General features: G+C 48.1%; 4 protein-coding genes and 1 long non-coding RNA gene across 10 annotated transcripts; 2 read left to right on the forward strand and 3 right to left on the reverse strand.

The window, feature by feature from the left end:
- The first annotated feature begins 2755 nt into the window (after positions 1 to 2755).
- ADAMTSL2 (ADAMTS like 2) lies at positions 2756 to 104268 on the forward strand. Of its 3 annotated transcripts, XM_039507080.1 has the most exons (19): positions 2756 to 2842; positions 59913 to 60027; positions 62681 to 62823; positions 63983 to 64058; positions 64796 to 64898; positions 67304 to 67449; positions 67552 to 67675; positions 69685 to 69765; positions 71173 to 71348; positions 72941 to 73283; positions 74705 to 75086; positions 81941 to 82044; positions 84372 to 84498; positions 87409 to 87622; positions 91206 to 91361; positions 96975 to 97145; positions 97678 to 97854; positions 100891 to 101035; positions 103381 to 104268. In XM_039507080.1, the coding sequence occupies exons 2-19, from the start codon at positions 59914 to 59916 to the stop codon at positions 103497 to 103499; spliced, it is 2901 nt and encodes a 966-aa protein (XP_039363014.1). In that variant the 5' UTR covers positions 2756 to 2842; position 59913; the 3' UTR covers positions 103500 to 104268. The 3 variants fall into 3 exon arrangements, with proteins under 3 accessions (XP_039363014.1, XP_039363012.1, XP_039363013.1); XM_039507078.1 differs by lacking the exons at positions 81941 to 82044; positions 84372 to 84498; XM_039507079.1 differs by lacking the exons at positions 81941 to 82044; positions 84372 to 84498 and having other exon boundaries at positions 63986 to 64058.
- On the reverse strand, positions 32652 to 44085 carry MYMK (myomaker, myoblast fusion factor). Its single transcript, XM_039507081.1, has 5 exons — positions 43951 to 44085; positions 41090 to 41204; positions 36800 to 36948; positions 34729 to 34845; positions 32652 to 32798 (listed from the first exon to the last, which is right to left on the reverse strand). Exons 1-5 carry the CDS (start codon positions 44083 to 44085, stop codon positions 32652 to 32654), a joined length of 663 nt encoding a protein of 220 aa, XP_039363015.1.
- A 700-nt stretch (positions 104269 to 104968) lies between the features above and the next one.
- On the reverse strand, positions 104969 to 168376 carry FAM163B (family with sequence similarity 163 member B). Of its 4 annotated transcripts, none has more exons than XM_039507084.1 (5): positions 168358 to 168376; positions 152949 to 153068; positions 108496 to 108611; positions 107289 to 107730; positions 104969 to 105100 (listed from the first exon to the last, which is right to left on the reverse strand). In XM_039507084.1, the coding sequence occupies exons 3-4, from the start codon at positions 108586 to 108588 to the stop codon at positions 107338 to 107340; spliced, it is 486 nt and encodes a 161-aa protein (XP_039363018.1). In that variant the 5' UTR covers positions 108589 to 108611; positions 152949 to 153068; positions 168358 to 168376; the 3' UTR covers positions 104969 to 105100; positions 107289 to 107337. The 4 variants fall into 4 exon arrangements, with proteins under 4 accessions (XP_039363018.1, XP_039363017.1, XP_039363016.1 ...); XM_039507083.1 differs by lacking the exon at positions 168358 to 168376 and adding an exon at positions 164308 to 164448 and having other exon boundaries at positions 104969 to 105097; XM_039507082.1 differs by lacking the exon at positions 168358 to 168376 and adding an exon at positions 164308 to 164448.
- Positions 168377 to 183841: 15465 nt separating this feature from the next.
- DBH (dopamine beta-hydroxylase) lies at positions 183842 to 208330 on the forward strand. The gene is made up of 12 exons (XM_039506737.1): positions 183842 to 184183; positions 185375 to 185521; positions 188258 to 188515; positions 189332 to 189508; positions 190467 to 190569; positions 197255 to 197421; positions 199276 to 199419; positions 199635 to 199673; positions 201168 to 201227; positions 202390 to 202517; positions 203335 to 203494; positions 208196 to 208330. Exons 1-12 carry the CDS (start codon positions 183842 to 183844, stop codon positions 208328 to 208330), a joined length of 1860 nt encoding a protein of 619 aa, XP_039362671.1.
- Positions 207016 to 218765, reverse strand: LOC120386833. Its single transcript, XR_005589935.1, has 3 exons — positions 218350 to 218765; positions 208170 to 208306; positions 207016 to 207940 (listed from the first exon to the last, which is right to left on the reverse strand). It is a non-coding gene; the product is annotated as an uncharacterized LOC120386833 (long non-coding RNA).
- Positions 218766 to 221403: the final 2638 nt, after the last annotated feature.

Here is a 221403-nt window from a genome sequence, read left to right on the forward strand (position 1 = left end):
AACCAAGATTAGGGCCCGCTTGGGCTAGACATTGTGTGAACACAGGAAGAGTCCCTGCCCTGGAGAGTTTTTGAGAGGACTGCTATCTTCACTGACACACTGGTGATAGCACTGGAGGTCCCCAGTTCAAATGGCAGGAATTTCTACAGCTTGAGCCTGCTCTTGTCTGGAGGGGAACATTTAACACTACTGGGTAAGTGGACGACACTTACAATCTAAGTAACCGAGCCCTGCAGGAAGCAGAATGCTGCAAGAGTAACTTCATTGTCCCAGTGGAAGCACTGGGTGGGTTCATGCCCCAAGGACACACAATGCCGTTTGGAGGGGCGAATGCTCGCTGCTATCCCCACTTTAGTAACTGCAGCATCCCACTTCTTTGCAGCCAGCCCGGCTGGCCAATGGGATATGGAGGGTGGAGCCATATCTCTGCCTCCTCCTCCCTTTCCCCGGGGATGTTAATAGCGACTGAAATTGTGGCCCTGCATAGCCCAGGTTGTTCAAAGGCCCGTGAGAACCTTCGGGTGCCCTTGCACATACAGAGGCTGCTCAACCTTTCGGCTGGTATAAGCTGCACGACTGGTTTGGAGAGTGGTTGCTGGGGTTGGAAATCCTCCCAGCCAGTTCTGCTCCAGCAAACAAACAAACAGTGTCTCAGAATAGGTACGGGCAGCGTTGCTTGCTGTGGTGGGCACAGCCCTGCGGCAGACTGTGTGTCTGCCCGCTTCCAGCGAGCTCCATCCTAATGAGACACTATTTACTGGAAAAACAGAGCAAACGACAAAGCCCATCCTGACACTGAGATGGAATTGTTCCCTGTGGGGTGATGGAGATGCTGAGCCAGACGCTCCCTGCTCAAACTCCAGCTTGGAGGGCTTCGAGCCGCCATAGTTAAGAGGCACGTGGTCTGGGTTTGCAATGACTGGGAATGTTTTCGGTGGCTGTTTTTATCTCATCACCTATGCGAATCTAGCCTTTGGCCATTCAATCCCTTTGCTGAGTTGCCTTTGTTTAACTTAGAATGTGTCCCCAACATGCATCTCCATTGAATAGCCTACAAAGATCTGACCCACGAAGCCCTACATGATCTGGGGCCTTGTTTCCTATAACAACGCCTCTCTCTATGGGACTTGTGTCAGCTCTGACCCTTGGGCTGGAGCGCCCTCAGGATAAAAGCGAAGGTGCCGCTGGCAAGGTGTTCTCGGCAACTTCCGCCCCACATCTTGGTCCTCCAGAGTCCAGATTTGTTAACCTGCTGGGCAAAGGTCACTTTTTTCTCTCTGCACTCAGGGTGTTGAGGAGGGGGTTGGGTAGTTTTTATAGGCAGTTCTCTGTCTGCTCTATGATTTTTTTTTTAATTGGTAGGGTGGTGCCCAGAGTGCAGGATGGGCACCTACAATCACTTTTTAGAAATCTGAATAAATCGTAATAGAACAAATTTCTAGAGTCTTGAGCTGAAATTTGGACCACACTGCAAGTTTTGCCTCATGCGTCTTCGAACTGTCCATCTGTATCAGAAACCATTGCATCCTTCGGCACGACCATCTCTGTCTGCTTTGGAGACTGGAATAACTGGGGTCTTTAAAGTCAAGATTGCGGTGGAAAGGTAGAGTTGCATGATGACCCAGGACTAGGAGAGCAGAGATGTTGCAGGTTTGGATGCAGGTGCATTGACAGAGCCACCTGTACTTGTGTGTGTGTGTGTGTGTGTGTGTGTGTGTGTGTGTGTGTGTGTGTGTGTGTGTGTGTGTGTGTGTGTGTCTTGGATAGTGCCTGCTCTCAGCCTGCCTGGGCTGTTAGTAGGAGAGATTTGACAATGGGACTGTCATTCAGGAACTCCAGCTATAGTGCCCACTCAGCCTTTGACTCCCTTTGAAACCTGCTCATTTAGTGTCACTCCACTTCACTTCCCCCTGCTTTGAAATGGAGATAATTATATTTACCAGCCTCTCTCCTGGGATGTTGGAAGAAAAAGCCTTTGAACATGAAAAATGCTATGCAAATGTTAACTATTATATAGGAATGAGCAGGCTAATGTGTGTTTGTATCACTGCCCCCTGCTGGATAGAATCAGAGCTCCTCAACTGTGTGTCATAGGCCATATACTGCTAACATATAATGCAGATTCTCCTATAATTCAAGTGTCAGGGGCCTAGGCTTTTAAATTCAGAGGGCTTACATGCTATCTCCACTGTCTCCATAAAGTTCAAATCAGCCATGGCATGTATGACCTAGTGACAGCTGTGACGGCCACCAGTTTGTTACAGTATCATTATTGTTGCATGGCCATGATTGATTAAAAATTCACCCAGATCCCCCCCAAGGTGGATGATATAAAAGAGCTCCAACCTCTCTGCAACATGCCACAAACTCTGGGGAGGCTACTCAGCAGATGGCTCAGCATTAAAACCGGTCACTGCTGGACCTGTGAGGTTCTTGCCCCGACCCCTTTGAACAACACTGGAGAGAGGGTGGAACGCACGGGAGAATTTGGCTGTGAAATCCCCAGATGCACCAGAAGGTGTTAGAGAGGATCCTGATGTCTTATTCTATTCATACCATATAAAAGAGCTCTGCTGTGGTGTCTGACTGCTTGAGCCTGTAACCACTGCACACGCAAGTCATGCTGACTTGCACAAGCAGTCTCATACGCTCCTAGGGGATTACTCATGTGAGTAAGGCTTCCAGGCTTGGGTCCTTATTATTTCTTCTTCCTCACTCCACCTTCAAACAAATCCATCTCTCTGCAGAGTCAACCCAAAATACCATCGAGGCCAACGGCTGTGTAAACAAACAGGGGTGCTGGGCAGCCTCCCGAAAGGAAAACAGAACAACAGAAAAGGCTGTGAGTAAATATTATCTGAATATAAAGGAACGCTGTGTTTCTTCGTATGGGTCTAGAATTTCTGCCTTTTAACAGCTAACCTTGACTCAGCCAATATCCACAACATGCAGCCTAGGCCAAAATATTTCTGTGCCTTAAAGTACCACAGCAGCTGTTTTTCTTGCTAAAATGTGACATAAAATTTTTTTTGGATGTTTTCTTAATGAAAGTGGACAAAGGGGCTAGTTCCCCTCCCCACTCCTTCTTTCTTTTCCCTTTCTCCTTCTGCGAGCGGTGATAAAACTCGGCCTTTTTCAGACATATCATAAATACAGACCACAAGAGCGCCTGTAAACGGCCGAGGGGCGCTTCCCTTGTGCTGGAACGCTGGCTGCAACATGAGAAATGGGCTGCTGTTTGTTTAACATTCTCCCTTGTTATTCTTGGAACCCGCCTGCGCCCTGACGGAATCAACGCCAGAAGCAATTATAGGGCTGACATCTTGTTTTGCGGATGGTTTGTAGTATGTAAAAAATGTTCCACCGTTAAAGCGAGGGCACCGAAGAGGAGTGAGATTGGGGGGGAAGACAGGGCGAGGGGAAACCTAGTACTGCAGGACAGGAGAGAGGGCTTGGGGTTCAGTCAAATGTTACCTTGTGGCTTTGAGCATTTGCCTTTCCATGCCTGCAGCAGGTAACGTTCGCCTAATGAGAGAGAGCCTCTTTGTGGGTATCCTCAGGTGCTGATTGGTCCATTGGTGGGTTTCGCACTTGAATCATGTCTTCCTTTAAAGGCACCACAGGATGTTTCAGGCTGATTTTATAGTGACCTGTGATTTTTTAGAGTTCCTGCCGTCTACTATACCCACTGCAGCCTATGCTTTGCGGTAAGATGTGAATTTTTGGGGCAGGACAGTCTTGTCTAGTGCTTAGAGTTAGCCCTCTGCCACTGACTCCCTGGGAAAGTCACTTCACCCTCCTCTCTCTCTCTCTTCCTCTCTCTGTAAAGCAACGGGAGTAATAACTCGAGACGGACCCGGGTCCGAGTTCCCAGCTTACACCTATCTCTACAGCTGCCCAATCTATAATTTTATGGGAACCAGATTCAGAACCCAAATCTCACGTCCCTGAACTTTTGGGAATGTTTGGCTCCAGGGTCTGGATCTGGGATTTTAGCTTGGGCTGGTCTCTAATAATAATAATTAATAAAATGTAACCACCTTGGTAAGTGACTTTGAAAAGCTCTATAAAAATACCATGTGTCATGGTTGGCATTAAAAAACTTGCCAGCGTTATATAAATATTGAACATAAGATCTACTTGTGTAAATAGATACAGCTACCCCACTCTGTGCCATATGCCCTGTACTTACTATAGGACATGCCTTAGGCATACTGCTGATGTTTAGGTAACATTTAGGGTAAGGTTTTCAAAGCATGCTAAGGGAATTCACCACTCAAATCCCTTAAGCCCCTTTGCAAGTTCCAGCCTTAGTCACTCAACTGGCACCTGTTTAAGGGCGACCACGCAGTTATTAAGCAGTAGGTTCCCTAATATTGTTCTGTTGAAGATGAGGAAAGAAAAAGCACTTAACTCTGTGTGAAATGGCTGGTAAACAAAGCAATGTGAGTGCTCATCTCTGTCCTAGCAAGACTGCCAGCTTCCATAGCCAGCTCTCTCGCCATGCTCCTTTTTGCACTCAAGATCCCGTAAGCGTTTGAGGGAGCGGAATGGATGTAGCACCAGCATATCCAGGCGGCAATGTACCTGCTAGTTTACAGAGGGACCAGGGGCTTACCATACATGGTATGGTATTTATTGCCGGTTTATGGGCAATGCCGTGTGTGCGCTTTTAATTTAGTAATGGCACCTTAATATCATGGTGATGGGACTGAGGCCTCTAACACATCCTTACAATGATCATAATTAGTGACTAATGGACGTTGGCTATATGTTATTGAGTGCAATGTCAGATAGCTTAATAAAGAGAAGGTTAAGGGGCGACATGATTGCAATTGATAAGTACCTCCAAGGGGAACAAATATTTTAATAGTGGGCTCTTCAATGTAGCAGAGAAACGTATAATCCAACCCAATAGCTGGAAGTTGAAGCTAGACTGGAAATGAGGTGTAAAGTTTTGACTGTGAGAGTAATTAACCACTGGAATAATTTACTAAGGGCCGTGGTGGATTCTCCATCACTGACAATTTTAAAATCAAGATTGGGTTTGTTTCTAAAATTCCTGCTGCAGGAATTATATGGGGGAAGATCTACGGCCTGTGTTATACAGGAGGTCAGGCTAGATGGTCCCAGAGGTCCCTTCTGGCCTTGGGATCTATGGATCGATATAAAGGGTTATCGCTGCTCCATGGGCTCTTTCTACTCCCTATATTCTCTTTGGCTGCATCCCCCAGAAATCCCCCATTGATTGTTAGTGAGACTTTTAAACAGACCTTCTGAAATCCTTTTTGGGGTTGTGACTCCAGGGGAGATGGGGGGGACGTGGTTCCTGTATCGTATGTGTGTTGTGTAATGAGCAAAAGACACAAAACCCCGTTTATCGGTTGGCTAAATTCTTGTAGGTGTCCTGGCAGCAGTAGGGAGAATAGTAGCCTTGAACACTAGCCCGGTGAGGGGCATACAGGGTAGCGTGGAGATGATCACTGGAGAAGCTGATGAAAGGCTTAGCAAGGCTGGCGTCCCTGGCAGAACGGAAGGGGTGGGGAATGATGCGGGAAGGGATGAGAGCGGAAAAGGAGGGATAGGGCAGAATTATGCAGCATCTTGAAGGGGAGGACAAGAGGCTTCAGCTGGACTCGTATTCCTTGCATGTTAACGGGTAGGAGAAACGCTCTCAGTCTGAGTCCTGAGGGACTCCTGGCTGCATACGGCATTCAGTTAGTTAGGGACTAGGCAGGATTTACCATTTTCAAAGCGGTCTTTAATGGAACAGTTAAGAAATTAATTAAACCAAATCGGTGTCTGAGGGCTGCAGCTGGATACAAGCCAGCTCTTTTCTATATCTTTAGTGCTCACGCAAGAGAAGGCCTTATAGCACTGACTAGACCCTGGCCTAATGAGGACAAGTGCTGTTCATACCTCTGCATGAAGCTCTGCCAGTGCACCCCAGTCCTGACCCATCAGATCTCTGCTACTCCAGTCCTGGGCTCTCCCACAGCTCTGCCAATGCACCTCCACCATGACGTGCTGCCCCCTCTACTGAACAGAGATGGCCCAGTTCTGCAAAGATGGTTTTGTTGTGTGCAAGGAAGGGAATAGGAAGGGACCACCAAGCCTGTTTTCACTGGGGGGAACAGACTTTTTCTTTCTTTCTTTCTTTCTTTCTTTCTTTCTTTCTTTCTTTCTTTCTTTCTTTCTTTCTTTCTTTCTTTCGACTATAAAGTGGGCTTTTCAGAAGTGCTCACTTTTGGTGTAATGCTCTTCCTTTTGAAATTAATAGTAAAACTGCCATTGAAGTCAGTGGGAACAGACTTAGGCCAATGCTGAGTGCTTCTGAAAATCTCATCCTTAATAGGCAGCAGGTTTAAAAAAACAAAAGGAAGTATTTCTTCATATAATGCACAGTCAACCCTTGGAACTCTTTGCCAGAGGATGTTGTGAAGGCCAAGACTATAACAGGGTTCAAAAAAGAACTAGATAAGTTCATGGAGGATCGGTCCATCAATGGCTATAAGCCAGGATGGGCAGGGATGGTGTCCCTAGCCTCTGTTTGCCAGAAGCTGGGAATGGGCGACAGGAGAAGGATCACTTGATGATAACCTGTTCTGTTCATTCCCTCTGGGTCATCTGGCATTGGCCACTGTTGGCAGACAGGATACTGGCTAGATGGATCTTTGCTCTGACCCAGTATGGCCGTTCTTATTATTTCGTGGACTAGGGCCTCATTGTGCTAGGCACTGACAAAACACAGAACTAAAAGACGGTCCATGCCCCAAGGAGCTTACAATCTAAGTATAAGGCAAGAGACCATAGATGGATACAGACAGACGGGAGAGTACAAAGAAACAACCTTGACGTGTGCTTGTCCTCTGAAAAACGATCTTTGGTTGCTCCTCATTTGAGTGAACGGGAAGGTTCAGCTTCTGTCAACCAGGATCTGCAGGCCACTGTACTTAGTAGATGAACCTAAGGTTTGGTTTGGTTTGGTTTTCTTTTCTTTTCTCATTGCTAACATTTTAAATGAACTCAACTCTTATTAACACTTTGTACCTTCTCCTCCAAGGATCTCAACATTTTTTAAATGACTTTGCAGGGCAGTTTGCCTGAGCAAACACCAAATAAGGAGAGTGCCAGGATTTGAAGGGCCTGGTCACTTGTCAATGTCAGCAGGCCAGGTGTTGCACATTTGCAGTAATCACTTGCTCTGCCCAAAGATCCATCTACTAGAGCGTTGTCACGTGCATCCTTCATTACTGCAATTTCTCTCTGTTGTTTGCAAGGGTCGTGTTTTTGAGACCAAGCAGCCAGCTGCAGCAAAGGCAGACCAATGTGGGAGTGATGCTGGTACCACTGGTGGATTGGTGGATGTAGGGGTTCAGAGGCCAGGATGGAGAGCTAGGAAGTGAGGCAGAGATTTAAAAAGGTGCGGACAAGAAGCTTGAACCTGATCTGGTAGGAAAGAGGGGAGTGACATCATCAGAGTGAGAAGCCAGGGAGATGATCACAGCAGCTCTGTTTTGCATGGACTGGAGGAAGCTCAGAGAGAAGTGGGGGTGGCAGTGATCAACATGGGGGGCAACAAGGACCCAGAGGAGAGTTTTAGCTGGGTGGACAGAAAGAAAAGGCTGGGTCTTAGAAATGTTATGGAAGGAGACGTGGGAAGATTTGGACACTGCTGCTGTCCGTGCTGTATGTGTTCCATGGATAAACAGAGACCTATGGACCCAGGCCCTGTCAATGCAACACTTTGCACCTTGAAATTCTATCTATCTATCTATCTATCTATCTATCTATCTATCTATCTATCTATCTATCTATCTATCATCTTGAGAACATAACAACGACCATACTGGGTCAGACCAATGATCCATCTAGCCCAGTAGCCTGTCTTGCAATGCCAGGTGCCCCACAGGGAATGAACAGAACAGGCAATCATCAAGTGATCCATCCCCTGTCGTCAGTCCCAGAGTCTGGCAGTCAGAGGCTTAGGGAGACCCCGAGCATGGGGTTTCATCCCTGACCATGTTGGCTAATCGCCATTGATGGACCTACCCTCCATGAATGTATCTAACTCTCATTTGAATCCAGTTATGGTTTTGCCCTTCACAGCATCCCCTGGCAATGAGTTCCACAGGTTGACTGCGTTGTGTGAATGGTCCCCATTCCTGAAACTCGTGGAGCACCTCACAATCTTTTTATCCACCCAATACCCCTGTGAGGCAGGGCAGGGCTATCACCCCCATTTTACAGATGGGGAACTGAGGTACAGAGAGGCTAACACAGGACATCTGTGGCAGAGCAGGGACCTGAATGCAGCTCATCCACACCTCGGCTATGTCCTTAACCACTGGACCATCCTCCCCCCCCCAAGAGCTGAATTTCTCCCATAAATCTTAATATCTCAGTTTTTTGGACTTCACCATCTAGGTAAACAAAAACAAAGGCAGTTTTAGCACCTCTTCTTTATATATATATAATCTTTTTTTTTTTTTAAAAACAGGAGACAGACACAATTTAAAAGGCACCCCCCTCACACACACACGGAACAGATTTTCATTGCCCAAAACCTCTTGAGTGTGTTTATTTTGACTGGGGCCTGACATTTCATGGGTCGAAAAACTGAAAGTGACGGAGAGGCGCTCTGTCGACATAGAGAGATGATATCATCAAAACTCTCCGGGGTCAGGCTTGGGGGTGCTCCAAGCATTACTAGAGGTCTGGATCCCCATCCAAACGAGACCATTATTCATCATTCCTGCTATTTTCTTAACAATTTTGCTTAAGTACCTTATTTCTACCAAAAATGTTTTTTTGCCAAGCAGTTGGCTTGGCCTCTTGTATATGCATATCTATACATGCTCATTATATATCTATCCATCCCTGTGTGTGTATATAGATATGTAATGTGTGTGTGTGTATGATATATGTATTCCCCTCTCCCTGGACAGCTACCATGTGTTTGGAATTAGTGCAGTGATTACAGTGGGGAGAAGTCAGCTGGGTTTCTCCTGAACATTTCAATGCTTAATCTCTGAAGAATGCAGAATGTCTGTCTGGGCATCCGGGCCAAGATCAACTCCGCGGCACGGGGAGGCCAATATAAACGTTCGTGTTTTGTGTCACAGAGATTTCATTAGCTATTTTTTATGTAATTGCATAAGGAGAACTACTGTGATGAAAATGCCACAGCAAGCAAATGAGAGGAATCGCAAAATCTCTTTCGAAGAGACATGGGCCTCATCCAGACGACGCGCATCCAACTTCTGCATATTCCAGCTCAGTTGTGACCTTTTCGGATAAATAATGGGCTGTCTTTCCCACCCCGCTTCTTTCTTATACAAATGGTCTGACGTCATGGGGAAGTTTGAATCTCTTTGGGGGGGGAGGGGGAGTCTCGTTAGTGCAATGGCTTTAATATGCTGACCGGTCACCTCTGGTGGCCTAAGTTTGAATCTTCATCCTCAGTGCCTTACCCATCCACAGCTCCGAGCCTGGCAATCTGAGCTCTGGAGAGGCCCAGGGCTGGAGAAGCAGAGGTATGTTTTGCTGCTCAGGATGGTTGAGGTGCATTGGCAGAGTCCTGTGAGGTCTGAGGATGGGAGTAACAAAGGGTGGTGCAGGTCAGGATTAACGTACTTTGGCTAGGCGTTGTGGAGGGAAAGCTTGTCTCACTATGCCTGGTTCCAGCCAGAGCTATCAGCCTGTCACTGAAATTCAGGGGGAAAGGCGACGGGGGAAGGGGGGGAAGAAAAATCTCCTTTTTTTTTTGGCTGTCCACAGTACAAGTGCTTTTCAGCATCTGAATGATATCATTGTGCTCTTTGTTCCTAGCTTAGCTCTTTGATGGGGCTGAGGGTGGACAGAGATGTATTCCAAACTCACTACCACATGCCACAGGCTTAGTAAGGGACTTGGAGTTGATTTACAATCTGTAGCAGAGCTTCTCCATGTCCCTGATCACTACCCACCGACCCTGCCACTGATTTAGAACGACATGGTTAAAGTGTCACTTAAAAGGCCTGGCGGATGTCACCAATTATACAGATTAACGTGCATTTAATTAGGTCTGAATCACTGGCTGCTCATTTAAAATGAACACAGATTCCCAGGCGACCGATAATTCTGTGGTTCGGTCGCTGCATGGCTCATCCCTGTGTCAGTTAAGCTTTTTGCAGCCAATCACAGGAGACGACTATGGTCCCTGAGCTCCTTTGCCCTGACACCTGCTGGATTCCCCAGCCGAGCGACTGTATAAATTGCAATTTAATAATGAGCCATCACATGTAAACGTAAGCAAATAAAATGACTGGGCACAAGAGCCAGTGGAGTGGGTGGCTCCAGCGTCATATACTTGCTCGTGAATGAGGCCAGCGATGTCTCTGTTAGAGCCTTCTCTGGTCCTGCATAGAGAGCCTGTGTAATATCCTTGTTAGGAACTCTCCCTGCAGGGCCCCCAAGATGACAGTCCGTTGTCTAGTGTCACTTGTATAACCGGACACCCCGAGTCTGGCCCTGTCCCAGTCATCAGCTCCTGATGTCAAGCAGCTTCTGTGAGCTGATTAGGAATGTTCACCTCCCCAGCCCCACCTCGCCCCAAGACACAGCTGGTGGGTGGGGACAGCGTGGAATTTGGGATATTGTTTTTCTCCCAGGCAGTGGCGGGTGCCAGAAGCCTGATAAATTAATCACCTCTGACGTGGGTCAGCTGAGGCTCTGGCATGTGACCCACCCAGGCCCCTGAACCACGCAGAGGAGATATGTTGTTGCAACTTTACCTTGGGCATGGAAGTGTGTTGTGAAATAACAAACTGGAAGCAGTAGCTTGTGGAGAGCTTTTAGTTTCACAAGCTCTTGGATGGCGAATCTTGCTTATAGGGGGAGAGTGTTCTGGCCTGAGTCACTGTTATCTGCATATCTAGTTTACTTAGATGGCGGGCTTATCTACACAGGGAAATTGACCGGTGGAGCTATTGAGGAGCAAGCTATTTTGCAAACCACTCTGGATGATTTTATGCCTGAATAATGACTCTGTTTTGGAAGCACACTAATTATTCCGGAATAAAGTGATTTTTATTTCAGAATAGAGTGTCGACATGGGGAGCTCTCCCACCACAGCTGTGCTGGTCAGTTTCCCCGTGTAGACAAATTCAAGCTCTTTTGAGTTTTTTTGTTCTGTGTGCGTACACGGCCTAGTCCAGTGGAATCCTGCTGCATGACGGGCTGTTAGGTGATACTGGAATGCTAATAATAAATCATCATAATATCATTGGGATGTGCAGGTGGGTTTGAGGGGCGGAGAGTGGGCCCGTAGCTGGGGATTGGAAGAGGACGGTAGTATGCTAACGTGTCTCAGCTTCTGAGAAACGGGCTCAATTCCTAATATCTAATCTCTATCTCCCTTGCTGCATATTAAGCCCATTACGTCCTGTTCTACCTTCAGTCGACATAACCCTTCTCTGTATAACAGCCCTTAACATATTTGGAGGCTATTGTCAAGTCCCCCCACTCAATCTTCTTTTCTCCAGAATAAACACGTCCAGTTTTTTTAACTGTTTCTTATCGGTCAGGTTTCCTAAACCTTCATCATTTTTGTTGTTCTCCTCTGGACTCTCTCCAATTTGCTAAATCTTTTCTAAAGTGTGACACCCAGAACTGGACACAGTTTTCCAGCTGAGGCCTCACCAGTGCTGAGTAAAGTAGAACAGTTTCCTCCCATGTCTTGCATATAATCTTGTTAATACACCCCAGAATATTAACCTTTTTTGCAGCTGAGTCACATTGACTCATGTTCAATTTGTGACCCACTATACCACCCCCAATCCTTTTCAGCAGTACCACCACCTAGCCAGTTATTCCCCATTTTGTGGTTGTGCATTTGATTTTTTCCATCCTAAGTGAAGTACTTTGCACTTGTCTTTATTTCTCCAATTTGTTAAGGTTGTTTTGAATTCTAATCCAGTCCTTCAAAGTGCTTGCAACTACTCCCAGCTTGGTGTCATACGCAAATTGGATAAGCGCACTCTCCGCTCCATTATACAAGTCATTCATGAAAATCCTGAGTAGGACTAGACTCAGGGCTGACCCCTGTGGGATGCCACTAGATACACTCTCCGAGTTTGACAGCAAACCACTGATACCTACTCCTTTGAGTGCTGTCTTTCACCAGTTGTGCCCCATCTTATAGTAATTCCATTTAGACCACATTTCCTTAAAGCCTTACTAAGATCGAGATACATCCCATATACTGCTTCCCCTCTATCTACTAGGCCAGTGACCGTGTCGAGAGAAGGAAATTAGGTGAGTTTGGCATAATTTGTTCTTTACAAATACGTGCTGGCTATTCCTTATAAACCTATTATCCTCCGGGTGCTTACAAATTGATCGTTTAATAATTTGTTCCAATATCTTTCCAGGTATTGAAGTTAGGCTGACTGGTCTATAATTCCCCACATCCTGTTGTGCTGGCTCTCACCCAGAGGGAGCTGAGCACCAGCCAGTGTGTACGTATTGCCAGATGCGGAAGGTCTCCTCTGAACTCAGGGACCAAGAGGTCCTGGTGCCCAGGGCCGCCCAGAGGATTCAGGGGGCCTGGGGCAAAGCAGAGGAGCTGCGGTGCTTGTACTCACCCGGCGGCGGTCCGGGTCTTTGGCGGCGGGGGGCCCTTCAGTCACTCCGCATCTTCGGCAGCACTGAAGGGCCCCCTGCCGCCGAAATGCCGCCGAAGACCCGGACCACTGCTGGGCCCGGGCTCGCGGGGCCCCTGTGGGGCCCGGGGCCTGGGGCAAATTGCCCCACTGGGCGGCCCTGCTGGTGCCCCAGAGTTCCTGCCTTCAGCAGGTGTGAGTGAATGGCTATTGGATATTGTGTTAGACATTAACTCCACTCTCTTGTGGAGTAGAGCAAAGAAAATGGTCTCTCTTTCTCCTGCTGACTGTGTAAAAATTAAGCATTGCCCTAGCTGGAACAAGGGGTCTTCACAACCACGTGGAGAGTCTTGCTATCAGATCCCAGGCCTGACCCCTTGTTCAATGGTCTGGCAGGGTTGGAGGAAAGCAAACTGAACCCATGTCGCACCACAGCTGCCTAGTAGATTAATAAGGTGGCCCATCACCATTGTATCTCAGTCCATTAGCAAATGGAGGCACCGAGGTTAAGTGATGTGGCGGCAGAGCGCGGAGTAGAATCCAGGAGTTTTTTCTCTCAGTTCCTTCCGTATACAACATCCCCACCTTTTGGTACTCTTCATTGTTCCTGTCTCTGCTTCACCTGCATCTGAAATGCATACAGTGAAAGGGCACCAAAGAACCATTGCAGTGACTCCATTCGCTGCAAAGAAATGAGATTTTTTTTTAATGAATTCACATACCTTCCCCCCAACCTTTATTTTTCTCTTTACAATTGACTTTTACTCAGATTCCTCAACAACTCCCAGTATTTGCCATCCTGTCAGGAATAGTATTTGTTTTATCTTTTTCCAGGCTTTCTTGGGACTTTTGTGTTGATAAGAAAAGGGGGAGGAGGGAAAAACTCCGAAGAAAGATTCCCATTAGCGTCCTTGAAAACATTACGGACTCTGTGTGCATCTTTATTATCGCCAGCTGAATTGCTCTGCAGACTGGCTTATATTGATAGGATGCTTCTGCTAAGCTGAGTTACATTGTTCTGTGTTTCATAAGTGGTTTAGAGCAGTAGGTGTTAAGATACAAGACATACATCTATAATCTTCATTTTGTAGCTGGGCAATTATCAGAATTATGCGTAAATTTCTTTCTGTCTGTCTGTCTGTCCGTCCAGATATAATTAATGTAAACCAAATGCTCCGAGCAGAGATCCTGGCATCCTGAAATAATCTTGTGTATGATCTTTCCTTTAGCCTGAACAGAGATGGAGCAAACATTGTCTCTGATCTGCTTGGGTAGAAACTAGCATCTACTGCACAATAGGCACCATTAATCTCCACCTTCCACTAGTGGAATGGAGTTATTCGGGGGCTAGGCAAATTGGTTTGGATAAAATAATCCAACTGTCTAGAACCTTCATCCTCCAAAATCCAGCCAAACCCAAATGGGACTTTTTCAGAAAATTTGCGTAACTGAAAATCCAAATGTCTTTCTAGTTTTCATGGCTGCCTCTGGCACTTCCTGGTTCTATCCAGAGCTGGAAGCTAAAGTACCAAAGCTATTGCAAGGAAGGATTTCCTTGCAGAGTTTCTGGCATCGCTGGAAGTGTGAACTAATGGAAATCTCACAATGCAGTTTGTTCTTGTAATTTTTCTAGTTGAAGGACCAAATTCTGATCACCTTTCTCGCTTCAAATTTCCACAGAAATTAAACGATGTTTTGCATGGAGAAAACAAGCAGGATCTGGCCATCATTTTTCGGTTTCTAAAGGTCTGAGCAGCTGAATCTCTGACACATCTTGGAGGTTTTTCTGACAATGGTTTGTATGAGACAGGCTCAGCGCTGCTCCCATTTACTGCAGTGCCAACCCAAATGAACTCTGTTGATTTCAAGTTGGCTGGGTGTCAGACTGGAGTGACTCCATTGACTTTTGTGAAGTCACTTTGCATTGATGAGTGCAACTCAGAGTAGAATTTGGTCCAAAGCAGAAGATGAAAAGGAGAAGCAACAGTCATTCCAAGCCTGTGTTAGATGGTTTTTCCACAACTCATTGGTCCAAAATAGTCATTTAAAATTCAGCACAGCTTCTGGGATAAGCAGCTCAAGAAAGAAGGAAATTTGCAGATTGCTCTGTTCATCTTAGAATCATGGAAATGTAGGGCTGGAAGGCACCTCCAGAGGTCATCTTAGTCCATCCCCCTGCACCGAGGCAGGATTAAGTATACTAGAACATCTCTTACAGGGGTTGGTCTAACCTGTTTTTAGAAACCTGCAGTGACAGGGATTCCACAACCTCCCTAGGTAACCAGTTCCAGAGCTTAAATATCCTTGTATTAGAAAGTTTTTTGTAATATCTAACCCAAATCTCCCTTGCTGCAAACTACACCAATTACCTCTAGTGCTTTGAGATCTTTGATAGAAGGCACTAAATACTAGTCAACACCTTGCCTTTATAGAGTCTTTTGTCTAAAGATCTTAAACATGGGGAATTATCCCCATTTAGTAGATGATGAAACGGCAGCACCCACAAAGCAACTGACCCGGCTGGCGCCATGCAGTGAGTCAGTGGCTGAACATGTTGCAGACAGTTTCACAACGTGAGTTCCTCTGACTGGCGTGGTATGGAATTGCTAAGGATTCCAGGGTGATTAAGATACAACAGATGCCTAAGAAACAAGATAGAGGGAGGTTTATTTATATTACACTGGATGCTACAGAATATAACCTCTCTGAGTTGTTCACCTTCACAGTAGTGAGGGAGAGAGTAAATAACGTTTGACTATTGAAAGGAAATACACAACCTGAAGGTCTCAACTATACCCACACGAGAGAAATCACTGAAGCATGTTTATTCCAAGGGGAAGTAGGTGAGACACCAGAAGGGTTGGCAGCCGGATCAAAGACAAAGTCCTGGTCCCATTGCAATCAAAATTGGAGTTTTGCCATTGACTTCAGTGGGGCCAGGATTTTGCCCCAAATTTCCAAGTGATCGTTAGGTTGAATCTGTCAAGTTTTGAAGCAGATCATTTGATTTTCAGATCTCTCCTGGGGAACTCTACCTTCCCTCTTGTTGTGACTGTGGTTCAGGGGTCTGGCAGTGCAGCCTACCCCCCCGACCCAATCTGATTGAGGACAACAGTGATTTACAATCTGATGGCTGTTCAGTGACTGAAAGGAATGGGTTTGAGGTTCTCAGTCCAGCCTCTGAAGGACAGAAATCTTCATCACAAAACCCGTCCTTATAAAAAGCATCCTTGTGTATGGTCTGGACAATGAGGCCGAGCACTGAGTAAGCATAGAAACCAAGCTGTCTTGTTATGTGTACTGATGACTCCCTCCAGGGAAGGGTTGAGGCTAGAGTTGTTCAAAACATGGCCTTTTTTTCATGGGAAATTTAGACTTTTTGATGAATAATCAAAAACAGATATATATTTTGACTAACAATAGAAATATTTTGCTTTGGAAATGCTGCCATGGTTCCTCATGAGACTTGTAGTTCAGGTGCCTCGTGCCCACATTTTCCTCGATAGGTGGTGCTTCCTGGTTGGACTACATTTCCCATGGTGCACTCTGATTTTCTCTCATGGTGATGGGAGGTGGTTGCATCATGAGCACCTGTAACCATGATGCACTATGGGAGATGTAGTATGTGGAAGAAGCCTGTCCCAAAGAGGAGAACAGAGACTTGAGGAAATTAAACTACAACACCCATGAGACACCACAGTGAGCTATCCAAAGTGAAAGATTTCAGTTTTCAGGTGTTTGGGGGTTTTTTGGACAAAAAAACAGGCACTTTTTGAGAAAAATTTCATTTAGTTGAAACCCCAATCTTCCATAAACAAAAAATGTATTGATGGGAAATTTTCAACCAGCCTTGTTAAGGTACACTTTGAGAAGAGCGTGAGCTGCCTGGTAAAGCTGCTGTCTGTTCTTCTGCTTATCTGTGCCTAGTTGGATGACAACATCCTGGGGCACTGTATTTATGAAGAAATGAAAACCCTCTCTCCAAAAACTACCAAGCCAAGCATCAATGTACTTTTGCTCACTGACCGGGAAATAGACTGTGATGCTGCACCAGAAAAACAGTTGTCTAAACAGACTGCCCCACAGCTCCCAGGTGATGACAATTTTAAATGAATGAGAGGTTGAAAAATGGCAAGTGAGATTTTTTTTGTTTAAAGGTTTCCTTGGCAAAGGCAGCCAAATTCTTCTTTGTGAGACTGAGATGCTTTAAGAGCTGCCTTAAAATTAATCCCAAACATGAGTCTAGCTCCAAATGAGTGGGACTTGGCAGGTCTGCTGCATACATTATCTTGAAATACAGGCAGGAGTCATGTGGTGATCGTGGTTTTTCTGGTCAATTCTGATTCTCCCACCCCCATCCCTCTGTCTTTATTAATGTTTCTTTCAAGCTTTAGCCTGTTGTATTGTATGTGGAGGTGAAAATGCCTAAAGTCAGGCATGCACAAAGAGGCATGACTTGCAGTGTTGTAATATTTTGCTTGCTAAAGTACATTTCTTTTTTAAAACAAGGTGTTTGCGTGTGAGGGGTTTGGAGGATTGTTAATGGGGTGTAGAGTCTTTCCCCCTCAGGTCACTTTTTCAAGTCCAGCAGTGGCTGATGGCTGTTTCATAGACTGCGGTAGATTTTCAAAGGCACAAATGGTAGCTGGCAGCTTACTAAGCAGGTTAAGTCCCATCTTCCAAAATGTCTTAGCCCAAATTTTGTTGTAAGTCAAAACTTGGGCTAAGACACTTTGGAAGACGGGACTTAACCTGCAAATCGTACCCTAAGCTCTGGGGCAAAAACTGTCTTTCTCTGTGTCTTACACAGCTAGGTCTGAGTACATTCTCAGCACTTAACAAATAATAATGGTAACCAGAAGCCTAGCTATGACCCTCCCCCACCCCCATGAACTTTGTGTGTGTGGATCAGCTGCACCTGGGACCCCTCTTTCATCATGATACTTTGCCCTTAGTAGTGTCTTTCCGAAGAGGATCTCAAATAACCTTACAAACATTCAGGAATTATGCTTCAAAAGGCACCTGGTAGGATGGTATTTTTGTCCTCACTTCACAGATGGGTGAACTCAAGTAGAAAAATGAAGACATTTGTTCAGAATCATAGAATATCAGGGTTGGAAGGGACCTCAGGAGGTCATCTAGTCCAACCCCCTGCTCAAAGCAAGACCAACCCCAACTAAATCATCCCAGCCAGGGTTTTGTCAGGCCTGACCTTAAAAACCTCTAAGGAGCCGCTCAGTGCTGATTGCCTGTCCCCTGCTTTAACAATTATCCTGTGCCCCTTCTCCTCATTAGCCCAGTGTGGGGGCTGGTCTCACAGGGAATGTTTGACTCATGAACCACACCCACACCAGCTAAGGGAATGGAGTTTGTGCTTGTGATGGCCAGGAGTACGACAAGGCAGGGCAGGAACATGAGCTGCAGGTAACATTCTTCCTACCGCTAGCTGTTATGGGCATATAAGGAACGGAGGATAAGGTGCATAGTGACTGTGGATTTGCAAGCATCTCTTGTCGTTGTATACTGTCGCTGTGCCGGGTGGGTATTATGGATGGCCGGGTCTCCGTACAGTAGTACAAATAAAATATAATAGGTCATGAGGTGGTGAGTGTGGAACTGGAGATGCACAGGGTTAGAGTGAAGAATATCTCTATGGAACGGTGATCATATCTCTAGAAGGAAGCTTGGTTCTGGGCACAGGAACATTATGATTGTTGTTCTGATTTAATATTTGTATTGCAGTTGTGTGCCCAGGAGCGCCAGGCATGGCCCACAACCCCTGGTGCAAGGCCCCTTGCAAACAGAACAAAAAGGCACGGCCCAAAGAGTTTATAGTCTAAGTAGCCAGCAAAGTGCCTGGGAGCTCCAGCAGGACGAGAAAAAAGATCATTGTTAAGGAGCGTGTGGTTTTTCAACAAAGGACCACAACCACCAGGGGCCTGTCATTGATCTGTAGCCACAATCCAGAAGTAATGATCTCCTCAGTGAACCAGATCAGCCCTTGGAGCAGAGAGGATTTTAGGAGGCCAGCATAGCAAAAGGCTCAGAGAGATGTTGTAGAATTGAAAACTAGGACATGGAGGGGTGATCTCAGCTTGCTAAAGCAAGTAGAGTGCTATTTCCAGGACAGTGACTGCTGAGGCTCAGGAAAGGGCACTAGGAGCGCAGGCTATGCTGAAAAATATAGGACTGTTATCTGGCTCTGGTAATGGTGGGATAGGGTGCTGCTTTATGTCTAAGACCTTGTCTGCACTATTTTTCAGACCTGTAATTCTCTACAGGTGCATCACTAGTGGTGGTAGCACTAGTAGAAACTAGTACAGATTAGGTTCCAGCATTTTAACAGCTGTGCTGTCTAGCGCTGCTCCGAGCAGGGTTAGGAGGGATGGCGCTACAGACCTCTCAGCCATGTTTAAACTAGAGTCTCCCCCAGTGGAGCTGGGAATTTATAGTCCCCAAAATCTCTAGTGTAGACACAGCCCGAGAGAGCTGATCATGAACTGCTGACATGTCTAGGCAGTGAAGACTATAGATCCTAACCAAGCAGGGGAGAGGGAGCCAGCCCACTGGCCAGATGTTGAAGAGTAACTTTGGGCAAGTTCTTCTTTGTTTACTTTCATTCTGAACTGAGACCTAAACCTCAGCCATGAGTGCCCAGGCAAATCCCCACTGCATGGTGTGTGTGTTAGTAATTTGAAAGGGTTTAGCAATACGGTAACACCAGAATGGGTATATCAACATGTTCTAGCAAACACAGCTTCCTATTGACTTGTTAAAACATTTGCTGTTTATCAGATTTTGCTTTTAAACTGTCTGTAACAGTCTGGGAGAACGTCTGTCAAAATCCCTTCCAGATGTGAAGGTGCTACCCGATACTTTGGCTATAACCTGGGCCCTCGCTCTTGCTCAGATCAGATTAGCTGAACTATTGTGAAGATAAAAATACCAATAAAGACATGCAAACATATATGCATATAACATTTTCCCCCAAACATTCCTGTCTACCTTCAAAATGAGTTCTTATTTAATGATCAAACTCACAACCTCTTTATAAATGTTTGCTACATTAGAAAAACCCAGGTAGCAAAAGGACAGGCGGTATATGGTTAATACAGTGCCAGAAGCAGCATGCCTGTGGTTTTCTTAGTGTTACTAACTTTTCCCCCATTTTTCTAATGCTCCTTAGAGTATGGTGCTTCCAGACACATTCGCACTTTTTAAGAAATTCAGATTATGTGCACAATTTTAGGTCAGAATTCGTTCCCTAGCATTAAAAGCATGTGTCTCAGATAAAGATGATTAGTTAAATACTTATTGAAAGACTGTTATAGGTTTGGGGCTGTTTCTAATGGCATGTAATATACAGACATGCTACCTTGTTAGCCTCCAAATGAAGCTTCAGTTTCACAAAATATTCTAGGATTAAAAAAGAAAAAATCATCTAGCTCAGTGATGTCGGTCAGATCATATACAATCTGATCCAGCCCCCATTGTAGTCAGTAAGGGGTTTACCACTGACTTTCAGTAGAGCTGGATCTATAATCTTTGTGAAGTGCACGAAGCACTCCTTGATGAGTGAATCTCTGTGAGATGTGCCGCCCTAAACCAAGACACTGGATCTGAATACTCTAGTATTTGGTTTTGGGAGGGGTGGCTGGGTGGGCCGGAGGGATGGGGTCGGTTTAATAAATGGAACCTGGATTTGGGTCAGAATTTTGCAGCTGCTCTAGTATCTCTGTAATGGGCCAAATGAGAAATGAGGTCAAATAAACACTCTTGAATGAAGAGGATTCCAAATTTGATTTTGCAGCTTGGACGTGGCTCTAATCAAAATCTAACGAGCAAGCTCTGCTACTTGTATGCTGTGGTATTTGTGCACCTCACCATCTTTAACGTGTTTAGCTGCGTAACACCCCTGTGGCACAGCAAGTATAAGTGACTTGCCCATGGTCACACAGGAAATCTGGGGCCGAGCAGGGAATTGAACCTGGGTTTCCTAAATCCAGGCTGGTGCCTTTACTCCTGAACCATCCTCCTTCTCGAAAAGTCTCCATTGTTGCAGTCATCTGGGCTAATCACTACAACTAGCTTTATGAATGGATTTGATCCTCCTTCCTGGAAAAAATTAGAAGAAAATGTAGCTGTTAAAGGAACAACTTGTAGTATTTTGACTTTCGTTTGGTTTTTAATACTGCGCGTGAAGATCGGTTTCCCTCGGAGTAGGATGCCGGACTGGTGGGGATTCTTTGGATTGTCTTTGGATCCCCGTGCAGGAAGATGGTCCGTGTCCAAGGTGGTAGCATGGGAATGCGGTGCAGGTACTCAATGAACGCACTCAGCTTCTGAGATAAAGGACCACAGCAGCAAATCTGTGCCCGTGTTGATATTGTCACGAGTGTTGTGATTTGGGGCCCCTGTTGTGGGCACCTGGTGAGAAAAAGCTCGGCTCCCCGGGAATTTGGGCAGAGCCGTCAGCAGCTGTGCTGCTCATACCACAGGCGGTTATACCAGCAGCCACAGCCTGCCACCCCAAGTTGCCTCTGAGCAGGGCAGAGCTTTTGAGCAGGTGCAGGACAGGGGAGTACAACTGTGGGTAGTGGAGGGGAGAGCCCAGGGGAAAGCCCTCCCTTGCAGGCTGCAGACAGAGAGCAGCTGCTGGAACCTGCCAAGGGCCTGGAGGCTAGAGCAGTGGGACGGCTGTAGGACCTTGCAGGAGAAGCCTGCCCAGGGGTGAGCGGAGGCTAGCGGATTGGGGAGGTATGGGAGCCTGCCAGCAAGGAGCTGGGCCACAGAGAGGGCCCTGGGAGCTGGGGCCTGCATTTTTGTACATGTACATTTCATATGCATTGAAGGTTGAATTTTCAACCTGTGTCACGCACACATTGGGAATGGACACAGGGAGTTACAAAGCAATAGAAAACAGACCGAAAGATTGTCTATTCTTTTCAAACAAATCTCCTCATTTTTAGCTCAATCTTAAGATTTTTTTTCCCCGATTCTGACTCATGATTTTTACACTCAGGGGGACTGGCAGGGCCCATGGTACATCTAGTACCATTTTTGAGGATCGGCTCAAAAACGGTACTAGATGTAAATGGCTCAGTCACTGAGATTTACGGGCAGTTTACACAGTTCAATAACAAAATTAGAAGCATTGGCAAACTTGGTAAGTGAATTATCATATGTGCTTCCATTGGAATTCCAATTCTGTAGTCAGTCCAACTCATGCAACACTAAATTTAAAGGGCTACTGGGAATTGCTACCAACAGGTAAAGATGATCCAATCTTGCAGACTGTATAGAATGTTTTGGATATTAGATTACCAGCCTACCTGTATGCTGCAATATCTAATTCTCAGTCCAAACTCCAGGACGCTACACACATGCTCCCAAATTGCGGGAAATTGGTAATCTCATCTAGATCAATATCAAGAGGGCAATAAACATTTGGACAGGGAGTCAACTGCTAGGGGGTATGTGCCTCCTGCATCCCATTTTATGCTTCCTCTTAATTTTACTGCTTGTTGCATGTGTTTTTTTTAAAAAAAACCCTGATGTCAAAATCAGACTCAATCCTATCTGGATGTCACTGTAGCTAAATCTGGAAGCATTAGAGACTAGCAAACCAATACTGGATTGGTATCACTTTTCAGAACAATGTAGTAACATCTGTTCTAAATCCAGCCCCTACGCTGCTCCATGTATTTTTACAGATAGTGGGACCTTTTATTCTTATACTTAAAACCGTCTATTTGAAAGCTTTTATTATTTCTGTATCGCTGCACAGTATATAGCGAATCCAGTCCTGCATGCTGTATGCACCCAAAACTCCCACTGAAGCCACTAAGACTCTTGGGTGAACCAGGAATGCACAATCAGGCACCATTATATATGGTTTCCAGTAGTGATGGGCAGCGTGGCTGAAATGCACGAGAAACAACAGCGGAGGGGTGTGAGGTGTGAGGTGCTGCTCAGTGGTTTGTGGGGCTGGTGGTGAGGTTTAGTGCATAGGCCTGGAAGGGAAGGCCACGTGTCAGGAATTGGGGTGTACTGACAGAGGTCTGAGCGAGCCCCTCATGTGGTGCTTCTCACGGTGTCCTGGCTGTCTCTGCTTCTCTCAGTCGCTCAGTTCCTTGAGGACTCACATTCACGCTTGAATTTTGAGGGAATTAAAAGCAGGATTTCTCTAGCCTTGCACTGGAGAGAGCAACCTTTCCTCAAGTGTCCTGTTCCATGCATAACCTTGGGTTGTTCTGTCACTGTTCATTACAAGCTTGTATGTCACTGCTCAGAGTGATGGACCTTGGAGGATACCGTGGTTTAGAGGATACAAAAAAAAAAAGTTAGGAAAAAAAATAGACCCTGCTGTCTGTGAAATAATGCAGTGGATTTGGCTGGGTGTCTGCTGCACAGAGAGAGGGGTGGGGAACGATGTGTGGAAAAAACCAAGCCAATCTTTCAAAGCCCACATGCTGATAAGACATTTTATGGAGAGCCCAATATATCTGGCAGCAGAGACTGAGATTATATGTCTTCACCTGGCTAGTCCTGCTTCACGCACCCACAGGGACCTTTGGAAGATAACTGGGGGGGGGGGGGCGATCTCACTCCCATTGCCCGCTGGGAGCGGGATCAGGTCCTCATTGCACTTCCAAATGACACCTCTCACCGCTGAGTTTGTGGCCTCAGTGACCGCAGAGCATTGGCAGTCGCTGCACTAACCTGTGCAGTGAGAACCCATTTTACATAACGGAGGAAGGGCTAATAATTGAACTAGGGCGGGACCTGGGGTCTGGCCAGGGGGGTTGCTGTGTCCTCAGGACCTTCCCACTGATTCTGAAGCTCCACAGCCCCTGCCTCCTTCCCTCCCACTTCCCAACTGCTGTCCACATCTCTACCCCCGAGTGCCTCTCGGTCTCCTTCTCCCTCTCCCGACTGGAATCCTCTCTTTCCTGGTGCCTAGCCCATGGGCTTGGAGCAGGCTCCCCGTCCCTCTCTGCCAAACGCTCTCCCTCTCCAGCTTCAGAGCATTTTGAAGAGCCCTTTTGTTCCACAATGCCTGCCAGCCGCTCCCTGGCTGTGCTGTACCTCGCTGGGCCATTAGGTTGAATCCTGCCAGGTGCTGAGCATGGATTTGAAGGGGATGTTGAGAATGGCCAGCACCTAGCACGCTCAGGCTCTTAGACTTAAACTCTTCAGGATAGAGACTTTTTGTGATCGCCCGGGAAGGGTGGGGTCTCGTGCTCTGCATAAAGGTCTGGGGGCCAGGAACTCCTGGCTTCCAATCCACACTCGGACACTGACTTCATCTGAAGCTTGGGGCCAGTCCCTCCCCATCCCTGTGCATCAGTTTCCCTCTCCTTAGAATGTGGCTAATGACGTGGACAGAAGTTTGTGAAGGGCTTTGAGATCCACCACGAACCAGTGCTGCACAAGTGAAACGCGTTATTATTTGTATCGCCGCCAGGGGCGGCTCTAGACATTTCGCCGCCCCAAGCACGGCGTCATGCTGCGGGGGGCGCTCTGCCGGTTGCCAGTCCCACGGCTCCGGTGGACCTCCCGCAGGCGTGCCTGCGGAGGGTCCGCTGGTCCCGCGGCTTCGGCGGAGCCGTGGGACCAGTGGACCCTCCGCAGGCATGCGCCGAAGGCTGCCTGCCTGCCACCCTCCCGGCGACCGGCAGAGCACCCCCCGCGGCATGCCGCCCCAAGCACGCGCTTGGCGAGCTGGGGCCTGGAGCCACCCCATATCGCCTAGGGGCCAGAGCCCCATTGTGCTGGGCCCATTACCCTGTAAAATGGAGCTAATACATAGTCCCGTCACAGGGGTGGCGTGAGGCATGGGAGAATGGAGGGTGCCCTGGATGCTAAGCATTATTGACCGCACTATGTACTGCAAAGCACCATGTCTACCTGCTGTGCCGGATAAACATAACACCGAACACGTTTTTCTCTGGCAATAGTATGAGCTGAGCTGACGCTCTCAGCTGGGAGGGTTGGTTCTAAGGGATCTCTCAGGTTCTGTCTCCGTCCCAGCTGAACTGAGTTCTGGGCGTTTCCTGCTCCAAGGGTGTGACTGAAACCGCATTCAGTAATGAATACAAAGCCCTTTAAAAACTGCATCGGAGACTCCAACTCTGCCTCCCCTTGCAGGAAATGAACTTGCATCCCTCTCGATAGCTTCTTGGGGAAAATGCTTTGTGGTGCCCCCAGAAGGTCAATGAATCCAGTCTCTTGGGGGGCCAGTGGCGCTGACGAGTTGTAGAGAGGCGTGTGCCCTGTCATGAGCCCGTCCCATTTAATTCTGTGGGCGGGTGTCTCTAACTCCTCTGCCTGAGGAGCCAGGACCCAAGCTGTACCGAGCTGGATTGTGCTCAGTCCCTGCTCAAGTGCCTGGCAGGGGAGGTGGTTTCTTCGCCTTGCACACCTGTGCTCAGGAGAGTGTAGAAATTGCTCCTTCCTACCGCTGACGGGGTGCCACACCACTCCAAAAGGGAGGCGCAGAGGAAACGGGGGAACAGGGCCGTAGCCTCTTCTCACCTGTCAGCAGAGGTGGCCAGAAGCAAAGCAGTGAAGCCTCCTGAGCAATGAAGCCTTCACATTCCTGAAGCTCAATCTGTTCCAGAGCTCCATCTGCCCTCAGTGTGGGGACGTGTAGATGCTCCAGCCCCTAGAGCTTTGTAAGTCGAACACCAACGGCTGGGAAGGAAGCAGAAGCCAGTGGAGACCGTGGAGCCTCGATTGGATTGTAAATTCTGTGGGGCAGGTGGCCATCTTTGTTTGTTCTCAGAGTAGCAGCCGTGTTAGTCTGTAGCCACAAAAAGAACAGGAGTCCTTGAGGCACCTTAGAGACGAACAAATTTATTTGAGCATAAGCTTTCGTGGGCTACAGCCCACTTCATCGGATGCATGCAGTGGAAAATACAGTAGAAAGGAGTATATATATATATATATATATATATATATATATATATATATATACACAGAGAACATGAAACAATGGGTGTTATCATACACACTCTAACATATATTACATTCAAAAACCCAGTCGGAGAACACTTCAATCTCCCCGGTCACTCGATTACAGACCTAAAAGTCGCAATATTACAACAAAAAAAAATCAGAAACAGACTCCAGCGAGATCTGCTGAATTGGAATTAATTTGCAAACTGGACACCATTAAATTAGGCTTGAATAAAGACTGGGAGTGGATGGGTCATTACACAAAGTAAAACTATTTCCCCATGTTTATTCCCTTCCCCTACTGTTCCTCACAACTTCTTGTCAACTGCTGCAAATGGACCATTTTGATTACCACTACAAAAGGTTTTTTTCTCTCCTGCTGGTAATAGCTCACCTTAACTGATCACTCTCATTAGAGTATGGATGGTAACATCCATTGTTTCATGTTCTCTGTGTAAATATATATCTTCCGACTGTATTTTCCACTGCATGCATCTGATGAAATGGGCTGTAGCCCACGAAAGCTTATGCTCAAGTAAATTTGTTAGTCTCTAAGGTGCCACAAGTACTCCTGTTCTTTTAGTTTGTTCTGTGTGTCAGGTGTGTGTGTGGGAATCTGTGTTTGTCCAGCGCCTCGCATGGCGGGGTCCTGGTCTGGGACTAGAGCTCCTAGACTCTACTGCAGTGCAGATAACAGGGAAAGACACTCCCTGCCGGAAGCACCCCTCAGCAGAGAAATCGTGGCATTATGCACCAGCTGTAGTGCCTCCATGCACCTGAGCAGTAGCCGAGAGGCGTGATAGTGGCATGCTGCACATCTGATAAGGGCAAATAGGAAAAGAGGAACCCTTTAAAACCATCACTCTGCTGAGCCAGGCTGTGGGTTTTACACAATTTAAAAGACAGGGCGGTGCCTCTCCCCGCACCTTATTTATCCCTGGATGGGCTCTGCACCCCATCCACATACGGAGCAGTACATGTCTGCACGAATGAGAAGCTAACTCCGCACGAGTAAAGCTTGCAGAATCTTCCCCTGTATCAGCCACACATGGTGCCTGTGCCCTGTACACAGACACAGAAGCTCTATTAAATTAAAATGCAGAATCTCTCCCATCTAATTTCTTTTTCCTTATCCGCTCCCCCCCTTAAAAAGCCCAGGCAGTTTGGGCTGTGAAACCCAAATGCCTTTTGCAGCGCCAAGCACGGATCCCATAAGTAATATCCCAGTGTTGGAGAATAAGACATTATATGAAGTAGACGGGGAGCTATAAAGACGCTTTAAAAGGGGCAATAAAAGTTTTGGGTTTCATATCGTCTTACCGAAGAGGAGAATAACAGAGAGGCAGGAAATTTCAGTAGCAGACATGACAAAGGTCACAGCACTCAGACTGCACCTTAGACAAAAACACCTACTCTTATGAAAACAGCAAGAATTTTTGGCAGAGGCTCAAGAACTGTTACAGGCAAAGCTCTCCACCGCGCTAAAAGGTTACAAGAGACTGTTTTGTCTACGTTGCTGTAAATGTTTATAATATTTCTCTGCGTTTGTATTGCATGGGATATCCTGCCTCCGAGATACAGAATTCGGCTATTGTGCCTCTCATAAGAAAGCCTGGGCTTTGCTTGGTAAAGAGGGGAGCGGGTTTGCTTTGTTCTGTTATCTGTTTATAGGAAATATTGGCCCCCGTGTTAGGGGGATGGCACCATGGGTATTGTACTGCATGTCAGCAATGTATGTGGGGCCTGATCCTGCGCCATTTAAACCAGTGGGAGTTTTGCCTTGATTTCAGTGAGATTGGGATCAAGCCCTTATGGCTGAGTCCTACAGTCCCAGCTCTGCCCTGGCATGGGCACATCTCCCTTGACATCAGTGGGGTCGTATTCTGCTCTCTCGGCTACCTTGGGGCAATTCCACTGCCGTCAGTAGAGTTGCACTGGCACAACCAAGACCAGAATTTGGCTGGGTGAGGATTGCAGAAAGCAGCTGCTTGTGTGGGCTGGGGGGAGGGGAAGCTCCCAGAGACATTGGGGGAGATCCTCAGCGGCTGAAATGGCCGGTGAGCACCTTGCTGTCCCCAAGAAGCAGACAGGGCCACCTCGCTGCCATCTGTGCCTTTGAAAATCTCCCCCCTAGTTTTAAAGCTCAGCGGCCGTATTTTTGAAAGCGGCCTCTGCTTCCGGCTGCCTCGGTTTTTGGCTGTCCAACCTTGAGACCGATTTTTGGAGGTGCTGAGCTCCCACTGGCTTTAACCAGACTAGGCACCCATTAAAATCAGGCCCAGGATGTCTCCCGTTGGGCATCCAGAAGTGGAGATGTGCAGAATTAGTGGGCTCTTTTGAAAATGCCCATGCTTGTGCTTAAACTGGCTGAGGCCCCAGGCCCTGCTGCAGCAGTTCAGATCCCCAGGGATGCCCCTGCTGTGCGTTCCGAAGACGGGCAGCGGGGTTTTCTCTCTGGGGCCCCAGACTTCAGGCCCCTGAACGCTGGATGTTTTGCCATGTTTTTTTGTTTTGCTTTGTTTGCCAAAGTCCTCTGTGCATCGGCAAACCAGGGACAGCCTGGGCAGCAGCAGAGCCAGCTCCCCCCATGCCGTCCTGCCAACATAGAGGGCTGCTTTTAAGGCCAAGAAGGTCCCACACTGTCCCCCTCACAGCATTTCCCCTTTAGCAACAACAGCATGGAGGGTGGGTGGGTGGCTGGAACAGACAGAGATGGAATTGAAGAGTAGTTTGTGCAGAGTGGTTTGCAATGTCCCAAGCAGTGGGACATCTGCTCCTTCCCTGGGGTGAATTATCCCACACTCTTTGAGAGCTCCCTGCTGGGGAATGTCCCCGGATGGTCAATGTAAATTTCCCTTTCTGCTCATTGTTCCTGGCTGACTCTCTCCACGGCGCCACCCTCGATAATTCTTCCGCCTCCTTTGTGTTTTAAACTGGCGTAGGGTTAGTCCAGCCCCCTTTGATGCCGCTGCACCGAGCTTGCATGTTTGCATGAAGCTTTCCAAAGGCACAAATGGGAGGTGGGGTGGGGGTGTGATTTCCAGATGCAACAAAGTGATTTAGGAGCACTGGTGTCCTTGACTTTCACTGCGCTCCTAAATCACCTTGGTGCTGTTGAAAGTCTCACTCAAGACTCCCAGCTCCCACTGATTTTCAATGGCAGCTGGACTCCTTATCTGTCCTTTGTGTCTTTTGAAAATCTCCCCCTGAGCTCCTTTAGCCTCTTTAAATCTTTATCTCCTAATCGTTTTGAATAAAGGGTCAGGTTTTTATAACCTTCTGCTCCTCTGTGTCCCTTTTAAGGAGGCAGTTGCTATTCCAAGCCCCCCTTGCCATATATTACAGCAGTTGCTAGGGTAAGTGCTTTTTTTTCTTTTTTTTGGAGGTTTGCACAGTCAGTGCAGATCCCTGTTGCATCAGCACAAGGGGGAAAAAGTCCCTTGCCTGGTATTTTATTAGTATGCAATAGACCAGTTAACTTTTTTTAATATAACACCTAAATACAGGGCAGGTGTGAGCAGGGCAGGCGTGAGCGGAGCAGCAGCTCGGTCGGCTCATGCAGCTCTGCCGTGCTTTCGCTTATTTGCCCTGAGTTTGCCAAACTGCTTGTTTGTTTGTTTGAAATACAGAACATATTTTGAAAGCATGTCTGAATCCTCTGCTTTTATGGATCCATTTGTTTCCTCGCATTCAGGAATCATAATACATTGCATTTATGTAACAACTCTTAGCAAGGGCATTAGAGTGTTTTGCGCACGTTCTGTCCAAATAATTGGCCGTCTCAACCGTATGTATACAGAGCACCTAGCAGAGGGTGGCCCCTCAGGCCTACCTTAAGAAGAGTACTGTGTCTGTATTTAAGTGATAAATGTCTGTATTTGGAACTCTTTCATTGGCTCCAGTTGATAGACTCAGTAATATGTGTTGTTTTCCCCTAAAAAATGTGGCCTACATTTTTTTGAAAGGGACTAGTGATTTTGGGGGCCTAACTTGAGACCGTGTAAAGGGGCCTGATGTACAGAAAATACTGAGCACCCGCCCCTGGAAAATCAGACTTCTTTAAAGTGTCTCAAAAATCCCGAAAATCACTAGTGACTTTTGAAAATGGAGGTCTGTAGAAGGCACATGCTGTTTGGTCCAAATGGTCCATAATACACGTTTAGTAGAAAACTTTAATTAGGTAGGAACTAGTCTACTTCCTTGTGCTACAAGTACATGTTTTAAAGCCTTCCATAAAAGGTTTTCCTCCCCACCCCCCTTAAAAAACACAATTGCAGAATGGGCAAGGTAAATGCATGCAAATGGTTACTTTGAAATTATTTTTCTGCAGCCTGCTCATAAATCCAGCAAATTAAACTACAGCTGATGCTCTGCCCAGAGCTCATGCTTATGGTGACGCTGATTGTTCATACTGCAGAAGCATCTAGGGTCCCCAGTCAGGGTTCAGGGACTCTTTGTGCTAGGTGCCAGAACAATGGCAATCTGTGCTTCAGAGAGCTCACAATCTATGGTTAGGACCAGGTGCAGCAGGTGAGTAAAGCGACAGTATCCGGATCTGAACAGGGGTTGGGAAGTCTTATCGTCCCACTTCTACAGATGAGGAGCTGCGCCAGAGAGAGACCGAGTCACTTGCCGGTGGCAGACCGCAGAGCACCTGCTTTCCAATCCAGCAGCGTAGCCACAAGATCATCCATTTCCTAAGCAGGAGGCTGCGGTCCCTCATGCATGGGAAATATATTCTGTTTGGGTGCAGTCTTCTGTTTGTTCATTGGCTACGGACGTTTGCATCTGACACAGATTCCTGCGGGCTGAGCAGTGTTCCTTCGCAGAATGCTCCTTCGGATGCTAGGCAGGAATGCTTATAGTGTGCTGCGGGTAAGAGCCCTCCTCTCCCTCGAATAACCTTGAGACCTCCATGTGCTCTAACAAAGACATCTGAGCCATCGAATGGGCACGCCAAGCAAGCTCTCGATGGGAAAGGATCACTTCAAAAACCATGCTTGCAAGGGACAAAATGTGAATGCCCGGTGAGCATGTCTGCAACCCAGAGGCCATACAGCACGGGGCAACCAGGGGACCCACCATGCTCATCTCTTTGGAAAACCACTTGTATAGGTGTCTGCTTGAGTGATAAGCTGGGAAATGTAGCCCTGCATGTGCCCCTTGCTGTAGGCACAAGACGATGGGATGTCTGTGTGTACCTGGAGGCAACAGCAGCATTGGCGGTACCTTGGCAGCACCAGTCTCTCAGTGGCGGCTGGGCCCGTTGTGCTTTTTCATTTCTTTGTGTTTTTATTGGAAGCACATTCATGTTTGGTTGTCGCCCTGCAAGCAGGAGGCTGCTCTGATGAATGACCCCCATGGAGTTCTGTTCCCAAGGCACCTAGGCTGAAGGCAGGCCTTCAATGGACATTACTGTATATCAATACTACTCTAATTGTCCATGACATATAGTCTTGGCTTTTCTCCCAGACAGTCTAAATTAATCATACACTTCTGCTAGAGTAAATAGTCTATTCGATGGGATGTTATAGGGTTACAGCTCTTCCCCGCCCTTCCAGGAGCTTCTTTCTGTGCCTCTAATTTTCCATGTCGTTTACATACTAATGAGCTTCTGTGCAAGCGCACCTGGTGGCTGTGTGAGCCAAACGGGTTCGCAAGCACAAAGTGCCCAGTGTTGCCGCTCACTCGGAGGCGGAGTGGATTTGGCAGAGGAGAGGATGTAGCCGGGGGCCAAACCCTTCAACTTCTCATTCGCTTGGGCAAAACTGCCATTGACTTTGCCGAGCAGTTTGGCTGAGTGAGGAGTGAGTCTGAGTGAAGCCAGAGCATTGGGGGTTTGCTCAGTATTTGCAAGAGCTCCAGGGACCCACTGAGAGAGTAGACGGGAGAGCAAAGACCTGGAGGCTCTGTGCACCAGAGTTCCGAGCTAGGCTACCCGTGCCCCCCACCCAACCCTGCCAGTGCCCCCGCAGGACCTGCAGAGCAGCAGGCTGGATTCAGATCCACCAGCTAAGGTGTATATAGCCTCAGCTTTCAGCCAGCCTCCTCGGTCATTCAGGGCCATGGCCTTTGGGCCAATAGTCATGCTGCTTTTTACACCTGGGACAGTCTCCGTCCTCTCTCCTCCTTCACATTCCTCCTCAGTCAATTCCTCACAAACCTTCCCCTCACCCCTTCTGCACAGTTGTCTTCTCCTGTGTTTGTCTTGCCTTATTTAGGCTGTAAGGTCTCAAGGGCAGGGATCCTGTCTCCTCAATCTGTGTAAGGTGCCCTGTACATTCGTGGCTCTCTCTAAACGTCTAATAATGACATTAAGGCTCTGGTATCTGTACCCAAATCACAGTGTTAAAGGTTCAGTTGGGCCATACTTACAAAAATCAACATGTTAAACATATAATGTTAAAAGAAGCTGTAAATAAAATAGTAAATTTCTAGCAAAAATACAGGCTCTGTTATTTCAGTGTTACAAAAAGCAAAAACCCACTCAGGCTTAGCAAACTCACACTTGCAAGTGTGCAAAGTGCAACATTAACGCTCATTTCCAAAGGCAAACGAAATGTGATGCCCCATAGCGAAATGTGGCCCACTGAACTCTCTGCGGGAGGCAAAGACCTGCTAGATTTACTCAGTAGCCAATGGACAGGATCACTTGCCAGCCAGAACTTCTCTAAGGTGGACAAAAGTTTCTCTTTGGGGAATATACACACAGTTACGGAGAAAGTTATCAGCTGGCTACATGGACACATGGAAGCTTCTGGTATGAATGATGGCCAAGAGACAAGGCCTTTCAGGTTGAATAGGACCAGTTTTGTTCATCAGCAAATTAAAAATTTGTAACAACCTGCATTTTGGTGTGGGGAGTGGCAGTGTAATTCTTTTCCATCATAGGAAAAAAAGCTTCACAGCTGGCAACTTGTTTCTGGTCATGATCCCGACTGGAATAAAGAGTGAGGGCTGCATAACTTTTGTATGGTCCTTCAAGGTGGTGAACAGGTGTCTGTTGAGATACAGATGCCCCAGTCTCCAGGCAGGGGGAGAATCTTATCACACGCAGCAGCAGAGAGTGGAGCAGTCCAGTTTGGCTGGGTTTCCTGCATTCCCTGCCTTCTTGTTCACCTTGGGCAGCAACAGGACAAAGGACATGGCCAAAGCACAATGGTAGAAGCTATGCACGTAGGTGTAATCCCACTCCTGCAACCAAAGAGACCGTCAGTGAGAGTTTCTACTGCTGGAGGATTTGGGTCCTCTCTGGGTTCAAGATTTTCACATCTCTGAAATTTTAGTATATTTCATATACACCCAGGACAGATTTAATCCCATGGTTCTCTGCCCTGTGACCCCATTCAGCCTTTTTTCCTTCACTTAGTGCTTTGCTATTTGAAATTCAAGCTGTGCTGCTTAGTTGTGATTGGTCAAATAAATCACATGGTATTATTTCTGTTCCCTGACTGGATGAGCAATGCTCTTATAGGGCCTGATCCATTGAAGTCAGCAGCAGTCTTTCCATTGACTTCAGTGGACTTTGGATCAGACCCATCAGCAGATTTCTGGTGTGAATGCCTGCTGCAGAAACCAGATTTAAAACGAGTTCTCTGCCACTGAACTACCTTTAGCTTTCTGCTGATGCTTGGATGTGCGTGCTGAAAGGCTGCACTCTGAGGGCCACTCATGCTAGTAAAGACCAGTCACATGGATGCTCACAGAAAGGGAAAACGAAAGGGAGGTGGACTGTTTGTGTCACTTTTTGCTGAGCTCTGGCTGGCTGTTGCTGCTTGAGCTGGTCTCTGGTGTAATTTCACCCTTATGGTGTGAACATATTTGCTACTCGTGGTCTCCCACAAAGGAGCTGTGTCCAAATAGGCTCACAACTACCTGACCCAGTGTGGTTTGCCTCTGCAACAAGACCAAGTTTCCAAAAGAGAGTGGCTTCTATTTTGGCCAGGATGAATGCAGAGGACTCCTGAAAATGGGACCTTTATTCAGGTGCCTCAAGGGGAGCACTGAGCTCTTTGGAAAATCTCACCCTTCGAGGAGCATCACTGAGAAATGCTCGGTGTACACGGTCTACCCATCCCCTCTTCTTTCACCATGTTACAGGCCATCTGGGCAATACTGGCCATGCCCACCAGCTCAGGAATGAGATCCTGAGACCTCTGCCTCCCCTCAGTGTTGAAAAAGGGCTTCCAGCCTTAAACAGGCAACGGTGGAAAAGTAAAGTGGATTTAACACCGGCAGATTTGCACATTTCCCTGCTCTTGAATGAAGTGTTTCATTACGCTGCTTAGGAGAAGCTCAAGCAGAAGGAAGGAGGAGATTGTGGATGGGAGGGAGGGGAATTTGTGCCAAGTGACACTTTTACATTCTGCTAGAAGTTGCAATTACTTAAAGCTTTGAAAAATAATCTTCTGGCATCCCTGTGAAGTCGTATCGATTTGCTCCCAATGCACAAAATGGCAGTAACACAACAGCTGAACACATGCTCAGCTAGAGGCTGTGTCGGGAGTGTTATCTCATTCCTCTCCCCTTTCCTTCATGGACATTGGTGACGTAGGTCCAGGTGAACACTCTAATGGCTGAGTGGTGGCCCCACCCCTTCCTCCTCCAGCAGGATTTCATATGGGGCCCAATCCATTATGTGGCCTCTGCATATGTTTACTGGATCAGGCCCCACACATGATGTAGGCAGATGAATACCCGGCTTCCCCTGGTTCATGAGTTGCTCTGGGGCTTAGGCGGGAGATAGGTCTCCAGACGCTTAGGCTGAGGCAGCCACACGCACGTTCAGAGGCAGTAACATGGGCACCGAGGGAGCCTTCACCTGACACTGAGGTGCAGAGTGACTTAGGCGCCTACAGGGTTTGGTGGGAGTCTTGGGGATTGCAGGGAGCCAGAACAGCCAACACCACTACTCAGCACAGTGTCGCTCAGGTGAGCCTCTGGCAGTGGTTTTTCTGTGTGAACTGGACACCTGTCCGCTGGCACCTGGACTAAGACCCACTGACTAGGCAATCATTTTAGATGAATTCTGGCCTGGGCTGGATTCGAGCTAGAGATCCTCTTACCCTGGGAATATCCTTCACACCCTGTCATTATCACCGTAATTTATTGTGCAAACAGGTACCTCAAAAAAGAATCTCAGCATGAGTGCTAACGCCCCAAAGCAGAAGCCTGGGCCTATCTGTTGCGTGTAGACGCTCTTCTCTGGGTACAGGCCTCTCTTCTCTTTCATCTTCTGCAGCTGGAAGGGAACAGAAAGCATGTGAAGCCCTTTCACCCCACGTTCTGTCTCGCCGTTCAGCTTCTGAAAGATCCCATGCAATTAAAAAGCAAACCAAGCAAAACCTCTGATAGTGACTGGCTGGTGGGTTCCTCTCTTTGATCCTAAAGCTCTTAATGCCTGGAACCAGACCACAGGTTCACTTGAGCAGAGACTATGCTGGATAGTGGACAAAAATGTCCTCTGATTAAAACACCCATCCACGTATTCATTTGTGATCGAAAACTGGAGTTTAAAGCCAGCTCTTTGGAGCTGAGAGGTCCCCAGTGCCCTGGAGATTTCTGCCAGAGGCACTGACTATAATTTGGGCTTTAGAAAGTGAACAGGATAACTGAAAAGCAGGCAGTTTAACTGTGGGCATCCCATCCTTGTATGCAACTGCCCACAGGAGTGCCATATATTATTCTAATGCCAGGATATTCTTCATCATTCTCTTTTCATGGGTCTTTCACTGCCAGGCAGGTGTGTAAGCAGACTCCATATGTCCATGTCCCATCTTCATGGTGGCCAATCCACTGAATGGCTTCCCGCCATGAAGATTGGACAAGGACATATGGAGTCTGCTGACATACCTGCCCAGCAGTGAAAGACCTATGAAAAGAGAAAAATGAAGAATATCCTACATGGCACCGGTAAGAGAGACGTGTTTGGTTTGAAGTTTTCACAGGACCATGGGGAATGAGGCAGTCTGGGTGAAGGGCCATCTTTATCTCGAAGGTATGTTGGTTTTTCAGGATTGGGGTGTGAGGCCTCTAAAATGTGCATGGAGAACAGTACGCTGGGGATGGGTGAGCCATGAGACTTCTATGGGTTGGGCAGGAGGCTGGTCTTGTGTTTAAGGCAGTGGACGGGGATTCAGGAGCTCTAGGTTGAATTCCCATCTCTGTCACAGACTCCCTGTATGACCTTGGGCCAGTTACTTAGTCCTCTCTGTGCTTCAATTCCCATCTGCAAAATGGGGCTGGCTGCTGCATGTCTAGTTGTAAGTCTTTGGGCCAGGGACTATGTGTTTGCATTGTACAGTACCTAGTACAATGCGACTCTGATCTTTGTTGTGGCTTCCAGGGGCTCTGCAGTAATACAATACATACGAATAAAGGCGTATTAACTCTCTGCAGGGCTTTAGGTGAAGGTTAGTGACATTATTAACTTGGGACTTGGCTCACTGAATTTCCCATGATGCTTGGTGCTTACACAATCTATGTTCTATCAACTTTACACACACACACTCACTCTCATAACTCTGACACTCTCTCTAATAAATCTGACCTGTGGCAACCTATGTTTTGCGGCATAATATACCCTTTGGAAGGCCACTGTTTTCTTGTCATCCCCAGAAGTTGGAAACCACGTTGTGTAGCCTTAAAACAGAATCAGGCCTGTGTTTGTTCAACCAGAATTATGGCTCTGCTGTACCACCTGTTTTTATGCAAATCTTCCATTGATTTCAGGGCAATTTATCAGACCACACTACCTCCTGGTTATTGTAAAAACTCCATAAATATATTCTTGATGACTAGAAACATAAGAACATGAGATCCATTAGAGTGGCTCAGACCAATCAAATCTGGCAATTATCACAAAAGCTTTTTGTTATTTGCTCGCTTTCCGTTTTCATTGAACAAGAAAGGCTATTTATTCTTCTCATAGAATAACCCCATTTCCCTTCTGAATCCAGCCCCAGTGTCATAATGCACAGCAGACTTTGGTTTAGAAAAGAAAATTATTCCCCCTGCAGTGTCTTCTCTGTAGCTTGAAAGCTTTACTGGGAAATTCCCAATCTGTTTTTTGATGGTAGCCTGAGAGGTGGGTACAAGCAGACCTCAGGGCTTACGTGGGACTGATGTGGTGGATAGAACTCGGCAGCTTCTCTGTCCAGAAGTGACTTTTAGCCCATGTAAAGTGGCCGGCTTACCCATTTCACGGTTATCACAAGGATGGCCGTCCCGATTGGTCCCGAGTAGACGCCATATCCCCACCGATCATGGTAAATCCTCACTGCTATAGTGAGCACGCCGAACATCACAAAGGTCGACCTTTTAGGCTCATCGAACTCTGCCAGAGCTGGAAGGCACAAACCAAAGTGAGGATCAGAGCATCTAATCTTCCATTGCTTTGATTTTGCTCCAGATACTTGGTGTTTCTGCAGCACCTTCCATCCAAGGGTTCACTTTGGGCTAAACATGGCTGACAGAAGCCCTGAGAATTTGACCCTAACCCCACCGCACCTTTATTAGGTCGGTATTATTATACAGTGCATGGGGAAAGTGAACTATAGAGAGGCAAAGTGGCTTGCCCAAGGGTGGGCAGGAAATCTCTGGCAGAGTTGTGAGTAGACCCCAAATCTCCTGACTCCCAGGCTCTCTGACGGGGAAAAAAAGGTAATTTAATGTTTCATGAAAATGTTCTACCCAGCAGGTTAAAATCGCATCGAAGAGTACTGAGATCACCAGAGCTACTTGCCTCCAGGCAAGCAGGGGTTAAGGGGAGGTTAGCAGAACACCTGCCGGAGACGCTGCAAAGCTTTTGCACAGAGAGTGAGAGTCTAGCTGCAGACAGGGCTTTGGTGCACATTTTGGCGCAATGGGGACATACTGAGATTCCTAAACGTGTCTTACACAGGGGACACCAACTGCTGTCCAAGAGGATGGTGATCGATTGTTCTCCACGTCCCTTGAAGATAGGACGAGAAGTAATGGGCTTAATTTGCAGCAGGGGAGATTTAGGTTAGATAGTAGGAAAAACTCTCTAACTCTAAGGGTAGCTAAGCTCTGGAAGAGGCTTCCAAGGGAGGTGGTAGAATCGCTGCCATCGTAGGTACAATGGAGCGATCTAAGACCAGGTAGTTCTAAAGCACCTGGCCCTCTGCACGCAGAACAAACAGGGCTAGGAATATTCATCCAGGCTGATGGCCCACTCAATGCTTTATAATATTTCACGTGGCAGCTTTCCCAGCTGACAAACTGCCCAGGAGCAGATCAGTTAGCACTGTGTAGCTGGCTACCTCCTTCCCCTAAGTCATCAATTACAGACCGAGAGACGCAGTAGGAAGCTGGACTCTGACATTTTCTGCTTGTCTGTCAAAACAATTAAGGTTTGGAACGGCACAAGACTGCATTGTATTGTACTGGGCAGTGGCACAAAGGGGGTATTTCCCATTGTCCCACATGGTGGCCTGACATAATTGTGATTATTATTATTTGTGTTACTGTGCTGCCTAGGGGCCTGAGTCATAAGCTAGGACCTTATTGTGCAAGGGGCTGTACAAACACAGGCACACTAACAATATTAGCCACGACGATCATTTCTTCCCAATAAAGTGCTATGAGGAGATCCAACTGCAGAAACCTTGTTAATAGTTTAGGCAGAACTTAGGCCCTCTAGTTCTTTAGTACCCTAGCGTGAGACAGGACTTGCTGTGTTATCTGTAGGGAATATAAACTGCACGATTATTTCAGACCCACGGCTGTGCAGACAAGCGCTCACATGGCTCAGAGGTCTCGTGTGTGTGGCTTTCCAAGGTACCTCTGCAGAAAGAGACAAAGGGTGAAACTTTTCAAGTGTCTCCGAGATTTAGGAACCTAAGTTCCATTTTCATAAGTGACGCAGGCACTCAGGAGCCTGCATCTCATTGAAAGTCAAAGGGATTGAGGCTCTTAAGGGACTCAGTCCCTTTTGAAAATGGAAATGAAGCTTCTAAATCAATTAGACCAGGAGTGGCCAAATTTACTGACCCTCCGAGACACCTACAATAATCTTCAGAAGTTCAAGAGCCACAAGACACACACAACCAGCCCCAGGGGGTGGCACCTGCCGGGGCCTGGGGCTTCTGCCCCAATGGCCACCTGCGGGGCTAAAGCTCTTAGACACCTCTCCCTGCAGGGCAGAAGCCCCGAGCCTCCCCCCCCCCCCGTCTGGTAGGCAGAGAATGGGGGTGTGTGGAGTGGGAGCTCCGGGAGCCGCACTTTAACTGTAAAAGAGCTGCATGGGGCTCACATGACTTAGACACTTCTGAAAGGTTAAGATTTCCAACGATGATGGGGAATTTAGCCACACCGCTCCCATTAATTCCAGTGGGACGTGTGTCGCTAAATTCCCCTAGTTCAATTTGCAAGCGCCAACCAAACTCCAGAGGTTTTCAGGGGGTGGTGATTGAATTCACTTTCCCAGGAGATCCTGGGGAGCGACGTAATATTCAGTTTTCCAGGACAGGCCAAGGCACTCGAGACAACTGAGCCAGTGGTTCAGGCATGGTAGGATCTCTAGCTTCCTCCTTATTCTCTTCACTTTGAGTCCTCCGCCCTAACGACTTTGCACCATCTTCTACATGGGATCCTATAGGGCTATTCTGGCCCTGTCCACCCTAAGATCTGAATCCTGCTAACTAGCTCTGGATGCAGCATAAGCTGCACAGACACCTGCTTGAAGTTTGGAACCTTGAAGTCGCCAATGCAAGTAAATTATTAGAGGCTTTTGTTTAGCACAGAATCAGGTAATAACTGATTAAAAGTTATGGATCCCAGTGGGCTTCATGCTTTTCCAGCTTACCCAGCTGTGTTATGGCTGTCCTGGATTTGCATTCCAGGAAACTTGCCCAAGGGTCTGTACGTACGCACACGTGTGTTCAATCTTTACAAGCAACATGGTGAAAAGCTATCCCGCATTTCAGTCACCACACCTGCTATGTCCTTGGATCACATTTTTAAAGGGATAAATGTCCGCATTTTAATTTGTTTCCCTGCTGGTCAATAGTTTAAACCTCTTAGTTCTGATTTTTTATTTTTTGTACAATTCAATAATAAAGCAATCAAGTTCAACCTAGCTGCAGCCAGCCAAGATATATAGATTAAATCTCACTTCCCTTGAAATTGCTATAGTCTAGTGGAGAATGGCCCTGGAATCTTATTTGCCTATTTTTTTAAAGTCATCACTAAGGAGAGTACAAACACGATGGATAGATTAGGAACCAGTTGAACCCTGCCCTTGCTACTCTAACTGTTGTTGAGTTGAGCTCAACCATATTTGTGAATAACTTTTCTCACACTCATTTTAACATACGGAAGGTTTATCATGTTCCTTGTTGTGGGGTGAAGTATTCCTGTCCCCCTCTTCTGTGTTAATGCTGCATATGGAAAGCAAAGATTGACCAAGTCATCCTTCCATCAAAAGAGACCAGAGAGGTGGGGATAAAATGGTCTCAAGGCATGTTGGGAATGTGACTGTGTAAACTCTCACTTGAGCCTTGGGAAGGTTGGTAGAGTTGAGTGATTTGTCAGTCTTTCATGTGACTCAAGGTAGAGAGTATCTATTCTAGAGCTGGTTGGAATTTTTTGAATGAAACTTTTTTTGTTAAAAACTGGCCTTTTTGCCAAAATGAGAAATTCTTGTGAAAAAGTTTTTTCAAAGAATGTGTGGACAGTTTCGGAAAGGGAAATTTTTGTCTTTTGTTTTTCTTCATCTTTTGTTCTTTTTTTTTTTTGCCCTTTCTTTTCCCTTTATGGAAAAAGGAAAAATAAAGGAGGGAAATTGGAAACATGGGGGGGAGGGACGGGGAGGAGAAAATGAAAACGCTCAAAACCCACAGATTTTAAATAAAAAAGGATAACGATATTTTTTCCATTTCCCAACTCGCTCTGATATTTCCTCACAGCCAAAATCAGGCCCTGACAAACCAGGGGGATTTATTTGTTAGAAGAAATAAGTTTTGATTTGCTTATGTATGTTTGCCAGAGTTTGAAGAAATGAGCCCTGGCATAAAAAGATGTGCTTAGGAGTTGATAATGGTGGTGGACATCCATCTGTGGGCTTCTTGGCTTCCAGGGCGAGGAGTGTGGTACAAATACCTAAACAGACCTGTCAAGAATCAGTGCTTGTCTCCAGATCCAGAGCTTTTCCAGCCATTCTTTAGGAAAGGTACTGTCTATTTGTTCTGAGTTTGTACAGCACCTAGCACAATGGGACCCTGACCTGTGATAATAGGCCTGAGGCCCTAGCACAATTCAAATCATAGGAATCCACAGCTTGGGTTGGGTTCCGTAAGGGAACATTTCAAGTTGGCTCTGATAGTTGCGGGTCAGAGGAGACAGCATCTCTCTCATGACTGAAGCACACTAACCAGTGTGACACAGACACCAACAAGTCCTGTACCTAAAACACCAACCCACAAATACGGCAACATGTTAAGAACCGATAGACTCATGCTTACCCATCAGTGATACCCAAATGGACAAAGCCGTCCCGTAGATGCTGAAATACTCCAGGATATCATATCGCATGAAACACAGCACTGACAAACCAGGTCCATCACATGCATGGTAAATCTATTAAAAAGGATAATTCAAAGGCACGTTACAAATGAAAACATGACCATGAAATTTGTTAGTTTCCATTGTATCTTTGCTCCTTATCAAGCCATAAAGTCTTGAGTCAAAGCCCACTGAAGAAAAAGGAGGCTCCCTTTGATTTCAGTAGGCACTGGATCAACCCTAAGGGTATGTCTGACACTGCAACTAGAGGTGTGGCTGCAGTATGTGTAGACATACCTGAACTAGCTAACTCGAATAACAATAGTAATGAAGCCAGCTAGCTGCTCAGATACATAGCCAGGATCCTGGGCAGGCTTGAACAGCCCAGATCAAATGGATACACGTGTTGCAGTCACATCTCTGATTACAAAGTAGACAGACAGTAAGTCAGCGGCCCAGTCAGGACCAGAACCCAGGAGTCCTGATTACAGCTGGGTGATTAATTCAATAATTGATTCAAGAAATGTTGCCTTTATTCCTGTTTGCGAGTTGCCCGTAGACAAGCATCCTTTTTGCTAATGAATTCATTGTGCAAAATCATTTGCTGAACGTCTTGGACTGTGACCAGTTCATTGCCGGAACCTGTGAGTGATGACCAAAGTGTTTTGAACAGAGACACAGATTACACGGTGAGCTTCCTTTCCCTAACTCTCGGGATCAGGTTTCCGGTGTGAATGAATTTTCTGGGTGAAATTCTTCCGCAGGCAGGGGTCAGCCCACAGCTGATTTACACTGTGTCCTAGGCCTTTGTGCTGTTTCTCCGTATAAGGGCGAGTTTCAACCTCTGCAGCATTCCCTTAAAACTCACTGGTTCAGTGGACGTTCCTGCCCGTAAACTCATTCGCTACAATATTTGCAAAATGTTTTCCTGCCCAATGCCCAATGGGTATGAGCACAGGCAAAGGAAATTCACTGGAAAAATCCAAGGCATATTTGTGGGAATTCTTTTGTCGTAAGTGTTTGCCCAGCTCTGGGTTTCTTCCTCTAACAATTAGACTCCACTAGGTCCCCTCTGCTAGCAGCGAGATGCTTCTCAGTTCCTGATTTGGTCTCTTACCCATTTGGCAACAAATGGACCTTAAGGCATGTTTGCTGGCGTTTCTCTCTGGGGATCCCAATATTGTTTATGGTGAGAATTGCTGCAAGTTCTTCAGCCCATTCTCTTTTCTATGGCAGCTTTTGCCATTGAGATAACTTTCCCCCCTGCTTGGTGCTGGGCTTTGAGATAGGGAGGGGAGAGCTGGAGAGAGCATTTCTGGCTGAAGTAGAAGCACTTGTCTAAGATGGACAGATGCTTTCACTGGTCTGAAGAATTTCCTGTGGGGGAGTCCGAGTGGGACTATACAATGCTGCAGCAGCTGCAACACTGCGTTGCTCGTCCTGACATACTCTGACAGCCCTGGCAGCTGTCTCCCTTTTCTTACATTTTAATATTTTGCATCTTCAGATTATTCTCCCAATCCACCTCCTATTGAAGTCCTTGGCAAGTTTTCTATTGGCTTCAGTGGGACTTGTAATAGGTCCTAAAATGGTGCCGAATGTGTTTACGTGGCATGGGACAATTTTATTAGCCTGTCTGGTAGGTTTTTAGATGCTAGTAGGATTTTTTCCCCCTGTTAACAAGGCTGGTCTTTATAGTGAGGGATGAGCATGATCCTGTGGATGGAGCATTGGACTGTGCATCTGGAGACATATGTGCTACTCCTAGCTCTGCCACCGATGTACTTTAATGATGCTGGGTATGTCACTTAGCCTTCCTGTGCCTGCGTTTCCCTACATCTGTAACATGGGCGTAACGATTCTTATTTGCCATTATAAAGTGCTTTAAAATCTATGATTAAAAAGGCTAAATATTATATTAGTTCAGTTATTGGGCATGGTGGACGAAATCCAGTTCTGTTCAGGTTCTCATACCATGCTCATCCCCATGGTTTCTTAAAGGTAACTATGTTGATGATGCGAATTCTGTTCTGTATAGTTAAGCAGTGTGTGTATATAATAACAGAGTGAACAGTTGTGCAAAGTCCTACTCACCTGCATGACTAGAGCAAGTGAATTCATTATTTCCGTGTGCGCATGTGAACAAAATAGCTTTCCTACCCCCATTATTATCATGGGAAGGGACAGCAAATAGGTTTTCAGTCTAGGCTGGTACAATTTCAAGACTGTTCTGCCAGACTGGGAAGGTTGATAATCATCTTCCTTGATAATTCTGTGGCATCTCCCTCAATCTTTCCTCTGCTACTCATAAATCCCCCCCTTTCCAGCATTAATTTACACCATAATTCAGCTACTGTAAAATCAGTAATTCCACCACATGCTTTTGTCTAAAATTACAAAACATCAGCTTACTTTAAATACAGTTTAAAACCAAAAGACAGGATGGCCCCTTACTAATTGTAATAGAGAAATGGACAGACACTACCACACCCTAAATGTACAATTACGAGAAAGGATTCAAATATATTTCCCTATGATCACTGCTCTGGGTTACCATAAACTGAAGAATCTCATTCAGGACACTCAGGGCAATACCCAGTGGGAAACGCATCCAATAGTGGATATTTTTCAGCTACGTGATACGGTATGTTCCCTCCCAGTGTATGGTGTTTTCATCAGACTCCCATTAGTATTTCATAAGATTCCTGTTTGTTTGTTTTTAAATCTTCCAGCCACTCGTATGTTTATTTCCCTATGGAGCCTCTGCAGAAAAGGGGTAAATTAGCACATTGCCCACAAAACAAACAGAAGGAATTCTTACCGCAACAAAGAACATAGTGAAGAAATAAACCATGGCTTCCATGTGGAATCTTCGCTTGGCTGCAATACTGATCGTCGGGAGGAAGACCAGGCTGCTGATCGTTGGGAGAAGAAGCTTGGCAACTAAGGAACCCATTGGGGGATGGGTGAAAAATGACAGGAAAACCCGGAGGAATATTATTATTCAGAGGAATAAAACCTTTAAAAAAAACCCAGTAACAAAGCTGGTTAGAGAGGACTCGGAAGGACAGCATGGAGCAGCCCTAAGTGGGACTACAGAGTGTTGTGAAAACAGCTGTGGCAAGTGTGCTTTAAAATTTAAATGCCCTGATGCTGGGTTCGTTCTAGGTGATGTCAGCGGATGACACGTGCCAGCAGCTGAAGGGGACGATGGCACAGCTGCTGATGGCTTGCCCTTTAAATGGTCTTCACATTCTCTCTCTCTCTTTTTTTTTTTTTAAACATTCCTGAAACGCATTGGCGCTCAATGGGGACAAATGCCCTGTACCGCCAAGCAAAACACCCTTTGACACGTCTCACTCTTGCCCAGCATTTTTGTAAACAGGCTGTTATGGTGTCAAGAGAGAAGCAACATATATGGGTCAAGTTTTTAGTTCCCACTGAAAATAGCAGAGTGTACATATGTGTATTGGAAAGGAGAATAGGCCTCATTTGGACACAGATTACATGCTGGCACAAGGGGGTATAGGAATTCGGTTGTACCCACGCATGGACCTTGAATCCAGGAGCCCAGAAGTAAGCAGACTGCAGGCTTGCTTTTCTCCACCACCTCCCAGTTTGGCCGGGAATGGATGGATTAGCTCCACTTCCTCAACTCATTGGCCAGGCAGAGGTGTCAGCCTATGTGTATGTGCTGCTGGGATAGCCCAAGAGTAATTTACTCCCCACTGCAGCTAGGAGGAAGCAAGGGAAGACCTCTGACTCAGAGGGGTGACAGGGAGTCACAGCGCCCCCCAGGGTTACTCTTGTTCATTGTCACTTTGTGGATTTTTTAGGTTTGCCATCATTTTTCAGTCAGTGAAAACCAAAAAAACATTATTTTTGGTTTTCAAATAAATAAACCAATTTTTTTTGACAAAAATGAAAAGTTTGGTGAGAAAATTTCCATTAGCTCAAAAAGCCATTTTTCCATTAAAAAAAAGTTTTAAAGAAAAAATTGGGACCAGCTCTGGGAGGTGCGGTTTACATGCCACCCCTGCTCTAGCCCGTTGTATGTTAACATTCTGAGTACTTTTCCATGGAAACCACTTACTTTAAAAGTATGGGTCACTTTACTCAATCTTAGTAGTAATTGCTTTCAGCTGAAATCATTGGACTGCTCTTGGAGTCAGGTAGAGCTTGACAGAAGAAAGAGTGCCCAAACTTGGCCCTATGAGATGGCAACAGACCAGCTGTTTGTAATGGTGCTATCTGGCCTTAAAATCTATGAACCTTAAATGGACGTGGTCCGTGGAAAAACGATACACATGAGAGTTTTTGTTGCTGATCTGCAGCTTGTGTCCTTTTACTTGTCTGAAGCTATTTAAGTTCTAGACTTAACAGTGACCATGAGGGTGTGATGGTCCACCACCTAGAAAAGAACGTACCAGCTGCAAAGTCTCCTTCATTATTTTCCTGCAACAAGCAGAGACCTAGGACTGGCTGTAATCCTTCCATAATTTCTCAGGTAGGGTGTTAAGGCACACTAGTCATTCAATGGGTGAAAACCACACAGGAGTCCAGCAGGTAACAATCCGTTACATGTTCTTATTTTGTCATGTGTGTGTTCTGACACAGTTAAAATTCATCCTATTTCTTAGTAATGCCCTAAAGCTTTGCACCGTGGACCATATAGCATCTTAACTGCTGGAGATCTGTCTGAAATAGCGGAGCAGTAGAACTTTTCTGAAGGTAAAGGACTTCCCCGGATCCCGGTGTGTTGAATAAAGCTGTATGAAAGGAATCCAAAAGCCAAGCAAACGTTGTGCTGCTAATCTACTCAGTGGCCTCTCTCGTTTATTATGGCTTTTTATTATAGCCCTGTGGCTCCCCTCCTAGCTTAATATCTTTTCCTTGGAACCTTGGAGAGATTCTCAGCATCTTTTCAGTCCAGCTGTTCTTGTGAAGCAGGGAATAGGAATGTAATGCTTGAGCAATAGTCCTGTGGTTGTGGGCTCAAGTAGAAGATTGTGGGTCATGCTATGAGCTACCGTCTGTTTCTTGTACTGATAGGACAGGCTCGTTATCTCCCTGGAAGAGATCTCGCTGAAAGGGATGCTTGGAATGAGAGTCTTCTCTCTAAAACAATGTAGCCATGGTGGAAGCGGAGAGCTCGTCAGTTTGGTGGATTAATGCATTTGCCTGCCCGCTTTGGAGGTCTGTGTCCAAATCTTTTCTTAGGTTACAAGTGGAATGAGTTTGCTGGGTTTCATCCCAGTCTCCTCTTTGTTTGCATCACAGTAACCAGCACCCAGCTTATCCTGACTGGCCATTTCTGTTCTGGAAAGGTGTTGGAGTGGCAGAGCAGCAGGCAATGCAGTCTGGGACTGATGTGCATTTGCAGGGCTGTGTGGGGCCGCAGACTAGCATGGCAAGGGGTGTTGTGGTCAGGTTTGAAGTGCATTGGGGGCCCAGGGAATGCTTTGGCAGACCTGTTTTCAGGAAGCTTGTTCAAAGTCTGCCCACACAATGCATGTGAATCCCCTGCTTTTATAAGTAATAAACTCACCACAAGCATTTTAAAACTTACTAAATCTTCTCCAGGGTTCTCCTACCAGCCAACAAGGCAAAGCTGTAGGGTCGCACAAGCCACGTGGTTTTTCTGTTCCCTGAGATAGATGAGCATAATCCTGATAATCCTCTATCTAATCTCTCCATCCTGTTGTCATCACCATAGTTCCTGGGTTGGAATGGTGTGAACACTCCCAGAAAATGAATTTCACCACAAGGATGAATTTTTGCCACGAGTATTTGGGCGTGCCAGCTACAGTCGTGTTCTCCACAAACATTTGTACTAGTGCCATCACACGAATGTTTGTGGGAAGCAAATTGTGCACCTGGCCAAAGTGAATTTGTTTAAAAATACGGCTGAATATTTGTAGAATTATTTTTCTTTGCCCAAGCTCTACTTGGAACCTTTTGGAAAGGAAACCCAGTTGGCTGATGGATGCTGTAGGTGCCAGCCATGGAAAGTGTTCTACTGAGCAATAAAAAGTACTATAGTTCTCAGAAGCAAGAAAACATTCCACAGGTTGTTGAATTTTTTTTTTTTCACAGCTGCAAACCCCGGGCCTGGTGTTTGGTTTGAAGCCAGTGCTTTAGGCACCAATGGGGAAAAAAACACATCAGGTTGCACATGTGTTCCAGCGATTAACAAAAAACCCCCCAAAAAATACACCAAAGAAAACAGCAGGGCTGGGAAGGGCAGGTGGCTGGGTAACATCAGTAGTTGTAGCCCTGGGACTGCTGTTAAAAGACCTTTGTTCAAACTGCAGCCAATTTAAGACAATGTGTTGGACACACAGGCCTTTCAAATGTTGATGGGAAATGTTCCACATGACAGAGGCTACATTTTTTCTCTTTCTTAAACAAGTAGGAAATCTCAATGGATAAGCAAGTTTTCAGCTCATACACTTGATACTCATGGAAAGCAAATTTTAGATTCATTTTCTGTGAGCATTTGCACCACTTAAACTCAGATACTAAGGTGACGAAAGCAAGATGGAGTGATAGACCCTTAGATAACATGGCATAGGCATGAGAATAAAATAGGGCAGTGGTTTTCCACCTGTGGTCTGTGGACCCCTGGGGGCCTCTTCACCTCCATTTGAAAATTTTTAGGGGGTCCACCACTGAAAAAAGGTTGAAAACCACTGGAATAGAGGATAATTCCTGTGCAGGAAAGGCCTCAAACTCAGCTTGGGACCAAAATATTTATTTAGCTCAGCGATACTCAGAGGCTTAAGAGCAGTAAGTGGTTCTTTAATGTGCCTCCTGTGGCTCTTTGCAGCACATGATATTAAAACATGGGGTGATTTAATTATTAACCAGTCTACGTTATTAACCTATCAGGAGGCGTTTACTATGTTATCAAACAATTGTCGTTGATAAAATAATAATACTTGGTCAGTCATTTTGCTGTAAAAATTATATACACCTCTACCTCGATATAACGCTGTCCTTGGGAGCCAAAAAATCTTACTGCGTTATAGGTGAAACCGCGTTATATCGAACTTGCTTTGATCCACTGGAGTGCGCAGCCCCGCCTCCTTGGAGCACTGCTTTACTGCGTTATAGCCGAATTCGTGTTATATCGGGTTGCATTATATTGAGGTAGAGGTGTATATATATAATATATAATGAATTCACACTGCTGTGGCTCTGGCTTCTGAACCAGGGAGGGCTGAGTATCACTGACTTAGATTGTAAATTCATTGTGGCAGGGATTATGTATATAGAATAGCATCCTGGTTTTGGTTGGAGTCTCTAGACCCTACCATGCTGCAAATAATTTAATATGTTGATGATGATGATAATGAGAGAACCATAGAGGGGCCTTCGTTGTAGAGCGTTCATCTAGATTTTGAACACCTCTACAATAGGGGATGTTGGGATCTGAATTGTAGTTCAGCCCAGATTTGGACACAGTTGTTCACATTCCAAACTCTCCCCAACATTTCCGGGCGTTTGAGTTCTGGAGTCTGGGCTCAGGCCCATCTATTAAGAACTACAATGTAACCATCCATGGGGCCAGTTGCTCAAACTGGCTAATAACCCACCCCACTGGATTCCATGGGACTCCACATGTAATTGCATGGGAGTATGGTGCTTTCGGCGAGGCCCTTAGTAACTTGCCCCGCATAGCAGAATCTAGCACACACCATTGCAAGGTTTTATTAAGCCTTGTTGTTGCTCAATGTATTCTGCCAAACATAAATAACTAACTTTGGGCTGGTTGGTGCAGGTCCTCAGAGCAGAAGTGAACAGCTACCCTTCCACCAGTAGGTGGGGCTCTAGGCAACAGGAATTACTGTGGGTGATTCCTTTTGGTCTGCTACAGAGAACCATGTAGCAGCTGAATGCTTTGTGTTGAGATGCAATCCTTCTGTACTGCATGGACTCAACCACATTTTGGGTTTATTTTGCCGTGTCTTTGTTTCCAGTACATCTTTCTTCTGTGTCCCCCCCGTGTCAATCAGGCAGAAGATCAATGTTATTTTGCAATATGGGTAGATACGTTTGGAATTTCTCTAGACTTTCCTCTGTCTTTGCAAGACAGTTGTCTGGCTTTTCCATTTCTTCTCAACTCCAGCTGTCACATCTGTTTTCTTGGAATTTTGAAGCTTTGGTGTTCCAGTGAAATTGAATCTCCGGTTGTTCCTTAGGGAATGGAGCTCACTCTCATTCTGCTTCTGTTGTTATGTGTATCACATCTTCATAAACAAAGCATTGAGGTTTATTGGGCTTGCATCGTCAATCAGAAGTATTTCCACTCAGCCAATCAGCTAAGTAGTAATTTTCTCTTTGGCTTTAACTTATATTAGAAAATAATCTTTTCCTGCCTCCCTGGAGAGGGGAACATAACAGTATCTGATTAAAAAAATCTCTCATTACATACATGGCTCTTCAGGGCTCAGAGCCATTGCAAGCACCCGAGGTGTTTGTGGTACTTAATAAAAATATAATTTACATGCATGCTCCAGCACAAGGATCACCAGAAATACACAAGCTGACAGGTGTGCCTACAATGCATTCAGAGATCCTTTTTGCAGGCACAACTGTGAGCTAATGAACCTTGACTTCTGCTCTTGCCAGTTTCCCTTACATAGCTCTGCCAATGCACCTGTGTCCTTCTTTTTTTTATTAGTGGAATAAATTGCCACTTAAAAACCTACATACCCTGGAAGGTCTGGCCTCACTCTAGGTAGCTGTAGCTGAATATCTGCCCTTTAAATCCTCCCTCTCCCCAATTCAATAAGCCTATTATGCAGTCTGCTTTGTTTCCCCTTCTTAGGCACAGACCTTTTCCACGGTTCACTTTCCCCCACCCCATTCAGTGTCCTTTGTAACCATGGCAATTTGTCCAGGGGAGAGGGTTTTTTTGAGTCACAAAAGTTTTCTGTCGTTCAGACACAGAGTCCTTGGAACGTCCTACCCCCCCTCCCCCCAGCAAACATCATTAAACAAAAATACTCAGTGCAAACAGTACTCCCCACCTTAATAATGGTTCCACGTCATCCCCCAGATTTCCACATCCTTTGGCCATTGTTCAATACGCTTGACAGCCACTGCTCAGGACAGACCGGCGCTGGGAAAGCAGAGGTGCAGCATCACAGTTATGCGAGGATCCAGGAATAGGATAGGGCAGGAGACAGGAGTGAGGTGAAAGGGCAGAGCTGGGTTGCTGGGGGTGATTGGAAGGCAAGATGCATTTGCAGAGCTGTGAAAGGGTGATCGGGACTGGGTTGCAAAGGGTATTAATAGATTAGGATTACCTACCCATGCTATTAATCACTCATTTTCAGGAGCCCCAAATCTACCCCACAATCCCCAGGGTTAAACTGTTCGTTAGCGTGCCTACATGTTCCTGTCAGAGCCCTACATAGGGTGACTAGACAGCAAATGTGAAAAATCAGGACAGGGGTGGGGGGGTAATAGGAGCCTATATAAGAAAAAGACCCAAAAATCGGGACTGTCCCTATAAAATCGGGACATCTGGTCACCCTACATGTACAAACCACTTCCTCACGAGGCTGAAGCCACCATCATTTTAGATTGAACTCACCATCCAGGGCCCATCGGCACTGCTTCTCTGTCAGCTGCAGGGGCACGGGACCCTCACACACAGGTTAGGGATCCAGCTCCTGCAGAGAACAAAAGATCAGAAGCACAAATGTCTATTGTGTTATGACCCCTTTGGCACTGTTGTGCCACCCCTCCCCTGTCCTCCTTTTGAAACCCTTGTCAGGGCACCATTGCATCCTGTCTGTTCCCAGCTGCCAGAGCAGCTCATCGTGAGAGACCCTGAGGCTGCCCGGGGTAACACCACAGGCCCAGAATAGGGGAGGAGCAAAGGTGGCAGTTGAAAGTCCCCTGAACAGTGACACGAGAGTCAAGTCCCTCTGACAAGCCTATTACAAAGGCTTAGCATCTAGGTAGCCCATTCCATCCTCAAAACACCTCTCATGCATTAACTCATCAACTCTTTCAGACACCCCCGTGGTGAGGGAAGGATCATGAACCCCATTTTACAGACAGGGAAACGGAGGCACCCAAAAGCCACAGATTGAGTCAGTGCCAGAGCTGAGGAGCTGGGGCTTTCAGGTGGGTAGGCCTTTGCTATCATTCCCTTTGCTTTGCATGGTGGAGGGAGGGATACTGTCGCCCATGACGGTGTGGCTGGTAGACACTCTTCCTGCCTGGGTCTGGGTTATGGGATGCTGCCTCTCCTGAGATAGGTAAATTCACTCAAGCCAAGAGTAACGCTTGCCAGCTGTCCACATGCCCAACACTGTGGCTGATACATCATGCTTGTTCCTGTGCTCTCGCTAGTTATTCATAGCCACAGGTAATGATCTAACATGGGGCTAATTTGACCATGCGTGGCCATTGTTCAGGAGCCTGAGTCTGTGAAGATGGAGGGATGTCTGGGCTGAGGGAGGTTGGCCGCCTCCCCGCTGGACACTGAATCTGTATGAAAAGGTGTGTTTCCAAAGCACATATGCCAATGAGGTTGGTCTTGCTCTTGCCGAATTTGCGGAGTTTTGCAGATGAAAGTCTGTTTGTGGTCTCCTCAGAGTGGGTTTATAAGCACTTGGGCGCATGCGCTCGCTCCCTCACGTGCGCTCACACACACTTCTGTCCTCTCTCACGCACTCGCACGCTCTTTCCCCGCTCTGCTCTAGGCCACTCAAAGGTAGGTGACCCAGGCCAGCGCAGTGACCGAAGGCCACATCTTACTTTTAGTTACATTTATAGCGGAAGGGTGCATTGGCCATGCTGGAGAGCTACCTATACCAGACCTTTTCTTAAGGTCCTGTGGTTTGATTTTAAGCCTATAATTACCTTGACAGTGTCCCATTGGTCCTGTACAAATGAGGGTCAAGGCTGACCTGCGAGTGCCTTATTCATGTTATCCAAGAAGATCTTTTTTTGTCACTAGGTTTCTGTTATTTGTACCCTTCTGGACATTGCAGCTCCTTTGAGTGTCATCTTAGCTGCTAGATTCTGAGGTTCTCTTAGCACAGAACCTGTAAAAAGAGAGAGCTGACACTAGCATTTGAGAAAGGGAGATAGGTGGGCGGAAGCTGGCCTTGTCGGGGTGGCCTGGATCCTTCAGAAGAAAGACCCTCCAGTCTCCTGAAAATGCATCTCTCTCTCCTCTCTTTGCCTCACTGGTAACAGTTAAGAGCAGGTTCCTATACTGAGATATAGACAAGTCAGCTTTGCCCAGGGCTCCTTGGGATAATCCAGGGTAGGTCTGAAACAGCGTCCCCCAAAAGAAAGTGTGAACCTTGTAATAGCCCCTTAGCCTCTTTGCTAACGAAGGTGCTGAAGGTAGAAAATAATGAAGGATCCTACACTGGGACCCAGGGGCCTAGCTTTAGCCTCTACCTGCCTCAGCAAAGATGAGAGCTCCTATCCCCATTGTCACTTTCATCCGAGCCCTTAAGCCTTTCATACCGATGGCAGGTGGTATCTCACTGTGTAGATTGAGGGCTTCTGGTGTTCTCTGCTAATCTCTTATTAGCCCCTGCTTGCCTGGTGGTGAGCCCCCATGTCAGTCTCTGGGCTAGTTAGACACCACCTGACATCTGGCACTTGTGGATGCTGCATATATGTTACCAGTGTGCCATCCTGCCCTGTTTCATTAAAAGAAAAGGCCGGGCACTTTTTCATTTTCACAGCTATAAGACAACCCCGAGCAAACTATGATTCACAAGGGAGTTCCTCTCAATTTTGTGTAGGAATATGTAATATTTGGGAGCAAGTAAAATGAACCAGAAGAATCTGCCATAGAAAAGTGGCCTTTAAAGCCAATGGAAATATGTGGACATGCCTATAGTATACACCAGAGATCAGGGTGGCCAACTTGTGGCTTTTGATGTGTTCAGAGATGCTTTTAATATAAGGCTTATGATGATAGCAACTTAGTTGCACTGGCTTATTTAATTTGACTAAGCACATTGCAAACTTTAATGACTAAAAGTATCATACGAATGTGAGGTAGGTTACTATTGTCCCCACTTTACAGACAAATAAACTGAGGCACATAGTGATTGGGACAGTGGCAGAACTGGAAAGAGTATCTAGTGTTTTGACACTTAGGGTTTAGTTAAAACATTACTATTTATTATTTGTATTGAAGTAGTAGCAAGGAGCCTGAGTCATAGACCAGGACCCTAATGTGCTTGGTGCTGTACAGATATAGAACAACAAGACAGTCCCTGTCCCAAAACCTCACTCTGTCTTGATTGAGGCGTGAGTGTGTAGACCAGCTCGACAAAGAATGTTTTTAGGGAGCACACTGATCTTCCATCCCATCTCTCTCCTTTGGAGCATTAAGTACATCATGGCTCAGATTCTGGGGAGCCCGGTACTGGTTATTAACAAAGGACACAACCACAGACAATGAGAAAGGTAGAGTTTGTTTCTAGAGCCCTTTGTTATGCTGATTTCATCTCATCCCATCTTAAGTCCCTGGGCAGTATGTTCTCTGTATCAGAAACAGGAGCTGCACGACGAGTCAAAGCTTCCTGGGAAGTGGATGAGTTATTATGAACACCTGTACAGACTGAGCATCTTGGTCACCCCTGTAGATGTGCCTTTTTTTTTTTAAACCTTCAATCTTCAAATGCCCAGCTGAGCAGGAAGCTGCCATGTGGTTCTGAGCTGGCAGAATCCATTGCATAACCCTGCTTTTCTGCAATACTACGTGCCTACTGCTGGGCTAAAGCCAGCATTGTATCATGGGCCACTTATCACATCCTGGAAACCAAAACCAATGCCTAAGTCAGATGTGTGTTAGGGATGGTCCTGAGTCATGGACTTCAAATCCGAATTGACCTTCCTCCAAGCTCAGGGGTGCTTGGATCTTGAATTCAGCTTGAATATAGGGACTGACCCGAGACACAGCATTTGGTTCTAGCGGGCAGCTCTCCAGAGTTCACTGGGTATGTTCCAATTCTGTGTCTTGATCAGAGCTGATAGCTGCTCTGTGTGCGTCAAAGTCACAGGGAGATGGGATGCTAAGGGCTCGATTCAGCCCCTTGACATATGCAGAGCACCTTACTCCTTGGGTAGTGTGACTGTGTGTTACAGAGCTGGAACCAGTCCCTAAGGGTCTGTCTACACAGCAACTAGACACCCGCTGCTGGCCTGTGCCAGCTGACTCAGGCGTGCAGGCCTCGGGCTGCCGGGCCATTTCATTGCTGTGTAGACTTCCGGGCTCAGGCTGGAGCCCAAGCTCTGGGACCCTCCCACCTTGCAGGGTCCTAGAACTCAGGCGCCAGCGGGTGTTTAGTTGCTGTGTAGACATCCTCTAAATGACCAAAGTGCTGAGCACCCCCGCCCATTGCTGAGTGCCCTCAACTCACATTGAGCATAGAGGATGCTCAATTCAAGTCCTTAGTGGGGTTAACTTCAGTTAAGGCATTTTTAAACCCATTGCCTCTGCCGGCTGCTCCCTGGCAATACACACAGTTGTCTTTTGCTCTCATTAGGCAGGATAGGAGATGATTTCTTAGTGTCTGCCTTTGCCTTTGTTTGCATTCTAATTATGCACAGCACCGTTTTGGAATGGAAATGCTGACAGGCTGTATAATGTACAATTCCAGAATTTTCCCTCAGAGCCGTAGTCAGGATAAATGCTGTTATTAATATTGATGTGACGGGCTCGTATTGCTGCGGAGACATGACATCATGTTGACAGCTATGTGGCTTGTTTACAATATGGGAAGGTAACCAGCAGACTGTCAGAGATGGCTTGTTTAAGGAGACTTACTAATAGTCACTTAAAAAACTCAGTAAGTGTCAGGCCATGAGCTGGAAGCTACGCATTGCAGTAGGTCGGGAGGCTACATACCTGCTTATTCTCTTGTTAGGGTCTCCCCAGGTTGTGAATTTTTCTCCATGTGATAGAATCAAGTTGCATAATCTTGATTTGGATTTCAAACATGGAAAGAACCCATCACCTTGGGATACTACAGGGGACTGATTCCTAGACCTTCAGAGCTAAGAGTATGAGTTGCTACAGCTTCACCTAAAGGCTGGTTGGGACTGGTAGTTGGCTTATATCTGTGTGGACCGTGTGCAGAGGGGGAGCCTAACTCATACTGAACAACGGGGTACATCCATCCAAAACTGAAGGTGTTTGGAGTTGGTTCATTATGCAGGTGCAGGCCATTGTCAGAATTAGAATCTGGATCCAGGTTCACCAGGTGGAACTTCTTCCCTGGTGCCTGGGGTACTTGGATAGAGGTTCTAAGTTCTGACACCACTCTGGAGTGCCCGTCATAGGAAACCACCACTCAATTTGTTCTCCCCTACTGAGATGCTAAGAGTTCCATGGGCTTTCATAGAGGTGACTTGAAGTTCATTGGTGACAGGCCAAGGGAGCTTGGCCTGCCACTGTCTGTGCCGTGCATGTCCAGTGGATACAGAGAGGATTCCAGTCTCGAGAGCTATCAACCCGACACTTTTCAGAAGCCCTATATTTACTTTCAAAGTAAAACAACAACAAACACACACCCTCCAAACATGTATGCATCAGAAAATCTGTCACTATTTCGTACAGCTGCATCTTTGTCTCAGTTTGAGCACTGCATTTACTATACTCTCTCTAGTGGTAAATAGCATCTGGTGCTTTTGTTCAAGCCCCAATCAATGGAGTTTTGCAGATTTATAACAACTGAGAATCTGGCCGTGGTATATCATTAAACCCATTATTAATTCATATTAAAAGGATTATATGTTTGGGTTTTTCTTGCACCCACACAGAAAGCTAATGGACCATCTCTATTCTCCACCAATACACAACAGTCACAAACAGCCCCAGCGTGATAGAGAAAAGTCTGAGATCCTCAGCCTACGTAGATCTGTTTAGCTCCCTTTGAGGATCTGGTCTTTCATGTCTGTGAATGAAAGTTTCTTCCACTTTAATAAAAATAATTATCAAGGTTTGGGCTACACACAGATTTTGTAGGATTTCAGCTAGGAGGATGATTTTTTTTATCAATATACTTCTACCCGTAAAACCCCTAGTGTGGAGGCAGTTATACTGGTATAAAGTCACCGTACATTTTGTCTTTATGGGGAAATTGACTGGCATAGCATAGTTGAACAACTTTTCTGCCATAGCTATTCTGGAATAACGTACACACTGTATTTCAAAATGAAACTGACTTTATTCTGGAATAATCACTCCACTTAGGAGGCAGAGGAAATATTCTGGAATGAAAGTGATTTTATTCTGGAATAGAGGGCACTCGCTGGAGGTGTGGGCTCTGGGATGGGGTGAGGATGAGGGTTTGGGATGCAGGATTGGGCTCAGGACTGGGGGTTGAGGTGCAGGAGGGGGTTTCGGGTGCGGGGTCCCAGCGGCATTTTCTGCAGCTCCCGGAAGCCGCCAGGCCCCTCCATCCCCTAGGTGCATGGGCGGCCAGGGAGACTCTGCACGCTGCCCTTGCATCTGCAGGTGCCGTCCCCGCAGCCCCCACTGATTGCAGTTCCCAGCCAATGGGAGCTGCAGAGCAGGCACTAGGGGCGGGAGCAACGCGCGGAGCCTCCCTGGCCGCCCATGCGCCTAGGGGCTGCTAGGACCTGGCTGCCACTTCTGGGATTGGCGCAGAGCTAGGGTAGGCAGGGAGCCTGCCTTAGCCCCAGCCCCCACTGCGCCGCCAACCGGACTTTTAATGGCCCGGTTGGTGGTGCCCATTTGACTGGGCGTAAAGCAGCTCAGCTTCTGTGCGTAGACAAGGCCTCGGATCCTTCCTTGACACGGTAGGAAGGCTTGCGTGTTCCAGTGACCCTGAAAGCAGTGCCGGCGAGTGACTGAACTCCTAGTAGGGCCACCCAAGCTGGACTGGTCAAGGGGCTGTAAGCAGGCGAAGAGCAGTCCACTGGCCTGCTGGGCTGGGGGCTGAGCGACAGGCCAATGGCCGATCCTCATGACAAAGCTGAGTTAGAGCAACCCAGCCCGGTGTCCATTCCGGGACGGCAGAGCCTTGTTCGTGTCCTGAGTGACGTCTGACGGCTCGGGGAAGGATTCATATTCCGACGGCCTCAGATGCCCTTTGCTTCCCTCTGGCTGTGCTATAAATCTGCGCGCCTGGCTGTGTGTCTTGCGTCGAGAGAAGAATGTGGCTGTGCTCTCGGACAGCGTCGCCCGGCCGGCCCTCTCTTGGAGGTGGTGGGGCCGTTATTGTAGAATAGCGTAGTCCTTTCTGTCGGCCCCACCGGCAAGCCTGTGCGGCTGTCTCGCTCGGCCTGGCCTGGCCTGGCCTGCCTTCTTCCCCGCTAGACTCCAGGGGCGAACGCTTGGCTCTGCTGGCTCTGTGTATGTGTGTGTCTGTCTCTCTCTTGGTGAGGAGAAACGCATGCGTACAGCTCCCCTCTCCACTCCTCCACCAGCCTCACTGCAGGAAACCAGCTGGCTGCTGCTGGCCTGCATCAGGGGAGCTGAGCGGGTTAAACCCTGGGCTTGGGGGGGGAGAGACATCTCAGGGTGAGAAGTGTGAATTCCTCACAGTCTGTCTGACAGCTATAAAACCGACTAAAGCTGACTTGGGAAAGCCACTAGGCAGCTCCTCCTCGCTGGAAACCCAGGCTCTTTGGCTGCCCTTTGAAGTTTGAGGAGAGAGAGAGAGAGAGAGGGAGGGAGAGAGAGAGAGTTTGTGTGTCTGCAGCTCCTGCTCCTCCTTTTGCTGCTGCTGCTACTCACTCTTCCCCCCACACACAAGCCTTTGCACCTGGTGTCTGGAGCATCTTCAGCCTTAAAACAAACCCCTTGCACCTTGCTGGCACTTCCCAGGTTTTCAAGGTATGGCTTATTTATTGTACTTTCATGGCAATGATACACAAGTTTTTAAATATATTGATTTAGAGGAAGAAGAAGAAAAAAAAAGAAACCAAAATATGAAAAGACAACCCTCTTCCCCCTCAAACCAAGCAAAAACTTGTTGAAGTGCCAGAAAAGTAACCAGCCCCTTTAGGTTCAGAGAGGCTGGTTTCCCCACCTGGATTCCTCGCTTTGGAGCTAGGTTAGACTTTGTTGGAGTCATGTTATGTGTCAGGAGACAGTTATATAACCTTGTAGAATTATTGGATGGGAAAGATGTTAAATCTGTCTCTCTCTGCTTTGCCATCAGGACACTGGATTTCTCGCCTGTCCATAGAATCATTGATTGCCCTTCAGTTTTTGATAGGTTTTTATTTTAGCTGGGGTTTTCTCTCCTACTCTGCTCCCCTAAAGATTCGGTTTATTTTTTTGACTGAACAAAGGATAACCCCATAGCAAGTTGTTGTATTGGCTTTGGACCAGCAGTGTCTGGAAGTCTTAATGAAAACCAAGTGTAAGGCAAATCTCAGCCACCTGTCCCCAGGACACACAGCCAAGAACTCTGGGCTTCAATTAATCAGTGGACTCAGCTTTGGAAACCATCTTCAGAATATTAAGTCAATACATAGGGGTGGGGGGAGGAGGAAGAAGAAAACTAACTGATGATCCTGTTAAATCAGCCACCAGCCAAATTTGTGGTGACTTTACCCCTAGGGCCACCTTCCCAAAACTGCTACAAAAGCTCAGGTGAGGAAATGGGGAGAGTATTCAAGGAGTGGCAGAGATACTTTTATGCTCCAGACCTGATTGCAATCTTCCACCCCCCTCCATGGGCAGTCTGGGTCTCACTTACCTTCCCACTTTATTGAATATTTACTTTTTAAGGGAAGTCTAGTGTAGGAGAGAGGTTTTTCCTTTTGAACATGTGGTGCTTTGATTGCCTTGAAACATAATTTCCTGAACTTGCTCATCTCTGTCTCCCACAGTGGGGGTTCCACTTCACTCTAAAATGGAATAGGGTATTGCACTGCATTTTCTTTAAAGTCATGTCATTCTGGGTTGCTGGGTTTTCTTTTACTCTTCCTTCCAGAGATGCTGTAGGGGACAGAAAGGAAAGGCTGACATTTGTGATTTTAACTTTGGAGGATTTCTTTGCTATAGGAACAGCCTTTTCCATCCGCAGGAACTAGCGTAGAACAAGAGGAACTGCTACTGAAAAAAGGAAAAATAAGGGCTGTCAATTGTAATCCCTTTTTCATTTTAATTACTGAGTGACAATAGCAGAAAATATTCAGATGATCTTGCTTTTTAAATGTCCAGCCATTTCTTCTCCTTCAATGTTTCCTGCACAGCATTTGCAACTTTTAAAAGCACCGACATGCTCTACATTTTGGCTAATTCTCTTGCTGTCAAGTGCTTTCATGCAATTCTTTCAGAGCCAGATCCTCAGCTGGTATAAATCGATGTGACTCCATTGTCTTCAATGGACACAAGCTGGTGATGGAGGGACCAAGAAGTGAAAATCAATTAGACTGACTGCCACACTGAGGGGAAACATTGATCTCAAATGGAGCTACGTTGATTTACGCCCATTCAACATCTGCCCCTATATTTTCTTTTAATTAATTAACTGTATAGCAGTTATGGCCATTGTAAAAGTCCATCAGTCCTTTTTACAAGGTAGTGGTTCTTGCTAGTAAACAAATCCTTATTCTTGTTTATGATCACGGTTATTTTGCCTTTTGGTGATGACGCAATAAAACAGGATAGCTGATGCTGTGCCTTCTATCTATCCCAAAGGGCAGTGGCTCTGACACTGTAGTATGGATCTCATCTCTAAAAATCTGCTGCTAATGAAATTACTCCCGCGTTTTGAATGGCATACATTTGGGCCTGTTGCTTTACAGAATGAAAATAATCAAATGGCGTTGGAGCAGCATCTTCATCTGTGAAAGTTCTCACCTGAAGGGGACCCTGGCCATTGTCCTCTTTGTAGGAAACATTGCCTTTGTGATATCTCAGGTAAGTGTACCAACTTGGCAGGTAAAATGCTGGTGCTGAAAGGATAGCTCCGTGTTTACCTGGCAGACTGGTTTCTGAGCTCACAAAGGGGAATAGGCATGTCCCATGAGCCCAGGTATTCTCCAGCACACACATCTTATTTTGACGCTGCGTTTTAGAATCTGCAAGCAAAGACTCTTGAACATATGCGTTAGTTATTCCATTGGCAGGTTTTCCTTCTGCAACTTGGATCTCATTAAGAGGGAATCTCACCTTATCCACAGCGTTTACATAAAATGATACATCATTTTGCATGTTCGTTAGGTGGAACAAGTTCATTCTCCCTGGTTCTTGGTCAGTTGCCAGATTTTTGGATTCCTTTTCATAGAACTTCCTTTTCCTTTCTCAAGAAAAACAGAATTTATCGAGCTCTGTAGCCAGGAGAGTGGATAGAAACATAACCCCCCAATGAAAAATTAATCTTCTAGCCCCACGGAGATGATAAATCCTATGTTTATTGAGAAAGACACTTGCTATGCATGTGTGGGTGCAGAGTGGCAATCCATTAAGATCCCTGAGCCAGCATATGGATGAGTGTGGATGAGCGGGAATGGTGGCAGAGCCATAGATAGCATTCCCTACTGCTGCTCCCCGATGGAAGCAGTGTGCATCACCCCTGCACCTGTTAACAGCAGTGTCATCAAAGGAAAGCTGGGGCCTGGGAACATCTCCAGAGTGTCAGGCCATGCACCGAAACAGGATGCATTAAGTGTACCCACAGCCTTTGTAGCATCCAGGGAGATGGTTGGGAAGAGATTTTCTGTTCTCTCTTCCACTTCACCACCCATGCGTCCACACAAGGCAGATGAGGGTTTTGCTTTGGGTTTGAGAGATGCTGTTTCCATTGCTTTTGTAATTAAACCGAAGAACTGCTATATTGGGTCAGACCAATGGTCCAGCTAGCTCAGTACCTTGTCCCCGACAGGGGCCAGTACCGGAACATCACGGGGAGTGTACACAACAGGCCAGTTGGAGTGATCCACCCCTGCCTTCCACTCACAGCTTCTGGTAATCAGAGGTTTAGGGTTGCCTTGGAGCATAGGGTCCCATCCTTATCATCTTAGCTAATAGCCATTGGTGGACCTATCCTCCATGAACTTACCTATTCTTTTTTGAACCCAGTTATACTTTTGAACTTCACCACATCCCATGGCAATGAGTTCCACAGGTTAGTTGTGCATTGTGTGAAAAAGTACTTCCTCTTGTTTATATTATACCTGCTGCCTATTCATGTCATTGGGTGACCCCTGGTTTTTATATTGTGGGAAAGAGTAAATAAAGAGTAAATAACACTGCTCTCTCACATCATTCATGATTTTGTAGATCTCTGGCATATCCCCCCTTAGTGGTCTCTTTTCAAAGATGAACACCCCTAATCCTTTTAGTCTCTCCTCAACATCCTGCATTTGAATTCAGTATGGCCCAAGGATCAGAATGTACTGAAGAGTTAAGGGTACTGTCTTCATCTGGGAGGTTTTGGGGCCCCTCCTGACTCCATCATACCTCCCATTTTAAGTTAATGGGAATTCTGACTGAGTGAGGACTGAAGGGGAAAACCTAGGCCTCTGGGAAGTGTAGAAGTTGCATAAGGCCCTGGATTAGAGCTGGTTGAAAATTTTCTGACAGAACAGTTTTCCATTGGAAAATGCTGATTCCACAAAAATGTTTTGCAGGAATGCGTCCATTTCATAGAATCATAGAATATCAGGGTTGGAAGGGACCTCAGGAGGTATCTAGTCCAACCCCCTGCTTAAAGCAGGACCAATTCCCAACTAAATCAACGAAATTTCATTTAAAAAAAAATCAAAATGATTAATTTTAATGGGGTCAAAACATTTAATTTCAATCTTACTGAAATGTTTCATTTTGATTTTTTGTTTCAAAATTACTTTTGCATTCTGAAATGTATATTATATTATATTATATTATAAAGTAAAAATCAAAATGAAATGGTTAGACTGACCTGAAACATATTTTTTCAGAAAATAGCATGACACGGGAGTTTCTGAATGTTGACGTTTCGTTCCAATTTGGAACAAAAACACATTTTGAAATTGTGGAATTTCCCATGAGACGGCACTTCCAGTTCCTGCACAGCTCTACCCCAAGTGTAGAGGGAAATGCTGTGTCTCTTCTGTGTATAGGGGCCCATGCCATGGAGAAGCCACTCAGGTAGACTCCTCATCCCCTCTGCGCTGTGATTCTGTGCACGAGTGTGCCGCATGGGGCAGGTTGAGGAGAACATGGCCTGTGAGCTGCATGGATCCACCACGGCAGGCTGCAGTTATGGCTACCATTATGCTTGGATACTTTGGTGATGGGTGCTATAGAAAACCCCAAGATAGGGAAGTTCTACAGGCAGATTGTTCAGGGTCTCCATGCCCTGTTCCGCAGTTGGAGGGTGATCCCGTTCCCCTAATACGCTCACCTTTCCCACACTCAAAGCCCTCTCGCTTGGGCTTTGCCCCAGAGGATCCGGTTTTGGCCCTGAGTGGGGTCTGCTGTCTTGGGGCCTGGTATCTCTGAGTGCAGAACTCCTAGTCATGCTAACTTGGCAGTGTAAATGTTTAACGCCTCTTCTCTTCTGAACATGAATGCCCGGCATTGTGAATAGGACAACGCGCAGACGTCAAACAGCCTCGAAGAAGGAGCAGATGTCACGGCACACTGGTGGGGGGAGTGGACCAAATGGACAGCATGCACCAGAACCTGTGGGGGAGGTGTCAAATCCCAGGAGCGGCACTGTCTCCGGCAGAGGTACTGTCAGGATCATTAAGTGACACACGTGTACTCCATGGGCAGAAAATTGTAACACTAGCTACCTGACCTATTAGGCAAACTGCACAAAATTCTGCTCTCGGTCACATTCTGGCAACCCCACTGAAATCTATGGACATTAGCCTTCGTATCCCAGAGGTGAATTTGGTCCAGTAAATTACACCATAGTAAATGTGTCATTGGTGAAATGTGCTGGATTGAAAGCCCTGGAGAATGAACATCTATGTCTGTCCATAGGACAGGCACACACAAGCTTGCTGTCGTGCTCCAGTCCTGAGCAGGAAGGGCCCCCTCCGAGGGTGAGAAGGCTGTCACCTTGGTCTTTCCATTCAATGAACCTGCGGCCTTTCTGCTCATGCAAACAAACAGAGTGTCTGTCAGGGCCAGTGAGACTGGATGTTTTTATGAGGCGAATGTTTGTCTTCTAGGAGCTGGGCTAAAACCACCATCTCATTCCTCTCAAGCCACTAAATTAATAGAGCCATAAATTTTAGAGCCATAAGTGACCATTAGATCATCTAATCTCACCCCCTGTATAACATAAGTCATGGAATTTCATGAAGTTATTCCTGTATTTGCTCAATAACTTGTGATTGACTAAAGCATATAATCCTGAAAAAGATCTATCTATCTATCTATCTATCTATCTATCTATCTATCTATCTATCTATCTATCTATCTATCTATCTATCTATCACATTTCATGTCTAAATAGAGTAATTAACAAAAGTTCTGTGAAAAGAACAGGAGTACTTGTGGCACCTTAGAGACTAACAAGTACGCCTGTTCTTTTGGCGGATACAGACTAACACGGCTGCTACTCTGAAACCTGTCAAAAATTCTGTGGTGGCTTGAACTGTAACTTAGCAGTTAAATAGAAGCCTGCTCCCGCAGCCCCTGAACTAGATTGCCTTTGGGGCAAGGACTGGCTGTCTTATGTTCATAGCACCTAGCACAGTGGGGCCCTAGCAGACTGGAGCCTCTGGGTGCTACCGTAATAAACTTAATAAGCAATGATAGTAATTGAAATAAATGGCATCAAGTTTAAGGCATTGCCACTATTTACGGGAACCCCTACAAAAGACAGGGAATGTGGATTTTATTTGTCAAAGATTCTAACCATCATTTCTTTATTCAGAAGAAAGTCAGTGAGTGGGCTTGCTAACAAAACTTGCACTGGGACATCCAAAAGATACCAGCTCTGCAAAGTACAAGTAAGAATATTCTTTTCTCATGGGAAATGTTCCAAATAATGTATTTTTAATCCGGATCCCTTAATACAACAGTATTTCTGGGTAGCTGGGAAACTGACAGGCATTTATCTTGTCACATGTCCAAAACCAAGTGACTGTATTTTGATTCTTGGCTTTTCGATGGCTCCCATCACTGCAGTATTTGAACACCTCACAGGACCCCTTTGTGGTAGGGAAGCGGCATTGTCCTCCAGTTGACAGATAAGGGATTGAGGCACAGAAAGATGAAGTGACTTGGCCTCATTTGCAGAGTAAGCCTGTAGACGAGCTGGAAACAGAACCCAGCTCAGCATCTTAGCCAGTTATAGCTCATGGTTGGAGGTAGCAGCTGCACCCCGTAAGTGAGGATTTTGGTTGGCGGAACTGCCTCTTTCCTTGTCCCCGGGTTGTGGGACCACAGCGAAAGTTTCAAGCAGTGCCTGCACAGCCTCCCAACTCCCCCGCAGCAGAACTGCCCCAGCACCGCCGTGTGTCAGGTGCTCTGATGACGACTCCGGTGGGAGCAGAAGGAGCGGAGCTACCTTGCAGAAGGCACTCAGCACTTTGCAGAACTAGGCCCTTTAAGACATAGGTAGCAGCCAGGCTCCATGGACTGGAGCAGGCCATGACATGCTAATTGTGGAAGCGGCCAGTTGAGGTGTGCCAGAAACCTTTCCTGCGTTTTGTTTTCATCAGGATATTAATGTATCCCATTCTAGGAGTGCCCTCCTACCGGAAGGAGCTTTCGAGAGGAACAGTGTTCATCATTTAACTCCCATGTGTATAACGGAAGAACGTATCAATGGAAACCTTTATATCCTGGTAACAAGACATTCTTTGTGTGTTCTATAACACTTAGCCAAAATATTTTGATAGTTACAATGCTATATCCTTCAGGAAGACTCAGGGACACCACCTGCCCAGGCTCAAAGGAGCATTCTGCAGCTACAAAGCACTTTAAAAAAAATTACAAATTAGCTCAAAGGCTGGATCTTGCAGTCCTTTCTCGGGCAACACTCCCATTGACTTCGGTGACTCTGGACTTGCAGCTTGAGTGTTAAAGATCTAATAGACAAGAGAACATGGGGAGATTGACTGTTTCAGCAATTAGAAGCTGGTTTGCCCAAGCAAAATGTCCAGTGAAGAGTTCAGTGTGGCCACGGAACTGACTCATTTCATTTCAGTGACATTTGGTCACACACACACACATTACCGCTGTAAATAGCTCTCTGGTTTATCCAGTGTCACTGAAATGAAATGAGTCAATTCAATGGTTACATAGGATAAAACTTTTTAAATTGCCTATGTGACCTTGGAGCCTACATCCCATAATCAGAAATGACTCAGGCACTTAGCTATAGATTTTTCCATCAGACTTTGGCTCCTAAGGACCAGATTTTTAAAGGTATTTAGGCACCTAGAGATGCAGATAGGACTGAGTGGGATTTTCAAAAGCATCTAGGCATTACCTCCCATTGACTTCAATGAGAGTTAGGCACTTCTGAAAATTCCACAAAGGACCTATCTGCATCTTTAGTTGCCTGGATAGCTTTGAAAATGATCTTTGACAATCTGGCCCTGAGTGCCTAAGGCTCAGATTTTTAAAGGTATTTAGTTGTTGTTGCACTCAGCATTGCAATGCCCAACTGATTTAGGAGTCTAAACCTCATTTTCAAAATAAGAGTTAGGCTCCTAAATCAGTGAGGCATTGCAACACTGAACACTGCAAAACCTAAATACCTTTAACAACCTGGGTCTAAGTCTCTTTTGAAAATGGGAGTTTATATCCCAAGGTGCTTTTGAAAATTTTACCCATCATGACTGGCCCTTGTCTGGGGGTGACAGGAGAACCCTTATGTCACCTTGTGCAAGAGCCAGGGACATTCAGGGGAGCATTGGGAGCGCTTGCATCACCCTAACGGGGGCAGGGAGGAGGTGGAGCCAGGAACCTGCCATTCCTTTTACATTAAGAGTGGAGCAAGATGCACCATCCAAAAAGAAGGTGCTGCCTGCGGACCTGTATATATCAGGGAGCACTTGTGCCTCATGCCTTCTCTTTGTCCCTCCTGCAGTGATACAAGTCCATGGAGCACCCCAACCCCTGTCCAGGTCAGGCCTGTCTGGTAGAATGTGGCCCATAATATGAAGGTGGATAAATGATTCATAATCAATAATTTCTTTGGCCAATTTTGCCTCTTTTCTGTGGCCAGGTAGAAATTTCCACAAATATATTCACTATTGGAAATTATTCACTGGAGGGTTTCAGTGAATAATTCTTGATCTGTAGCTGGCATGTGAGATTCTGAAAAAGGCTATTTTGAAATTCATGCTGTTTTAATGGGATGTATAGGTCAGCTGGTATATTTCTGTTCCCTGACTAGTTGAATGTAACTCTTAGAATCAGGTTTCTGGAGCAAACATGAATTTGCAATTTGCTTTCTGTGAATATTCTTCAATAGTCACTTAAAATTCACTGTTTCAGTGAATGTTCCTGCCAGTGGATTTAGCCACCTGAATATCTGTGGAAAGCAAATGCAGTTGGGGGAAGGGAGAGAGGGTGCACACAGCCCAAATGAGTTAATTAACAAATTCAAATTAAAACGTGTCGGAGAGTTTGCAGTGCTTGTCCATATACAGCTGTAAATCTTATTTTATCTCTGTGTTAGTCTACCTATTTAATCTCCATAGATATAAAAGTATATATTAATATATATAGTTATTAGATATATAACATTGTGTATACATATGACCGAGCTATATATCATGTATATTTAAGCACACATTTGTATTATACTGCAATCCCTTACACAGGTGAGTAGTCTTTACTCCTGCAAGTAATCCCATGGATTGCTGTTAGCACTATAGTTTATAAATACACAGATTTTTCAAAGCTGCCTTGGAGATGCCCATCCGCTAAGCAGCTTTGAAAATTCTCAGACATAATGTGTATATAATTGATGACATTCGTGCATGGTATGATTTGCAGGAGGTAAGGACCACTTCCCAGTGCAAGGATTTGCAATACTGGGCCTGTCATGCTATCAGAACTGCAATCCCTAATCTGGCTTCCAAACTCTGGCGGTGGGAGCTCCTGAAATGTGGCTAACCGTGCAGTTCATCGTACCATTGATGTTGTTATCTCGCTTAGCAGACATTAGTTGACATTGGTAGGATGAATGATTGTGTTTCTCCTGTTTTGAATCTATGTTTATATCCTTTCCCCTTAGATGACTATGTTCACATTTCTAGCAAGCCCTGTGACCTCCATTGCACCACTGTGGATGGTCAGAGACAGTTAATGGTTCAGGCTCGGGATGGAACATCCTGCAAATACACTGATTTCCGAGGGGTTTGCGTGTCTGGAAAATGTGAGGTTGTTAAACATTATAGCAAAAATATTGTCAGTAGCATTCAGAAAATTACAATGGGTGCAATATTTGCCTGGCCCTCAATACTCTATTTACCGTTTTTCTAGCCAATTGGATGCGATGGGATTCTATTTTCCACCCACATGTTGGATAAATGTGGGGTTTGCCAAGGGGATGGGAGTAGCTGCACTCATGTAACTGGGAGTTACAGAAAAGGAAATTCTCATCTCGGTAAGACTTTACATTACCCTTTCCCATATTTATAGCTTTTTTGGTACATTAGTTTCAGTTTCAAAATACTACCAAATGCCCTGTTGTTTTCTGGGTTTCTTTCCTTTTTTCATGTTCTGTCTTTTTTTAAGACGGTCACTCTTATGTTTTAGGACAGGGGAAACCCTTCTTTTAAAGGATACAGGTACCCTAGCAAGGATTGAGAATTACACTGATCCAAAATCTGAGCCTCATTACACTGAATCTTGGAGTTATGCAGCAGAGTTATATAATGGACCAATCTTAGTTTTAAGGTTTTATTTCTAGCTACCACTAAAACTAGGAATAAATGCTTTACAACAATGGGAAGCTAGGATATCTGTGAAAAACTAGGATTCCCAGAGTTAGTACAGCATAAAGCATTAGAGCCTAATTCTTCTTTCACTTACGCTGGTGCAAATTAGGAATAACTCCATTAAAATCAATGGTTGACATCCTCAGCACAGCTCTATTGGCTTCAGTGGAGCTACACCAATTTACACCTGCTGAGGATGTGGTCCGGTAGTTACACTGGTATCAAATCAATGTAAGAGAGAGGAGAATCAGGCTTGTCATCCCAAACAATGGTGGCTCCTGAGTGACCAGCCAAGAAATGCACCAATGTCCAACTATGCTGTAGCTAATAAAAGTTTTCAAATAGCCCTTCTTACAGCAGTTCATTGTATTTGATCTGCAACTTACAGACTTTAGATGCAGTTATGAAGATCTCAAACCCTCATATATTATCCTTAATACTTTTGAGGCTTTCCGCCTTCTAATCTACCTTCTCCTCCTTGTCCTTCTCCACATCGCAGGGTAGCAGTTCTGTACTTCTGAGGCCGTTTTCAAGATCATATTTCAGACTATTTCAAGAAAATAATTCTAGGAACCTAGGATTTTTTCCATACTGGATCCGATAACTGGTTCATTTAGCCCAATATCCTGATTTCAGTAGTGCTCAGCAGAGGTCAGAAGAATTCTGGAGGGTCGTAAAGTTGTGTTAGCGTGGAGAACTTTACATGGGGTTGTATTTTCGCTTGGAAAGTCAGTGCGGGAGGGTGGAACATACAGATTTATGAAAAGTCTGGGGTGGTACAAACCAAGGTCTGTGGGGGCAACTGCTGCCCTAACCCCACAGCAAATGGCAGCCCTAATGATCAGTACTTGATGCTTCTAAATAAGGTATAATCCCTCCACCCCCATAATATTCATAGACAAGTGTGCCTGGATCTATATGGAAAAATAATTTCTTCCTGCCCAATATGAGGATCATTTTACATGTTGATGAATGTGATTTGATTTTCCTTTTCTTAGTGTGTATAACTGTAAATCTTATTATTGGTCATAACATTATTCTGATTTAATTGCATGAGAAATATAAATGGGGTGAACAGTAGGACACAAACTATGGGTTCAGAAATACTGTTAGTATTTTTCTTAGTGCAGTCAGCACAACTGAAGCTACATTATAAGGCAAACTGATGCTGGTTTACAAACAGTTTTCAAGATCAGTCTCAGTGTGCGAAGGTCCAGTAAAATGTGCCTTTGGGTCTGTCTCCACTGCAGCTATGTCTTCATTGCTATTGTTATTCAAGCTAACTAGACCAAAGATAGCTTGCATGTGTGTACATGTGCTGCAGTCGCATCTCTGATTGCAGCGGAGACAGACTCTTAGTCAGAGATTATAGGCGAGATCCTCAACTGGTGCAAACTGATGTCGCTCTGTTGAAGTTGATGAAGTAACGTCAGCTTACTGCTATGGAGGGTTTCACCCCTGGAAAAAGAAGCAGTAAAGCTACCTTATATGGATGGATGTTATGAATAATATGATGGTTATTAACGTCTATCATTTAAAAAAATGTAATTGGGAAGGATCAAATGTTCAGAAAGCCATCTTTCCTGAAAAGTGACCAGTCTTGATTCTTGAACTCATCTTTGTTCATATTATCGGTTACAAGGTTTTCCTTTCATTAATGTATAGTTTTCCATAGGCTATTCTCTGGTAACGCACATTCCTGCTGGAGCCAGAGATATCCAGATAGTAGAACGGAAAAAATCGGCAGATGTTTTGGGTGCGTATAACCTCTTAGTACTTAGCTAAAAATTGTGCGTGTGTGTGTGTATTCATTTTTTCTTTGCAAGTAAACACATTTGTTGAGAATACATTTGCAGATATGGACCAAATCCTCAACTGGTGTAACTTGTCATAGCTCTGTTGAAGTTAATAGAGCTTCACTGATTTACACCTGCTGAGAATCTGACCCAGGCAGTTGCTTTAACTCTGAACCGTTGAACAATTTATATTACTGTTGTTGCAGAGAATTGTAACAGATGCACTTTCTTGATCTCAAATAATTGCCGTGCATCTTCATTTCTTTCTTGATCCCATGGAACTTCTGCATTTCAGTGAAAGTACATTGACTAAAACATGCACTCAGTAAAAAGCAAATATGACTTAGATGTTTGCCTTGTTGATATTGTGGTGGAAGGTGGCTAATGCCCATGACTAAATGCGGGTTTCAGATAGGTACAGGAATTGGATGGTGTGGACAAATTGACTCTGCTCAAGTGACTCACACATATGCTTCAGCTAGTGTCAAGTTCTGATGCTGCCTTCAAGCTCCATGGTTATTAGAACCATGGCTTAGGTGGCAAGATTTCCATGTGCCGAGAGAAGGATAATCTGTTTCATTGTCTAAAAAATGGAACTCCTGGGGCACAGAGTCATGAAACACCACCAGTTTGTCTACAGCATGTGAAACCTTTATTATTTTAACATGTATATTGGGGCCAAAAGGCTACATTCAGGTTGGGCCCCATTGAGCGAGGCCCTGTACAAACATGCAATAAATGATTGTCCCTGCTTTTTACAGTCTTGCACACATGTGCACAAAATACTGATGTGGAAATAAAGTAACAATGGCAATAAACGTATTATGATATTAATGATACTGACCTTTGTAAAGCACTTTGAGGTCTATGGATGAAAAGCACTTTATATGAGATAGGTATTATTATTACTTATTATTATAAAATAAATGGTCATTATGATATTAATGATGTTTTAGGATATTATTATAAAACAGATATAATAACCTAAGTAAATGTCAGATATTATCATCATCCAGGAAATAAAGATACTTGAACTTTGTATGAGAAGCAAATAGCAATGATTAAGACATAATCAGCTTAATCTGAAGCAAGGGAGATTTAGGTTAGATAGTAGGAAAAACTTTCTAACTATAAAGATAGTTAAGTACTGGAAATAGGTTACAACGGAGGTTGTAGAATCCCTGTCCTTGGGAAGTTTTTAAGAACAGGTTAGACAAACACCCATCAGGGATTATCTAGGTACACTTGGTCCGCAGGGGACTGGACTAGATGACCTCTTGAGGTCCTTTCCAACCCAACATTTCTGTGATTGCATATTTCTTTTTCATTAGATGAAGCTGATTACCTGCTCTCTCTGTCCTTTTAAGCTGTTGCAGATGAAGCTGGATACTATTTTTTCAATGGGAATTACAAAGTCGACAGCCCAAAGAACTTCAACATTGCAGGCACGGTGTTCAAGTACAGGAGGCCTATGGATGTTTATGAGACTGGCATAGAATATATCGTCGCTCAGGGGCCGACTAATCAAGGCTTGAATATAATGGTGTGCTCTGGCTTTTTATATTTGCAGGGATAGGAATTACAGGAAGAGAACAGTTGAATCCTACTGATTTTTTCCCTCTTGTGTGTTTCTTAACCACATTCGTACCGGTGGTCAAATCCTCTGGATGCAGCCCCAGTAGCTGAACTAAATGCTGGGGATCTTTACAGGTGGTGCTTGAATTACAGGTGGGAGCGGGAAGCGCCCTTACTTCTCACAAATGTTGAAATTAAAGCAAGCCACTTGGCAGTCAAGGCCCTCCTATGCATTGATTCGGTGGCTCCCTGGGGCAGCCCCCTAAGGTATTTGTAAACACCCCGCTCAGTAAACTTACTCCCCACAGGGAAAGAGGATCTTGGGGGTGAGCCTGGCCCCGTGTTGCTGACTAACACATTGTTTTACTGGCATCACCAGTTCAGAGAGAACACGGGAGCCTTTCAGAGGCAGATCTGGCTTGAATGAATGCTGGTTCATTAAATTATCATTTTGGATGGATGACAAGCCTGGGCGGTGGGGGTGGGGGTGGGGGTTGTCTATTCTTCTCCTTGGCATTAGTATCTCAGTCAACTGGAAAGGGGAAGACAATTGGGTCATCAAACAAAAAACTGCCCAAATCTTAAAACACAATATTACTGTTATTATGGGTTCCACTGCAACGAAAGGAAAGAAATTCATCCCTATGCAGGGAACCTGCACACCGGCCATCCAGCCCTTAAATAGTGCATGGGCCTCTTTATGGGGTGAATTTCACCCTCTGAGCCAAATTCTGTCCTGGGTTCCCTATACATGGCTTGCATTGAAGACACTGGAAGCCCCTTTATATCTCAGGGAAATGATTAGCAAATAGCCATGGGACTGCTGGTGCCTTGAGAATTTTCTCCAGCACTGCATTACCAGATATTTCTTTTCTTTTCTTTTTTTCCAGAAGGGATGAGGGTAATAGTAATAATGGATTTCAAGGTCTGTGCAGCTTTTTATTCAGCCCTTCAGGGTTTAAGTGAGACTTAAATGATGCACTGCCTTTGTACCAGCCCTCTGCACAGGGGTGAATTCCCCCCACCTCCGTGGGTTTTACAATGATCAGAATGGCTGGATGACTAATTCATAGCACCTAATTCATCGGGCAAACTGAGCTTTGTTTTCTGTTGGCCAATTGTCTGTGGGCAGCTGACGATTTTTTCAGAATGATTCATTATTACCAAAGTCTTTCCGTACACCTTTCATGCAAAGATCTCCAAGCAAAGTATCATTATCCTCAGACTGGATGAATGAGGCACAGAGGGGATAAGTGGCTTGGCCAAGTTCTTACGGTCAGTCGGTGGAAGAGCTAGGACTAGGACCTAGATTTCCCAATCTAGTGCTGTATCCTCTGGGCAACACTGCCAAATAATTTATGATAACTTTCTGTGGTGCCAGTTACAATAGATATATGATATGAACTCATTCCCTAATGATATGGCAAAAGGCACATTAAAAACGGATAAATAGATACTAACCAGCAGCCATTTTGAGACAATAAGGTAAAATGTAGAATTCTATGCCAAAAATACATTACATCTTGGTTAATTAACAGTAATTTAATTTGCGTTGTTTAGGTATGGAACCAAAATGGCAAGAACCCATCCATAACATTTGAATATACTCTTCTAAGGAAGCCACATTCAAAAATTATTCAGCCTATTTATTACACCTTTTCTGACTCCGAGAGCGAGGAAAGCAGAGAGTTTGATGGAGAAGTGCCGTTGGGGTTTAGCCAGCGCAATGCAAGCTACTTCGGGAAACTCTCCAGGGAAAGGATAGATCTGGCGAACCAGGTGTTTGGGAGGCAGGACACTGAGGAAGACCTGAACTTGAGCAAAGGTCAGGAAACCAATGAAGTTTATGAAAGATCAGAAGCAATTGACTGTGAACCAAAACTGAAGGGCAAACAACCCAAAGGTAAGGAGGAGACCTGGAGCTTGCAATGCTGCTTTTCCGAGTTTTTGATGAGACAAATTCTGCTTCCTTGGTTAATTTTTTTGGAATCCTGGGAGAGCTCATACAAATATTTCTGGTTATCCATCCTCTTTGCCTGGAGGGGTCTGGTTTCTGGCTGGGCTGTAGGGATGGCTGCAGTTGCACATCCCAGCCGCAGGGGGCCATGGCAGTGTTTGCTTTGCGCCCTACCCCCACCCAGCATCCAAACCTCCTCCATTCAACCCAGCACCTCCCTACGTCCACCCAACCCAGGACTCCTCATCCCCCATCCAATCCGCCCCCACCCAGCACCTCCTACACTCACCCAACACAGCACCCATCACCTCCCACTCAACTCACCTGCCCCAGCACCCCCTACGCCCTACTACCCTCCTACACCCACCCAGAACCCCCCTACATCCAACCAACACAGCATCCCTCACCTCCCACCCAACTCACCCACACACAGAGCGCCCTACCCCCACCCAGCACCCAAACCTCCTCCATTCAACCCAGCACCTCCTTACATCCACCCAACCTAGCACCCCTCACCTCCAACTCAACTCACCTGCCCCAGCACCCCCTACACTCTAGTACCCTCCTTCACCCACCCAGAACCCCCCTACACCCAACCAACACAGCACCCCTCACCTCCCACTCAACTCAGCTGCCCCAGAACCCCCTACCCCCAGCCTCCCTACACCCACCCAACCCAACACCCCTTACCTCCCACCCAACTCACCTCCACACAGAACCCCCTACCCTCACCCAGCACCCAAACCTCTTCCACTCAACCCAGCACCTTCCTACACCCATCCAACCCAGCATTCCTCATCCCCCATTCAAACTGCCCCCACCCAGCACCCTACTACACCCACCCAACCCAGCAGCCCCCATCCAGCACCTACATTCACCCCTGCCTGGCATCCCCCATCCCTACCCAACCCGCCTCCACCCAGCTCCCCTCTACACCCTCCCAGCCTGCCCCCACCGAACCCAGCACCGTCTCCCGGCATTCCCGCTACCCCAGCGCCTCACCCAACCCAGCCCCCAGCCCCTGGTTGTGGTAGGACAGGGAGAGCTGTGGCTTATTCTGTGTTCTCAGTGCTGGATAGAACGTCTGCAGTAGTGGGGAGTGGAGCAAAACCACGATTTTCCCTTAACAAAAGCTTGCTCCTGTGACACATGTAACTGAAGAAGCTCTTCAGAACCTGGCAGCTATGAACTCCCAGTCCTCCAGTGTGAGTAAGTGTGATCCACAGGGCCTAACTGCCTGCAAACTACTCCCACGGTCCCTTGATGCAGCTGCACAGACCCATCGCCTGTACTTTCTGCTTCTCCCATCTCCTGTGTTGAGTTTATTTTGTGGTTGTTGTTCTGTCCCCCACTTTGCTCCAATCCAGATTCAAACGCAACCAGGTCTGCTTACCTGACAGAGAGAGATGACAGAGACTTTGACTCGCGATTCACCTCCAAGGAGTTCCTGTCAGAAAACGCAATCACCGACAAGCTTCTGGACAAAACCTCGGACTCGAAAGAATTAGTCCGGAACATGACCACGAACAGCATCTTTGCCCAAGGGGACCCAATCAACTCTGTGGGGTCGCACATAGACAGCCTTTACGTCGACTACGAAGACAACGAAGGGGCTGTGATGTACAGCATCAACGGCACCTACATGGAGCTGAGCAGCGACAAAATAATCAACACTTCATCGGAGACTCCGTTTTCGAATGCTACCATTACCCTGACAAGCCCCCAAGGGAACAGAACCCACAAAGCAAGGTAGGGGACACGTTTTTAATAATATTCAATCCCACTGATTTCTGTGCTGTTCTCTTACATGCATTGCACGTAGGGCAGTCCAGGTTACCCATTTCGATCTATAAGGTAAGTGGGATGAAGACATCATAAAAGGTTTCTGCTAGAGGTTAATTTGCAAAGAAAATTCAAAAATGCTGTCCGGGGAGGGAAAAGAATTGACCCCTTAACAAGATAAAAAAATCACTATCCTCATTAAAGGGACATTGGCCAGTGTATTTTTATAGCTTATTGCTCTCTGTCCATTGTAGCATTTCATTAGAGGACTGAATATAATAAAACCTCTTTTTCTACTAATTTTGAGTGCTCTTATTTGACCCCACACTTATTTTCCCCTGCTCCCCATTTCTAATGCAGCAGAAGTTGGTATGGCTCCTTTTTGTGTACTTGTGGTCGATTGTCATCCACCAGCATTGTCATTGATGTCAGCAGGGATGTGCATACAGTAGCTTCGGGGAATAACCTCTGTTAGTTAACGATTGCTTGAGAGCCGGGAGGGGGAGGGGGGAGGGTAACAGCTTTTGTGCAGGTCCTACAAAAATAGGTTGGTTTGTTTCTTTTATTTAATTTATTGCTGAAGAAGCACTGGTGTTAGTTGATATTTATTAAGAATCCGAAAACACTCCCTACCGGCTGCTTGTTTTGAGCTGGGTCAAATATGGGGCATGTACTACAAAGCCCCTTGACTTGGTGTTTCCTATTGACTCTGCTGTGAAATGTTACTGGTTTTTAAACAAGGCATAGAGTGTATTTAACAATTATATGTACAGACAGGCAGGGCATGGATTAAGGGGCATTTAGGGACACACGGTTCCCCCTGTTAAGTAGTTTACTAAGAGAGGAATTCCCCGTAAGGACTAAATTATCAGCTAGTTCTCTTTGGGGCTAACAATACAGAGAAACAGTACAATTTACTGTAAAACTGGCCCCAGTCTTAGTGAGCACAGTGCCTTTTTTACAGTTACTTTATGGGCTGGGAGATCTGGCGGCAGATGCTGTCCCCTGCCGGAGGGGGGCATTGGGGCTGGAACTGTAGAGCAAGGGGCCAAAGGGGTGAATTCCTTGATCACAAGGACACCATAAGGCACTCCTAAGAGGTCCTGCATTCTCCCTCACAACCACTGGTGCAGGGGCTGCTGGGGGTAGGATCAGGGACGCAAGAGGGTATGTTGGAACAGGAGAGGGTGTCTGCAGCATACGCAGCTAGGGAGATTCTGGGCTATTCTGGACTGCAAAGCAGCCGATAGGCAGCGCTCAGGATGCTGCCATCAATTAGAGCACCTCCAGGACAGTTCAGATTTATCCCAGAGACTGTTTCGGCTCCTGGAGCAGTCCAGAATCCCCAGGGCAAGAAGTGGATTCAAACGACCTTTGCCTGCCCTCCTCCTCAATTGTGCCGTCTGTGCTGCGCCCTCGGGAGACACAGGGTACAGTCGGTCTGGGTGTCTGTTCTTGGTTCGGCCACTGATTTACTGTGTGGCTTTGGGCAAGTCACTTCATCTCTCTCTGCCTCGGTTTCCCCACCTGTAAATTGGGGCTAGTGATGCTGACCTTTCGAAGTGGCTGTAGGTCTGTGGATTGAAGGCACAGTTGAAGTGCTCTGTGGAATTGCAATCTTCATGTCAATATGTTTAGGCCCAAGAAATAACCATTAAAACAAACACACATGCCAGCGAGCTCCCTGCTAAGAGCTTTACAACACTGCTGAGGTACATTAGGTGTTAAGTCTATCAGCTTTATTCAGTCCTTCGCGTAGGAAAGGCTTCGCAAGGACTTTCTCTTGCGCTGCCTAGGAAAACGCTGTGTGTTTCGGGAGCACTTTCTGCAAAACCGGACTAGCGTCACTTAGCGTCAGTGGCCTATAATTTAAAGATGAACGATTTGGAGCGAGCGGATGGCCCAGTGGTTATGGTGCACGTCTGCAACTTGAGAGATCAGGTGCCGTTCCCCGGTCTACTGATGACTTTTTGTGTGACCTGGGGCCAGTCTCTTAGTCTCTCTGTGCCTCAGTTCCCCATCTGTAAAATGGGGATGATAGCCCTGCCTGGCCCTCACAAGGGTGCTGTGAATTTTAAACGCATTTAGATAGGGGGCCATATAGGCACCTAAAATAAAGAATTCTGCATATCAGCTGTGAAAGCCCCCAGTGACCTGTGGAACTTAAAACACGCTGTCTGTTCTCCCCTCCCCGTCCCAAAGACAGCGTTAGTAAGGGTTAATCCTGTTGAACAGGGCGCCCCACATCACTGTTCTCCTAGAAGCTCCTTTATTAATGTTCCCTTTTCCCCCACTCCCACTGAACTGAAGCAAAATGCTAATTTTCAGATCAAAATAGTTACTGATGGTTTACATGAGTTATTGTTTTCTCAGACTGAGTGTTTATACCTGGGCGTTGAAAGGCTCGGATTCTGGGTGGCGGCTGAACTGGGCTCGGCACATGCTGGGAGTGTAGAAAGTTGTCATTCGCACCCGCCCCGCTAATCATTGTCTGGCTCTGCACTGGGCTCTGCCAGTTACCCGTGGTCCCCTAGGGCCATTCTGACAGCCATAGATTGTCAGGGCACAGGGATGGCACAGCCATGCCAAATGTTCCCCAGCCACACCGTGTGCTGGCAGCGAGGGGTGGCTTAGGAGTGCCACAGAGGCCCAGCTAGGCCAGAGGTAGGGCAGCTTTGTGCCACCAGGGCAGTGCAGAGCTGAATACACACAGCTAGGCTCTGGCCTCAAGCACTCTCCTTAGGAAGCAGGCAGTGGAAAAAAAAGTGTGTGCTTCATGTAAAAAATATTTTCACACACTTCACTGAAACATCGTTCTTCAGCATGGTTGTTCAAAGGGTACTTATGACATAATCGGCAACTTGTTCTTCCAACTATAGCGTGTGTGTGTGCGTGTGTGTGTGTGTGTGTGTGTGTGTGCGCGCGTACCCGAGCGAGCTCTGCCAGAAAAGGCCAGACCACACTCCAGTGCATCTCGGCACATCATGTACTGCATAAATCCACTGTCCAGAGGACGGTGGATTGAACAGATAAAGAGTATGATTTATGGGGACAGTTTCTGGAGATGCTAAGGAAAGCTGGCAGAAGGCAAATTGGAATTTTGTTGTTGTAAAACTGCTGGAGCCTTGAAAGCTTTGCCTCACTTGGGTACAGACTGGAGCAGAATGTGGAGGGATTGGCCCCAAACCTGCCGTGGATGGAGATCAACAGCTATGCTGGAGAGTCACTGGCAATTGGGAGCCACTCCCCAGGGCTCCACAGTAGAGGACAGTGACAAGAGGAAGCGGGAAGCAGTGACTCTCTGCATCCTGCTCCCTTCAGATCCAGGCAGAATTGTAGTCAGTTGACCCAGTACTGACTACTCCTTAGGGGGAGTTGGGATCCCTGGATTGCATGATGTCATGGCTTGCTTAGGAAGGGTGCAGCTATAGGGGAGGAAGGGAACAACTGTGTTCTGTGTTTGTCCTGAGATCTTGGTTCAGCTGCAGGCTCAGGGGATGGAGACCTCTGCCAATTCCATGTGGGTTAGGAAATTCACTCTCCCGATAGAGCAAAGCAGAGGGAACTCTGTGGCCATGCCTACACTCAGAGAAAAAGTGTATTTTTAACATGTTCACTAGACCACATGTTCACATATAGACCAGACAACTGTAGTTTTAATAGGTGTTGCTGGTCCAGGTAAACCCAGGCTCCCTCTGGTGTTGACCTCCACCAGTTAATGTGTTAAACTACAACTGCCTTATTTGCATGAGGGTTTTAACACATGTTAAAACCACACTTCTTTCCTAGTGAAGTCTGCAAGTGAAAACACAGGTTATTGGCAAACCTTATGTGGATTTTCCCAGGGGCAATTTATGTCCCTCTGCACTGAATTCTGCTCTCTGCTGAAGCTGAAAGGGTTACGCAGTTGGAACTGAGAACAGAATTTGGTCAGTTACTGTTCTGATTTTCTTTTGGAAGAGAAGGTAAAAAAATATGGACCTAATCCATATTATTCCATTAGTACCCATAAAATATACAGGTATCTGATCCTCAATGAGCCCTATTTCATTAACTTCAGTGGCAGCAGGATCAGACCCATATCTGCTGGCTGATAACATCTTGGGCCTGAATCCCCACTGATCTGCTTCTTGTACAGTCAAGTTCACAAGTGCAAAGTAGGTGCAAAATGCTGTTAATTCGGAATGGTTAATCTACTTCACACTCACTTTGCACTGGTGTAAAAATCTGGACTAGAAAGCAAAAAATATGAGTCCGAATTCTTTGAATATTAAGCCTCTGCATTCCCTTGTAGTTGTGGGGGGTTATTCTTCTGCTGCAGAGACCCCTGCTTGAATCCGGCAGCCAAAACAATAACAGATTCCAGGATGGTAATTTCTGCCAGAAAGAGATGTTTGCCTCTGTGGCCTCAGGAAAGCAGCTCAGATGGGTGCGCCTGGCCTGTTGCAGAAAGGGGGTGGTGCTAATTTTTGTGGTTGTTGCTTGCTTCAGAAACATGGACACAAAAGCTCCGAGGGGGAGGAAAATGGGTGACCTTAGCGCAACCCATAATAATCATCATAATTTAGAAAAAACACCAGCCTGGTTGTATAACGACTCACTGCTGTTGGCATTTAGAAGAAAACAAAACAATAGTTATGTCTGTGCTCTAAATGGGAAGAGAATTAACTGGTACCACATGACAAACTGTCGAATTTATCTAGAAGTTGTTTCTGCAACATCGTTACTTGTAGAAGAAGCTCTTTGAGTTCCGATCACATACATTAAAGGGACACTGTTGAGGGGGGTTCTAATCTCCAGATGTGATACCAGCCTATTTTGTGCGTGTGTGTGTGTAGGAGGAAGACGGGAGTAATGCCATACATATTCCAAAGGTCAGATTCTGCACTCAGTTATTCCAGTTTCAGTCTAGAGCAGCGGTTCTCAAACTGTGGGGTGGGACCCTGTTTTAATGGGGTCACCAGGGCTGGCATTAAACTTGCTGGGGCTTGGGGCGGCAGGCAAAGCCTGAGGGCTTCAGCCTTGTGTGGCGGGGCTCAGGTGACAGGCCCCCTTCCTGGGGCTGAAGCTCTCGGGCTATGGCTTTGGCTTCCCCGCCCGGAGCGGTGGGGCTCCACCTTCACCCCCCTCGCCTCCGCTGCCCAAGGCAGCAGGGCTCAGGTGGGCTCAGGATTCAGTCTTCCCTCCTGGGGTCGTGTCATCATTTTTGTTGTCAGAAAAGGGTCGCAGCGCAATAACATTTGAGAACTGCTGGTCGGGGAACCCTTTTGAAGTCCATGAATTCAGCGACACGGGTGAAAATCCAAAGGGATCCCCAGTCACTGGAGTTATTTTGGAATCGCATTGGTGTGACCGAGAAAAGAATATGGCCTGAAGTATATAGGCGGTGCTCTCTTTCTCCAGATACATTTTAAAAACGTAAAAGAACAGACACTGACCACCATTTTTATGGGTCCTACCGAAAATCATCAGTTTATGCTCCCTCCCCGTCCTCCCCCACCCCTGCGGCTGGCTCAACAGCAGTAGTTAGTGAGAAGACAGTTGTTGGGACTGCGTTGACATCAATGGGTGATGCTGGTCGGCAATAAAAGCTGTTTGGGCCAGATAAAGCATTATTTATAGAAAGCCAAGGTTGTGATTTTTAAACAAAAATAGCCATGTTAATTTCAGCTCCATTTCAAACACAGGAAGTGACTGTTTGCCAAAATGACAGAGGCAAAATCAATGGGGAAAATGAGATTGTTTTTAATTCTTCTAAGAGGTCATTACTAACAATGAAAGGAGGGTACGTCTAAAAGGGAGACTATAAAAATACTCAACAGTGTCCTTTTAAAGCTTTTATGTGACAGAATGAACATGAACTTTTCTCATGAATGCATAAATAAGGCAATTTCAGAGCTTCTGCTGCCTAGAAATCACACAAGCTGCATATCTTGCTAGGCCCGAGACAGCTGGAGATCAGGATATAACCGTATATACAATTTTAAAACACGCTAGCAATTTCAAGGGTTTAAACAAAGTTATGAGTGCAGTATTTAAGATTTGATTGTTGTAAAGGTGCAGTATCCCTGATGCATTATAATGTTACATTATATACCTATGCAATGAGGTTGTGATTCTTGGTTTTGTAAATGCTTGTATGTATACCAGGAGAAATTCATAATTCCTTTACCAATGACATTACATTTGTGCATATCGTGTCCTAAGAGATGTACATTATATAAATAATCGAGCAAGAGCGACATAGAGGCAAATCGGAGCTTGGAATGCCTGTATGTTTAACAACCAAGGTTTGTTTTGAAAAGCAGTCTGAGCGAAGTACTATTCAGCATGTAGGTTTCTGAAAACAGTAAATTTATGGGATTTGAAAATCTCAAGTCTCTATAGGGAATGTTTGTGGTACCATATCTGAGCAGTAGCAATGAGCATGGCATAGTTGTGTTTCATGCCGATATCACCAGGAAGGCGATACTGCACCTTTAATTACTGTATATTTAGGGTCAGGTGTATTTGAGCAGAAAATGCAAAACTTTGTTAAATTCTGAACTGTTTCTACTTGTGGGTATTTTTATCCCATTCTCTCTATTTCTAGACAGTGGAAGCTCTGCCTCTAACCAGGCTGGGGATTCTACTTGGGGATCAGGACAGGTATGTTGTAAAAAAACAAAAAAATAACCAACCAAACCAAACCAAACCGAAACAAAATCCCCCCAAACCCAACCAAACCGCAACCGAATCAGTTTGAGTGTTTGATGTGACATATCGAGGCCTCCTTGTAAATGCTTTTTTTTTTTTTTTTTTTTTTTTTTGCTTATTGCTAGAAACAGATTGAAGTTGTTAAGGAAGGGCCAAGGGGTGAGTGCTGCTGACATGTACAGGTGGAAGCTTTCCTCCCACGAACCCTGCAGCTCTACATGCACCACAGGTAGTTATCAGAAGCAGCCAAATTCAACCTCTGCAGAAGTACTGAGATCACCCGCCGAGTGAGTCGCTTTTGTGTTTGTTAGAGATGGGGAGAATCTGGTAATGTTTAGGGGCCTGATCCGAGGCCCGCTGGAGTGAATGGCCTTTGGATCAGACCTCAGGTGACGTTGTCCTGATCCGCTAAAGCCCAGACCCTGCAATCAGATCTGTGCAGAGGAACCCCGTGTCCACGGGGAGCCGCTTTCTGACTTGATAGTACTTTTAGTTCACTCTGCACAGGTGTAAATGCAGGGGAGAGGAAAATCAGGCCCTGTCAGGAACCAGCAGGCAACATTTTCAAAAGAGCATCGGTGACTTAGGAGCCTAATTCGCATTGGCACCTAGGCTTCTGAGTCATTTAGGGATTTTTGAAAATAGTACCCATCTCCACTCCACTGTCAGCTCATTCCTTGCAATGTGTCACTTTAAAACCAGTCCTACCAATGTGCTTTTAACACTTCTAAATAGATACAGGCAGAGCCCGCACAGCACGTTTGATATGAAACATTTGTATGATTGTTTTAAAAGTTCCCTTTCACGTACTGATTAACGTTTTCTTAGTTTACTAGCCCAGCAGGGCTACACTGCGGAGTATGGTGCCCTGCAGGATCATAAAGCTTGCATCAAGTTTTAGCATACTGGTTTCTTGAACTGAGCCACTCTGCCAGTGGAATGATTGAAACCCATGTGCCTGGCTTTTTTTTTATTTCTTTTTAAACCGTAAGGCTCCTTTTCTTTCTGACAGAGAAACTGTACAGCTGTGGCAGAAAACAACGTAGCAGTTGTTGTTTGAGTTTGTTTTGTTTCTCTCTTTCCTGTCCTGGAGTCTGATCTCAGTTACATGGGTGGAATCTGGAGTAATTCCATTGATATCAATGAGTTCAAAATCTAGCCGCCATCTTTCCCCCTATTTCCCTCTCAAGGCACAGTTTCAAATTACCAGATCTCCACATTTCATTGATTAGAGGGGTGGAGAGTAACATTGCTAATAGATCTGGCCTGTGACCAATCCATGACTTGCCTTGAAATATGCATATAGGTAGAATGATCATCTGATAGTGGGGTTTGCCTGTATCATTTCATACATATCACAGTAATTAAAATAATCTGGATACTTCATTGCTTCTGAATGGAAAAAAAAAGAGGGGAATAAAATCTTAGGAGGGAGATTTTTAAGGGAATGAATGCACAGATCTTTTTGTAAGCATGCCAGAGCGGTTGGCTATGGCCCTACTATGAAATGTATAGGGACCAGGAACGTGGACAATGGTTCCTCAGTTCAAAATCCTGGAACCCACAAAGCTCAAGTATATCCTTGAGCTCTGTGAGTGCTGCTGAACAGCCGTCTCCTAGCTGAGGCAGGCTTTCGACCCGACCCAACCTGTCGCCAGTGGGGAGTGTCCTATCCGAACCACTCCTTGAACCTCACCTTTTCCTGTTGACGTGTTGCAGAGGAGTGCTGCAGTGTCAGGAGTTGGTAGGTTTCTTTTAGTTTCATGCAACTTTGTGTTTCAGAAACCTGGCTGGAAGAGCTGGAATTCTTGGTACCTGTAGTCAGATTAGTTTCTTGATCCCAAGCCATGTCCCAGAAAGGACTGAACAATATTTATTCTGGCTAACAAGGCTGGAAGGGAAAAAGTCCCAGCATGATGACATTCTGCTTTCTGTGCTTAAACGGGGAGGAGGGTGGATTCCTCTTTTAATAATCATGTAAGAACCAATACTAGGCCAAGTGCACTATGTATCTCCTGCAGGCAGTCAGGTGCAATTGTGGCACGAATTGTGTCGATGTACTGGGTGGAGGGAGGGAGGGAGATGGGAACCTCTTCCCCAGCCCTTGGTGCACCCACACAAGAACTGGACAGAATAAGAATCTCAAACTCTTTTGAAAGCCAGAGGGAGGGACCCTGCTAGCATGCCTGCAGGCCTTTGGCAGCATGGTGAGACCCCCCTGAACATCTTGCACCTATGCTAGCATTGGTCGCAAGTCCTGGTTGGGGTGTCATGCTGTTCCGCCTTGGAACAGCACTAAGGAGAACTTGAAAGTGTGCTACCCCCGGCATCCCCAGGGCCGCCCTGCTCTGTACAGGCAGGAAGAACTCTCCATTGTTCCACTCCCCCAGTCCCATCCTCTTTTCTGCCACTGGCATCCCTGATGACTGTTAGCTCAGGTCATGACCCTTCACTTTTAATTTGGAAAGACATTTTGGAACATGCAGCTCACAAACAGTTTGGGTGTAAAAATCACCAAGCATGCATTTTGTGTGTGTGTATTTTTTTTAAAAATAGGAGTGATGTCTACGTATGCAATGTGTGTTCGTTATGATGGGATCGAAGTGGATGATACGTACTGTGATGCCATGACCCGTCCCGAGCCTGTCCATGAGTTCTGTGCTGGAAGAGAATGCCAGCCAAGGTACTATATCAGTAAGGAGCTCTTCATGGGGCCGTACATTTTGTCTTCCTTAGAATTATTTGGAGCTGGTGGGGATTCTCTTCTAGGTTCTAAGCAGTGATGGGCCCAAGCCACCAAGTTCGGAACTTCCCCAAAGTTCCCGGGGTGTTTGGATCTGGGATTTGGGTTTGGGCCCATCTCTAATTACAAGGGCTGTCTCCTTCCCAGGCCAGCACAGCAAGGGGGAGAAGAACTCTTTGCTCAAAGCCAGATTCTTCACAGTGAGTTAGGCTGAAACATGCTTTATTGATCCTTGAATGTTTGCGTCAGTCAGGGGTGGGACAACCCTCTTGCACCACAGGCCTTGCTCCTGTGGTGACATGGTGGATAGGCTGGGGAAATTAGAGCTCTTTGGAGCACTGTGTAAGGCCCTTGCCTGGCTGATGGTGTAAAGGGAGGAGGCTTCCTGATCCCTTTTCCCCTCCTGCACCTTTCCCAGTAGTGACTCGCATGGCAGGACTCAACCTTGCTCCCAAACAACAGCTCCTGTTGATGTAGAACCTAGACCAGTTTCATTCTCCACCCTTGTAAGGGGAAGCAGAATCAGCCAACACGTGTTACATTCCCAGAGCTTTGCTAGCATCAGCGATCATGTTAGTGCACAATGAGACGCATCAGCAACAGTGTTGGGTCTAAGTGAGAACCCTGGGTTTGATTCCCCCAAACTCTGGGACAGTTCAGACTCTGACCCAGTTCCTGATATGAACTGCATGGTTCGGATCCGTCTCTACAATGGAACCCCAAATCCAAAGATCTTTTTGTTTCAGGGAAGTTGAGCTTCCAATCCAGATTCAAACGTTATGGCTTAGGTCCATCTCTAATTACATTTTTTAAAGGGTTTGTTCTTTTCAAGGTTTGCTAGAAACGCAAGTTATGGGTGGGATAGATCAATGCCTGCCAAAGGGAAAAGGACTAAAACAGGCAGGGAAAGGAATGTTACTTGTTGTACTATAGGCGGCACAAAGTGAAAAGAAGCAAAACTGTACGATGCACGTCCTGTAATAGTGCCTTGTTGCTGAAATAACGCAAAACTAGGCAAGAGCCGTGTCAGAGCTCTGCATAAACCTGCAAACGCATGGAACGGGGAAGTTTAGCATTTTGGCAATTGATGCCGGGTTTATTGCATTGGAAAGGTGTGTGTGTTTGGGAGTGTGCGGGTACACTCCCCTTTTCCAATGGCAAAATCTCGCTGGACCCAGGATATTGAGGCTGGCCACGTTCACCCACCCCACTGTGCCCATGTCTGGTTTAGTGTCTCCTCTGAATGTAAGTGGCACTTCTATGTGTGCAGTGTCTTTTTAGAGCTGCCCCGCTCATGGCGCTGGGGCTTACACCCCGAAGCAAACGTGTGACCCCTGGAGTGCGTACCAAGCACAGTGACCTTTTTGCTTGGAGACGTTAATGCTCTAGAACCATGTTGCTTGACCTTTTCAGGTTGGCCACGCTTCTTGGAAGTCAAAACTTTTTACGACCCCCATCTATATTTACTATAAAAGCCAGGGTAAAAATGTCTCAGTGGTAAGCCTAGATAACTGCTTTGGACTATCTATATAAGCCAGGACTATCTTAGCATTGTTCTTAAAACCAACCCCCCGTGGGGCCCTGCTGGTGCAAGCAATGTGTGATTCGTGTGTGATTCAAGAGGTTGATGGAGAATTCTTTACCTTGAGGGATAATGGTGGGGAGCTCGCGGGGTGGGGGGCGGGGAAGAGCGAGAGTTTCGCAACACCATGCGACCTCCTGATTGCCTTCGTGACCCCCTGCTCTGGACATCATGACCCATCAGCTGAAAACCGCTGCTCAAGAACCACTTCTTTTCCCCTCACTTTCCTAATGGGACGATTTTTACATTCAAAACAAAGCATGTTTCATCAAAATACCTGCAGCATCATAGCGGTGCTTATCCTCATGGATTGATACAGCGCTGTCCTATGCATGTGTTTGTAGAACCAATCATACAGATTAGCTTAGCACTGACTTCTGATGTCAGTGGAGTTAAACCTGGGGTAAATGTGGCACATTTGGCCTACTGTAGTTTTTGAAAGCTGTGCGGGTTCTCTCTGGTGTTGGGTCAGGGAGCACGTAACCTAGGCAGCTCTTTCAAGTGTACCCCAGGGCAAAATATGAGAGTCCAGTTCTTGGAGATTCTGTGGTATCCCCACCTCCTATTGACTTCCAGGGATAAATCCCAAAGCTTGTTTAATAATGAGCTGGGTGATACGTTTATTTCTCCCGTTTTAGACATTTTTTAAAGTATTCTCTTTAAACTAGGGGCAAATCTTGGTGCTTTTGAAGGTCTGGGATATGACATCGATACCGGGTGTAGGTGGGCAATGCACACGCGTCCCTTCACCGTCCAGACATGGATGCTTGGGTCAGCAACAGTAATGCATTGATCTCAAACCTTCTGAAGTGAATCAGCCAACTGTGTGGAAATGTGCTCTGCACGTCTGTCCTTTTAGAGCTAGGCTGAGACCACAAAGGTCATTTTCACATGGAACTATCTGGCTCTCTCGCTCAGGGTTTTGTTCTGGCGTCTGTTATGGTAGTGTCTGTGCATCTTACAGTTCATGTGAACTCAGGTCTCCAGGGTGAAATATTAGAAGATTGACGCACAGCAACACCTAATCCTACCTTGTATGGATATATCTGAGGCATTTACAGCCCTGTTACAGAATGTGCCTATTGCAACAATCTCCGTAGGAGAGTTACCATTTACAGGGTCACTGACAGCCTCAAAGAACCATTGCTGAGCTCCGATAACCTTCACAGAATACTGTTTTCCTAATCCACTATTACGCTCATATCTACCGCACGTCTCCCATTCAGATTGTGAATACTCCAGTTAGAATCTTTCTCGCTTCCTTGCAGGTGGGAGACGAGTAGCTGGAGCGAGTGTTCCCGCACCTGCGGGGAAGGATACCAGTTTCGCATCGTCCGATGCTGGAAGATGATCTCCCCTGGTTTTGACAGCTCTGTCTATAGCGATCTGTGCGAATCTGCTGATATTACCCGGCCGGACGAACGCAAAATCTGCAAGAACCCAGCATGTGGGCCTCAGTGGGAAATGTCTGAGTGGTCAGAGGTAAATCCCCAGAAAAGTGTTGGCAGCCTGTGGGGAGACAGCAGGCAGCAATGACTAGGGATCAGCCCCCATGTGCTATGTAGATGGTTGCCTTGCTTCGAGATCCCAGAAGAAGGGGCTGCAGAGCTGAAAACTGAGATGCGAATCCACTGGCTTCCACACAGAGCCACATAAGCCAGGACTGTCTTAGCATTGTTCTTAAAGCCAACCTCTGGTGGGGCCCTGCTGGTGCTAGCAATGGCAAGAGCATTCCGTGGAGCAGCCCCTAGTGTTTTAACTACTGTCTCCCAGACCTGCTCCCAGCGTTCCCATTTGAATGAGGCCATGATGCAAATGGGGTCTTGGGGTGGAGATGTTTCCCCAGTGCCTCTCTGCACCTCACAGGACATGGCTTGCGTAAATCCCCACAAGCCTCCTTTAGTTCACTGATGGAGATGATTATGTCTCTCCTTTGCAAACCTCTAGCCAGGGATGACCTCAGACCAGGTCTCCAGACCTCTGAACCCCTTGAACTCCAGGGACTTTGGGTCAAGCCTGAGAGCATCTCTGCTCCTAGCCAGAGTTTTAGATTTTGAGTCTGGTTCTTAAGCAGGAGGACTTTCCTCCCACAGGAACCGTGTTCAGCTGCACAGTGGCTGTGGGATATAAGAACGGCCTTACTGGGTCAGGCCAGAACCTTAGCGTGACTGACACCTGTCTTTTCTTCATCTTTCCTGACTTTCCTGTGTGCTGACTATTGAAAAGGGTGGTGATGTCTGATTCTGCATTTGCTCATGCCACTCCCTGCCTATCCTCTTCCACTAGGAGAACAACTCCTGCGAATCCCGCTTCTTATCTGGCACAGTGAAATCTGAAAAACACTTGTGCCTCATACATTTCTGAGTGCCTGAAAAATAACAATAAACATATGGAGAGGAGGCTGCATCTCATAAACAATGATATTTTCTTATAGACGTCTCTTCTTCCCGTCAGATTTCACTGCACCATGCAGAACATTAAATGTTGATAGTTCTGCTGTAAGCACATTGCTAAACCACTTGGAAGATGTTTCTGTGATATGTCTAATGTGGAACAGTTATTCTCTCATCTTAGTTTGTCAGTTTACATGTAAAAACCTTTGCGACATGGCAGAGGCATTCTGGAATGTTTTTAGCTGCGAAGTCATTCCCAAGATGGGTCAGTCTCTAGGCTTCATAGATCCTTTTCTCTCTCCTCCAGCAGAGATCTTTTGAATTAATTTACAACCACTCCATCCTGTTGTGTGCCAGAGAATATCTGCCAGCATTCCAGTATTTAACTTCCTAACATAAAACTCTTTAAATGATAAAACCAGTGTCCTTTCTTCGGGGGCCCAGGGCCAGATTTTGGTCTCAGGGTAAATCTGGAATAACTGCATTGACTTCAGTGGAGTTGTCATGGATTTACACCCAAGTAATAGAGAGCGGGCTCTCGCATGGATTTTCAGTAAATGTGTAAAACACACATGCAAGAGTGCAGTCATGCTCACACACACACTGATGGAAAATAATCCCTAACTCTTAAGGGTTTTTTTTTTTCAATTTTTAAATCTTGACGTCACAGTACTGGTCCCTCTGCACAGGAGTGAAAAACAGCAAAGCCAAATTGCTCAAGGATCCTAAGGAAACACAGGAGTTTACCCTTCCAGCTCAGACAGCTGATAAGTGAGTCAGATATCCTGCCTTGCTCAGTGGCTGATAACTCATGTGTCAGAGGATGTCTAAGCAGCCCTATAACACAGCTGACAATGATGCACTGCTGCACATGGGGAGGGGAATAATTTCCTGCCTGACCTGGGGGCTGATTAGTTTGTGCCCTGAAGTATGAGTTTTGGCTTTCCTTAAGCACAGATACATTATTGCTGACAAATCAATCCAGGCCCCTTTCTAAGCAAGAACAAGCACAGATCCGGGCCAAAGTCTCTGCTGGTGCAAATGGCCCAGCTCCACTGACTTCAATGGAGCTGCATCAGTTTACACCAACAGATAATTTGACCTCTTTTCTCCCAGGAGACACTTGAAATGCCTCTTGCTGATATTTTAAAGGCCATCTTCACACTGAATGCCAGTGGTAAGTAGCTTTTTCTCCGCAGTGGAAAGTCTGGTGGGCTCTTTTATTTTGTAGGCTGTTTTGACTTTTCCAGTTCAATAGAGAAAAGCTCCCCAAGCACGTGCTGATGCTGTCGTTTGACTGGCTTAGCAAACCGAAGTGGCCTGTGTTATAGAATTCCATCTACTCCTCCAGCATGTGCTGGGGACAGATTGCTGAGACATCCCCCAGAGTAGCTCTTCTGGAGCCAGCAGCAATGCTAATCTAATTTGGATCAGCATCTGAAGCTGGGTGCCAAATTGGCTTGGATGATAGCTTGAGAGATAAAAAAGCACATTTCAGAGATCTGAGGATGAACGTATCAGAGCATGTGTGTGAGCACTGGGCTGTTGACACTTTTGCCTGCTTCGTGTTGCGTATTGAGCAAATTTGTATATGTGACACTGCTGTCATTCAAATCCACTTCTAAATAATGTCGCTGGTTGGATGTTGCCAGATTTACTCACGTTATAAAAATCCCAGTCGCTGCGGTTTGGAGACAACACTTTCAAAGACATGGAACCTAGCAAGCCAGTTCTTTTTAGAAAGCGAGCGAGTGAGCAAGTGAGAGAGATTACACACCAGTTGTAGACCACAGCCACACTTTCAGCTGTAGCCATAGCTTCTGGGCATCTTGGTTTTTGGACCTGCAGGCTCCAGATGGACGTGTGAGTGCACAGCCTCTCTGAAAGTCAGGCCCAAAGCATCCCCACTGGGCTCCTAAAAAACGGAGGCGCTTGCACCCCATGGCCACTTCTGGACAATGTTGGCCTTCAGGCCAAATCTTGCTCTCAGCTACATGTGCATTAATAGGAAGGGAGCCACATGAGTATACGTGGGATGAGGTTGCACTGATGGAGCTGAGAGCAGAATTGGCCACCCTGAGTGGGAGCAGGATATTAAGACTGGGCAGAGGGAGGTATTTTAGCGCATTCTTTGCTGCCCCCCTGAACAAGAGCAAAGTGCTTCCTGAACTGCAGCCAGCTAGTGGACTGGCTGGCTGGCCGTGCCCTCTAACCCAAACACCTTGCCCCCCTGAAGATACTTTGCACGGGGCCAGTAAGTTAGGTGACAGCTGTCTGAGAACTCTCGAGCACTCTGGAGAGTATGTGTGTACCGTGGAGAGGAGACGTGCCACTTGCAGCCCTGCCTGTGCTTAGCACGAAGGCAGGATGTAACCCTTCCTGTACATTCGAACTTGTCTGCCCATGCAGCACAGGGCTCGTTTTGCCATCTAATATTTTACAAGCAGAATAATACAAATGTTTTCCCTGCATTTTTGGAAAGTTTCATATTAAGAAATAAAAAAAGGCCAACATAAATCACACCTTAAACCAGATGCTTTGGCTGCTGCCTGGGCCGCGTGTGCCTCCTCCTCCATGTCAGGAGGGCGAGAGCGGAAAACAGCTGTGTTGCATGGCCAGGGCCGTACATGGACTCTGCTGACCCTGTACCGTTTCATTCTGTGCCCCGCTAGTGTTCGGCCAGGTGCGGCGAGAGGAGCGTGGTGACCAGGGATATCCGGTGCTCGGAAGATGAGAAGCTGTGTGATGTGAACACCAAGCCGCCGGCTGAGAAGAACTGCACTGGGCCCCCCTGCGACCGGCAATGGACCGTGTCTGACTGGGGACCGGTGAGTGACCTCTGAAGGGGGAGGGTTGGGAAGGAAGGGAGCAGTGGATCCTAGTTCATTGATTGTATTAGCTGTTTGTGAGCAGCTTGAGGAGAGAAGGAGACCATTGTAGGCCATGCTCGATTGGGTCATTTACAGTTCACAGGCCAAATTCTGCTCTCAGCTGCACGGCCAATCCCAGTGACCTCCGTGAAGCTGCGTGGGGACAGAGTTTCCTCTTCCCACCCCTATTATCCTGACAAGAGTTGTGGGGTCTGATGGTTACAACAGGAGAGCAGGAATCTGGACCCCTGGGGTCTATTACCAGTGCAGTCAGTGACCTTCTATGTCAGGGGTGACCAACCTGAGCCTGAGAAGGAGCCAGAATTTACCAATGTACATTGCCAAAGAGCCACAGTAATACGTCAGCAGCCCCTGACTGGGAAGGGGTGGAGTGGGGGCAGGGCCTGTGGCAGAACCAGGGGTTGAGCAGTGAGCACCCCCGGCACATTGGAAAGTTGGCGCCTGTAGCTCCAGCCCCGGAGTCGGTGCCTGTACAAGGAGCCGCATATTAACTTCTGGAGCCACAGGTTGGCCACCCCTGTTCTATGCGACCTTGGGCTAGTCATCAGGGGAGTGACAGCAGGGCTACAGCTTTCCTTCCGTGCCCGTTTCCCTGACGGTAGGAGGCACTTGCCATCTAGGGCCCCAAAGCACTTTGCAAGGGCTCAGGCATCATTAGCTACATTTTACAGATGAGGAACCCGAGGTACATGGTGGCAAAGTGATGTGCTGTGACCAAAGCAGAACAAAAGCCCTGGTCTCCTGAGTCCAAATCCTCTCCTCTAACCACTAGACTATGCTGCCTCTGAGCAGTAATACACTGCCAGTGTCAGACTTTCCTCCCCGGCGTGCTGGGAGGATTAGTGTCATGAGGATGGGAAGCACTCAGCCCTGGGAATGCATCTCCTGCCGCCACCCTTCCGGCTGGGGAGGGCCGGGGACAAGCATTCCGAACCCATCGGTGACGGAGGAGTCACTTGTAAGGGGCATGATCCAAACCTCTCCAGCCAGTGGCTGAGCATCCCTTCCTTTGAAGTGCTCCTCCTAGCCCCAAGAGAGAGGGAAGGGGGGCAGTGGGGGCACGCACAGCGTGTTAAGGGCATGGACAGCAGCAGCGAGCCGGAGGAGAACAGTCCCTCCCCGTTTGGTAGCACACATTGAAATTATTGAAGTGGTGCAGCTCCAAATATAGTCGTGTCCCGAGCAGCAAGACAGTCGTGAATCAGGGCAATAAACTTCCCGAGTGCCGAGAAGCAGCGTCTACAGCATTAGCAGAGGAAAAAGGCGAGGGCTCCGAAACCCAAATGCTCCTTTTGTGTCAGGGTCTGTGAATTAGTGGGGCGGCAGCAAATATTCTTGCCACCTGAAAACTCTTAGTTAAGCTGACCTGGCACATGGCTTCCCACTGTCTGGGGATTAGATTGAACTTGTTATAGTTCGGAGATCTGGCCTTGGCAGAGACTTCAGGCTTTCCAGTAACACCCTCATCTCCAGCATGAGCAAAATACTGGCTGCAGAGTTCTCGCACCATCTCCGGTGAGCCAGTCCATTAAAGGGAGATGGCGTGTGTCAAGGGAGGTGATTACGCCTGTCATCACAGTCCTGGGCTTGGGGGAGGAAAAGCTGCCCGCTCAAATTTGGCAATCCACAAGTGATTTGTTTAGACCCCAGGAGCCCTGTGTGGAAGTGCAGGTCCCAAGGCCAACAGACTGGCCCACATTCCCAGCCTCTTCCTGCCTTTGTTAGGTCCATGGGGCTGAACGATTTCCAGGTCTGTTGAGGCCCTTATTTACAACACTTCCCACTAACGGCAACTACACTGACACCTGCTGTTATCGGCTGCTGTTCAGAGGATGAGAGGCAGCCAGTGGGCTCAGAGCCACTGTGGGGTGGGTGGAAAGCTCTATCCATCTCCCTGTCCCGCAGTGTCTTGCTTGAATAAACAGCTGAGCGGCTCTGTTCCAAAAACCAAAGGAATTTATGAGCCCTTTATGTGGCTCTTGTGCAGACTCACTCCTAGAGGGGGCAGGTCCGCCAAGGGAAGGGGGAGAGTGTGCACCCAGTGCATTTCCTTCGGGGGTGGTGAATGGCAGACGGTTTTGCCTGCCCCTGAGATGTGCCAAAGCTGGAAGGACGAGCAGTCACCACACAAGATATTTTTTTTCCTCTGCTGGCTCAAATGTACAAAACTAACAAACCGCACATGAAAACCAAACCCCTGCAGCAGCCGAACCGAGTGATTTTTTTCATGGAAACCCCTTGACGATGAATACGGGGCCTTCACTTTATCCTGCCTTTCCTTCGGCCTCCTCCCTTCCCTGAACGTGCAGCAGTCAAGAGCCAGGCAAACGATTCTTCAGTGATGCCAGCCTCCTTTCTTTGCAAACTTTGCAGACTTTGTTCCAAATTCTAACCTCTGTTCCACAAGGGTCCTCCCATCGACCTGCGTAACTGAGAGCAGAACGCAGCCCTGGGAGATGAACAGGTGTGTGTGTTATTTATCGTGGTTCAGTTTGGGCAAACCTATTTCAGCCTATGGGTTGCTCACAATAAGCTGTTTGCCCTGTGTGATTGGCTGGCACCCAAGTCACCTGGTGCAGTTTCTGCTCTCCAGTTAGTTGACTCTGAAACCCACTCAGTCCTTTGCAGATGGCGGTGCAGATGCTCCAGATGTGAAATTTTATGTGGCCATGCATTTGCACAAGTGGCAGTGAAGTGGCCTCATTCTTCTGACCAAAAACTAGCTCACAGTGGAGCTCAATCAAAGGGCTTACAGATATCAGCAAAGAGAATTCACCATTTTCAGTCCAATCAATACATTTTTTGTGGGGTAGTATTCACCCTGGTACTATTCAATCAGGCGGTCAAGTGACAGAGAGATGATTTTGTAGTAATAATCTCCAGTTCTTCCCAGAATGACTGCCCTTTAAGAGCAGTGGTGAGCAGTGTTTATCGTACATGGTTTGGTCTGTCGTATTTAGGCGAGCTAGCTGTGTTCTCACCCTCTCTCTGTCTCGGGCGTATCTGAGTGAGTGAGAACCTGTCAAGCTCCGAGCTCAGATCTATTGTTTAGATTCCGCTTCAACTTGAAGTAACAGAGGAATTAATTGGGGAGGGTTTTGGAAGGAGAGGAGCATCTTTGCTGCTGTTTCTTTAGACTGGTCTCTTGCTCGGCGTGAGTGGAAAAGGAGTGTGTCACTACCTACACCCAGGCTGGTCTGTTTGTGAGACTGACCAGAGGAAGTGATGTGGTGAACATAGCTGAAATCATGTGGAGTGTGAGAGAGATGACGCAATAGACCAGGTTTTCCATCCCAATCATTGAGAGCTCCTGGGTGTCTTACAACTCATAGATCAATGATCATTTAAGGGAAGTGGCTTGCTCGCTTAATCAATAGATCCAGGGGCAGTAGGGTGACTATTTAAGTGACACAGACGTATTGCCTCCCCACCTGGCAGCCAACATAGCTCCTCTGCTCAGTCTTACATTGGTGAGGCTCTTAGTTGGGAGATCTCTCATGCCACATGAGGCCTCCCCAGCACACAAGCCCTGGGGTGCAGGAATCTCCGGTGTACAAGGGCAGAAAAGCATGGCACTCTTTTGAGTTTACAGTCAGTTGGGTGTGCAAAAGTGGACGTGCAAACTTGGAGCGTGGCTTGTAGCCAGCTGAAAATTTGATCCACAGATTCAAGGCTCATTGTGCCTGTTTTTGCTTTATCTCCCCCCCAGACCTTTCCATAGCTTTGATGTGATTTTTCCAGTTAAGTGAGGGGTGCACCGCCGCCTTCATGCACAAGTGAAGCCCGTCGTTAAAATTGTAGATGGTCCCGCTCTAAAGTTCTGATTCAGATCTGGATCCAGCACCAAACTTCCTCTTAGTTTAGGAGTGTTTTGATGCAGGGTTCAGGTTAAAGAGCATCTCTAAGGATCACACCCTTGTTTTCCCAGCTGCAGCACAAAGGTCTCCCCGTGCAGGTGGGTCTGATCCTGAAATCCCTGCTCAGTTCTTCCTCAGGCAAAATTCCCTGTGACTTGACTATTAGAAGACTTTAGCATTTTCCATCTGCTACATGAAGGTGATGGGGTGTCTTATCCCTGGCTCAATCACCTCTAGGTATAATCTTTGCTTGACATTGGCAAAGTTCTTACATTTCAAAACAATCCTGCACCCTAGCCCTCGGAAAAAAACATTCTTAACGAAAAAAGGTGCTGTGTGGTTGTGTCACATGGACCTTGTTCCCGAGCTATTTTTATACAGATTTTGATTCATTGGCATTGTCTAAAAATAAGTGGTCTCCATGGCGACAGCTGCACTGTGAGATGTAGCGCATCTCCTTAAAGAACCGCAACAAAAGCACATGGGAACTCTCGGTGTTTAAAATATAGCTCAAGACAATACCTGTGTGGGGTTCCTTTTATTTAAATGCAGGGGATATATTTATAACCATTTACCTTATTTTTCATGCTCTCTTTGAAAGCTGCCACCTGTTTCCTCTAATGCAGGCAAAACACTTGGCTTTCTATATTCCCCTTATATCCTCTCCCCTGCCAGTGAGACTTGAGTTTAGGGGTGACCAAACTCCACATCCTTCATTTTGTGCTGTACTCCTGATTAGTCCCATTTTGTGCTGCTCAGTGAGCGTGGGTGGCAGGGGCGGCTCTAGACATTTCGCCGCCCCAAGCACAGCGGCACGCCGCGGGGGGCACTCTGCCAGTTGCCGGTCCCGTGGCTCCAGCGGACCCTCCGCAGGCACGCCTGCAGGAGGTCCACCGGAGCCGCCTGCTGCCCTCCCGGCGACCGGCAGAGCGCCCCCCCATGGCATGCCGCCCCAAGCACGCGCTTGGCATGCTGGGGTCTGGAGCCGCCCCGATGGGTGGCAGGGTCCAACCCCTCGTGGTCATATGCCATCAATGTCCTTACGTTTTAAAAATAAATGGTTACCACCATAATATTTGGGGGCTTCTAACTGAGGGGCAGACGTTGTTTCTTGGCTGAGATCACCAGCAAGCAATGCAGGGGCTTGGTTTCATAAGGAAGGAGAGTCTTGTGGTTAAGGCTCTGGGCTGGGATTCTGGGGCCAATAGCCAGCTCTGTGTGACTGGGGGCAAGTCACTTAAACTCTTTGGCCAAGATTTTGTGATTTTTTTTTTGGGGTGCCCAACTTGAGACACCTTAAAGGGTCACTGACATTCAGAACGCGCTGGGGGAACGAAGACTGTGACTCTTTGCCAGGCTTAGTAAAACTCCAGGGTTGGATCAGTTCCTAGTTAGCCTGGGGTAACTCGTTCCATATTGTTGAGAGCTGCCCATAAGGCAGCTGATTTTGCCCAGTCAAAAATGTACACACACGGTCCCCACCCCAAGGGACTTGCACCTGAGGTCAGATTGAGACACACAGGAATCCCGCCCACTCTGCTATGGCCCTGTCGAGATGACGGTCTTGGGGAAGGCTTCCCAACAGCCATGTGTTTGAAAAAGGGATCGGGGAGGAGTGGGGCTGCTCCCAGGAATGTGGGGTATTTGTACCCTCCCATTACTCACCAGCACCTCTCTGCTCTTTTTGTTTCAGTGCAGTGGCAGCTGCGGGCAGGGGAGGATGATCAGGCACGTGTACTGTAAAACCAGCGATGGCCGTGTGGTGCCAGAGTCCCAGTGCAACCTGGAGACCAAGCCGCTTGCTATCCACCCCTGTGGGGACAAGAACTGTCCTTCCCATTGGCTGGCACAGGACTGGGAACGGGTAAGAACCAACCCACCTCGAGGAGTGCCTGTTCCAACCGATGGGTGCGGCCGTCCCATCCATATGAGGGAACGAGCCTCGGGGGGGGAGGGTGCTGAAGGGGTCTTGACTCCTGGGTCTGTTCCCCACTTTGGCCTGCTATGAAGCATGTCTCCTGTCTTGGCCTCAGGCTCCCCAAGGGGGGATAATGCTAGAGCTCTCAACTGCCCCAAATGGCCTCATTGCTAGGACTTTGGGAGGTCACTGGTGTGATTCCACCCCATGCTCCCCTGTGGTGTTGGCAGTGGGTGGTGGAGGGCCTGCGTGGGATCCTGGGCAGCCTGGTGGCCGTTTGGGTGTGTGTTCCTCTCAGCTGTGGGGAATATGCCTGTGGAGCAGCACTCGGAGAAATCGTTCACTTGGAGGCCAGGAGTAAGCCCAGGCTGGGAGTGCACTGAGATCCAGGCTCTTCTGCCTGAGGTCACACTACATTGGACGTCACTCCAACGCTTCATTTTGGTCTCTCTCTCTGTCTGGCTTCTGTCCTTGGCAGTGCAACACCACGTGCGGCCGGGGGGTGAAGAAGAGGATAGTGCTGTGCCTGGAGATCGTCAACGGGAAAATCAAAACACGGAACCCCACCGACTGTGACGTCACCAAGAAACCCATAGAAGAAACCACTTGCTTTGAGCGGCCTTGTTTCAAGTGGTACACGACTCCCTGGTCTGAGGTAAGGTGCAGCCTGTAGGAACTGGAATTGCTGAGGTCTAGGGTGTATTCTGGGGCAGCCGCGGAGCTGATTAGAGCAGGGGACTAATGGATGGGAGGCAGCAGCATCCTGGTGAGAAGTAGGAGAGTGCAGTGGATAGGGCACCAGATTATGAGCCACAAGACGTGGGTTCTGTTCCTGTCTCTACCGCGTTAGCTTAGACAGGTTATTTCCTCATTCTGTGCCTCAGTTTCCCTTTCAGTAAAATGAGGATAATGGCACTTGTGCACTTTTGTAAAGCACCCTGAGCTCTGCTGCTGGGAAGCAGTAGCCAAGTGCTCAGTAACATTGCTGATGGGCACTTTGGCGGGAACCCTCAGCAGAGCCCAGCGGCTTACCTCACCCGGGGACAGAGGCAATCGTGTGGCCCTTCCTGTGCTGAGCACGTGGAAACGGCTCTTTCTGGAGCTGTAAAACGTTTTCAAATGCTCACTCTGCTGACGGCTCAGTGGGGTTCATCACATGCCTGTTATGTTCATAGGACGCCAATCTCCAGGGTGGTCAATCTAGAGCCGTTCATGGGTGCTACATCCACCCTTTTGCTAAAGATGCGGGGGAGGGGGGAGTCCCATTCCTTTGCAAGACTGTTTGAATATGTGCACTGTGAATGAGTGACACCTGCTCATCAACACAGCAATCCTTGGAAAACGTGCCCCCCTCTCCCAGCCCTACCCCCACTACGAAAGAGCCAGATCCTTTCCCTGCTATGTCTGGCATGGCGAAGCCTGCACACCTTAGGAAGACGGTGCACAAAATGAACGGTTCCAGTTTAGCTCACATGGCACGGCCGGCGATGGATCAGCCAGAGAGGCGTGGCGCGATTGCCAAGACTGATTAGGAGTCGGCTACTGGTGCCAAGGCAGCCTTTTGCTGTCTTAGCAGCTCGGGGCGGAGTGCAGGCCCTGCCAGGATGTAATCAGTCCTTGCTGTGCTTTTGGAGAACAGCAATGAAAAGAAGTGTTTGGGTTTGGGTTATTTTATTTTTGCAATTGCTTGTAGGAGTCTGGCTTAGTCTGCAGGGGCAGCTGTAGTAATTGTGTAATGGGACAGAGGGAGGAGCTGTAAAAGGGAGCGGGGAGATATTGGCAGAAAGTGGGGCTGGGAGAATTGGGGTCAGCACATGGTGCTCAGAGCAGGAAAACACTTCCCGGTGTGCACTCTGCCGATGGATCAGTGGAATAGGCAAAGCTTTCCCTATGTGGTACTGGGGAAAGCATTGCTGGTTTTGCTTGTAGCATTGTTGCAGTGATGCTGGTCCCAGGAGATGAGAGAGAGAAGGTGGGTGAGGTAATATCTCTAATTGGACCAACTTCTCTTGGAGGAAGGAACGAGCTTTCGAGCTTCACAGGGAAAGGGACCAACTTCCACCAATGGTAGTTGGTCCAATAAAAAATATGATCTCACCCACCTTGTCTCTTTGTCGATAGTTTTGGGGCAGTTCCCAGTGGGGAGCCATCTGTGTCCCCATGTTGCTACTGCTAGTATGAATCCCCCCTCACCTCTCTGCAAAGAGCGAGCACAGCCTGAATGGTGCATGGAGGAGGAGCCGACCTCTCGTGCCTAAAGATGGTCCCTGCCGAGCAGGGTTGAGGCACATTGGTAGGGGTCACTGCTGAGAAGCCTTGCCCTGCTACAGTCTGTCCTGTGGTGAATGAGAGTGAACCAGTCACCGGGGCTATTTCTCGGGCATGACATGTATGAAATCCCTAAATATATCCCAGGAAATCGTGTAACAAGTCAGCTCCCTAACCATGTGAAAACTCAACACTGGACCGGACTCTGGTTCCGCCCGCGTGTCAGGCGCAGCTGTAGGGCAACTCGTGTTTTGCAGTCGGTGGCCAGAATCCAGACCCCAAAAGCTGGGTCTGGCTGTGGGGGTTCCTGGCCCAACGGCTGCAGATGAGCCTCTGTCCTGCCTCGCAAGATGTGTTTGTGGTTATCATTATTTACACAGCACAATAGCTGTGCGTGGTGCTTCAAAGGCAAATCAATAACCGCAGGTCCCTGTCATTATAGTACAGCCCGTTCCTTCAGAGGGCCAGACAGCTTGTTGAGTTTAGTTTTTAAAACCAGTCATTGGTGTGGTCTGGAATCAACACAGCAGCTCCCACTGCAATTCCAGCGTGACAATGCAGCCAAACATCAGTAAACAGAAACAGGCCCTACTCAGGGTGGCGTTGGCTTAGCCCAGGGGCGGCTCCAGGCCCCAGCACGCCAAGTGCGTGCTTGGGGCGGCACGCCATGGGAGGCGCTCTGTCGGTCGCCGGGAGGGCGGCAGGCGGCTCCGGTGGACCTCCCGCAGGTGTGCCTGCGGAGGGTCCACTGGTCCTGCGGCTTTGGTGGAGCAGCCGCAGACACGCCTGCGGGAGGTCCACCGGAGCCGCGGGACCAGCGGACCCTCCACAGGCACGTCTGCGGGAGGTCCACCGGCGCTGTGGGACCGGCGACTGGCAGAGCGCCCGCCCCCTGGCGGCGTGCCACCGTGCTTGGGGGGGCAGCGAAATGGCTAGAGCCGCCCCTGGCTTTGCCACATCTGAACGAGGCCCACAAGCCACAGGCCCTGTTTCGTCTGGCATCCCAAAAACTGAGGGGACTGGGACGTTGGTGCTGGGTGTCGCCCAGCGTGCTGTGCTGCGCCCCTTGGCTACATCAGCCCCAGGAGTGAAACCCGCCCCTATGCAGAGGGTCAAAGCAAGGCCTAGATGCTGCGGCTGTGGGATGTGAGTGGTGCCCGGCTCTGCACGGCAGGGGGATGGCTGTGCTGTGCTGAGGGAAGTCGGGCAGGTTTTTGGATTGGTTTCACAGCCACCAAAGATTTGATTCAAAAGAAAACTGTTGCACTAAGACGGGGTTACTTGATTCTTTCTGAAAGGGGAGCAGTGAGTCGCTGTGCACCCCAAAAACAGGGCTCCTCAGTTTCTAGTTGAGGTTTTCAGTGCACAGCCCTTGGAGGCCTGCTGCCTCTGCCAACAATCTCTGTCGCGCTCTGTTCCCCAGTGCACCAAAACCTGCGGCGTTGGCGTGAGAATGCGAGATGTGAAGTGCTACCAGGGCCCAGATATTGTTCGTGGCTGTGACCCGCTTGTGAAGCCTGTTGGTAAACAAACCTGTGACCTGCTGCCCTGCCCCACTGAGCCACCAGGTGAGGAGAAAGAATCCAGATTGTCTTGCCAAGACAGGGCTGGGGCTGTGTTTTCAATGCAAGCCAGTAAGGAACAGGAGCTAGACTAAGGCCTTGTCTACATGGGAAAGTTTTTAACCATTTATACAGACTAAACCAATATGGTTACACAGGTATCGTTATACCGGTATAACCCCTGTGGGGACACAGTCTGCTATAGGAGTGGCTTGTATTGGTTCACTTATATTGCGTGGGAAGGGGCTTAAAGCTAAACTGGAATAAGCCATTTTCACATTACTACTTCTCAGGTGCATTGATCTTCCGAGGTGCTGAGCACCCTCCATGCCACTCCTGTGCCATTTTTCGTAAGAGCCGAAATCTGGCCGACACGTTACTTCCCCTCGTTGTTACACAGTGCTCGGGGCACTTGTTATATACCTCGTAGCTGCCCTCCACCCCAGAGATGGCTGCTTTTCAGTGGCAATGTGTGTGTATTGTTTGTACAGTGATTTGGGACCTACGCATGTATCCTTATTCATAAGGAACACTAGCTACTGTGCAATAAGCTGTAGCAGAGGCAGTTTGGCTTTTTGGACAGAGCACAGGACTGGGACCCACGTCACTTGGGTTCTATTCTTGGCTCTGCACTGGGCTGCTGGGTGATGTTGGGCAAGTCACAGCAATGCTCTGTGCCTCAGTTTCCCTACCTTTAAAATGTGGATAATGATACTGACCTTGGTAAAGTGCTTTGAAATTTACTGATGAATGATGCTGTTTACAGGGTTTTTCTGGATTTATTAATTTAAATTTTGGGGGTTGTTTTAGCTATTTTTGAGTGTACTTACCTAGCAATAATCGGGGGGGGGGGTTCGGGGGTTTCTGTTTGTATATACACATAGTACTGTTTCAAACCACACTACATTAAAGTGCACTAGGTCACATTCAGTGCACACCAGCAGGGTCTACACGGACCGATTAATGGATCACACATTAGCACACTTTAGAAATCACACTTTGGAACTCCTCCTCCTGTAGACACCATTACTGCTGCCTGTGGCCAAGCCCTTCGATACAAGCTAGGGTGCAGAGACAGCCCCTTTATAAACAAACTGCAAGGGAAAAGGGGTGAAGTCAACACAAACTGAGTCTCTCTTTCCAGTGGTTTTCTGGTGTTTATTGGTTAAATACCAGTTTCAATTTTTTTGTAGTAGGGGTGTTTTATAGAGATTGATCAGTTACATCAGAAGCCCAAGTTATATATGAGTAGTATTATTATATTGTATTTTTTCCAACTGAAAAAAAAAATCTGCATTCAGCGCAGCAAACGCGTAATGGTGTCAGGTGCCCATCGGTGTCCGGCTAAGTTGGCCTCACACATGCTGTTCCTGCAGACAGCCATGTTAAGTTAAGGGGCGTCTCTCAAAGGAATAAAACTGTGGCCTGAAGCCAAGAGCTAACTGTGCGCAAGCTAACTTTGGTAGCGTGCGTCTCTGTGAATTCCCACTAACTTCGAGTAAGTTTCAGCTGTGCCATTATTTTCATGAGTTTGGTCTCCTAGTGTACTCGGGGATTTGTAACGATCTCATTATCTGAGTGCAGTCTGGTGGTTCAAAGAAACCATGAGCGTTAGTGAGCATTTAGTTCTAATGCACTAATAGGATTTGGGAATTAGAATAGTCCTGCAGCTAAAGCACAAACCTGGGAGTCATATTTGAGTTCTGTGCCTGACTCTGCCATGGCCTTGCCGTGTCACCTCTGGTAACCCAGCTCCCCCACGTGTCACCCAGGGAAAGTGATGCCTGCTTGCCGTTGTGAGGTTTACAAGGTGCTCGCAAGGGGCAAGGGGTTTGGTGGGGCAAAGTATTGCTAAAAAACCCAGCAATTAGGTGGGATGCTTGTGCACCAGCAAGTCCTTCCGGCCGTCTGAGTGATGGGTCCTGGCTCCGCTCAGCAGCCTCATTGTGGGAGGAAGGTTTCCCATTCATTTGTCCACTCTCCCACCTGCTCCAAGCTTCCTCACAGCTCCCTTCATTGGGAGCGAATGTCTGCTCCGCCCGGATGGAACTGGATCGGGCCTCCTCCCGCCGTTCAGCTGGTCTCTCCCGCTGATTTTTTACCATCATACTGCTGCACTCCTGATCATTTCAAATGTGTATTATGACACGTACATTACTGGCCCTATGTTACGTGTCTGTACAGCACCAGACATGCTGGGGTCTTGGTTGTAGAGCAATAAAACCTCCAAGGAGGCAAGGAGTTAAATAGCGTGGGAAGAAATGAGCTCATACCATAGACTGTAACTTTTTTCATACTGTTGCCTTCTGACCTCACTCATATGAGTGCCAATATGTGTTTCTCTTCTCTAGATGACAGCTGTCAGGACCAAGCTGGAACGAACTGTGCTTTGGCAATCAAAGTGAATCTCTGCAGCCACTGGTATTACAGCAAAGCCTGCTGCAGGTCCTGCAGGGCTCCCCACTCCTAGTGGAGAGATTAGACTAATTACTGCAGCACTTGGAGACGGAGGGAATTAAGAGTAGACTCATTTTGAGCATCCAGCATTTGGCAGAAGTAACATACACCAGGGTGATGCTCCCGGGTTAGACGTAACCACTTACCGATAGCTCATCATACCGGCATTATTAAGCGTTAAATGTGCCGCAAACTTGGGGTAAGGATGTTTTCTTCCACCACTGCACAACTGCTATTCTGATTCCTCACAGCGGAGGGAAATGGCACCAACATTTTGTTTCGAAGCTGACACGAAAGCTTCGTTACTACTGTACATTGGTAGCATGTGATTATCAAAAGCTGTACATAGAATCTTGTATATTTGATTCACTCTTAATTCCAAACAGTCACTTGTTTTAAAAGGCCTGTTCTTTGTTTTCTGCACGAGTTTCAAATTGAGAACGTCAAAGTGTCAGTCGTGAAATTAAAGCACCATTATGTTTGCCTTAGCAGAGGCTCCTATAACTTGTTTTCTAATTCATCCCACAAACCTGCTTTCTAGCCTTAATTTCCTTTATGTTTGGGAGCTGAATTTCATCTCCTAAATGAGCGCAAGCCAAAGCCTTTTGTAATATGTAGGTGTATACTTTTTCAGAGAATTTTATCTTATAATCAAACTTTAGTTTCATAGGCCTTATAAAAATCATAATGCTGACATATTGTATATAATAATGAAACATAACTGCACTTTATATCACACAAAAGACGTGCTCTTTTTAATATATTTGTTTACAAACAGTGAACTTTATCCCTATAATCATTAATTTGTACTCGTATGTATATTTTAATAAAATTGTCATATTTATGGTGGTATCTAGTTTTATTCTTGAATTTTTAGCGTGTCTGTCCCTGGATATTGGCGCTGATGAAGAGGTATTGGATAGGCGTCACTGTAAACGTAGGGCCTGATCCTGCAAACAAGCATCCCTTACTTTACTACAGGAGGAGACCTATTGAAGTCAATGGGATGTAAGCTCTTCGGGGCAGGGACTCTGTTCACACAGCACCATGCCATGACCAGGGCTCCTAGACATTATGGTAAATACAACTAGTAAGTAATAATCATATGACTCTGTGGATAAGTTGCCCCCATGGTGCACCTTCCAGGATTGGGGCAGTACTTTGTACCTAACTCATTGAATAAATGAAGGGCACGATTTTATGAATGGCCTCCTGTCACTTCTTGCCAGCCATAAATTTGCAAAGATAAATGTTTGCTAAGCTATAGGAAGAGGGGAGGGTTTCCAAAATAGCTGCGTGTTGGCTTCACTTTGCTTCCATTGCCATCAATGGCGACGACTCCCACTGACATCGACAGGGAGCAGAGGGGCCAATCCTGAGCACGTCTGGAAAAACCCCTCCTCTAGGAGACAACATGGCAATGTGATTCCAAACACCGCCAATAAAAAAAAGCTGAGCCTCAAATCATGGCAAAGAGTCGTTTATTTTTTTTATTTGCTTTTTTTTTTCCTCAGTGAGTCCAGAAGTCCTGTACAACAGTTCACCCTGTACAACAGTTCACCATGTGAAGGTTAGTGAAACAGATGACATTGCTTGCTTAGTTTCAAAGATCTACTGGAAAAAAAGAGGAAAGATGAGATATAAGAATAGCTACCGGAAATGCAAAGAATCCAAAGCGTAAATGCATCTGAAACAAACTCGAATAAGACTCGCACAATGGAAGAGACCTGTAGAAGCAGCCGCTGTTACATCAGATCACTTAGAAGACGGAACATTCCCAATGAGCACATTTACAGCAATGCGTCCCCAGTTAGGGAGCTCAGTAAGGAATAAATCCAGCATATTTAACTTGTTACAAACCAAGACAAAAAAACCCAAGATGGTCTAAGCTATTAAGTCCTAAAGAATGACGAGTACTTTAGAAGGTCTCCCAGGGAATTAAAAAAGCTCAGGGTCAAAAGTATAAATTTCCAGTTTGGCTGCATACAGTGGTTATAAACAACCGCTTTCCTCGCCGAGAGCATGTCTGTGATGAAGAAACCTGAACCAGAGCATGGTACCGAGATCATCAGAGTCTATTTGCAGCCAGTCCATGCTCTGTAGCTGAACGAGTCGTTCTGCAATTACAGAGCACTGCTGTTAGCCTGAATAATGTACAGTGCCATTACAAAGGAGATGGTTCATAGAACAAATTGTATACACCAGAAAAACAAGCCTCGAGAGAGTGAGTTGCAAAGGACCTTTCGGTAAGCTTCTGTCACTGCTGGTTACTTCTTCTGCTAAAGAAATTGTAGATGGTTTGTTATTTAAATGAATAAAATGATCCCTGTTGTGCTTTAGCCAGGGAAGTGCCTTACTACATCAGAATAGCAGTCAACTGCCCTCTAAAGCTTCCAGAGAATTTGGTGATTATGGATTTGCAGCATCCAGAAATTACAAGCCTGAGCCTAATTTCAGTGCACGCAGGCAGCAGTTCACCTCCTCCTCGTGTTAAACTACCTAAACCAGGCTATAGATTGTGTTTAGACCTGCTGGGGGTCTAGCTCTCTGGCTGCTAGCATTCCAACAATCTGGCAGGGTTTGAACTGTTATCAAAACAAAGGAAACCAATGGTGCATTTTTACTCTTTGCAGCGAGCATGACCTTGAAACCTCAGACAAAGCCTCTTCCAGAGCAATCCCTGTGCAAAGCCCCATAAGGAGAAGGGAATGGGAAAACAGCTAATCGAGGCCGTGCCCTGGCCATTAATGACTGCACAGCAGCCCTGTTCTGGGCCATACGTGGCCTTGGCTACTGCTGCAAATTAGTAATCCTAGTTAGCTGAGCGCCTATCAGTGACTGTAGTTGAGAATGTGACTGTTGCTTTGTTTTGAGTCTTAAATGTGACAAATTTCCAGATGGAAAAAAATAAAATGTCCTCTTTAATTTTGTTTAGCCCTCATTTCCCTAGCTTAGAAAGACCGTGTGGCATTGCTGGGGTTTTTTGGTAATATTTGCAAAACCTAAACTGCTCAGTGCACCGTTCTCCCGTTACATAAAAACCTGAAAGTTCTTGCATGTGCTATTTAAAAAAATACTTTCCATAGATTCCAGATGCCTGACACATTTCAGCTCTGGAGACCTCCACTGAAGGAAGAGACTTTACAATAGTTGTGCATCCTTCACCTCAAGGCACTTCCCTTCAGCACTTGTGACCAAAAAGAGGGAGACAGAGAAAGCTCATGGAAAACCGTTAGGATTTACTAACCAATAAATTAAGCTGATTTATGAAATTCACCCCAATCTCGAGCGAGACTGCACAAGACTCTGCATGACAAAATCCCAGTTGGGCCTGCTTTGAGGCCATCAGTGGTGCAGAGACCTGGTGGCAGGTCCCCTGTGGGGGGTGAATTTCATCCACAAAGAGAGGCTGTCGAGTCCTATTTACCTGTGCAGTGCTCGTCCGCTTTGTGAGCCATTGCAGGAAACCTGCCTTTAAGATTGCGAACTACCCCATAGCAGTTGTCGATGATGGGTATGGAGGGGCCTTTTTAGGTGTAGGAAAGGATGCACAATATCAAAATCTCCTCAGTATAAAAAGAAAACATTTTCAATGTACAACGCTAGAAAACCTGCCACATACAAGCTGCAACCTCTGCAACCATCTCTCTCTCTGGTATTTTTTGCTTACCCTTTACCTAGTGATTTAATATATTTATATGCCTATCTAATGTATCAATACATTCATCATTTTAAAACACTTCCATGGATTTTAAAAGTTTCACCGCTGTTAAAAGCCACAACGGCATAGAAAAAGCCTCACGCTGAGGGGTCATTTGCTGGGCAGCCCACTGGCGTGGGGCTTCAGCCACTCAGACGTCGGTGCTTATGCTCCGACTGCGCGAGAAAGCTTCTCGCATGGCTGACAGCCGGTTGGGGTTCAGAGCCTGCAGGCCGGTCACGTTCACCGGCAGTTCAATATCTTCCTGGCTGATGGTCTTGTAGCTGACCCGGTCGCCTCCATTGTGGATCTCCTCGGGTTGCTGCAGAAAGAAGGTGGGTGGCTCATAGTGGGTACAAGTGGGGCAGACAGTCCTGCACTGGGAGTGCTGGTTGCTGAAGGGTGAGGAGGAGGAGGAGTAGAGCGAAGGCCCATTGGTCAGCACTACATTGCGGTTGCTGTGAAGCGGAGGGATGTGGGAATGCACGGCAAAATCCGGCTCCTCCTCATCCTCTTCAGATTCCTCCTTCTTGCAGCAGTAATACTGAAAAGCCAAGGAAACCATCGATTACTTAAAAGGGACTCGCACCTACAGCCGTGTCAGTCTAAACAGTAATGGATTTGCACATGGATTTGGAACCTACCAACGTTTTCAGGGCAGCTTTGGTTCAACCTATGAGAAAAAGATGGGCCACCCTATGCTGGATTGGAGTTGGGCTTTTGGACATTCCCAAAGTTCAGGGTCGTTCAGGCCCAGGCCCCATGTCTCACTCCGTATTCTGGATAAAACACTATTAACTGCGCTGTGGGGCACAACCCGCACGGGTGGGACCAGAGAGGGCTGAACAGGACTTCCCAGCGCCAGGCTCCATCCGCCTCAGAACCTGAGCCCCTCCCCCCACCATGACATAACGTTTGAGCCAGAAGGGCCAGAACGTAAAGGGCTGAGAGCCTGACTCACAAGGGTCAATAAACACTTCAACCCACATTCGTTCCTGCTGTGCTTGGCCCGTCAGCTCCCTGGAGCAGGGACCTGTCTGTGTTCATGGGTCATAGATAGTTTTGCAAGGGAACCTGCACAGGTGCTGCACCTTATGTCGCTCCAAACACTTCAGTGACTGGTGTTCATCGGGAAGGAACTTCTCCCCATTCCCCCTTCAGAAGCAGTTCCTGTCCCCTCTCACCAAAAGCCCCTTTGATCTCATTTCCCTTCTCCCGCCCCTCACTTTTCAGCTGCCCTTGGACCAACTAGTCTCTGTCACGCTGAAACAAAGCAGCATGGGCTGATGTGCAGCCCCGCGAGGCGTACCTGAAGCCTACAATAGCAGAGAACTGCTATAATGCAAAGCAAAATGACAGTCGCTAATATTCCACCTGTGATGACCACGGTCCCGGCTGTCATTCGACCTCTTCTCCATTAACACCCTGGAAGACAGAAGGGGCGTTCAAACACAGGGTAAATGGGCAGTAGCCTCATACAAATTTCTACTGCAGCTAACCAAAAACCGGGGAGAGGGGCAGCTCAGCACCTACCAGCACACACTGGGCCCCAGGGGCATGCAGGGGGCTGAGCCCGACTGAAACCCCAGCTCTGGTGGGTTATGCCCTTCTTTGGGGCAGGAGCCCAGCATTCAGCACCACCCCACTCTATGTGAGCGCGCCAGTGGGGCAGGCTGAGTGGTGGCCATTCGCCCCGTGAGCATTGCCCAGTCTGCCCATGCTGAGGCTGCTTAATACTGAATTTGCTAGTGGTTTTGTTTTTTTTAAAGCCATGTGGCTGCTGGGCCACTAGGGACTGCAGCAAGCTGGCATGGTGCCAGCTAGAACTTCCTGGAGCAGGCGCCATCATGGCTGTGACTTAAGGGCCAAGGCAAGGCTCCCGTGTGGGAAGGGGGACTGGGCTCTCTCCCCCTGACCTATAGGCCAGAGGCGAGCCCCTTGAACTATGGCTCATGTGACCTCTGGCTTTGTGAGCCAGGTGGAGTGTGGGTGGCCATGGAGCAAGGCTGTGCTTTTGGCCAAGGGATCTCTGAGCTGCAGTCCCATGGGGATGGGCTACAGGGGACCCACATGTCTCCTGTGCCTGTGGCCCCTGATTACCTTAACCCAGCCCAGTGTAACGGGATAAGCACCTAGATTTCCTGCAATAAGAAATTCAAATGCCAGCAGAGAGAACGGCCCCATCTGAAGCATCTGGACCAAGTTCTGTACAGTTTCCTGTGCGCGCGCCTTTGACACAAGCCCATCAAGCCATTGACCATGCATGCGCTAACTGGCGATTCAAGCTAGCAAGGGATCGCCAGCGTGGCCATGATGAGTCTTCCACTTTGCCCACTCTTGTGCAGCCAGCTGGTTTTCTGTCTGGTCCCTACTGTCCATGCGTGTGGTAGGAAGGCATATTAACAAAGAAGTGGATTGCCCACTGCTTATTTGTGTTCTGGCTGACAGTACACACACCAGGCTTAATCCTGCTGTCCCTTAAGTACACACAGCTCGGTAGAGCAAATCCTGAAGCCTTTCCTCCAGCAAAACGCCCAGCTAAGTTAATGGACCTGCAAGATTTGGCCACACGCCTTCTCTGGGGTTGGTGGGTGGGCCTCAGGATCAGGCCCATTATCAGGGTTGTGGGGCAGGCCGGCAGGCTGCTTTTCCTGACGTCAAACAAAGGCCTGTAAAATCCATCTGGAACCAATCTGTGCATATCTACTTGCTTCACTGGGATGTTGTCTTGGCAGCAGCTAGCAGGCTGAACACGATGGAGCTGGTATCACCCATCACCCTGAGTCCAGCCAAGTGCCACCTGGCGGCTGTATGAAGGGAGGATGGAAAAAGTAACCACACAGTAGATGTAAGATTTAATGTGTGTCCCGGCAGCCAACAGGTAGGAAAAAAATGTCTATGACTTGGAGCCTAGGGAAAATTTTAATGAGTCTCTGGGCTGGTTAACTCCATATAAAAAAATCGTCTAATGAGACAATGAGCAAAAGTCTCTGCTCAGTGATGCCCTTGATGGTTGTGCAGCTAAGAGACTTTGTTGCAGTGTCTTACAATAGAAACCTCACTAGAAACACATTGGAAGCTTCCCGTGCATGTGGTGCTGCTGAACAAAATGCAGGGCCTGTGTATTTGCCTCACTCCGTCGCAGCAGAGTATGCGCCTCATTTGCAAAGGAAGCACAAAATATATTTTAGGTTCATGGAGGATTTGGTCCAGGCTAATCTATTTTAATTGTCCTCTAAGTCTAATGTGTTTTAAAAGTGGCCCCTCATGAATTATGGCTCAGAAAAAGAGCTGGCTCGCTGCTAATTTCAACAGGCCTACTCAAGTGCATAAGGGTGCGTCAATGTAACCATTGCACAGTCTAGCCTGATAACACTGGGGAGTACATTGTTGACCGTTACACAGAGGCGATGGGGGGATCATGTGCCCCTCCAGATTTCCTGAGCATGCTCAGTAACACTGCTGAAGCTGGCTGGCCTTACGCTGCCCTCCCCCCACTATCGGCAGGCATGGGGCGGCTCTGCTTTACAGATAAGCTGGTGTATTAATAAAACAAAATAATGCTTATACATCCAAACCTTGATCACTTGCACTAATAACTGGGGGGGCGCCACTGCAAATTATGGAGCTTTGAGAAGCCCCAAGAAAGACTCTAACAAACCACCTCTCAAGCTTGCAATAAAGCACCGACCAGCAGCCAACACAAAACGGAGGAGACCCGTGAGCAACTTGAGTGACACCGAGAAAAATGCCAAAGGAAGCTGTGCCCTGATTCAGGAGCCGAGGCTGCAAACTCTTAGCCACAAGTAGTGCTAGTTTGACATCAGTGGCACTACTTGGCTGACAAAGGGTTACAGGACTGGGTTGTTTCCCTATGGAGCGTAAAACACACTGACAGGAAAGTAAGTTAAGCTGATGCAGGGCATCGTGACGCACATGAGAAAGTTAACATGTCAATGGGTTGGCCTGGTGGCCCAGGGGAGAAGACATCCATGTGGCCACCATTTATGGAGCCAAATGAATGGCACCTGCAAGAGGGCAGCCAACGAATGACTGGCTTGCCGGCAGTTACAGCTCACAGCTAGGCTGAGTCATGCTTGTCCGCTGATCCCATCACAATCTCTTCCCCATATGGTGGAGCAGCTGAGCAAGCAATGGTGGTGACGAACCATAGTTGCATAATGTATAATATGATTATATTTACATTACACAAAAGGGGGATATATTTTTGAGACTCACCCTTAGCCAAACCCTCAAAGAAAGGCCCTGATCCTGCAGGGTGCGGCACACTTTCAAACATCAATGAGCGCTATTCAACATCCCAGAAGACGGGACCCATGGGAAGGAGAAGAAAAAAAAAGACCTTCTGTCTTGTAATTAGACCAATGTGGTCTCAGCAGGACATCATAGACAAGTCACATTCTGTCCTGTGTACCCATCACAGTGACAGCAATATTACCTAGCGTGACGGGCTCTCGCTTGCACTAAGATTTATAGCTTCAATTATAGAGAGAGCGGAAGAGCTTTATACAGTAAAGAATTTGACTCGTGTCAGTTTGCCTTTGAGCCTGTGATCTATTTTCCATATGAAAATAATGTGGATTTTAATTTGGAATAACTGGAACTACTAAATCTTCTCCTGTGATGAACTCAGGAATAGCCCTGTTCATTTGCAGAGCTTCAGTTTGCAAAAATAGATGCATTAAATTATGTAACTCATGCCTTTGTATGAACAATGCGTAAATGTGTGTGCATGCACGCCCGTGTGCTGTTCATATAATATAAAAGTTTACCTTTGTATGAGTAGAGGGAACACAGAGAGAGAGAGAGAGAGAGAGAGAGGAGAACAGTTAGCAGTGCCAGCGAGTCCAGATTCCAATACCATGTTGTTTCAGGCCTGGGGATAGATTCAAGCCCCCGTTCTAGGGAGCAGCTTTGCCTCAAGAAATGATGCCGAGACGTGGTGTCCCGGGCTGGGGGTGGGGGTGGGGAGAGGCAAGCTGCGCCCCCCCCCCTCGCCCCCCCGGGGCCATTTCCTAGTTTGCTGTGGTGAAAATGAACATATTGTTCAAAGCTCTTTGGAACCGTTTTTGCCAAGCCAGGCCCTGGTGCCATGCCTATGATGGCTTGCATTTTGAATAATGGAAAGACTGTAATTTAGCCTGGGCCTGGCACCTGCCTGCATATTTGCCTGACATCAGTATATCACCAATTTCCTTTGACTACTCTTTTTTCCGTCGCTCGTTGGTGTGTGGTTGTTGTTTTTTTTTCAAAAAGTTTCCACACAAATCCTTTCTAATGATGATTCGCTCTCTCGCTTTGCGAAGGTATCTGCGTCCTGCAATGGTTTAGGGCTGGCATAATGAGACGGTAAAATACAGAGGAAGCTACTGAGCTCTAAGCTACCAGGTCAGGCTTTATACACATATCACAATCTTGTGAGTCCAGTGCCAGGTGAGAGCAGGTCAGGAACATCCATTTCTTCCACTAGGCTACTCACTAGCCTCCCACAAAGTGTCCCTTGTAAGATGACTTGGAAACTAGAGTGAGCAGAATGGTCACGGAACAGGGGCTCAGTGTTTCCTCTGTTTGGGTGACGAGGAACGCTGCTCCTGATTCCCTTCCTCTCTCTCAAAGCAACAGGGAGAGCGAGAGAAAACTCCAGGGACAAGAAATGCAACATGTCAGTTCTGTTCCGTGAGAGCCTAGGTGGGTGAGGGAATATCTTTTACAGGACCATCTTCTGGGGGTGGAAGGTGCAGGCTTTCGAGCTACACAGAGCTCTACTTCAGGTCTGGAGAAGGCAATCAGAGTGTCTGAGGTCAGTTACATAACAGTCATTGGGGCCCCTCCTGTTCCCACTGATGTCAATGAATCATAGAATCATAGAATATCAGGGTTGGACGGGACCTCAGGAGGTCATCTAGTCCAACCCCCTGCTCAAAGCAGGACCAATCCCCAACTGATCCCCTATGTATGCATGGCTGGGTGCATAGGCGCCGACGCTGTGGCTGGCTGGATGCATAGGCGCTGACACTGTGCATGGCTGGATGCATAGGGGCCGATGCTGTGGCTGGCTGGATGCATAGGTGCCGACACGATCCACCCAAGTCAGTGAGATGCCTTTGCCTCATTGACTTTAACGGGAATTGGCCTGGACTTTACCTATTGGAAACTATATTAGGTGCTTACACATGGGAGCATCTGTCTTGACCTAAAGGCGATGGTAGATGCCCAACCAATAACCCATGGAAAAAAATAGGGGTTACTCAGCACCCACCAGCCACAGCAGTGCTGGAGCCCCAGGGCTGGCTGCTGCTCAGTGAGCAGCTGGTGGGAGGCATTCGGGGGAGAGGGTTTGCACAGGTGTGAGCAGCAGGCGGGTGGGATGGGGGGGGCTCAGGTGAGGGGGCAGAGTTGGGTGGGAAGAGGCAGAGTGAGGGCAGAGCATCAGGGCAGAGTTAGGGTAGAGCACCCAGCGGGAACAGGAAAAGTCAGCGCCTGCGGCTGGATGTGGCCTTTAGCTTATAACACCGGTAAGTGGGGCGCTTAGATTGGCAACGTGTGTGCAGCTATTAGTGGTTCCAATGGACCCCCACTGCCCCAGAGGGTGTTTCAGTCTGTGATGTACCGGGGTGTAATCCAGCCCACTGGATTGGGGTGCCTTGCAGTGACTAGCTGTTGTAGTTTCCAACCTGGACTGCTCACAACCTGCCACCACCATGCAGGCCGCTCCCACATGTGCTTGCCAGTCACACTCTGGTTTTCACCAGCCTTGCTTATACCGCAGGGTGACCCTCAATACACTCCCAGTCCAGGACCTTCTCCCCAGAACTGTACGTCCTGCACTGTCCAGCCCTCTCCCAGACAGCCCAGAAAGAGTCAGTTCATTATTGTGTTAAAGAAATAAATATACACCAGCTTAGCATGAGAATTGAAGTTACCCAGACACTTTAACCTAAACACGCCAGATTAGGTGACGCAATAAAACAAGTTTATTAATTACAAAGGGAGATTTTGAGTACAAATAATGAGGCACACAAGTCAGAAATGGTTACAAGCAAAATAAAGATAAAATAGTGCCTGACTTAACAAACTGTATTAGATTCAAGCAAAATTTCTCACCACATGCTTCCTGACCAAATGCTTCAGGTCACGCCCCCTCCCCAAGTCCAGCTGCCATTCCCTTTGTCTTCTGAGGTGCAGGGAATGTGATGGGCAAGCAGAGAGAGGGAGTTTCAGTCCCCCTCTTGAAACAACATTTCCAGCTGGGAACTAGGAGAAAAGAATCTGTGTGGACGGTTGTTCCCTGCTGGTATTTTTTCCCCCTGTTTGAGCTGCCTTTGTGTTCCCTTCCGGCTGGTCAGGTCTCCCCACTCAGCTGTGTACAAAGATTATTACAATCGTGCATCGGGTGTGAATACCGGGGTGCATTCTGTCACACGCACCATGGAGGGCTCTGCTGGAAAACCTCAGGCTCACTGTGGAGTTGGTGGGGGCAACGCTGCCCAGGGCGGGGGCAGCCTCTCTCTGCTCCTGCCCCAGTCCTCCCCCTTGCCATTGACCCACTCCTTCCCCTGCTTCACAAAGAGCCACATGTGGATCTGGGGGGGGTCAAAATTAGGGCCTATGGGTCTGATCCGAAGTCCAGTAAGTTGATGGAAAGACACCCACTATCTCCACTGGGCTATGGAGCTGGATCTTATGTTTATAATGTGGGGGTTGGGTCAGCAACTTCTGAAGCAGGTTTAAGGCCAGGCAGGATATTGGGGTGAATACCAACGACCGGCTTGGAGACAGCAACTCCAGTGTCTGTGAGCTAACAGCATCTCTCCTTCGTTCTGCTCATTCGGGTGCCCTGCTAAATATTTTCCTGTTACCTAGACAAATCATCTTGGTTAAGGTGGGACTCAGGCCTGTCCTGGCAGCTGTGACAGGCTCGGACACGCCACAGGAGTGCTGGTGCTGCCAATCTCCATTTCTGAGCCCGCCTGAACCCTAAGTCAGCTCTCCCCACAGCGGGACTGAAAAGCTGTGAGAAGAAAGTAAGGGTTTGTTTGGTTTGGATGCGAACCTCCCTAGCATCACAGACACAGGCTGGTACATTCACACACACACGCGCGCACACACACCTCCCGCCCGCCCCCCCCAGAGTTCTGGACAGCCTCCCACCCACGCCTCCAGCTCGACGCACAGTGCCAGCTGGCTGCACCTTGGAACGGCTGCCTGCACGTGAGGAATGAAAGCGCTACTCAGCCTTCAGGTACCTGGAGCCTCTGGGAGAATTAAGCAAGCTGCATGCGGGGAGAGAGTGGGGAGGCCTGCCCCGCTGACAAGAGCCCTGGCCAAACCAGCTTCATGCTCCTCGTGTATAAACCATCATAATGAACCTGTCCTGTGGTTTTTCTTTCCCCTCCCCAGGAATGGCAGCCCCCCCCCCCCTCCAGAATGAGCAATTGACCAAACAGACCCATGTAGCTGGGCCAGAGTCAAAAAAAGGCCGACAGGTCTGAGTTTATTACACGAGCCTGCTTGGGCTTTGACGTGTGAGAGCGACGGAGATGCATACGCTACAGCATCAGCTGGCAACAGAGAAGCCAAGGCGTGGAGAATTTCAGCACAGGCTCCAGGCCTGGGCTTGCTTACCCAGGGCCCTGCTCAGAAGAATGCCACAGCCCAGTTTGTAACAGCCCCCCCAAGGGTAATCATTGGCTCAAACAAAACCAAAAAGCCAGCTGGCTCAGTGTCTCAATCCTGCTGTCCCAGCGGAGACCGATCAGGAGGGAATCAAAGCATCCCTGTGGGAACTCCATGCAGCGCAGCCGAGCCACTTCATCTCCCATCATTGCTCTGGCCATCTCCCCATGCCAGGCTTGCAGGCAGATCAGCAGAAACCTGGGGCTGAAAGCTGCTGACAGATACAGCAGCATTAACATGGATCTTTGACCTCTCTCCCCAAAGCTGAGCTCATCACCCATCAATGGTCCCGGAGTCCTAGCCAGGTTTGAACCCCAGCTGGAAGAATCAAGTGCTATGATACCACTGGAAGTCAAGCACTGGTGGATAACACTTGCCACCAGTTCCTCCGTCATCTTACCAGCTGTTCGGTGAAATTCTCTGCTGGTGTAAACTGATGCAGCTCTGTTGGAGACAATGGAACTGTGGTAATTGACATCAGCAGAGAATCTGTCACCTCCCTCCTGTATCATACATTTATCTAATCTATAGCTGTATAAATGGAATAAAAATACTTCTGCAAGCTTTACCATAGGTGGTGTTCCACCTATACCATACTCCGGCTGGCGCTGGTGTAGCTGCATTGCCATCTTCGGGGTGGCAGAGGCGTTACTGAGAGCGGCCCCCAGTGTTTGCATGCATACCAGCCAGAACATGAACAGCTCTGTCAGCCCACTCGCCTGCAAGAACATCGGCGCTGTTATAATTATAAATCTCTAGCAGCCCTCTAGTGCTGCGAGCATAGGACAGGGCCCAGGGTGAACTACGTAAATTACCCAGAGCACACCTGTTCTGAACACCTCCTTCAGAAGTGCTTTAACGCAGCTGGCCTGCAGCAGGTTAACACAAAACCACCCCCTGCCCCCAAATTACTACAGCGCCAGAGGAAAATCAGCCTTATCTGTTCAGGATTTGTTTGGATTCCAAAGAAAATAAACCGACGGTGCATCTGCAGTCCTGCTAACGTTGGTAAGTACTGGCTGGCGAAAGCAGTCTCATATTTTATGCTGGTGCTGAATTGGGCTGTAGGAGAGAGTGTAATTTATAGTGCGGCTCTGCAGGCCTTCTGGCATGATGCTTCCACAGGGTGAGCGCTGGGCCAGCTCCTGACATCCCGCACTGGCGTGAATGGGCGTCTTACCTGAACACAGCCTGAGGGGGACATGGTCCAAAGCACCCAAGTGACTTAGGAGCCTAAATCCCATAGTCAGCTGTGATGCGCCCACACAGGAGTCTAGTGCCACTGAAAAAATCAGTGACCCTTCGGGTATGGCACAGTGGAAAGCTGCATGTTGGGTTAGGAGCCGTGAGCTCCATTCCCTGCTCCTGAGGCTGCCTTCAGTGCCAGAATGCTGGGCCAAAGGCATCCCTACTGCAAGTCTAGTGAAATAAAGGGAATTACACCAGGGATGAAATTGGTCCATGGTCTTTATAGCCTAATGGCAGAAAATGTCCATTGCATGGAGTAAATCGGGGTGCGCCAGCTGTTCCACATCGCCAGCCCCCTCCAATCTAGCTGGGATGCCCCTCCCCTTCTCCAGCAATATGGGCAGAGCATGATGGTTGCAACCTCCCAGCACCTGTCCATGTATCCCCTTGTGGAGTAAGCAGGAGGCTGCGGCAGTCTGTCTGCCTGTCTCCTTGGCTTTCCAGCAGGGGAGTGGAGGTTCCATGACCCAAGCCAGGCCAATCTGATGTGGATTGCATGTCACTGGTAATTTCACCCTCTGGACCATGCTCACTTTAAAAGCTTTCCCCAGGGTTTTCCCTTACAAGTGGGGAATGTCCAACTGGAGCAGCAGTTCCTCAGCCCTAGCCCGATGGAAAGGCATGGTCGAACCTCTACGCACCGTGCCCAGGGAACGCAGTGCTTTCAGCAAAATACACAACAGGGGAGAATGCTGACAAGCACCTGGCCCCCGACCACATGCCGCTGGGTGTGCCTGTATGCATAGAATCAAAGAATATCAGGGTTGGAAGGGACCTCAGGAGGTCATCTAGTCCAACCCCCTGCTCAAAGCAGGACCAATCCCCCACTAAATCATCCCAGCCAGGGCTTTGTCAAGCCTGACCTTAAAAACCTCTAAGGAAGGAGATTCCACCACCTCCCTAGGTAACCCATTCCAGTGCTTCACCACCCTCCTAGTGAAAAAGGTTTTCCTAATATGCAACCTAAACCTCCCCCACTGCAACTTGAGACCATTGCTTCTTGTTCTGTCGTCTGGTACCACTGAGAACAGTCTAGATCCATCCTCTTTGGAACCCCTTTTCAGGTAGTTGAAAGCAGCTATCAAATCCCCTCTCTTTCTTCTCTTCTGCAGACTAAATAATCCCAGTTCCCTCAGCCTCTCCTCATAAGTCATGTGCTCCAGCCTCCTGATCATTTTTGTTGCCCTCCGCTGGACTCTTTCCAATTTTTCCACATCCTTCTTGTAGTGTGGGGCCCAAAACTGGACACAGTACTCCAGATGAGGCCTCACCAATGCCAAATAGAGGGGAATGATCACATCCTTTGATCTGCTGGCAATGCTCCTACTTATACAGCCCAAAATGATGTTAGCCTTCTTGGCAACAAGGGCACACTGTTGACTCATATTCAGCTTTTCGTCCACTGTAACCCCTTGGTCCTTTTCTGCAGAACTGCTGCCCAGCCATTCGGTCCCTAGTCTGTAGCAGTGCATGGGATTCTTCCGTCCTAAGTGCAGGACTCTGTTCTACCAGCACTGGGAAAGGAGGGGCCATCAGCGCCCCTGCTGCCCCGCACCATGGGCAGCTAGGACGGCTTAGCTCAGATACGCGCAGATTCACATAGCTGCCCAGGCACTCTGAGCAGTAAAGGGGCCAGCCTAGATTTTACACACACCCGTTCAGTGCCAGCCCATCTTGTCTGGGGCGGGGGCAGGCCTGCAGATCCCACTGGCTGAGCTGGTGTAGTGCAGTGGCAAGTTAGGGGTGCACAGACTAACATCTCCCCAATAGGGCCTGGATGCCCTGCACCTCCCACCTGGAACAGTCACAGGCCCAACCTCCAGGGTCTAGCACCTATGTGGATGCGAGAGAGGAGAAGGGGGAATGGGGACAGTAGGAGGTCAGGGCTCCCCATCCTGGCAGTGTGGCTGTATTACAGCCTCCCTGACAGGGACACCCCCCCTCAGTGAGTGTACTGGTTGTATTACATTTTCTCGGGTACACTCTGCACAGCTGGCTGTGGCACAGAGCATCTCCTCTGCCCACCTCTGGGCCCCTGTCTGCCCAGTCCTCACTCGCTCTCCACTGGGGATCCATCAGACCCACAAACAGGCTTCCAGCTCCTTGGGGTCCTGGGGTCCAAATTCAGTTCTTGATTCATCGGAGTCCGGGATGTTCAGGGAACACAGAAACATGGTGCCCCAACGGGGGCAATCTGCAGAGATCCAATTTGGGGATGAGAACGAGTGAGGGGCAGATCCCAGCAATGCAGTGACATGCCGGAAGATTCCATAGACTCGTTTCATCTCCTGTGCATATATATATATAGATATATTGATTGCTTCCTTTCAGGTCTGATGCAGCTTGTGTCACCCAACAGCCTCTCTTCCCATAAGGAGGTATGAGAAATAATCATGGGGCTCTGTAAGGATCACAGAATCCCTAAACTCAGCATACCCTAGGCTTGATTCTTCTCTCACCAATTTCAAGCTGGTCTTTCTCCACTGACTTCCTGACTGACACTGGTGGAGGGGGAAGGAGAGTCAGACCTTTGGGGTCATCCTGCCCCAAATAATTGTCTTGTGATGGCCAACCTGCCAGACCATCCTCCTCATTTTACCCCTTCCCTGCCAGTTCACTCCATCGCCCTGCCCGGGAAGCCTGTGCCCTTGTGCTCTCACAGGATGGGCTTTGCAATGAACACTCTCTCCTGGAAGGAAAGGTAACTGATTAATTAGGGATGGTCACATATCATCCACTCACGAAAGGACATCTATGTCCTGTGACTGACGCAAAGGGATCAGGAGTCCCGAGGTCTGGAGTCTATCACATGACTCTGCTGCTGACTCCCTGGGTGACTTCAGGCCAGGCACTTCACCTGGACCTCAGTTTCCCCATCTTTAAAAGGGGGATAAAGTTATCAACCCGTCATTGTAAAGTGCTTTGAGATTCCCCAAATACAAGTAGATTCTATGTATTTTGATGCTGATGCTGATTCGCTTTCTTTCACTTCTGATTAATTAAACGACCATTCCCTCCCTCGTGGCACCAATAATGAAGGATAGCACATGGGCCTGCTTCCCCTATGTCCTGGGCTTTCAAACACAAAGCCACACGCAGCCAGCCATGTATACAACATAGCTAGGAAAATCCCACGTCAGGCGCTTTGGAATTCTTAGGCACCCCTGAGTTATAACTGGGGCCATTTGGAGTTTGCCGTTTTTTAAAACATATTGTCTCATGAACAGCACATACCTGGAAGCTTTAAACTCTCCAGTGCGTGAGGGGGAAAAAAAGAACAGAAAAGCGCAGCATATGGAGGCCCACAAGCAGAACAGTTCCTGTCTAGACCGCCTTTACATTTGTTCCTAATTTCACGCTCCACAGGCTCCCAGATTCATATATCTAGTAATAAACACACTGGTAAAAGGAAGTGCTGTGCTGCTCTGCTGTGGTCTTGAAGCCCTGGTATGAGGAACACAGGCGCTGTGAGGTACCGCTCACAGTGTAACTCCATATGGCTCCTTCCTCCTCATTATGTTCTATTAGGAGCCCCAGAACTACTGTGGATGCCTGAAGACGCTCCCTGTCCAAATTCATTCCCCCACCCAGCGCATTTTCTTTTATTGCCAAGAGTGAGGAAAGGCCTGCAGCCGAATGTTAACTCCGCATGGCCTGAGGTGGACTCAGGGGTTCTCTATCACCCCCCAACCCCAAATTCCCATCTGCTCCCCTTGCTATCGGCCTACGCGACAATCTGTCCTCAATGCAGCCACTCTGTCCAGTTTGTCGGGGCTCCCCCAGGCGCTGTTTCTATTTGGCAAGCCTGTCTCCACCCAGGCTCGGGGCTCGGCTCTGGCACTGATCAGAGCCTGACGTAAAGGAAAGCCCTGGCCTGGTCCATGGCTGTGAGGTAGGAACAGCTACCAAGAGTGAGTTAAGGGATTGTGACACTGTCCCACGGCTGGTGTGAAGAGATCTCTGCTTCTGGGCTGTACCTTGGAGCTTCACAGCAACAGCCGGGATAGAACTTCCCGATCCCTGTTCCAGAAATACAGGTGTCACGGAGTGTGGGGAAGTCAGGGCCCTGCACCCCTCTTCCTGAGATTCACCGTGACTCTCAGCCAGCCAGTAAAACAGAAGGTTTATTAGATGACAGGAACAGAGTCCCAAGCGGAGCGTGTAGGTACAACCAGAACCCCTCAATCAAGTCCCTCTGTGGGGTTCAGGGAGCTTAGACCCCAGCTTGGGGTTCCCTACGTTGCACCACCCAGCCCAAGACTGAAAACCAAAAACCCCTCCAGCAGCTCTCTTCCCCCTCCCCCCAGCTCCTCCTCTCCTTTGTTCAGTCTCAGGGCCAGACGGTGTCACTTTTCCCAACCCCCGTCCTGGCTCAGGTTACAGCTCAGGTAGCTTCCTTCAAGGGAAGTCCCCCATCCCTAATGTAACTCCCCTGCAACATTCCCAGGTCAAATCTGCCCTGCTTCCTGCTCCGTCACAACAGGCCACAGAGCAATTGTGCAGTAGGAGAATCTCCTGTAGCTAGTAACCATAGAGAATGTAATGACACACAGTAACTGCTCTGCCTCTGGCCCAGCTACATGGGTCTGTTTGGTCAGTTGCTCATTCTGGAGAGAGAGGGGGCCCGGCTGCCATTCAACCAGAAACCAACTCCAGACAGAGGCCATGTGAGCTCCCCGCCCCCAGAAGACACCTTCCCTTGTTCCCTCTCATCCTGGCACATTTTGAGAGTGGCTCCAGTGAAGAGGAAGAAAAGAAACTAATGGATCTGCAAATGGAAGAAAACGTCTTTTCCCTCAACAAACAATGCTCGGCTGCTGAAATTGGGGCAGATGTTATTTCAGTCTCAGGTGTATAAAACACTCCGGAAAAACCCTGCCTGCTGAGAGAATATGAGAGAGACAAGGTGGGTGAGATCAGATCTTTTATTGGACCAACTCCTATTGATGGAAGGTGCCACAGAGCTTCACAAAGCTCTTCAAGCCTGCGGGAGGAAATCAGTGTGTCTGAGCTCAAGACGACTTGGGAGAGATTGTTAGAATTGATTTCCTTCTCCTGTGAAGCTCGAAAGCTTGTACCTTCCACCAACACAAACTAATCCAATAAAATATATTACCTCACCCACCCACCTGGTCTGCCTCAGATCCTAGGACCAACACCACTGCAAAGAGAGAATATAACACAGTTCAAAACGTCAGAGATCACACAGTGCCTGCATCTCAGCTCGTTAGATGGCTAGCTACTAATATTTGCATAATATTCAGTGTAGGAACAATTATGCACTAGCAAAAACTGAGGCTGGGTTAAGAACCAGCTGAAAGAATCGGACCGTAAGCAGGGGCGGCTCTAGCTTTTTGGCCGCCCCAAGCAGTCATCTTGTGGGGAGCGCGCCGGGCGGAGCAGCGGCGACGACCCGGCATGACTGCTGGTCCCGCGGCTCGGCGGCTGGACCCGCAGCTGCGGCGGCGCTCGCCGGTCCCGGGGCGGGCTGAGCTGCGCAGTCATGCCCTCGGAGAGGTCCCACCCAGCCGCGGCGGGGCCGCCCCCCGCAGTCATGCCTGCGGCCAGGTCAGTCGTCCCGTTCCGGGGACCTCCCCGCAGCATGCGCGCGGCAGGACGGGCCGCCCCGCCCGCTGCCCCCCCCGCGCCCCCCGGCCCGCCCCCGCCCCGCCTAGATGACCAGCTTGTTTTGCTGGTGCCTAGAGCTGCCCCTGACCGTAAGGTCACTGCAGAGTGAGGACTGGAGTTAGAACTAGAATCCAGGAAGCTTACAGACACTGGAGCACATTTTCCTCCTTGTACCCCCACAGACCTGCCTTCTTGCTGGGTCCCCCTGAATAACCCAGGAGTAGCAGGAAATTTTCTGAGCCACTATTAACAGAAAACAATTATTTTAAAAAAATTGAACTTCTAAAGCAAAGTCCCAGCTCCTCACTAAGACTCTGCAGAGACTGCTGAAAAACCACCACCATAACAATGCTAATGCACAACACGTCTCCGAACATCTGCGTGAAAAACACCGAAATTACCCCAGGCACAAAGAAAACAGCATCAGAACAAAAAAGAGAGCACAGCGTCAGAGGAGGAAAATGGCTCCTCGGAACCATTAGGTGCCAAAGGGCTGGATTAAAGACAAACTCATTTAGAGCCCATTGACGTCAGTGGGAGTTTTGCCATTGACCCCAATGAGCATTGGACCGGGTCCTTCAGTTCTGAACAGGGACTGAGTGGGAAAGAAGGGGGAGAATTCAGAAAGCAGGGCTTGGGCAAAGGGCGAGTGGGAGAGGCCGGGGCTTTCACAACCACTGATGCCAGTTAACGCCGAGCTTGTGGACAGCAAGACCCAGGAAGGCAACAGCAGCTACTTAAGCCTCCTCCTCCTCCTCTTGGATGTCACTGAAGTAGGTGCCTGGACAGGGCCATCCAGAGGATTCAGGGGGCCTGGGGCAAAGCGGGGGAGCTGCGGCGCTTGTACTCACCCGGCAGCAGTCCAGTCTTTGGTGGCGGGTGGGGGGAGGCCTTCAGTCGCTCCACATCTTCAGCAGCACTGAAGGGCTCCTCACCGCCGAAATGCCGCCGAAGACCCGGAGCGACTGAAAGGCCCCCTGTTGCCGAAATGCCGCTGAAGACCCGGACCGCCGGCGGGCCAGGGCTCGCGGGGCCCCTGCAGGACCCGGGGCAAATTGCCCCACTTGCCCCCTCCTCTGGGCAGCCCTGTGCCTGGAGTCAAGTTTTGCCATCAGTCTCAGCCAGGCAGTCTGGCTGTGGTCAACGGGGCGACTCAGGTGTGAGTCTGAGCAGCATCCAGCCAAAAGCAAGGAGTATGTTTCACAGCTACTGTTCATTACTGACACAGTTGCTTGGCTTTGTTTGGTGAGTGGGCGGGGGGGCGGGTTGCTGCTTCTGCCCAACTGGCTGAGATTCCTCTGTGGTTGGGTGCAAAAAAACCAAAAAAATGTTCCGTTTCCAACAACCACCTGAACAATGTGGTGTGGAAAAATTTAGAAGGAAAATGAAGCTTTTTTCATTGTTGTCAAAAAATAATTTTGGGGGGAGGGGAGCACTCCAGCTCTCATCCCGCCCTCCAACATATAAAACCAAACTGTGCCGAGTGTGAAGTCCATGGAGACAGGAGTTGTGACAGAAAACACCACTGCACTGGCATGACCTGGCCGGGCTATCAGGTTTCGATGCTACAGTCCCCAAAGACTTGTGCTTGGCTAGCCTGTCGCACTGCATGATGGGACAGGTTCTGCTCTCCCCACAAAAGCCAGGCTCCCATTCACTTCAAGGTGGGGTTTTGTTCTTATAGGGGTTCCTGGAATCTGCCCTGACTTGCAACCCAGGCAGCCCCCCGCTCCCCCAAGCGTTAGCCTCAGTGCCTTTATTCTGCACCAGATGAAGCGGGGACGAAGCCAACGTCAAGCTTTAGAAACAGCAGGATGAAGTGTGATGGGCTCTCTGAGCCTCCGTAGGGGAGGCCCACCGGCACGGAGCTGTTGGCTGCTGCATGCAGGTATTCGCTGTTGATGGATTCCAGCCGCCTGGAGCGTGGACACCCAATGGGCCAGCCCCAAGCGTGACCGACTGACTGGCTGAAAACAAGCATCTGAATTTACAGTGCCACAAAATGCTGAACTGCTCCATTGATTTTTGTCCCGAGTCATGATGTGGTGTCTTTCATTACCAGTCCGACACCCAGCCAGCTGTTCCTTGACAGCATCGCTGGCTTACGCAGGTGTCTGCACGCAGCTCATTTCCAATGGGCAGATGAGCTCAATGCTAACACACCGGCTTGAGGCCATTTACTATCACCATTGTGCTGGGCTGCTTGGAAGAAGGTTGTGTCTGGTTCATAACCCTTCCCGTGAAGGCCCAGGAAGGGAGGATTTACATTTTTTTGTTGAGGGTGGGGAAGGGGAGTGGAGAAAGAATTGCAAAAAAGCCTGAAAGAAAACATGCTCTGTGAACAGTTTGGAAATATCTGAATACCTGCTGCCTAAAACCTGATTGTTCCTGTCTTCATGTTTCGCATCAGTTCTTTCTTTCTGCTTATATGTCTAATTCTCAAGGTATCCGGTATCCGAGAACCTGAGTAGTCTGCAAACTTTAACAGTCTAGCCTTGGCGCACCCTCCTTGATGTTATCTCCGCTGTCCCAAATGGGGAAACTGAGGCACGGATCGATTTTGTTTTAAGGCCACAATTTTCAGACGTGGCCGGTGTTTTTGGGGTGCCCTAACTGAGACTCCTTGGGCCTGATTTTCAGAAGTGCTCAGGGTCTGTTTGTTATTATTATAGTTTTAACCCATAAATATAGCTGAGGCGTGCATGCTACGTGGGTTAGGAATGAAAGCCGTGCTTAACCATCAGCATGCTGAGCTCTTAACATCCGGACTAGAAGAGCTGTGGGGCTAACCCCCACTGCAAATCTGGCTGAAAGGTGTATCAGAACAGACGTGCCCTCAATCACTAGGCACTTCTGAAACTTGGGCTGCCAGCGTCTTGTCCAAGGGTCACTCTGGAAGTCTTTGGCAAAGGTAGGAGTTATACCTGTACCCCCGATTCATAAGCCTGGGTACTAACCACTAGACAACACTGGCTTGTGCTGATGGAGACAATTCTTTTGCTCAGTTCCCTGAGTGATGGCTTATTTGGCTCAGGGTGGGGTTGTCTGGAAGGAAGGGGGATTTCTACAAACTGTATAGCAATGTGGGAGATGTGGGTTTAAAAAGGGCCAGTTATGTAATTTAGATGCCTAACTTTAAATAACTCCGATGTTATGTATTCTCCCAATGAATATCCTTATGATCACACCCACAGGTTGTTCTGCGTTACTGATTATTCCAGCTCCGAGCTTATTTTATTTTAAATGTAAAATAACCCACCACCAGCAGCAATAACAACCTACCACACTTATTATGTCATTTAACCCATAAACATAGCTGTGATATGGATGCCATGTGGGCTAGGAGTTATTATGTAGCTTCAACCCATAAACAAGCGGTTGTCTGCATGCCACGAAGGGTAGGAATGAAAGTAGTGCCTGATACTCAGAGCACTGGGAACAAATAACCAAGCTACTGCATGTGCCAAAATGTATTTTTCGGTACGAAGTGGCATTATGCACAAAAGCTCTGGACTGTGGTGTAACTGTGAGGTCAGAAGTCTGGAACGCAGAATGGCTGGGTCCTCTGCTCACCAGGTGACCCTCGTCTGCCTATACTCTGTCTTGCTCTATTAGAAAGAAGTGCAGCTATTTCCTGAGTGCAACCTCGTTCTATTGTCCAACACGTTCTTCAATTCAATTAAGTACCAGAATACCCCCCTGCCCCAAATCCCCACCCCTCCCTGGAAGCTAAGAGCCAAATGCCGTAACTTCCATGAAAACCAGACCAACATGACTTTTCCCTCATAAAGGGAAGTTGGCTGCCTGCTACGCAAGTCACAGTTCAGACCTGGGATATGAACGTGGCAGGCCAGCATAAATCACGAGTGCTTTTCTAATTGGGAAGGCTGCTTTCAACCAAAGCAGCCCACAGGGCCAGGTCTCCCATCCAGAGTCCTGCTGAAGCGGGGGAAAGAGGCAGCTTTCCAACAGGTAACAGAAAACAGACCCTCACCAAACTGCATGCGAAAGTCAGAAAGGAAAAACAACAGGAGCACAAGTGAACTCCACAGGCCTAGTGGCCGGGCCTGATTTCCAAAGCAACAGAGCACCCATAATCCCCATTCACTCCCGCTGGATTTGTGGGTGTGCCGCACCTCTGCAGTATTAGACTTTACAGGCCAGGTTTTCAAAGCAGCTCAGTCTGTTGGCCACAGCTGTCCCCATGGCAGCTGCCGGGGGCTGAGCACCTTTGAATGTCTGGCCCCAAATGTGGGTGCCAGGCTGTTGAAAATCTGGCTGTCACTGAGAAGGGGGGGGATGAGCTGCTCGCAAACACCTCTTTCACAACAGAGTGGATACTCACTGCACCCCATTATTTATGTGGCCTTGACACAGCTGTCTTCCTTTACCTTGTGTATCTGGCCTCCCTTTTTCTAGCGATCTTGTGAGGAAAAAATAACTGGGGTGTCAACAACTCTCTCTCACTTTCACTTAAAAATGACTCGCTAGGCTGTCAAGTATCAGAGGGGTAGCCGTGTTAGTCTGGTTCTGTAGAAGCAGCAAAGAATCCTGTGGCACCTTATAGACTAACAGATGTTTTGCAGCATGAAATTTCCAGGGGCAGGTGTGTATATATAAGCAAGCAAGAAGCAGGAAACACTGTAACCTAGAATAATTTTACACCATTCATTCCAGTGCCTTTCCAAGGCTAAAAATATTCCTGCTTATCTTGAGGAGTAGGGAGAGCGTCTGGCCCACCTTCACTACAGGTAATATCACATCTCCTGCCTGGCAATGCGTATCCCCAGGCAAAGAAAGCCCCGAGCGACAATGATGCTAATGCAGTTTGAGTGGCACCAAAGCTATCTGCCTTTCCTGGGCACCACACACAACGTGCGCCGCTCTGGACGGCAGCTGAGGCCTCATCTCGACTGAGGAAAAGTCTGAATATAACTCCGGCTCAGCTCATGTGATCTAGCTAAGCCCAACCCAAACCCGATCATGTTTCCTAGGAGACATGCGCCTGTCTAGGCACGAACTTTGCTAGCCTTGGGTAAGCATGGGCAGGTACACGTGGCTGGAACAGGCACGTCTGTCTTCCATGCCCTCTGTGGGAAGTGCTCTGGCCAGCCAGGTGATGCCATCAAAAGACATTGTCTGGATACAAGACATTGCAGAGCCAGAATTCAGGGCTGATTCTTGGCAGTAGCACCGCGAACTCCAGCCTGCATTATCCAGTCCACTTTCAGCCTGAATTATTCCATAAGATTCAGGGCCAATATTCCTCAAAATCTCAGGCTGTGGACCTACAGTTCCGTGCCACATGAACAGGCAGCAAGGAAACTGAAACCGACAAGTTTCAAGCGCTCTAGCAGGAATCATGTCATTTGCGATTCCTTGCTGGCTCACAACAGCACGGCTGGTGGGGGGACCGGAGAGGTGGCTCAGGATCAACAGTTGTTATTCGTGCACTGTTAGAGGCAAGCCAGGTGTTTAATGAATAGGAGGGAGAAGACAGAATGGAAGGCAAGTCTCACTGGATTGGCGTTCGCTGATCCGGTCCCGCACATGCCTACCTGGGCCACCTCGCCACCAGTTGGGGATGCTGATGCCTGGGAGTTTGGAGTGTTGCTAATTAGAGCTTTGATGTGCATCTGCGGTTCTGCCGATATCTCAATCGTAGTGACTGGCTCCCGAGCCTGGGGCTGCCTTCTCAGCTCCATTAAGGCACCACCGTACACACAGGCCCTCCTATTGCGCACAAACGCCGGGGGTGGCAGGGGCTGCAGGGACGGTTGTGCTCAACAGTGGGGAGAGGAGTGGGAGGACTGGGGGTGAGGGGAGGAGGAGGAAGCAGGGGAGGGGGCATATGGGGGGGAGAGGGAAGCTGTGGCAGCAGGTGAATGGCACAGGAAGTCGTGTGTGTGGAGATAGGGGGATGCCAAAGGCGTCTCCCTCCCTACTTTGGGAGCGCACTGCTCTCTCCACGCCGCCTGGGGGTGCGCACTATGCACATGGGGGGAAGCGGGGGCAGGGTCATGGCTTTTCCATCTGCAACACCTCGCAGCATGAAGCAGGCTGCCCTAGCCTAACCCCCTTGTGTACCAGGTCCCCATGCAAGCCAGGGCCCACATCGGTGACCTTAACACACTGGTCTTCTCTGTCCTGGGCACCTCAGCCCTGCATCACTGGGCATTTCGAAGGACAGAGCGGTGCCCCAGAGAGACCCGGGGAATGCTTCCCTGCTGTGCTTCAAGCTCTGTAAAGCGAGGCACAAAGCTCTGGCTAGTCCTGACGGCATCACCACTGACACTGGTCCCCAAAGAAAAGCGTAAATGACAAGCAAATCCTGTTCCTTTCAAACTCCATCAGCGAGCAATGAAGTGCCCAGCCCAAGAGAACCAGGACAGGGCTGGCAGGGAAAGGAAACATATTCTCCAGCTTCTAAGAGGGGATCAGTGACAAGGGGGGGGAGAAAATGCTTCCCCTGAGTGCGGGGCCGCGCTCAACATGCACTCACAGCGACAGCTGTAAAGACTCCTTCAGCTGATCCACTGGGCTCCTTGGGAGAGCCGCGCCGAGAACCAGCAACGCTGTAAAGAACACGAGGGCTCAGCCTGGGTCCTGGGAGAGAGGAATGAGCCTGGGTGGGCAGGTCTAAGAACCCAGCACGAAGCACGGCTCCCGGTCTGAGCCGTGGAGCCTTGTGGTTTCAGAGCTCCGTTCAGGGTTTGAGTGGACTCTTGCCAAGAACAGCTGTGCTGGAGGTTGGGATTTTTAGCAGTGCTTAGGAGCTCGAGGCATCCAAATTCAATGGGGCTGGGTGTTTTAACTCCTCTAGGCTCTCCTGCCTGGGACAGGAAGAGGCTGATGTTTGAGGTGCAGTGGGGAGGGAGCTGTCGATGATTCCAACACATGGGTCCAGCAGTGCAGATACCTGCCAGGCATCCCCAGGGCTTCTATGCAGCAAAGTCTGCTGATTCAGCCAAACTATGGGCAAAACACGGGGCCACGCTGACACCCCCAAACTCAGGGCCTGGGCAGGGTTTCCAGAGTGGCCAGGTTAATAATCAGTAGCTCAGTGGTTCTCTAGTTTTTAATCTGTGGATCACCAGAGCTCCTCAGAACCCCCACTGCTTTCCTAGGGAAGAAAGTTTGAGACTTAAGCAGCAGAGCTGCAGGACAGCATCTCTCTTTCAAAGGCATCCACAGAGTGAAAAGCTAAGTCATGGCTCCACCACGCCCCCCTTACAAGCAGATTGTCATTGTGCAAATAAAATACCACACTCACAGTATTAATTTGATTGGAGACGTACGAACTAAGCAGCAGAACAGGTGACAGGTAGGAGCCTGAGTGCATGGCATAGGCGTACTGCAAGTTGCATGAAAATCAGAGCCAGCTCCCATGGCACAGAGCCTGACACCTGTCGCAGGGCCCTCTTCTAGCTTGGACACCAGTCCAGAAGCTCTGCAACAGCCTGGATGGCAAAACGAGAACACACAACTCTAGATCAAAGATGGCTATTGGACTTGAAACAGGAATTAATACAGGCCTGTGTTATGCAGGAGGTCAGACTAGAGGATAGAGTGGCCCCTTGTGGCCTTAAAAATTTATGACACAGTGAAAAAATACTAAACAGGTGATGGACAACCTGGAAGAGACTTAAACAACCTCCGTATCTGGCATTTTGCTCCTACAGCAAAGGATGTATTTGAAAATACCACAGATAGCATAAGGGGCTAGCAGCAGAAACCTGAGGCCAGATCCTCAGCTAGATGTGGCTTCATTGACTTCAGGTGAGCTACACGGATTTGTTCCAGTGGAAGGTCTGGCCCATTGACTTCAGCGGAACTATATGTCAGTTTAAGAACACAAGAACAGCCAAACTGGGTCAGACCAATAGTCCATCTAGCCCAGTATCCTGGCTCTGAGAGTGGCCAGTGCCAGAGCTTCAGGGGAGTGTACAGGACAGGGCAGTTGGAGTGATCCACCTCTGCCTGCTGCTCTTGGCTTCACCCACCAGGTGAAGGTAATTATCTACAAAGCATTGGTACTGTGCTTTATGAGGTGCATCCTTGAAATAAGATACAGTACTTGCCTCCAAGTGCTTCGTTCAAACGCAGACAAAACCACTCGTGTAATACATACATCACGCTCAAGATGGCAAAGAATCTTGGGAGTCTTGCAGGTCATCCTTAAAAGGCTTTGCAGAAGGAGTGTGTGCTTCAACCTACAGTAGCTTAAAAAAGCCTTTGCCGTGCCTCAGTTTACCTTTAAAATGAGCCTTACAACGGGCAGGACGCTTCTCTCCTGAGTCAGGCAATAGTCTCACTGAGATAAATAAGATTTTTGCCTGAGTAAGGAGTGCAGGGTCAGGCCTGGTGCTTTGCCTATTCTACAAAATGCTGTAACACTTAACTGAGGTCTGTGCATTGCTTTGAGGTTGGGTATGACAAGGACAATGTACGAGCCCAGTATTATAATTATAATATAGGTGAGATCCTTTCAGGATTGTTGAAGCAATAGAAAAGCTCACAGGTAAATGACTAAGTCTCTCCATGTCAGAACTCAAGAGACCAGGCCACTGATTCCCCTCCCCCCCATTAAAAGAAGGAAAAGAAAAGAATCAGAGGAGAAAAGGAAAGCCCTCCAACCCCTCAGTGCCCTTGTGAACATACTTGCAGCTAGGATGGTCTGAACTGAAATCCTGGACCTACGCACTTCTTCCCTCCCGTCTCCATAATGCGCTGGTACAAATACAGATCATAAAGCAGGCCCCCAAAATCATGAGATTTTTTTTTTAAAGACCTCATGATTTTTAAGCCATTCTGGATTTTTTTTAATTTGCCTTCTTGTTTTCAATCTTCTTCTCCGCAACCATGAGTTACAGAAATGTACTTTTAAAAAAAATGAATGTGATTCTCACTTGACTCCGGGAGCAGGGGCTTTAGAGAAAAAGCACCAACCATTGAGAGCGTTCTGATAAAATCAGGAGAGTTGGCAGTGCTCTGATCTGCACATCGTTGAACCTTGGCAAAGCTTGGAGTGGGGTCCAAATTTCCTGGCTCCAAAAATCGGTAACTGAACACCCCTAACTTTGGGGAAGTTTGATCCACCTTGGAACTGCTGCAGCTCAAACCTTTTTCTGCTTACTATATGCCCCGGTGCTCATGCATGCGAGGAAGGGAGATGCAGCTCCTCCTTGGTCCGCATGAAAAAAAGAAGGGAGCAAAGTGCTTTGACAGTGACCTATTGAGGCCAGCACTGTGTCCTGAACTAATGCCATCGTGCCTTGGTTTGGCACCACTGTGCACTCGTACATCACAGCCCATGCCATGTGCTTGGCATATATTAATACTACTGCCTCGCTGAGTGGGTGTCCTCCCATCCCAGCTAGAAATGGCTCCTGGATTGGAATGCAAAAGAAGAGGAAATACGAAGTGGCAGCATGTTCCTCCTATGAACATTGGAAACAGGGAGGCGGGGAAGGGGGCTTCTCATGGGGCATAGCCAAGGCCATTTGTATTCACTTCTAAGGAGCCCACTTGGCTGGCAAATCCGCAGCATCCCCCTGCTACAATAAGGATCCTCATCTGGAGCTAGCTGTTCCCCAGGTGCCTTCTGTAAGTGACCAGGATACAGCTTGTAACTGGAAGCTGACCTCATCACCTTCTTCTCTTACAATGCGGGGAAGCAGTCGATGTGGGTATCTGCTGATGGACTGGGGAGAATTTCCAAAGGGACACTGTTCTTCAGGGCAGGGCAAGAATTTAGGCCTGATGACATCTATTGATCCCCTTGTGTATCTGGAAGGAGTCTGCCGGGGGGAGGTCAGGCCGTAGAGGAAAAGAGGCAGGACTGAGGAGAAAAGAGGAGGTGGGGCGAAGGTCTGACAGTCTGCAAATGCTAATGGGCAGGAAACAGATGACTCTGGTAGCATAAAGTACCTTGGTCCACAATCTGCATTTCTTGTGCAGCCAGTTTTGGTTGCATAAGGATAATAGGCTCAGGCGTCTTATGTTAAACTTTGGTGGGGGGGTCTGAGGGCTGTTTTTTAATTGCAAAGAAGTGCCAATCTTTGCTGAATATCCTGGCATTTGTCAGCTTGCCTTAACGCCCTTAATGTTAGTTAAACAGAATCTTTTGTCACTAATGTATTATTATAAACCAGATATAGCACAGAAATGAATATCTGACAAGCGTCTCATTTCTCCAGCAGCACCAAGCAGCTTTACCATCTAGTGAAAGCACTTATCCATTTGTTTTATAAATAGATGCAACTTTATTCTGAACCAATTCACTTTCCAGCGTGCGAGGGGAAGGGCCGCATTGGGTTCTGTGCACAATTCACTTCTTTAATGCGTGTGAAGATCTGCAGGTCACTGACCATGCAGCAATTCCATCTTCTGTGTAGGACAGTTGCGGGGCATGGCCTGTTCCTCGGGCCAGGTGACTCTCACAGGTTAAAGGCACCAACCTGCTCTTTGCCTGTCTGGAAATACATTGCCACTGACCAGGATACCGGCTGCCTCAATTCTTGCAGTAAGCAGCGACACTCAGAAATCCAAGACCCAGCAGCAGAGGGTGGAGAAGCCCTGGCAGGAATTCAAAAGGCTGCAGAACTGCGGCTGAAGACAGTGTCATCGCTTCAGAGATGGGGATTGGATTAGCAGCGCAATCTGTGTTACTGGAGGCTTGCAAGCTGCAGGCACGGCCTCTGGAGTTCCTGGACCGACAGGTGCCTTTGCTAAGGGACGGTGTTGTTAGGAAAGGCTGCCCCCTAGAGCGAGCAGAAATCATGACCAGAATGGGAAAACGAACGCCGGCTCTTTCCCCAGTAGAGCAGCATCCGGCATGGGCTGTGTGTCACTGCCGCTGCTCAGCTAACACGAGTATGTTCAGCAAAGGATTGATTGCACTTGCAAATCAGGGCATCAGTTCCAGACAAACTTAATTCTGTGTCTGGTTTATTCCCCACCAAATTAATAGACAAGTGAAAAGCCTGCTTCTTCCAGGAAACGTCACCGTAGGCTTTGTGCCACTTCTGAACTGCTGTCTACCTGCGTAGGTGTTCACAATGCACTTAACACCACGGTCCCTAGCTGATCTCCTCCTCTGCCCCTCTTCCTATTGATCACGAGGAGCGCTGTGAACACTGATGGCCAGTGAGGCATAAAGAAACAAGCAGAAATGATGAGACACATTTCCTAGGGGTATAACCACAGTCTATCCTATTTGTCCACCTATGGTATTTCAAAGGCAATTATCACTGTCGTATCTGAGGGCCAATCTCCACTGAGGGGTTTTAGCCAGCGGGGTAGCTTCACTGACGTAGCAGTATCATTGCAATACCCTAGCATACATATATCACCCCACGGTGGTTTTTGCTGGTTTACACTGGTGCAGTAGCTAAAAGCTGCAATGTTAATTGCCTGTCCCATCTATTAAGGAATGCGAGCAGTGAAAATTGCAACTGACTTTTTATTTTATTAACCTCACCTCTAAAAGTCCCGTCAAAGTCCCATTCGTCTCTGTGACGGACTGGGACGGAGGTGGAATTTTTCCTCTCAGATTTGAAGTAGACCGGCCAGGCTATACTTTCTAATCTGAGTCTGACAGCTCATGCACATCTGGATTTCCTGCCCTTTTAATGCTGGCTGTTAGAACTGGTCAAAGCAGTGAGAAATCGGAATTAAATTCTCCTCAAAATGTTGATGAGAAAATGGGACGAAACTTTCATGACAATTTTGACCATCTCTAGTTGCTTTATTTACTAACTGTTCTTCTAAGCATTTTGCACTCAAGTTACTAATATATACTCTGAACCTTCACCTAACAAAGTTCTATCCAGCACCAAGGAAACGGGTCCCAGACTTGGCCGGGGCTGCTAGGTGCTACTGTAATAAACAAATACACAATAAATTGACATGGGCAGAGGAGGCTGGTTTTTAGTTTTGCAAAACCTCTGGGTGCTTTTTACAAGTAAGATTGGTGTTAAGAGCTGTCTGAAACTGGAATCCAAAATGCATCTCAAGCAACCACCAGTGGAGGTTGGAGACGAGGTTCCAGATTTGACCCTTCGAGTTTCTTATTGCAGCTGAGCTCACGCAAGGCAGTGCAACCAAGTTGGTGCGTTAGAGCCGGGCGCGTCTATTTGCTGTTGATTAAAGGTCTGGCAGTTCTGGTGCAGTCTGGGCCAGCAGTGGGTGCGAGAAGATGCCGCACCCCAGAGGGGATGTTCCAGAGTGGCAGCGTATTGGAAAGAGGACTAGCCCTGTGGAGAGCACGTGCATGGCACTGGACTGCCCCTGCAGTGCATGCAGTGGGTGTGTGTGTGTGGGGGGATGGGATATGACCATTCCTTCCAACCCTAACTTGCTCCTTTTGGAAAAACCAGCAGCTGTGGACGCTCTAGCCCTGAGCAGCCAGTGCCCTTGGGTGAGCTACAGACGTGGCCTGGCCCTGAGCAGGGGGCCTAGTGAGGGCATGAGGGTGGGAAGGCCCCATAATCTGGCCCTTTAAATGAAGCTCCAGCCTCAGCCCGCAGTGCTGCAAAGTTTGGGCGTGCCTGGCTTAACCCTACAACCCTGGCAGATCATTGTCAGACCAGAGCCTTCTGCCACCCAGGGTCAGACTCCAGTCCTGTGTGAGAGTCACATCTCTGAGAACAACAACAATCAGCAAGAATCCTCGCCCAGCCAGCACAGACCAGTCCGAATGGAGGGAAAGCAACAAATTATAAATTAGAAGCCAAGAAATCTGTGGTAGCAAATACGGGCCGTTGTCCCCCAGCTCCTCCTGTAATCCAACCCAGTCAATGAACAAGAGCCGGGCTGCTAGGGCTGGGTGCCAGCAGAGGACTTTTCAGTTATGGAGCCGGCGGACGGGGTTGCTGCCAGATGCACAGACAGGGAACGTGGCCTTCCATTAGCAAAATGCTTTAAGTGGAAATCCCGCATCACCGTTTTTAGTCTCTTGCTCTTGAGGCAGCGCTTTGGGCTTGGGAGCTGGGGGAATGTGGTGGGGTGAAAAGGGGAAGGGATGTGCTTGTAGGCGGCTTAGCAGTGCACTCTCTGCTGGGAAATACGAGCAGTGTGAACGACACTCACCCCTCTTCACCACCTCTGGGATAGGCCTTCATTTCTCCAAGGGCTCCAAGTGCTGGGCAGTTTTCCCTCTCAGTGAGGTGCCTGGTGTGTGATCTGTATGTGCATTATTGCCTCTAGTTTGCTGGTTCAAATCTGGGCCTGGTCAGCAGTGCTTGGGAGATTTTACTATCTAGCAACTGTTCTGTGAGGCTCTGAGAAAAGCCTTGGTGGCCTTGGTCCCAGTGGGAAAGCTTGCCTCTGTGCCTTTGCTGAACCTGTTCCATGTGCTTTCGATTCCAAGCCTGTACATCTGACCCCTTTCATGAGCATTAAATTCACTCCCGCCCTTCTTCATTAAAGGAAGTGACAGAGGCATGCACCCACAGATTTATCTGCTGTGGCAACCAATAACATCTTCTTCTGAACCACCACCTGCATCTCCTTTACTGTCAACATAGCGCCTGTTGTCTCCAGCCTCCAGCTTGGATGGCTCTTATGAATTCAAGATCGCCCTTCGAGAGTCCCTCCTACCTCCCTTTAGCCACAGAAACCAAGCACACAATGAAAAGGTTGTTTGAAAAGTGTCAATCGCAGAGGGTTTCGTAGGCTGCCTGCACCTGCACAAAATTGCAAATGTGTCACCTTCGCGCTCCCTGGGCTTTGTGGGAGGATTCTAACAGAGGTTGGAGGAGACGGCTACATGGTCTAGTGGCCTGATTCTCCTCTTACTTACACTGGTTTTACACCAGTTGTAATTCCAATGGGCCTAATTCTCCTTCCATACACACTGGCTTTACATTTATTGCAATGGTACTACTCCTGATTTACACTGCTGTAAGCAAGGAGAGAGTCCAGCACGGAGCTCTTCGCTTGATCCACTTAGGCTTCCCGAACCACAGATTCAGGTCTCAGCTGGGCTGACTAATCTCTTCATTTTATGTGAGAGAGTTCCATAAATCAGATCCTAAGTGTGTGCTGTCTGGGCAGTCAGGGTTGGACCTCCAAAGCCAGCAAGGGGATCTGGAAGGCCATTTTCTACTCAAATTCATGGGAAGTCCTCCAGAGATCCCCAGTACATTTCACAAGACTGTGGCTTTGTCTCTGTATCCTTAACCAACATTCTCACTCCCTTCATTGCCTAGCATACTGTTTGATGGCTGACTGCTGCAGCTCAGTGTGCTCTCAACATTTATTTATATAGATCTACAGATCTCAACAGAGCATTTTAATCTCCACCGGGCTTACAAAAGTTATACCAGGGGCCATTTGATTAATAATATAACTGACATTAGATATCACCTCTCGCCCCACACTTAAAATGACACAGTGGCACATTTTAAGAAGTTCTTTTTCAGCACTAGTTTCTAGGGTGATGAGATGCCTCAATTTTATAGGGACAGTCCTGATATTCAGGGCTTTTCCTTATATAGGGACCTATTACCCCCCACCCCCATCCCAATTTTTCATACTTGCTATCTGGTCACCCCTACTAGTTTCTGACACCTTCCCTAAACGTAAAATGTGGAATATTGTTAGAACTGGTGATCTCTAGACCAAGAAGGAACGTCTTCCATGTGGCCACTGTGCACTAATATCAACTATCTACAAGAAGTACTCTCCCTACTAGTGAAACACAGTCACTTCTGGGGTGCAATGTGGAAGCTGTTTAACATCACACAGCAACATGATACAATAGTTCAGAAGTGAAGAACTCCACATCTGACTGAAATGGCCTATCCAATTTAGGCAGCCAAAATGTGTTGAAATTTGACTACGAAATCAGGGTTAACATACCCGTTGGTTCAGGACTAATTTTATTAGCAAAGCATCTCTAATAGATAAATATTTAGCCTAGTCTTAATTATATGCAGTGAGAATTTACCCACTGCTAACCTATCCCTTAGTCTTTGGCTTGCCAGAGCTGATTTCAGGACTTAAGCTGCCATTTGCATCTGAACCAGAAACAAATATTTTTAAAAGGCAGTTTATGAACAGTGCTACACTAAATTATTTAGCAATCAGGAAACCACAGGAATAGTGCTGATGTCTGCAGAATAGGAGCTGGAGCTACCTACAGGCTATGATTGAAGAAAACCCCCCCAGCTAGGGCCAGCTTCAGGCACCAGCACAGGAAGCAGGTGCTTGGGGCGGCCAATGGAAAGGGGCGGCATATCCGCGTCTTCGGCAGCAATTCAGCGGTGGGTCCCTCAGTCCCTCTCGGAGGGAAGGTCCAGCCATCAAATTGCCATTGAGGAATGAAAAAAAGCTGGAGCCGGCCCTGCCCCCAACAATCCCCCGCAACCACTCTAACAATCTCGTCTGAAAGATTAATGTGGAAATAATTATCTCTTTGTAATGACAGCACGCTGCATTTTTTTTTAACCTGCAGTCGGCGTTTTGACAGTGGCATTATCGTGTTAGACAACAAAGCAGGAGTAAACAAGACAAGGCTACAAAGCAAATCTCATTTCAGGAAGCATGACACATCACAACCGATCCTAATGCAGCATTCAGCTTCTTTACTGGTAGGGTGAAAGAAGAGGATTTTGTTTAAGTTGCAGCCAGGACAAAATGATCAGGGGGCCGGGCGGGTTAGAAAGAATGAACGTGCTTTGGTTGCAAATCTCTCTGTGTCAGGCTATGACTTCACTAGAAATGCAACGGTGCTGCAGCTGCATTGCTGTAGTCCGGACTCTTACTCTACAGAGACGGAAGGCGTTTTCCTGTCACTGTAATAAATCCACCTCTCCAAGAGGTGGTAGCTAGGTCGATGGAAGCATTCTTCCATCAACCTAGCAATGTCTATGCCAGGGCTTAGGGTGGCTAAACTACATTGCACAGGGCATGAACTTTTTCACAGCCCTAAACAATGTAGTTAAGCTGGCCTAATCATAGACTATCAGGGTTGGGAGGGACCTCAGGAGGCCATCTAGTCCAACCCGCTGCTCAAAGCAGGACCAATCCCCAGACAGATTTTTGCTCCAGATCCCTAAGTGGTCCCCCTCAAGGATTGAGCTCACAACCCTGGGTTTAGCAGGCCAATGCTCAAACCACTGAGTTTTACTGTAGGTCAGCCCTCTAGTCACTAATTTTACATTGTAAGACTAGATGAAACTTTCTGTCGGGATTCTGAGGCTGAGATGCAGTGATGCCACAATTAAGGATGTAAGTGTGTGTATAAAGGAGGTAGTGATGAAGAGAGTGATTAACAGAGAGCTGTTCTGCCATCTCCTACAGCAACCATTTTAACAAGACTTTGTTCTTTCATCTGAGGAACTCAAAATATTTTAGAATCATTAGTTAAGCCTAATGCCACACCGAGAAGTTTAGTCATTTGCCAAAGGTCACAAGAGGAAGTGCCAAAGGTGAGAATAGAACCACGCTCTTACTGCTCACCCACATTTAGGGCTGATTAACAGTAACTATGGGAAGGAGGCACACAGGACTGGGAATCAGGAGATATTAGTTCTTTTCTCAGCTCTGCCACTGCTTCCCTGCATCCCTTGGGCAAGTGACATAGAAAGCCTCCTCTCTGCACTGGAGTGGCCCCTACCAGCTTTAATGGGAGCTGGATCAGAGCTAAAATTTTCAAAAGAGTTATGCACCTAAACACCTTTGAGGATCTGGCCATTAGGGCCTCAATCTCATGGGAAGTTAATGGGGCTCCTAAGTCACTTAAGTGCCTTGAGAAATGCGCCTCAACTTCTTAAACCTCTCTGTACCTTCCTTGCCCCCCGAATCAGGAAACGGCATGAGTCCTTATCGACCCCCCGGGCCGTTGTGGGGAGTACACCAGGAATGTTTGTACAGTGCAATGGGATCCTCAGGTGCTATAAAAGGGCAAAGTCTCTAACGATTGGGTGTCTAGATATTGCAGTGCCAAGCGCCTGAGAAATGCTGAGCTAGGTGAATAGTATCTGCGATTGGGTTTGTGGAGGGGCCCCAGTGGCAGACCAGGTTACCATTGTGCTAGGCGCGGTACAAACACAGAACAAAGACAGCCCCTGTTGCACTGGACAGACTACGTAGTTACACAGTCATTTCCGAGCAGAAGCAGGGTGCTGGCCCTTCATGTGTGGAATGGTTTAATATCAGCTTTGAAATCTCTAGCCTCTATCACTTTACATCTTCCTCGGCTGTTTTTTTGTCACTTTAATCCTAAGCATTCTCCCCTTTCACCTGTGTTTACCCCACGATGGTGCTAGCTAATAAACCCTCCGAGAGCTCTGTCTATAATCACCCGTTTATTGTGATTAATGCTCCTCGTTGTAATGCCCTAATGACTGTACTATTCGTTTGTGCCAAAATGTAAATAATCTTTAGCACCAGCCACAGGTTCTGCCTCCAAAGGGAATTCTCTGCTTTCCATCCAACTGTGCAAATCTCTAGGCAGCACGCCCTGATCTGAGCCCTTTGCAGTGCCTGGCAAGAACCACAAAGCTATATCGGCTCCACATTCTTCTCCTGAGCATCCTTCTCAGAGCAGCACCTGCTGAGAGACTCTGGCCACACACAGCAAACACCTCAAGTATGCCAAGCTGCTCTCAGGCCTTAGCAGACTTCCGGTGAGAACGAAGCAGCCTGTGGTGAAGGCAAGGGGAGGAATGTGGTTCTGGGGGACCCGGTGATCGTTGGACTCTATAGAAAGGAATGGCTCGTGAGACTCCTACAGGGAATGGCAGACGGCAGGGGGGAAGGCCTACGCTTCTGAGGGTGTGTACCACAAAGGCAGCTAGAATCAAGGGGTAATAACGAGCTCTCTCCTATCTGAGCAGCACAAAGATCCTCACAGCAGCCTGATTCTAATCTCACTCAAGCTGGTTTTGCCTCCAATGACTTCAAGAGAGTTAACGCCCCCTTCCCTGTATGTCAACGGGAGTGAGGTCAGAATCGGGCTCTCACTCACAGCCGAACAATGTCACAGCCTAGCTCCAGGAACAATCAGACGGCGTTGTCTCCCTTAGGCCAGGAAAGAGTTCCCCTCCGCCATGGGAGCTCTGTGCTGGCTATGCACAGCCTGATTCCCGCCCGTGTGTGACACCCGAGCCGTGCAGAAGAGCTGTAATGTAACCGAGAATCTGGCCTATAGAATTTAATAGCGAATCTGATCCTTTCTATAGGTTTTTTTTTAAACCCTCCCATGGAGTTTTATTGCCCAAGTATAATGCTCTATTAAATTCTGAAGGACAGCCCAAAAAACCTACAGAAAATATATCATGTTTCTACTATGTTTTATAGGATTTTTCCATATGGGCTTGAAGAAACAATGTATAAGCTCCACTGTAGGTGTTGCTGTTAGCAGCAGCAGCATTAGAAGATTCCAGTGGAAGGATATATTCTCCACATTATACGGAAACCCAGAAAACATCGAGAGGCAACTGAGAACCTCCCAGCTTTCCCCTCAAATGACCCCCGAGTTTTAACAAAACGCCGCTTTCCATAACCGCCACACTGCAGACCTCACTTCCCACATGTGCATCTAGCAGGGGTAACTGAAAAAGTTAACGGAAGAAGCATGAATTCAAGGGACAGTAATGTTCTCTCGCCTAAAGTTATTATTTTTTAAAGCAGGGATCCAGCTGCAGCTGAGCTTTCTGAATTTTCAGCACGCTGAACCAGGCTGTCTTCAAAGTGAAGCAATCCAGGGAATGCCTGCCCCAGTGTATTGCAGAAGGGAATACGTGCTTTGTAATATGAGGCAGTAATGTCATTTAATATGACTAAATCACGCCTAATGAAAAATAATATTTGCACAGCTCATCAAAGCGACGGTGGTGCTTACTAAGCACAACTCCAGGCTTGAATTTAAATGAGTGGGGGTGGGGTGAGGGGCGGGAAGAGAGAAAATGCTGAATCATCTGGATGGAGCTGTGAGCTATAGGAGGGGAGAGCTAGGTGTTGGAAGGCCTTTCGACCTCTCCCGGATGGCTGTGAGCTCAGCCTCCATTGCGGAGGAAAAGGGGTTAAGATGATGTATGCCAGGCACTTCAGCACTCCCTAATGGTCCACTAGCAGGAATGGCATTGCAGACATATTGACTGGCAATGGGCAGCCTTCCTGACCGCCCTGTAGTGACCATGACTACAACAGGGGAGAGGGGAGGACACACCGCAAACTATCACTCTTAGAGAGGCAACATGAAAGCCCCAAAGTTCCCCAGGGCCCCAGCCAGAGGCTGCTTGGTCGCCATTGCTGGCCAGTGCCACTGTGGCAAGAGAAAGCCTAATGAGTACAGCCCTTTCTGGTACAAAAGCAGAGGAGAAATGCCACCATCTTGTTTTCAAGGTAACATCCACTGCAAGCCCAATGAGTGACATCTCCACGTGAAGGAAGGTCTGGAGGGTCCCCTTCAGCCAGAAGAATGGTGGCCACCACATGGAGGCCTCAGGGGCAAAGACAGCCCATTGGATGGGGTATTAGCCTGGGGCTTGGGAAAGCTGCATGCAGTCCCCTGCTCCGCAAATCACCTAGTCTCTCTGTGCCTCAGTTCCCCATCTGTGAAATGGGAATAATAGGCCTGCCCTGCCTCATGGGGACACTGGGAGGCACTCAGATACTCCCACATTATGGTACTGGAGAGAGGTACCTTGGACTGACGTGTTGAAACTCTGCCAGGGAAGAGGAAGGTTAAGCAGCAGCTTTAACAACAACACTTATTTCTCATCTGTCAACATTCTCTAACTAATCAACCCTCACAACCCCCACCACACCTACCTCTCCATGAGCTGGGCAGGTATCGTTGAACAACAAACATTTTACAGAGTGGAGAACTGAGCCCCACAGAAGGCAAGTTACTTGCCCAAGGCAACAGAGAGTGCAGGAAAGACAACTCAGGTCCACCTAGCTTCCATTGGTACGCTCAGAATACGCCCCTATATCACACTGATGTGCTTCCATAAAGGAACGTCTTTCTACTCCTTGGGTGGGAAGCCTGAGAGACAAGCTGTTGTCCACCTAAGGGTGTGTACCACAAAGAAAAGTCCGGAAGGTCTCTCTGAATCACCTGTCAGAACACCAGTCCCCCACATCCCTTCCCTACAAGCTGCAGGAGCAGCTAAAAACAAACAAACACAAATAAATAAATCAGACCTGCAAACAAAAACAAAGCAAAAAACGGACTAGTGGTGCAGAACCAGCACTAAGAGAAGTTAGGCTTGCTCCCAGCGACGGGCTGAAATGAACGTTTTCCACTGCCTGGGTCTCGGCTTTGGAAACCTAAACAGGGGGAACCACAGCAAAAGAAGAATCTGATTTCATCTGGGCAGATGATAATTCACAAGATGTTAGAGAGGAAATTCAAGTCATGCCACAGATTTTCACACCCATCAATTCCACCCCTCAACACCCGAACAGTCATGCACGGCTTAAGTAGCAGAGACTTATTTTCATACATCAGTGGCAAAGCAGGCGTTAATCCAAAACACACACAATCAGCCTAAACGCCTTAAAAATAAGATAGGCCTGCTTTTATTCCCCCCTCCCCCACCATCATTTAATCACCTCTCAAATTAAGGTTTAGACAGCCTGAGACATTAGCATCAGAGAGCGCTGTTTCCGGTATTACCAGATAAGCTATTACCAGAGATAAGCTACTGCAGTCACTGCTAAAGTAGGAAATAAAATCCAAAGCCAGGGAAAAAAAATAACTCCCCCTATGATTTCTTCTATTAACAATCCCATTTGGTCAGCTAAGAACTTTCTCTGGCCCAGATGCCAGCTCCAGACTGCCCCGAGGAGGACTGTAAACCTACAGCCTGTACAAATGTAATGAGATTTAATGGTAAGTCTCAGATGTGTTTAGCGTGTCCCATTTCAATAAGCAAAACACATCTCGGCACCGTAAGAGCCCGTCTCAGCTCCTGGTGAGGAGCGCACGCAATGTAATCTGCTGGAGTGCAGGCTGAGAGAACAGAAAGCCTTAATTATTCAAGAAGCAACACACAAAAGCGGGAGAGAAAGAAGCGAACAACATTTTCTCCCCCCCCCAACCCCCTCACAAATGATCCATTTTGTTTGACTGAAGAGAAATAGCTACAGGAACTCAGCTCATGAGGATGGGGCTGGGAAAGGAGGAAGCTGGGAGTTACTAACACTACATGGCCGGTTTGGTGGCAGTGCAAAAGATCTGGGCGCAGAAGCTCTCTTGGGTCCATTGCTCCATGAGCTGTGTCACACAGGGGGCTCTGGATGGCCACAGGGCAGGGCAGAACGTGACCATCGCTTGCTACTTGAATGCTCGCATGGCAGCGTTGGCCTCAGTGCTGCCGTGGAGAGCGCCTTTGAAAAAGGGCTAAGAGACCGCGCCAGGATTCCTCAGTTCCCGCCGGATTTTCAAAGGGCATCCTGGGGGGCTGAGGGGAACCAGGTCTGCTCTCAGGTCCCCAAGCTTAACTCACACAGAATAACGGGCCCCTGGTATTCTAACGGAGTCTCTCCTCTCCTCCTGATTCTCCTAGAATGTGACTTAACTTGCTCTACAGCAGCGGTTTCTTCATTCCCGGCAATCAGTTGGAGATGCTGAAGCACACAGAGGTGAAATGACTCAGACAAAGTCACAGAGGGAGATCTGAGATTAGACTCCAAGGCTCCTGACTCCCACTCCTGGGCCCTATTAGGGCATGCTACCTCCAGAGAAGGACATATTTACAGAGCTGTTGTAGGACTAACATAAGCAGATGCTGCAGGAGCCTTTTTTTTTTTTTGTCAGTCTCTCGGGTATAGTGGCAAGAATAATAATAAAGAACTGTAACATTTTTATCCTGAAGGATCCTAAAGAAGGTTCCAAACAGCCATCTCTGAGACACACTGCACGACACCACGGAACAGGGATTTTGACCAAGCAGATGTAACCTATGCTAGATGAATATGGATCTTTGTCCCCCTCTAGTGACTGCTCCCTATAGATGACAAGAATCTACTACAGCTGCTCTCTAGCAGAGTTATTCCTTTAGCTCAAACAGTACAGACCTTCCACACTCAATCTCCTTGGTTTACTCCCCACGGTACAAAGTCCTATTCTTTGAGCAGTGACCAGGCCCTAAGAGATTTAGGGTTCATGCCAACCCAAAAGGCCATTTGTTCGGGAAGGATGAAGGGTTGAGTCAGCCCTGCTGTGATTCAAGCATGTGCTACAAAGGGACTCTGGGTGTTTCAGTGCTTGCGTTTAGACCTCTAAGCTTTTCCCATGGTCACCAACAAAACCATCCACAATAATGCACAGCGTAGGGCAAAACCATGGCTTGGCGCTGAGATCAAACGGAGAGAGGAGCTGCTCTCAGCCAAGCAGCAGGGAAATTCAATCGGTGTGTAACTTCATTGCTAGAGACAACCCAGACCAAACTACTCCAGATCTAGATACCCCCAAATTCTGGGGAAGTTTGGATCTAGAACCATCTCCAGACAGAAAGCCAGGCAAGCTCTGCATTGCTCCGTATGCAGGCACAGGGCTGTGTCAGGGCCAGGTGGTCTCACGGCTCTCTGCAGAGTTCTTTCGCAGAGATTTCACGCTCTGGTACTGTTCTCTCTGCGCTGAGCCGCAGGGAGGATTCCTCGCAAGCTAGTTCTAACAAAGCCATTAAGAAGCAAGTCCCTCTGTGGCAATTTCTGCTTCTCACTCAGCACTTAACCTGGAAACTCCCAGTTCTTGACTGCATCCCACCCCTTCCTATGTAGGTGAGCAGAGTCCAGTGCTTAATTAGCTCCCTGCTGCCTAGGAAGGACACTACCACCTTACAAAATGCTGCCCTGTCTTGCAGAGGGGCACTTAAATAAGGGAGAGAGGCCAAGAGGCCTTTTCCCCCACTTCATCTCCCAGCAGCTCTGGACAAGAACCAGGCAGGAACGGAGACTAGCAATCTTGTGAGCACTAGGCCGACTACCTGGCATGCATGGCTCGCTGGAGCACCTGCTTGCAAAGACATGTAGCCAGTCAGCTTGGAGCCAGGCCCATTCTGATTCCTTGGAACTGAAACTTTCCACTGGAAAGGGTCAATTTTGACAAATTTCCCATTAAAAAAAAAACACTGAATTTTTTTTCCAAAGTGTAACATTTTCAAACTGAAAAATTCAGTGTTTCATTTCAAAACCGTTTAAATTTTTGAAATTTAAGTTAATTCAATTTTTTTACGATAAATTAAGAAAGGGTCAAAACAGAAACACATCGTTTTGACTGACCCAAAACCAAGTGGGGGGGGCAGTATTTGATTGATAAAAATTGTTGACAGTTTGACTTCCCATCCTGATTCGGTAGGGGACAATTTTTCAAAATTTTCCCAGGATGGGAAATGAGGCCCCTGGCTGGGGGCAGGGCATACTCCGTACATACACATTAGTCTAATCTTGTCGAATGCAGGCAAATGCCAAGCAGAGAAGGTACAGCTGCTTCCAGATCATTTTATAAAACACAAATGACCGCAAATAAAGAAAGACAAAGCAGTGCAGGCTTTTGCCGGCTCTTGTGTTGTGTGTGAGGCAGCTTCAGCTTCCTGTCCTGGCTGCTATCACCAGGGGAAGTGATAATATGGGGAGAGGCATTTAAACAGGGCAATGAAAGAATCCAGCTGGGGGTCCATATGCCAACTGTCAGTGGTGAAAAGTCTCAGCTAATGAATGCAGTCAAGAAGAATGAAGGGGATGAAGTGACGGAGCCTGTTACCTGCACCAGGTTTTGGGTGAGATGAATTATTTATTGATTAATATTATTTGTACTACCTAGGAACCCCAGTCCTGGACCAGGATCCCATTGCGCTAGGTGCTGTACAGACAGAACAAAAAGACACTCCCTGCCCCAGAGAGTTTACAATCCAAATATAAGACAATAGAAAACAGGTGGATAAACACAGACAGATGGGGGAACACATGGAAACAATGAGACAGCGCTGGGCACCATGATAGGCATAGGTGTGGGAACTATGGGTGCGGGGGGTCTTGGTTACCGGCCCCGCACGCCTGGGATCCCAGCTGCCGCCCCGCATCCAAGGTCCAGGCTGCTGCCCCGGGCCCAGGATCCCGACTGCTGCCATGTGCCTCGGGTCCAGGCTGCCACCCTGTGAGCCTGGGGCACTGCTACCACCCCGTGCCCATGGTTTTCCTCCCAGCCTGGAGTCCCGGTAGCCAGCCCTGCACCCAGCATTTTCCTCCCAGCCCCACGCCTGGGGCCTTCCTCCCAGCCTCAGCTTGGGGGGCGGAGGGGTGGTGCTGAGCTGCTGAGGCCAATGCACCTGCTGGAGGCACAGCATGAATACTGCGTAGATCACGTAGGGGAACGCATATTTTAAATGCTCCCTATCCTCCCACCTGTCACTCAAACCCTTGGGAGACTGGGATTATTTTGCTGAAGACAACGTTTAAGTGTTTATGGCACCACCGGAGAGTCAAATGTTCTGATGTTGAGCCTCCTCTAACAGGTGCAATTTACAAATAAATTACAGTCCAACAGGCAGGTGTTTCACAGATGCGGTGTTCTAGGGAACAGCGTGGGGAAGGATTTGCCTGTGTGGTCTTGGGCATTGTCCCATTGACTCCTTCACTTCCTACAGAAGCTTGCAGTGTAGAGCGTTAAAGGTGCAGTTTGCTGGTTGGGGGTCTGTAACGCAACCATTTAATAACACACTTCTGCCCCGCGAGCGTCACTAAGAGAAACAGACAAACCCTGAGGCTCTGTCTGTCTGTCCGAGTAAGGAAGAGTAAATCCCATTCAATCAAGGGGACTCTTGGTAAGAGCAAGGATTTGGGCCTGTAGTAATAGAGAAGCTCATTGCTAACCAGCATTTGGCTTCTGCTGCTCCTGGAAACATGCCACTGGACATGTGCTCCCCAAATATTGCAGACAACTCTGCTCACCTTTAGTTTCAATCAAAACTGACATTAAGGTATAGTCGGGACAATACTTTGCACTTCTAGTGCAAGCCTCCACCTGGGGGCTGAAAAACACTTTGCAAACACTGGTGAATCCAACCCTCTGACTGGCCCGACAGGCAACATATTATCATTGTAACAGCCATTTCACAGTGAGGGAAACTGAAACATAAGTGGGGGAGTGACTTCCCCACAGTGAGTTAGTGGCAGAGGCAGGATTGTGATTCTGTGTTTGCATCCACAGAAGTAGAATACTGATTGGCATTGAATGAGCTGCCAAATATTTTGTGTCACCCCCTCACTCCTGACCCCCTTGCCATGCTGATCCTTGCCAATGGCACGAGGCAGGGCTGACTGTCAGCAGGACAGAGAAAGCCCCTCAGATACCAACCACTGGGTTCTGTCTCCAAAAGCCATTTCCTCCTCAGACCTGAACTCCTCTCTTTTGGGCCTGTTGGAAAATCTTGTACACGATTCCAAGCTTTGTGCAGGTGGCCAGCCCGAGACATGGGGTGATGGCAACTGAATGAACTAAAGGCAAGGGGCCTGGTAGGAAGGAAGGCGCTTCAGAGATGGGAGGGTTTGCAAACCTGCCCAGCTATTCTGGGTGGTTTGCAGACTTTTTGAGAGCCGGGGCACTGTTCTTGGGTTAGCAGAGCTCCTCACAAGCCAAGCTGATCCAACTGGGATCCGTGTCTGTTACTGTTTATTCTTTCATTTGAATTTCTCTTTCTCGCTACCTCTTTCGGTTCATAGATTCCAAGGCCAGATGGGACCATTGTGACAATCTAGTGTCTGGCCCCCTGTATAACATAAGCCAGCTGACTGCCCTGAATTAATTCCTGTTGCAATTAGAGCATATCCTTTCCCTGCATTCTCTGGCCTTGCTCTCCGCTCCTGTCTGTACTCGGCTCCGTTTCCCCCCTTTATCCATTAGATTTATTCTCTCGCTCATTCTCCTGATCTCTTTCCCCACCATCTAAGCGTGACATGAATCCAACAGCGCCTGAGCTCGGGTTGAACTTTCAAACTTTCCATAGCTTCATCAGATTGGAAATTAGGCAGGAGAAGTCGGTCCCTTCCTAGTCCCTGTGCACCAGCAGGAATCAGCATAAAAGACATGGTTCCTCCTCTTTCCCCTTATCCCCAAACAAAGGGCAGGAGAACCAGAACTCGAGGAGCTTCCCGCAGAACCCCTGGCGCAGTGTGGGGAACAGCCCTGGGGTAGCTCAGGAGAGAGACAGCCTAGAAAAACCTGCAGGGGGTTGCCATAGCTACAGGTTTAAGTTGTTCTCAACCTGTCTAATGAAAAACTAGCTGTATTTTTTTCCTTATTGCATCCGAGTAAGGTAATTTGGCTGCAATGCAAATACAAGGGATTGTCATCAATCTGCTGCTGGCCCTGCCCAGTCAGACAAGACGATCGGGAACACATTCCCTAGCTTGCAGTATTGTTCCCCAACCGACCTACAGCCACACTGCGATCACTTGTTCCGACAGGTTGGCCCGTAGGGTCCGATGTCCAGAGATGCCGAGCGCCCAGACCTCCAGTTGAAGCTGCAACAGCGCAGCCCCTCGGAGGATAAGGATTTCGGTGTCCATGGACATTCCGCTCTTGTTGTGTAATGCAATATGCTGGGATTACTGTTTGGAAATTTGGCGCTGGTATCAGTATTGCAGGTCATGGCTGATGCAGCGGAAGAATGCAAAAGCCTTCCTCTGCACATCGCTCTCCCTTATAATCGAAACTATGTGGCCGGATACCATGGGTTTTCTTACAATGACAGGCTGCAGAATCCCTTTATGCTATAGATTTTGAGGAAAGATTTAACATACACATGCGATATCAGGAGAATAAACACAGATAATAGTCCTCAAAAGTAATGTTCAGGCTCTCTCAGCAACTTCTATTAAAAATCTTCCAGTAAATTTTCCTTTTGTCCTCACCTTCATTCAGTTACAGCTTATCCCATGATACGAGAGAGAGATTTATCTTGAAATTCTCCCTCATTCATGGGTGAAAAGCAGACAGAAAAAACTCATGCAATTCATATTGATAATTTCAAGCATTAACTTAAAAAAAATCCCACACACATTAATAGTTCTGCTGAAAAACACAAGGGCTTCAGAGAGCTGCTTAGATCAAATGTTGAAAATATTGATGGTTCCCAGGGATAACATCTCTCAAAAATCAAAAGAGATGTTGGATATCTTGTATCGCAGCATTAGGACGTTGCAACCATTGCCTTTGAAATGACTCTTCTAAAGAGGCTCCTTAATAATGATATTATAATTAATACTCTCCAATGGTAGCTGATTATTCATCTCACCAGCCCTGGGCAGTAGCACTGAGGCATAGAGATGATCACAATTAGAAGCCAGGAATTCCCAGCACACGCACACACATACACACACACACAAATACACACACACACACCTCTTGTTTTTGAAGCCTTAAAGTGTCAGGGTCTTTGCTGTGCAGACCCCAGATCTCTGGCCCTTGGTTTCTAGAGGATCTTCAACACACAACTGCCTACATCTTCAATAAGTGACCTGTGATTTTTGGGGTGCCTCGGGATTTGGTGCCCAACTTGACACACCCTGAAGGATCCAGGAAATACTAAGCACCTGCCCTCTGGGAGTCAGGCCTCAATCTGGGCACCCAGAATCACTGCTCGCTTTTGACAACAAAAGCCTAAAAGTAAGTTAGCCACTTCTCGCCTCCAGCTGGCCTTGTTTATACTCAAATACAGGAAGGAGCAGGACAGCAGGAGAGCCAGAGTGCCAGCAGCAGCAGTAATGGCAGCTACTCCAAGAGGTTTTATACTTTACACAGCTCCTTGCTATTCCTTCTGCTGTCTGACAACATCCAGTTACAGAATCGGGCTCTGATTCAGATCACGTCCACTGCCACCCCCAGGATGCCAGTGTCAGTCAGTGAGAGCAGAGTCACCTCCCAAGCCCTGCCACGCCGCGTGAATTCCACTGCTCCTTCCTTGAGCGGTGCTGACTCTGAAGCAGGGAGCTGAGTGACGAGGAGGTAAGTTATGTCACTAAACGATGCTTCCTGCCCAAAGGCCAAGGCTTGCAAAGGGGATGATGCACAAGGTCAGATGTTCAGTGTAGCAAACCCTTTAATTAAAACTTTCCTAATGTTCCAAATTATCCCACCACTTCCTCCTAGCCGGAGGTGTTTGACTGCACAGCAGCAATCACAAAAGACAGCTCTTCATTAGCTGCCCTTTTAAAAAACACAGTTTATCTTCTGCTCAGTATCACCTTGATCCGTGGATATTTCTAAACCTTACCAGTTCTGGCATGCATGTGCGTGTTGGTGCTGACCCGCAGGTGATCATCTGAATAAAGCTTGTTAAAATGAGGAGGAGCCATCAGCAATAACGGCCCGGAGATTTTAACTGTGATAAAAGTCTGCCAGCTGGTGAGGCCACTCACACAGTGTGAACAGTGCCAGAAATCTCTTTTGGGGATTACAAATATATTCACGTCTGCCCCCAACTCATTGTGGGCCCATCCTTAGCACATGCTTGAATGCTTTGGAGAAGTGGGACACCTCTGTGCACAGGGCCAGCTCATACCTCTGCCCCAGCTAAGCCCCACTTAGAGTTTATAGGTCTCATGCTGGGACTCAGACCAGGGTTATATTTCAAAAACTTCTAAAAGCAGAGTTAAAAAAATTTAAAATGTCACCCCAAGCCAGGTGGCTCTACTTAAATTCTTGTTGAGAAAACTTCCTGCCAGACTTGGAAAGGATAGATCCTGTTGTTCTTTTACCTCCTTTAGCCAGAGCTTTTGCAATTCCACAACACCTCCTGGGGAAAAGATCAGTGTTTGCCAAGGACCCAATCCTGCTCCCAGTGAAGTCGATGCAAACATCAGGGTGTGAGTGAAGCACCAAGAAGTGATTTGCTGCCTCAGGTTCTGCAAAGCTGCTCTCAGAGTTCACTAGCAGAGCACTTTGAGAGAGGCCACTCAGCACCCTGCGGACTGCCCAGAGAGCCACAGCATAAACTGTCTGTATGTCCAGCCTGAGGGACAGAAGATGCTGGCATCTTGATTTGCTCCAGTCAGCATGGAGCTCCACATGGCTCAAGATGGCACCCAGTGTAATTCATTTCTCTGTTTCCAAAGCTGTCCCTGGTTCCAGTCCCACCATTGTCTTTTTCTTCCATGGGTTTATAAAATGCCATGCAGGGGGGCCCATGGCTAGGTGGGAGATGGTCTCCATAAAAGATTCTCTGGTGGCATCATGTCTTTTTTCTCACTATCCTCAGAACTGGCTTGAGTTACAGCTGGGAGAACGTTGGAAGAAACTATTCACCTGATGAATTATTTGAAGTATGTTGTGACAGTCTCCAGATAATTAGTTCTTATGAGGAGCTCCCAGAACTCTGCTCAGGACTAACCCAAGAACAGGTGCCTATAAAGCTCTTTCCATACTATGGCCCCAAATCCTGCAACCAGACCCACTAGCCCAGACACCTGTACCCCTGGGGGAGGAGTTGACTCACCGCTGGCGCCTCCTCATGGCCGGGCATAGTGTAGCAGCTCCCCCCCCTCCCCTCCCAGGTGTCTCATGCAAACGACTGCTCCGCCTATGCAGTGACCTGCCTCACCCCGTCACTTGGCCCTCTAGCCAGGTCCCTTTAAAGTCTCTCCCCTTCCTGCACAGTCCATGAACAAAAGCAAGGGGAATTCATGCCAATAAGCTGAGTTTGTAAGAAGCGGAGGGGAACGACTCCCTCCTCAGGGTGCACCAGGAGTTAGTCCTCCTTGCCCGCAGTGGTCGTCTGGGACGCTCCTGGCTTCAGCCAGCCCTTTTCTCCGGGACTGAAGGTCTGCTCTGTTCCCTACTCTGCCAACAAATGAGCCGCTCTGCTCCCCTTTTAACTCCCCCCTTGCAGGTGTGGTGGTGCGGGGCTGGCAGAGCCCAGAGCAGCTGCCTAACTCCTTGTTATCCAGTGTGGGGTTTGTATCCCCCATCACGTCCTACAGAGCCCAGCCAAGCACTAGGGTCTCTCTGTGTGGATCTGGCTGCAGGAAGACAGAGTGGGTGTGAAACCATGTGTGTAGGTTGTCTATAAACACTGCTCTTGCTAGCATGGTTTTCCTGGCTAATGTGGACGAGGGACTGTGCACAGTAGGGACTGTGAAATAAATATGATACAAAATAGACTTGTTGACAATCTGGAGGAGGGGCTTTGAGGCATGCTGGGTAGCACAAAAATAATCCAGTCTCCATACCTGTCACCGAAACTGTGCTAGAACATCTCTAGGAAGTTTGCCTTCCGTTTTTAGTCAGTCTGGGTTCTCATGCGCTGGTACAAAGTTGCAATGTTTCCATTTACAAGGGAATGTTTGACTCTAAAACAAACCAAACCATTGGTTTCTTTAGTAAGTTTTCTGAAAATATTTCTCTCAACAATATTAGCTTTTCTAACCCTTCCCTTTTTAAACAAAACCTAAATGTTAGTTCTGACAGTGTCCCTTGCATATTTCTATAACAAGGCAATTATAGGCTATTGTTGTCAATATTATTGTTATTGTTGATGGGTTATTTATTAACGATCCTGCTAGATAAAAGTTTCAAGACATTTACCTGCCTTTTGCTTGCCAGTCCTAACATTAAGCAATTCAAACAACAGGCTAAAAGGCCTCCAGAGAGGCAGCAAGACCACTCCTCAGGATGTTCTATGAAGGTTTATTTTTAAAAAATGACAGATTATTTGGGGGGAGGGTGAGGGGGAAACATCCTCAAACTACAAAATGCCTCATATAGAGGAGCAGATTCTGCTCTCGCTTATCTCTGCATAAATCGGGAGTAACTCTGTTGAAGTCAGTGGTGTTAAATGGGTGCAAAGTTAGGTTGGCAACAGGAAAATCAGGCCGGGACCGTTTGCTTTTAACAAGTTTGCACAAATTACGTTTGGCATCTCCTGGCACTGGGGGTGAGGGCATGGATGCTATTCCCAGCACTGGCCAGAGGGTTCACTTAAGACTCAGCATGTTTGGCATTTCTTGCCCTCCAGTGCAGAGCAACATGCGTAGGTTTTGGTTCTGCACGGTGCTGAATGCTATGTGAGGTGCTGAGCACCTTCTGGGTCTCCTCAGGCCCTTGAGAGGGGAGGGCACGCAGCACCATCAAGGATTGAGCCCATTTTCCAAGCATGCCTCACGGAATTGGGCACCTCTTCCTGTTCCCACCAAAGGTGATGGGAGTTTTGAAAATGACTTCAAAGACTGCAGGATCACACACAGAGCAATCACCTGACAGGCTTTTAGAAAATCCTTTTAATTGGGCACACATCTCAATGGGAAACAATTTAACTGCTACACACTGTTCCTCCATAAGACAAACACTTGCAGAAAGCCCGCAGATTTGTGTGTACCTCCCCATGACTGGGTTTCCCCCCCACCCTTCTTGTTTGTACATAGAGAGCAATCTCAGAGAAAACCCACAGGGAAAGACAAAAGTTTGGAAGATTTCCCCAATCCTCTATTTGGTCTAATAATAATAATAAGCCCAACAGAAAACCCAAATCAATGCTTAATACCTATGTACTCCCATGCTCACTCCTACAGCATTCCTGAGGATCCATTTATTCCCTGCATCACACCAATAATCTTTCCAACTAAGGAAGATTAGAAAGTGCTCCCTTTGCAGCCTTTTATTTCGAGACCTTAATTAGCCAGAAAGGGCAAGGTGGAACAAAATAAGATATGCCCATCCACTCACGTCCTTTGTACTGCATTCCTGCAACTCCCACCCATGCTGGCTTGCAAAAAGGGACTGGAACAGATCCTGGATCAATCACATGCTCTACCACTAGGCCGTCATTAAAGCAGCCAAAGTACTAAGCGGGAGTATTCTTAAGCCTATAGTACAGCTCTGTCTTTGGCCGCCTCGGCATCCTATTTTCCCCAGAGTGGGTCCTAGACTTCGTTTACACAGAGGACATAATATCTCTCTATTTAACATACACATTTGTTATTAACGAACAACTCCCCCCCAGTAATAACACAGCAGCTATTGTGTTGCAAATGATTTCTATTGCTGAAAGTTAAAGTGAGTCAACCTGCAGCAGTATTTTCTATCTAAGGAGACATTACTGACAGCACCTCTTCCCAGGGCTGTCCATTAGCATGAATACTCAGTTTCTAAAAGCACAATAAGCCTTTACGAAGATCATCCTTTCCGTATTGCAAATACAGGTGATGTGATCATTGAAGGACAGCACAACCCGCCACTAGGGGGACATGGTGATTTTAACAGTGTTATTACAGCTGATATTCTACGGAGGACGACATTCTGAGATGTCACTGTACTGATTGTTTCAACAGTCATAGGACCTAACCCAGTCCAGCTGTGCCAACCTCAGGCCTTGAACACCTGGCAGCGATTCTGACATGCCACCACCATTCTCTTTCAAGGCATGAGTTGGCTGGGGCAGCATCAGCATGTGCTAGCAGTGCCACAAGATCTCTGCTGGCAGAGGCTGCACTGGGGACCCCAGGAATCAATGCACTTTTGGAGCTGTGCTAGCTGCCTGCAAGACCTCCTGATGGAAGGAGGCCAGCAACCACTCCTGGGGTCAGCTCTGAAAACCAAAACCCAAAGGTGAATGTATGTAAAACCAAATGTCAAATCACCCTGGTTGGCCATTAGGGAGATGGGAAGAACCAGGAGTGCGTTCTTTCAACCCTGCTAAGCTTTGGTGGTTCTGTTCGGATTCTTGGAACAGCAGCTCCAACAGAAACCAAGGCCCCTTTGTCTTGGGGGTTGTGAATATACAGTCCCTGCCCCAAAGAGCTTCTAGGCTAACTAGCAAGACAGACAAAGGGTGTGAGAAAGGAAGCATGATTATCCCCATTTTAGTGATAGGTCACTGAGGCAGAGAGAGATTAAATTGACATCCCCAAGGTCAGACACAAAGTCTGTGTCAGAGGCTGGAACTGGACTAAATCCAGATCCCAAGTGAGATCTAATGGAACCCAGATGCAAACCACCACTGCAAAACCAAAACACCTTTCCTGCACTGGGAATACTTTAAAAAAAAAAAGGCAAAGAGAGGAAATGGGGTAAAGAAAGGGGCAGTGATGTCACTTTCCTAACAGAAAATCTTCCCTTTTGGATGGTCGGTTCAGTATAACTGCAACTGCAATTTGCACACTTCAGTGCATATGTTTGGGAACTAGAATGGTACTTGGGGACTTGAATGCACTTCACTACAAACTGAGTAACTATAAACTTGTTCCTTTGTAATCACAATGAATAGCAACCTCAATTAAGTTAATGCACCATCTTTTATTATAGTATCTAGTGCACATTACTACTGTGAATGGTACCAATTTTCAAGTCTTTATAGCTCAAGAAATTCTGATCAGCTTTAGCCTTATAGGCCATTGGTTAAGAGTCAAAGGGAGATAAATGCGTCTGGATTTGGAATTATGCTTCTGCATTCTTCTGAGAATTTCAGGGCACGTATGTTATCCAGCAATCTGTATATTTACCTTTCCTTCGGCAAGTGAGCTCCCTTTCACTAATTTTGATATCCCTCTGAGCTCCCTTTGAGAAGGCCCTTTCTTCTCAAACAGTTCCAGATTTGAGATGAGTAAGGGGATCAGATTCTGTCCCTTGCCAATATAAATGGAACAGGCAACATTAAGGAGTCAGTTTCTTGGTCATTAAAATCAAATCTAAACAGGATGACATGGTCTTCGGGCAGTCATCTAGCCAAGCCACTGCTGATCATTCTATATATTAATTTATTAAATGATATAAGAGCTCTTTCTCCCCAGCTCACTGGGGAAAGTAATCTCAGCTTTACTTTTTTTCCTCGATGTGCCCAGCACTTTCAGTGTTCTTCAGATAATGAGCTACTGTAGCTCAGGCTTTTTTGATGAACCTGTAACTCATGAACAATGTGGATTCTCTATTTAGAATCTAGCAATTCAGAGGGCCTTGTCTCCTACCCATCAAAGAGATGATCTGTGGCCATCCACTTCAAAGAGGAGCCAATTATCATGGATTTAGAGGAAATTTGAGACCACACAGCAAACTCCCACTTGCTTTTCAAATGAGGCCTATTTTTTAGGGTGAGGACCTCTAAGGGTTGTCTCGCTGCCTAAATGCTTGAGATCAGACAGTAGTTAATGAACCATGCCAGGGAGAGGTACCCTGTTGCCAGGCAAATCCAAGCAGCTAAAAGAGGCCACCCTGAGTACCCAGAAATAAACCCGTAGGCTGTGTAGGGTAAGAAGCAGCATTTTCAGAAAGCCAGGTCCACAGCTGGAGTGAATCGGCATCGCTCCATTGGGCAACAGAACTATCCTGCTTTACACCTGGTGAGGGTCTGGCTCTAGAAATCTGATACAGGCTTTGTGACACCACCAGCATTTCAACAACCAGATCTTAAAATGGAGTATTTATTGGTGGGTGGGAGCGGGGGTGGATTAGGGTTTTGTGGGGCCCTTGGCCCAGAGCAAGTGGGGGACCCTCCCCATCCCTTCCACCTGCAGTCCCCCGCTCCCGCTGATCGCTTCTGCTGGGGAAATGGGGTCGAGGCACGGAGGCTTGCCCAGCGCCACTCTCCAGGCTAGTGGGGAGTGGGGTTGTGGCACAGAGGCTCGCACCGCTCTGCCCGGCTGCTGGGGAGTGGGGTCGGGGCACGGAGGCTTGCCCAGCGCCACTCTCCTGGCTAGCAGGGAGTGGGGTTGTGGCACGGAGGCTCGCACCGCTCTGCCCGGCTGCTGGGGAGTGGGGTCGGGGCGCAGGGGCTTGCCATGCTCCGCTCTCCAGGCTAGTGGGGAGTGGGGTTGTGGCACGGAGGCTCGCACCGCTCTGCCCGGCTGCTGGGGAGTGGGGTCGGGGCGCAGGGGCTTGCCATGCTCCGCTCTCCAGGCTAGTGGGGTTGTGGCATGGAGGCTCGCACCACTCTGCCCGGCTGCTGAGGAGTGGGGTCGGGGCACAGGGGCTTGCCATGCTCTGCCTGCCTGGTGCTCTGGTTGGACCCCACTCCCCATCTGGAGTGCTGGGCACGTGGAACAGGGCAAGCCCTCGTGCTCCAACCCTGCTCCCCGGCTGGAGCGCTGGGTGGAGCGGAGCAAGCCCCTTCACCCGATCCTGCTTCCCGGCTGGAGTGCCAGGCAAGTGGAACAGGGCAAGCTCCCGTGCCTCCACCCTGCTCCCCGGCAGAAGTGCCGGGCAGGCAGAGCAGGTCCAGGCGTGGGGGCGCCCATTTTTACTGCCTGGGCCCCGTTGGCCCAGTGGCTAATCCACCACTGGGGGGCAGGATACTCAGGTAAGCTAGGAAACCTGTTTGGACACAGATAACTCTGCCAGCCTAGCAGAGTGGTAGACACCCCAACTGGCAAGTCCAGACCAGTCCTTAGACATAGTGCCACGTTTGCCTGACTATTATAGCAGTTTTGACACTATTTCATACTAGTCTCAACTGCATGAAATTACAAATGGACCTGATCAGGCTCACCCTCACACCAGGGTAAACCAGGAGTAATTCTACCGAAGGCCATGGAGCTATATTGGTGTGAAGCTGGTGTAGGTGATGCCAGAATCAAATCTCTACTCTTCTGCAGAATTTGGGAAACATTTTGGCATCTGGATCAAGGAAGGGGCCTTGTTTTTGAAAATATTCCTTCTGCTCCCTCTATTTTTGTGAATGAAGATTATTAAAGCTTCATTCATTGAACTGGGATTGGTGAAAAATTAAATAAACCCAATGGAGGTACTGGGAGCAAAAATCGGTATATCTCCAAAACGTAGCCCATCTAAATGATCTGCTGAGTCTATGATCCAAGCCTGGAGATTTGTCAGCATTATGTTATGGATGCTCACTGTGGCATTGCCTGACTAACCTGGCTCGGCGGGAGAATCTAATACTTCCTCTCTCTCAGGACTAGTAACAAGTGGTAAATTAATCCAACCCAAAAAAGAGATGTTTGTCTCCTCAAACCTCGTGTCCTGGGGACAGGGCTCTCGGCACATGCTACAAGCCTTAGAAGGATTGCTATGGCTTCTACGGTATCTCTGACTCAAGAGAGGAATATGTCTTGTCATATGTCTGTCTCCAGTCGTTACTTCAGCTGAAAGTGTGATTGCTAGTGGTTAGAGAGGGGACTGGACTTCAGGACTCCTGGTTCCTGTTCACTGCCCAACAATCCAGGCAAGACTCAACCTCAGTGGACCCCAGTTTCTCTATCTGTAAAATAAGGTTAATAATCATAAAACCAGGGAATGATAGGGCTGGAAGGGACCTCAAGAGGTCCTCTAGTCCAGCCCCCCATGCTGAGGGAGGACTAAGTATATTTACGTCCTTCTAGGATTTTGCAAGACTTACTTAACGTTTCTAAAGTGCTCTGAGCACCTTAGATGAAAGCTGCTACTGTATCCGAGTGCAAAGCAGTATCAGGATTGTGTTTCTTGCCTTAACACACTGATTCTAGTATTACTGTGCTGCCAGCAATATCACGCTTGGACCCTGGACAGACTCCACTCTGTCCCTAGGTATGTCCGAGAGCAGCATGCTCCCTTTCAGAATTATATGAACCTGCCCGTGGGCTAATCCAACCATCACTGAAGTAAATGGGAAAACCCCCCTTGACTTCCATGCTACTTGGATCAGGCCCTTGGTCTGGCTAATGCTGGCTGCAGCTTGCCCTTGGGTTTCTAATGACTCTTTTCTGAAGTGTACTTTGAAAAAGCAATTATCGCCTTGCCATTAAGGCTCTCCCCTCTGCATGGCCAGATCACTTGATAGGAGTCTCTGTAAATAACCTTCAAACAATAGATCCCCGTCTTGTTTACTGAACATTTCTGAACTCGACAGTAATGCATCCAGATGTCATCTGTGCATACTGTAGGCCTAACTATTTCTGGAAACACACCAAGGGCAAGTTGGATAATGTCAGATATTGTCGTAGAGAGAGCGTGACCAGATTCCGTCTCCTTGATAAAAGCTGTGGAGCAGAGAAGGAAGCCGGTGCTCGTAACAAGGAGGAAGAGCCGCTTACACAATCCTGTGCTGACCAAATGCATCACCATATCATTCCAGCTTAGAAGCTGTCTGTACATCTCTAGTCTGATTGTAGGAATGTACACAAGGGATCCACTCTCCATCTTGGAAGCAATCGGTATGTTACCAAGCAAACAAAGATGCTGATCCAGCTGGAAAGGGCTCGGCAGGTTCTGCTGACGCTCTGTTGCAGGGCACTCGTTATCCAGCTGCAGATAAGGAAAGAGGGGGTGGCACTGCAGAGAGAGGCCCATGAGCTGAGCAGCCCTCAGGGAGGAACCATGGGAACAGGCAGGCCTGGGGGAAAAAAATAGGCTAATTCTGTGGTGTTTCATTTCGGAATGAAACCAAACCCAAGGAAGGGGATAAGTTCTGCCCCCCACAATTTGCATGGTCTGTTTGGAGTTGGGTGGGGGGAAACCGCCTGTTCATACACACAGAACAGGATAGAGAAAAAACCCCAGAAAACCATTCAAAATAAAAACTCTGAAAAGCAAGAGAAAACGGCATCGGCTCCAAGAGAGTAAATAAACAGCTTCCCCCTCAGCCTGAGTCATCCTTCTTCTTCCTTCATGTTATTCACTCTTTACAGAGAGGATGATTCGATGCCCCTCTGAGAGGAACTGCAGGCCAAAAAGCCCACGTAACATGCTGAGAAATGGAGGAAGTAGTAGTATGCGATACCATGACCCTAACCAGACAACAGTCCCCTAGGAGCGCAGGGGAAGGGCTGCCAATTACACAGAGCTTTACACCAACTCAAGTAAGAAAATAGCATGCACAAAAATGTAGGAAGGTGGGAAGCAAAATCCAACTGACTTTTACTCCCAAGCACAACAATCCCAGCCCAAACACAAAGCCTGCTAAAAGCCTAGAAACTGTGATGTACTGAAAACTGTGTCATAATTGCAGGCTGTCACTTTAATTTGTAAAGGGGCTTTCTGGTCCTGCGTGCATGCTAGGGGGCTCTGTAGGGAAGCCTGTGATCAGAATCTGTCTGGAGACAGCCAGCCTAGAGTAAGATGGAGGGAGTTGTACACTCGCTGTATTAGGGAGCAGCCTGCATTGTCTCTCTTTGGTTTTAGGTTCGTGTGTGTTATTGTTCTGCATTTTAAGAAATAACGTAGTGTTAGGTTGCAGCCTTCTAGGAAAAGTATTTGTTTTTATCTGTGTTTGTATGCCAGGAACATAACAGACTCAAGCAACATTTACCTGAACTTGTTTTCTTTACCTCTGTCTGGAAGCTGCCTTCTCAGTACTGAAGCTCTAAGTAGCTAAGAAGAGACTCGTAACAAGGAGCCACAGCTCCAAAAAAACCCACAGTAAAGTCCTAATGAGGAGCAACCAATGTATCAGTAAAAGAGATGAGAACACTGGGCCCTCTCACTAGAAAAAAAAATCCCAGCCAGCCAGGCTGCACACGGTCTTTCGGACCTTGCTGAACAACGCAGCAGCTCAGCAATAGGTAAAGTGCTGTCAGGCATCACTTTCAGTTTGGTGGGTCTTGCGGGGCTGTGTGGATTAGCCTCTGTGATCTCTAGATGGCCCCTTCTCCAGCACGTGGCCCTAATCATATATTGTCTTCTTGAGGAGCCTGCCCTCATGATTCTGACAAGAGACACCTCTTGCACTCCAGTGGACTCTCTCTTTAGTACTGCATGTCACCCAGCCCCTGGTCATCACCTTGATAACTGTCTGGTCTGCTAGAAATATTTAACCTTCCTAATGGCCAGAAGGAGAAGCTAGTGGGCCTGGAACCAGTATTGGCTGGTCATTTTCTCACTAAACCCTTCAGGGAGCAAGGGGGTGGGGCAAGATTTTTGGGGGTCCTGATGTCTCTCAGTCTTCTCAGGCAACCTGATGACTTCTGTGCTCTTGCAGTGATTCCATGGCCTTAGTGGTTCCTGTGGCCTGCTTGTAAGTTCCTTATCTTCAGAACTTCTACAGCACAGGCTCTGCAAGATAGGTTTTCCTGCTCTGCCCTGTCCAACGTACCTCAGTCTCGATCTGGACAGACCACCCCATACTGTGTGGACGAGAGTTTGGTCTACAGGAATCACTGAATCCCGGGTCTCTCTGCTGAGGTGTATTGCTTTAATACATTGTTTCCCCTCAGTCAGGGGGTAAAGACATACCACGCTTATCTGCCGGGGGAGGGGGGGAGAGTAATAAACAAGGAAATAGAAGAAAAGGCGAGCAAAATACATGCCACATACTGATCTCATAACCCCTCCCCCGCCGCCCATCCTTAAAAGTTGCATCTTTAAAAACCAAATCTCCCAAGGCACCAGCCACCTACATGCCATTATCCATGACACTCTTACGAGGGTATGGCACAACGTAGCAAATCATGGCTATTTATCTATAGGACATTGTTACCTGTCAGCAATTTATAGCCAAATGCGAAGACCGGCATTTGATTCCGTGCTCAGTTTTGTCGGGGTGACTTCTATTAAACTGAAGTCAGCGGCAAAACTGCCTCATGGAGGCAGGATGGGACCTTAAGTATTTAGGGTAAAATTTTCAGAAGTGCCCAAGGGCCAGATATAGAAAGGTATTTAGGTGCCTGGTGGAATTTACAAAGCACCTAAGCAGGTTAGGTATAGATGCTTTTGTACATCCCACTGAGTGCCTATCTGCATCTTTAGGCACACAGACACCTTTGAAAATCTGACCCAGGTTATTAGGAGCCTAAGTCACACTGAAAGTCAGAGTCACTTTGAAAAATGTTACTCTGTCTGTAAACGCCTTAGGGTAGAGACCTTGGGCTAGATTCTGGCCTCAGATCCACTGGACTTTTGGATGGAGGGTTGCAATTGACTTGGAAAGGGAACAGGATTGGACCCAATGACAGGAATGATTCAAAATGCTTAAATTAAATGCCAACATGAACCAAAATGAAGCCGAGTTAATAATCACAGCAGCTGTTAACTTTTGGACATGAGTAGGCAACACACTCAGGAAACAGTTTTATTAATACTCTGAATTCATGGCTGAGAAAACACAAAGAGACAAGTGCATTGTTGTTGTTTCCCTTTTTTTCCTCAAAAATCAGCTGAGATATAAAGTGATTGCTTTGTGAACGGGATCACTCTATATCCAACCTATCAGTCCTCATCCGCAAAGGAAACCTGCACAACACTTTCAAAGGACAAGCCGGGCAGCTTAAACACATAACTTTGCTAGACACTGAAAAATCCTGGTATTAATAAAGACACTGGAATCATGCCTTATTAAAACAATCTGTAACCCTCTAACCCCCTTTTTGTCCTCTGACTACAGGGGTGTTAATGGGCCGCTTCACCTTGGATGGTCCCTTAGAATGTGTGTTAACTACTTATGCTAAACTATCCGTTTCTCCTCTGTTTAGCTGTGACACTGCTTTCCCAAACCTGTAGAAGAGTTCTGTGTAGCTCAAAAGTGTGTCTGGGTTACTAACAGAACTTGGTTGAATAAAAGATATTACCTCACCCACCTGGTCTGTCTCAGTTAAAGCATGCTTAGAAAAGACGGATTCTTGATCTATCACCTTTCTTGCATCCAGCTCTGTATTTCTCTGTCATATTAGACTTATGTCTCTTGCTTGCAGTTCTCTGACCTGTTTCTCCACTGAGGAGCAGTGAGGTTTGTTTAGCTTAATATCTTGGGATTTGGGACAATCTATAGAAAACCATGTGAATGCAACTGAGAGTTTCCCCAGGCATACAGAGATGGAGCTCTATCTGGGGACAAATCCTTTGCCTGAGTGGGTGGTTCCTACTGGAGTGCCCTGGCAGATCACTGTCCGGAGAGTGAGAAAAAATCAACTTCAGATCCACTCTGACTCCTGCAGCTGTCACTAAAGAGCATGAGGGGGGAGAGCTAGTCCTGGAGCAGCTAATAATGGGCCCTGTGTACTTACATAGCGGGTTTCCCTCCCACCATCCTGAGAGTCGATTTAACGACCTTGCATTTTAAGACTCAAAATACAGACACTGACCAGTGTCAGTACAACAAAAACCACTTTGAGTTTCCCGATTTTTTAATTCATTCAGATCTTGGGGGTGGGATGGGGGAGGATTCACCAGTTTCCTTGACACGGGCTAAGCAGGCAGGATAGCAGATAGCGTACAATCCTCTCTCCCTTGTCCCTGTTCAATCCATGCAACACCTGGGGATTCCCTTTGCCAAACTCCCTGCTGTTCACAACTATACTGCAACAAGGGCTAGAATCTCTCCACTACCATCCTTGCACCTACTCCATCAAGCCTTGTGGATTAGCTGTCAAATCGAAAGGAGTCCACAGAAGCAGCATCACTCCCTCCACTGGCATTAGAGCTGTTTAAAAGAGGAGGGAGCAAACCCAGTTTTGGATGGAGGAAGAGATGTGGGGGGAGGGCTCGAGGGTGGGGGCCAGAGAATGAGAAGTGGTATGGAAAGAAGAGCAATGGCAAAGGACCACACATAGGATGATGTGTGGATAGGGGTGGAGAGAGAAGGACACCCAAACTGAACAGATGCTTTGGTTGCAAATCAAAGAGCCTTTGCAATTTCACGCCCCCCCCCCCTTTCCACCCCCTCCAAACTCTTACCTTTCAACACTGGAATTGTGCCTTGAGCTCTGTCAGGTGAGGACCTCCTTTCGCAAAGCCTCCAGCTTCGAGAGCATCAATGCAACCACCAAATAACTAGAAAACAAAACAACCTCACTGCACACGAGTCGTCCCGAAGACGGTGGTTTTAAATTGGGGGCGGGGGGGGGCACGCTCGCTCGCTCTCCGCCCAGGCGCTGCTAGCAGCAGCAGGTCCTGCCAATCAAAGCAAGGCCATGGTGGCTATGGAGCATGGGGTCCTCCTCCACCTCCTACAAAGTTCAGTGGGGAGCGCGCCAGGGGCTGCATGAAAAAAAAAAAACGCGTGTAAAAAAAAACACAACCCGCCCCGAACAAACAGCAGCGGAGGAGCCGGAGCCGGAGCTGGAGAAGGCGCTGCTGCGGCTGCTGCTCCCCGTGGTGCTGATGCTGAGGAGAAGGAGGAGGATGCTCCCCGTGGTGCTGAGGCTGAGGATGTCCGCTGCCGCCTGAGCGCTAGTCCCGGGCATGGAGCGCAGAGCTGCAGGCGCGCGCGGGCGCGGCTCCCGGATGGCGCGCGCCAGCCGCGTCCCGGGGCGGGGGGGAGAACAAGGCGCACGCGCTGGGGGGCTGCAAGCGCGGGGTAGCTGGATTAAGGGGAGGGGCAGCCCGGTGTGCTCCGGCGCCCCTCCCCCTGTGCAAAGGGAGCCGCAGGAGCCCCTAGCTCCAAGGACGGTGCTGGCTTGTGCTAATTGCAAGGGGGAGAGTTTGGGGGGGGTGTTAGGGAAATTGCCCCCCCAAAGACCCTCAGTAGTTGCCCTGCCCCAGGGATGCTGTCTCCCGAGCCCCCCTCCCGGCTCGCCACAGCTTGCTAAATAACAGACTGGCAGTGCTCTGCAGTGCAACAGACCTGCCTGGCTCTGAAGCACCTTTAGGTGGCTTCTCCTCTCCCCTCCATTCTGCAGCTTGGAGATCTTCTCTTTGGGTGGCTTTTCACTTTGCCCTGCCCCACCCCCCGCTCCGGCACAGCTACCCCCACACCTCTGGGGGGGGCTTGAACCCCCATGCAACTGCAGCTTTGAGAGCTGCCCCTCCTTAGGGAATTCACAAGGCACTGGGTAGTTCGGCCCCACACCCCATGGCCCTGAAGAAGTGGAGGGGCCTGGACTCTGGTGTTAGCTCCCACGGCCACTAGATTGCCTGATCTGCCTTTGCTCAAGGTGCACTTCACCTGCAATGCTGCTCTCAGAAGTGATTGTTAAAATAGCCTCTTCAGATTTAACAGACCCACTCCCTGTGTGAATTCACTCAAAGGGGCTATTGGAGTTACTCTGGATTTACCCCAGTGTAACTGAGGCATTGTCTACACACAAAAGTGTTACTACTTCAACTAAACCAAATCGTGAAAGTGTTACAACCCCATGAGTGTGTGTGAATTTATAGTGGTACAAAGGTGCTTATACTGGTATAACTAGTCCCATATGGAAAAGGGAATAAGCTTATAACACATCTTTATACCAGAATAACCGCGTCCACGCTAGGGGTTGTACTGGTATAATTATTTCAGGAAGAAAATTACACTATGGTACAAAATTTTGTGCGGACCAGGCTTAAGAATAGAATTGGGCCTGTTTCAAATTGGTCATTAAAGTTCCTTTGTGCTTAGGGCTCTTATTAGCCCTGCTCGGCCAGCACCACTAGAGGAAAAGGAACTGGATTCCATTCCTTCTTGTCCATCAGCAGAATCACTGACTAATTACAGGGCCCGTTCACTTGGACCTTTACAAATCCAGTGAAGTCAACAAGGACAGAATGTGAAGACGCTTGTGTCACCGAAGACACAATTTGGCCTGCGGATCCTTCATTACTGATAATGTGAAAGGAAGAATCCAGCTTGAATCTCATCTCCCAGACTGAGTTTGCAAGGCTGGCAGTTCGGAAGATCAACATTTTTTACTTAAAAACCAAGATCTTTTTTACCATAGAACTCCACAGTGCTATTCAGACAGTGGGTAGTTCAGATTTTAAATTGCTACGTCAAATGCAGTTTATCATGAACTGTGTTTTTGGAAACGGTTCAGTGAAATTTATTTCTCTGCCACAGAACGAAGTTTCTTTCCCTTTCCTAACATGGTGAGAATTTCCTGCTATACTCTCTCAATCTGTGCTACAACCATGACCCACCGCTCTTTAAAACACACATTCCTATTGCTCAGCTGCCTGTTAGCAGGGGGGACAATGTTCTCCCTTTAAACGTCAAGTGCAAGACTTGTCCTTGGTTTTCAGTTCCACAGGCAATTAAACCACACTTTCCCCCTGCCCCACTCTTCCTGTAATTAACTCCCCATATCTCTGTTCCAGTGACCTCCCTCTCTAGCCACCTGCAATCTGTGGTTACATCCGTCCTTTGCAGCTCTCTGGTGCTCAATGGTTGGATCACGATGGGATAAGAACTAAGCACATACTATGCAACATTAGCAATGATGACTCACAAAGCTTGATTAGTGTAAAGATTGTTGTGGCATCTGAAAGCTCTGGCTCTAAAGAACTGTAGCCGGGCATAGCAGCCTCCAGGCAAAAACTTACAATTTCAAGTTGCTCTTATTTAGTATTTCTATTAGAAATACACTCAGAGATCCCGGTCACGACTGGGGCCCCACTGTGCCAGGTGAGGGGCAAACAGGAGCACACATGATCTTTGCGCTCCCCCCCAAAAGATTGCAATATAAGAAAGCACAATCTACAGCCGTTTTCCCGAAGTACTCCAGTAGGCCACTGTGATTCTGACCCTCTTTCTGTGAGGTGCGCAGTGCCTTCCACTCCCACTGGGAACGGAGGCTGCTCAGCATTACTCAGGAGGCACTGCCAACCTTGCCTAGTCATAACCTTTGTCATAAAAACCAATTGCCAAGTCACCTTGATGGCTTGAAAATCATCCAAGTGCTTGAGCTGGAAGGCGCCCTACTGAAGGCCAGTGGCATCCTCCAGGATTGTTTTAATTATCCTTGAAAAATGAGTGGGTTTGGTCTTGAGTATGTCCACTGATGACAATTCTTGACTTTTCTTTAGCAAGCTTGAATTTCCATTGCCTGGACTATTCTTACAGCTGCCGTTATTCCTCATATTTAAGTTAATTTTTCCCCCGCTGGAGTTTTAAGCCCATTACTTCTCGTTCTGTCCTTGTTGACTAACGAGAGTAATTGGCCCCTGTCCTGTTTATAGCACATCCTCTCTTTTAAGATGGTAACACTTACAGTTCACTTTTTAATCTTCAGAGAGGGGAACAGTTGCATTTATTTAATTACTCCCTAAATAAACTAATTACTGCCGGAAATTTCAGCACACTTTGCACACAGTTCAAATGCAAAGATTTGCAGTATAGCCCATCTCTTTTGTTGACAAGAAGTGAAAGAACCAAGCAGGAAATAGCCAATTTGTACTGGAAGAGTCCATATGTGATTTGTTTTATTGATGTTATTGGCTTATATTGAAGTTACTACAGCATGGTTACTTATCAATTTCATTTGACGTTTGCTTGGACTCAGGCTAATGTATGCAAAGAATACTGAAACATCAGGCCAAGAAAAAATGATCTTGGCTCTTTTTTACTTGGCTGGGTCAAATGTCATTGCTGAGTCATTTCTCACTGCAGCTTGTTTCAGATATGGGAAAAGTTCTCGGTTGGGGCCATTCATTTTGATTTAGAGTGTTGTAGTCTAGTATAAAATCCAAACAGCTTCTTTGCTTCCTGAACTGCTTTTTTAAAAGCAGTTCTCCAGTGAGCTGAGTACAGGACTGGTAGCAAGGGCCACCTGGGTTATAGCACTGGTTTGGATAGGGATTGCTTGGGTAGCCTTGAGCAAGCACCATCTTTCTGTGTCTCAGTGTCTCCACCTGTAAGACTGGGCGATTGATACTCACCCCATTGTATAGGGATGCTGTGAGGATCAGTTAACTGTTGAGATGAGTTCCTGTCTGCATCCTGTAGAACTTGCCATACCAGTATTGCCCTGGCCTCTTCGTTTGTCATTCAGTGTTAAACACATTCTAAGACAATATGCATTTCCTCACCTTTTGGGGGAGAAGCCAGACTTTAAGGCACCTGCTCCCCTACATGGTGTTAACTTCGCTTGTGCCAATCAGAAACAAACACAACAGGTTTTGGGCCTCGTCCCCTGTGACACTTCTATGATGTCATTGTGGGTACTTTATGGCCTGCCTGCCATATGCAGGCAGGGAGAGGAGAAAGAAAAACTAATCCTATGTATACCCGTGTATCCTGTGTATACCCGTGTATCCTGTGTATGCCCGTAACCGAGCCTGATCACCTCGAAGCCTCTCTCTCAGCTCACGTGTTTCAAACAGAGCTTCTACGTTTGCCGGTTGTTATGCGTTGGTTTGTATTTGTAAGTATCAGTTATTACTAAATGCTGCATCTTTGTTTATAAATATTGTTAGTAGATATTTTAGTCATTGTGTGTTTTAAGTTTCATTAACTCTATTAGCTAATCATACACTGCTCCCTTACCCCTTGTAATTATCCCCAATAAAACTTTTAAATTGATTAAGTTTAGTGTGTGTGTGTGTGTGTGTCTGCAGTTTGCATCGTGACCCACACTCTCCTTGCATCCCTTACCAATATAGTCTGTTGCCACGTGCAGCCTGGTAAATAACAGGCCTGCATTTTCTTTCGCCCCTGCGAGTCCGTGGCAATCCACATTAACCAGTTTATGAAAACTGCTAGAATTATCTGCACTGTGGTCGCGTCCAGGAGCCTCAGGCATGGACCAGGACCCCATTGTGCCAGGTGCTGTACAAACACAGAAGAAAAAGACAGTCCCTGCCCCAAAGATCATACAGTCTCAATAGCTGAAGACTAAAAGCGCTAAAATATCTCAGTGCTGTTTAACCCAAGCCTGGTAAATCACACCTTGGCAGTCTAGATACCATTTGATCTCCCAGAAGGTGGGGATCCATTCAAAAGCAGCCGGCCGGCTTCACATTTCATCTAAAACCCTCATCATCTGGAAAGTTTCTGATGTGCCCCGAGACCAGGAGAGAAACAGAGTGGAAATAGGCAGGAGCACTGTTTTGCATTACTGTACAGCAGGTTTCAGATTATACAAACTGGATACTAATCTGTTTCCCTCTAACCAGCAGTAACAGATTATTTACAATCTAGCTCCACTGCTACATCCACACATTCAAGCAGCATCCCTGCAGCCACAAGTTCTGGGTTCATCAGATGCATCGTGCAACACAGCACCAAGCTGTTACAGCCCTGTCTGAGTCCCCCCTAGTGCACAGTCACCAGTCTGTGGCAATAGGTCCCAGCCTTTGGAGCCCACGTGCTTCCAAGCCAGCTAAATTTGAACAGAGTCCAGACGCCATATCAGAGATCTGGTTGAGCTTGTCCTGCTGAGAGTTCACCAGGCAGCTGTGCTCAGATCCAAATATTGGACCCTGAGCGTTTCAAAGCCCAGGTCTGAGCAGCACTGATGCAATGGGCCAGGCATCTCAGATCCACTCCCAGAGCACAGACTCCTTGTCTGATACCACTTCTCAGAAGTGAGACCCTCATGGTCCAGGTGCCCTCGGCGCCAAGACTACTGCTGAACTCCCCAAGTCTCGCCAGCTGCTCAAACGCACCTTTTCCCAGAGTTCCATCCCCCTCATGGATACTCTAGGTCATTGTTTAACCCTTCAAAGACCCATGACTGTTACAGCAAGGAAGTCAAAGGCTTTGCAAAGTAACTTCTTAAGTGCGCACATGCACGCGCACACACTTCATTCCTACAGAAAGCAGAGATACTTACAGCACCATGCACAAACAACAACTCTGCAGCAAAACCCTTCCCTACAGTGTCCCCACCAGTCTGAGAGAGCCTTTGGGTTTTAGTCAGTCTTTTCAGACTCCCCAGACCCTCCTCTTCTCCTGCTCAGCCTTCAGGTTCTCTCTCCCTGCCCCTGCAACAGGCTCTCCATCACTTTCCTGGGTCTAGTGATCACACAAGCACCATCAGCACGGTAGAGCTAGAAGAAGAGTGTCCCCCAGCAAGGACCTTGGATCATCCCTTCAGGCCCGAGGTTGCCTGTGTGGTTGGAAACTTGACTGGAAAGCTTAAGTGAGTGGAGTTACACTAGTGTAAAGCCATTATATATGAGAAGAGAATCATGAGCTGGGGCAGATGAACAAGGGTGGGTTGACCAGCCATTCCTGTAGGCTAGCAAAATTCTTCACCTAAGTAGAACAGAACCACCAGCCAAAGAACACATGAAATGACATTATTAAAAATATGCTGCTGTTCAACCACAGGAGGCAGGAATTATCGGGTGAAATTCTCTGGCCCGTGGACATACTAGGTGATCAGAATGGTCCCTTCTGACTTTAAAATATATGAATCTATCCTAAACTGATAAAAATCCTTTCTTAGTTAATCTAGGACTGAATGTTAGAACAGGTTGGGAAATGACTTTTTAAATAGAAGTTCAATCAAAACAAATAATGTGTTGCTAAATTTATCATTGAAACTTTGCAATGAAAACAGCAATATTGTTTGCAAAAAAAATCACCCTTTTAGATTAAAAAACATTTTTGTTGGAAAACTAAGTTCCTATAGAAAATGTTTACCACTCTCCAGTCACTAGCTCTATCTAAGGTACTTATATGCCCCCGATTATGATAGTATCCGAGTGCCTCACAATCTTTAATGTAGTTGCTCTCTCACACCTCGGTGAGGTAGCGCAGTGCTGTTATCTCCATTATACAGAAGAGGAACTGAAACACAGAAAGGTTAAGTGACTTGCCCAAGATCACACAGGAAGTCTGTGGCAGACAAGGGACTTGAACCTGGTCTCAAGTTCCAGGCTTGCACCATAACCACTGGACCAACCGTTCTCCAGAAAACATATCACAGTGTGCTACAATTAGGAAAACTCAGATTCAGATCCATCTGTGATAACCCAGTGTCCCTTGGACTGCTACGAGTCCATCTGAGATCCACCCTTGGCAGGAATGAGGAAGAACCCAAGTTTGAATGCTGCCATCTGCAGTGGAATATTGAAGCAATTTATAGTTTTCATATTTATTTCCAATACTCTGCAGACCTCACTTCCATGGTAACTCGGTGGATGATAATTATGCCACTTCTGTATTCAAACATCTTTCAGCAACTGGACACAGCTCAACTCAAACAAATGACCTATCTGGGATAGAGTAACACACAACTGGAGCTGAAACAGAGCTAATTTTGAGCAGCAGGCACCCAGTACTGGTAGATGTTCACATAGTCTTCTGCTTTGCCTGCTGCAACAGTGACTCAGATTTGGTTAGTAGAACTCCAACGTGAAAAAACAGAATCAGCTTTTTGTAAACAGTCCATATCCATAATACACACACACACACACACACACACAGATATAGGTTACATAATGCCTATTATTACAGTACAATACGCACCCCTGTCTGTATAAGCATCAAGTGGATTTTGATTTAGTGGCCAGGTTAATTAAAGATGGATTTTCATAAGGAGTCAGTATCTGTAAAATACCCATCCATTATGAGCTTGGAGTTATCATGATGAATTCACCATTGAAAAACCAAGGCATTATATAGGTACCCCAAATAGAATAAACATTTTAAATCCCAGGCTCTTATTTTAAAAAGACAAAACATTTTGGTATGTAAAAAAATCCCCACACTTTTACCTTAATGTAAATGGACCTGAATACTGAAGCCCAAGGCACAACTGAGCCAGGGAGTGTTTTGACTTAGTATGAACTATGTAAAACCCGACTAAGGCCCTCAGGATCCAGCCCATTATAAATAACCACGTTAAAAGACCAGCATAGACCAACCATATGCAGAAAGTTCAGTATGAAGACTGCTCCTCCACCCTTAAGATCTGTGACATATATGAGCTCATTCACCCATGAGCTCTAAGATGAACCAGGAAAAATAGTGGCGTGGAAGTGAAAAACATTTTCATCAGCCCCATCCTATGCACTTCTATGTCGTATGTTGAGCCCTTCAAAAGCAGAAATCAGTTCTGCTCATTTCCATGGTAACTCAGATAATGAAAATATTGTGTCTATTCAGCATCTTTTGACTACAGTTAGTCAAGTGGACGACACTCAAATTTTGCTGGCCTCGCTGGTAAAAAAAATAAACATTTCTAGGGAGAAAACTAATAGAGAAAAAGAACTTTTCTCTTGAAACAGTACCTGAATCCACAAGTTCTTCTAGGCCTTTTTGACAGGAATGAACAGCCACTGTTATGGCATGGGATTGCATTTGTTATGCGTGGTAAAATTTGCTCCTGTGCAGAGGATCCAGAACAAGGCCTGTGCACCAGTTAAGCCTGCCAAATAGCTGTGTCTACACTAGGAGATTTTGCTGACACAACTATGTCAATCAAGAATTACACCCATTCATCTCTCACCAATATAGCTATGCCAGCAGAAGTCTGTAGTCCGAGGCTTGTGGCCCAACCACTGCATCATCCTATCTCTGGCCCTTTAAATCGCTGCTGGAGCTCCGGGGTAGTGGCAGCAGCTGGAAGCCTCGAGAGAGGGGGGTGCTAGCCCCAAGTCTTTCTGGTACCCCAACCCCCCTAAAAGTCTCTTGCCAGTACTGCGTACTGGCGGTATCACCCTACTAGCACTCCTGCTGATAAATCTTCTGGGAGAGGAATATAGAGTCACACAGACACTGTGAAATTCAGTCCTGTGCAGAGGGCCAGCACCAAGCCAATGCATCGCTCCTTTGCCCCAGGGTTTGTGTTGTCAGCACAGTAGGAGTTCTACCTCCTACAGAGAGAGAACTGTAAGATTAACGTGCCTATTGCATCAATCCTAGGGCAGAAAGAGGCTCTCACTTAGGCCCTGATTCAGCAAAACACTTAAGCTGGTCATTAACTTAAGTACGTGCTTAAGTCCATTGATGTCCCTGGGAATTAAGCATGTGTAAATGCTTTGCTGAATGGAGGCCTAACAGAAGATGTGCTGCGTGACGCTCCACACAGTGGCCGGGACCAGTCTTCCAGTCACTGTCTGTGCACAGATGCGCAGAAAAAGAAACATGCGCGGGCCACAGGAGGCCAGTGGGTGCAGAAACAACACTCCCCTCCCAGCCCTCATGACAACCAACAAACCCCTCTCAACAGATTTGCAACCCCACTGTTTCAGGAACATGGCAGGACTAGAAGAGACCAAGGTAGAGAAGATGGTCTCCCCATAATCCTCACCTCCTCAAACTCACAGGGATTTATCACTTGTCCTTTCAGTGCCCACACCAGCCTGGGTTTCTGTCTATCTGCCCTAGGTACTTACATACCCCCTATTCCCGCCAAATCTGAGCGCCCCCAGTCTTTAATGTCTTTAACCTCACAGGGAAGGAAGGCAGTTCTATGATACTCATTTTCCAGCTGGGAATTGAGGGACAGCAGCCTGCCTTCACTGGAGTGTTAACTCAAGTCCCAGACAGGCACAAACCCCCTTAACTCTAGTGTGCTGGAGGTTTTAAGTCCGGCTGGCTATGCCCCCAGGAGGTACAGCCTACAGCTGGCATCAGCCCAGCTCATCAGCTGCTCACCCAACCACTCTGCAGCCTGCGTGTTCTTTCACGGGCCGGCTGCTCTCACTCGGGGTAAGCTAACTCGAGAGGAGTTAACACTGCAGTGGAGACACAAGGAATCATCGGCAAAGCAACAAGTTGAACCCAGGTGTCCTGAATCCTAAGCTAGTGCCCCGGCCACTGGGCCAGTCTTCCTTTGAGAGGAGGCTGTTCAGCCTTTCCGATGAGGAGATCTGCCGTCCCCTCAATGCGCACCCTTCACCAGTAACAAGCAACTCATTGCACTCTGAATCTCAAGCCAAATGCAAAACTTTCCCCCAAGGGCCCTAGCCATGAGGCAAAACAGCCTTCTCCTGCTTTTATGTATTTAAGCCAAATATGCCTGGAGAATGCGTCTACCGCTTCCTATTATTTTCAGCTATTTTAGGTGTCTGTGGAAATCTTTCTTGTTTATATAACAAAGTCACAGCCCAGTGTTTGTGATACCATATCCATGGTAACCCTAATATAGCATGCACGGAGACGTAGGATTTCATTATGTGGATAAGCCGCAAGAGGATTAGGAAGAGAAGGGTTGGGCGGGGGAAAGAGAATCATCTCTAGGATGCATCGGAAAGGCGCCTCACCATAAGACTGGACTTGAAAGCAAGGCAACAGCAGCGTTTCCTGCTATACTCTGGCCAATTGACATCCTTCATTTACCGCATAAGAGCCTCGGTGTCTTCACAGAACCTGCACAGAAGCAGCAAGTCATCTCAAGCAAGTCACGATCCCTCAAACGCCCTTTTCTGCTGTCTAGGAACCACAACGTGTCTGAGAATCAGGCCCTGGCCGTCAAGGCAAAAAGACAAAGGAGAAGGATAATTGACTGTACCTCTGCCAGCTCGCTCTCCCCCTCCTCTTCCGCAAGAACTAAAGCATCACAACACAACTGGGACCAGCCAGTTCAATCCCATCCCGACGTCTTTACTCCCACAAAGTGTCCCTTGGAAATCAGTGGGGAGTTTTACCTGCAGGGTGGAGCCAGTTATTTTCTTTGGGACAGATTCTGACACCCACCCCCCAATGCTGAGATTGAAAGGAGGAGGGGAAGGCGCGGCTAGGATGAGGAAGGGTGTCAGAAGCTAGTCCTTAGTAAGCAACAAGTGAAAGGAACAGCATCTGCCTCGTTAGCACAAAATTACAAAGTTTGTCAATTCTCGTGCTCCGGGGCACAAACAAATCACCTTTCTTCTTACAAGTGCTCGGCCCTGCACCTTGCCACACCTTCCAAAAAGCAATATCCGGCAGAGTCAGCGGCGTGGTATGTACGCCCCTGGTCTGCGATGCTAGTGTCAGTTCTCTCTGCTTCTACATGTGCTGTTCTTTATCCGCCCAGCACCCTGAGAGCCAGGTCTATGTTCGTTTGCAGCCAGGTCTCGTTGCGGCACTTGTTACTCGTGACTTTGTTAAAATAAAAAGTTTGCTTATTCAGGAAGCCCCTGTAGATCTGTAAGCTCAGAGGGGCGACGTGTCTCGATTTCACTGCCAGGACGAGAGTGCTCAGAGCCAGAGGCAGCCGTTCCATTGCAACAGAGGTGTGTCTAATCTCCAGAAATAAAAATAAATGATATAAAATAGTTCCCTAAAACTTTATTTTCACGTGGCCTGTGATGAGACACACTACTGAAAAAGTATGTATGTCATATCAGCAAAAGTACTGCGTGCCACTGTCTGGATGAAGATCTGAGTACACAGTGTACAGCTATTATTACAGTATTTGTATCATGATAGTACCTAGGTGCCCCAGTCATGGACCGGGACCCCACTGTGCTAGGCCCTGTACGAGCACAGAACAAAAAGGGAAGTCCCTGCCCCAATGCGCTCACGCTCTAAGTATAAGCCAGGAGACAGCAGGTAGATACAGACAGACGGGAGCACAAGGAAACAGTTAGGCAGTGGTCTCAGCCTAACCACCTGCTTAACCATCGCCAGCTTTTATATACACACAGGCAGAGGGAGACCGTGTTGTTCAGAGCACTGGACTGGGAATCAGGAGAACAGGATTCCATTTCCAGCTCTGCCACTGCCTTACTGTGTGACCTTGGGCAAGTCACTTTGCTCCTTGGTACCTCAGTTTCCCCATCTGTATAATGAGGACAACAATATTGAACTTCCTTTATAGAAACACTGATTTCAATGGATGGAAAAACCTGTGTGAGAGCCAAGCACCATGCTATATAAAGCCTTCCTTCTCCACAGAGACCAGCCCTACAGTGTTAGCTGCTTCTCCTACGTGTCACATCTCTCTCTCTGCTCTCTTGTAATTTGCCTCTTCCTGATGTACAGCCTGACTCAGACTCCACATAACCTGATCAGCACCGAGGTAAATTTGATCAGGGCATTCAAGCATAGTACACAATCTTGCAGTGAATGTGAGCTGTGAATGTCAGAGGCCCTCAGGCACTGAGACCTGCTTTTTATGTGTGTCCCATCTTTAGCAAAGCAGATGGTAAGTTTCCTCCCCCCCCCTTTTCCAAATTTAATTTACATTTACGTTTCTGTTGCATTTGATTATAGCTGGAAGGAGTGCTGCCTACTCCAATCCCTAATTTAGTGCATCAAGAGCGTTTAAACCTACTTACCTGTAAGTAACTCTTTGTTCCATGAAAGCAGTTTTGCCTCTTGCTGGTGGGGTACATGGAGCAACGCAGAGATACTGCTTTCTCAAGGTCCCGAGGACAAACGTCTTACGGAATTGATTTCATGGCTCTGGAAGTTGAATCTCATCTCTGTGGAAGGCTGGGTTTTCATCCAGGGGCGCTGCTGGCACTGCACGCTGCAGAGGCAACTGTGGAGTGGTCTTGGCATGTCTCCAGAGCTCAGAGGTTAAACATACAGAGTTTAGGGCGATGATTAAAGTAACTCTTTCTTGGGCAGGGACTGGCGTTTACTGCACGGTTGTACAGCACCTAGCACGACGGGGCTCTGACCGGTCTGAACTCTAGAGACACTAAAAATAACTTCATTCACTGCAGGGTATTACAGGTATTACTGAGCCTTGCAACGCCCCCAGCAGGTAGGGTTTTCTTACTGCCGCCTGACAAATTGACAGAGGGCCAAAGAGGAAGCTCTGGCTGGTGTAGGATGGAACTGTTGACCTCTTGAGTAGGATGGGCCACTAGGGTCTTGGGAATTTTAGGAAAAAGCCCCTACCCAAGTTAGCATCAGGCTCGGTCCAAATGTGGCCACGGCTCCAGTGGCTTCCAGAATATTTATTTCTGTCTCCGCACATGTGAGCCCCTAACGTCACCTCTTTATAGCTCTGCACTCGCTTCTGAGCGCAACTCCCAGTAATCTGGACACCTGGGACCCGCTCATCCAAGTGGCCTCCTCTCGCCTTATACAAGGTAGGGGGAGGGGAGCTCATCAGAGGCACTGCTGGGCATTATAGGCACTGCCATGCATAACCAGAGCCATCCCAAGCCGACACTGAGTGACTCATTCTGCAGGGCTGGCCGCTTTCAGAGCAGAGAACCCCCGGCCTTTAGAAGGTCCCTGGCCTTGGAGATCAGCCAGCACTTGGCCTTGGCCACTTCATAAGGCTTGTTTGGCTAATTGTTTCGGTTCCCAGGTTGGTTTCCTCTGGTCTGGGTTGTTTGGAATTATGATGGTTCATCGCTAGTCCCTGGCCCCTCACGTGGCCCCGATGTGCCCCTGGGGAGTAGGGCAGGGCGGCTGCTGGGGGAGGAAGCCTGGCTGAAGTGCTGCTGTGCTCTGGCGAGCTCCTAGCATTATGGCCCCTTGGGGGCTGTTACTAGCTGGTACCTTCTGACTTGCTCTGGGAGCAAGATTGCCCCCCGGCCAGCTGAACCCTGAAGTAGTGGGGCATAGAGCCAGCTCTGCCTCCCTGCCCTCCTCAGGTCCTGCACCTCGTGCAGCTTGAGCAGATCCAGAGCAGATCCAGAGCCATCACCCCAAGGCCTCTTTTAGCTGCTTCTCCTAGACACTGATTTAACCCCAAGGGATTGTGATATTAGAGATTGACCAGCAGCTGGCAATTTCACAGGCATTTTGGGGAACCACCGTCATCTCGGTTCCGTTTGATTCCCTTCCTCTTATCCTCTCTCCCTGACCTCCAGCCCTCAGCCCTGACTCTGCTGACTACACATAGCAAGGGATTGGGCTGAGTCTGGAAGCTCACATCCTTCAGCGTCTCTGAAATTCGCCTCACAGCCTGCTTGCCCGTAGCAAGGCATGTGGGTCAGAATCAGGGATGAGCTTGCAATCTTCTTGAGACTGCCTTAAAATAAACAGCCGGAAGCAATGGGCAGAAGGATGAATCCTTGCTCTTTGCCTGGATTTATGAGAAACTATTCAGGATAAGTTGAAAGAAAGTATTTTCCCCCTCTTCAAATAAATTCTGGCTGCTTATCTCCAAAGTTCAGCTGCTTTCGAGCTAACTAGGCGGCATTGTGCTGTTGTGCTGCCAATGCTTTCTGGGGAGAACAGCTCAGGACCTCCACCTGCACATGATGAGAGTCTGGGGGGTTCCGTTCTAATAGATTTTAGCCTTGCACATTCCGGGGAGGGGAGGGAGAATTGGTTAGCTAAGGAGCCCGGTTTTTTAGCCTGGTAAGGATAATTTTACCTCCTGCCTTGTAGACAATTGAGCTTCTTATCCCATATAATTAGGAAACGGTACCAAGGGAAATGGAGAAGCGTGCACGTCTGTGGGTGGGTGGAAGGGAATTAAAAACAGGGTGAGGCAAAATCTGTTTTCCAGTCTCTCAGTGATGAAAGTCAAGAGAGAAATTGGTGTATATGCGCGTGTGTACACACGCAAGCAAGAGAGTTATTTTGCGGCTTTCAGGTAATGATCTCAGAGCATCACAGGAACACAAATTAAGTCTAGCACCCTCCCCATCCCTCACAATCAGACTCAGATCAGTAACAGCTCCCTATTCCCAACTGGAGAAACTGAGGCACAGAGAAGTTAAGTGACTTGCTCCAGGCCACACAGCACATCAGTGGCAGAGCCAGGAACAGGCCCCAGATCCTCAGGCCCTTCCTCTAGCCACCAAGACACACTTTCTGCCTCCTAAAAAGTAAAGCTCGAGGGCCAGACCCCCAGCTTGCATAACACAACCCCATTCAAGTAGCCCGATTTACACCAGTTGAAAACCTGGCCCACAGAAAAGCCAGTGAGAGCGGTGAGATCACAACTGAACTCTTCTCATGCCTGACCCACTCAAGCCCATCCATAATCACTTCCTTCCTGGAAAGCTTCCATGACGTGCTTTTTCATAATGGACACACATAAACTATGAACTATCTTCAATCTCTCCAGTCATTCTCCCCCACTGCTTTAAGACATGAGCCGCAGAAGCCTGGGGCACAGAGACTGACACAGCATAAGCCATGGGGGAGGGAAATCTACACATTCATTTGCTGGAGAAATGTATTTCACGGGGCACTCTGTGCGTTGGCCTCTTCTTGACCTTTGGTTGAGTATATGCCGTATTAGAGACCAAAAGCTCTTAGCACTGGGTCACCTAACAAGGATAGATGCTTTGGATCAATTCCAGACTAACGGCTGCATCGAAAAACAGTAAAACCTCATTCAATTAAACTTAACGGTGCAAGAATGAATGATTCACCAAAACACTGATGCCCCAAATTAACTCTAATCCCTTTCATTACACAAAAGAGCAAGGTTTGGGAATCTGGAATCTCCCTTGTGGTATGTCCCTAAACACTTCTAGTGACACCCAGGATCCAGACGGGACTGGGTCAGCCCACACATCCATCCATCTGAAAGGACAGTTTGCAGCCATTAATAAAGCCAGGAGAGTCAGAGTATAAAGCAAGGCAGTTGCTATGTATCAGAGCTCCAGGCAGTTCATTATCATTCCAATTAATGTACACAAAGTTAAGAACCAAACCAGAGCACATAAAACCTTTAAGGAAAGGGAGAGAAAAGAGGAGGAAAATGTACCTTTAAACTGTGTCCAAAGTCACAGCTGCTCCGAGAGCAAAGAAATACCAAATATTTAGCATCTTTAAAGCATCAAATGAGTTATGCCCTCTCCATCAGACGCATGCATGGGCTGCATACAGAGGGATTGCAATAATTTCTCATGCATGGGGCACACAGGGGATGGGAAATGAGGCCGGAGAAAAAGGGCTGGTGTTTTCCTTCAAGCTCTGTTCAGGATTGGGACCCCTTCGTCCTAGGTTGTGTAATGGAGAAACATGACAAATGCTAACCTCTGACACCCTTCAGCATCGCACTCTTGCCTTGTCTTCCTGAGCTGCAGAAACTCAATGAACAACAACAATAATAAAGACGACGACTGGGTTTACCCCAATCAGCAGATGCAGAATCAGCTTGGTGCGAAGGAAAGAGGCAGTTTTACCAGTGAGTTTGCTGGGGCCACTCAGCAATAAGGAGACCAAGTGAAACCCATTTCCCTTTCTCACAGTCCTCAGAGCCATGCATAGTTAACAGAGCAGCACTTTCCTCTTCCAGGCAAAGGGCTAGATCCTTAGCCGGTGTATATCAATGTGCCTACGCTGATTTACATCAGCTGAGGAACTGATCCCAACAATCCACACAGGAGTGGATGCTCCTACACCCCAAGCTACGTGGCAACAGGGCTCTGCATCAACGCCATCAGCACCCCCCGCAAAGTCCTGCATGTCGTGGAACAGGCCAGCAGCCACAGCCGAGGGCTGTTAATTTGGGCATGAAGCCACAAGGTGCTGGACACATGTTCAAAGGTATTTAGACTTCGCTTCCTCAGAGCCCTGCTGATCCAACCTTTACTGAGCACATGGCCAGCTAAGGAGGCGCAAGGGGACCCACTTCAATTTACAACCACGGTTGGGCAAAATAGTTGACACAATGCACAACAGACAAGTCCCAGTTGGATAAATAAAACCGAGCCCTCTGGGACAGCACAATGCTTCTAACATGAGCAGTCTCTTCCCATGGGGTGGGGCTCGTTACTAGGACTAAACAAACGCCAGCCATTCTGCACTTTTTCTTTCTGTCCTTCATAACGAACAAACAAACAAGAAAAGCTTGGAAGCCCAGGAAGAAGCTACATTTTAATGGGTCTGAATTTAATCCCCTAGTTGGGCTGGTTGATTAAATCAACCTTACAGGTTTGAATTCCCTTTAAACCGGGAGTTTGTACTCCACACACCCAGGCAAACCCAGCTGCCTCGTGCCGCCAGTTCCCAATGGCTGTGCCAAACTGATGCTGGGCCTGCTGGGAAATGTAGCGCTTCAGGGACCCCAGGCGGTGGGGAGCTCTCTAGTGCTGAATTTCACGTGAGAGCAGAGACAGAGCGAACTCAAAGCGCCAAGCGAACCAGGGGATTCAACACTCTTACCCCAACCCTGAAAGAAAAAGAAAAAGAAAGGAAGAAAGAGAGGGAGCTCCCGCTGCTGGCCTCATGCTGCTAAATTATTTACTTCCCGAACGAGAAGGTGGCTCAGATACACTTCATGCTTTAAGGAGCAAATGCAAGTAAAAAGCAAACAAAAGGGAACATTCCGCTAAACTCAGGTTGTCGGGTCATTTGTTTTCTCCTCTTTAAATGGAGCTTTAATGTCGAAGAGAGGCAATTTAGTGGTTGGAGCAGGAGACTGAGAGGCAGGACTCCTGGGTTCCAGTTGGGCTATTGGCTTGAGCAGTGTGACCTTCCTGTGGCAAAAGGGGATAATTGTACTGACCTCCCTTCCAGCAGGATGGGTGGTTTGGTTAGTTAATGCTCCTGGAGCACGTAGAGACATGAAAGACACCACGTGCCTATTAATACTGTCACTTTGATTCTAATCATTCTTCCCGGCTTTCTTTGAATGCTACCAAGCTAGCACTACTCCGCTGTGGTTTTTATCCCAGCCACACTGGGAGGCTCTATGGCTTGTTACAACAGATGGGTTGTGCTCAGTTATCAAAAGAGAAAGACATTATCAGGGCCGGTGAGATACTCTCACTTTTCTTAGGCTAGGTCTACACTGGGGGGGTGGGGGTGGGGTCGACCTAAGATACACAACTTCAGCTACGCGAATAGTGTGGCTGAAGTCGGCGTATCCTAGGTCGATTTACCTGGCCGTGAGGACGGTGGTGAGTCGACCGCTGCCGCTCCCTCGTCGACTCTGCTTCCGCCTCTCGCCCTGGCTTGTGTGTGGGTACCACCCTCCTGCTCTTCAAAATACAGCATATTGGGGGGCATGCTAGATCGCTGTGCAGCATTGGTACTCCCAGTATCTGTGCTTCACCAGAAGAAGCAAGGTGTTTGCCTGAGTAATGAACCTACTATGAGTCATCAACGGGGATTGAACTCAGAAACCTCAGCAAGAAAAGTAAAAGCCTCTACCACTTGAGCTAACAGAATAACTGCTTTATTACTTAATAAAGTTCCTTGCTGGAACTGGCTGTCTAGAAACGTGTGATATTTCTCTCTCTCTCTCTCTCACACACACACCCCTTATTTTCTCACCACATTACCCAAAAGGTGTAATTTTACACAAATTTAATTAAACCGGTTCAACTTTGTGTGTAGATGCTCCTAAACTGATTTAAAGCGGCTGTACAGTGGATTAGTTCGCCTCAGTAAACATACAGCGTCAGCTCATGCAATAGAAGAGTGTCTACACAGGGTTGTGCTCCGGTTCAACTAAATTGGGTTGAGCTGGGCTCCTCTCAGCCTCGCTGTTTTATGGGAAATGACTCTATTAAGTGGAGAAGAATTAAGAGGAAAATCAGTTTGGCAAGAGTTCAACTCAATCCCCAGCAGCAGAAGGTGTGCCCAGAGTCAGGCCATGCCTGTGCAGCAATCTGTGAAATGAACAATTCTCCAGGCATTGCTTCCTGCTCATCTTTCTGGTCAACTGAGAGAAACATTCCTTGATTCAACCCTTTAGAGACTATGCTCCCATATGCAGCCCTCTCCGAGGGAAACGGGAGAGATTCATCAAGGGAGATGCTAGGAAGGGTCCTGGGAACAAGTGGGGGTTGGGCCGCACGATATGCAGGGGCTGTCGGAAGCATTATTATTCTGTGATGGGGCTACGTTTAGAGTGGTTCCATAGCTGAGCCTGAAAGACAGTTTTGTGTGCTGCATGCACATATCAAAACCGCATGGCATTTGTGTGGGAGCAGCCAGCAAGATGGCAGCTTCGCAAGGTTCACACACGCTGGCTATGGCTCATGGCATGGAGGGGTGTCCCCAGCCAGACAGCAAACACCCCGGCTGGATCCCAAAAGGATTCCACGCTGGCTTCCCCAGCTGGGGGGCAACCTCATTATATCCGTGTCCCTCACCCCCTCTACACACGGCTGCGCCCATCGTGACTAGGATGTGGCTCCTCAGAGATGGGAGGGAAGCAGAGGAAACAGTTTAAAGCAGGAGCAGTCGGGTGTCTTTGGAGCCTGCCTAGTGATATGGGAAAGCCAGCGAGAGGAGGGGGTGGATAGGAACCTTTGGAAGAAGCCATGGGGACTGTCTGAAGGTCTCACTTAAATCAATGGGAAGGGACAGCAGGATCAGGCCCCAGTAGAATTGTGAGGGGGGGCGAGGTGCTGGAGGGTGTTATCCCAGAGTCCTTTGCAGAGGGGTGCATGGCTGGCTGCAGCAGTGGGCGAAAGGCAAGGCAGGCAGGAGAGAGGACATCAGTGCGGGGCTCAGCGAGAGCCGCTCGAAGGTAAACAGCACTTTTCAGCCGCGCCAGATGATTTAAGAGAGAATAAAATCAGCCCAGTCTGGTTCAATTCCCATTGATGATATCCGTGTACAATTAGAGCCAATTAGGGAGAGGCAGAGAATGACAAGTGTTTGGCCAGAAGGTGGGGGTTGGGGGGGGGTCAAAACAGCAATCAAATTTCCCACCCACCAAATGCAATTAAGGAGTATTACTTACCCTGCTTGCCCAGGAGGGCCAGCACATAAATGGCAAAAGCCAGGAGCGCGAGCGTCTCTCTCCCCAGCATGCAGACCACCGGGAACAAGAGATCCCCCTGCCCAAGTTTCAGGCTCCGGGAAGTGGCCTCCATGTACTTCACCATGATTATGGTTTTCCTGGTCATCCTGGTGGTGGCCCTGCAAGGCACAGCTCCCCGGGAGAATTATTTCCCTTACAAGGTGCCCCTGGATCCCCAGAGTTTCCTGGAGCTCTCGTGGAACGTCAGCTACCCGGAGCAGGTGGTGCATTTCCAGCTCTTGGTCAAGGAGCCGAAATTCGGGCTGCTCTTCGGGATGTCGGACAGGGGCGAGTTTGAGAACGCGGACCTGGCCGTGCTCTGGAGCGACGGGCACCGCTCCTATTTTGGGGTAAGCTGCTCGCACATTGCCAAGGTTCCAACCTCGGCTGCCTGTCCAGGAAGTCCCCTCTGGGGTAATTTTTGCCCTGTAGTGGGAAAGGATTGAACTGTACCTAGATCTTGGTGGAGTCCAGAGGAGTGCGGGCTGAGTGAGACCTTCAGGTTTGGTCTGTACGTTTAGCTGTGGGTGGTTAACAGGTGCTTGGAGGTTTATTCCAGAGGGATACAAGGTTCAGATACCACAGTGATGAGTGTGGTATAGGATCTGAAACAGAACAGAATAGACTAGTTAGACTATCAGAGGAGCTCTCATTACTTGACCCCAGTGTTTTTATTATATTTATTTCCAAAGTACTGTAACAGGCGGCTGTATATCAGTGGCTACACCATGCACACATGCATGATGCATCAACAATTTGGTTCGCTTGTGCGCTTCTGTCAGTCACATTAAAAATTAACCACAACTCCAGTTAATGACATCGAGAAAGTGCAAAAGTGATCATCCAGAAGGTCTGCTCTGCCAGCCTCAATAAGCCGGATGCAAGTCAGATTTGAAGCTGTAGCAAAGATCAGCAGGACTTTGGAAAATATTTGTGGAACAGGTTCTGGCTGCCGATGATTAAGGTCTACGAATGTGAACAGAGATTTGCTGGGTCATTCCCATAGTCTGCTGTGTCTGACCTTAAGCCACTAGCAGCTGGTCTATGATAAAAGTCTGAAAAGAAATGTTTCAGCACAGACAGGTGCAATATCTTCTTAAATCCCTGCAGGATTTTCCTACCTCTGTGCTGCTTGTCAGAAATCCAGTCCTTTGTTTAAAGGAACATGGATGCTGTTGACATACAAAGTTAGATACTTTTCAGAAGTTACTAACATCGGCTGTGCTTAGTGATCACCACTCCATACACCAAATGATGCATCTTGCCTCCCTACAAATCTTTCTGTGCCGTACAAATTCGGGGTCAGATTTACTCCTCCTGTCACTCTGCTGTTCTACGTATCCCTGGTGAAATGCCGCTGATCGAGATATTATTTACTTGTATCACAGCAGCAGCTAGAAACCCTAGTCACGGACCAGGACCCCGGAGTGCCAGGCCCTGTACACACACACAGCAAAAAGACCGTCCCACCAAGACTGAATAATGCTGGCAAAGCATCATATCCTGACTGTTTATAAGGATTTTTTCCCCCTCCTCTGCAGGATGCGTGGAGTGATGAGAAAGGGCAGCTTCACATGGATTCCCAGCAGGACTACCAGCTTCTCAAAGCGCACAGAACCCCCGAGGGACTCTACCTGGTCTTCAAAAGAGCCTTCAGCACCTGTGATCCAAAGGACTATCTTATAGAGGTACTGCAGGGCCTCGGCATGGGCAGAGGCGAAGTGCCAGCTCGGTATTTCTCCTGTTCACAGGATGGGCTGGACTCTGAGTGCTCTGCCATCCTGGCGGATAGTCTCACTGGGATCACTTATCATTGAGAGCTCAGAACTGAATTGATAACAAATAGGTGAAATCCTGGCCCTATTGAAGTCAATAGAAAAAATCCCGTTGGCTTCGCTGGGGCCAGGATTTCACCCAATGTGTGCTCTGGTGATGATTAAATACCTGTGGTCTAGGAACCAGGTTAGAGCTCTGGGTCAAAAGTCAGCATGACTAGTGCTCCGGATTGAAAGCTAGGGCACCTGGGCTTCTGATCGTGCTTACACTGGTGTAAATTAGGAGTAACTCCACTGAAATCAGTGAGTTATACGGGTGTGAAACAGGTGTGAGATCAGAATCAGGCCCCTGCCTGTGGGCAGTGACTTGCTGTGTGACTGCAGACGTGTCGTCTCTCACCCCTCTGTGATTCGTTTGTAAAACAGAGATACTACTTACCCCGTGGGGGATAGAAAGGGTTAGTTCACGGCGAGGAGGAGATCCTTGGATGAAAGAGGTTTGCTTTGGCTCCAAGGAGCTAGGTACGTGCAAACTATTAGTGTTGGGCTTTGCATTTGTGCCCTTGTAGTGTGGAGATCCTTGCATTCTCCACTACTGTTCATGGGCTAATGGTCTAGACTCTCTTGGAAGGCATCAGAGGCATGGGAGTACGTCTCGAATCCAGAGTCTGACCATCGTTAGGGAACACGGCAAAACCTTCCTCTGCGAAAAAGCCTTTCTACCAATGGCACTCACAATGCTGACACCCTTTCTACCCTTAATCCCCTACCACCTAGGGTGACCAGATGTCCCGATTTTATAGGGACAGTCCCGATTTTTGGGTCTTTTTCTTATATTGGTTCCTATTACCCCCCACCCCCATCCCGATTTTTCACACTTGCTGTCTGGTCACCCTACTACCACCCCTCTGAACACGCAAGAAATTCTTTCAAAAAAAAAATCCCCAAGCAAACCAACAACCCCACCCCAAGCAAAGTTTGGAACCCAAAAAGGGGGGGAAATGCCAGAGAGTTCATGAAGTCCAGTAGGGCCTTTGCGCTGGCTCCCGATGGTGTGGGGAAGGTGCTCAGATACCCCGGTGCCTAAGGGCAGTATAAAGATGATTAGATTAGACAGAGAGGGCTCTACCTTTTCACCCACAATTCAACGGATTCCCCTCCTCCCCCACTAAAACCAGTAACTGAAAATCTACGGTTCACTGGTACCATGCCCAGTTTTTCATCTGTGCAGGTCTACTTCCCACATGCTATTTGTAGGAGAACATTAGACATCCATCCCTTTTCAAAGGAAGAGCTTTATATAATGTTTACACAATCCAGTACAACTCTTTATAAATCTCCATAATATATTGAGATTATCTGGTTCCCACCATCCGCTCCCATTAACTACGTTAGCTCTATTGAAATACATCTTCTGCATTACTCCACATCACAATGTGGAGCCAGGTATTTTCAGAGTTGCAAAGAGGGTATCTCATGCTGACGTCCAGTCACAAAAATTTTTTTCCAATGAAATTGTCTGGTTTTGGGTTCATTGAACTTCTTTGAAATGGCAGAATTTTTGGGGAAAATGTCATACTCTGGATGTCTAGGAGGGACAGGCGTTGTGTCATCAAGAGGGAGTATGGTCCAGTAGACCAGTGGTTCTCAACTGGGGTCCAGGGCCACCTGGGGGGCCGCCAGCAGGTTTCCAGGGGGCCGTCGGGCATGGCCAGCATTAGACTCGCTGGACCCACATGGGACTGAAACCCCTGGGGCTGCAGCTGAAGCCTGAGCAATGTAGCTTCACGGGGGGCCCTGTGGTGTGGAGCACCAGGCAATTGCCCTGCCTGCTACCCCTTAACGCCAGCCCTGACTTGTATATGCAGAAAACCAGCTCTCGGGCACAAGTGGGCCATGGAGTTTTTATAGCATGTTGCTGGGGTGGGGGCATGCTCCATGGTGAGAAAACTCCAGTCTCCCCAAATAATGCAACCTTTGGAGGAAGAGAGAGTGTGTGTGGACTCATGTGAAAGGAATCTGTGAAAAATTTTGCTGTGCGTGTGTGTGTGTGTGTGTGTGTGTGTGTGTGTAAAAATTGTTCATACTTATTCTCATCCCTGCCACTGATCCAAAGCCCACTGAAATCAACAGGAGTCTTTCCACCAGCTACTACAGTCTCTGGATCAGACCCGCTAACAGCAACTTTGTCCCTCTGTGTGTGCGCATATGTGCGAGTGAGTGAGTGAGAGAGAGAGACCCTTGTTTCTGAAGGGGGAGCAGTATATTTCACTGTTAATGTATATGTATTAATTTATTATATCTAGAAATGAGCTGGAATTGCCATGAGCTGATATACTCTGAAGAAAGCAATTTACACCATCTAAATTATAGGGAACTGCCTCTGATCAGGGATTAATGCAGTGAAATAATATCAGCCAGATTCCCCTAAATCTGTACTGTCGTTCTAAGCAGCACCCTGCACAACATGGCAGTGACACAGACACAAACTAACAGCGGGCTCTCAAATTTGCCATGCCTGGAGAGGTAGCATCACCCTGCCTCACTCACCCCAGCTCTCAGGGCACTAAAATCTACACAGGCCGTCCCGAGCTCTCCTGTTCTGCAGGTGCCCCCTGCTATGCCAGCGTCCTTTGTCTCTCATTTCAGGATGGTACCGTGCATCTTATCTATGGGATCCTTGAGAAACCCGTCCATTCTCTCCAAGCCATCAACATCTCTGCCCTCCACAAGGGGCTGCAGAGGGTGCAGCTGCTGAAACCCAACATTAGTATCCCGGACCTGCCCAGCGACATGAAGACCATGGAGATCAGAGCCCCTGATGTGATCATTCCCAGCCAGGAGACCACATACTGGTGCTATATGGTGGAGCTTCCGGACAGCTTCCCGAGACATCACATTGTCATGGTAAGAAGGAGGAGAGTTTTTCTGTAGGACAACAGGGATGTTTTCCTTATAGCTAATCTGTTAAAGCTCAGGCAAGTTGTCTCCATTCCCTTAACCTCTAGTGGAGGTGTTCCTCTGTTCTTTCATTCACTGACCAGCATCCTGGATAAACAGTGCTCCCTGTGCTCCAAAGCCAATCCTTGAGGTCCTCCTTTTTCTCAAGGCTGCATCTTCCAGAGGTATCAGCCACATGGCAGCTTCCCCACGGCTTGGTATCCCCACACCCAGCCTTCCTCCATGACCTCTCTCCTAATGGCAATGTCCACTAGGGTTCCCCCTATTACTGGCTGCAGAATCCAAAGATCAAAGGCTTCTCAGCACGGTGGCAGGAGGTGGGAACTTTGTGGACAGGAGCACTGCTCTTCTCTCCTGAATTGTCGCAACAGGCACCACAGCGATCGCTTGTCTGGAAAAGGAAAGTGTAAGGGGTATTTTTAGTTTCTTGTCATATGATGTAGCGGTTGGAAACACATTCCACCTGGATACCGTTTTCTTCACTTCCAGTCCTCAACCATTGTATATCATTGCTGGACATTGTTGAACAGCTTCCACAGTCTGCATCAGAGGTGACTGCATTTCAGTGGTGGGTTAAGCCGGACATCTATATCCTCGGTATCTCCATCTAGACACACGTAGTTTGTAAAGCGTTTTGAGATATTGTATGTGGTTACTATATAGAAACAGAGACAGTACGGGGGTAGGAACTTCAGATAATTGTAAGGTCATTTTCACCCATTATTAATCCTTGTGCCTTCTTCTCGGATGCCCCTTCTGTAGTATGAGCCAGTGATCACGGCAGGCAATGAAGCTATAGTCCATCACATGGAAGTCTTCCAGTGTGCTGCAGAATTTGACAGCTTTCCACATTACAGTGGGCCCTGTGACTCCAAGATGAAGCCGGACCGACTGAACTACTGCAGACACGTGCTTGCAGCGTGGGCCATGGGCGCTCAGGTGTGCAAACGGGAGCCGTGGCGGGTGCACCGACTCTCACGTTCGTTTCAGCTGCTTTTCTTTTGTCTCACTTTCTTTCATCTCAGAGATGAATCAGAACCAAGCCCTGGGATCTGAACATCCCTGACATTTCGTGGTGCTCAAAATCTGGATCTCAGTATTGGGGTTTGGGCATAGGTGGGATCCTTAGCTGGTTTCACTGACGTGACCAGAGCTATGCCAGTTTGTACCAGCTGAGGGTCCTTCCAGGGCCGGTGCAAAGATGTTTCACGCCCTAGGCGAAACTCCCACCTTGCGCCCTCCCCCATCCCCGAGCCCCTGCCCTGAGGCGCCCCCCCGTGGCAGCTCCTCACCTCCCTCCCTCCGCCCTGGGGCACCCGCCCCCCCGCCCCAGCTCAGCCCTGCTCTGCCTCCACCCCGAGCACGCCATCGCTGCTTCACTTCTCCCACCTCCCAGGCTTGTGGCACCTAAGCTGATTGGCGCCGCAAGCCTGGGAGGCGGGAGAAGTGAAGCAGCTCACCCCTGCCCCTCCTCTTCCCCGAGCATGCCATCGCTGCACACTGCCCCCCCATTACTTGCTGCAGGCGGCCCTCCCCGCGCTCCCCTGCCCCAGCTCCCTCCACCTAAATGCTGGCGGTGACCGGGACGGCCGAAGATCCGGCTGCCGCGGTTGCTGCCGAAGAAAATGCCGCCCCCCAAATCCTAGTGCCCTAGGAGACTGCCTAGGTCGCCTAAGTGGTTGCACCGGCCCTGGGTCCTTCCCATATGCATGCAGTATAAGAACACTCTTCCAGAGTGGCAGACACCTAGCCGTTCACACACTCGTTGGGATGAGACACAGTTGTGGGCCAGAGAATGATCTCCCCCTTCCATACTTTCCTCTCTAGCTTTTTCTGCCTGGCTCCATGGACGAGCTGCACACAATCCGCTCATATTCTCTCCTCCTCCTGCTTACAGGCCTTCTACTACCCAGAAGAGGCAGGACTTGCCTTTGGCGGTCCGGGCTCCTCCAGATATTTACGGCTCGAGATTCACTATCACAACCCTCTGGTGTTCAAAGGTAAGCAAGCCTTCAGGGGCTTATGGATATGGGGCCAGAAACTCATGTACATGCCAGACTCTCAAGCACAGCCTGATCCAAGGGGAGGGAAAAAAAAATCTATAAAAACTCTTTAGCTAATTGCTCCCAAGGCACCAATACACAGAGGCCATGGAGCCAGAACCCTCCCAGGCTGTCGTCCTGTTGGTAGGGCAGGCGGGATGGCATCCTGCCCTCCCAGGCTCATTCATCAGGAAGGGAACTCACGTTTCCCTAAAGGACTGGCAGTCTACACCTGCACACACACACCCAGCTCAGGGAGAGGGGTGCCGGCCTTGAGCCAGACATCATTGCTTTAAGTAGAGGCAGCTGAGGCGTAGCAGGGGAACATGTTCAGGCAGGGGAACATGTCATGGAAAGTAGCTCCTATCCAGATCCCTGCAGAGCCTCCCCCCAGCAAAGCACCCGAGCGGGGCTGCCAGTGGGACATGGGGAAAGCAAGCCCTCACTTTTACAACCTACTAGCTAGACCCTGCTGGGTTCCACTTTCTCTGCTCATGTCAGCAGAGGGCCCTGTATTTTTAACCCAGCTGAGACCTCATGCAAAAGGCCCTGCCTGTGAGACTTCCAGCATTGTTCACAGATAGGAGAGGTTTGGTCTGGATCTCCATCTCCCCAGCCTTGTCTGGCTCGGCTTGTGCTCTCCCTCCTATGAGCCCCTACACGCTGCAAACCTGCCACGCAGTCTGGCACCATGCAGCACGACTGGCAGGCTACGCACGGTTCAGGGCTGCAGTAGCCAGCGGCGGGTACAAAGGGACCTTTCAGATCTGGACTGAGACGCCTTGGCAGAGCTGTTGAACTTCTGCCTTCACCATGCCTGGCTCAAAGCAAAGTTCTTAGTCCCTCAGATTGGAATGTTTCCATCTGCATCTTTCTTCATAGTCTTTCCAAACAGAACGTGAAGCCAATAACATTGGCGCTTTCAGGCAGCTATTTGCCTAACCAAATACAAGAACATCAAGACAGAGAGACACAGAAATTCTGCACAGACGCAAGGTTGCAGAACCACCTGTTAAGTGTTAAGAGGTCGTTTTGGAGTGGTGTCCCAGCTCCCAGCTAAACTAGCCTCATTATAAACAGATATCCTGGCTTGGAATCGATAACAAGAGCATAAATGGTTAATACTGGGATCTTATCTGACCTTTCAGGGGAGGATCTAAAAATGCTCAGACAATTAATTCAGCCTCCCAACCCCCCCCCCCTCCAGGAGGCAGGTCAGCATTATTACCCCCAGTTCACAGATAGGGAAACTAAGGCACAGAGTGGTTAAATGACTTGCCCAAAATGTCACACACAGGGGCAGAAATAGACCCTAGGAGTAATGATTACTAGCCCTGGACAAGGCAACCTCAGAATTAGGCTACACAGTCCTTGCCCCATATTTACAGGGCCCTCTGACCATAGTATTTGAGCTCATTGCTTCTGTGAGGTAGGGCAGTGCTGTTACCCCCATTACACAGCTGGGGAACTGATGCACAAAGTGGCTGAGGGATGTATCCAGGGTCACACAGGAAACCCATGGCCAGGCAAGGACTTGAGCCCAGATCCCTCAAATCCTAGGCTAATGCTATAACCACTAGAGCATCCTTCCTGCCTGTGGGGAGTGAAAACATCTTCCTTTCCCAGGTCCCCTTTCTTAGTCTTTCCACCACCGCTCTCAAACACTGGGGCTGAATTTCATTACCGAGGGAGACGTCTGGGTGGGAGTGGGACGGGGGAGACATTTTCCAAGTGAATAAATAGCATTTCTTGTTTGATACCTTTGACAGTCGACACATTTTTTTAAAAACTCTGCTAAATTACCAAATTTCTCCATTTACATCAAATCAACTCACTTTCATGAATATGCCAGCGTATTTTTAGGAGGCCAGAGCATATGTACGGCAGATCAATCATATCACATTCCAAGACTCGAGAAGCAACACGTCTATAAATACACAGCTCGCTCCTTTCATTATTTTAACCGCTTCTTCCTTTTAACCAATAACATCGCCCCATTTATTCTGATCTGTTTGATGAATCCAACCCAGAGACAGAGACTCATAAATAAGTACGAGCCCTCTTGGCCCTGGCTAACCCGGCCTTTCCCTTTACAGCTCACACCTGAAAAACGTGCCAAGGGCTGGGTGTGGGGGGGACCATTGGTGCTAACTTTGTTTTCACTGTTAAGAGAACCCAGGAGTCCTGTCGCCCATGCTCTTGGTCTAATCACCGGTTGACCATGTGCCACAGAGACAGTGGCATCGTCTCCATCCTCATCAGAACGGCTTCACCTACAGCCACACTCTTCTCTACCCTTCTAGTAGCAACGTAAACAGGGCGCATAATGCAGCTGATTCCACTTGAGCCATACAGTGGGGCTTTCACCCTAAACCTTCAGAGCTGAAAGCATGAGCTTCAACTACTTGCGCTAGAGGTCTAAGTCCTTTAGCTGGGAGCAGTCATCAACACCCACATCTCTTATGCAGCCCAGTCACCGGAAGGTGGGTTACACCAATATCACTCCCCAGGGACGGCTCTACAGTTTTTGCCGCCCCAAGCAGCGTGCCAAATTGCCGCCCTGGGCGGGAGGGTGGGGGTGCATCCGTGTGCCCTTAGGGTGGCAGGCGCGTTTCCGCGGCGGCGGCAATTCAGCGGCAGCGTCTATGTTTAGCTGAAGCCGCCTGGACAGCTAAACATAGAAGCTGCCGCCGAATTGCAGCCGCCGCGGAAACGCGTCTGCCGCCCTAAGGGCGCACGGACTGCCCCCCCCCCCCACACTCCCGCCCGCGGTGGGGCAAAACAAGGGGGACTGCCGCCCCTTACAGAATGCCGCCCCAAGCACCAGCTTGGAATGCTGGTGCCTGGAGCCGGCCCTGTCACTCCCAGACGGGCTGGGGATTTGTCGCTCTTCTAGCCACACAGCTGCCAGCGTGGCTGCAATTTCTGCTTTTTATTCCCATTGTTGGAGAGAAAAAGTCTTCATTGGGGAAGGGCTCCGTGCTCCCATCCGGACAAATCCCCCCCTTAAAGGCTCCCCAAGCGATCGTCTGTATTTTCAACCATCCCTCCAAAAGGACTGGACAATGCCCCCTTCTATGCCTGTTGACCCTGCTGGCAAAAGAACCAGCAGGACTGTGCCATGCTTAGTTTGTGTCCCTCCACGCTTTGGGGCGAAGGCCTGGTCTACACTTGAAACATTCGCTGGTATAACAATGTCATAAGAATGGCCATGCTGGGTCAGACCAAAGGTCCATCTAGCCCAGTATCCGACAGTGGCCAGTGCCAGGTGCCCCAGAGGGAATGGACAGAACAGGGAATCATCAAGTGATCCATCCCCTGTCGCCCATTCCCAGCTTCTGGCAAACAGAGGGTAGGGACACCATCCCTGCCCATCCTGGCTAATAGCCATTGATGGACCTGTCCTCCATGAACCTCTCTAGTTCTTTTTTGAGCTTGGCCTTCACAACATCCTCTGGCAAAGAGTTCCACAGGTTGACTGTGCGTTGTGTGAAGAAATACTTCCTTTCGTTTGTTTGTTTTAAACCTGCTGCCTATTAATTTCATTGGGTGACCCCTACTTCTGTGTTATGTGAAGGAGTAAATAACACTCCCTTATTTACTTTCTCCACACCAGCCATGATTTTATAAACCTCTATCACACCCCACTCCCCTTAGCCATCTCCTTTCCAAGCTGAAAAGGTCCCAGTCTTATTAATGTCTACTTATACGGAAGCCAGTCCATACCCCTGATCATTTTTGTTGCCCTTTTCTGAACCTTTTCCAATTCCAATAATGTTGCTCAGGGATGTGATTTTTTTAATGACAAGCGTCTATCGGCAAACCCCCTAGTGTAGATGCAGTTATATCAGCAAAAAGTCCTTTCACTAGTATAGTTTATTTTGTTTGGGGAACTGGTATAAACTATACAGGAAAAAGCCCTGTTTTCCGGTATAAGCTGCATCCCCCCTAGGAGGGTTTACTGGTAGAGCTCTACCTGCAAAGCTTTTCTAGTGTAGACAAGGCCTAGGCCTGAGCGTGGCATCTCATCACCAGTCACGGTCCCCTGCCTGAGGGGAGTGAGAAGCAATCACGATCCAAGGCTAACACCCAGCGTCATGCAGAGTTACCGCTGGAGGGTTTTTCTGAGAGAAGCAGCAAACCCAACCCAGTGCAAAGCTTATCCAAACCCTGTAGCCTCACAAGTGCCTTTCTGTTGGGCTCTGGTGAGAAGGATTGGTGCACAAGAACGGCTGGCAAGACTTTCTGCTTTTCCCAGCGCTGAAACTCTTTCTTCACTCAGATCAGTTTGCAGAGGGTTAAGACAGGATCAGTAACCGGGGGGCCATTGTGCAGTGACATTTCACTAAGAGAGTGCCAGGATCTTCTCTGTTAATTACAGCCTGGGGGCGGAACACCATCAGCCGAGTAGAAGTTATATCTCAGTACACAGTGCACATTTCACAGCCCTTAATCTCCATAATGTCTTCCACCACCCCAGCTCGGCACTAGAAAGTTAAAAAAACCGCACACACCCAATCCCACTCTCTCTCTCTCACACACACACACGGGTGACCAGATGTCCCAATTTTATAGGGACAGTCCCGATTTTGGGGGCTATTTCTTATATAGGCTCCTATTACCACCCCAGCCCCGTCCCGATTTTTTACACTTGCTGTCTGGTCACCCTAACACACACCCTCCCAATAACAACATGGCCTTGGTTTTTGTAACAGCCATCCAGATGCTAGCTCCCAAATTCCCAAGGGCATTCTCCAAAGAATTCCCAGGCCTGCCCTTCTGGGCTCTTTATCATTTGCTCGCCCAAAAACCAGGGCATGCAGAACTGACTACGCCGACCAAAGCTCCTAGCACATCCAAACTGCACACAACTTTCCACCCGGGGAGAGACATGGAGAAGGAACGACAGATGCTGGCCACCTTGATTTATACATCATTGGAAGGTGCTCACCTACCATGAGCCCAAGGACCTGAATGGAATAAAATGGAACTGCGTCACGTGCATGAAAGAAAAATTAGAGGGTCCCCAAATGCCCTATGTTCAGTCCAGATCCACTGGGCATTTCCTGGGCAAATTCATGTCACTGGGAAGTGCCGGCTTACTCCCTTCTAATCTCAGGAAGGGCGGCTCTGATCTTCCTTCAGGCTATGAATTTACCTGAAGGCACAGCAGCAATTTCATGAATTAATTGGTAACGGAACCAGGTTGTAATGAGTGGGATGCTCAAAGCTGGTGCATGTTTGGGGAGGAAGCCAGGAGACTAGGGAGATGATGGATTCAGATAGGTGCTGCATTGCAGTCCAGGGTGATAGAGAGAACAGAACAAGAATCTCATCCTTTCAACAACTGGAGGTTCAAATCTCAGTCTAGGCTGGGTCCAGAATAGTTTGTTGGGGGCAGAAGAGACGCAGAAAGGTACAGAATAAAAAAGGCAGCATCTCTTGGGGGGGATTTGCAAGCAGGCTATTCACTGGCCTTGGTAACTGGGAGGAAGGTTCTCCGCACTCCACAAGGGAAGACAGAAGCTTTCATGGCAATTTACTGGACGGCTGCCCATTCATAGATCCCAAGGCCAGGAGGGACCATTGTGCTTATCTAGCCTGACCTCCTGCATAGCTCAGACCAGAGAACTTCATTCCTTGAGCAGATCTCATCATGCTGCAGGGGGGACACTCACGCCAATCAGCACCAAGACTTGCTAGAAGAGCTTTTTTTGGAACCCAGGGGACACAAATGGATTCTGTGCCAAATGTCTCTAATTCATAAAGGGCTCAGTTATGAGCCTGGCTTTGGGACTGCACAGGGGAATGAGGGAAAGTAAGGAACCCCTCTGACTCCTCAGCATGAGATACTCCCACATTGGCGGTCCCTGCACGGGATTCTCCTGCCCACATGGGCAGGGACGGGGAGTGGGGGGAGCTTTGGCTCCTACCTTACCTGCTTCCTGCATGCAGGTCAGTGCAGCTTTTCCGGCCGGCACTGGGAAACAAGCTGCTCAGAATAGGCAATCACAGCTTACATCTCCTATGGAGCTAGTGGGGAACCAGGCACTAGTTTGTGTCTCAGTAACAGACTGGTTCCTGCCCTGCTCATGGGATAGTGAAGCTACATGCCCGTCCTTACTTGGGCTGGATCGTCGGGCTACAGTTCAGCCCAAAACTGTGATGAAAGTTCTGCAACTTTAGCATGGAGAGTCCTAGTTCAGAACCAGGTGGGGCTGCAACAGGCAGAGGAGAGAGAGACTTCCCACCCCTAGGTCTGAACTAAGTTCTGGGCCCCTCCAAAATCAGCCTCCCCAAACATACTCCCACCCGCTGTGGATTTGCCTAGACTTCCAAATACGTTCCCATTTGATTCTGTCAGTCCCTGGGCTGGTGACCTTTCCAGATAACCAGGCATGTATTTGGAGACCGTTTAGTCCAGTCTCTTGCTGCAGGTACAACTGCCTGTGGAGAGAGGGGAGTATAACAAGACTAGTACAAGGAATGAACGCGGTCAGCCAGGAATTGGGAGAACTGAGCTGCTTCCCTGACGCTTAGTGCGCTGAAGTTTAATTTTCCGTCTGACATTTCCCCACGTGCGACTCTCACTCCCACTGCGGTTTGCAACGCAATGTCACGTTGTGTCCTCTTGCCTTGCCAGGTCGCCAAGATTCCTCGGGGATTCGCCTCTATTACACAGCCACGCTGAGACCTTACGATGCTGGCATTATGGAGCTGGGCCTGGTCTACACGCCGGTGATGGCTATCCCACCTGGGGAAGCCGGTTTCCTCCTGAATGGGTACTGCACAGATAAATGCACCCAAGTGGTGAGTACGCTAGGGCCCGGCAGAGGTCCACACCAGCTCTTCCAACTCAGTGGCACGAGGAATGTCTGTGCCAAGAGAGGCCCAAGTGCTTGCGTTTACTTGGATGAGATGACTGAGCTTTAGAGAGGAACTGGCCAGGAAGTAGCTTCTCCTCCTTAGCGTCCGTGCAACCTTCCCCAGGTGGCCAGGATTCATCACCGAACTTGGTCCGCTGGTTGGATCATTCGCTTCCCCGGCTTGGGCCAGGTACTGATGGAGTAAGTGGCTATTGCCCAGGTCATGCACTGCTGTGCAGTTCTTGGAAGAAAGCGAACCAGGAATGAAAGAAAAGTTGCAGCAACTCACTGTCTTTTATGCTGCAGTGAGGCGTCCCCGCCCCCAACAATAGCATTTTTAAAGTGGCTCTGCAACGTTGAGGAATGTATCTGTCCCACCCCACTGTTAATCTCCCATTCAGATAGAGGGACAAGGTGAGGTTGAAGTGATTTGCCCAACGCCGCAGAGTCGATGGCAGAACAGGGACTGGAACTCAGGCCTTCCAGGCTCCCAGACCCATCCTTAGACTGTAATGTTTTGTGCCCTAAACATCCATGCATCTTATTGAATCTATAATCGGCAGGAGACTGACGAGCAGTAACATGATGGGGGAAGGGGTCCTTGTGCCCGTGGCTGAGGGCTGGGTAGGTGGATATCAAAGTTCCCATGGCAATAGGGTGTACCACAGGTGTCCTTGCACAGCATTCCCCCTCGTGGTAAAGCACCTGTGTGCATGAGGTATTGCTGACCCCACTTCCTTACAATCACTGAGCTACCAACATCCAGTTCGTTGCCTGATAAGATGCCTGTGAGTACAACAGAAACCCCACATTCCAGCCTGTTCTACTGGGAGCACTATGGAGTTCCATTATAAAAAATGCTGTTTAAAACAAAGACCAAGGAGTGTTCTCCAGATGTTCACAAAATGCCGACAGCCCATTTGAAGTCAATTCTTCTTGACAGCCATCTGCTCAATCTCCCTGGTCTAAGAACCATTCCCTGTCTCAGAAAACTTATTACTGGACTTTCAACTCTTCAAAGGTGTAATTTTTCCCAAAGACAACACAAGCTACTTCCATTTTCAAGCCAAATGAATACTGCACACCGGGTAGATGGGCACCGTGCAATTATACAAATCCCTTGCCAAGTTATCTATCCATTGGGGTTTATGTTTCTCCCATTTAAAGGGCCATCACCAAATTTAATTTAACATTTAGTTACAGTGGCACCTGTGTTGTGCTACATTTCAGGAGGGGCAGGTCCCTGCCCACAAGAGATCATTGTCAAAGACCTGACATAGCGGTAAGCAGAAGTTAGGGGAGGAAAAACAACAAACAAGGGATTTTTAATTTGAAGGTGACGGGGAATATGGTCTGGATTTGGCATCTCTCTCTTGTATGTTTTCTCAATTTCCACTGTGACATCAAGGAGGTTTTAAACAATATTTTTAGAGGCCCTACCCAAAAACAATCGTTGGTGCTGTGCACTAACAAACATAAGGAAGTCCACAGTGCCCAGCCAGGGCAGCTTCGCCGCATTAGAAAGTGGTGGGCGGTAAATCCGGGCTGGAGAGACTGAACTGCTAAAAGAACATTTATTTTCCAGCTTCTAAGAGATTATAAAAACAAAACTCAATTTAAAATTACTTGACACTGTCCCTTTAAGTGCCTGCCACGCTCCTCCCACTGAAGCCTGCTCGGTTCCTCCAGAGCAGGGATGAGAGCTCTTTGGGAGAGGGAGTGGTGTTGGTTGATTTAATCATTTGTCATTATTTCGGCCCCTACAAGCCTGGATGTTCTCATGGGATTGTTTTTCCAGGCTCTGCCCCCGGCTGGGATCCACATCTTTGCCTCCCAGCTCCACACGCACCTGACAGGAAGAAAGGTGGTGACGATTTTGTCCCGAGAAGGGAGAGAAAGGGAAGTTGTGAATGCGGACAATCACTACAGCCCTCACTTCCAGGTACGCTCCTTTCCCCATTGCCCGCAGCATCAGACCATCGTGAAAACAGCCCTGGCCTCATTCAATGGGCGGTCTGATCTCCCGCACACACGGGCGCAACGCGCAAACCGGAGTCCGTGCTGCTCCTAACTAGACTCATCAGCGCTGAACAGGGAAGGTAGCAAAGGGGGAACTGGTTGCATCTAACTCCAGCGTTGCTGTTTTTCTTCTTTTAGGAGATCCGCATGTTAAAGAAAGTGGTTTCTGTCTTCCCGGTGAGTGTCAGCAGAAGGAACTACAGCAACTCCCAAGTATAGGAGATGCTTTGCTCCAACAGCAGGACCTGGGGAGGTTCTTTGGCCTATGTCACATGGGCAGACTACAGGATCCTAATGGTCTCTTCCGGCCTTTAAAATCGGATTCCCTGACATTATTTTATCCTACCTGCTATGATAATAAGTGAAGCCGATAACCCTTAGACAGATAGACTTTCTCACAGGATTCAGTTCCAGGGCTGCCCAGAGGATTCAGGGGGCCTGGGGTCTTCGGCAGTGGGGGATCCTTCTGCTCCGGGTCTTCGCGGCACTTCGGCAGCAGGTCCCGGAGCGAGTGAAGGACCCTCCGCTGAACTGCCGCCGAAGACCCGGAGCAGAAGGAGCCCCCGCTGCCAAACTGCCGCCAAAGACCCAGAGTGGAAGGACCCCCCTGCCGCCGAACTGCTGCCTAAGACCCAGAGTGGAAGAAACTCCAGGTCTTTGGCAGTGGGTCCTTCACTAGATCCGGGTGTGTTCGGCGACACTGAAGGACCTGCCGCTGAAAACTCTCATGGGGGCCCCTGCGGGGCCTGGGGCACATTGCCCCACTTGCCCCTGCCCCCGGGCAGCCCTGCTCAGTTCCTTAGCATCTAAGCACTTCCTAGGTAAACCAGCTCTGCGTGGCGAGGTTCGATGTTGGCTGCGTGGGCAACGTTCACTTTGCATGCGCCATAGGCGCTCGGTTAGAGGTAGCCATGGAGCGGATGGTGTTGAATTAGCCCATCTCCCTCAGCGACCCTGCAGTCGTTACTGCCCACAAGTCTCCACCCCTGGAAGACTCCCTGCCTCCAGCTACGAGCCAGCCTCCACGCGGAGCGCTCCAGCCCCGGCAGGAGCTTACCATACAAATGTAACAGCAAAGAAATAGTCAGCGTGATTACTAAATATAAACAATGGGAACCCATTTGTCCAACAGCTATTCCAGGGATCTCACAAGCACATTATCATCATCAGCAGGAATAGACAAAGTTGGGCAGAACACACGTTTGTGACAGAAACATTCACAAATGCCCCTGCAAAATTTCATGTCTGTAGAAATGTTCTGACCAGCTTCATTAATAACTCCAGAGGAGTTAACCCAGGTGCCTTTCTGGCTGTACACCAGGGAAGTCAATGGGAGTTAGGTACCTAACCTGCTTAGGCACTTCTGTCAACACCACTAGCCACAGCATTAGGTGCTTAAAACCCCTTCTGAGTTCCTTAGAAAGTAGGGAGGTGGAGGAAAATCTCGCAGGGCAATGACTTGAACCCGTCCCTTCAGAGACTGTGTGTTCATCACAGTTACTAACACTCAGGCCAGCATGTTGAAGGGAAGCAGGTTGCCTGACATGTCATCTAAGCTGTTGCGGGAGTGGAATCTGGGAGAGGTCTCCCACAGCACCATTCAGGGCTCTGCACATATAAGAAATAAGGTGTCAGATGTAATGCTGTAGCAATATGTGCTTAAACACACAGGGCGATGTTCTCATAACAACCTGCATGTACAACACAGAGGACAGGAACCAAGCAACTGTGGTAAGTGTGTGTGTGCACATGTGAGCACATGCATGTTTGTGTGTGTGCGAGACAAGGAGACACAGGTGGAAGGTTGCAGTTGACAACAGTGCACGCTGAAACTCTGGGTCAATGGGATTAGTTGAGTGCTGCAGGTTAGACACATGCTTAAATACCTTGCTGAATCAGGACCCTCAGCCACTTCCCCAAGCAATAGTGGTCGAGGAATGGGTGTGTTAGCCGTTCACTCCTTGCGCTCAGCCTCCTTAGGCGATAAGTGAAAAGGAATGTGGGTCATTCTAATTCCCATTACAAGCCACTATCCTACTTACTAATTGTTATTAAAGAAGGTCACATTGTCTTCTAATATCTGCAGCAAGAGAGAGAATGTCAGATACGCAAGCTAAGGGGACAGAGCTAACTATTGCTGAGGGATTGCAGGAAGTTTATACATCACACAATCTAGCACGCCTATCAGTCCCTGCTAAAGAGGGGCGAAGATCCAGATGAACAGAGGGTCCTACAGATTAGAATGCTCCGTGTGTGGGTGTGTTGACCTTTGGTTTAGAGGTTCGCATCTCTGGGTAAAATCACAATGGGTTAGTGCAGTTAATGTTGATCAGGTTTTTATGGCATCTATACATACATCAGGGTTGAGCGGGAAGCTGTTTGCCCATCCCCTGAGAATATTTGATATTTTGAAAAATTCTCCAGTCCCAAATCGGGAGGGGAAAAAAATCAAAATCTGAAATTTTCATTTTTATTTTGCCCTACATTTTTTGCCCTTTTAAAAAATATAAATTAAGTTTTTAAATGAAAAGTCATTTCAGACTGAAGAACCCAAACTTTTTGTTTCAGAAATGTTGAAATGGGACATTTTGACAATTTAAAAACCTTTGCCCTCTGTGACATTTTTCGAGTTGGGAAATTTGTGGAAACTCACCCTTTCCCGTGAACAGTTTTGGTTTTACCAAATCGGCATTTTTCAGTGAACAAATGTTTCCTGGAAAATTTTCCAACCACCTTGGTCGCTGAGATTTCCTATTTGAAACCCAGCAACGATCGCAGCAGCGTTCTGGAGCAGATATTGCACACGATACAGGAACAAACAGCGGCTGCTTATTTTTGACCAGGGAGGGTGCATCGAAATCTGCCCCCATGCTTGTTTCCCTTCTTCTTGCAGGGCGGGTTTAGCATCACAGACGAGATGTGTGTCAACTACGTGCACTATTACCCCCAGACGCAGCTGGAGCTATGCAAGAGTGCAGTGGATTCTGGCTACCTGCAAAGATACTTTAATCTCGTGAACAGGTACGGACGGAGTCCCCACATGGCTCAGGCTGGGCCTGAGAATGCTGCGAGTGGATGATGATTAACAACAAGCCGTTTGCTAGTAAAACTAAGAATAGGCAATGCCATGGTTTAAAACATCTGTTATGCAGTAGCAGTGCTGGGTGCATGCAGGCTAGGGGGAGCTGAGGAATGATTCATACTTGCATACTTTAGCAAAAGCCCCAAGCCGGCTGTTTTTAAAAGAAAGGTTCGGAGAGAGATCACTGGGAAGGGGACATCTTTTTGGTGAGGGGCTTCTTGCAAGACACGGTGCCTGGGGGAAATGTGGGAGCCATTATTGTTTGCAAAAGTGGTCTTGGGCCTTTCACTTTCCCATGGTCAATTTACCAGGGGAACTTAACACTACAGAGTACACACGGCAGCAAAGGGCAAAACCCCCATAAAGTTATAGAGGCTCACAAGTCGGGCTGATCACAATGGTCCCTTATAATCTATGAATCGATAGATGGCTGGAGGTCACTTTAATTACTTCTGGCCACACATTTGGGTGCTTAGATAACCCTCATCGCATAGGATCTGAGTTCTGATAATGGGCCCGATATACACAAATCAAGACAATCCCTGCTCCAAAGATCCTGTAATAGGAGACTGTGACTGTATAAGGTACTGAGTGTGTCCTGCGCTGTGCTGAGCAGTCACCGTTTTCAGTGAGTTAAGGATACTCAGCACCTTTCAGGATCAGGCCCTGGTCAAGGAAGAATTAGCCCCGTCCTGCATGGAAGAGGAATCAGTCCTGCTCTGCTGCACTGTCTAACTGATATTTCTCCCGCATTAGGTTTAACGACGAGGAGATCTGCACGTGCCCACAGGCCTCCGTCACACAGCAGTTTTCTTCCGTCCCTTGGAATGCGTTCAACAGAGACGTTCTGAAATCTCTCTATGACTTTGCGCCGATCTCTATGCACTGCAATGAATCCTCAGCGGTTCGTTTCCCGGTATGTATGGGTCCCTCCAGACCACCCATCTGAGAGCATAACTGGACTGTGACCAATGCTGAAACAGGCCCTTGGGACTCCGCAGGGCTGCTCCCTGTGCGCATGCAGAGTTGGAGGTGCTGAGGCTGGTGATAACAAAAAGCTTGGTGCTGCCTGCCTAGCATTGCAGAGTGGCGGCACAGCTAAGGGGGTGGGAGATGGATTTCATTTTCCTCTCAGGCCTCATCAGATTCCTTACTGAGGCCCAATCCGTGACGCACGAGCAAAGCTATTGAAGACAGGGGGCTTTCCACAGATTCACTGTTCGGCCTATAGAACCTTTTTTACTGGTGTTGATCCATGAGATGTAAAGAACTCAGCTTGATTGCAGGGCTGAAGTGAGTTAGGCACCTATGCGCTTTTGAAAATCCCAAGAGGAACTTATCTGCATCTTTAGGCACCTAAAGAGCTTTAAAAATTGGGCCCCAGAAGTTGCTGTGTTAGAATTTAGAATGCTACAGTGACGGGCGCAGTATAAACACGTAGTTATTAGATAAATTAAATTAGATGAGTCTTATTTGCATAAGTCCGTTTCTAGAGTTACTTTGCAGAAGTCACCTCTAAGGCCTGGTCTACACTGGGTCGGGGGGTGTCGATGTAAGATCCCATAGCTGAAGTCGACATATCTTATTTTGACTTACCTCCCGTCCTCATGGCGCGGGATTGACAGCCGCAGCTCCCCCATCGACTCCGCTACCGCCGCTCGCTCTGGTGGAGTTCTGGAGTCGACAGGAGCACGTTCGGGGATCGATATATCGCGTCTCATCATGATATATCGATCCCCGATAAATCGATTGCTACCCGCCGATCCGGCGGGTAGTCTGGACGTACCCTAAAGTAGAAATTCCTCCAGAAACAAGGGAAAATAAAGGGCTATTTTCAGAATTTTGGAAAATGATATTGGCTGTCAATAGAACTAACCCACTGAACACAAAGTCAGTGAGATCATAGGACAGGAGGCAGCGTGGCCTAGGGAGTAGCATGCTGCACTGCACCGGGACTCAGGAGACCTGGGTTCCTGTCGTAGCTCTGACGTTGGGCAATCACTTCCCTGCTCTGTGCCTCAGTTTCCCCACCTGTGACATGATCATGTACTTTTGAGCTCTTTGAATGAAAAACACCATATGAAAGGGATGATGGTGCAGATTGAGCACAATTTTCGGTCCCTTAGCACTGTCATTTCCCAGTGCCATTTCTGGTCAGGACAATAGAAGTGTCGATGACACCTGAAATTATTTTTGGAGCAGGTATAATCCAAAGCAGTGGGGAGAAACAGAAAACAGATTTAAAAGGAGGCGCTTCAACTCCCAATAAGATTGTTTTAACAAAGTCTCCATTTGAGCTGGTAGAGTCGTGTTAAACTCACTGGGCCAAATTCTGCTCTGAGGATGAAATTCGCCCCTGTGCAGAGCACCAGAACAAAGACAAGGTATGTCCCAGTTAAACCCTAATTTGAGGATTTAAGGGGCGCATAGACATTGTGCTAGCTGTCCACATGGGGTGATTTTCTCACTTACTTTCATTGAAGCCAGTGGATTTAATGGGGTTATATGAGGGCAACTGAGAAGAGAATTTGAAATGAGTGCAGAGCTGGCACTAACACAAAGCAGGCGATCTGGAGTCTAAAAGTAAATAAGAAAAGAAAAAGACCCAGAACTTCCCCCTCCTCTGTTTGTTTTTCCAACTGAGTGGGATTTTAAGACATCTCATTTATTCCACAGAATTCCTGTCAAGAGAACACTAGCTTTTAATTAGCTGCTTGCCTTTCTGCAGTTCAGTGATTCCAAGTCGGTCTTGATTTTCTGGAAGAACTCTGCTTTTAATTATTTAGTAAAATTAAAATCCCTCTCCTGCACAGAAGGTAGCTGAAGGTAGCATCTGAGTGTTGCAGTAGTGAAAGAGAGGGCACTTTCCTCTGACATCCACTTTGACAAAAGCTTGTAGAGTATTTATTTATTTAGATTTATAAACGCACACACATACACAAACAATTATTCTTATGGTCTAGACATCCTTGATTTAGCTTAAAACACAACAAATAGCAGAGGATGTTACATACCTCGAAGTTTTAGGTAAGCTAGAGCTGTGTGAAATTTTTTGGACAAAACATTGGTTTGCCCCAAAACACGTATTCACTTCAACAGACCCACGTTGTGGATTGGTGCTGAAGTCACCGCATTTTGTGGGCCAAAAGAAAAAGAAAATATCCAAAAACCTTTTGTTTCCACATTTTCTAAACAAAACATTTTGATTCAGAATGACTTGTGTCAAATTCTAAACCCATTTTATTTTTAAAAAAGGTTAAAAACCTCAAAAATGAGATGAAACAAAGTTTGTCCGGAGGTTAATTTTTATGTACTTTTTTTGTTTAGCCGAACAATGATGATTTCAGGTTGACCTGAGATGGATTTTTCATTGTTTTTCTGGTGTGGCCACTGACCCAGAAAAACGCGGCTTTTCGCACAGCTCTAATAGTGGCAGAACTGAGCAGGGGCCCAGAACAGGAAGCACAGATGCTGCTGCAGGGCAGGAGGTACCGTCTCAGATCTCTGCTGGGTCCTAGCCGGGAATAGCAGGGTTGCTGCAGGCTAGGAGATATATTCACGGCTCCGTGCTGGATCCTAGCTGGGAATAGAAGCTTTGCACCTCAGGACTGAGGTGCGTTGGCAGAGCTGGGTGTTGGGACGCGTACATGGCGCCTTTTCACACAACGACTAGCCAGTGCCGTTGCAGCCCCTCACTGTTGTGGGTGCCAAAGTCACACAACAACACTTAACACTGTGGGAGATGCAGGGCTGCATTTCAGGAAAAGCCCATTTTTCTGCTTTCCTGTTGGTTTTCCATTCCAGTGCAGTCACCTGCCCCTGGCTATTTAAAGCCTCCAGAGGAGACGGATCTCGGTTCCTCTTCTATTTCAGACTAGTGCTCTCCTTCTGCTCCTAGGCAGCCTGAATAATCACAGCCGTTAGGGGCAAATGTTAATGAGCAGGCTGGCCCATCATCACTGACTTATCCAAAGCAGGATGTGCAGCCCCAGCGTAGGACAATCATCTCTCCCACCCCTTAACCCTAAACTGAACTCACCTCCTCCGGGACCAGGGACTGAGTCCATGTCCCAAAGCTCCATCCACTGTGATGGGTTGAGATGACTGAGGAGACCACAACACTGGATCCACCACACATCACTTTGGATTTAAGTTAGGCTCCTATTGGGGGAAGGGTCAAAGACCTACTGGAACTGTACAATGCTCCTATGTTCTTATACGGCTTTAACACGGTGCAGATTTATAGGAGGGCTAAAGTGACAATGCGGTGGCATGGCCTGGAGAGGCCCCAGTGCACACTCGGCTGCACTCCTAACACCTAATGTTAAACAACGATAATGATCTAGCCTCCTCTTTGAAACTGTAACCCATGGAGACCGTACTTAGCCTGCCCACCCCGTGGCTGATTAGCAGAAAGGGGCCGCACTCTCAGTGCCCAGGAGCAGACTTCCCCAGTCTGGACGTGTTCAGATCTACAGTTTGTGTTGGGCCTCGTGTGAGACAAGCTGTCGGACACGGTTTTACCAAACACCAGGGACGTTCACGGCAGAGGACGCCTTTGCATACACAGCAAGATCCAGCCCCCGGTTCCTTAGCAATCTGAGTGGGAATCTTTCTCTCTGTCTCATGTCAGGCATGCACCTGCCCAACGACTCTTGCCCTCAGATTACGATGGCATTTATCCCTCAGAAGCCAATGGAATTACACCATGGGCAGGAGCTTAAAGCAGAAGCCAGCCTACAGAGTTCATTTTTTGTTCGTTACCATGCAGGCACCAAAATGACCAACCCTCATTATCTCTGTCTTTACAGTGGACTGAATCCAATTTGCAATCGCACATGGGTTATACCTTCTTTTCACTCTAAGCTCTCTAGCTAGTTCGGCTGCACATTAGGGAACGTGTGGAAAGAACAAGCTCTCAGGGATCAATGCCTGTAATGCAGTAGCTGCCTGTGCGTGCAGAGAGCGGGTGGAACCAGGTGACCGTCATTTTCGGCGGCAGTTACTCACAAATCGAGCTGCATTATACAACTGCCCAGGGGAAGCTTGGGAGTCAGATGCTATGGAATCCAGAGCAGCAGGAAATCCAGCTCAGCTGGTGTCCTGCCTTACCTACCTCATGGCGCTTCTCCTCCCTAAAGAAATAGGGCCTGGCTTGGAGGATGTTCTAATCCCACCCTCTGACCACCAGGCACTGCATTCTAGTTACAAAGGAGAGCAAAATGCTTTAAAAAAAATCGCAGGCAGATTCTCAGCTGATGTAAAACCATGTAGCTCCACAGACGTAACAGAGAGAGGCTGATGGACGCTCGCTGAGGAGCTGGGCCAAGGGTGTGCAACAGGGTGCTCCAGTGAGCTGTGCCTGAATGGGAAAAATACGAGACCCCCCCCTTTAAAAAAAAGAGAGAGAAACAGAACAGCATCTTAACTTCACCCCCTGCCCCCGGACTTTGGAACAGGTTGGTTCTTGATCCAGACCCATCTCTAACCTCCGCCCCTATGTGTTCTCATTACTTATTTGTGTTATCACAGTGTCTGGAGCCGTGCTAGGTGCGGTACAAACACAGAACAAAAAGACCCCAAGAGCTCACCTGCTAACATCCAACTCTCTCTGCAGGGCGAATGGGAGAAGCAGCCTCTGCCAAGGATCACCAGGGTGCTGCCGGAATCAGCCCCAAGCTGTCAGCCCGCCCTAGGGCCTCCTCCCGCATCCCCTGCTCTCGTCAACCTAGGCAGGCTAAAGGCAGAATGAACGCCCGGCGGCCTGCCTCCCCCGATGCGACGCCTCGATACTCGTTGTCGCCGGGACGGGACACTCCTCGGCACACAGGGTTGTTTGGGATTTGGTCCAGCTTTTGTAATGCTGCCCCGGATGCGGTGGGCACATGTCAGCCTGGCTCCCCTTCCAGTTGTATGGCCCATCACACAAAGAAAAGCCCTTACTCAAGGCGGCCTGGGCTCCGCTCACGAGCTACTGTCACACCCCTGGGATGGCAGCGAGTGGGTGGGACCCAAAGAACACCTCTCCCCACACATGCAGGCCCAGCTCCCGTGGATTGTCCCTGAATCTCTGGGATGGCGGGGAGGATGCACCACCTGTATAGAAGCCAGACAGACAAGAGGTTTTCCTACAGCGCCACCAGAACTGAGGGATTTGCAGGTTACACTGCTGGCTGCTGTTTAATCTAGACCCTGGGCTGCCACTGGGAAGAACTGTGCCCCGTATTATATACACCAAAGGGTCAGGAGGCCCAGTTACCAGGTGCTGTCCAGTGGGCAGAGGGTGGGAGCAGGAAAACGTGACTCGCCGTGGGACCCCCACCTCTCTGCCTCAGTGTCCCCAAACACAAATAATCTACACCATGACACCTGCCTTGAAGGGGGCTCGTTAGGGCTAATTCGTTAAAGTTCAGCGTGTACTCTGAAGATGGCAAGTGCTATTATTAGTGGATTATTAGCGGCAATGCCAGCGCTGAGTAATGCAGGCTGCCGCCCCCGCAATAATAACGCTCAGGATTTCCATTGCGCTTTGCAGCCAGGCACTCGCTCCCCCTCCGCCATGCTCCTACAGGCCAGTGCTAGGTTATCGATAGGGCAGCAGAGGCCCAGAGGGCGAGCTGCACTGGCCAGGGTCAGGCAGAGCCTCAGCAGAATTAGAAGGCAACGGCTCCTGGCTCCTAGCCATGCATTCCCCCTTCCCCTTCGACTGGTTAATGACAAGCCCTCTTTTTACCAGAAGCCGATGGCATGCGCGCCACAGGCTGAGAGATGCTGACGTGTCACTGACAGCTCCGCTTGACACTTGCAGCGCAGACCTGGGAATGTCTCATAGCCAGGGCCAGCGCTGTCTGCTGCGGCTCCTCCCCACCCCACTCAGAGGGGCTCATTCATATTGAGGGACCAGATGCCAAGGGACAGGAACGAGTGATGCTCTCAAGTGAGGAGTTACAGGAGAGGGGGCCTCTTTCTGTCTCTGGCCGGACAAACCACTTAGCAAGAGAAACGACTGTTAAATAGAGAAAGGAACATTGGCACATGCAGCTAAACCAACAGCAGGACCCAAGGGAACTTCAGCTGGGGTCAATCAGCATCAGTGGAGTTTACGCCAGCTGGGGTTCTGGCCCAACGCATGCAAATAACCAGAGGTGTCTGGATCCTGCCCACATCCCCAAATTGTCTTTGTAGCTGTAGGAGTCTGAAGGAGAAATCCCCAGAGAAACAGAAAGAGGCCCAGGGTAGTGAAGAGGTGACTAACTCCTCCCCAGTCACGTCGGCACAGCCCACACACTTCCAAGGCCTGGTCCACACCTAAAAATCAGCTCGACCTAGAGACATGGCTCAAGGCTGTGAAAAATTCCACGCCCTGCGCGATGTAGTTAGGCCCACCTGGCACCCGCTGTAGAAACAGCTCGGTCGACAGAAGGATTCTTCCGCCGACCTTGCAACCTCCTCTTGGAGAGCTAGATTAACTCCATCGATGTAGGAAGCCTCTACACTAGGGCGCTACAGGTGCAGAGCCCCAGCGCCGGAGTTGTGCCATTGGAGCATAGACCCGGCCTAAGGAAACAAACAGAAATCCCAGGCCAGGTTGATCACACAAAAAGGATGCACCAGGCCAAATTCAGGTCCGATGTGGCAGGAGCGATGTTCATGGATGTGTCTGGGCCACCTTCAGTGGTGACATAAATCAAATGCACCTGCCCCTCGCTTCCCCTCAGGTCTCTTTACAACAGCGTAAAGGGACCTTAAAATATTCCCCCCCTGCCCAGAGGCTTCCCTGGTGGCTGAGAGCTGGCAGGTCTCTCCCCGGCCCATCTTCTCCCTGCGCAGGAGTGTGGCCGGAGTGCTCTGGCCGGTAGCTATTCTCTGCTTCCAAGCAGCCACAAGCAGCAGCGTGTAAATTAGCACAGCCCTGCAGCTGCTCTAACTTACGCTTGAGGCCAGACAGCCTCTGCATGGCCCCAGAATACAAGGAGCACAAAGGTGACTTAAAGGCCCTTTTAACCTTACCTGCCCCAAGTGCAGAGAACCAGGCCTGAAGTATGTGTTTTAGCTGATCCGAGGTGCTAATGTGCTGGATGCCTTCCAGTGCTTATAGTCATTGGAGGAAAAGCCACTGCATCGCAGCCCCTCCCAAACAGAGCTTTCCCCATACACTCCCTTCTCCATGTAACTCCCACCCAGCTTTGGGCGCTGCAGGTGCCCAGATAGGTCTCTGTGGTGTTGCATCAAAGGAGGGGGAATGGGGAGGGACTAATTTCCAGAACCAAGGACCCGTCACTGAGCAGGCCCTGTGGCCACCCTCTCCTCTTTGAAGTTAGGGGTTTTTGCAAAGGGCCGCTCCGCTCAGTGCAACAGAAATGGGTGGGAACTCCCACGAACTACACAGGTGGTAAGGGAGGTGGAGCATGGCTCCAACCCATAATACTCCGAGTCACCCAGTTCATGCCATGAGGTCCACTTTACTGCAGGGAGCAGTGAGCTCAAGCACCTCTGCCGCCTGCCAGTTGCAATTGCCGGGGTTGTCTCCCAGGAGGTCAGAATAAAGTGCTCCTGTTGAGGAACGGGGCCGGATAAACGGGGAAGGGTGTTCTGCATCCGCTGGAGCATCAGAGGGGTCCGAGCTCCGTGCAGAGGACAGCGCATCCAGCTGAAAACGGGGGGCGGGGTCGAGTGGATTGGAAAATGGGTGCCCACGGCTTGGGAAAGTCATGCTGCTCGGCCCAGTGGAGCATGTGGGAGTGTCAGGTGAAAGTCGGGTGGGAGGGGAGGGGGGCAGAATGTAGCAGGAAGAGCCGCAAGTAGGAAAGCATGAGCTGGATTCTGATCAGTGACTCCTGTGTAAATCCGAGGCAGCAAAAATGCACCTGATCGAGAACGACGAAGAATAAATGCTTGGAATTGCCAAGGCGAATGTGTCTCTTCAGGTTGTGTGTGTGAAGTCCTGGGTCTGCGGCTGCACCTGTGGCCCTGAAGCTAATCAGAGGCGGGGGAAAGCAGAGAGAAAATCCTTGCGTTGCATTTCATCAGGGTCATACAAGTAGCCTAGCGCCACCGTGCCAGCGACTGTATGGGAGCGCCCAGATAGCGGAGAACAGGCGCCGGCTGGGAGCAGGAGACTGCAGTGCCCACGCCGCCTGCAAGCTGGGAGGCAGCTCCTGCTGCCTGGGGCTAGGGAGGGTGTCTGGCCTAGCGCCTCTTGGATGTCCATGGCAAGGAAAAATGAGCTGAAAACGAAGCATGGGAGCTGAACACGGGCCTTTTCCTCTGCACATCAGGAGGTGCCGTAGGGTGACTATACAGCAAGTGTGAAAAATCGGGGGGGGGGGGGGAGTAATAGGAACCTGGATAAGAAAGAGACCCCAAAATCGGGACCGTCCCCAGGGCCGCCCAGAGGATTCAGGGGACCTGGGGCAAAGCGGGGGAGCTGCGGTGCTTGTACTCACCCGGCGGCGGTCCCGGTCTTCGGCGGCATTTCGGCGGCGGGGGAGCCCTTCAGTTGCTCCGCGTCTTCGGCAGCTCTGAAGGGCCCCCCACCGCCAAAGACCCGGATGGCCACCGGGCCACAGCTTGTGGGGGTTGGGGCAAATTACCCCATTTGCGCCCCCTCCCCCCGGGTGGCCCTGACTGTCCATATAAAATCGGGACATCTGGTCACCCTAAGGTGCTGCCAGGGATTCTGTGCTTGCTGTGGACTTTGAAGCTGGACTGTGGCAGGCCCAGTGCAAGCAGGGTCTAAAGTAAAGCAGATCTCCTCTTCCTGTCTGGCCTCATCTGGCCCCCCACAGCTCCCCTCCCTCCCTGCTACCCCTTTGGGCGAGCAGCAGCTCCCCCAGCTCCCCTTCCCCCTCCCTCCACCTCTCTGGGCGAGCAGCGCCCCCCCCCCAGTATCCCACCTCCTTGACTTGTGTGGTGAGAACTCCCCCAGTGGCTTCAGCCTCCTTTCACCCCCATGCCCAGCCGCTCGAGAGAGGGCACAAGGAGCCTTCCATCGCCTTGGAGAACCTGTTTGCAGGGCCCCGGGCAGGGCCGGCTTTAGGAACTGCGGGGCCCGATTTGAACACCCGGCAGCGGTCCAGGTCTTCGGCGGCACTTCAGTGGTGGGGAGTCCTTCCCTCGCTCCGGGTCTTCCGTGGACCCCCTGCTGCTGAAATGCCGCTGAAGACCTGGAACAAGGGAAGGACACCCCCCCCTCCCGAAGACCTGGCCCGCCGCCGAGTAAGTAAAAAAAATTAAAAAATTAAAAAGGCGCCTACGGCACGGGGCCCTCTTAGGTGCGGGTGTGGGGCCCGATTCTGGGGAATCGGCCTAAAGCCGGCCCTGGCCACGGGCATTGCGATAGCCCCGCCCAAAGCAGGTGAGGGAGGGCAGGACCTTGGCCAAGACTCCCCTTTCCACATTGGCTAATGGAGTTGGGCCAACGCAGGCAGGTTTTCAATGGGTGGTGGAGGTGGTGGCCCCAGAGCCTGGAGGAATCTGGGCTGATGCCTCCTCAGCTTATATCATCTTTACAGGACGGGAGGTGCAGAGCTCTGTCAGCCCCAGGCCGGGGCAGAGCAGGCTCCCTTCAACTGTAACAGCGGGGAGGGGGTTAAAGTCTCTGTCCATTTTCCACAGCCTGGCAGCTCTGCCAGGAACATTAGGAATGGGGGTGCGGTCAGGTAACCTTTGCAACACCTTGGAAAAACTAGAGTCAGAGGCTGGGTGTGATTGTCCCTGTTCAGTATAATGCTACATTTCCACACACTTTCCCAGCCTACTAGCCATCCTGGAGAGGCAGCCACATGTGGAAATGGGGATTTGATTGATTTAGATTTCAACAACAACAACAACGTCTAAAAAAGAACTGACCCAATGCACTTGGTGCCCTAGCCACTCAGTAATGCTGCACCAGAACCCCAGCAGCATTCGACTAATTATTCCCAAAGGAACTCTGCCATCCTGCCTCCTTCCAAACAGCCTCTTTCCCTCCCACCTCTTCATCGTCCTGGGACGCAAGCCACCAGCCCTCTCCAAAAGCCCAACTGAACTCCAGAGAGATCGTGGAGCTCACACTCACCAGAGTCTAGATTCACAGCCTCTGGCCTCCCAAAGTTTCGGGGTGGCATTTGGAGCAGGTGTTGCACTACAGACTCGGTTTTAGTAGCAAACCTCTACATGGGCTTTCCATTAAAAAGAAATAAGGCAATACAGAGAATGAAGCAAGAATCCCTAGCATGATCTTCCTCTATGCAGGATGACACTGATTTCATGGAATGCTGCAACAACAAACAAACAAACAAACAAACAAACAAACAACACCCCATGCATTTAGGGCAAAGGGGATATTTGAATGCACTGGGGGATGGATGATACATCTCTATACAGGACTATGCAAAGGATGTCTCCATACTAGATATTTGTAGGGCTGGTTGGAAAAATATTTCTTTGAAAAATGTCCATCAGAAAATACCATTTCACCAAAATCAAAATTTTTTGCTAAAACATGTCACTTTAGGTGAAATTTCACATAATAAAACAAAACGCCGCATTTTGATACGGTCAAGCTTTTCGAAATGGAACATTTTGATTTTCTGTCATTTTTAAGTGTTATATTATAAAGTAAGTCGTCAAAATCGGAATGAAATATTTCGATTTTATAGAAACCTTTTTCATCCACCCAAAACAATTTTTTTTCCAGAATTTCATTGTGTGGGAAATTTCAATTTCCTTTGCTGATTTTTCATTCTGTTTCAGAATGGAAAAAAAAATTGGAAATTGTGGAATTTCCCACGAAACAGAAAATCCAGTTCCCGCCCAGCTCTAAAAGGCTCCACATGGGTTAAACTTGCAAAAAAAACCAACAAAAACAAACAAACAAACAAACCCCCCTAGCTTCACTCTATCCCTTCAGTAATCAGGTTTTCTCTGACTAAATCTCCTTACTGTGAAGACTCCCCACCTTGCGGAGCGTTTCAGGACTGGCTGGCTAGGCTTTTGCAAAAACAGCTCTGCCTGATTGTCCTATTTCAAAAGAAGCAAGTGTCTCATTTTGTACTGAAGAATCCGATCTGCTTCAACTAGTTTTGCATGGAGAATGCAAACAATTTTTCAAATTTCTAAAGCTGTAGGTTTCTTTCAGAAGATAAAGCTGCATTATCTCTAGCCGGCACACAGTTAATCCCTGGCATGGTGCTTAAGCACAGCATGGACAGGAACATACATCTTCCGTCTTTCTTACATCTACAGCTTAATTTTAAAGACACACTGTCAAGTAATTTTCATAGATTTTAAAGCCAGTAGGAAACATTGTGATCATGTGCTCTGCCCATTATTTAGGGTTTGTTTAGAAACAAGGGGGGGGGATTCGAGTTTGCAAAAACCTAATCTTGTAAAAAATATGGTTATATTTTTAAATTTCCAATCAAAACAAGGGATTGGGGGGGATTTACACAAACCCAAACCCAGCAGCCTTGAGCTAGGTGCATGAGAACTAGTGAAACTGACTATAAAGAAAAAGTGAAACTAACCAATTTATTTTCACTAAAGTAGTTCATGTGCAAGAAGCATTGTTATTATTCTATTGTACCTATCGCCCCAGCTGAGCTCAGGGCCTCCTTGTGGTAGGTGCACGACAAACAGTGAGATGCAATCCCTGCCCTGAAGAGTTTATGATTTAACAGCCAAGAAGGATTATTCCTATTTTACAGATGAGGACTGTGGCAGAGAGAGATTATGTGATTTCCCCAAGGACAGACAGGAAGTCTGTGGCGGAACTAGAATTTGAACCCAGCTCTCCTAAACGCCAAGCCAATGTCTTAACCACAGAGTCATCCTTCCCCTCTGGTACTACAAGCACACAGCAAAAGGGATGAAAAAATAACTAGATATTTAAACCTCACTTAATAAACTCAGGTATTGTTAAGGATTGTGTGTGTGTGAAATACAGGATTTTTATCCTGAGTGTCTCTCTCTCAAGTATCCGGTTGATAGAAAGACTGTAAATACATGAGCTAAAGGAGCTCAGTATGCGAGTGTAGAAACAAAGACTGCTTAATGAAAGGGTCTCTTCCCTCCCACCCCCAGACTAGATTTTCATGCTGGTGAAAGCACACTGGCTGCTCCCCTCATACACATAATGGACTGGAGCTAGACAAACTTCTCCCCAATTGTTCTGCACTGCAACTAAACTGCGACCTGCAGAGCTGTGCTAGCCCAGCTCCGGGTGATCCTCGAAGCACAGCAGCTAATCATGCCAAATGCTATAACAGTTCAACGATGGGGGCTAATGTTCATGTGGGTTTAAAGCCCAAGCAGCAAGCTCATTTCCATTTGTAAGCCGGGCTGGAACACGGATGAGAGGTGCCAGCTAGCCACTGTGCAAACAAACGGGACATTAGGTAGCACAGTACAGAGACAACTGGCTTGGCTTTGCTTTCTTTTCTTCTTTCTTTGCCAGTTTCTCCCCCCCTCCCTCCAGTCACCCTAAACTACTGATTTATTTATACATGTTTTTCTTCTGACATGAAATGCACCTGCCTATCATCTGTCCACGGGAGAGTGGTTCTGGAACATTACCTTGATCTGATCAGTTGCTAGAGAATAGATGTCAGCCTATCGCCGTGTGAATGACAAAACTCACCCCATGCAATAGCCCTGCTTTAAAAATTCAGGCAGGGCAGCAATTACCGTTGTAATCACACTAAGTGTGCGAGCCCGGCTCCCGCTCTCTGCGGAAGGTTTGTCGGTAAATTAAAAGCTTAGACATGCTGCAGAGGAAATAACATTTTCAACCTGAATTCTCTGTTAAGAAAGCAGAAAATAGCCGAGGGATTTTTGTTGTCAGCAACCAGTTACCACTCAAGGAAGATATCTTGGATATCATTGTGGATAGTTCTCTGAAAAAATCCACTCAATGTGCAGCGACAGTCAAAAAAGCCAACAGGGATAGATAATAGGACAGAAAATATCATGTTGCCTCTATATATATTCCTGGTACGCCCACATCTTGAATACTGTCTGCAGATGTGGTCCCCCCATCTCAAAAAAGGTATATTGGAATTGGAAAAGCTTCAGAAAAGGGCAACAAAAATGATTAGGGGTATGGAATGGCTTCCGTATGAGGAGAGACTGGGACTTTTCAGCTTGGAAAAGAGACGGCTAAGGGGAGATATGATTGAGGTCTATAAAATCATGTCTGGTATAGAGAAAGTAGATAAGGAAGTGTTGCTTACTACTTCTCATAACACAAGATCTAGGGGTCACCAAATGAAATTAATAGGCAGCAGGTTTAAAACAAATAAAAGGAAGTATTTCTTCACACAATGCAGTGAACCTGTGGAACTCCTTGCCAGAGGATGTTGAGAAGTCCAAGACTATAAGAGGGTTCAAAGAAGAACTAGATAAATTCATGGACGATAAGTCCATCAATGGCAATTAGCCAGGATGGACAGGGATGGTATCCCTAGCCTCTGTTTGCCAGAAGCTGGGAATGAGTGACAGCGGATGGATAACTTGATGATTCCCTGTTCTGTTCATTCCCTCTGGGGCACCTGGCATTGGCCACTGTTGGAAGACAGGATACTGGGCTAGATGGACCCTTGGTCTGACCCAGCAGCGCCATTTTCTCTTGGGGTCCAGCTGGATGCAGTTGCTTTGAGAGGTGCTTTGCACTGTATCTGGCCTCCTCCCTGCTGCAGGAGTGTTGCAATGCAGGCCTAGTACAGTTTTCATGGGGGTGGGATGCAGGAGCAATGTGGCATGGCTGAGCAATCTCAGGGGCTGGCTTTCGGCTCGTTAGGGATATGGGTTGGAATCCCTCTGCTGCCCTGTCTCAGCCTTTGCCCGTGTTTACAGGAGGGCTGATGGGATAATTTAACAGTTCCTTCTGGCCATAAAACCTATTAATATAAACTACAGTAATGAGTTTAATGAATGAGGAAGAAGTTCCCCCCACTCCTGGCTAGGTCATTACCCTGGGGAAAAAACCTTCTATGGCTGTGGTGACATGAGCTGGCTGCTGCTAGGCAAAGAGAGGATATTGCTTATCGAGCAGATACCAGCTAATTCATTCAGCTCCTGGGGCTCTCTTGGCTTGACTGAGCTCTGATGAGGGGGAACAGGAAGGTGGTGCTGAAAGCACCTCCAGTCACGCTGCTGTTTAGTTCCATTAATTAAGGCTGTGAGTCACCGCCAGGGGAGAAGGCAGTTTCTCCCTCTTCCCGCTCCCAGAGAACATCTGCTCCCTGGAGAGAGGCTGAGGATTTCTGAGAAGCCCAAGTGCACGACGTGAGTATTTTCTCCCCGCCCCCTCCCAGCAGTCTGGATTCACTTCAGCGAGCTGCATCCTGGGAGGACGTGAGAAACCCTGAGAGGTGCTGGGAGGCCACACAGCTCTCTGGTCCTCCAGAAAGCTCCATACAACAGTGCCAGGAAGAGATGGAGCTCTATCTCCTGGCCCCCTGGGTCAGGGGTTTACAAAAGGTTCCCCCCATCACATGGCTGCAGCAGCGACCATGACAATTGCCACACATTTGGGGTCGGGGGGGAGGGCCCATTCCCCATGCATGCTCTGCAACACACAAGTCAGGCGAATGCCTTCGCAAGCAACCAGAGAGCCCCTTGCCCTCTCCAGCAACAGGAGTGGCTGGGCTGACTTCATGGCCTGCTAGCAGACTGGAATCACACCGGTTTTAAGGCAAGCCGTGCGTTGGTTTCAAGAGGCACAAGGGCGGGAAGGTACAAGCACCAAGTCAAACACTTTGATCAGACCCTGTCATGGAGTCCACTCACCGCTAGCGGCATCTCCTGCTGGCCATCCTGGGAAGTAGCTCTGCCGAGCGCTAGGCTCCCTCTCCGGTGGTGTCTCATCGAACACTGCGGCCCCTCTTGCTCCAGGGACTGCAGTCTCCTAGTCGTGGCTTGGCCCTCCCCTTCCAGGGAATTCAAAGTCCTTCTGGACCTGCTGTGTGACTGGCATCTACAACAGCCTTGCCACTTCCCGAATCCCAGTGGCTGGTAGGGGAACCCGGGCCCACCCTTCTCACTGGGTTCCAGCCCAGGGACCCTATAACAAGCAGCCAAGTCCTCTGTACAGATCCTGCCCTTGCTGCTGTTTCCCTGGGTTTCTTCCTACATATCTGGCTTGCCCCCTTTCTGGGTTTGCCAGCCTCCAATCTCTCCACTCAGGGAGTAACTGCAGCCTGCTTCCCTGCCTTCCTGAAACCCCATTGCTGCTCACTGCCCTGGGCTTTATACTAGCCTCCTGCCTGTTCTTGCCCAGCTGAGCCTACTTCTAATCAGTGGCCTACTCCCTGGATCCTCCTCCAGGTGCACCTGATAAACTTAACTAGCCTGCCTGGCCACCTTAATCCCTTTCCACCCTGTGCGAGGCAGACACCCCATCATAGACCCTCCCCCCCCCTTTTTTTAAGCCATATGTTCCTCCTTTGCGAAGCAGGTGCAAACTGCAACTTCAACCAGGACAAAGTGGCGGGATACATAAGTGAAGCCACACCCAGCTTGGATGCAATGAGTGCCGGAAGAATGGGCGAGGCGGGCACATGGCAAAAATCCCACTGGCTTCTGTGGGAGCAGAAATGGGGTCATGATGAGATGGTGAGTCACCAGAGGTCCTCGCCTGCACATTACACCTGAGGATCTCAAAGCGCTTTACAAAGGCCGGTCGTATCCGTATTCCCATTGAGACAGGGAGCACAGGGAGCCCAAGAGAAATGATGCGACTTGCCCAGGCTCACACAGCTCATTGTACCCAAGCCACAAGACCACAGCCACCCCCAGGAGACCAGAGTTTGGATCATAAACGGGAAAGGGGCCATTTGTAAAGGCAGGGTGGCACTTTCAAAGGAGACCAAGACTGGGGCTAGGGACTCCGCTCCCACCGAAATGTAATCGTTTGCTGCCTATTGCCCATACGTGCCAAACCCCAGCCACTATGTTTCAAAAACCGGGGGTTAAATCAAAGGCCTTCGCAAGTGGATCAGAAACGTGCGCTCTGAGCTGGGACTTGCAGCAAAACGTTCTTTGTTTGTTCAGTATTTGAGTCTGTGCAAAGGGCGGCACACAATCAGCAGCCTGCCTCACGGCCAAGCTCAGTGCTGATTGGCACCCGAGTCCGGGGATGGCCTCGTTCACAGATCAAGAGCAGCACCATGTGGTAGTGTATGTTTTAGGGGTTCTGCCACAGCACAGATATTGCTGTGTGAATGTGGCAGGTGTCTGAAAGGAGCATTATTTATCCCACGTGAAATGCATGCAAAGCTAAACGGGGATTAAGCTCATACGAAGTTGCTTTGTAAATGAGTGAAGCTGTTAGGGAGAGAGGGCTGGACTCATCCAACCTTTCCCCTTAATGATTAACAATCCACCTGCTGTGCGTCTGCAACGAAAATTGTACCAGGTCGCTCCAAAATAAGCCCTGCATTCCTGGAGGCTGCTCCTGCTGTTGTCTGCCATCTCATGGGTTAGATCCCAGATGACTGACCATGTCGGTTTCTCATTGGGGGAAACAAAGGGAGACTTCAGAGTAATCTCCTAGAATGGTTCCACAGAGAGACTGATAAAGGGACGGATACAGATGATGTGTGTAAAATGGGTCCCAGACTTAAACCATCCCTGCGTAGGTATTTTCCAAAACCAAGCTATCCCCCAGCCTGCGTCCGGTTAAGAATTAAAGGCCTGATTCAAAGCCCACTGAAATCAATGGGAGTCTTCCCAGTGACTCCAGTGGGCTTTGTGCCCTGAATATCCTGCAGTGGCCTCAGAGAAGCCGTTGGTATGGACCGTTTTGTGACTGAACTCTCTTCTGAAGAGCTCTGTGAGCCACCCTCCTGGCATGTGGCTTCCTTTATTTTACAGTCAGGGTTCTGGCTCAAGCTGGCAGTTTGTAACTGCTTCTCCGGATTAGCAACTGCCTCTCCATTTCCAGAGTCCACCCCGTTCAAAGATGAAATACGGCTCTTCTTATGTACCCCCAGCAGCGCTAAGCCAGGCTAAATGGTGGATGATCACCAGAACCTGCAGATGAAACATGGTCCCCCACTGTCCTCTGTCTGGAGAAGGCTCCTCTCTAAGAGGATTCTGCCCTCTGCTGGGACGAGAGCAGCAGCATTCCTTAGTAGCCAACACCCTGGTAATGGCCCCGCTTCTCTGCTGGAGACAGAAGAGATTCAGGTTCATGCCAAGCGGGAGGACTGGCCTCCTCACAGGGACAAGGGAGGGTTAGGGTTTTTTTGTTTGTTTTACTGTCTACCATCAACAGGGCACATATTTGGGACTCCTTGGACGGAATGGGGAGTATTTGCTCAGGTCCCCCGCTCAGCAAAGCACCTGCTTAACCCCTGAATGACACCAATGGGAGTGAAGCATGTGCTCCAAGTTGAGCCCGTGGTTAAGTGCTGTGCTGATTTCAGGGCCTGAAGACATCAGAGTGTTTAGGGGTGGGAGGAGGCTGGCTAGACCAACAGTTTTCAACAAGTTTTCTAATGCAATCAGCACAAGGCTTCCCTACATGTATCCATGCTGCAAAACAGTCTGATAACTCCTCTGGTGCCGCATGGACACGCAGAGCACATCCAGAACCAGAAAAGTGTGACACCATCTGGCCCGGTGGATATAAACAGAACAGCCTCATGGTCCAGTGAAAATCCACAGCAAGCCACACATCAAAGCTCACAGCTCTACAAAGGGCTACAACATGCAATACTGAAGGAGCGAACTCTGCACCGTTCTCTTGCTCTCTTTCAGCAGATTCAGGGTGACCAGGCAGCAAATGTGAAAAATTGGGATGGGGGCGGGGGGTAATAGGATCCTATATAAGAAAAAGAC

Source organism: Mauremys reevesii, linkage group 19 (assembly GCF_016161935.1).
Source record: "Mauremys reevesii isolate NIE-2019 linkage group 19, ASM1616193v1, whole genome shotgun sequence".
Taxonomy (NCBI): Eukaryota; Metazoa; Chordata; order Testudines; family Geoemydidae; genus Mauremys; species Mauremys reevesii.

What these genes read in the sequence shown, in the direction of transcription:
- DBH (XM_039506737.1), top strand. Translation starts at nt 183,842, where the DNA reads ATGCAGACCACCGGGAACAAGAGATCCCCCTGCCCAAGTTTCAGGCTC. An exon ending in GGCACCGCTCCTATTTTGGG is followed by an intron (nt 184,184 to 185,374) that starts GTAAGCTGCTCG and finishes CCTCCTCTGCAG; the next exon opens with GATGCGTGGAGTGATGAGAA. An exon ending in TACTTTAATCTCGTGAACAG is followed by an intron (nt 202,518 to 203,334) that starts GTACGGACGGAG and finishes CTCCCGCATTAG; the next exon opens with GTTTAACGACGAGGAGATCT.
- MYMK (XM_039507081.1), bottom strand. Translation starts at nt 44,085, where the DNA reads ATGGGTTCCTTAGTTGCCAAGCTTCTTCTCCCAACGATCAGCAGCCTG. An exon ending in TTGTGATAACCGTGAAATGG is followed by an intron (nt 34,846 to 36,799) that starts GTAAGCCGGCCA and finishes GTTCCCTTCCAG; the next exon opens with CTGCAGAAGATGAAAGAGAA. An exon ending in TGCTGAGATTCTTTTTTGAG is followed by an intron (nt 32,799 to 34,728) that starts GTACCTGTTTGC and finishes CTTTGGTTGCAG; the next exon opens with GAGTGGGATTACACCTACGT.
- ADAMTSL2 (XM_039507080.1), top strand. Translation starts at nt 59,914, where the DNA reads ATGAAAATAATCAAATGGCGTTGGAGCAGCATCTTCATCTGTGAAAGT. An exon ending in ATCAAGGCTTGAATATAATG is followed by an intron (nt 71,349 to 72,940) that starts GTGTGCTCTGGC and finishes TGCGTTGTTTAG; the next exon opens with GTATGGAACCAAAATGGCAA. An exon ending in GAAGGGCAAACAACCCAAAG is followed by an intron (nt 73,284 to 74,704) that starts GTAAGGAGGAGA and finishes GCTCCAATCCAG; the next exon opens with ATTCAAACGCAACCAGGTCT.
- FAM163B (XM_039507084.1), bottom strand. Translation starts at nt 108,588, where the DNA reads ATGACAGCCGGGACCGTGGTCATCACAGGTGGAATATTAGCGACTGTC. An exon ending in TCTGCTATTGTAGGCTTCAG is followed by an intron (nt 107,731 to 108,495) that starts GTACGCCTCGCG and finishes TTGGCTTTTCAG; the next exon opens with TATTACTGCTGCAAGAAGGA.